This window comes from Plectropomus leopardus, chromosome 5, assembly GCF_008729295.1.
Source record: "Plectropomus leopardus isolate mb chromosome 5, YSFRI_Pleo_2.0, whole genome shotgun sequence".
Classification (NCBI taxonomy): domain Eukaryota; kingdom Metazoa; phylum Chordata; class Actinopteri; order Perciformes; family Serranidae; genus Plectropomus; species Plectropomus leopardus.
This window is the reverse complement of record NC_056467.1, coordinates 19,689,175-19,956,001: the sequence shown is the minus strand read 5'-3', so window position 1 is coordinate 19,956,001 and position 266,827 is coordinate 19,689,175. Positions and strand designations below refer to the sequence as shown.

The 266,827-nt window shown below is 40.4% G+C and overlaps 14 protein-coding genes across 18 annotated transcripts; 10 read left to right on the top strand and 4 right to left on the bottom strand.

Moving 5' to 3' along the window:
* Positions 1–4,798: 4,798 nt before the first annotated feature.
* On the top strand, positions 4,799–6,458 carry LOC121943735 (alpha-(1,3)-fucosyltransferase 4-like). Its single transcript, XM_042487338.1, has 2 exons — positions 4,799–4,898; positions 5,069–6,458. The coding sequence occupies exon 2, from the start codon at positions 5,144–5,146 to the stop codon at positions 6,308–6,310; it is 1,167 nt and encodes a 388-aa protein (XP_042343272.1). The 5' UTR covers positions 4,799–4,898; positions 5,069–5,143; the 3' UTR covers positions 6,311–6,458.
* A 6,302-nt stretch (positions 6,459–12,760) lies between these two features.
* On the bottom strand, positions 12,761–45,136 carry LOC121943326 (collagen alpha-1(XXVI) chain). The gene is made up of 14 exons (XM_042486846.1): positions 44,584–45,136; positions 44,265–44,387; positions 42,117–42,220; positions 22,284–22,345; positions 22,041–22,167; positions 21,009–21,107; positions 20,757–20,885; positions 18,728–18,820; positions 17,176–17,228; positions 17,025–17,087; positions 16,524–16,559; positions 16,405–16,449; positions 16,250–16,334; positions 12,761–15,364 (listed from the first exon to the last, which is right to left on the bottom strand). Exons 1-14 carry the CDS (start codon positions 44,757–44,759, stop codon positions 15,234–15,236), a joined length of 1,326 nt encoding a protein of 441 aa, XP_042342780.1. The 5' UTR covers positions 44,760–45,136; the 3' UTR covers positions 12,761–15,233.
* A 2,694-nt stretch (positions 45,137–47,830) lies between these two features.
* On the top strand, positions 47,831–51,859 carry srprb (SRP receptor subunit beta). The gene is made up of 7 exons (XM_042486618.1): positions 47,831–48,035; positions 48,394–48,488; positions 48,617–48,694; positions 48,790–48,872; positions 49,683–49,819; positions 49,936–49,990; positions 50,957–51,859. The coding sequence occupies exons 1-7, from the start codon at positions 47,867–47,869 to the stop codon at positions 51,165–51,167; spliced, it is 828 nt and encodes a 275-aa protein (XP_042342552.1). The 5' UTR covers positions 47,831–47,866; the 3' UTR covers positions 51,168–51,859.
* Positions 51,860–53,558: 1,699 nt separating this feature from the next.
* On the bottom strand, positions 53,559–57,185 carry wdr53 (WD repeat domain 53). Its single transcript, XM_042486616.1, has 3 exons — positions 57,138–57,185; positions 55,307–55,796; positions 53,559–55,224 (listed from the first exon to the last, which is right to left on the bottom strand). Exons 2-3 carry the CDS (start codon positions 55,793–55,795, stop codon positions 54,553–54,555), a joined length of 1,161 nt encoding a protein of 386 aa, XP_042342550.1. The 5' UTR covers position 55,796; positions 57,138–57,185; the 3' UTR covers positions 53,559–54,552.
* A 2,451-nt stretch (positions 57,186–59,636) lies between these two features.
* neu4 (sialidase 4) lies at positions 59,637–62,884 on the top strand. Its single transcript, XM_042486235.1, has 3 exons — positions 59,637–60,107; positions 60,512–60,767; positions 61,386–62,884. The coding sequence occupies exons 1-3, from the start codon at positions 59,907–59,909 to the stop codon at positions 62,375–62,377; spliced, it is 1,449 nt and encodes a 482-aa protein (XP_042342169.1). The 5' UTR covers positions 59,637–59,906; the 3' UTR covers positions 62,378–62,884.
* Positions 62,885–64,053: 1,169 nt separating this feature from the next.
* Positions 64,054–71,393, top strand: lxn (latexin). Of its 3 annotated transcripts, none has more exons than XM_042486231.1 (7): positions 64,054–64,798; positions 68,669–68,845; positions 68,926–68,988; positions 69,820–69,991; positions 70,567–70,703; positions 70,933–70,995; positions 71,105–71,393. In XM_042486231.1, the coding sequence occupies exons 1-7, from the start codon at positions 64,646–64,648 to the stop codon at positions 71,222–71,224; spliced, it is 885 nt and encodes a 294-aa protein (XP_042342165.1). In that variant the 5' UTR covers positions 64,054–64,645; the 3' UTR covers positions 71,225–71,393. The 3 variants fall into 3 exon arrangements, with proteins under 3 accessions (XP_042342165.1, XP_042342166.1, XP_042342168.1); XM_042486232.1 differs by lacking the exon at positions 64,054–64,798 and adding an exon at positions 68,293–68,388; XM_042486234.1 differs by lacking the exon at positions 64,054–64,798 and adding an exon at positions 68,423–68,568.
* On the bottom strand, positions 64,964–79,512 carry gfm1 (G elongation factor, mitochondrial 1). Its single transcript, XM_042486230.1, has 18 exons — positions 79,325–79,512; positions 79,032–79,184; positions 78,817–78,949; positions 76,193–76,397; positions 75,711–75,827; positions 75,122–75,272; positions 73,862–74,016; positions 73,694–73,778; positions 73,456–73,593; positions 73,038–73,139; positions 72,900–72,956; positions 72,669–72,806; positions 71,473–71,555; positions 67,559–67,721; positions 66,902–67,046; positions 66,647–66,807; positions 66,499–66,552; positions 64,964–65,452 (listed from the first exon to the last, which is right to left on the bottom strand). Exons 1-18 carry the CDS (start codon positions 79,397–79,399, stop codon positions 65,321–65,323), a joined length of 2,247 nt encoding a protein of 748 aa, XP_042342164.1. The 5' UTR covers positions 79,400–79,512; the 3' UTR covers positions 64,964–65,320.
* A 1,744-nt stretch (positions 79,513–81,256) lies between these two features.
* Positions 81,257–100,252, top strand: itpkcb (inositol-trisphosphate 3-kinase Cb). The gene is made up of 8 exons (XM_042486115.1): positions 81,257–81,318; positions 84,031–85,348; positions 96,326–96,425; positions 96,517–96,730; positions 96,993–97,197; positions 97,791–97,892; positions 98,066–98,137; positions 98,288–100,252. Exons 2-8 carry the CDS (start codon positions 84,218–84,220, stop codon positions 98,495–98,497), a joined length of 2,034 nt encoding a protein of 677 aa, XP_042342049.1. The 5' UTR covers positions 81,257–81,318; positions 84,031–84,217; the 3' UTR covers positions 98,498–100,252.
* Positions 99,901–106,042, bottom strand: c5h19orf54 (chromosome 5 C19orf54 homolog). The gene is made up of 7 exons (XM_042486116.1): positions 105,857–106,042; positions 105,472–105,660; positions 104,192–104,260; positions 103,865–103,989; positions 103,373–103,502; positions 103,165–103,235; positions 99,901–101,599 (listed from the first exon to the last, which is right to left on the bottom strand). Exons 2-7 carry the CDS (start codon positions 105,642–105,644, stop codon positions 101,265–101,267), a joined length of 903 nt encoding a protein of 300 aa, XP_042342050.1. The 5' UTR covers positions 105,645–105,660; positions 105,857–106,042; the 3' UTR covers positions 99,901–101,264.
* Positions 106,043–106,506: 464 nt separating this feature from the next.
* Positions 106,507–110,359, top strand: snrpa (small nuclear ribonucleoprotein polypeptide A). Its single transcript, XM_042486759.1, has 7 exons — positions 106,507–106,548; positions 106,838–106,929; positions 107,041–107,213; positions 108,090–108,266; positions 109,287–109,463; positions 109,556–109,644; positions 109,735–110,359. Exons 2-7 carry the CDS (start codon positions 106,857–106,859, stop codon positions 109,892–109,894), a joined length of 849 nt encoding a protein of 282 aa, XP_042342693.1. The 5' UTR covers positions 106,507–106,548; positions 106,838–106,856; the 3' UTR covers positions 109,895–110,359.
* A 7,882-nt stretch (positions 110,360–118,241) lies between these two features.
* Positions 118,242–181,524, top strand: LOC121943798 (protein jagged-1b). Of its 2 annotated transcripts, none has more exons than XM_042487412.1 (14): positions 118,242–119,026; positions 128,166–128,501; positions 152,531–152,588; positions 160,409–160,657; positions 163,116–163,176; positions 166,052–166,182; positions 168,105–168,224; positions 168,742–168,855; positions 172,754–172,864; positions 177,657–177,770; positions 178,180–178,226; positions 178,508–178,684; positions 179,482–179,632; positions 180,225–181,524. In XM_042487412.1, the coding sequence occupies exons 1-14, from the start codon at positions 118,868–118,870 to the stop codon at positions 180,662–180,664; spliced, it is 2,268 nt and encodes a 755-aa protein (XP_042343346.1). In that variant the 5' UTR covers positions 118,242–118,867; the 3' UTR covers positions 180,665–181,524. The 2 variants fall into 2 exon arrangements, with proteins under 2 accessions (XP_042343346.1, XP_042343345.1); XM_042487411.1 differs by having other exon boundaries at positions 172,751–172,864.
* Positions 181,525–187,809: 6,285 nt separating this feature from the next.
* LOC121943049 (CLK4-associating serine/arginine rich protein) lies at positions 187,810–204,143 on the top strand. Of its 2 annotated transcripts, XM_042486420.1 has the most exons (21): positions 187,810–187,908; positions 190,698–190,840; positions 191,899–191,996; positions 192,113–192,214; positions 193,780–193,859; positions 194,022–194,106; positions 194,267–194,403; positions 195,138–195,234; positions 195,828–195,906; positions 195,993–196,066; positions 196,177–196,218; positions 196,486–196,695; positions 197,106–197,429; positions 197,519–197,701; positions 198,554–198,593; positions 201,270–201,330; positions 201,495–201,553; positions 201,674–201,720; positions 201,803–201,888; positions 202,121–202,145; positions 203,451–204,143. In XM_042486420.1, the coding sequence occupies exons 2-21, from the start codon at positions 190,742–190,744 to the stop codon at positions 203,491–203,493; spliced, it is 1,971 nt and encodes a 656-aa protein (XP_042342354.1). In that variant the 5' UTR covers positions 187,810–187,908; positions 190,698–190,741; the 3' UTR covers positions 203,494–204,143. The 2 variants fall into 2 exon arrangements, with proteins under 2 accessions (XP_042342354.1, XP_042342355.1); XM_042486421.1 differs by lacking the exons at positions 201,803–201,888; positions 202,121–202,145; positions 203,451–204,143 and having other exon boundaries at positions 187,810–187,907; positions 190,697–190,840; positions 198,554–198,597.
* Positions 204,144–207,196: 3,053 nt separating this feature from the next.
* Positions 207,197–218,770, top strand: znf296 (zinc finger protein 296). The gene is made up of 3 exons (XM_042486775.1): positions 207,197–207,419; positions 210,373–210,729; positions 214,601–218,770. Exons 1-3 carry the CDS (start codon positions 207,368–207,370, stop codon positions 216,388–216,390), a joined length of 2,199 nt encoding a protein of 732 aa, XP_042342709.1. The 5' UTR covers positions 207,197–207,367; the 3' UTR covers positions 216,391–218,770.
* Positions 218,771–231,733: 12,963 nt separating this feature from the next.
* Positions 231,734–252,043, top strand: capn12 (calpain 12). The gene is made up of 22 exons (XM_042486025.1): positions 231,734–232,148; positions 233,724–233,793; positions 234,987–235,105; positions 238,173–238,306; positions 238,430–238,601; positions 238,674–238,757; positions 239,538–239,623; positions 239,703–239,780; positions 242,390–242,574; positions 243,505–243,755; positions 243,867–243,878; positions 244,007–244,086; positions 245,691–245,813; positions 247,403–247,439; positions 247,545–247,616; positions 247,698–247,743; positions 248,084–248,145; positions 248,826–248,894; positions 249,021–249,099; positions 249,215–249,331; positions 250,077–250,126; positions 250,244–252,043. The coding sequence occupies exons 1-22, from the start codon at positions 231,948–231,950 to the stop codon at positions 250,268–250,270; spliced, it is 2,154 nt and encodes a 717-aa protein (XP_042341959.1). The 5' UTR covers positions 231,734–231,947; the 3' UTR covers positions 250,271–252,043.
* The last annotated feature ends 14,784 nt before the right edge of the window (positions 252,044–266,827 follow it).

The following is a 266,827-nucleotide window of genomic DNA, read 5'->3' as shown; positions in this document are numbered from 1 at the left end:
TTTGAATGTTCTAAAGTTTGAGTTTGAGTTTTACAAATCTCAATGTGGTCTTCGCAAAATGTAATGCCACTTTAACACCAGAGTAAAAATATATCACATTTATAAAAATTACCAGTGCTTTATAAAGTGTGTATTTGTCTGTTAAAACAAGGTTGTTGAAAGTCCTTGCATCTCTGTCTGTAATTTTTGAACTGCACATTTTGCATACTGCAATTTGTTTTTGTGGACCACTGCATAGTTTTTATATGCAAATTAAATTATCTTTAGTATCATTTTTTCCAACTGACACTCAGAAGCATAACAGTAGTTCTCCATGTTGCTCTCCTGCAGCTTTACTGGATGCTGGATTGGTTCAAACAAAGTGGATCTGGGGAATTTAGTGTCAACTTATTGGTATTAATAGCTTTAAAATTAGTTGAATAAGGGAAACTAATTGCCTCTTGGAACACTTTTTCCATCCATGTTTTTTTAAGAGCCCACATTTTTTTTTTACCATTGGACTAGAAAATAAGTATTTTCAATTAACAAGGCTCTAGGCCAAGTGAAGTCACGAGTCATTGGTATCAAAGTCAAAGTTGAGTTTCAAGTCTTTTTTGAGTCAAGTCAAGTCCAAAGTCATCAAATTTGTGAGTCAAGTTCACATTTGTGATACATAGTCCTTGGATTTGATTCAAAGTTGCATCCAGTCAAGCAATGATTTAATTTTGCAAAATTATCTTCATCGTGAATATCATGAATCAGTTGATTTAGTTCTGCCAGGAAACTCTTCTCTCTGAATATCAGCACACAGCATCTCCATAAGGGTTTGGCTGAGGCTTCACCAGACTCTGGATCACTTTGAAGCAGTAGGGGGTGCACAGTGTAAGTCGGGACAAGTAAGAGTCTGAGTTATCAATCCACCTACAAATTATCATGTTCCTGCTACAGAGACTCATGCATGTCTGGCACGACTGACTTGAGAGGGTTTTTTTCCCTCACTTGTCTTTTTATTATGTTCTATGTTCAAATTAGAGAGGAGGGAAAAAACACAGCGTAAATTGTTCTTGACAAGGACGGCAGAGGGAACATGTTGGGACCCACCGATTTAGCCTCTAAAAAGCCTCATCAGTTCGTGTACATTTGGTTAAAGTTTAAACATAGAGGAATAAACACACATTCTTTGTGTCAGTGCCATTATACAACTAGATCTTATACTCTGACGGAGCTACAGGGGAGAAAATAAAACAGCCATTCTGTCCTTTAGCTTTCCCACTTTTCTCTGTTTGTGTCCCTTCTCCTCGTGCTCATTGACTCTGCCTGCAAGGTGCTTTTAGCGGGCCTTGTGTGGCCGGGTTAGAGATGGATGCGTGGCCCTTGGGAGCTGCAGGCAGAGAGCAACACTGATCATGTCAGACAGGCTGGGGAGGCTGCATAAGATCATCATCACCCAGCAGTGGAGTGAATCGCCGCAGTGGCACTTTCACACAACCTCTGACCTCTGGGGTAACCTCCGAGGTCATGATCAAGGTCAGGGGTCAGCGAGGGCCTCTGTGATCAGGGAGCTCGCAGGCCCCTCCTGCCTCTTCCTCCTCTTTTTCTCTCAACGTTCTTCATTTTTTTCTTCCTGCTCTTTCCTCTCACTCTCTCACACTCCTTTCCCTCATCCTCTATCTGTTTGTCTATTGCTCACACTCTCTTTCACCAGCCGGGACCAATTGAGACATCCCATCCCCTGGGAGTGCAAAAAGGAAAGCAAGAGAAAATCAATAGGGAAGATGAGTGAAGACCTGGGGGTCCCATCAAAAACTGAATGCTTCTCTGTGTGCTGGTATGATTCACACGCACACAGAAAGACGTACAGATACACAGCGGTATTACTTCTGACAAACAGGAAGGCTGCAGTAAACACGAACAAAGCTGGGGGAAGAAAATCTGTAAAGTCTGAATTTATTTGTGTGTTTGACCTGCAATAACACTAATAAGTGCAGTTTCGTCACTTAATCCTTTAAAGATGGTTGACATTGTCCGTGTAAAATGACCTGAGACGCCCCACATGACACGATATTGATCTCCTTCCCGGAGATTCAAGGTCTGCAACAGCAAATGAAAGATGACAAAAAAAGTTATTTTCTAGCAAGAGAGAGGCGGAAAAACGGAGCAAATATAAATGCCAAGCTTTGTGCATCACCCTGGCTGTGATTTGAGCTGAACAAAATGTCACCATATCACTAATCAGTTAATTATAGCACATTTCCAGCAACATTTGCATTAAAATAAACAAAACCGAACTGAAAGAAGACAAACAAAACTCATCCCTGTGTGTCATCTCCTGACCTCGGTCACCTCTGCTATTTGTGAGGGAAGACATACGTGTGTGTGTGTGCGTGAGTGTGTAACGTCTGAGCCTTGCCATGTCTCCATAACTTATGAGATAGCCGAGTTTCTTCCCAACACAAGATAACCCCAGGCAGGACATTAAATGATCGGCTGAAAATAGAACTGTTCAGATGAAAGGGAGGATAAATAATGCAGAAAGAATACAAAACCTCTTATGGGGATAACTAGTCGCACACACACATGCACGCACACAAACACACAGAGATCTTCTTTTTTTTTTTTTTCGCTCCACGGTGAAGAAAAGTGAATGGATGTAACAGGAAGGAGGAGGACCCAGTGGAGACACACATGCTTCTTGCTTCATCTCCTCCCACTCCTCCTTGTCTGCCATTTTTTTCCGCTCACACTCAGACTTCATGACATACTCCGAGTCTGTGGGGAGGAATAATGTTGTCCCAGCCACGCCATGTTTTTCCTGCCCACCAGAGATCAGACACAACACACAGCGCAGGATTTCCAAGCCCGCCGCCTCATCATTTTTTCATGACTTTTGATCAAAATGTGTTCACAAAATGACGGCCTGTACAGTGGCTGCTTTTTCAAAGAGAGTGTCACTATCTAATGCTTTGTGGGGTTTTTTTTGTTTTGTTTTTTTGCTCCCCCGTATGTTTAGGTTAGATCACCAAATTAAAACTGTGAGTCATTTATTAAGATTTCTAGTTAGAGGGTGTTGCAATGCTGGGTCATATCTAATAAATAAAACATCCAAGACAAACCTTTTCAAAGCCTCGCTGCTGCCTGCCTAACTTCCAGCAGAAATGTTTATTCATTGGCCAAATTAAACATGCATGTTTGGAGAAAAAGCCCAATGTGACTACACAACTCAGCAGCTCAGGACACTTTACCCCCCACTTTGTGCTTGTGTAGGGAGACACCTAGTGGTGAAAGACACATGTATGAAAATTTAGGGTCCGCCTACATAGTTTATCATCTTGAGCACAAAAAGATTTTTTTTTATCAGTCAACCCACGGACAGACTATAAGACAGTAGGCTCCTGGGCACAGATATGCAAAGGGCCCCGCCACCTCTCCTACAAGACACAGACTCAGGTGGTTTGACATCTCTTAGTGGTTGTCATGCACCTTTTGTGGTTTTGTGTCTCCTTGTGGTTGTTTTTTATTTTAGTTCTTGTAGTCGTTTGGATCCCTTTGAGCAAATTTTCTGTCTTATTGATGAAACGTGTCTCTTTAAAGTAATTTTGTGTGTCTTTGTAGTTGTTGCTTTTTTTGAAGTAATTTTGTGTCTTACACAGGTAATTATGTGCAATTTTTGTCTTTTTGGTCATTTTGTGCTTTTTTGGGTAATTTTGTGCTTTTTTGGGTCATTTTGTTTCTCCTTGTAAATGTTTTGTTTCTTTATGCACTTATTTGGGTCTCTGTAGTTATTTTGTGTCTTACAAAGGTAATGTCGTGTCTTTTTGATCACTTTGTATCTCCCTCTCTTTGTAGGGTTTTTTGTGTCTTTTGTGGTTATTTTGAATAATTTTGTGTCTCTGGGGTAAAAGATAAACAGACTTTGTGGGGGTTATGCATCTCTTTGTTGTCATTATGCATCTTTTTGTGGTTTTGTGTCTCTTTGTTGTAAATCTGTCTCCTTGTAGTTATTTTGTCTTTTCGTAGTCATTTGAGTCTCTTTGAGTTAATTTAGTGTCGCTCTGTAGTCATTTTGTGTCTCCTTGTTGCAGTTTTGTGTCTTTGTCGTTGTTTGGTGTCAGTTTGTAATTGCTTGGCTGTTTTTTGTAGTTATATTGCGTTTCTTTGTGATTCATTTGCATTTTTGTGTTTCTATGTGTCCCCTAATGAAATTTTGTGTCTCTGAGGAAATTCTGAGCTGCTTTGTAGTCATTTTGTGTCACCTTGTGGTTATTTTTTTCTCTTTTTAGTTGTTTTTGTCCTTTTGGAGTTGTTTTGCCTGTTTTTGTAGTTATATTGTGTCTCTTTGTAGTTCCTTTGAAATCTTTATGACCTTTTCTCTTCTTTGTTGTCATTTTGAGTCCCTGCCTGGTCTGTACATGCTTTATTTTAGAGACATTTTACAGCTGAAGGCCGGGGGGTTGCTGACATTTTGGGCTCCCAAGGCTGTGCCAGGTAGGCCCACTCAGCGTCAACCCCTTAGATCTAAGGATCTAAGAATATATATGATATGATATGAGTTTATTGGCCGTAACTCTAAATCAGTCTCCAGTGTTGCCTGTTCTCCAAACCTTACAGACTTCTGATTTGATCCCTGGCCTATAAAGTATATGCTTTTATACAAATAGTCATTTACAATCTTAATGAAAAATATGCCTTGTGCCTTACAAAATGACCTCTGCTGACTTCATCGACAGGACACCGCACCCTCAGTCAAAGTGTTTACCCAACCTAAAAGTGCCTGGGAGGCCGACCAGTCGTCAGCAGGCCGCACAAAAGCCCCATTCACCGGTAACAGGAACCCAGACCAAGACCAACGCTGCCACGTCAAAATGTTTGAGCTAAAGCACAGATGCAAATGTTTTTTAATCGAGCGCTGAGGATGACAGGTAGGACAGGAGACAACAATGCAGGAGGAAACTTGTTGTAGTTACTCCATGTCAAACAATGTGACCTTTATATGCACTCATTATCTCCTCTGAAGTGACAATGACGTTTAAAGTAGGGCATTAAGGTGTGTCAGCAGGCTGTAAAGATTTTCTGTTCTATATTGCTGCAGCAGTAATTTACTTCCTGGACTGGTCCTGTATGAGGTGTCTGGACTTTGGGGGACACTGCAGAGTGAAGGACGTCGATGGGAGCTGGGGCTCAGAGGAGTGCAGCGGCCCGCTCCACAATCACAGCTCACCGGCACACCGAGAGGCACTCCGGTTTGGAGAAATGCCGTGCACTTGTTCTCAAAAGGACCTGCTCGTGTGTGTGCGTGGCTACCGTCGCTTTTCTGTTCCTTCTAGGAGTCTTCCTGCTCTACTTACCGGACCCGTTCACGAAGGAACCGTTTGTCTCTGAGGAGGACAGCGCGGTGACGCTCCTCATATGGACGCATCCGTTCGGACGGTACCGCAAACTTCTGGACTGCTTTGAGATCTATCAGATTAGCGGGTGCACGCTCACTGACGACGAGAGCACGTACGGGCAGGCTGACGCTGTGATCATTCATCACCGGGATATTGCCGTAGGCAGCGCTTATTTGCCACCGGAACCGCGGCCACGTGCGCAAAAGTGGATATGGATGAACTATGAATCCCCCGCGCACACACCCAAACTGTGGCTTTTTGAGGATGTTTTCAACCTGTCACTAACCTACCGGACAGACTCTGATATCTTCCTGCCGTACGGGTATCTGGTCCCCCGTGAAGGCAAAAGTCTCCAGAACCGCGTTGCGCAACCGCTCCGCGCACCCTCGCGCTCACACCTCCTCCGGCCCCGCCTCCTAGCCTGGGTCGTCAGTAACTGGTCGGAGTCCCATGCGCGGGTGGCCTTCTACTACAAGCTTCGTAAGTACGTGCAGGTGGATGTGTTTGGGGGCGCGGGCCGGCCGGTACCGGAGGACAGCGGCGGCGGCAGCTTGGTGCAGCTGATCGGACGGTACCAGTTCTACCTGGCGCTGGAGAACTCGCAGTACACCGACTACATCACGGAGAAGCTGTGGAACGCGGTGCGGGCCGGGGCCGTCCCGGTGGTCCTGGGTCCGTCCAGACGGAACTATGAGCGCTTCCTGCCCCCCGAGGCCTTCATCCACGTAGACGACTTCCCCACGGTGCGAGGGCTGGCTCGGTACCTGCTGATGCTGAGGCGCAACCCGGACCGGCTGAGGCGGCACCTGGACTGGAGAGGCGGCTACAGCGTGCACCAGCCCACTTTCTGGGCTGAACACTATTGCACGGCCTGCAAGGCGGTGAGGAGGACTAGAGGCAGGACTGACGTGATCAAAGATTTGACACTATGGTTTCACTCGTGAAAACAGCAAAATCACACCCAGCACCTGAGTGACAGTGAGGCTCCCTGTCCATCAGCTGTCCAAGTTTACAACCGAAATCTATTTATAAGCAACTATGATTGTTTGATTTATTTATATGACTTTAATACAATAACATGATAATTGAAAATGACTTGTCATAATGTGTGACTAATTTTGATTTTGAGTGAGTCTGTTCCTGTAGGCTACTGTTTTCCATTTGAAGAATTTGTATGTCATATTGACAAATGCTGCTTTCCTGTGTGATACTTATGTGAAGTCAAGTCCAGTTTTTTTTTTTGTTTGTTTTTTTTTTACGTTTATCATTGCCAAATATTTCAAAATCCTCACTTTCAAATTTAGTATCATGCAACATTATGTTACTATGTAAGTATGATTTTAATATGGTGATCTTCTGCAAGTTAGTAACAAACAATAGCAAGTGAAATAAAGTTTGACGTTTTTTCACTTTTATAAAGGAGCGAAATGGAAATCAGAGCTTGTCTCATCAAGAAAATATAGCTTTGAATAGATTATTAAAATGTGCCAAAAAGCATGTATGTTAACTGAGTGTTGTGTTTGGGACAAGTAATGAATATATTCAGGAGTATGTGAATGTGTAAGTTGATGTGTATGTATGATTCAGGGTGGTATTACAGAGACCATCTCCAGAAAGTACATGAACATCTGCCTGTTTATTTCTTATGCATGTGTACTTGAGCACTAAATCATGGAAGGATTGCTGAACGGTCCACAGAGCAACGGCCCAGACGCCCAGAGTGTCAGGGGACATCCTTCCTTTGGCCTTCACTTGCAAAATGTCACTCGATTTACTGAAAAGGAGGAGACTCAAAATGACCACGAAGAGATGCAGAGGACTACTACAGAGACATACAATATAACTACAAAAACAGGCAAAACACAGCAATCTCTAGTTCACCAGGTCGAGTTTGCGTCCCACATTGATGAGGCATTTGCAGTGGCCTGGGTTTGATTCCAACCCTTTGATGCATGTCATCCCGTCTCTCTCTCCCCTTTTCCTGTCAGACTCTAGCTGCACTATCAATAAAAAACAAGAAAAGCCCCCAAAATACCCCTGTCCCCCACCAAAACAGACAAAACAACCATTTCCTAAGATCATCCCAAATAACTACAAAGAGACACACAACTACATTTTTAAAGCTCAAAATTACATCCAAGACAAAAATGATGACAAAGACAAAACAACTGTAAGAAGACACAATATTACATCAGAAAGTTACAAAACTACATTTAAAAGACACAAAACTACCTTTATAAGACAAAAACTTTCAAGAGAGTGAAATAACAACAAGGAGACACAAAATTAACATAAAGAGATGCAAAAGAACAAAGAGACACAATATAACTACAATAAAAAAAACAAAGGGACACAAAAGGACTGACAAGAGATACGAAAGGACTAAAAAGACACCAAATTTCCTCCAAGAGACACAAAATTAACTTTTTAAGAAAGAACATTACTTCAAAGAGAGCCAAAGAACTACAAAAAGACATGAAAACAACCACAAAGAGACACAAAATCACCAAAAGATGCATACCAACTGCAAAGTGATACAAGACCACATCAAAGTCTGTGTGTCTTGCTCCAGAGGTGGTGGGGCCCTTTGCATATCTGTGCCCAGGGGTTCATTGTCTTATGCAGCCATGATGTAAATCATAGCATCCCTGAATCTGATCTGCTGTAAGTTCATCACCATGCATAGTTGATGTGTGTGTTATAGTCCACGCATGCCTAAAACAGCCCTCAGAGCACATCACTGACTGATTACCAACCAGAATGACCTTAAAGGTGTCGTTAGTCCTCAAACCTGGTGTTTTCAGTGCCGCTCCACAGCTGTACTAGTGCACACATCCTCTACGGTTTCATTAAAGGTTGCTATTTACACAGCCGTGCTCATTTGGCTGGTGTTTAACTATCCTTTATATATAGTCATAGCTTAAGCTCCAGCAACAAGACAGAAAAACCTTGAAAACAAGAGAATGGAGGAGGAGGGGAGCATGTGCGCTTCAGGAGTCACTTGATAGGAATCAGAAGCTGTGATGTGGATCATTTAAATTTACACCTCTGAGTTAGAGCCCCGGACACAGAATTAACACTTTACACTGTCAAATGAGAAATTTCCTGCAGGCACAAAGGCAGCGAATAACATTGCTCCTCATAATGAGCTGATGCCTCAACAGCTGTTGAAACCGCTGACGTTTATCAGCAATAATGCTTTCAGACGGCCAGAACATCCAGACCCCTCATCCCTGTCATAATCCCATTCATGAACACAAGGGAGTTATAGGCATATCTAGTTACTGTGAGTAAAATCACTTTTTATGCTTTCAAATATAGATCCACTGCATGTCCTGAAGCTTGTTTGACATGTCCTCATTCAGCATCATTTCCGTTGTTGGAAGTATGCACAGCGCAGCCTCAGTTTTCTGGACAGAACAGGTGCTGGATATTTGTTGAAGGGAACTCCTCTTATCATTTCTAAAGACCTCATCCGATCAAAAATTAGACTGCAAGAAAATCCACGCAATGGCGAGAACAGAGGTGGGACCACGTTATTGTTTTGCAAGTAACAAATGAATCTCAAGTCTTTGCACTCAAGTCCCAAGTCAAGACTGACAGGTCCCACTTCAAGTCTCATTGTCATTCCCAACTCGGCAAATATTGACCCTTCATTAGTGGCTCTAAACGTCGAACGTCGATGTTCTAGGTACCCCTCTTGTGTCGGTTTTGGACATTCAGTATGCTACACATACTAGCACGAGCCTCTGTGCCTCGATGTCTGACGCTAAGGGGCATTTGCCAAGTGTCGGTTTTTGATGAGCTAGCAGTGAGACCAGGCTCTAAACTCTGAGTTTTGAGTCTTAAACAAGATTTTTTTTATTGAATCTTGATCAGTTATCAGTTTTATGTTTTAATGTGTGCACAACTGAGAATGAAGTTACAAGAGCACATAAAAAATAATAATCACATATTTAAATCTAATGTTGTTGTATTTGGGTTTTACTACTTTTTTCTTAAATACTACACTACAACTGTAACTTTGACTGACTGGGAACCCTAATGAATATTTAAACTTTTTGTTTTAGTTTGCTTTGTGTTATTTTTTTAGTGAAACTGATCATTTATTCATGCTTCAGTCAAGTTTAAAGTTCAGCATTGCTTTTATTGTCTCCCAAAGGAAAAACTTGTCTTGGACAGAAGGAACTGGTGCATGAAAACAGACATTTCACAGAAAAAACAGTCAAGTACTATCTTGATGTGCAACACAGTTTTCATTTTCTGTATGACAGGTCCAGTGTTTAGGATTTGGGGGGATATATTGGCAGAGATGGAATATAATACAAATAGTATGTTTTCTTTAGTGTATAATCACATGAAAATAAGAATCATCATGTTTTTGACACCAAGCCGATGGTCAACGCTGGGCCGCCTGTGAGCGTCTGTGGCCCTCGTCACTGCAGTGTGTCCTGCACTTTAAAATGTTGAATCCGCAGCGGCAGCAAAACCCATTGGCGAATGAAATCACTCTTATTGGTAGTTCAGCTCAGTGCACGAGAAGAGAAACTGAAGTAAGGAAAGTAGACAAAGGGCTAAAGTCACGAGAGAGTGAGTTTGAAAAAGACTTGTTTGTTTTTCTTACGCCATTGAGCTCTTTAGCAGAAACGTTTCCTAGTGGTTTGTGTTCTTGTTCACATGCGCATACTGAATTGTGTTGTTAATGTGCTACCTGGCTAACTATCCCGTATCTCGGATATTTTTACCTCACTTCAACATAGTGGGGGTAAGTGGGGGCACGTCATCCTTCTTTGTACACAGTCTTTGCACAGAATGCACATGCTGGTTGGCCTTCAGTTTAGTGTGTTTATGTGCATTTATTTGACTGAGACACAGGCGACATCAGGCGACACAGCAGGGAGCTTTAATCGCCGCTAGTTCTCTGATGTCAGTTTGATGTGCCTACATAGGGAGCGAGTCCTCGTTCAGGATGTCCAGCATAGTGCACTGGTATGTTTCTACAGCAGCCCAGAACAGACAAACCATGCTTTTTTTGCATTAGCCACGGTAAGTAGCAGCTCTCTCTGCCACAAGAGTGTTTTTACCAGTTTAAATCACAATGTCTGTTTGGTTTGGACAGAAAGAGACTGCTGCAGATAATCTGGCTCGCAGTGAAAACCTCCTGAACAATGGAAACTGAAGGAAATCTAACTGGGAGAAGTTTCAGTTGGTTGCAGTCTGCAGTCCTCACCGCTAGATGCCACTAAACCTCCTTAAATTTTTAAAAATTTTGCATCCTCCAAAATAAACAATACTCATAAAATCCAGTAATGACACAGTGTCATGTGTAACTGAGTCAGTGCAGCGTGCATCATGTCGAACAGCTCTAACAGTTTATCTACCTGTGTTATTCTGTGTTTTGTCAGAAACTGACCCCGAGGAGACGATTCTCAGCGCCTTCAAGGTCTTTGACCCAGAAGGAGCAGGAGTCCTCAGAGGGGGAGGACGAGTGAGTGTATGATTCTCTTCACAGACATCGCAGAAACGACTCTGTGGCTTGTGATGCCTCTCACAGGAATTCATCACTCAGATAACTATGAACGGTACTTTGAACAGCATAAAAACGTAAATTACGACCAGAGTTCCAGGATGCAGATAAGGCATATCTCGATCAGTGAAATACAGATCACAGTTAATTCAAAGTCAAAGAGATGGAAACCGTAATTCTTCTTTCCTGTTGCTCTCCTGCAGGATGAAATATCACCCGTGTCACAGGCTGACAAGTTTACAGAGGATAAGGTGAGTTGTTGCTTGGCAACAAGGTAAAATATTGGATGTATCAATATGAGATAGTGATTCAAAGGTACCGGCGGTGGCGTAACCGTTGAACAAGTTGAAGGTGAGCGCTGATGAATACCCAGAATCTGAGGCAATTTAATATGATTTAAACCTTTTAACTACCAGCTCCAGCTTATTACAAAGATCCTTCTCAGCTCTCGTCCAGACCCCCTCTTCAGTAACAGTGCCATTCATAACCCCCATGGCCCCTGGCGAGAGACACAGTAATCTCATTTGTACAGCAACAGATGTTTCTCTTAAAAACATCCGTTGACTGGGGAGTGAAAAGTCTGCCTCTCATTCTCTCAAGGGATCAAAGAGACCAGTCTAATCGCTATGAAATCTGTCACTTTTGTACTGGTTTGAGGAGACATATTGACTTACAGTAGGCTCGCTATGTTATGAACGTAAACGCTCTCCCTCTCCGTCCCTCTCTCACTGCCTACACATATTTTATGAGGAAGCTTTCAAGCTTTGTACATCAAAAGGCCACACAGAGGAGGGAGAGAGGAAAATGCATATGAAACAACAAAACCTCTAGACAAATAAACAGCGCGGTGTTCCCATGGCAGCGTGGTGCAGTAATCCGACGGCTGGTTTCCCATGGCTGTGTCTCGCTGCCCCATAGACCTCCACTCTGTCTCACTGATGGCTCCTGTGATTGCAATCATCCATCTTACTGTCAAAGGCAAAAAAAAAAAGGGCAAGAGAGGGGAAATCACACACACCATCTCTCTCTCGCTCCCTTGTGTCCAGCAAACAAGCCACCCCACTGTGAGCAGAGCCAACACATGCGTGCATGTGCTTGTGTGTGTTGATGCTTATATGATCTACACAGAGAACATGTGTGGGTGTGCATCTTTGGTTGTCTGTGCCTACCCATTATACTGCATGATCAGTCACTGGAGTGTGCACCAGGGAGCGGTGGACATGTCTGATCTTGCAGCTGATCAAAAGCACCAGAGACTTGTTCCCTTGTGGCCGTGCAAGCGGGCCTCATATCAACATGTCTCTGTTCAGTAGACAGGAAAAACAAGAGGAGAGAGACAGACAGAGGAGGAGGAGGTGGAAGGGGTACATCAGGCGCAAGACAGAAACAGGCAGGCAAATCACAGATGAAAGGGTGCATAAAGAGGCCAGAGTGGAATATATGACAATGATACATAACCGCACTTATCTCCCCGTTCTTATGAGCTAATTGAGATGGCAAAAGCCAGCTCTGTATTTGTCTGTAGATGTAATAGCACGTGTGATCTCTCTCTCTCTCTGCAAACCTGACAACATCACAAGAGCTGAGGATTTTTTTTTAAAATGCAAGAAAGCCTTAACCTGTTTGCTTGTAGGTAAATCAGAGCTTGCGTTATGTGATCACCCACGGAGAGGACAAAGAGCAGGAGTGAAAAGAGGAGACGAAACACAAGGATGAAAAGAAGACGAAGAGGAGCAGCAGTGAAGCTTCTGCATGTAAACAGTCTCGCCATGCTGTTAAGTTGTGGCATACAGTGTGTGTGTGTGTGTGTGTGTGTGTGTGTGTGTATGTAATTATGTGCAATAAAGTGGTGACTTAACGAAATGAATCCCTTTGTTGTCGTGACTTTAATCTCACTTCAATAATGAACACAGATAAATATCTGCTGAGCACCACGTCTCGCAAATGAAACAACAAAGCACACCTGAACATTGTTTAGTATAAAAGATAATGAAACATGCACAACACAACAGTATTCAAAGGTACATCAGTAGACTCAACCCGCTATAACATATGACAACTTATCAGAAACAACAGATACAGACAAGTTAATCACTAATAATAACTGAAGGTAAAGTTTGACATTTTGGTTTGCTTTCTTGCTGAGTGTGAGATGAGATGTCTGTGCTTCCAGCAACTGTTAGCTTAGCATAAAGACTGGAAATGGGTAAACAGCCAGCCTGGCTCTGTCTCAAGCTAAAATGAAACCTTGTTATTCTGATTTTGGAGTGCATCTTTTTTTCTTACCACTTATAAAGTTGAAGTCACACCAGGTAACTATCCATCATCAGCTTCTTTTGCAGTATTAAATATTTTTGCAAGGGGTGGAGCCAGATGTCTTAACAGTCAGGGCTCAGCGCAAACCCAGGGGGATCAGGGGCAATGCTCCTTTGAAAAAAAAAATCTGCATTTACCTGTCTCTGTAGGATGTTGCAAAGTTGTAATCACAACAATTCAGCCAATTCCCTTTGAATTCCATGCAACCTTGCAAATGTGTCCATCATTGCAACTTTAATGCAAAATAAAATATTTAAGAAGTTAAAATCTCATTTCATTGGAAAACCGTGCATCACACGACATGGCATGAAATGGCATCACATGGCTAAACAGTGTTAAGCAACAGTGTTTGGTCATTTTTGCTTTTGGTGTGAGTTTGTCAGGACTGTTTAATGGCTCAGTGTGCAATGTTAGCAGCTGCTGAGTTAACTCTGGCAGAGAGATTGGGAGGAGAGTGGCTCAGGGAGACGGTCCCTCAGCACTACTTAGAATTAGCTAATTATCAGCAATCAGCTGTTGATCAGTTGATCGCAGATGCAAATGCATCAGAAATATTTGACCAATTTTCACTTTCCATCACAATTTCATTGCAAAAATCACCTATGGAGATTGCAACATGCCATACAATTTTTTAGTAAAATTGTCTTGAAATAATTTGTTGAAATCAGGAAATGTAAAGCCACAACAATTCCTTAAAACAGCTCCAAATCATGGAGGGACTGACTTAAACAAGCTCTATGTACTAGTTCCAGTATTTCAGATAACAGAATGCCTAAAAATCTGTACATAATATTGGGGGAAGAAATGATAAGCGTTGAGAAAAAAGTTCTCCTATAGAGCTCACATCCCATTTTGTATGCAATTGTTCTTCAATAGTCTTCATCATTTTATAATATAAAACAACAAAGGTTGAGGATGACTAATTGTCACTCCTGCCACCTAAATAGAGGCAAAAATTGTCTAATGTTACTGAACAATATGACGTGAGCGCAGCCAGGTTAGCTGTTTCCGTCTGTTTTCTGTTTTTGTGCAAGGCTAAGCTCACTGGCACCAGCTTCATATTCAGCATACAAACATTAGAGGTTAATAAATCTTCACATCTAACTCAGCAAGAAAGTGAATGAGTTTCTATCCCAAAATGTCGACCTATTCCTTTTACACATGAACCTTGTATTTGAAAAGACAATGATTGTACCAGGCATGGGACCAAAAGGCTTGGTCTCTCAGAGACTTATTATACAATAATCATATCATTTTGGAAACAAATCTCTGAGGCAGTTTATGAAGAAGTCAATGTAATCCTGTTTAGTGCTCCATCAGCCAGTCGCGTGAAGGTGAACTGGAGCCGAGCAGGGTCTGGGTCTTGGGGCCAAAACTCAACTGTTTCAGCATCTCCTCATTTTGCTTTCCAGATGTGCACTCTCTCCAGATGCTATTCATTTCACTTAACTTTATTTTAAGCAGATATTCTTGGCAGCCCGTCATGTCTTACCTCAGTTTTAACAAGGCAGAGCAACCAGAGAGAGACAGAGAGAAGAGAAAGGGAGAAATATGTTTGACAGGCTAACACGAGATGAACCCCGAGGTCGATCCAAGAATGTGTTTGACACTAAATAGTATATTTTGGGTCCAGCTCTCGGGAACTCACATCACAGCCTGAGGAGTTTTGCAACATCAGCCAAGGAAACTGATGTGTTTACGAGGCAGTCTGTTATCTGAGGAAAAGAAAGATGCCAAAACCCTCATAACACTTTATGAGATTATATTTCATTGTACAACATTGTACGAGTGCTGCCGCTAAGGTTATGTGGACTAAGAGCATGCAGCAACAAGGTCAGAAAGGCTCAAAAAAGCCTTTCGTGTGAATGAAATGCTCAACATCTCTTTGTTTTTACTGCTAAAAAATGGCAAATAAATTGTCATAATTCAAGAAACATGATAAAAACAAAAGTCTACGTCAAGTCAAGCAAAATTTGCCACATCCATCATAATTATACACATACATACATAATTAGACTGTACTCTTAAAGGGGAACTTGTCTTTGTCTCTCCCCGGGTCCTGGAGTTTGAGGAACAGGCTGAAGACGCTTCGTCTTTATGGCAGAGAACGACAGGGGGTCCAAAATGCTGCCAAAACCAGATCCTTCAGAGGTCTCTGTGTAGAGACAGGAAGCAATCATCCAAAAAAAAGACTCCTCATTGATACAGCCTTGAATGAATAGTCTGACATTTTGGTGAATATGCCTGTTTGCTTTCTGGATGGAGAGTTAGAAGAGGAGATCAACACCACTGAAGCTACATCCAACAGAATGGAAGCAGGTGGAAACAACAAGCCTGTCTCAGCTTAAAGTTAAGAAAATCAGTCTACCAGCACCTCTAAAGCTCACCAATTAGCACATTATATATTGTGCGTTCCATCTGTACATAAACCTAAAGAGTAACAACAACATTTGTGTGCTGCACTGTTTCTTAAAGGAAGCAGAAACCTCTAGGTCATAGTTTACGTTGGTTCAGCGGATTATTTCGGTTTTTGTGGTAATACTCACAATATTCCTTCACTCATTAGGATTATTAGTCAGAGTATGAAAAATGTAGCCTCTGTTGTACAGATATATTTTCTTCTAGATTTATTTTATTTGTGTGTGTGTGGACACTCAAACTTAAAGTTCAAACTGTGTCGATGCTCTTGGGTGCAGAAAATCAAGCCTGGAGCCAAGAAATACTTTGGCACACAACACCATAACGGAGCCGACTGTTGTCTGTGTGCTTTTATTTGTGATAGTGAGCTTAAGAGATGCTGGCAGGTGGATTTTGTTATCCTTTGGTCAAAGCCACGCAAGCTAATTCCCTGTGTTTGCAGTCTTTGTGCTAAGCTAAGCTAACTGTACTATTGTCTGACTGTAACCTTATATATAACAGACATATTTGAGAGCGGTATCAATCTTCTCATGTCACTCACTGCCATAAAGTGAATCAGCATATTTCCCCCAAAAATGAAGCCTGTAAAAACGTTTTCTTCCATGTGTGTTTTTCTCCTCACCATGAACACCGATCATGTGCTCCAGGATCAGGACTCTCTCGGCCAGGATCTTCAGGGCCTCCCTGAGCTGCTGCACAGCTTCGCCCTGAACAGCACCATCATGTTAAGTTAAGTTTCAAATGAGCTTAAGAGGAAATGATACTAATAACGCTTACCTCATTCAGGCCTTCTCCGGGCTCTCCTTTTGGCCCCGGTGCTCCCTGTGAAAACAGAGTAAAATAATCTGTGTGTGTTTGTGTGTGTGATTTAGGCAACACAATAACCTCATACTTACAGGTAGGCCCAGCTCGCCTGCTACACCTGGAGGCCCCTGGTAGAAAAAGAACAGAGAGATATAAGACTCCTGCTCTCTCTCTCTCTCACACACACACACACACACGCACACACACACACATCTTCCCAGCTTGCATTCTTTATCCCCTCTGTGCTAATCTGCCTCTTCACCAGATCTCCAATCTTAAATCATGCTAGTAGAGGAAGGGGATCAGGTTTAAAGACAGAGGCCCACTAGAGAGCTGGATAAAAGAGGGGACCCGACATGGCCGCCCTGATTAGTGAGGCCTGGCCTTGGACGGGAGAGAGAGGAGGATTAGTCACGGCTCGCATTGGGTCTTTGAAGAAAAGCTTGTTCACCTTTAATGTGTTTAAGATTGCATGACAGCTAGGAACATTTACAAAACGTAGAACAAAAAGCATTTTGATAGTTCATCAGATTCAAACATGTTCAGCCAGCCTGCTAATCCAATAACGAGGACGATTTTTACAGTGGCCTCACCCTTTCCCCTGGATCTCCTTTAGGCCCAGGATCCCCAGGCTTGCCTTGGAGGCCTTCGTTGCCCTGATGTCAATAAAACAGAGGGGCATGCATTAATGATACCAGTCATACATCCATATCATTTATTGATCCAACAGATTCAAACACTCACATCTCGTCCTGGCAGGCCTGGCATCCCTGTGGGTCCTCTCGGTCCTGGAGGGCCTGCAGTGTCATTCAAAAAAACATTTACACATGAAGCAGATTAAAATCAAAATGTCTAAGACTGGCTCTGTTTTGAAACGTTAAAATTAAATTCAGCCAATTTATCACAGTTTAATTTGATTCAGAAATAACATTGTCCTGAGAGGGAGATTTGTCAGCGTTTTCAAAATAAACCTCCATGTTCTCAATGTTTCACTGAAAATAGAATATAATGAATACATAATATATAATTAAATACAATATATTCAAATAACGTTGAGTAGTTTGAACAATGTTTGATATGATTTAACAATAAGATTTAACAAAGTCATATCCACTTGTACCGCTGTTTTATTGAATCTACATAAGGTTCATATATTTATGTTGTCAAATTCAGGAAAATACTTCTTTGTTTCCTCACCATTATGTATATAACGTACAACCACAGAATGGGGGAACAGAGTTTCTTGACTTTCAGCCACCACGGGAGGTGGTAACAGCACTTAAACGGTCTCTGTGTAAACAGGACAGAGGGCAAGACGGACGTGACATTTTGACAGCATGCTATGTGTGCATCCCACAGCGGGAGATTTAAAAAGCAGCTGTAAGCAGTTAGCAGCTAACTCAAAAAAGAAGAACAGCAATCGTAAATGTCCGCAATTTGGAAAAACAATTGGGTCCAAGCGCTCCTTACCCTCCAAGCAAAGGATGAGATCAGTTGCCATAAACAAGGGACGATAAATGGTCGTGACTGTCATGTTATCCCAAAGTGCTGCCAATCCGTGTGTTATATGTCACACTAGATATTGATGCTGTTGTTTCAAACGTCACACCCATCCATCCATCCATCCATTGCTGTCCGCTTATCTGAGGCCTGGTCGCTGGGGCAGCAGGCTGAGCAAAGCAGTCCAGACGTCCCTCTCCCCAGCAATACTTTCCAGCTCCTCCTGGGGGACCCATCCTTCACTGTGACAGTCAGACGCAGCTCCGCATCTCTGCACCAATCCGCCTGTCCATGTCATGCTCCATTCTACCCTCACTCGTGAACAAGACCCCAAGATACATGAACTCCTTCACTTGGGGCAGCAACTCCCTCCCCACCCAGAGGGGGATATCCACCGTTTTCGGTTAAAGAACCATGTCTACATTACGTTTTTTGCATCGTAAACGTCACGCCCATCACAACTTTTTGGGTTGCATAATGCCAGATGCTATTTAAAATCACACACTGGAGAGGACAGATGCTGCCATTGTTTGTTTCTGTGGACCAATGCAAAGGAGGCATGAAAAAAGGGCCTTTGTAGCGGCCCTCTAGCACTAACTCTGTATGTCTTGTGGTCTCCTGCACAACGTGTTTCCTGTCTTTGGGGTTTTGGGGATCTAAAAAAATTATTTTAAATTGAAGCAGTGCTTGAAGTCATGGCACACTCTGCATATATCAGTATCTATCCATACAAACACAATGAACTGTATTGGACTGGCAATATGATGTAGTGGCAGGAAAAAGCTTATATTCATACCTGATGGGCCAACAGGACCAGTTGGACCAGTTGGACCAGGTGGCCCAACCACGATCTGAGGAGCAGGGAGGCCTGGACGGACGGGGATCTCCTCTGGAGAAAAAGTTCAAACAAAAAGTTTAGTTTACCTTCTGCACAAAAGATAACGAGTGTAAAAGTTGCATCTTCTGCTATTGCAGAAGATGTTACTAACGGCCCGCCAGTGACTGGCAGCTGACAGTCAGCTTTACGAACTACGTACTCAAAATGTTACCTGTACCAGTATTAGTCTAAGCACATCAGATAATTAGTAACATTAACTGTAAAATAAAAAAATAAAGTGTATCAGTGTGGAATTCCTTAACTCACATATTGATAACAAGCCCATATATTTCAAAATCATAATCCAATTTTCTTAATTCAGTTATCACTTTTGGTTATGCTGCGCCACCCCAAGATTTTCAGTGGTCCAATTCAGCTAACCGCATGAAAAATTTCTGGGGCCACAACTGGTTAAGACATCAAGAGCGACCACTCAGGCAACAGAGTTTCATCAGCAGTCAACAGGAGGATTAAATCCAGTGTGACAGTGATCCACAGGAGCAGCTGCTCAATCTAAAAGAGGTCCTGTTTAATGGAGCAGTAAACGCCTGGACACGATTTTCATTCAGGAGGTGGAAGTCGTGCCTTGTTCCCAGCATGCTGGCTATTTCAAAGTTGTAAGTATGAATGTTGTTTTCAACCACAACACACTTCCTACTTCCTTTCCACTTTAACATATGCTCAGAGTCAGCCCCCCCCCCCACCCCCATGTTGAGGCAGCGCTGTTACATTATGGCTACAGTCCACAGAAAGGGTCTAGAAGGAGCAGATTTCCCTCTGGAACTAATTTTCTAATGTTACAGTCTCCTCGAGCCTGGCTGCCTCCCCGAGAAACTCCACATGAGTGGCAGACTATCTCCTCCCTCGTTCATAGCTAGCCCAGATTTTGGCTCCGGGCCGCGGCCTGTTCCCCCAAACGCAGACTGTTGTGCTGACAGCTAACAAATTAGGCCTGATTTACAGCCAGTTGGCCCCCCTCAGCTTACATGGTCCCACAGACCCAAATCTACATAGTTCCAGACCCGCAGACACAGTTCTGGGCTCAGAAAGGCAGACGCAGCCAAAAGCCTAATCGGAGCCAGCAGTCTGCATGAGGTAATGATTATAGCATGGGCTTCTGCTGCCTCCCTGTGGTGAAACAGAGGCTTTCAATGTGAGACATGGATCTTTTGTACTTGTGTATTTCAGAACAAATGAAGATTTTAGAGTTTCAAACACTGAAAAATCACTTATTTTCATGTTTTATACTCATTTTAGGAGAGGACAAAGAAGCAAACACGTATCAAAGTGGATGAGGTGAATGACAAATGCCTCAATATATTTTTCCAATAGTTTTAGACTTTGTTTTAAAAAGCTCCTGAGCTAATCTTGTGATTTATTCGCCAGTATTTGGCTCCATTGTCGGTGGTGGTGTTAAATGAGGTTGCAGTAAACAGTGGCTCGGCAGCAGCAACACACACGGAAACAATTAAACCAAATGTAAGCCAGCCCTTCGCTGCAAAGAAACAATACTCCATTACGACTGTGAGTCCTCCGCTGAAAGCTAAAGACACATATTGCTCTCTTAAACACTTGGTAACAGCTACAATATGCTCCACGCTTCCACCTGTGCCCCTTTTTAAACCATTTTCCATACATTGAAACCCATCTGGCCTGCGTTCATGTTCTGCCTGACACAATGATTGCAAAGGATGAACATAATGCATGAGATATGTGAGTGCTTGAAAGTGGTGAAGCACATGATTCATCAAAATGGACCTGTGGTTTTGGCATCGATTCAGACAAACCAAAAACTGAGTGCTTGAATGATTTTACGATTGTTCTTGGGTCAGAATTCAGCCATGTGTGTGAGATTGACTTCTATTATGTTCTCATTTAAGGCCATCTGGGACAATTTAGCTCTAAGTTACTGTGAAAGAGTGAATGTGAAGTGGAACAGTCTGCTCACCTTGATTGTCCACGTGAAAAACGTCACCACGCACTTGGACAGACGAGGAGCTCCGCCCTGGGGGACCCGGTGGACCAGGAGGGCCAGGGAGACCTATTGTTCCTGCAACACCTCTGTCCCCCTTTGGTCCTGAACACCAAGGTGAAATACAGTGGAAAAAAATGAGTCATGTTAGGGTCTTTTTCCAATTGTAAGTTTTTCAAACCATCTATAAATGAGCAGATGAGACTAGATGGTCTGATGATATTTTACCGATGGGTCCTGGAATGCCTGCTCTTCCCGGTGGACCTGGTGGTCCAGCAGAACCTGGAGGCCCTGGTGGTCCAATGGGCCCTGGTATTCCTCTGCCTCCTGATGCTCCAAAAACCCGAGAGTCAGTCAGAATCAAATGTAGAGTTATTCGTCAAGAAAAGAGCTATTCAACTTGTAAAGACAAACTTTAGGTATGAGGTTTCAAAGAAACTCAACAAAGGAGTCAAACAAAGGACACTGTTAATTTTCATAATGGGTAATGTCCCATTGGGATTTTTGGAGCTTGACATACTAGGGACCAAAGTTTAAAGTATCTCAGCCTCTGCTGCTTCAATTTTTTGTTGTTGTTTCTTTGACCCTTTGAAAGCTGGAGCGAAATCATTTTTCTTACTTATTTTCTTACATTTTCAAATTGGTGTAGTTTCTTTCAAAAACATGGGTTTTTTAAGGAAATTAACAGATTTAGAAAATTATTTTGAGGTGGGGAAATGTCTAGTGAAAAAAAAGAAAATGATTTTTTTTAAAAAGAAAAACTATATTTATAATTATCATAATTACATATTTAACATTATGTCACACAACTATAATAATTCAACATCTGTATGAGTTCATGAATTGATTTTCTTTGTAAAATCTTGCATAGTATATCTTTAACACATAGTAAAGGGGTCTAAGATCAGCAGGCAGACATAGGCGCTGGAAGTCTGTCACAATTATTTTAAAAATACTGCCCACACTGTTATGATAAAAAGCTGGTTGAAAATCACCAAAGGATCCCTTTAAATAAAGGTGAACTTTTCCTTTCATCATCTCTGAATATTTAAACTGCATGTACTGTACTGCATACTGTATTTGTACTCAAATACAGACATTTAGATATCAACAAAGCAGGATCATTTTGTGCTCGTTGTTTTGTTTTTGCCATTTTTGTGTTCATTTTATATTTGTTTTGCCTTTTTTTAAAAATTTTGATTTAAAACAGGTCTTTAAGATCTCCACTACATCTTTCAGAAAGTATGTTTTTGTTGACACCTGGTGGCAGGTATGATGGCGGTCCGATAGGAGTGGGTTGGGGTGCGTCCACCTCATTGTCGGTTGAGCCCTCTGGTAGACTGCTGCCTGTCTGCAGGGATGAACGTCCCTCTTCTAACAGCTTGATCTAAAACAAGAGCATCAGATTTTAGACTAGGTTACACTCTGGTGTGTATTAAGTATACCAATGCACACAAATTCTTGCTTTCAAATAACTTGTAGGCTTGTAGGGATCATTGTTACCTTTGATTCAATGGAATTTATTCTGCTGTTCATGTCAGTGAAACTGGTGCAGTTCAAACACTCTGTAAGAAAAGACAGACAGACAGGATGAGTTTAATTTTTGGGTATACACGCTTCTTCTTCTTCTCCATCTGTCTTTTCCTTTCCTTCTGTCTCTGCCTTGCCTCTTTCATTCCTGTTTCTTTTTTCATCCTGGCACCATCAGTAGGATCTTTCTATCCCACTTTAGCCAAGATACACAAGATAAGCAAGAACAATGTCCATCAAACCAGACGCAAGAATTTATTAGGTATTCCTCCCTAAATCATGTCACTCACTCACAGAATAAATATATCAGACCTCTCTCACTCTCTTACACACACACACACACACACACACACACACACACACACACACACACACACACACACACACACACACACACACACACACACACGAGCCTGGCGCACACCTGCTTGTCTCCTGACTCAGCATGTTTTCAGTCTGTCTGCCAACTCGCCGTGATGGCCTGTGTGCCCACACACTCATATCTTCCTCCAGATACCTAAGCCATTAACTGTGCTTAGCATATGGAAACACAAACACATTCAGACACACAGGTGCAAACATACACACACACACACACCTCCATCCATATACATTTACTGGTATTTTCCCAAAAGTCAACAAGAAAAAATGTGATTTATAGACATTTTGTGATATTGTTTATTTGTTTTACTGTCAACAAATTCCAGGAAAAGACCAAAAACAATAAACTGATCCAACTTAATCATGCTGTCCTTTACTATTAAAAACAGATCAACACGCCACACTGTCCCACTGGGTGAAATGTCTCCTCCTCATGATAAACTTGGGCAATGTAGTTTATGTAGTAAACACAATATATTTTTGGTCTATAGCTGTTGATAATGCTCCATTGAAAGTGAAAATGAACTGAGAGGAATTTGTTTACAATGAGCAAAATATTCAGTAATGTTACACTTATCCTTAAAGAAACTGTACAAACATTTTTGCGGGTAATTTGGCACTATCTGCCTATTTTTCCAGCCCTCTCATGTTCATTTTTACATGTAGATCAATGAAAGCATGGAATTATTTACCACTGTCACTGACCAAATTAAAAGCGAAATCGCTGTTTAAAACGCAAATAAGGAAAAACTTTGGAAAATCATATTTGTAACACGCTCTGCATCTTGAAGTCTGTAGTTTTACTGTGAACTATATTGAGTTACTGAGATTTTAGATTCATACATACACATACATGTTTACTCATACATACATAAACTTATCACATATATTGTTTTTCTCTGTCTTATGTTTGTTATTTGTGGTGATAGTAATTTCAAAAGTACCTTTTTAAATGACAGCCACATTTAATGTAATAAATGTTTTACTTTGTGTGGACTAAAATGTTTAATGTATGTTTTTGAATGTGGACCCCAGGAAGGTTAGCTGTGCTCTAGGGCACAGCTAATGGGGATCCTAACAAATGAACAAATTAAGTGTTTTTTGTTCAGCACCTGCAAAAAAAAAATTTGTTTGCAAGTTACTTTTTATGTTGCCCTCACTGTGTTTTGAACACTTCGCTGATCTCTGTCACAAATGATACCATTCTAGCCACCACTAAACCGCAGATACCACACATTCTCCGCTATGTTGCAATTTTGGAGCCTTTACACCAGCTGTAATCCAAAATCCAAAACACAGAATAGCAGTTTTTTTTATAGAAAACCCAGTATTTGTTCTAAATGTGAGCTGTCTTCTGGTCCATGGCTCATAAGATGTCTGGTATGTCAGCTGTCAGTCCCACAGACGGGACCCACCCACATTGTGGTCATAGCAGGAATACCTAGAACGAGGAACAACTGGTGCTCATAAATAACTAACAACAAAAATGACCCAAACAGCTCCGGTTTGCCTAAATCAGCGTCTCTGACCACAGCACACAGGGTACTAATGGCAGCCACAGAGGTTTCTGCTTCACTGAAATAGGACAGGGTTAAAGTCTGTGCTGTGTCTGTGTGTGTGTGTGTGTGTGTGTGTGTGTGTGTGTGTGTGTGTGTGTGTGTGTGTGTTTGTCATGTACATCCAGTCCATGGCTGTGTCAGTCTGCATGGGTGTGGTTTCTCAATGCCTCGTTTCAAAAAATCTTGAATCTCGTCCCGAAGCGCAGCCACAAACGGAAACAACAATCAACAGCTCGACCCAAAAACACATTCCTCAGGATTCATCGACCCACATACTGAAACTGTTGAACCACTGAGGCAGTAATGACCCCACATGAGTTTGTTGTGACTGACTGCGCTGAGGTTTCTTCAGAAACTACAACAAGGACATCAAAGCCGCTCACAGCACAACAGTGAGACTGTGGGCAGTCATGGGCTCCACAGTGTGAGAGGACTGATGAGATGATATGCCTTCATCTCTCCCACAGTTATTCATCATCAGCCCAGAGGAAGCCTCCACCCTCTGACACACTCTCTGTTATACAGCACATCAATCTGATGCATTCCTACAGTTATTCTGTGATGATGTGATGACATTTAGTTTGCTAGCGGTGCGGCTCTGGGAATGGCAGTGTTGGTCTGCGAGATCATGAGAAGATCTACCACTTTGGTTCAGACTTAATTATCTGATCAGACATTAAATGGATTGCAATGCGGTTTGTAAAGACATTCATTGTTCCCAGAGGATGCATCCTGATGTTTTTGGCACTCCTCTCATTTTCCTTTTGGTGTCACCATAAGGTTAATGTTTTTGTTTGTTAGAAAATGTCTTGACAACTATCAGATGGATTCAGGGCCAGACCTAGCGCATTTGGAGAGCTTTGTGTTTTATTTTAGTGTTTAGTATTTTTTAAAGAAACTAGAATTAATGCCTTGCAGTTGTATGCCTCTGCCAACCAGTCAAATTGCAGTTACAGTTTACATCCATATCTGTCCAGACTCATATGTAATCATGGCAGTTGATGATGTGTCAAACATGGATGCTGCTGCAAAGAAGCTACAAACTGCAAAACATGTATGCTTCACACACATCTTCAAACCAGCAGCACAGAAGATCTGTACAGTCAGCAGAGTTTGAGTCACTGATTTAGTATTTAACCACATGTTTCCCCTTCTGTTCCTGAGATATGATGTTGAGTTATGGCCAGAAAAGTGCTTTTGAAAACATTATGATGTTGATGTTGACCTTTGACCTTTTGGATATACAATAGTATCACTCCATTATTATATCCTATTACATATTTGTGTGAAATTTTGTCATTAATATGAATTCTTGAGGTATGGTCAAAAATATGTTTTCAGAGGCCACAGTGACCTTTGACCACCAAATTCTACTAAGTTCATCATTGCGTCCAAGTGGGTGTTTATGCAAAATTTGACAAAATTCAGTCAAGGCCTTCTTCTGATATTGCCTTTCCGAGAATGACCAAATACAAACCAAAAACAGACTTGACAGTCTCAAGGTCCTTGGTGGCAAGTAGCAGATACACACAAGCATGTGATGGTGTAACTATGTTTTCGATCGCTTGCGCAACACTTCAGTGGCGACTCTGCAATAATGTAGTCAGTCATGCTGCTGCATTGCCATGAATAGAGTAAAAACAGTATAAGAAAGTTAACAGCAAGAACACATTTCTTTTTTTCCAGATAGAGTGATGAAAGAAAACCCAGTTAAAGATTCCACTGAGTTACAGAAGCCCCTGAAAGACTGCTCTATACCTGCTAAACATCAGCATGTTAGCACGGTCATTGTAAGCATGTTAGCACGCAGACATAAGGATTTAGCTCAAAGCAGCGTCGCTGTCGGCCTCACAGAGGTGCTAGCATGGCTCTTAGTCTTGTTTTGTGTTTCAGTCAACTTTTAAATGAGCTTCAGAGAAGTTTGTGCATGTGTTAACGAGGGAGAGGGTGACTGTGACAGCAGTGTATATTTACTCAAAATGTACAATGTCTAGTAGCCACTTCGCTCCACAGTCAACTGACAACCAAATAAGCAAAGCTGCCTCATCCATGATGGTTTTGTGCTCCTAAGACACGACAATAGGGCTACTCTAGGTCCACTGTAATGAGCTGACAAACTTATTCAGTCCTCCTCTCTTGCCTAACAACCGTCAGAAATAAAACCAACCATATCGTATTATGTCATAAACACACACCACAGGAAAACACCAGAGTTGAGTCAGTCTGCCATAAATGTGAACCAGAGCAAAACAGCATTTTTTTGTGTGTGTTTTTTTCTAAAGGTGGCGGGCGGGATTTCCGTCTCTGCAGTTGGAATTTAATTATGTTGGGTTAGAAAACCAAACTTCCGCTGTGCTTGAGCTGATGTTTAGAACGGGACCGCAGCTATAGAGTCTGTTTGGATCCATAATTACACCATGGCAACAAAAGACGGGGTTATTTTTCTTGGATTGCACTCAGCTCGTGGGAAAGATTCTGGATTGTGTTGTCTTTAGTGGGGAACCAAATAAACAGAGAGAATTGAGAACGTTTTCTACTCCAAAGAGAAGGAAGGATTTGTATGTTTGAGCAGTTTTTCACCTATTCAGATGCTACATCTTGTCTGATATGGTTGAAAAATTAAAGTTTTTTTCACAGTTTTTTTTGGAGCGCCTGGATTTCCCTCTCATTTGATCCTGTTGGTACCTGGTTTCCATGAGCATGTGATACAAGTTTGTGACCTGCGTTTGATTTTGGTCTACAGAGCAACCAGTCATTTCTCTCTCTTTTTTTCTATGGTTGGAAATTCACTTGAAATTATGACTAGCAACTGACTGGCCATTTTTGAATATTTTTGCCCTTTTTTTAATCACAGGAAAGACATAGCAAATGCAGGGTTACAAAATAAGTGAGAATCATTTAAAATGACCAGAGCAACATGGTCTTACTCCCAACTGGTCAAATGCCAATGCTTGGTCTGTAGCCTTCAGTGTCAGACATCAACGCTCAGAGACATACAGTACTTTTGCGGCAGTAAGTGACGCTCCGGGCGGCATGTTATGACAGCACTGGCAACTACCGTAGTACAAAGAGTAAGAAAGCGTGACGTTAGATTACCAGTAACAAAAATATCTATCTTAAGCCAAACCATGATGTTTTTTGCAAACCTAACCACAAACTTTTTTTGCCTGAACCATTAATACTGGACGTGAAAGCACTGTGAAGCATGTTTATTTTCCGTGAAGCACTGCCTGCTTCCTTTTGGCACCCATGTTAACAATTTGGACTGTTCACACTGGACACAGCGCAACACAGAACGTCTTGGCTGTCTCGCGCTTTGAAATGACAGTTTCGGCATCTGGTCCATTTTTTTTTAGGAGCCGCAAGCAAATCTGGTGAGAAAACACACGAAAAATGTATTGTAAATTAGATGAAGTGTGTACTAAATATGATATAAATGATCTGATTATGATAAAAATTAAAAATGCATCCCATGATCCCATATTTTTGACTGTTGTGTCTAAATAGAGAGCTAGAAAGATGAGCGGACACACAGACACACAAAGACACATGAGCAGACAGAGACAGAGATCTAGATATGATTACAACAGCAGAGGAGCAGACTCGCTGGCTACCCAGCACGGAGAAATGCATGTCTGGTGTGAACGTCTATGTGACTGCTGACAGGGCGGCTACACAACAGTTAACGTAATGGGGTGCTTCCACTGTGAAGTTGGCATATAGAAAAGTAATCCTAAAACTAAGTTTTTTAACGTAGGTTCTAAGTTAATTTAAAAAAGACTTTATTCATTTAACCAGAAGAAACTATGAAAACAGAAGTTACACTATGCAAATTAACAAGCGTAAATTGACAAGCCCTCCTTGAACATCCAAAACTGACGCTGGAGTGCCTAGAGCATCACAGTTTGATGTGTAGGGCCACTGACTGGAAATTCGACAAGTTGGGAGTGGCAATGTGTTGACCACAGCCACAGAATACTTTAATCACATAAAATGCAATTAACAAGTATATCAAATTGCTGGTATATGCACCATGTTAAAGGATTAGATGTTCATAAATAACATGACATGGAAGGAAATCTGGCGTTAGTCTTATGTGAAAAGCTCAAATGTGAAGTCTGGCAATGAAAACTGAGAGACGAGAACAGACCTCCAGGCAAAGCAGAAGTGTAAATAAGATTAGAAACTCTGGAAGATAAATCTCAATTTAAGCATCAGATGAACCAAAACAAATAGCACATTTCATCTTGAAGAACTAAAAAAAAAAAAAACGACTTGATGAATCATGCCTTCCGTTATTGTGTGATCTGCAGTACAAGACAGCACAGGATCGTTTTGGCAAGATTGTAGGAAAGACTGCGGGCATCATCTGTTGAGACATTTCCTTCATTAGCCCTGGATATAGATCAAAGAAATCACTTGAAATTTCTTGCAGTTTTTTTTTTTTTTTTTTTGGTACACACATACACACAGACGACCACAGAAGACACCATGACGCACACAGCTAGGGGCAGTCATTTTCATTGCCACTAAAAACTCACTCTGTCTGTATTTGTGAGCAGAACAGGAGGATGATGTATTGAAACATCTTCTTGGACCTTCATATGAGTCTCTGTCACATCCCCAAGATACACAGACAAGTGTGTGTCCTGTGTGTGTGTGTGTGTGTGTGTGTGTGTGTGTGTGTGTGTGTGTGTGTGTGTGTGTGTGTGTGTGTGTGTGTGTGTGTGTGCAGACCACAGTCAGCCTCCAAGAGCTGGCTCTGTCCCAGGAGCCTGTTGTGTGTCAGCCCCAGCCAGCAAGTGGTCGGCTATTGCTGGCATGAAGAACAACTGGCACAGAACACACACCAACAGACAGACAGACACGCGCACACACGCACGCACGCACATACACACACACACACACACACACACACACACACACTCCTACTGTCACAAACTTTCTCACTCACTAAATCACACACCCACTTGACCGCGGCGGCTGGTGGAGGACGGTAAACGCAGCTTTGTTTTTTGTTTTTTTTGAAAACCAATATGTCTCATACTCCACAGAGGGACCATTTAACATTTTTCAGCTTGATGCCAGCTGACAGGCCACACACCATTTCTTTAAACTGAAGCATTGCAACATTTTGCAAGTAGAAATACCTGGCAATTAATGGAATTTCCCATTAAGTTTGATGCACGGTGCCATTATTTCATGCAGAACAAGACCTGGTCAGCGACTAAATAATGGACTTCAGAACCTCAATGTGGTGCGGCTTTTTATCTCACATTCCTCTGTACAAAATGCTGCTACATGACAGGCGGAGACAAACTGAATCTCTTCCAATCTGAGAAGACACCCAATTTCTCTGTCACCCCCTGGTCCATCATCACCTGCACCATCCAGCACACAAATAGTTGCTACAGTCTCAGTTCGAGATGAATGGCCCTGCTGGTGCACAGACATACAGTCACAGTCATGTATGAGATGAGGTTGTGTGACGTTGATTACAAGGTGATCGGCTGAAATAGAGGCAAAAAATTTGAACAGGCAACAACAAGATCTCATGCAGTTGTGTCTGATGAAATCAAGAGAATGAAAATGGTGGAGACACATTAAACTGAGGGAATGAGAACAGCAGCAAAATATCCCTGATTACAAGGCATATCAGAAGGTATGACATGAGCACACGATGACAGAAAAACAGAACTCTCTGAGTCCTGATGCACGCAAAAGGTAGAGACTATGGAAGTTGTGAAGACAGTGGAGTTCAGCAAGATTTCTTTAATCTTAACTGGAGTGTAAATGTTTAGTTTTTAGGGGCTTCATTGGTGGCGGTGCTATTTAGTCAGTTGATTGATGGATACAACAACTGTCTGATGGATTGCCATAAAATTTAGCACAGACATTAATTTACCCCTAGAAGACAAACTTTATTACTTTTGTGAATCCTACACTTTTCCTCTAGTGCCATCATCCAGTCAAAATAATTTGGTTTATGACTGAGTACCTGAAACACTAGTGACACTCCCATCAGCGTCAGCTGTACTCTGTGTTGAGTGCTAAAGGGCCTGACACACCAAGATGATGGTCAGCTGTTAATCAGTGGTGGGCCACTGGTGAGCAGCTGTCGCCCTAATTTGGGGGGGTGTCTTACACCATTAGCCTTAGTTGACCATTGTTCGCTTTTTTTTTGACCGATTCAGCATGTTGAGTCTGCATCAGTTATGGCAGAGCCCGTGGGTGAATAAAATCACTGATTGCTTTTCAGCAAACGACATCAGTCAAGAAGCCTTGAGATCAAAACAAACTTGCTATGTTAGGTGTGATTATTTTTTTAGCCATTAAGCTCTTAAGCAGAAAGAGTTCATAATCGTTTGTGTTATTGTGTTCACTGACACATCATTAACATCCTTTGCTCTTTCAGTATCAGGTTGTGTTGCTAATGTGCTAAGTGGCTAATTAACATTTTCAATTTGTCCTTTTTGAATGACAAATGCAGACTACCGCCTCCTGCTGGTATAGCGAGTTTATTCCTCTCACCCAGGAGCAGAGTGTATGTGCAATTTGGTCATTGGCTGTAATCCTTGGGCTGTGTTCAAGTGCAACTTTTTGGTGGAAATGCAGGCGGCATGATGTGACGAATCAGTCTGCCTTTGTCACTGCCAGTTCTTTGATGTTGGTTTGGTGTGACTGTAAAAAATGTTTTCTTACATATTAAATTAATTTAGTTCGTCATGGTGCTAAATAAACATTATACCTGTATGTTGACACTTTGAGAGCTAGCATGCTGATGATAGCATACAGCTGAAAGCCATGCTATGTCTGAGTACAGAGCTGCCAGTATGGTACTAGTGTTGATAAGAGAAGACTTCACAAACTACAGCGATTTGTTTCTCAGTAAAAACAGAACAAAACAAAACGTGTCATATGATTTCCAAACTTGCAAATTGGAAATTTCCAGTGGGGCTTGAAGGCAGCAGACAGATAAACATACACACCCTTACACATTAAGAAGTTCCTGGCCTGTCTTCACTGCTGCAACCAGATCGCCAAAATAAATGTTTGGTTTGTGTGTCTGCGAAACATGGATAAGTATCTTCAAAAAGGTTTTATTTTTCAAAAAACACTGGACTAAAAACTTTAAAAACAAGACGTTCATCCAAACACCTTCATCAGTTGTTCCGTTTGCAACAGGAAGTAGCTCTGGTAAATAAATACACACAAAGCAGTCACATGACAAGCACATGGCATGAGATCACATGACTTGTGGGAGATGTAGTCCATGGGCGTGTTTGCACTACTCCTGCGTTCCAATACCCATACTACCATACTATTTAGTATGCCAGAAAAAGATTTAGTATGTCCCAATATGAAGTATGTGAAATGCAGTATGCAAAAAATAACAGGATGTCCTACTACAACTGGCTGCATTTTGCAGAATGCAAGCCAGCATGCTTTGCTGGCTATTCTGACCCACAATCCTCTGTGCAGCAGATGATACGTCACATACGTCACGGTATGTCACGCAAATATGAACAAGGACACAGACACCACAATGACAGATGACAGTGCATTCAAGTGTAAGTACTAATAATGTTTTGCAACTCGTGTGTACAATTGATATCGTAATATAGTATCGCTGCATGAAGCTGAATGGATAAATGAGTGAAAAAATGTCAACCAATATTTGAACAAATGTTAACTTTGTATGGCCTAGTGTGTCCCAGTTGTGTGCATACTGCATGCAACAGTATGTACTTTATAAGGGCATCTGTAGTACATATGAAAGTAAAAAGAAAAAGTATGCGATTTGGAACGCAGCATCTCCCACAAGTCATGTGATCTCATGCAATGTGCTTGTCATGCATGGAGCATAAGATAGAGCCCATAGAGTAAATCGCAGCAACCACAAGGCCCGAATGAGTAATCAAGGTCTTAAAGTAAACATAACAAATGGGAGATGAAGGTGAGCGCTATAAGCATCAGTATAGATGCGACTGTACGAGATTAAATGAAGGAACAAGACAGAATAAATGGAAAGGTTTGTCCTCGTCTGAAAAAAACATTACCGTTTTCGAGTGAATATGCCTTTGAAATAATGAAGCATTTGCCCAAAAGTTCCAGGAAACCATAAAACAACATCTGGGGCTTTAGTGTCTAAGTTTAATGTTTCAACAAAACTGTTGTGAATGTTTGGTTATGTTTAGGCATGAAAACAACTTGATTACGGTTAGAAAAAGATCATGTTTTTTGCTTGAAATACCCTGTTTAGGGCGCGCAATCACAAAATACCCATTTTTGTTGCAATGGCGGACAGCTTGACAGCCATCTCACATGAGAGGACAATATCAGCACATACACATGTAATCAGAACTGCATCACTTTAGAAACATGCTTATTAAACGTACAAATGAATCATATCCAAGTTTTCTTCTGGCAACTGGGCTGACTACAGACAGATCGCACCAACCTTCTTTGACACATGTGGCTCTTATCGACCTCTCAAACCTTTCCAGGAATCCTTTTAGGAACTCTACCTGCTTAAGTCAGCATAAACAGATGTGTGGAGTTGCGGACAGAAAAGACAGAGGGACAAATGGAGGCAGGAAGACCCAATGGTAAGCTGACGACAGAAATGAAAAACCACAGAAAGACTATGAACACAGCGTCATCCATCAGGCAGATCAGACCAGGACCAGGACCAGCTGAGCTCTCCCATAGCTCCCAGCAGGTCAGAGGGCATTGTTTGACCTAAATATGAGCACAACCAGGGACGTAACAGAGACATCAGTCATATCCTCACTCTGCAGAGCTCTGAAGGAACACATGTGGGAAATGGTTCTGTTTTATCACTTTACTCCAAGGAGAGGAGAGCGGCAGATCTAAAGGACACAGGAAGTTAGATAGGAGGAAAGCAGCAAAGAATATAAAAGATGAAGAGGCCGGCAGTGGCAAGGAAAAGCAGCAGCAAGGTGAGGGCAAAAGAGCAAAGGCCTGCAAGGGGATGAGAGAGGATGATAAAATGGAAAAATGGGAGAACTCAAAGGCATTTCTGTATGGTATTTTACAGCTGGTGTTCTTGATAATCCCTCCAACGATGGGTTTTAACACACTTTCTCCTCATCCAGCTGCAGAGGGGAAACGGTGACTTTAGCAGCTTCACAACCGTAACATTAACAGATTAGCACATTTTGACATCCTAAGCTTCCAGCCACCTTTTCACTTCTTTAATGAAATTCATTGTTAACTTCACTAAATAAACTCCTGCGCTGTCACACCTGGGATTAAACTTTGTTAAACTTCTTTTCTTGAGCTTTTGCATGAGATCAAAAGTAGCCGCGTCATCAGGGGAGGTCCCGCACAGACATTACCCACAATCCCTACTGTTAATATAATCTTATGTGCAGATGGATCCTGGGGGGTGCAGCTCTGACGGAGCAAAGAGGAGGGGGCAGGGACCAACGATGGGGAAATTACGAACACATTTCTCCCAAATGTGTTCCATGCCGTCATGTGTTAGCACAACTCTGCTGAAAGCAAAATGTAAATCTTGAGATGCACTGTACACAGCCAGCACAAACCAGACTGTCAGAAATATTGACGGGTCGGGGTGTCAACGAAATGTATTCTGAAAACACCCACTTTCCATTAGCAAAGACAGAAAAAATTCAGGCTTTGCAACCGTCTCGGCCTCAGGAGCTCGACTATGAGCTCCATGAGATTTCAGAGTGTTTAAAGTTAGTACAGAGGACAAAACAAGAAGCAGGGAATACACCAGAGAACTTAAAATAGAAGCCAAAAGCTACTGTAAAAGCACTTCCATTGCACATTTCATTAAGCAGCTCAAACAAGGGCATCAGTTTTTCAGATTTGTGCAGATTTACATGCTAAATATCAAACATTTTGCTGGTTAATAGTGACAGATGTCCATCGCAATTTTCCTAATTTCTGAAAACACAATTTGACATATTGAAATTGCTTGTTCAGTCCAAATATGCAAATGTATTGAGTATCACAAAGGGAAAACTGAGGCAGAAAATCCTCAATGTTAAGAAGCTGGAAGAAGGCAGTGTTCAGCATTTTTGGCTTGAAAATTTCTGAAATTATTAATCGATTGTCAGAGTGATTATTTTTCTGTCGATCAATTACGAGTGTAGGTTTTGTTTCAGTACTGGTAGAAATGGGATACATATGAAACAGAGATATGGAGGTCCTCCCCCAGGAAATCTGAGCATCAAACACTGTAAGAAGTATTTCACCACTGGAGAGATGGTCCTTCATAAATGTGCCTATACAATAAATCTGTCTATACAGTAGAAAGACGTAAATACCTCTTTCTACTGTATAGACAGACAAAGAAAACAGAGAAAAAAGGCTGTGGCATTCGCTTTAGCTCAAGAGGTAGAAAACTTAAAACTACCAGAATGCACTGTACCACAGCACCCCAATAAACACTGGTGGGTAACATAATGCGAAATCGTTTGTTTGACGTCAGTGGCCGCCAGTTGGTAACAAACGATTTTTAATTACAAGTGAACAGTAAGCTAAAACATGTTTCTAAAAACATTTTAAGGCTTTGAAATAGGCAGTGCAGTAACATAATCTTGGTTTATGCAATCAGTGCTGTTTAGTTTTACCTTTTGATCGGAGTTTGGTCTAAGTTTGAGAGAGGGAGAGAAAGAGAGGCCGGGGTCTCTTGGTTCACTTCTGTACTGTCTGTGTCCACGGTGACGGCAATACAGCCTGTAGTTCAAGCAACAGCCCGAGAGCCACCATCCAATGACGCAAAACATATTATCCAGTGTTTTGGGGGGTTAAGACTCTACTCCTTCCATGTCTTTATTGGGGGGGACAAATGCACATGTTCTAAATATTGAGGGGGACATGTCCCCGGCATCCCTACTGAAATCTACACCCATGCAATCAACTAAGCAACTCAAACATTGATTTAACTGTCTGTGAAGGCCTTATTAGGGATGATTTTCATATGACATATGAATCCAAAGCCTGACATACTGATAATGAGTGCACTGGTGCCAACACAGACTTGGCCTTTATATTGTGCTTTCCCTTTTTGAGTCAAAACAAAGACAGTACCTCTCAGATCACAGCAAAACAAAAAATTCATTTTGTACTCCAAGTCACCTACTTTTCTTAGGGGTGGTAACACAAGAATGAGTCCGATAGAGAATGATTCAGGGTTTGAGGATGAAAACAACAAGAGCGTGTGAGGAGGTGAGAGAAACAAGCATCTCCTCAGCTTACACAGACTTAACTCGGACTCCAGCCTTCTTCATGTGTCCTGTCTCTACGTCTCAGAGGGCCTCAGGGGCCTCTGAAGTGGAGCCAGAACCCCATCACACTAAAGCCAGAGGTGATGTCATCTTCATTGGTTAAGGCTGTCCTTTCTTGCTCTGATAAAACAGCTGGCTTAGAGCCCCCAGTGCCGCAGTTTTCTGCTCTGCAGGGCTGCATTAACAGGGTTTGCAACATTAACACTTAAAAGATAAATGCACAAACTCACACACAGAATTCTGTTAGCAACCAAAATTGTCCACAATTAAAGAAATAGTTTGCAATTTGGGGAAATGGTTGTATTTGTTTTCTTGCAGAGATTTAGATGAGAAGATTGAGTCTCACGTTTGTGCTGTGAATATGAAGCTACAGAAGATAGCTTAGCATAAAGACTGGAAACAATGGAAAGCAGCCTGGCTCAAACCAGAACTAACAAAATCTGCCAACATGTTACATCTTGTTTGTTTAAAGGAATACTTCACCCACAAAAGGACCACTTGTATATCAGTCTCACACCCCATGTTACATTGAATTCCTTAAGAATTCTTTGTTTTTCTCACATGCCTCCGCAGTGAATGAAGGATCCAAAAACTAAAAAAATTCATGATGAATTGAATAGGCAACCACATTTAATGACAACAGAACAATATGAAAACATCAGTTTACAAACTCTCATAAAACTTGTTTTTTATCCATTCGTATGCTCATCGCTTCCCAAACATACATTTTTGCTAAAACCTAAAATTCTGACAAAAATAAAGACACATTTATCATTAATAATTGCCGCATGAAAATTAACCAGAATGCAGGTAATTAAGTGTGTGATGCTCAAACTTTCCTGGCCAAGGACCCCCAAAACCCCCACTTCCTATATGCCCCCTTAATGTTGACACAAAATTTATGTCCTTGCTGAAAGGACCGGCCTATACCTTCTTTGAACCATTCACTAGAAAACTTTCTTTGAAGAACAAACGAAAAAGAAGCGGTATAAATTTTAAATGTTCTCCCGTAGTATTATCGACCATTATTTCCAAAGAATCCTGACATACATAAAATACTGAATTCACCTACTTCTGTTAATCTACATGAGGAGAACCAGTCTTTGTTTCGGAGCCTGATCCTGGTGCGGTCACGTATGTTACAAAGACCTCGCAGAGGAGTGTCACGCTCATTAATCTCAGTGGGGCCACTTTCCCACAGAACCGGCTCTCTGCTTCGTTGCTGTCTGGGCAGCTTGTAGCAGCTGGAGCCCTGTGGGACAGAAACCCTCCTCATTACACTTCACTTCTCTTCTCTTGCTACACAGCTGTCTCTGCACTGCCAACTCTAACACCTTGTTGTTTCTTGTGCACTGGTCCTAACTTTCTCCCCTCAGTGTCCTCTCCTTCTCTCCTCGGTGTGAAGCAGACTGTCAGTGACATCAGCCTCTGTCTTTCAGGTCTCCCCGCTGAGTCGATGTGGCCTTCTGTCTCTCCATATGGAGACAATTTTCCTCCTGCTCTGTAGCCATTAGAACTTGCAAATACATTTCAGTAAACGTTAAATAAACAGCCAGATTACTTATTCACACTCCTGCAACCACTTTGGTCTCAAGTGAACCATAATCTCTGGCAGCACCGACTCAGCGGATGCAGCTATGTGTTAATCTTTGTGTGGAATAATATCTACAGCAAATCCAAATAATGGTTTCCAAAGGCTTTGTAATAATGTCTGTGTTTATTCCATTAGTAATAATGTGTGTTTTCTTAACTCGTGGTAAATCTTGGCTCTCCAAGTGCAACAATGAATAATTTTTGCAAAATGGAACAAGGTGCGGTAATTATGACCAATAAGCAAAACTTGCTCATTGAGGTAACTGTTAATGTTGGACATATGTGGACAGATCGTGCCAGCGTTTTTCAGTGACACATGAAATGCTCCATTGCCCAACCCCCCAAAATCTGAAATTTGCTGAGTATACTAAATAATTTTAATAGATCACTGTTAAAATAGCTGCATTTTAAAGGTCCAGGCTGTAGGAGGGGAGTATAGTAGCAGAAAAGGAATATAAGTATGTTTTCTTACAAATCTAATTTGTTTTTATTACCTTAGAATGAGACATTTATATCTACACAGGGAGCGGGACATCGTCCACAGAGTCTGCCATGTTTCTAAAGTAGCCCAGAATGGACAAACCAAGTACTGGCTCTAGATAACGGCATTTGCATTTTTGTGTTTTTGCGTCTTATCCATTTTTCTGTTTTCAGTTTGGCCACTATAGTTAGCAGTCTCTCCACAATGAGCCAAACAGCTTTTTTTCCAACAATTTTATGCAGGAAACTACTTTATGCAGGGTTTTTACAGATCGTCTGTTTGTTTTGGAGAGGAAGAGACCTCTGCGGATAATTTGGCTCCCAGTAAAATCATCCTGAATGTCCGGATCTTAAGTTATCAAAAGCCCCTTTTACACTGCCTTTTCAAGGCAGTAATATCCAGCCGTTATGCCGCCTCACCGCCCTGTATGTAAGGCCATCATGTCTCATCTGGATGTACCATTTCAATGATCCTGTTCGCGTTGGTGATGAGTCGAAACAGAATGCAGGGGCCCTCTAAACAAGTCTGGAGTAAGACAACCTCCTATCAGAGCCTTCATCGATGACCTCACAGTGACAACAACAACTGTGCCAGGAGCCAGGTGGATCCTCCAGGGGTCAGAAAAGCCAATGTCATGGACACGCATGAGTTTCACACCCACAAAGTCCAGGTTCTTGGTTCTGAAGAAAGATCACAGTTCCACTTCAGGTTCATTAAAGACCAGATCCCGTCAGTCACCGAAAAAACAGTGAATAGTCTCGGCAAGGTCTTGAAAGACACAGACTCCATCAAGGCCACCAGTGCTGACCTGGAGTGCTGGTTACAAACAGTGGACAAGTCTGGGCTCCTTGGAAGATTCCACGCCTGGGTCCTCCCAAGAATCCTCTGGTCTCTGCTCAACTATGAAGTCCTTATGACTGTGGTGGATTGCTTTGAGCGCAAAGTGAGCAGCTATGTATGCTGAGGAGGACGTCAAGATTCCAAAGTGTCCGGTGCAGGGATGGTTGTGAGGACAGGGAGGGCAGCTGAGACAGTCCAGCAGGCAGAGTCTTGGCTGAAGCACAAGGCCATCCTTGGGAGTGTGGCACAAGGAAGAGCCGGACTCGGGAGACTAACAACATCGCGTTACGGTTCTGCCAGAAGTAAGGACATGTGGAAGTGGAACCCTCAGAGGATGGAAATTCCTAATCCAGGGGGTTTATGAAGTCCTTCCCAGCCCATCCAACCTGTTCATATGGGGAAAAATAGAAACACCCTCATGCACCCTGTGTTCCAAAACAGGGACCCTGGAGCACATCCTGAGCAGCTGTCCTAAGGCGCTGGGCGAGGGATGATATTGCTGGAGACACGACCAGGTCCTAAAGTCTATTGCTGATGCAATCAGCAAGGGGATAAAAGACAGCAGGTACACCCCCACTACAGCCAAAGCCATCTGCTTTGTGAAGGATGGACAGCAGCCAAAGGAAAGATCGAAGGCCGGCCCGGTCAGTTTGCTCTCAACAGCCCAAGACTGGATGATGATGGGGGACCTGGAGAAGTGACTGAAAATTCCACCACACATCACCCAGTCCACACTGAGACCTGATATCATCTTGGTCTCTGAGACCACAAGACAACTGGTTCTGCTGGGGCTCACATTGCCCTGGGAGGACAGGCTGCAGGAGGCTCATGAGAGGAGGAAGGCCAAATACAAAGAGCAGGTGGAGGATAGCCGGTGTAAAGAGTGGAGGACCAGGTTCATGCCAGTAGAGGTAGGCAGTCGGGGATTTGCCAGTCACTCCCTGAACAAGGCCTATGGAGCCCTTGCCATAAATGGTGTCAGTAGGAAAAGAGACATCGGTAAAAACGTGGAGACGGCAGAAAAAGCTTCCAGATGTCTCTGGCTGAAAAGGGGGGAGCAGTGGGGCAGCAGAATGCCACTTGGACACCGGCCGAGGTCTGTTGTAAGACCCAAAACACCCAGTGACTCCAGGATACAACACTGATGATGTGTCCAAGTGTGTGCATCAGAAGATCATTTGCAGAACTGTGTAAAAATGCAAAGAATGCATAAAGAAAGGAACTTTGTACAGGTCCTACAGCGTGATCTCTATGTAAAATGGGCTACTGATTTATAATGTGAAACTGCTTTATTCAGTGTTGTTATTGGCTTTAATCACCTGGCCGCTTGTTTTGAGGGGAGGGGGCCTCTGCAGATGATTCGACTCTTAGTTAAAAAACACCTAAACAATAAACACTAAAGAAATCCTAACCTGGGAGTTCACACATGGCAAACGGGAGATGGTACAGCTGATTACAATTTGCAGTCCGCTAGATGTCACTAAATCTTACACACTGCTCCTTTAAATAACTAAGCAAATGCAGTCTCAAAAGCCATTTTACAGGCATCCACAATCTTTAAAATACAATATATGAAATGAAAACATGTTTGTCAGTGTGGTTGTACACACATGCACACACACACACACACACACACACACACACACACACACACACACACACACACACACATATACATATACACACACACTATATGGACAAAAGTATTGGGCCACCTACACATTACACCTACAGGAGATTTTATAACATCCCATTCTATATCCATGGGCGATAATATGGAGTTGGTCCCCCCTTTGCAGCTATAACAGCTTCCACACTTCTGGGAAGGCTTTCTACAAGATTTTAGAGTGCGTCTGTGGGAATTTTTGCCCATTTATCCAGAGGAGCATTTGTGCGGTCAGTCACTGATGTTGGAGGAGAGGGCCTGTCTCGCAATCTCTATTCTAGTTTATCCCAAAGGTGTTCGATGGGGTTGAAGTCAGGTCTCTGTGTGGGCCAGTCAAGTTCTTCCAAACCAAACTAATCTAACCATGCCTTTATGGACCTTGCTTTGTGCACTGGAGCACAGTCATGCTGGAACAGAAAAGGGTCTTACTCAAACTGTGTCCACAAAGTTGGAAGCATAGAATTGTCCATAATATCTTTGTAAGATGAAGCTTTAAGATTTCCCTTCACTGGAACGAAGAGCCCTAAGCCAGCCCCAGAAAAACAACCCCATAGCATTATCCCTCCTCCACCAAACTTTACAGTTGGCTAAATGCAGTCAGGCAGGTAACGCTCTACTGGCATTCACCAAACCCAGACTCTTCCATCAGACTGCCAGATGACTGACTGCTTTTTCACTCCAGAGAACACGTTCCCGCTGCACCAGAGTCCAGTGGCGGCGTGCTTTACACCACTCCCGACGCATGGCATTGTGCTTGGTGATGTAAGTTTTGCATGTAGCTGCTCGGCCATGGAAACCCATGCCATGAAGCTCCCGGTGCACAGTTTTTGTGCTGATGTTAATGCTACAGAAGGTTTGGAACTCTGCAATTATTGAGTCAGCAGAGCGTTGGCGACTTTTACGCACTATGCGCCTCAGCACTCAGCGAGCCCGCTATGTAACTTGGCTGTGTTGCTGTGGTTCCTAAATGCCCCCACTTTGCAATAATACCACTTTCACTTGATTGTGGAATATCTAGGAGGGAAGAAATTTCATGAACTGACTTGTTACAACAGTGGCAAACTAGTACAGTACCATGCTCGAATTCAGTAAGCTCTTTAGACCAACCCATTCTTCCACAAATGTTTGTAAAGGCAGACTGCATGTCTAGGGGCTTGATTTTATACACCTGTGGCAATGGGACTGAATGAAACACCTGAATTAAATGATTAAGGGGTGTGGCCCAATACTTTGGTCCATATAGTAAATATTTATATACTGTATATGCAGCAGAGTTAAGGCAGCCCAACATTAGACCTCCATCCATCCTCACAGACTGTTTCCTCAGCTGACTGTGGTGTCTCGCCCCTGGGTGAAAATTTTAGTCTTTACTGGGCCCAGAGTCTGTGGTCTGTGGTATCCAGACACAGCACTGCCCATCATGAGACCTACATTACCTCCCACTATACAAGCTGCTCTGCTGGACGTTCCTCTGAGCTTTTGTCATTCATACTTTTGACTGTAAAAACCATGATGATATTCAGAGAGACAGACTCTGCGCTGTCTCCAGTTAACACACATGCACAAAGAAAGAAGAGTTACAGCGGGAGACAGTTGGTGTTTCTGATCCTCCTTTGAGGCACAGAAGGGTTTCGAATGCACAGCCATAAAAAAAAGGTACAAAACCGCAGGGCATAGATCTCTTTCAACTGTTGCTTTATTGCAGTTCATGTTCCCAAAAGTAATCCAAAACAGGCTCTCGATCTTAATTCAAAACAACTTTACAATCGTATCAAAAGGCTGCACAGAAGCACGATTAGCAAGCTGCCTGACTACACACCACCAAACATAAAACAAGCCACTGATGTGGGTAAAGCTGCTAAAAAGACACAGATAAGTCAAACATACACATGGCCTTTATTTCAGTCCCTAAGAGAGATAACCTCCAACCACTTTCTCCGCTACTGTTTTTTTGAGAAAGTTGCACTATGTGAAAGAAGAAAGAAACCACAAATAACTTACCCTCACGACACTCTTCTCCCACAAACCCCGGGCAGCATCTCCACTCCAGTGAAGTCACCTGCTTGTAGGCAAGTTTGAAGGACGGCCTAATCAGAGTCCTGTAGCTGCAAAACAGACATTATCAAACATTATTATCACATTTATGTCTGATTCTTTGATTTTTGAGCATTTTTGCCTTTTTTGGATAGTAGACTAGAGAGAGGGCAGAAATAAGGAAGGAGAGGGGAAACGTAATCTTAATATGAATATGTATCATTTTGTCAGACAGATTGTCTATACTGTAATTTTATTATGTCGGTCTGTTCTACACACATGGCATCTATTGCCCATTTGCCCGTCATGGAAGAGTGATCCCCTCTCTGTTGCTCTTTGAGGTTTCTTCCATTTTTTTTTCCACATTTAAGGTTTTTTTTTGGAGGGGAGTTTTTACTTATCCACGTTGAGGGGCCAAGGACAAAGGGGTATTACATGTTGTAAAGCCCTCTGTGGCATATTGGTATTTGTAATATTGGGCTCTACAAATAAATTGAATTGCATTGAATATTTCCATATCGTGTAACCGTGTGCTTTTAATTCACATAATAATTTTTTCCTGTCTTTTTTAGACCATTTAAAGTGAAGGTAAAAGCCAACCCCAGATTCACTCTTATTTGGCGTTTTGCTTTGCTATATTTGCATTATTTTTCTGTGCTGTGTCTCTTGGATGCGTGCTTCTTATGGTGTGGCTGCTGGTTGTTACCTTTTTATAGAGCCCCAACCACACTAAACCCGAACCACACTAAGCACTGTTTGGGAACAACAGCCATAAATGTCCCAAACACAGAAAATAAGAGAATACAGGCAGAGGTCAGAGTCTCTGCAGAAAAATGCACCACCGCATGCTTCTGTAGTGGCTCATCATGATGATTGAGAGGAATTATTTCTGTATAAGCTGATGAACTGTTTTTAAGGAAAATCCTGCACAGTTTATCTTTAAGGTTCAGAGTATATTTGGACCTTTTTCCACCCTTTATTACAGGAGAAAGAGAGGGAATGAGAAATGGCAATGTTTCAATTATATATATGCCTAATTTACATAAATATTTCCAGTCCATGTTACGTTGCTGCCTGAGCCTACACCTTTGAATCTGCCCACTCCAATATTTGGCTGATTTATCTGGCATAGTGGCATGAAACAGCAATTTCAGTTAAAACAAAAAAGAAACAATGAGCAGCACGATAGGACTCAATTAGTCAGTCAGTGGCATGGGGTGGGTTAATGCTGATGTCAAGCTGTTGTCAAGTTGTGCGTCAGAATTATGAGGAATAATAACCACAATGGCAAGCACAATAGGCAAGGCAGACGCTGCCATCACGGCTGTTCTAAATCAACATGTCTACTCATTGTCACCAAACATCGTAATTTGTTTTCACTTCACTCTGCTCCACTCTTAAAACCCTGCACAACAGGTTTTTTAGCAAGTCTACACATCATATGGATTGGATCCGCTCTATTTCAAGTGCGCCGGTGCTCCATTTGACACCTAACAGCAAGAGCCGAGAAAACTGTCACCACTGAAATTTAGCAGCAGATCTAGTTTATCTGGCAGCTACAATGACAGTCAAATTGTGTGCAGGCTCTGCCTACTCAGTGCATTACAGGTGCTGACCCATTCAGGCACATATGGGAAAATCAACACCCCCCACACACAATGTCAGACTGAAGATGAAAAATGAGTGAAAGTTCACAATTCTGTCTGATATCCAGTAAGTGACATTGTACTTACTTACTACTACTTACTACTTATACATACCTAATTTAGAGGGAAACCCTTAAAAGACTTTAATTTTCTGATACTTCTGTTACTTAAGTGAAAAAATAATGCAGGTCTTTAATTTTTGCCTGAGTATTTTAATAATGTTGTATTACTACAATTACTTTTGTGTAAGATCCTTTTCAATCAAAAAAAGAGTGAAAATATGATAGGACAGAGGCCCCATGCCTGTGTTTGCCTAGGGGCCCCCAAATCTCTAAATCCACCCCTGTCACTACACAGGACTTCCCCTATTAATGAGAAAAACAGTATCAGCATCACAGAGCTGAAGGAGCTGACAGAGGAATAAGATTAGTTGGCTGAAGGGGGGTAGCTGAGAGGACTGTGAGGGTACCTGATGACTTTGGAGCATGGTCCGGGCCATCGGCAGGCCTGAATCACTCTCTGCACTGAGGTTTCTGTCCCATTGTGCACCTGACAGGACACTGTTCTGGAGACAGTATACTGACACCAGTTCCTAAAATACAAATGAAACTGAGTTCATACTTATTATTAATACTTTATGAGAGAAATCATACAAAATCCATATCAATAATGGGAGAATTTGGGGAAAGAACACATTTAGAGCTGCATAGAATTTATTTCTGCTAAAGACACAAAATAAATCTTAAAACATTTGCAGTCAAAGGCGCCATCAGTGTGCATGTGCTCACCTGAGTTGAGTACGGGTCCCGGTACCTGGTGGTCCAGCGTTGCCGCCCTGCTCCGATTTGATGCGCTGCCGCTGCACAGTGATGCCTGGAAAATGATAAACAAACCCTGTTTGCAGCGACGGATAGATTATAGATATCCACATGCACAGCGCGTACAGGAACGATAAAGCCATCATCTCCTTTTGATTTATCCCTGACAGAGATATCCGCAGACACCGACGATTTTTTCAAGTAAATCCCGAAGTTATAAATCCCTCTTTGATAGTATCTGAAGTGGAACAGGGAGAACGAGCGCCTAGGAAAACTCCACTGAAACCATGAATGAGTTGCTCATTTCGTCTTCCCTGCGAGAAACAAACTGCCCCCCTCACGAGCCCAAAATGAATGACACACAGCCTCTTCCTATAGAATAATGCGGTTTTCTGACGTTTGACATCGTGCCGAGGGCTGAGGAGTCAAATATCCAGTGTGCGTAAAAAGCGCGCTGAGTGAGGGCTGGAGACGGAGCGCATAAAAGCGCATCTGGTCCCGATCGAAAAACCACCCTTCAGTTTTCATGCAGGTCCTATGATGTGAATGTGATGACCAAAAGTGAAATCCCAGTAACTCTAACGTACTTTGTAGCTCGTCTTTTGTCTTTATTACTATAAGTGATGGACTATCCATTATAAGGCTATTTACTTTACTTTGAGTCGACATAGTCCGCGGTAACAAAGACTGATGTGCGCGATGACACTATGATCTTACAATAGTCGGATGTGGTCTCTGTTCATTTTCATCACTTTGTCATAATAGCAGGCTGCGTTTGCTTTTAGAGAATAAACTACATCTGAGACTCTGCCAACATATTAAAGACTGAATTATTATTTTATTTTAGTAGGACATTTAATGCCTTTGATGAAAAGGAAGAGGGGTTTCTTTATAAACCAACAGGATAAGGTAAACAAATGTTTTTGCTTGTTTTTGTGTTTGTTTGTTTGTTTGCAATTAGTAAGATATCAGGTGCTAAATATGGAAGCCAGACTTTCCCAGTAAAATACATCCAATTCCAATTTACACTACCAGCAACTATGTCATAATGTCAATGTCTCACTAATGGCCTCATAATTATGACTTAGATATGCATTTACTACTTCATAATTTTGAATAAAGAGAGATACTTTCAATGTATCTAATACTTTTCAACACTAGTAGAAGTCAAATAAATTTGACCTAAGAAAAGAGATAAGCTAAGATAAGACAAGACAAGACAAGACAAAAGAGGACAAGACAAGACATAACAAGGCACAACACAACAAGGCAAGGCATTCATCCATAATTGAATGTTGTACAAAAGTACCACTCTTTAAAACTACTCTGATTACAAGTCTGACTGTTAGATGTAAAAGTCTTACATACAAGATTTCAGACTCAAGGTGCAAAGTATTAACAACTAAATGTTGAATACTTAAAGTATATAAATAAAAGTCCCTCCCAGAGTTATAATATATAATATTATTTGAACACTGTTTTAATAGCAAGCAGTATTTTGTTGTTACAGATGGTGGAAGTGGAGCATATTTTAACTACTTTTTATGCAGCTGGATAGGCCTATTTCTGCTGTTTTTGACTTAGGGACTGTTTGTTATTTATGAGGGGGTAAGGGGAGGGTGCAAAAATTGGGGGATGCATGTCGAGCAATTTTTCTGGCACTACATAGAGACTTGCGTTTTTCTTTATTTTGGATTAGTGATGTGACATACAAATTTAAATGGTTATGTGTTGTGTTTATTTTATCACTGATTTTTAAAGAAAACATGCTTTCCAAAGCGGGTTTGGAAGTCACGTTTTCTTTAAACATCGTCAAATTTACACCATTTGTTTAAAGCCAGAAACTGTAAAAACTGAAATTATTGTTGGATGTACACATTTCTGGCAGCCCCAAAAACAGTACTTGGGACAAATGCTTCCGTCAGAAAAAAACATAACCAAATCTAAACATAAAATAGTAATATTTCTTGAAAATCACTTTATTCTATGTCTCATTTAAAATTTAAAATAAAAAAACAACTATATGTGCAAACTAACCAGCATGCACAACAAGAGAGAAAATTGAAGCTTTCATCTTATACTTTTAACTTATAACTTTCAAAGATCAACCTATTAAATCAGAGTATGGCTTATAAGTAGCCTTTGTGTACCTTAGCCAAAAACTGCAATAGGAATGAGTAATATGTTGCATTGCATCCACTTTTCTAAATGTCTGTGATGATATGTAGCATTTATTGTATGATTTTTTTTGTCTGGTTAAGTGTTTGCATTTATATAAAATAGTTGATGTCCTGGGGCGCAAGAGAAATTTCAGAATTATTTCTGACAATAAAGTGAAATCTGATCAAAACGATAACTTTTAAAATGGGATAACTAATTTATGGGAGGCTCAAGGAAAAATATTTGTAACTTCGAGGAGGGTCAAGGGTCAAGATTCAAAAAAACAAATAAACAAGACAAATGCTGCATTCCAGACAACTCAGAAGTTGAGATATTCTGACCTCCGAAAAAGTACCATGGAACGCCACTCAAAGTCGGAGTTCCTACAAATACATGCACCCCGACTTCAGCGATCTGACTTCACACAACGGCAGCATCCATGGAGGTAGTAAACATACACAAGATGTACAGAACACCACAGTATACAGAAGTACTAAAATACATTAGCCTAGCTATTAGCACATAGGCTTGTGAATGGCATGTTTTGACACGTTTCCAGGAATAAAAATGCCATAAAATAAAATGTATAACGGTGTCTGTTATCTTTCGTGTAGTTTTTCCTCTGTTTCGCTCATATGTGCAAGGAGGCGTCCATGGACCAGCCACAGAAACACCAGTTTGTCACTGTCTGTCATGTTTTTTCTTTACATTTGGTGTTGGTCACCTGAAATGCTTTGAAGTCGGAAGTCGAAAATATCAACTGGGAAAGAAGTGACACCCCAACCACCCCCTCCCTCTGATAAATAAACTACAGTCCCTTGCGACAGTAATTTAATTTTTCTCACTCCTGTATTCATTTAATTTCATTCTGGAAAGTGGCTGCCCCCATATCTGAAAGTGAAATAAAACTGGTATTTTTCTGGTTTTGCTGGGGACCCACAGACTGGTCCCAGTGCTGCACTAGCTTAGAAACCAGTGTGGGAATAAATTTCAGCAGGAGGTCTGCAGCGCCCCCTGCTGACCCTGCAGGCTCCTCACGGGCTGCAGGAGGAAGGAGACGTGTCCCACTATCTCGAGCAGCTTCAGCGGACAGATGGAGGCAGAAAGCACCGGTGGAAACATGGGGGGGAAAGAAGACGTGGAAATGGCAGAAAACCCATTTGAGCCTTACATTGAATCTCTGCGACAGCAGCTGGAGGACCAGGACCCAGTTTTTCTGATCGGAGTCATCGTGGCTCTGGCGGTTGTTGTCATCACCTGTGGTGAGAAGTTACAGTTAGCATGCTAACATTAGCACAGCAGGCTAGGCCTAGCGCTTAGCTTAGCATAATTAGCTACAAATTGTCAGGTTATTGGAAAGTGGTGTTGTCAACAGGACAGTTAGGTAGTTAGTTACTTAATCTAAAGCTAATTAGTCTAAAGTCAATTTATTCAAGTAATGTGCGCTTTAAAAATATATCCGAATTAGCTGACCATGAAGCTAACAGCTAAGCTAAAGCGAACATCTGTCAATTACGCGCTTTATCAGCAGGCATTAAACTTTATTGGGATGTCTATGGTTAACAATTAACAGTTGTTTTGAATAAGTTAATGACCCGCTTCTCTGCGTTGTCCCTGCAGTATTTCTGAAGTACTTTCTCTCCAGTAAAACCGTCCGAAGTGCTGTGCTGCTGGTCGGTCTCTGTGACTCCGGGAAAACCCTCCTTTTCAGCCGGGTGCGTTGATGTAACTAAAACGTGGTTTCCACCGCCACGTTGTCTGTCACAGGTTGCTCAGCTGATGAGAGACTGATGCATGCTTAATCTGCTTTATATAACCAATTGTGCATTTCATGCTTTGGCAGCTGCTGTCAGGAAAGTTCAAGCGGACACAGACCTCTATCACAGACAGCAGTGCTCCATACAAAGCCAAAAACGACAGGGTAAGTTAAGAACAGGTTTTAGTCTTCAGGTAACATCCTTCCATAGATGAGGTCATGGATGGTTTACAGGGACCCCTTTTCCCTCCTGCTTTCAGGGCAGCACCTGGACTCTGATTGACCTGCCAGGACATGACAGTCTGCGCTCTCAGTACCTGGAGAAGTTTAAATCTGCAGCCAGGTGAGAGCAGGACAACCTGTCTGAGTAACAATACTCTCTGTCATTAGTCAGACAGAGAGTATCCAGGATCCAGGCTCGGATGATCATACTGGGTGTATGAGGTGCTGTGTTTTGATTAATGGGAATTTGTCTAAAAATATATTTTGTTTGTCTTAATACATATTATGTCCAATGCAGTATGCCAAAAATGCAAGCCAGCATGCTTTTATTAGCTATTCTGACCCACAATCCTCCGCACAGGAGAAGATGCGTCCCATCCACTGAACTGCGAACAGATGATAGTTCACTGGCAGCAGTCAAAAGCTGCAATGACGGATTACAGCCCATTCCAGTGACTGATGATCATGTGAACAGTAGTAAAAGGAATATTAATTGTTAAGCTGAACAAAGTAATCTGAAGGTTATTAGATCATGAACAGCATAAGGACATGTATATGCAAATAAGAGAAATGCATATGTAATTTCCCTGGGGTGATTATAATATGTTAGAATCCACAATGTATGGAGCACTAACTTCAGGATTAAATCTATATATAATGCAAAGTAACAACAGCAGAGCTCTCCACGTTGAACTCTATCTCTGGCAAGCTCTGCGAATGGCATTTTGGTTTTATTATTATATATATGCAAGAGGGTCAAAGTTCAGTGCATAAAGTTAAGTGAAAGTAGAACATCCCTATTGTGGGTGAACTTATTGCAACAGTATGTAATTTATAAGGGCAGCTGCAGTACCTACTAAAAATAAAAAGAAAAATTATGTGATTCAGAACACACATACCTCCTGATCTCACTCTCTGTCTGTCTTCTCAGAGCGATTGTGTTTGTAGTGGATGCAGCCATCTTCCAGAAGGAGGTGAGAGATGTGGCAGAGTTCCTGTACATGTTGTTGACGGACACAGTGATCTCCAGGAACGCCCCGGCTCTTGTTGTGGCATGCAACAAACAAGGTTCAACAACCCTTTTGCTGTGAAAATGAACCAATTATTGACATTTTGCCTCTGTTCTTCATTTAGAGCTTACATGCTAGAGTTCACCACCATTTATTACTCTCTTTATTTTACAGATATCACCATGGCAAAATCAGCTAAACTGATTCAGCAGCAGCTGGAAAAGGAATTGTAAGTATATCGCTATATTTTGGGGCATTTCTTTTTACTGTCTCATTCCCCAAGTTCAGTACAATTTACACTGCAAGTTCTCTATTATCATAATTTATTCTTACATAATTGTTTAAGCTGTTACATAATAAATGCAGTGTTACTCGTGTATGCGTTAGAGGTGACAATGTGTGAAGTGGATAAAAGTCCATCCAGTTATTATAGTCGGACTCTATTCCTAAGTGTCCCTACGTAAACCTTAAGGTTAAAGGTCCAGTGTGTAGAATTTAGGGTGAAATATTTGCAGAAATGCAAGGTAATAATAACTACATTTTCTTTAGTGTCTAATCACCTGAAAATAAGAATCTTTGTATTTTCGTTACCTTAGAATGAACAGTGTAGGAGAAAAACTAACCCATCATACACTACCTGTTCAAGGCCAGAAGATCACACCATTATGCCGCGTTGTTGTTCTATATAAAAGGTACAATCGTGGGCTGAGGCGACAGAGTTTTCCCGCTTTTGAGCCGAAGGAGGTATTAACAGCGTTGAATTGAGGTCTGTGTAAAAGGAACAGCTGACAGGATCATGGGCATGACGTGTGTGGCATTTTGACGTTTTAACTCAAAGAAGAACAGCAACTGAAAATGTCCGCTAATTGGAAAAACATTGAGATATTGTGTCTCCTCACCCTCCAAATAGAGGATGAGAGACTTATTGCCATGTTATGTCATTGTTATTGCTTCTAAAGCGCTGCCGACACGCGCTGTGTGAAGTCATGCTAGAGGCTGACAATGTTGTGTTAAACATCATACCTCTTTCTTTTGCACTGCCAACATGCTGTCTAAAATCACACACTGGAGGGGCATGATTGCATACACACCAGTGTAGGCCATGCAAGGCGCTGGTCTGAGCTTTCAACCCTACATAGTTGACGCACCCTGCCATGTGAGCCGTTGGTTTGATGTTGTGTCTTGTTTCCCATAGGAACACCTTGAGAGTGACACGCTCTGCAGCCCTGAGCTCTCAGGACGGCTCTGTTGGCGGCAGTGTGTATCTGGGGAAAAAGGGTAAGGACTTTGAGTTCAGCCAGCTGTCACTGAAGGTGGAGTTCCTGGAGTGCAGCGCCCGCGGCAGCAAGGGTGAAGACGGGGATGCAGACATTGAGAGCCTGGAGAAGAACCTGGGTAAACTTTAAAATCCACAACCTCAGTGCAGAATCTGACTCAAGAGGCACAGACCTCGGATCAACGTCCACCGTCACCTCAGTAATCGAAGCGGGGATGACGAATGCATCTCAGTGGATTTATTCGACAGGAGTAACCAGTCGCCCCTGTCTGTGCTGGCTGTCAATGCAAGTTGCATTTAAAGATGGAAAAACTCAATCAAAAAAACACCAAAAAGACTGAAAGTAATGAAATGAAAAATGATGTAGCAGTTTGTCATGTTGCTCTGCAGAAATGATTTATTCAGCATAAATCTTACTGTGAACTTCCACCTCAGAGCGCTTCATTTGGGTTATTTAGAAAATAAATTGTCTAAAGAATTTCAGTAAAGTCCAATTTGTGCTGTAGCTGCAATTTAAAGAAAAGTGATTATAGGCCAACAGTTTATCACCATTTTTGTTTTTGTCTCAACTTGTCTGATTTATAAGCTGCTTTGTGAAAACAGACAGGCATGAATTGAATTTGTGAATCAACTTGGACAGTCGGCCTTGTGCCTTTCTCTGGTTTTCTTATAGAAAAGTGTTTTGCTTGTTTGCTAAAAATTGATTTGTTTGAAAGTGTTGCGTGAATACAGTGCATTTGCAATGAATGTATGAATTTATTGAGGTTTGTTGTTTGTCTGGCTTGTTTAAAAAACTGACAATATAAAGTTTTTGATGCCTGATGGTGGAAATGAAGTCCTCAGATTAATAGGAACTGCACGTTCCTTAACAGCAGAAGATACGGTGTGCCAGGAGTTTATCAGATTCATCCTCTAATCAACGCGTACATAAAGAAATTGTACACCATATCGTAGGGGTTGTTATCTGGGTGTCAGATAACATTTTAAAAACAGTACCAAGTCTCAGAGAAGCACAGGGATCACACGGTCATGGAAAACCCGGAAAAGTCATGGAATTTCAGAATTTTGTTTTCTATGCCTTGAAAATTTATAGAATTAGAAAAAATAACTGCCAGTTTTTAAAAAGTCATAGGATTTTGCTGTAATGAAATTACAGTAATCTCCCACAGATAACCTTCCACATAACGTAACATAGCGGCAAGTTTGTTTTCTGTAGACGTAACGTAGTTCTAATGCGTCCATGTATGACATTTTGATAGCCATCATGAACGTTTCTCCATTTTAAGTTTTGGAATTTTGTCATTGAAAATGTGTGAGAGTCCTTTTAAATGCTGACCTGCTTTGTCTTCAGGGTTCCCATGAAAATGAACATTTTTAAGGAGAAAATTTTAAAATGTTTCAAGGACCCATAATGAAATTTCCATTCCGTAAAAGCAAACGTTACTGTGTCTGCAGCACTTGCTGACCTGGTTATCATATTTTGCTACAGACACACGGGAGAGTCTCGCCTCCCATAACAAATGCCGCCACACTACGTCACATACATCAGGGTTCATACGACGTGCTTGAAGTACATGAATTTGGCACTCAAAAATATAAGTACTGGAATACCTTGAAAATCATACTTTTTTTTTTTTTAAAACTTGGTCCTTGAAAACAGTACATGAAAAATCGAGAACAGAATGCTAAATTATTGTAGAAATTATTAGAAATTTGTGTTCAATTAGAAAAAAATTAAACTGGGAAGCAAAGAGCAGATATGGTTTAAATTATTTTCCAATCCCGCTTTTTTGTCAACTGCCAATTACATACCTGGATAATAATAACCAGCTTATTAATCATAAGTAGATATAAGGCCCTGGTAGCATGTGTTTGTTCCATTTGTGAATTGGCACAATTTTTCTTGCAAAAGATGAGTGGAACTTCTCCCTGTCTGTACAAACCCTGATATACACAAAACCGTCTTAAAGGGGAAGGATAAGCCAGTATTGGTCATGGAAATGAAAACTGCTTCCTTTTGTATCAAGCAGTAAATGTCACTTAATATATATAACAATATATCATGCAGCCCCAAGTTGTTATCAACAGTTAATAAATGCAAAATAAATCTGCCATTATGTTACATTATGTGGAAGGTTATCTGCAGAATATACTAATTAATTTCATCATACAAAACAAAATCCCATGACTCCCAGGTTTTCCATGACTGCGGGAACCCTGTGTGCCTATGTAAAGATCAATCTTTCAATGTTCGGTGCTTTTTTTTAACACCAGTTATTTTTGGTTTCTGCCCACAACACCCCTTTTTGATCAGAGGTACAAATAATGAATCAAATCTAACAACAAACTGTATACTCTGGAGAATTTTACGTAAACTAAAAATAAGGCAAGCCAAAATTACAGATGCAATGACTAACTGATTTATCAATTAGTGGATCAAAAGAAAATTAACATACTGCTTCCACCTTCTTAAATGAGAGAATTTGCTGCTTTTCTGTCATTTATGAAAGTATGGAGAGTCTTTAGGGTTTGGACATTTATTCAGACAAAAGAAGCTATTTGAAGCAGTCACTTCAGGTCAAAGGTCGGCAACCTTGGGCACACCGTAGCAAAACTAATGACACTCTAGCAAGTATGTAAGAGAGGTTTTTGAAATGTTTAAGTGAAGGTTTCCCACACATTCTTTTATTTGTGAGGGTCTGCCATGCCAATAATTGCTATCATCTATTTATTTTCTATTTTTTGAGCTACAGCGTTTATTAGAAGCTTGTTGGAAAATAAATACTGAATGGTTATTCATTGTGCACATACTCTGGGCACAGACAGAGCAGCAGAACACCAGGCAGTGAAAGTGAAACAATCATTAATTGACCTGGGTCTAACAGTTTGCTTTTACTTGCCTTTGCAGCAGCTGCTCCTCTCATCCATCGAGCTGACCAACTCTGATCAGATGGACAGATAAATTATCCATCCCGCAACTCAAACTGCTGCTGAGGAAAAACCCCTGAAGATTTCTGCCAGCGCTGTGTTCATGGACCCACAAAAACGTCCAAATATAGAGAGGGGACTCGGTATGATATGAAGGGACACACGCATAAAAACGGAAAGTTTGCAATTTAAGCAATGCCCTTGATGAGAGTGTGGATGTGCATGACACCTTTAGCGGTCACAGCAAGATACTGTGATTTGACTGTGATGGAGGAGCTCTGCTGCTTTAAACCAATGCCAAAAACAACGGACGTTAGACATAGACTTAGTTTTAACGGAGCAATTTGAGAAGTGACAGCTTGACTTTATATCGATAAGGCACGCTGATGAACAAGAAAAATTTTAAATGATAATACCAGAAATGTTGCCAACCCTGCTTTAGGCTTTGAGAAACTGTTCACATTTTTTGGGGACAGTTTTGAGACTTAACGATTAATTGTGAAAATAATCATTGCAGCCCTAGTCAAACTAGTGTACTGTTGTAATGAGAACAAAAGATGACAGAAAAGGCTGTTAAGTGCGTGAACCTACAGTGGAGACAGCGGGTAGACCGTCAGACTGGAGCTCTGATCTGCGACCACCACACTGGGTTCTCCTTTCAGCATAGCAGGGCACAACCAGTTCACCTTGTCCCCATGACAGATGCTCAGTTTGGGTCCAGACTTCTCCTCCGTCTCCTCCTCTGCACCTTCTGCACCTTCATCCTCCACTTCTTTCTCTGCTTCAGCCTTTGGTGTCGTCTTTGCTTTATCCTGGGGTTGTCCTTTCCTCTTTGCCTTGTTCTTACCCTTCCTACGTGGAGCTGCCGTCGCTCCAGCTTTGGTCTTCCCCTCCGGATTCACCACCGGGTGCTTACTGAGATCCCACAGGGCGACCTGGCCGTCATTCCCCCCGGTGACGAGCCAGTGAGGGTGGGAGAGGAAACTAACAAAGTGGGCTTGCGAGGCGCCCTGACTGTGGGCCTTGACCGCTCCCTGCTGTTCGAGTTTAGAGCCGCTGCCGATCCGCATCACGTGCACCCGACCGTCCTCTGCCGCACAACCCAAAACGTTCCCGCAACTCGCCACAGAAACGCAGTGGACCAGTGGTGGGTTGAACAGCTGACCGGGACGCTGCTGATGGTCGTCTTCTTCCTCTGCCACATCCTGGAGGTTGACGGTCCACAGAGGGCGTGTCTTCTGCAGACCCCACAGCATCACCTGAAACGACAAAAAAGATGACACAAATATGCACTAGGGAAGAAAAGTCTTGGTAAATAATACAAACGCTCGCCTCCCTCACCTGCATGTCCAGTCCAGCAGACACCAGGTTATTCGGCCTGTGAGGCCGAAAAGCTACAGACGAGCAGATGTTTGTGTGTCTACGAAGAGTCCTGCACACTTTTCCCCCAGGGAGCTCCAGCACCCGGACCGCCCCGGAGTCATCAGCCACTGCCAGGGCCGAACCCGTCTCATTTAGCGCCAATGCATTTATTTCCTCCTCCCCTGCACCTGGAAACTCCTCCACGGGGCCCTTCAGGTTTCGGGGGTCGAGCACACTCACAGCTTCTCCGTGTGACACGTACAGCTGGCCTGGAGCTGCAGGAGAAAACACGACACTTGTGCTGTCATCTTCACCGGGGAGAGTGAGACGGCCTATGATGGTCCCCTCCTGGCTCCACACTGTGACCTCTCCACCCTCAGCGCCTGAAGCGAGGAGACCCTCTGGGCCTGGAGACACCGCGACACACAGGATGGATGAGGAGTGGCCCTCAGACCACTGCCGGGCCATGCTGAAAAAAATGTGAGTTAACAAGATAAACATGAGTTTGTGGTGTTCCTTTAATACCGCTGTATGCCAAAGTGAATACTACTGGGAAAAAAAGCAGTATTGAACTTTCTCTTTTGAACGATTTATTAATGAACACGGACTAAATGTAAGAAACATGTCTTGGCACAATGCAGAATAATGTAACAACACCACAAACTGCGGTTTGCATCAAAAGCATAATAACAGCCACATAAACTGATGTTTTTTTATTAATTATATTTAGTAGAATGACAATAAGTATTTTTGTTGTTATTGTTAATAATATCAATAATAATTATAATAATAAAAAATCCATTTTTATTTAAAGAATCCTTCTCATGGTTAAGACTACCAATGTTAAAAACAATAACAAAAAGAGAATACACTAAATATATATAAAGACAAAACATTTCTAGCTGCCAAATAGGTTATACAAGTACCACTGAAACAATTAGGCGATAAATCAGTTAGTGAAAAAACAGAAAATTAATTGGCAGCTATTTTTGAGAAACAACTGAACCATTTTCCAGTTTATTTTGAGTAATTCTGAGTTTTTTTGGAGTGATGTTTTTTTTTTAATGTCACAAAGCTGTACACTTTTCTGAAAACTTTATGGTTTGCTTTATTTACTTTATGGAGATTTATGTTTTCAATTCGATTTCAATTCAATTTGCTTTATTGGCATAACAGCCACGCTACAAACATGAGATGATCTTATAAAATATGATGCAGTGCTGTAAACTGAAATACACAACTGTATATAAAGTAGTTAAAATAAGCACAACCTTGAACATTTACAGCAGGAAAATACATTAGAAACATTACTGCTGTCGTAATAATAATCCCAAAACATCATATATATATAATAGTAAAACACGAGTTGTACATTTTGCTGGTAGTATTCACATACTTAACTGAGGTTTTGAACGCAGGACTTATACTTATAGTGGAGTATTTTCAGTGTGGTATTGTTACTTCCTTCACTGCTAATCATAAACTGGTGATGTGGTTTTCTTAAAATAAGCGCGAGGGAAAACAAAACATCAGCGTATATGTTCGTGTTATTTAAAAAGACATTTAAAGAAAAACAGTCTATCTTGGGTTGAGTGACAAGTGGCTGCAGACAGACTGAAAGTGTCTGAAAAAAATAAACAGTTTTAGCTCTGCTAACTTGTTAGCCTGAAAGCTAACTCGTATCTTCCCGTCTAGCTGACCGTCTGACTGCGATAATTAACATCTGTCTGTTGTTCTGCTGATTGAAATAAGCTAATATAGTGTTGTGACATTATTCATAACGTAAAATGGACCGCAGAATTAACTCTACCTTTGCAAGCTCCGTCAAAACTTCAGCAGGCTGCCATGTGGGGTCGGGTCGCTACCTGATGACGTCAGAAATATCTGTAAAGCTATGCTCTGATTTTAACATGTCAGGCAGATTTCTGTTTTTTTTTTTTTTTTTTGTTTTTTTTTTGCGAGGAATGACAGACTTGTTACCCCAAGGTTGCTCTAAATTAAATGTACTTCCCCTATCTTTGATTTTAAACATTTTAAACAATAAGAAATGCTTCCTGAAAGCACTTTACAGCAAAACAGCCCCTTTTTAACGGGGCAAAACATCAATATGTTTGCATTATAGACTGTATACAAACAGTCTATGATTTACACTATCAAAAGTTTTAAAAAAGTGGTTTGTGAAAATGTGTTATTTCCAGTTAACAGACAAGGCAATCAACTACATAATGATATAACATAAAAGTTTGTGATGAGTACTGGAAGCTGGTAAACATAATTTCATCACAAAGGTGGCTCAAATAGGGACCTAAAAATCCGTATTTGTCACTAACTGTATTTTGAGACAGAACTATTTTCTTTTTTAAGTTTGAAAACAATGTTTATATTATCTAGTTAATTATTATTTTGTATGGTCAGCGGCAAAAGTAATTAGGCCGAGACATTCCTACTGATTAACCACTTAAAAATGTTCTTAGGTTATAAAAATGGTCGTATATTCTGTTTATGTCTTCTGTATATATTCGAACTAATTTATCATTATGCCAATTATCCCACCCTGTCATGGGGCTGGTTTGTACAAAATGAGGTAATCACAAATTACCTAATTCTAAAAATCATTTGTGCACATTAAAACATCTTTCTTTAAAGCTAAGAACTCAACCTTAATTTGCTATCAGTTAGAAAATGCTTTCATAAATAATGTCAGAGAAGTACAGCAAGAAAGCAGTCTACATGTATTTTTCAATATATACATCATACATATAGGCTACTGCATTGTCTCAAGTATGAAATACAAGCCTTAGTTTCTATACATTCTGCAGAAAATGAGAAAGAAAAGCACACAGGACACAGATCATGAAATCATTGTTCAGCAGGCCTTCATTTCCACAATGGCTACTCTCCGCTGATTCATCCAAAGCTGTAGATCTGATGAGTGTGGTCCATTTCTGGGTCAGTGAGCACTATGCCATACTGCTCACTGAATGGGGAACAGAGAGGAGAGGCCATGGTTTTCAAACCCCCACAAACTAACCACACACACACACACACATGCACACACATGCACACACACACACACACACAGTCATCCCAAAGTTCAAATGCTGACACATACTGTACGTCCTCACAGAGAAGCAGTCGTTCTCTCAGAGCATTTTGAATGTAAGTACTCTGCAGTCATTTTTTTCATGGCCTGTGCTTTAAATGGAACTTCCTCTTTCACTGTAATTCATAATGCAAATACACAGGAAGGTTTCACTGATAGATATGTGTTGAATGTGACACTGTAGATGGTGAAAATAGGCAGTGTCAATTTGTTAGGTTTTCTGTCTATTTACAGACTATGTCCACTTGTGCAACTCCTCCAATGACAGGATGCTTTTTTTCAGTTTGTTCTATTGAAGCGGTTGTAAAGGCTGAATTAAGGTAAGTGACATTTTTAGTAGAGTCAGATTTATATTTAGGAAGTTGGGCTTTAATTAAAATGCAGGCCTATTTGATAGTCTTGCAGGTGTGACGCAGTACTGAAAATTAAAATGCCTCCTATCATCCTATTAAACAATGTTTAACACTTTGAGCGGGGGAGCCAGTAGCAGGCAGAAGTGTATAACACTGTTGTGGTTTAGATAGTAAACAGAATTCATACTGAGAATATTGAGATAAAATTTTTAATTTAAAAAATCTGATTCTAATGCAGCATCTCTTAAATAAAAGTTAAATTAGTCATGACAATAATCCACATTCAACCCTACCAAAAATTGACTGTATTTACACATTTTATAAATAAATTCAAACACAACTTGTGCAGTGACATGTAAGCAAGCAAAATTGCATTTATAGAGCACATTTTATTCCATGTGGAAGCACAATGTGCTGTGGCAGAAGTTGCAGGCACAAAACAAAACCAGCAAGCAACCATAAAAGCAAATTATATCCATTAAAGCTAAGAATAAAAACTCAAAAAATAATAATTAAGATGAAAAATAAATCAATATATAAAGCTAGAAAGACATGTGAGTCCGAACTGAGAAACAAAAATTAAAACTGAATAGTGATAATACTAAAAGTAGACAATTAAAAGTGGATAATGTGTACAAATTAAAATAAATAAAATAACTAAAAACAGAATACAATGAGATAAATAGAACAATAAAAGATGATATCACACAAGTAAAGCCAACAAAATAAGAAAATAATAGATAAGCCAATAAACTAGTAAAAATAAAAAGCATACCTGAGTAACAGTCAATAATCGAAATAGACTCGTGGAATAGAAAAAAGAACATTTACATATTATCCATTACTTTTTAAAATGTATATCAGGATACTGCACAAATGTATATGCGTATAAAGCACACATTAACCTCCTAGTGTATGCATATAAATTCCCCTTTTACATTTCCCATAATACTTATTTTAGTGCTCTGCACATCCATTCACCCTCGCACTATTTGTATCCCCGTTTACAGTTTAACAGTTTCACCTACTTTTCTGTATATAATTGACTCATATGTTTATGTTTGTTTATCTGTGTTTAATGTTGTTTTGTGAGTTACCTTGAAATATCCACACAGTGAGGAGAATGAGGTCACCCTATTTCCCAGCGAGGTCGGTGCTTTTCCACAAGGAACCCAACGGAGTGACGTACAGAGTCCCAGCACTGCTCTACCTGTCCCGCTCCAGGTCCTTCCTGGCCTTCTGTGAGGAGAGACTGAGCCCGTCCGACTCTCAGGCTCACCTGCTGGTCATGAGGAAAGGCACTTTTTACAGAAACTATGTAGAGGTCAGTGCTGAATCTTCAGGTCTGGACTCTGCAGTTCCCTGCAGATTGAAGACCTGTACTCTTGTATTAATTTATCAAAGTAAAAGCAAAGTATACTTTAATGAAAGTATAAAAGAGTTTCTTCAAAATATGCAGCTCAAGAGTCAAGTCACAGACTTAGATGTTCTCCGACAAGTACATAAATACACAAGGAGCAGGTCAATTGTGTTTCCACCTCTCTAAAAACTTCTAATGGAAAACATTTTAGCAGATACAATCAAAAAACGACAAAAAATATGAGAAATGCTGCAGATACCTTTGCTTTGTGTTTCTCTTCTGAGCCTCCTTGTTATTCAAGAATTCTCTCTGTTTAGATATGATAGTATTTTGGACTCTTCCTTTCCTTTGTCCTGTCCTTGCTGCAGTGGGAGGACATGCGAGTCCTGGGCACTGCATTCCTGCAAGGCCACCGGTCCATGAACCCGTGCCCGGTGTACGACGAGTTCACAGGTACTCTCTTCTTGTTCTTCATCGCTGTCCTCGGCCACACCTCGGAGTCCTATCAGCTGGTGACGGGGAAGAATGTGACCCGGCTCTGTTACATCTGCAGCACTGATGAAGGGGACACCTGGAGTCCTATCACAGACATCACCAAGAGGGTCATCGGAGACACTATCAAAGGTCAGGGGGACATGAGGAGAAAATCAACCCTAAAAGAGACTTCCATTATGTTGCTCTGACTAAGAAAACATAGAAAGCTGTTTGTTTAAAGGGGCCCTTCGCATTTTTGATTCGCGTAGAGCTCCAACACCAGCATTGCCCAAACCTCTCCTCGGGTACAACTTGTTCTGCATGTTTTAGATCTCTCCCTGCTGCATCACAGCTGAATTGAATGATCGGCTTGTCATCAAGCAGCTTCAGGAGTTCATAATGAGTTGATCATTGAATCAGCTGTGTTGGAGCAGGGAGCGATCTAAAACATACGGGACAAATGGTTCTCGAGGAAAGGTTTGGGAAACGCTGTCCTGCATGCTGGGCGTACGGGAGAGGTCTCAGTTAGTTGCAATTTGAAACCTCACTGCTGTCTCCTACACAATAGATGTTTACTATGACGTGATAACAAATCCCGTTAAAGGGAAGATTCACTTTTTTTTAGTCTGTCTTAAAGAAATACTCACACAATCATTATGTACACTGCTCCATAATCCCTATCTTGATCCCTTCATAGAGGAAATAACTTTAGTGGACTTGATCAAATTTGAACCCCTCCTTTAAGTGTCACTTCCTGTGTCCCTGCAGAATGGGCCACCTTCGCTTTGGGCCCGGGCCACGGCATCCAGCTGAAGTCGGGTCGTCTGCTGATTCCTGCTTACGCCTACCACATCGAGTGCAAAGAGTGCTTCGGACAGCTCTGCCACTCCACTCCCCACGCCTTCTGCTTCCACAGTGACACCCATGGGCGAACCTGGCGTTTTGGAGAGCCAGTGCCGGTGCCAGAGAGTGTGGAGTGTCAGCTGGTGTCTGTGGATGAAGAAGATGGGACTAATGTCTTGTATTGTAACGCACGCAGCCCTCTCGGGTACAGGGTGCAGGCCCTAAGTCTGGACGATGGAGCGGCCTTTCAGGAGGGGCAGTTGGTGCAGCGACTGGTGGAGCCTCGGAATGGTTGTCATGGTAGCATTGTGGGATTTCCTGCCCCGTTACATTCATCTCTTGAGCATCATTTGCACCAGCCTCGCTCCAGACACTGGACATCCTGCACGACCAACTCCAGTCAAACTCTGTCTCCAAACACCTCTGCTTCCACCACCCTGACACCCAATCACCCTAATTTCCTCACCCCCACCTGGGTGGTGTACTCCCATCCAACATGGACCACCGCACGCAAAGATCTGGGCATCTTCCTCAGCCTGTTTCCCCGTGATCCAGACAGTTGGCGTGGCCCCTGGGTGATCTATGAGGGCCCCAGTGCCTACTCTGACCTCGCCTATTTGGAGTTGCCCTCCTCACCTGGTGCACCGCCTGCTGTGGCCTTCGCCTGCATGTTTGAGTGCGGCGCCAAAACAGCCTATGATGAAATCTGTTTCAGCATCTTCACTCTCTACGAGCTTATTGATAATCTGCCCCGAGAGGCGCAGCTGGGGAAGCATGAATGTAAGAGACGGCAGAATCAAGAGACAGATTGTACACGCAGACATGACCCTCAAAATGCGGTAGTTTTCCATCAGGTGTCTCGTGTGAAGAAGAGGAGGAAGATGAGCATGCTGACTGAGATGTGCTCTGTTTCTTGAATGTAGTTTTTTGGCTTTTGTTAAGTGTCTTCCGATAATTTTCACTCCGTGACCACTTTATTAAATACACGTGAAAAATCTAATACAACAGTTCATACAAGTCTACTTGTATGATGCTGGCATTATAGAGCATTAGGCTGTTAATAAAAACCACCACGTCGTGCACTGATGACGTGGTCCTTATCAGAGGTGCATCGGGACACAAAAGCATTTACGCTGCAGAAAGTCTGTGGTCAAATGTGTCAGCAAGTGGTTTGAATGATCAGATCACACCCATTCTTGGTAGTCGTTTACACTTATATTCAGCACTGTCCACTTGTGATTGGATTACCCAAAACTCACGTTCATACCAGGTGTAAACCGCCTCTGACAGAGCTCTACAGGTGTACCTGATAAATTGGCCACAGAGTCTATATCCACAATGTATTACAGATTATGGCACACATTTTTGACATTTTTGACTTTTGATGAAAATCCATTTGTTATTTGTTTGTATGACTGGGTAAATCAGACTTGAATTACACATGTTTCTTTGGAGGCATGTGAGAAAAACAAGGTTTTCTTCACAAATTCAAGGTAACAAGGCTTGGCTAACTGATATACAGTTGAGTGAAGTATTCTATTAAGTGCAACACAGCGTGACTCAGTAATGATGGAAAACCTGTCTGTTCAGTATGTTTGTTTTGATGTTGATCACTTGTTAATCTTCATTTTGTAAAATACATTAAATGTAATTAATGTTTCCTCTCTCATCTGCTGGGAAAATTTGGTGATCCAAAAACAGTCAACAAAAGTCATTGTCTGTAATTTTAGAATAAACAAGAACAGAGTATATTATCAGTCAGAAATGTGACTATAAGTTCGAGGGTCTATATTCCAAGTCTGACACCTTTTTAAACATAGAAGAATAGTATTCGGAAATCTCTGGAAATTCAAAAGACATTGGGGAATTTTGTGAATTCTGCACAATTTCAATGTAAAAAGCCTACATTTTAATAGTGAATTTATCTGGGGAAAAGTACACGTACAAATGTTCTGTCCATAATAATTTATTGTATTTTTTATTTTAAGATTTTATTGCTTGTTTTTAAAGTTTTAAATGGGCGGGTGCCACCAGACTTTTGCAACTTTATACTCAAGTTAGAGTGCTGAGGTTGACCGATGAGATGCTCTTGGACGCTACCCAAACTAGACACAAAAACAGTGGCAAATGTTTCTTATTTTCCTCTTTTCTTATTGTTGGCACATATGAAACTGGAGGTTTGGGGTTCTACCCCAGGACATTTTGAGTGTCAAACACTTAATTTCCTGCATTGTGGTGAAATTTTCTGCATCAATCATGTTTTTTGTTGTTGGAGAAGACAAATGTACAAAAACTGAGAGGGACTTTTCTCCTGTGTCCCCCAATGAACACCTATGTCTGCTTTTGAAATGGTAAAAGGTTTGTTTCTATCTGCATTTGACCTGGTAATACAGCTTGTACAGATGACCCGTATTTTACACCAGTGTTTTCTTGAATATTCCCAGAATTTTGCAAGACAATCAAACTGTCACAGTCTTCAGGCAAAACAAGGAGAACGACTGTTAAATTAATCAAAACCTCCATCAGCTGCCAACAGATCTTACAGTGAGATTATTTTTCTGCATCTCTGTCCAAGGTTAAGAATCACCATCTCAATTCTTTCCCTTAAATCTCCTCTTTTGCAGACACATTTCATATGTTATAAATTATATTGTTATGAGCCTCCTGTTCTAGCTGTCCCCTTAATGTTGCTTTATGAGGCCCAGTGTTGCACAACTATCCTTCATAATCTTAAATCTTACACCGTATAGATTTTCTATTTACCAACCAAAATGGCCAGGACAGGCAGTGATTGTCCTGCTACATTAAATCCAGCACACTGTGGACCAGGCAAGGCTGCAACCCATCAAGCTCACATATTAATCACAGCTGCTCTAATGGGATAACAGCTCCTAAACTAATCAGTCCTTCTTGTGTTGAAACATTCAGGGGCCGACAGCTTAAGTGAGTTGCACGAGAGCGTACGAAGAACAGAGCCAGATAAAGTGGAGCAGTTTGTTTAGTTGACAGCGGGGAAAAAATAAACAGATTGTGCCAGGAAGATCTGGACAGTCTCCTCTTTCTTCCCCCTCCCTCCTCTGTTACATAACTCCACACTGACAGGAGGGTCAGTTCGCTTCCTGCGATCTTTCACAGAGGTGCTTTTTCCATTTTCTCCAACATCTGTGTTTCACAACTTTACTATAATGAGTCTGAGGATCGTCGTCTTTCTGGCTGTGCTAACTGGGGTGACTGGGAGCCCCCGTGTGACGGTCAGGCCCAAAGCTGACTCAGCGGATATGACGGCTCATCCAAACAGCGTACCAGAAACATTAGAGGATAAGAAGATCTTTGGACAGGTAAGGAGGAACTGGTTCCAGTAACTCTGGCGTTTAAATCTTGTTTCCTTTTTCTGGTATTGCTCATGTGAAAATCTATAAATTGCCACACAAAGTGCTGCCGTACAGGAAAATTGAAAAAATGCCTTTTAAGACGCTGTTGAGACATTAACGATCTGCACAGAATTTAAGTTTAAAAGACAGATATATATTGTATCTTTGCTGCACTCATTTTTACATCAGCCCTGTTCTGTACATAGTACAAAAGCCATTACAAGCTCAAATCAAAACATGGAGCTCTCCTTACTGACAAGGTCAAATGGTGCTAACATCAAGATAATAAATATGTTTTCCACAGGGGTCATATATTAAGGAGGAAAAAAAACAGCTTAAACTACAAAATGACAGTTTTTTTCTTGGCTCCACAAATTGAAGCCTTATTGTCGAGTCACAGTTGATGAGGGGCAGAAAATGTTTGCAAGGATGAGGGACGGTGGTCATGTTAGAGTCCAGTGGTACACATCTGGGTAGTTTTGTCAGTTTTCAGCTCTTCCACTTGTTTTTCTTTACAGGCAGCTGTCCTGTAGCCTCCAAATATTTGTGGATAAGTTCTTCTTGTGAAGCTGGCAGGCAGGGCTGATATCTGCTGTAGTCCATCGTGTACTCCCCTTTTCCCTGAATAAACAATGAGAGAGGATGTTAGTTTTTCAAATCTTAATGCAGAGGTCTTCAGCCTTTTATAGGCCAATAAGCTGAAAGAGAGGATGGACCCCTACTGCATATATTGTATAAAACTGAGCTGCACTTGAGATAATTCTCTGAATACTTTTGGGCCTTCTCTTTTTTGCGGTTGCAAGTCAGCAGATGTTGTAACATGACTCGGTGCGTTTGCTTCACCCTCGGCACTTTCGCTGCTGGTTTCTGAGGTTGACGGTGTGTAAGATTCTCCTGCTCACAGTTGCAAAACTAACCATTTTGGCTCACAAGAATGTAAATAGAGTTTGAATCATAATAATACTATTTTAGTTTAGTTTAGTTTATTTAATTTATCAAAAGGACAGCATGCAACGACACTGATCATTTACATGAAATAAAAAACATGGTTACATCAGATTTAGCGAGATGCTTATTTCCATCTGTAGTCCTACACTGAACAGGCTGACGCAGTACATACAAATACAACACAAAACACAAAAAAAATAACGCAACAAAGGGCAGTAGGAGCACACCAGGCAGTAAAAAAACACAACATGGTATACACACAACAACCACATCTTTAAAGTGACCAATTACTAGTGAAAACAATTAACACTATCACAACAAAAGCAACACAAAAGTCTGCACGAAACACACAACTACAATTAAAGTGACCGATAAAATATAACAAAAATGCCTAACTGTGAAGGGATGATGCACACGGATTTAGAAGTTACCATATAATTATTGTTGTGTACTGTAAATTAAATGTTTTTTATCTAACAAACAGGCCAATTTATCTACACTAATAAAATTCTTTAAAAAGTTTCATCTATGTTTTTTAGTTGCAGTGCTCAACAGAAGCTTGAATCGAACATTTAAGCTCAAAACCATTATGGCTCCAGCTCCAGCTTTCTTCAGCGCATAAAAACTGATATATAAACCCAGAGGATAGCATTTGACCTATATGAACTACAACGGGCTAGTTATACTACACATTTAGGGTGTTGTGAGATTGAACTTACTTCAGTGCAGGAGCGAAGTTCTGTAGAGTAGCCGAACATGTCGTTAAGTGGAATCTGTTAGAGGAAACAGACTGAAATTAGTCAAATGGTGATGAAGGACGAGACAACGGATACACGCTGTATGTGGAGGATGGACAAACTGGCTCACATCAGCGTAGAGAGTGAAGTATCCTTCAGCTCCGTCCTGTCCTGTGATGACACCATGCCGACGGTTTACACCTGCGATGACTACTCCCTGAAACTCCTGAGGTGCTACGATTTCAACAGACATGATCGGCTCCAGGATGATCGTGTTGGCCTTTTCCATAGCTGAAGACGGCGAATAGAAACCAGCATTAATGTACGCAGATAAAAGTCAAAACGGACTGAAAAAAAATGAAACGGGAGATGTGATCTTAATCACCTTGCTTTAGAGCGCCCTCTCCTGCTCGAATGAAGGAGATCTCATTGGAGTCCACCATGTGATGCCCCCCGTCTTCAAGGAGGAACCTGACTCCTGAGATCCTGTGCCCGCTCAGTGGCCCCTTCTCACAGGCGTCCCTGAAACCCTGCGGCATGATGGGAAGAATCAAGCATGATTGACAAATGGCTTTCACTTAGTTTTCAAGCCGATTTTACTATAATACATCCATGATTCAAGCCGCTTATGTTTTGATATGTCACATCCATGTAGCTGTACTTTGACTGTGACGACATTAAAGGTGAAGCGTGAACGATTTATTGCCATTTGGTGGCGTCTACTGGTGAACTGCAGAATGTGACCAGCTAAAAATTCCTTTAGTGTTCGTTGTTCAGGAGGTTTTTACCGGGAGCCAAATCATCTGCAGAGGTAACAATAAAACCACTAGCAACACTGGTTAAAGCAATTTCATATTACAACATTGCAAAGCAACTTCTTACTACAGTGGCCAACGCAAAAACGCCTTATTCTCAGGAAACAAAAACACAATTCCTATTTTCAGGTGATTATACACAATAGAATATAAACTTTTTATAGTCCATTTCTGCCAAAATATCCCACCAAACCCTAAACACTAGTCTGAAAGTTAAGAAAACAAACCTTTTCAACAGCTGGTATAAACTGCTTCGGGATGTTGGTTCCAACGGTCTGGTCTTCAAACTCCAGCTTGGTGGTCTGTTCTGGCTCAAGAGGCTCAAGGACTCCGATCACTTTACCGTACTGCCCAGAGCCGCCACTCTGCTTCTTATGAGTGAAGTCAAACCTGCAGAGAAACGGGACAAGATATCCACATTTTTGATGAAGCATGACAAACTGAAATCATGTGTCAGCCAGAGTCCAGAGTGTTTAAATTCTGTTGGTACTGAATGCCACTCTGTGTTGCTTTTGGCACCAAAGTGATTAAATGAACAATTTTATATTCTGCACAAAACCCCTCTGATCTAATTTCAGTACCAATAAAATCACCAAAAATAAATGCCCCTTAGAAAACACTAATATGCACCGATCAGCCAAAACTAAATACATAGAAAGCAACACAAAGACTACAGTTACTGGTATTGGCCAGTATTGGTAAAAGATATCAGACCTCATCAATGTTGCCTTAGAAAGACACATTGATGAGTCCCACTAAAATATATTAACTCTCTCACTCATCTATCACTAAACTTTGAAACTTCCTTTATAATTTGAACTGCAGTTGAGACGCTGGGTCTGGCTGACCCACATCTGCTCTCACTGCCTGTTATTTTCCTGCTATGACGAAAAAGAAAAGAGCTCTGTCTCTTTAAAAAAAAAAAAAAGGGGGCAGTCCTCAAAGGGCGCTGTTGTCACAGGAAGTGGGAAGTAGTCTTTCCACTTTGAGTGAGGAGCAGTGGACGGATTTAACTTTTCACCTGCCAAAGTAACAGACAGGGAACTTAAAGCAGCAGGCAAGACCAGACTAATTATTTTTTTTGTTCAGCTGCACACCTCTTCACCCTGTGCTGTTTTTTTTAAACTTTTGTTTGCTTTCCACTCTGCTCAATGGATGTTCTCTGTGTCTAAAGCTTTTCTTATGCAGAGAAAAATGCTCCACCCTGCTGACACCTGAGGGTCAAAGTCCTTCAGGGGTTCGAAGCCCATCCCTGTTCTTTACAGCAGCTTCTGTTTAAATTCTGTCTTTTCATCATTCCCTCTCTCACTGTCTGACTCTTCCCTTTTTTCTCACAGCAAGAAGTATTAGTTGAAGAGGAGGCTGAAGAGGCTGTGATGGCGACTGGAGAGCTGAACCCGAGTCACTACCCAGCTCGCCGGGCAGCCAAAGTGGTCCAACACTACCTCAACACCCGCTACGGTTCTCCATACAGGCTGTTCGAGCTGCATGATGTCCACAGCGGAAACGCAGAGGTCAGTTTAACTGTTAAGGTTTAGTTCACAGTGATGTAATAATTTCTATAAAATGCGGTTGTTTTCGACTTGTCTTTCAGGATGTGGCAGACACCGGAAGAAAGTATCAACTGGAAATCTCAGTGCAGGAAATAATCAGCAATGTAAGATATTATTTTTTCCTACATTTATCTCACACACATACAGCCACGAGTCCTTCAGTGTAAAGTTGTTACATTAAAGGTACAGTGTGTAGGATTCAGTGCCATTCAGAGGTGAGGTTTGCAGATTGCAACCAGCGATAACTTCTCCTATGTGCAAAGTGTGAACTCCTGGTTCGGACTCCTTCAGTGTTCATTGTTCAGGAGGTTACCGGTAGCCGAATTATCGACAGAGGTCTCTTTCTCTCCAAAACAACAGACCTGGTGATTAAAACTGCTAAAAACACTGAATAAAGCAGTTTAGTAGTACAAATCGTTGCTTCTCTGATACTGTTTGGCGTGACACAGCCAAGATGCTAGCCCAGCATCCCTTAATCAACATAAATGTACTTCAAATGAGTCAGTTGTCCCTGCCCCGATCTTAAAAAGCACCTTGAAAGTTGTCTATAAACTATATTTCTGAGGACAAACCTTTTTCCAATCAGTGAAAACCTTTGACCACGCTGCAGGGAGATTTACTTCAGTGCTTGTGTAAATTTGTCTGTAAAGAAACTTTGACAGCTTTGCATTCACATTGTGCTTAAAGAAATATATTTCAACCAAATCTCAGGCACAAGTAAACCATTTTTGGCTTTAGAAACAACAAGTTTGACAAAGTTTAACTAAACAGAGGATAAAAGAAGGCAGTGTGATGCAACCGTGACTCACTGGCTATCATGTTAACACCAGGACTACGCCTTTCCTCTGCTCCACTCCTGTTTAATCAAACTTGCTTTTCCTTTATTTGCTTGTTTTTAATCCCCTGTCCCTTCCTTTTTTAAAACGCTGATCCAGACTACAGAGAAATGCTCTGCAGAGGTTTTCTTTCCAAGGGGTGAACAACAGGGCTCACCCGAAGTCCAGGCCAAGTGTGTTGATCTCCTTAAAATCAACACTAAAGCAGAAGAGGGGGCCTTGTACCAACAATACAAGATGAACCAAAGCCTGCTGTTGGCACATCTACCTGGTACGTACAAGAAAACAGCCTCTGTGTGCTACTGCTGTTAATTAACACAAAGTCACATATTGCAAAATATTGGCCGTTTAAATTGCAGCATTTTGGGTTTTCATCACTCTTTGTGGTTTTTGAGGGAACTCTGTTTCTCTAATGACTACTGGCACAACACACATGGTTGACATTATGAACTCTTCTGGTGTGATCGCTTGTATACTGACAAGTATAGCCTGCAGTACATGTGGCATAATTAAAGGTCCCATATTATGCTTGTTTTTTAAGTTGATACTTGCATCTGGAGTTACTACTGTAACATGTTTACATGCTTTTATGTTCAAGAACCACATTATTCTTCTTGTATTATCATTGTACATTTACGAAAGTCCTGACAGCTTTTTTAAAGGCCCAGTTCCTGAAAACAAACTAAACTATGCGTTTCTCTGGGGATTGAGCGTTTTGATACTCTGACAGTATCCATCCAGCACCTTAACTTGCTTTATATTACAAACGAGATGGAAATCTGACTTTTTTAATAATATGGGACCTTTAAGTAATCCTTCATAACACACTGACACTCTGACCAACAGACAGCTACGGTCACATCGAGCCTGGCATGGAGCCTTTCTGGCACCTTGGCGCCGTGGTGTCCAGCTTCGTGATGCTGAAGGAATCCAATGAAAACACTCTGTACAACATGGCTCAGGTGGCAAACATCACGCAGCTGGTAGGTTTGTCTGTCATTGAATCTGCTCATTAACTCTTGATTGATAAGTACATCCAAATGAAAATTGAAGAAGAGTCTGCAGAATCTGTTTAATACAGGCATGAGCTTAAGTTTTTGCATAAATGGGCGACCAAATAAGGAAGCTGCACCCTAACTGTGGTTGTAACATTTGTATTGGACTCGCTTTCTAATGTTTGGCTAAATATAATTTTCACTTCGTCTGCTACAGGAGACTGAGAACGACCAGCTGAAGTTTGACTGTCACATACTGCTGCATGAGATGGTGTCCCAGGTAACAAATTATTAATAAAAGGCTAACGGACTGAGTTTTAGGACTCATTCCTTCACCACTCTATCGAGCTTAACTGAATGAATCTGACAGTCTGCGCCTTTTTTTCCAGGAAATCATTCACTGGAAGCTGCTGTTCACCTGGTCTCCTCCAGAGGGAGTGAAAGTGCTGCAGATGGAGCAGCTGCTGCACACACAGACTGAACTGCCGATATCCATCACACTGTTTTAACGACCAAAAAAAAAACGCCTTGATGCTCACATCTTGTATTCAAATATTGAAGCCTAAATGCTGCAAGTAAAAAGCCACCATGTACTGATGACATCCTCACATCGTGCTATGTTTGTATAGTACCTTTGGCTGCTGTTGTAATTTAGCCAAAATAAATTGTTTATACAGACTGTTGCCTCAGTTTACAATATTCAGTTTGTGTGTGTGTGTTTGTGTGAGTGTTTGTGTGTCAGGAGATCAGCACTTACTGTACTGGACTGGTGATCGTTTCTCTGAAAGCCACTTTGGGTTTTCCCATCACACAGGGACAGTTATATTCCCTCTCCATCCTCTGAAACAACAAAACAAGAAAACACAGACACACGGGTCATATATCCAGTTTGAGGTCACACTTTCGTCATACATTACTTAAAAACTTTTTTTGCAGTTCAGAAATCCATTTAAAGGAACACTTCACCCACAAAATGACCATTTGTACAGCAGTCATGTCATGATACCTTTAACTCATGAAAGAAACTTTGTTTTTTTCTTGCCTGCCTTCACGAACATCAGCCAACATATAGTATTATTGATTGGGGACCAAATTTAACAGCAAAACTACATCAAAACATCCATTTACAAACTCTCTCACAACTCGTTCAGTATCATCCAAGTCTCATTTATTCAGTGCTCAGTGCTTCTAACACATGCATTTTTGCTTAAAAACTTTGTTAAAGCTGAACTGAAAGTAAAACTTTACCTGATCTCGTCAGAGCCAGACTCCAACAGTGCAGTTTTTTTTAGTGAAAATGTATGTGTTGGAAGTAATGAGCATCGACTGGATAAATGAGAGTTTGATTGTACAGAATGAGTTGTGAGAGTTTGTAATCATATTTTACAATTCTACAATTTCATTTAGCAGACGCTTTTATCCAAAGTGACGTACAGGGATATAGTTTCCCTGTAAATAAAAATGGTCCCCATCAATCAACAAATCAATATGCTTACTGTCTCAGTAAAGACATATAAAAAAAAGTTTTCCTCACAAATTCAAGGAAACATGACACAACTAACTGATTTACAAATGGTCATATGGTGGGTGGAATATTCCTTTAAAGGTCCATCTGATTTTCTGAGGTTTAGGGATTTGGGCTAGAGCTCAGTCCAAAAGCACTGAACCTCAGGGGCAGCATCAACAATATTTTTCTTCTTCTCCAAAAAGATGAATAATGACAAGAAAGGAATTGTAAAATCTGTGTCATATTCGCAGCACTCATCCCAGAGGAAGCTATGAAAATCCCTGATATAGCGTCAAAGAAACACAAATATAGCCAGCCATACACCAAGCAGAGTGAATCTGGAGATGGCTTTTACTTTCATAGGCCATAAGGTTTACAAACACTAGCCGACAATTTCACATAAATAATACAAATTTAAAATTGCAGAACATCTTCTAACTGGGTACCTGGGAGTAGATTTCAAGATGCAGCTCGCCCATGCCCGAGATTATGGTTTCTTTACTCTCAGTGTCAAAATGTACCCTGAACGTCGGATCCTCCCTTGTGAAACGGTTGATACCTTTGGAGAATTTGTCCGTGTCGGTCTGGTTTGACACAGGATAACAAGAAGAAAGAAGAGTTAATAGATGAACTGATTTTTATAATATGTATGAGTAAATTTAAGTTTTCGTTTTTACCTTATTGGCTGGCTTGATGGACATGGAAATGACAGGTTCTGGGATGTGAATAGACTCCTGTGTGACAAAATGATGACAAATGAACACAAGAATCTTCTCATATCTTGGCATAAACTAGGAAAAGACAATGTCACTCACCATGGACAGGTTAGCGCTGGTCCTGGATGTGAAGGTGTCTCCGCTGGCACAGTCAATCCCAAACAGTGCACAAATATCTCCTGCGTAAACCTCCTCCACATCCTGAAAACAACAAAGACAGAAAAGACACAAGGGAATGATACAAGGGGACAAAATGTTAATGTTTCAGGACTGGATTGATTCAAAAGCCACGTTTTAATAATTATGGGACTGAATATCAAACAGCTTCATGTCTTATTTTGATACAAGAAGGATGGAAACTCAGAGGTGTCAGAGGGGATGTGGTTTGTTATCTTAACACTTGACTGGTGCAAAAAGAGGAACCTAACCATTTTGACCAGTTACGCTACTCTTCTACTTAAAGTGCAAACCACAGATGGAAAACTGTGACCTCTGATGCACACTGGTTTGTTTTTACCTCCATCTGGTCAGCGTGGAGGCGCACCAGCCTCTGAACTCTGACTTTCTTGCTTGTGCGTGTGTTATAGATGTACTCTCCCTTCTTCAGACAGCCCTGGTACACCCGCACATAAGTCAGCTGTCCAAACCTCCCCGCCTGATAATAAGAGACACCACAGGAAACAACAAAGCATGAAAGATTAAGACCTTCCTGTTGAGCAGAATTGCATAATTAAAGAGAAAGAATAGTATTGTACCTCTAGTTTGAAGGCCAGACCAACGAAGGGGTTTGCAGCATCTCTTGTCGGGTCCATTTCGATCTTCGATGTTTCATTGGCATCACTAACACAATGACAAACCCGCTGAAATAAGTGCAAAAACTTTCTCATCAAAGATATTAGAGATTGACCCTGGTCTGTACTCACTCATCATTAAGGATAGCATAGTTTTTGACTTCAGTGGGGTTCGGTAGGTAATCCAGGACAGCGTCCAGTAGAGGCTGGACTCCCTTATTCTTCAACGCTGTGCCCACCAACACTGGAGTGAAGAGACGCTGCACTGTGGCTCTGCGGATCGCAGCCTGGAAGAGTCGAGTGACAACAGATTGACCATGTAGCCAACAAAATTATGTTTATTCTTCATTCATACACAGCGTTTATGTCCTAATTTGGATGTAAATGATGATGAATTTTAATGGTTTTTGAGGGACTGGTTTGATGACATTAAAGGTCCAGTGTGTAGGATTTAGGTTGCAGAACTGAAACTTCTGCTGAAGAGAGCTACGGTGGCCAACACGAAAATGTAAATGGACCTATCAAGAGCTAGTGTTTTTTTTTTTTTTTTTGTCTGTCCTGTACTTTAAAACAACATGGTGGACTCTGTAGCTGAGAACTTGTTCCATATGTCGACATAAACAGCTCATTCTTTTTTTTTTTCTAAGATATTTTTTGGGCGATTTTGCCTTTCATTGACAGGACAGCACAAGTGTGAAATGGGGAGAGAGAGAGGGAATGACATGCAGCAAAAGGCCGAGGCCGGAGTCGAACCCGCGGCTGCTGCGGCGAGGACACAGCCTCTATACATGGGGCGCCTGCTCTATCCACTAAACCACCAGGTGCCCCAAACAAAAACACAACAATTCTTATTATCAGGTGATAATAAACTGATTAGGACATAGTTATGGATGTTATATCCCATTTCTGCCAGGAGATGCCCATAAATCCTATATACTGGACCTTTACATGAATAGAGAATGGCCCTTATTCACTAGTATATGCGTAGAAATATTCTAACTTTGTTCACAAAATAAGTATGGGTGCTAAATTTCTGTCAGATTCATAAGTGCACACTGGCTAGTTTTGTTCTTACCACCGTGCATATACGTTTGCCTAAAGGTGTATTATGGAGAAAGCTGTGAAGATGCACATGTTAAGGCCCTGACACACCAGTGTCGTTCCGTTGGGAACAGCTGATGAGCCATTCGTCATTCTCTTAAAACATGTGATATCGTTCTCTCTCCTGAAGGAGCAGGATGCATTAACTTCAAGCACGGCTAGATATGTCATCTCAACATCCAATAGGAGGGGATTTTTTTAGGCTCACTACTCTGGTTGGAATTGAACCCACACATATGGCTTTATATTTTCACAGAAAAAAAAAACACAGGCACACAGATTCCCACAAACCTTCAGGTCGTCATTAGTTGGAATCTTTTCCTCCAAGAACATCTCTCCCAAGGTCTCATCAGCGTTAGCCACACACTCCACCAGCTCCTGCCTGCGGTCTGCAGCCTCAGCACGGAAATCTGCTGGGATCTCGTCATAGCGGAGAGTTTGGCTGCAGAGAGGAAGAGACCGTTTGAATCTCAGAAGTTGTGAAACAGGGATATAGATCAACTTGAGGACTTTTGCCACCAAACTTAAAGTGCCATTTATGGTAAAGCAAACTATTCTCACTGCTCAAGAATCCCTTATTTACTTAGTTGTTTTCCACAGTGTAAAATAACCAATTTACACCACAACAGGAACAGATCTCTCTCTTTTCTTTTTTTGTAAAGATTGTTTTTTGGGCTTTTAGCCTTTGATGGATAGGACCAGGTCTAGCATTAAAGGGAGAGAGAGATGTGGTGACATGCAGCAAAGGGCGGAGGCTGCACGACCGCTGCAGCAAGGACATAGCCTCTGTACATGGGGCGCTCGCTCTACCAGATGAGCTATTGGGGGCCCCAGAAACAGATCTCTTTATGGTCAAGCAACAACAAGGGGATTCCCTTACCCAAAAGGTCCTTCAAAATACATGCTGCGCTCCTCCACAAGATCAATGATGCCGCGCATGTTTCCCTCCAGGCCGATGGGGATGCTCACAAAGGCTGCGTTGTGGTTCAGTTTTGTTCTTAGGAAGGCAAAGAAAGAGTCTGAGGTGAGAACAAGAAATGGTAGGGAAAACCACTGCTGCTTACAACGTTATTTGTGGAATAATGATTTGATGTTAGCCTAAAGGAGAGACATGGAGCACAAAATACAGCTGCATGAGTCTGAATCAAGTCTCCCTTCTAATTTTCTTGCATCCACGACTAAAACTAATGAATTAACAAACATTCAAAAAAGATATACTGGACACAAGTTACACTATCCTGCACACAAGGCTGGGAGATACAGTATATTTGACGTTTGTGTCTGACGGTCATGTGTGTGACTGATTGGGAGCACTTTGGTACATGTACATGACCATATGTGTTCACTTTGAGTGAAATGCACCTCAGCTGCTGCAGGGCTCGACTGGGGTTTGCTCCCATGCGATCCAGCTTGTTGATGAAAGTGAGGAAGGGGACATTGTAGCGTTTCATCTGTCTGTTCACGGTCATGGTTTGACACTGGACTCCACCCACTGCACACAGGACCAGCACAGCTCCGTCCAGCACGCGGAGTGCACGCTCCACCTCAATGGTAAAGTCTACGTGACCTGGAGACACAACAGGGACAGTGACGTTCAGAGATAACAGACTTTAAACATAAAAATGTCATACGTTAGACCTGTGGTGTACAGTCCTGGAGTTGGTAAAAATTCATCATTTAAACACTTTGGCAGGGCCGACCCTCGCTGCCATGGCTGCTACCTGCACTCTGAATCTTAAACTACTATAACATGAGCTATCTGTGTCTCTGCAAACACAAATATCTTGATTACAACTTCAGATGTAACTTGTTATATTTTCATCTATTAAACCTGAAACTACTGTTGAGTAATTTTGTTCTTCTTACTTTCTGTAGCATTTAACAGTGTTTCTGTGTATGTAATATCTTACATACACATGTAATATCTTTTGCCATTGTTAAACAATGAAAACGTTCACAGAGAAGATAAAGATCAAGTCAAACTGGGGATGTTGCAATAACGTGGTCAGCACCACCATGACGCTTCACATTCTTACGCATTTTTATACTTTTACCTGATATTACAGCAATTGCACACTTATTACAGCACAAAAATGTCGACAGCTTTCCCTCCACAGCTTGGAAGATGTGGGGCCACTAATAGTGCATGGACAGTCAGTGAAGAAAATACAAAAAATCTGCCTTTTACTAAGATTAACACTCCATTTTGTGGCTTCTTTTTAAAAGCGTAACTTTGGTATTTTTCAACCCGGATCCTACTTTCTGATGTTTTTGGGCACAATCAACTAATGTCCATTAAAAGTCCTTATTTTTGCCACTAACAGGCTCAGATGATATTATGATAAGTTTATGATAACATTATGAAAAGGATCCCGACACAGATGGTAGACTTTTTTGTATAAGAGGAAGATCATATCTGTTTAACCAGACCGGAAACTGCTATTGCCAAAGCCACAAGAGTCTACTGAAATCAACAGTAATTTTCGTGTGTATAGAAGCAGCATATTTTCACATCAAACTGAGTGAATTATGGGTTTACTTTAACCAGATCACACTTGTTGATCAAAGAAAAACCAATACAGGTTTTGTGAGATTACTATTGTTTCGTTTGGCTTTAAAATGAAGTTTGTTTTATGGTGATAAAATCAGTGTCTGGTGAGTTTGCCGATAGCGACTTTGGTGCTTTTTCTGGTTCAATAAAAAGGATCTTTACTTTTTAACCAAGAGATCTGTCTTTAAAGGATCTTTTTCATAATGGTGGCACACATTTTAAATAACAACAACAATCTGAGCCTGTCAGTGGCAAAACCAAATAATTTTACTGAAGTGACGTTGCTCAAATGCCCTGACTGATTACACCGCAGCTTGTTTCCAATCTGCCAGCTGCAGCTCCCTCTCTCTCAATGGTGGACAAATGTCAAAAATTGTTGTTTTCACTAATCACAGACAAAACTGTGGGAAAATAGGGTCAAAGTTGTAAAATACTGAAGCTACCCCTTAGCACTGCATTATTAACTCTGCATATAAACTACTTTTGGTTTGGGTTGAATTATTTGTGCATACATGTGTATATATAAAGGACAGAACAAGAAAATTAAAAAGTTTAAACATTGTGCAGGAGAAATTAGAAGCCAAAAATGACTTATGAAGATACCTCCCCATTAAATAATAATTAATTTAAAGAGAAAGATAAAAAACAAAGATTAATTGTTTTTTATCTTTGCTCAAAATGACGAAAACTCAACAGCAGTACAAAGTTGATAATGGTGTACAAATTACCAAAAATGTGTATTTACAAAGTGAAATGCATAGATGGGAATCAATGAAGTGTGATGAGTCGATGCAATCTAGAGTCATTTTCAGATGTTTTGTACATAACGATAATGCAGATGTTGGTTGTAGTGATGGAGGTATGTTGTTTCAAAGAGATGCTATTCTGTATTTCAATTAACCCTTTGTAACCTGGATCCACATCAACTATTTCGTGCTGTGTCCAGACACCTTTACAAGTATTTAAACCTTCAACACTGAGCAAATTGGTTTGCTTTCTTCAAAAAACATAAGGAACGAGGCAATGAGCAACTTGGCTAGAAACACTCTGCATATTACAAAACATTAGTAGATTTGGATCACTGTTAAAATAAATCTAGGAAAAAATGTCCCAACAAACTATACTTACAATTATAGGAATTGTAAATCACTGTAAATGATGATTATCTTTAAGCATTTTTTTTCAGGTAATTTCTTTGTTTGTTTTACTTTTTAGTGTTTGTTTGTGCAATTTTCAGATCATTTTCTTGTACTTTTTGCTTGCAAATTTTGGGTAAATTCCTCTTAAGTTGCTCATTGCATGCTTCCCACATTTTTAAAGAAATCAAGCCAATTTTTCTCAGGTTTCAAGGGGTAAACACTAAATTAAGATACCATAAACAGAGGGTCCTACGCAAAATGTTTTGTCCCCATGGTCCCGGATCATCTGCCAGTACCTGGTGTGTCTATGATGTTGATGTTGTGGTTCTTCCACACGGTGTATGTCGCAGCTGACTGGATGGTGATGCCTCTCTGTCTCTCCAGCTCCATAGAGTCCATAGTCGCTCCAACACCGTCCTTCCCCCTCACCTACACACCGCAGGACGGAGACAGCCCGTGAGCACACCTGATAACCTCACCTGACAGCAACACGGTCCGTCCCGGCGCTCACCTCGTGGATCTCTGCTATCCTGCCGGTGTAGTAGAGGACCCGCTCGGTCAGGGTGGTCTTCCCCGAGTCGATGTGAGCAGATATCCCGATGTTTCGGATCCTCTCGTTGGGGAAGGTCCCAGAGGAGCATGCGCGACAGCTGTTGATGAGCACCTGAAACAGAGGATCAATATTCAGAGCCTTATATGTCTGTTTACCGATTGTGAAACGCAGGAGGCTGATGGCAGAGCAGCATGGAGAGGTTTGAAGTTCAAACCGTTCATCAGGAGAAACCTCAAATCACATAATGTTACCTTCTTTAGAGTGACGCTTCCAGGCGCCAAGAGATGCGTTTTAGCCAAACACAGACCCGCGTTTAGTACTCTCATTATGACAACTTCTTGGTCGGGCACAGGGCTCTGGTCTTTCTCCTTTTACACAACCCCCCGACTCTGAAAGCCTGGTGAATGTCACGCCGGCGTCCTGCTGCTGGTTGTGAAACGCTGCTTCCGCATCTACGGAAACTCAGATGTGCCAAAATTCCAAATGCTTTTCTTTATTGAACGTAAACGATGCCACTTCCAAAACAGTCCAGTGGAAATAATGAAATAAGGTTTGTTTTTATTGATTTAGTTTAAGGGATAAAAGTCAAACACACAAAACGCGAACACTATAATTGCCCGAGCAAACGCGCACGAGTAAAAAGGTGCATGCTGCTTTCACGTGCTGTCAGACAAGTGGAAACAGATTGAGGTCACCAGTATGCATTTTATGAGCGATCCACATTGTTGAATGGAGAACACATTATGCAGTTTAGCCACTTTTTTTTTTAATTGTAATTCATTTTTGTTCAACACATATTGTAATATAATATGCATATATAAAAATAATAAATACATCTTCCATGGTGCTATTACTTTCTAAAATAGAGTGTTGTACGGAAGTAATAATGCTTTGTTACAGTACTTAAGTATTTTGGTGAGTACTTGTAGCTTATTTTATTTAAGTTTTTATATTATATACAACTTTCTCTTTACTACATTTCCTTAATGAAATTAATATTTTTACTCCAATAGCCTACATTTCCCTTAGATATTTTAGATACAATAGAGAAGGGACAGAGAAGAGATGGATGGACAAATAAGCTAATGGGAGGAAAGGAAAATGGTATTTTGTTCTTTAAACCTTTGAAACCTGAGCAAATTGGTTTGATTTCTTTTGAACATAACATTGATATTGTAATTATTGTTTTTATAGTTTTTGATTTTACCTTTTTCTTTATTTTTGTTTTCTTTTTTAATTTCAGCTAATTTTCTTGTAACTAATAACTTCCTCTTGTGCTTCTGAGAAAATGCCAAGCCAATATGTTCAGGTTTCAGTGGGTTAACTTGTAAAACATAGACCTTGCTTTTCTTCAAGTATATGACAGGCTCCATTTTTAAGATGGTGTATGGTGCTGTAAGTCAGAATTCCCCAAATTCTGCCTGCTTGCTTTTTTATTACCAGCATTTACTTGTAGCCTACTTTTACTTTCTATATTTAAGTACATTTAATATTATAAAATTACTTTTGATACTGAAGCAAAGCAAATTTTAGATTTCCTACCTTAAGACTTGTACTCAAAACTCCAGTAGGTGACTTTGTGGCTTTCAGGTACTACTTCATCCATCATTTGTGTCCAGTAGGCCAGTTCAGTAATCCAGCCATTGCCAGAATGCACGAGAAAAAAACAAAAACATAAAGTGCCAGAGGAGGATCTCCCTCCCAAGTGTTCCGAAATCCTTGAAACGCCCCTGGCTACAGTAAAACATTTTGGGGAGCATTTAAACGCAGCACTTTGAGATCTTCACTTCAAGTTCAGGTGTCGCGTGCTGTCAGGTAGGCCTAGTAGTCCCCGGACGTTTTGATGGACACAAAACCATAACCTTGTGTTTCAGTTAATGACATTTTCTCAACCACCACTTTTTAAATACAACTTTAAGGACAGATAGCCGACGGAAGCCCGTGTCGGTTAAAAAGGCCGATTTTATGTCACTTTAGGTGTGTGTTTTAAAGTATTTCAGAGCCTGAAAGTTTGATAACCCTGCTCCTGTTTGTTACAAGCGTTTCCTCTTTCACTTTAAAACCACACGCTGATACTAGGCTACACTACAAACACACACACACACACACACACACACACACACACTCCACAGATAAGTCGCAGACACATCCCCTTTACCCTGCTGTAACGTTATAAACCTCCGCCTATCTGTCAGACTTCACAGCTGGTTCACACACAGCATGGGAGCAACTCAGGATCTGCCTGGTGAGTTTTATTTTCCAGTGTGATTCCAGCTGTCACGGTAGGCCTATATGAAGGATCACATTTTATTTATTGATTTGTTTAGCCTAACTTAGGCCTTTTTTGATCTGCAGCTACTTTAAGCTTTAGGAAGTCGTGTTGTGTGCCTCTGTAGGCTATTGCCTTTGCCAAAAAAGTCACTTAATATAGGCTATACATAAGAGGGGAAAAAAAATCTACTTGAAATTTATCGGGCAACATTTCTGTCCTCATAATATCTCAGTGATTAGCTTATTTTGATACCCTTAATGCAGTGTGGCTGTTAGTTTCTTTAAAGATAATGGACATTTCATTTTTACAGTAAAAGCAAACGTATTTTCGACTCAAGCCACATTGTCAGTTCTTGATATTACACAATAGGAATTTATATAGGCTAGTAGATGACACTGTGAGTGAGTTATTAGATGATTTAACTGTCAGGCCACCGTAGATCATTTTTAGCGTTTTATTTGTTTGCCAAGTGATAAGAGTGACAATCTTCCCATAAAGTGTGTGGGGTGTGTGGGTACACTTGATGTTCAAAAGAATCCAATAATGTCAGCATGACTTAAGACTCAGTCACCCCTCCCTCCCTGCTGTGAGTCATAATTATGTATGATTAATTATGATTTAGATTATACAAGCTTGTTCTTGAATGTGTGCGTGTTGTGCATGATGAGCTGTTCTTTCCATTGTTATCCTTCCGGTCTTGTTTCCTCTCTGTGAGCATTCCTTCCTGACAGCAGGGTGGCTCCAGTGCTGTCACAGTATATGACAGTAAAGTAACACTCAGAAGCTCGCTGCGTCTCATGCTTTGCATTTGTTCAGGATGCCGACTGTATGATTTGTAAAATGATGAAATGTGTCTATAGTGAGAGGAAAGCTGCAATCTCATGTAAAATACTGATGTGAAAACTAGTTTGTGATAGCTGTCAGTAGTCTTGAATCTGTGACCATGCAGAGAGCAATGTGTCATTCACCTTAAAGGTCCCGTATAAAGACAAGAGCCACAGTGGTCCAAGTATATTTAGAGTATGTTATTTCAGCAAACTCAATGAGAGGCTATACTTGAAGGTCCTGTATTGTAAACAGATTTCCATGTCTTTTGAAAAATGTATATAGAGCAGGTATAGGTGTCATATAAATACAGTGAAAGTATGGAAACATTCAATCTGCACGTCCTTATTCAGAAACTGTGACGTTCCATTTGCCATCAGGCCTTCCCTGAAGTTGTGATATCACAAACTATATTGACGTTACAAAATTGAAACATAAACTTACGGTTCCCTTTATATTTCCTGTTGGTATGTCTTTTAGTGTATGCTAATGACATCACCTGACAGGAAGTAAACATGGACCAAAGCTGTTGGCTATTATTGCATGTCCAGAAAACTTGTCTATACAGTGCCATTACAGTCATTCCTTGTCAGCAATGACAGCATTTTTTTTTTTACATTAAAGCACGTAAACATGTCCTAATAGAAGCACAAAATATAAGTATGACCCGAAAATCAGCATAATAAGGGACCTTTAAAGTTTTCCATCTTTACAGAGTATGTTTCATTATCAATTGGAACCAAACAATAGAGGTTGAACTGCACTTACTGTTGGTATTTTCTGTTTTGAAATCCCTGCCTGTGTGGGACACTTATTTAGTGCTAAAAAAGAGAGTCACTTAATCCAGTTGTTGATGCACAAAAATTAAATCAAAACATTTGATAACTGTGTAAGTACTTTTTTAAGTAAAAAGGCCAACACATTTTCTTCTTGCTTGCTCAAAACTATGAAGATTTCTTTCTTTCTTTTTTTCTTTTTTTCTTTCTTTCTTTCTTTTTAAGTATCTTTGTACATTAAATAGATTGTGGGTTTGGACTGTGGGTCACATAACATAGGCAACTTGAAGACGTCACTTTGAGCTCTGTGAGAGACGTTTTCTTTTTTCCTGCCATCCTTTTCAACTGATCTATAAATCGAACAAATATGTGAAAGTCAAAGATTCACTATGAAAGTTTAATCAGTAATGACAATAGTCTTTGTTTCAGCCCTAGTTGTTTTGAGAACTGGCTGAAACAAAGTGTAGGTCATGTGTATTTGAGTCAATATTGATTTGAGAGTTTACCTTGTTGATATCATGCTTTGCTTATATTGACCATATTTAATGTGATTTTTTAGCATTTTAAGAAACACTACACTGAACACATGGCCATTAGGGTTTAAATAAAGTGCTGTAGTGATACAATAGGCTTACTTGAACACGAGTATATGTGTCCAGACACGGGAGGGCAGTATTTCTTTTACTAACACTGATGAAACAGAGCCAGACACTCCCTGAAACCATGAATATCTTTGCACTCAACAGTTTTACTCATGTATTGAAATAATTCCTCCTATCATAATTTCCTATGAGCATAATCCATGTGCCTGTGCATAATATTTGACATCCCACTGTTACTTCCTTTGTCCTGCTCCAGGAAATAATACCTAAACTGAACTGATAAATCAAAGATGTTTGGGCATTCTTGAGCCAGAAACTCTGATTAATGACAGCCAGTGCTCACTGGAGCTATTATAAATATGCAAGTGCTTTTATGTGTGCTGTTAATGATTACACTATGAGACTGATTAGTGGACTTAAAGGGGTGTGTTTGCTACAATTTGATGTGTACTAAATTATTCATCATGCGTTTGTTCTCACAGATCTGAAGGAGATGGAAAAAGAGGATGGGGCAATTTAAGTTTTCCCAGACTTATTGAATGGACTGTGTGACTAATGGCTTACAGTGCTTTGTAGGAGTTACGGTTTAAGTGGTTTCAACTATTTTCTAATTCATCCACTGAGGGTGTGTCTGGGACTCAGTGTTACTACCAGGCTACGGCATGCAGGATGGGCCAAACTCGCTCGGATCTATCGCACAGCACCGCCGCCCCCGGCAGAGCGAAGCGGAGAGCAGGCGAAACAGCTCAGCAGCGACTCTCTATCTGCCTGTTTCGGTGCGGAGAGAAGCCACGGGGTGACCAGTTAAACCGGAATCCGATGAAAAATAAAGTGTTATCGTGTCTGGGAAGGAGAAAGCGAGACTCAGGTGAAACAGAAGCCGATATAGGTTGCGGAAACGGAGCCGGAGATCCAGCAACGCGCCGCGATCACAGAGTAGGAAAGTTGCCGAGGGACGAGGTTGTGTCGGCGGTTGGGGAGCACCGAGCATCCCCGGGTTGTTTCGAGACCCCACCCGGCCTAGATGGAAGTGACAAGGCTATCCAACACACCGTGAACCGAGAGACAGCGGCTGAATCGTCCGATGCGTCTGGTTTGGGAACCGGTGAAGTCAGCGGAGCGGGCTGCGAGGAGCCGAAACCCGAGCGAGAGGACAATGCCTCGGATCCCCCGACGAGGGCCATGGAAGAGCAGCTACCGGGGGGACACAACCAGGACCTTATTGTGTCTGAGGAATTAACCAGTGTGAGTTCAGCCCAGCTGCTTACTTCTGATCCGGACACTGAGCGGACTTTGTCCCGCCTGTCCCCGGATCGACCGGTGGACAGTGGGCTGTCGATTACAGACGACCACGCGGAGGTTAAGATGACTAAAAGTGACTGTAACACCGTTTCATGTCGGCCCAAAGCGGCTCCCGTTAAAAGTGAGAGCCGAAATGAATCTGTTGTGGTCCCCCAGGGTCCCACAGGGGGCCAAAGTTTTCCAGGAACCATACCGAAACTCATAATAACCAGAGACCCCAGTCCGACCCGCTCTCCTGCCCTGCTGACCGTCCGAACGGAGCTCAGCACCGGCTCGTGTCTGGAACCTCACCCCGATGACGAGTCGCCCTGCTCGGACAGCGGCTGCGGAGGGTCCCCTGCGCTGATGCGGTCCCCGAGGAAGCTGTCCAACTCCTCCTCCATCGGCCTGTCCTCCGCCTCGTCCTTCGAGGAGTCCGAGGACGACTTCACCGGGAGCGACATCGAGTCCAGTCTGTCTCCAGCCCGGTCAATGTGCAGCCCGGAGGATGGGACAGGGGTGAGTGTCTTTTCCAGTGCTTTTCTTTTTCTATGCAACAAACACCTGGTTGAAATCATAAGTGGAAAGCAATTAATACTCTACTTTAAGTAAGTATTGTAGTTTTTAGGGACTGTTCGTAATTTATGAAAGTGGAGATTATGGTGCAAAACAGGGGAGGCGTGTCAAATATTTTTTAAGCACTGGGAAGGGACTTGTGTTCTGTATTTAGACATAATGGAGGGAAATACAACTTTAAAGGGTTGTATTTTGTATTTATTTTTAATTCCCACTGATCCCCAAATTCCTGTGGTGGGTATAAAAGACACATTTTTTAAAACATTTTTTTTAAAGAATTGCCCAAATTAAACCATTTATATTATAACCACAAACAGATATTCTGTTTTTCACAGTTTGACAGTCCTTGAACACCTTATGTCCCATGTAGGCAGTTACATTTCCAATTTAAAATTTTGATTAAAAAAAATAAACCATTTGTATTGACCAGATACTGTAAAAACTTTCAATTCTGCACCTCTGCTTGCATGACAGTAGTGAAAAAGCAAGATTTTTTTTCGCAAGCTGATGCGCGTTTTTGTATCTTTACTGTTTTTAGCCCCATGAATTAAAGGCCTTTTTTGATTTCCAAACCACCCTGAGTGCCCAGACTTGGATCTTTTACGCCACAATTTTTTTCGGTTAGAATTTTCTCCTTTTTTATAAAAAGGATACATTTTTAAAATCGAATCCACCATGCCAAATTACTGATACTGGCACTGTTTTGTACAGGTTTTCACTCATATGATGATTACTTGTTGCTTGGCTCCAATACACACATTTGGTGTAAACATATGAAAAGAAAAGATTATTTATGGTGGAGGGAGGGTCGTGCATTTTATCACAGTCAATCAGGGAGGCTCACGGAAACATATTTGCAGCTCTCGCGGAGGGTCAAGATTTAAAAAGAGATAATGAAGTCAGACCCGAGCCACCGCCCTCCTCTGACAAATAAAGTACAGTCCCTTACTCCAATACATTTATTTGACAACTTAAGTCACATTACAGATTTATGTTGTTAACACAAACATTTAAATTAACTCATAAATAAAGAGATACTATTTTAGGTTAAGGTACCCAGCAGTAAATTAAGTAATTAGAACGCTCCACCTTTGTCAGCTGCAACAGTAAAGCAATGAGCACATGGATGCATCAATAAATATAACCCAGCAACATCATTTATATTATTATAAAATTGGCCATTCTGCATAGAAAATACTTTTACTTTCTTCTTTATTCTGATGCTAATACTTTCATAATTTTACTGAAGTAATATTTTAAAAGCAGGACTTTAACTTGCAGGTTATTTCTACATTTACTTAAGTAAAAAGGTCTAAGTAATTCTTCCACCAATAATAGATATTGTGGTTGCAGTTAAATAGCCAATAAGAGTCATATTATGGACTGTCAGCTGCACTACAAACGGGTCTTACTGCTTTGGCTACCAAAAAATTACAAATTCAAACATTGCGCAATTGATGGTCTTGAAATACATACAGTTTGTGGCAGTTTTCCAGTCTGGTGTCAGGTGCAAAATTACTGCACAATTACCTGGAACCGGTTTGAGGAAAACAATTGAATATAAAGTAACCTGTACAAACCTATCCACATTGCACACAATGCATACAGGACACATGCAGGCCAAAAACCCTAAGAGTGTGAAGTCACACTCCACAAATATGCATTTCCTTATTTACTGTTGCACGGCTGCTTTACTTGAATGCACATGCACAATGACAGTCACTATCAGTTGATTCAGGATGCCAGATGTCATCTTTGTCTCACTGCTCTCTGTCAAAGCTAAAATGCATGTTAGGGGTCAGTTAGGGGTCTTTGTCATATTGATATTTTACGGTTGCTGTTCTACAAATTACAAAAATAAGACTTGAGTCAGTCAGGAGGTTTACAGCATGTGTCTACTAGTTTCAATGGATCTCTTGTTTGTTTTAAATGTGGTAACAGTGGCAACATTAAATAGCCTGAAGCCTGAATGGTTGGACTCACCAAAAACCCTGAAAATGAACAGGAATATCAAATTTTAACCAGAGGAGAGGAAACTGCCTCGTATCTCCAACCCCCATGTTTGTGTCCTTTTACTCCCATGCCTCGTGATCACATGGCTTTGCTGAGCTTAGATTTAGGACCATTTGAACAGGGTCTGGATGCGTGTTTGAATCATTTGTCATCCCATTACAGCTGCCACTTCAGCTCTGTGCAGTTCATAAACAAAGATGCTATCACGGCAAAAAAGAAATGAGTTTGCTGACTCGGAGGTTTCAGATTTTCCTCTCCTCCAGACACCAGCGGGAGCGCTTGAAGTTTCCAAGTAGGAAGTTGAGCTGTTTCCCCCCCTTGAGTCAAGAGGCTTTGATGTTGACTGGAAATGCTTGGAATGAGACGAATCTTAAAAACAGGATGTCTCCACTTCAGTCATCTTGTGACTCCAATTCTCTTTTTTGCAACATGTGAATCCTGAATGTCCAGGTTTTCTGTTAAGGCCACGTCACTGAGCATGCATCTTGAAAGATGTTCAACTGTCAGCATGCCATTCACATTGCGTCGTTTGAAACAGAGAAACCTGTCAGAAGTTGCACTCATCTATTTTTTTAATAACAAAGTCATTTATTTTCTCACAGTAGACGCTCCACCTTTGTTTGGTATTTAATGTCTCTTTCCGAAGAGAGAGAAAAGCGTGACACAGATACAATGTGACTCCAGTCAGATTTACAGGTCTGGACACTTGGAAAAAAAGTCAGCATAGTAGACTGTTAGAGCTTTCTTTAAAATCTGATTTCAATTTCCCAATTTGCTATTATTTTTATTTTTACAGGCACTTTGAGCAATAGCACTCTGAATGTGCCAGCATTACCAGAAAGGCAAATTTTCAACTTTTATCCCTTTGTTAGATGTAAAATTAGCTGTTAAACAGTAACAATCGAAAAAACACAACAGACAAAACATAATTATGTCACATATAAACAAAAAATACACTATTCTAAGAATAAACAAGCATAACTTCACTCACATATAATTGCTTACAAAAAAAGAACTCCCATTATAACATTTTTAATGTCTCTCCAAGATCAGTCTTTTATTTTATCATGAAAAGCCTTAAATCGTCGCATTTCTCCACGTCAGACGTGCTGATTGGCTGCCGGTTACAGCGATGATAATATAATGAGCAGCCCAGTGGACGGTGTAAATTCCTGGTCATTACACCGTCAGTCAGGAAATGAGCAACCTGAGGAGTTGCACTTAAAGTGTTGTAACAAAACATAATGACGTCAGCTTGTGGTTTCTGATAAGGGCTGTGTTTAATGGGTACGTTTTGGCCTCTCACAGCTGAGTAAAAGCACTTTGGCCCGTCATACAGTGATTAACTAATGAAGGGTGTGTGTTTGTTACTGGCTTAAAAGAATCTGTAGCCACACTGTTAGCTCCCAGCCAAACCAGTTGCATTTCATACGCTCAGCGAGGTGAGCAGATACTTGATCAAACATGCATACTCAGAGAGACGCACACACTTACAGAGATGTTGCATTCAGAGTTCAGAGCGTGTCATGGAAAATTGGGCTGAAGGCAGAGCCGGTTGCTATGCAACATAGTTGCCTTATATGGTTCTTTTTTTTTTTTTTCCTTGTCTTGTTCTCTCTTTCTCACACAGACAGTATCTACTCTGTCCCTGACATTTCTGTGTTTTTGATTCCTACAAATGTCTGCTCAGTCAACAGTGCACATGTTACTTTATTACTTATAATCAGATTATGAGACACACTTTCTCCCTGCGTGATATTTTGCCCTGAAACCCCGTGAGACATACAGTGGAACAAAAAACAAGAGGAAAATAAGTGTGAGCGGGCAAAAAAAAAAGAACAAAACATGCGCTCAACTTTGAACATGTAGCCTACACGTGTTGATGATTCCTCTTATTTATTCGTGTTTATTCACATGAGCCACAATTGAAGGCTTGTTTTCCGCGTCACCCATTATACAAAGTCCCACACATCACTCCCACTGCGCTTATGCACAGAATCCATGACACAAAGCAAAAGAATAAAAATATAATTGCTATTATATTTATCAATGGCCGGGTTTTTACAGCATGACAGTAAAAATGACTAATAAAAGAGTGGAGGAAGTATTCAGATCCTTAAGCAAAAGTACTAATGCCACATGTAACCATTCTCTTTTACGAGCAGAAATCCTAAATCCGCTAAAAAATGAACGTATGCAAGTAACATTAACAAAGTGTTATTATTTTTTCATATATTTTATTATTGGATTGTTTTTGCGTACTTTAGTAGCTGGTCGAAATTTTTTTTGGCCCATTGTACTGAGTGTTTTGTATTTAAAACATACTAATAGTTAACAGTAAAAAGTGTAGTATTTCCCTCTGGTTTATTGTGAAGTAATTATAAAATAGCACAAAATGGAAATACTTCACAGGTTTTTTATTTACTTGGTTACATTTAACAACTGATGACATTATATTCAGGGCTCCCAGGGTCATGGAAAAAATGGAAAAGTCATGGAATTTCCCAACCCCATTTTCCAGGCCTGTGAAAGTCATGGAATTAGTAAAAGCATCGAAGTTTTGGAAAAGTCATGGAATTTTGTGTGAAATGAAATTGTCACAGTAATCTTCATGAATAATCTTTCAGGTAGCGTTACATAAAGGCAATTTTATTTTCTGTATCCGTCAATGTAACGTAGCTTCTGTCTTCACATACAGTCTGCGAGCTGTAATGATTCTTGAATACAGTGTTAATCTGATATGTTAGTAAAAAGCAAATGTGGCTTAAGGACAATCTTCTTTAAGGATCCTTTGACATGTGGACTGGAGGAGGCGAGGATTGAATCGCCAATCTTCAGATAAGTGGATGTACGGCTCTACCTCCTGAGCCACAGAACATCACACAACAGATATTTTTATAACCGGTTATTAGTTATTTCTTCAATTAATCACCCATAAACAATAGTAATGATAATCATATAAAAATATTACAATTATATCAATATTAAAAACCGAAAAATGGAAAGTCAAAATTTCATAGAAGTCAAAATGATATCATAAAATTTGCCAAATTATTTAATTCACAGCCATAAAAGAGGATTTTAAGATATAGTCATATATTTTTTCCCTGTTAAACAACATTAATTATTTTTCTGAACAATGATAGACAGAATGCACCCAAACAAGCTCAAAGAAAAAATCTGAGTTTGAATTTGTAAAAGTCTCTTTTCTGTAGACTTTTTTTTTTTTTTTTTTTTTTTAAAAACATCTTCTGTTTGTTCAGCGGCCCACCACAGCTGAACTGCTTGAATGCTGAAGACCTGACTCAAGGGAAAGGGATGTGGTTTTAAAGCAGTGAGGTAGTTTTGTAAATGGAGCTCTGACAGTACCTGAAAACACCCTCAGCATATACACATGAAGTCACTCCTGTAGCTGATGATAGTCGTCTGACAGGTTCTACACACACACACATACACATGCACACACATGTCTGTAGGTCTCATAGTACTGAGGAATTTGTCATGGAGACAAAAGCAGAGAGCTGGGAGGGTTTGGGAAGGCCTGTTGTCCCTACCCCCATGAATCTGGCAGGAGAGTGGCTCAGCGTGGGGCTCAGGATCGGCCCTGTGAGGATTAGGGGATGAGAGAGAGAGGAGAGGAACAAAGGTGACTGAAGGGAAAGAGAAGACAGCTTATTGTGTGCAGATTTGTACCCTCAGGGAGAGTGAGCGAATGATTTAGGGCAAAAGGGGACTAGTTCAAGCAAGCAGATGGTCGTCTGAGAGCAAAATGACAGCTTTAGGTATGTGGATATGCTTGATGACAGCGAAGATATATTGAGAAAGTCAAGAGAGGAAGGGAGGAGTGTCATGATGTTGTAACGGGAGAAACTGTGAATGGGGAGGTCAAAAAGAGGCTGTAGAGGAGGAGAAAGGGGGTCAGTTTGAGAAATTGGCATGAGCTCCTAACATAGGAGGATTATTTACCAGCATCAGTTTACAGCGAGGGTTTACGGGCTGACTGAATACCTGGAATAAGATGCAGCATTAGCTGGGAGCTAACGGTAAAGAAGGTTATAGATGATTGTGAAGGATCTCAGGTCGGCCGGGAGGCACACGGTTGGAGGCGCCCTGTGCTGATGGTGCCGAGTGTTTTGTGCTGGCTGCGTTCCTGCTTCGTCTCCGGGGCTGTGTGTGCTTGTGTCTGCGCCTGCCTCTTCCTCCACTACTGCTCTGTCTGCCAGGTAAGGAATTGAAAGTGGCAATTTTTATCCAGAGCGGTGATGTAGACTGTTGAGTGCATTTGCATGTCACGTCTCTTCAGACAGATAATTGGAGGCCAGATTATATAAAGCACAGGTTTGGGTATTCAAATGTAAAGGTGATATTCCAGTCTCTTTTTGCTGCTCACAGGTAACTGGGATGATCTCGCTGTCTGGGCTAAGAAGCCAGTAAGCCAAGCAGCAGGATCAACATGCTTCTGTAATACTTTATGCAAGCACTTCTATTCTCAGAGATGTAATTTGACGATACACCCAGCTGCCAGTTTATTAGGTGAACCTGTGTAATGCTTTTTGCTGAGAGGTGTCAGTCCCTCTACTATAGGATTCATTTCAGGGCTGTTGTATTGGAGTGCCTTATATAGTGCCTTAAGCTTGGTAAACAAACCAACTGCTTAAAGACATAGTACATTAAATGCATTTCAGAGGACCATGTCCAGGAAATAACCTCCCAATACCATAAAAAATATATATGTTTGACACCATTTTCTATTACTTTTGAAAATGACATTGATGGCATAAAATGTATTAATTTGATTATTTTTTATTAAGAGAAAAATAGAAGAATATATATATATATATATATATATATATATATATATATATATATATATATATATATATATAACCTGACAACGACAACTTTTTTTGGTTAGTAGCAGAGAAAAGCAGAATGACTGTAGCAAACAATGACAATATGAGAAAGCAAAAAGGCACAGCTGGTATCTGTGTAGCTATACTGTGAAAAAATGAGTATTGAAACAGTTTCAGATATTCACAATCAGTTGATAAATCAGTATTTTAGATAAAGAAACACAATTGTTGTCAATACAGTGTAACATAGAAATATTGTGTGGCGATATTGTATCAGTACAGTAATTCCAGTGTATAGATATTTTATTATAAAAATTTTGAATATTGCAAATGCAAATTACCTTCTGGTAGCCTACTACATCAATTGCTTTTTCAGTCCGCTCAATACATTTACCTGCTATAAAATGAAGTGAGATGAACAGACTGAAACTCTTGTCCTATGAGATAAAAAAGAGATGTTGACAAAGTCTTCTAATTTAAGGTTGGAAAAAGAAAATAAATTACAATATATGTTGCCACAATACTAAGCATATTACAAATATAATTGCAGTAAAATTATATTGTGCCATAAAATGAGGATTGATTGAGAGAAAGTGATAGAGACAGTGGGACTTCAGTTTGATTTAAAGTGGGGGGAAAATTTGAACAACGCAATAGAGGAAGGTATCGTCTCTTTGCGGAGTGAAGAGGAAGCTTATAAAACAAAGAACGATGAAATGATGTCTGTTATATATTCCTGAGTTATATAACAGAGAAAGCGGAGATGGTGTAGGTTGAACTGCGAGAGGTGAAATGTGACCTCCGTGTCTCAAAAAGCTGGGATGTGTGGGATGGAGAGGCAGGATGAGACAGCAGTGCTGTTACACAGTTTGTTCAGTTTGAGGTGAAACAGTCCAGTCTTTATTTTTACACATCATTTCCAGGGATCTTCTTATCCAAACACCCCCATTAGCAGAATTAGCTCCGACTGCAACTAGTAATTTTAGACGGATGCATCGGACCCCCCAGATGCAAAACATTAAGCTGTCAACTCGAAGCAATTAGAGAAAGAGCCTGATGACAAGTGGTTAAGAGACGTGAAAGAAGAGAGGCTGGAGATTTGGGCGTCTGCTTCACCCTCCTCTCCCATCAACCCCCACCAGACTGTCATCTGTCACTGACGGTGAGACATGAAGCTAATAATAGCAAAAATGAAATGAAACCCAGGTTACTGTGGTCTGATGGGTAAACACAGTTTGTGTTATGTCCACAAACGGATGTTACCTCAGGAGATTATTTTTTTGGCGGCAGTGTTGGCCGTTTTGTAAAGCTGATCTTTAACAGTAACTACAGTGTGCTGGTCTAGCAGGCAGGAAGCGTCACTTTTCTGAGAGTTTCACATTATAACTAAAGATATAAAAGTTATTGAAATTTGCATAAATGCCCCCAAAAGACCTCTAATTTAAATACACTGATCAAGGATGAAGAACGCTTGTGTATTTCAGAGCCAAATTCTGCTTAAACTTGTCTAAAACCTCGAGTAAAATAAACTGGAAAATGACCCCAAAGTAAACAATGTCTACAGTACGTGTATATATTTCACCCGCTCTGCTCAGAGGTGAGAAGAGGGCGAGGTGCGTCCTCATAACATCCTATAAACTCTTATGTGCTGAACTTTACATAACAGCTTCATAATTCTCCCTTACTGCAGCACTGTGGAGGCAAACCCCTGACGTCAGTTTTACTGTACTGAGCTGGTGAAGTGTCTCAAGGTGGACTGCTTGTTGTCTTTTTTGTTGTATGAGGTTAGGGGGACTATATTTTCTGCTCTGGATGAATACAACTCTCCTGTTTCAATCAGAGAACAGATGATACATGCTGGAAAGGCAAAGAAATATTTATACTTTTGAAGAAAATTGTTTAGCCTCTCAAGAAAGTCAAGGCTGCAGTTTAATACAGCTAGATCTAAAGGTAAGAAGGGAAGTATGCATAAACAAAACACTCCCTATCAATGAGGAGGGGGTATGTTTGAGGAGATAGCCTTTTAATTCCTGGTGGTGCTGTTCTCTGCCCGGATACAAAAGCCAAACCAAGAAATTAGAAAAAACAGAGAAGGCAAATGGTAGTCTTCACCCAAACTGGGCCAGACTTGGCTGCTTAAGGCAAAGGATGATTGTGGAAAATAAAAAAAGGGTTTTTTAACATGGAAAACCTACTGATTTTTATTCAAGAAAAAAAGTCTCGTCCCTTTTTAAATTCATTGTCACCGGCAAATAGAGCTACAACCAACAAACAAAGCAATTTATTTTCATCATTAACAAATAGTTTGTGTTGTCTATAAAATTTTTTAAATTTCCCAGAACCCAAATTGACGGCTACAACTTGCTTAATAATGAATAACTAAAAAAAGCAATGCAGCAAATTCTCACATTTAAGAAGTTTAAAACCATCAAATTTTTGACATTTTTGCTTGAAAATTCACTGAAACAACTAATTGATTATCAAAATAGCGGGTGATTAATTTCCTTATGAAGGACTAATCGATTTATAGCCTAATTCTAAGATTTGCAAGTCCTTCAATGCCCATGCATCATTGTGCATGGATCAAAAGTACACAGTTTGGTTTGTTTAGTGCAATATTTCAAAATACGTGAGAGGAAATGATCTCATGTTTCAAACTTGGTGCAATGCAGTTGGTGTACACGTGTGTCATCGCTCTTGTGTGTCCTGGCAGCGACAGAGGTTATGTAGGGGTTAATCTGTTGATGGGATAGAAGGTCTCAGGTCGCAGGTGTCATGTACTCACTCTCATTACTCTCTGCCTCTTGTGTGTCTCAGAAGTCCTGACATTGACTAGCTGACGAAGCACAGTTTTGTTGTACTAATCATGAGGAACCAACAGAACTAAATGGTCAAATCTTTTCTCAGTAAAAATTTCACGCCTACGTACTTTCAGAAAAAGTAACTTGTAGCACTTCATCCCTCATAGCTGATAGAGAGTTATTTTCAGGGTCACAGAAAAGCAAGAGATACAAAACAGCGCTTCTTAAGCTCTTAAAATCCTCTTTTTATTTTTTTTAATTCCTCCTCTAAGATAAACACTACAGTGTCGGTTGCATTTAGAGTGTTTTATTGTGACAGGTTTTCAGCAGAGCAGCTGTGGAAAGAATGCATGTGAGGGGAGCAGAGATAGGCCGACGTGTAAACATGGCAGAGATAGGCTCGCCCCGGGAGCAGCACAGTCATTCATACAAGTTATAAAAAGATTAGTTTTATTATTGTAGCCTCTTGTCCCTGTGTTTGATTGCTCACTTTAACCCTTTGTTTCCTCTGTTACACTCATGCTTTCGGTGTTAAATATATAGTATATCTGCATATAGTACAGAAAAAAAAAACAGGAATGATTAGAAAGGATGCAAATTATGCGATTTTTGCGTCTTGGTAATCGAACTGTAATGTAACGCTCACATCCTGAACTGGCTGTGTGTTTGTTGTGATTTCCCACACACGCATGTTGTAATCGATGTCATGTTCCTCTCAGATTGCTTACGTCAAAGCCCCCGTTGCACACTGTCCTTGCTCTGATGTTTCCCAGCACACACACACACACACACACACACACACACACACACACACACACACACACACACACACACACACACAGTTACACACACAGTTTCAGACAGTGAGGCTCTCTTTTACACCACCACGGTGGCTTTAGTAAATGTTTTATGAATGGGCTGTGTCCCGTACGTTGTGCACCTGGCCTTGGCTAAAAGGGGAGAATCTGTCCAATGTCTACAGAGGTTTATGTCTGTGTGTGTGTGTGTGTGTGTGTGTGTGTGTGTGTGTGTGTGTGTGTGTGTGTGTGTGTGTCAGCATGCTCATGCTACAGGATGTGTTTTCCTTTAATGAATAATCATGCTCCCGCCTGTGTTCAGCTCAATGCTTTTGTTGAGAGCAGAAATGAAACCCTCGTACTGATTAGTCAGAGCTGCAGATTCGTCAGTTACGTGATGACCCACACCTTTTTGTGACAAGAGGATGACGTTCTTTGTCGCTTTCCTTTTTCCAGAATAAGTCCTGGCAGAAACTGAAGACCATGGTTCACTGGTCCCCCTTCGTCGTGTCCTTCAAGAAGCGTTACCCATGGGTGCAGCTAGCTGGCCATGCCGGTATACATAAATACAATTTACATAACTGTGCACAACATCCTTACTTTATCTTACGTTTTTAATCTTCAATTTGTCTGTCTCCTTACCCAAGGTAACTTCCAGGCTGGGGAGTACGGACGCTTGTTAAAGCGATACTGTGAGTGTGAGCAGCAGTGCCTACAGAAGCTGATGGAGGACACTCTGCGGCCCCACGTGCCTGGTTATTATGGTGTAGTAAAGAGAGACGAGCAGGACTATAATCTGATGGATGACCTGCTTGCTGACTTTGACTCGCCCTCCATCATGGACTGTAAGATGGGCAGCAGGTGAGACTGAGCACAGGGAGAAGAAAACAGGACTGTGTGCAAAACATTTTTCAGAGCTCATATTATGCTTTAGAGAGCCTTGAAAATGAACCTTTATACACAGCAGTTTTCTGCATCTACCATATTTGCATTGCATGATAATAAAAATAATGGCAGTATCTGTGGTCAACAAAATGCTTCACATGATTGATCTAAGCAAGACTGAATTTCAATAGATTCTTTGCATATGACTGTAATTACTTATTAAGCCTTTCCTTTTCAGGACGTACCTGGAGGAGGAGCTGATAAAAGCCAGAGAGCGTCCACGTATGCGGAAGGACATGTATGAGAAGATGGTTGCAGTGGACCCCGGGGCCCCCACAGAGGAGGAGAGGGCCCAGCAGGGAGTCCTCAAACCCCGATACATGCAGTGGAGGGAGACGCTCAGCTCCACAGCCACCCTGGGCTTCCGCATCGAAGGCATTAAGGTCAGAGGTCATGCTGCCTGGCTGTTGTACTCAGTGCTAGTGAAGAAACAAATAGTTCTATAAGAAGTAAACCAATCTAAATATTTATCAGTCTGTCCTCTCGATGGACCACACACACTGGAGAGGAAATGGAGTTTTTGGCTGGATGTGCGTGAATTTCCTTTGGGATAAATAAAGTATCTATCTGTCTGAGGGATACTGTTTGATCTTTTGAATATAAATCCAGGGCTGGTTTTCAGGTCGCACTAATAACTGTGGATTTGCATGAACTCTGTCATAAATGGAAATATCTCATGACACAGTGAGCACTTAAAGCAGCGGCTTCATTTTCCAGTGGAACAAGTATTGACGGCTGAGCTGTGGCAGTGGAATTGATATTTTTATTCGTTTTTGTTGTTGTACCCATTGCATCAGCAAAGCAAAAATCAGAGCAAATGTCCTTTTACTGATAGCACAGCCCAAATACTCTGCAGGTAACAACAACTCGCAGCTGGGATGAATCAGAAAGTGAATTACTAAATTTTGTGCAGGTCAAAAATAATAGTAGGGTGAGATCGGCAAGATATCTTCACGTTATCTTTGTTTTCCTACAGAAAGCTGATGGAACTTGTAACACCAACTTTAAGAAGACAAAGCACAGGGAGCAGGTGATGCAGGCCTTGGGGGACTTTGTAGCTGGAAACACACAGATTCTGGTATGTTAATGTGGTAAACATGCACACAAACATATATATATATCATATATATATACATAAAGAGAGAGAGAGATGGACTGCTGTTAGTGGCTTCAAAATTTACACTTAAGAAGGAAAGAAGAACACATTTTTTTCAGATGCTCTACATCTCTTTGTTTTTCTCTTATTCTCAGAAACTCTACCTGCAGCATTTGGAGGAGCTCCGTTCAGTCCTCGAGCAGTCGCACTTCTTCAGATCACACGAGGTGAGACACACTGACACTCAAGTTTTCGCGATTTCCAAACAAACCTGTTAGCCGAGTTGAAGATTTTGTGATATAATCCCATCAGTAGCTTCAGGCCTGAATTGCTCACACACCTTAACTCACCTGTCTCACTGGTTTTTTCCATCGCAGGTCGTGGGCAGCTCTCTACTGTTTGTGCACGACGCCTCGGGGAAGGCCAGAGTGTGGATGATCGACTTTGGGAAGACGGTTCCCCTTCCGGACACTTGGACCTTGGACCACAGGACTCCGTGGGTGGAGGGGAACAGGGAGGACGGCTACCTGTGGGGACTTGACAACCTCATAGACATCTTCAGCAGTATGCTCCCACAGACGCCTTGAGAGAAAGACTCAGAAGACTGCAGTGAGACAGATGGTGGAAAAGATACAAGACTGGGAGAGTTTGAAGAAAAGTATTGATGATTACACAAACTGAGGCTGACAGAAGAAGGACCCACGCCAAGTGTCTTTATCCCATTATACCTGTGTGAGATGGAGATGAACTGAGACAAGCGCAGGATTTTTGATGCAAAGTGGAATATGCCAAAGGCCGCCTTCATGCTTAATGCATTCGTAGGACAGAACTGAAGGAAACAGCAGAAGGATTGCAAAGAGGGAAAACTGAATGCAGAACTTTTGTTACATGAACTGTGGAGAGCATCGTCCTCTGACTTCTTGGACCTCTAACAGTCTTTTTTTTCTACAAAGACACTTTTAACATTGCTCATCTCCCTCCTCAACATCTCCCTCTGTTGCGTCAGAGTTGCACACTGCACTCTCACAAACAGTAGAGGAATGAAACTTTTTAGCCTTTGAGGAGCAGATTTTTGTCATGGACCATTTTGATGTTTAAATATACAGCAACACTAAAACGCTGGTCTGACCACGTGTTAACTAACTTTATGTAAATACCATTTTATTTAAAAATTTTTTTTGGCCTTGGTATAATCTCCTTACCTTGTTTGTACAATTTCTGTGCCTAGCATTTTTCAAGAGCTGTTTGATCATTCCAGTGCTTTGGACTCGTGCTGTTTTTCATCCAAAGAGTTCACCTCCCAAGTGTAAACTGATTTAATCCCAAAGTTTAACTTCTTGCAGAAAAGTGTTTTTTCTGAATTTGGATTTTTTTTTTGTATGATAATGCAGTGAGTTTTTTTCTTGTTTTCTCTGTGCAGTAAGAAGCTTGGCAGCCATGTTTGTCTGGAATTTGTTGCACTATGGATCCTCGCAAAGCCATTGAACAAATCAAGCGGTGCCTCTGTGTGTCTTAAGATGGGAAGCAGCAGTTTACAGATGCATATTTTTTAGAAGTTTGTAACATTCCTTTAAGTTGTGATCAGAGTTGCTTCAAATTTGCAGGGAGTTTCACAGCATAGCAGTGGTTGAAATCAAACTGGATTTACCTGATCGAACTGATAAGTCAGTTTTAGGCTTGTGTGAGGTTTCACTTATCAGCTTACATGTGATCTGGAAACTGGAAATTTTTAATGTGTCTTATGATTCAACGGGTGACTAATCGAATACAACGAAGTCGCTTTTTAAACACAAGGCAGTGCTGTCAGTCTCATTTAGCTACACTAAACACGAGCTTTGTGGGATTAAAGTTGTTTATGCAGCACGGAGAGTTTACAAAGAAACAACATTGTTATATTTAGCGTCACTGCTCACAGTCATATCTGTTGTTCCTCCACTGGAACGCAGCAGGTCGTGATCAGTCTTCAAGGCGTCCTTCAACAGTGTCAGGCAGCACTGTTTGGCTGTGTGTGTGTGTTATCTGACTTCATGAAATTGGAATTCAAATTCGTTTTTTTTCATTTACTGAAAAGTAAGCGTGCTGGGAGAGAGGAATAATATGGTGTTTACAAAGTATTATAAGTGTTTGCCCACAAATCTTCTATATTTGTAAAGTGGCAAACGATCACGTTTTCACACTGTGTGCTGCTTTGTAAGTAAGAAAACTGGATTCATAACCACATTTTGTATATTTGAAAGGCAGTGCTTTTTAAAGTCGCAAAGCACAGACAGACTGGTTAAAACTGATATTGATTCCCTGCTTTGTCCAAGTCATGGATTGCAATAAACTGGAAATAGTTTTCAGAGTTTGTTCTTCATTCTCAGAAAGTCTCTCCAAACACACCATCTCAGATCAAATGCTGAATATAGTTTTTTATTTCTTTTAATGAATATCCTAAAACTTTTGCAGGTGAATGAAGATGACAGAATATCATAATCAAGAATTCAGTGTTGTAGTCCAGACCACCTAAACCAAGCAAGGCCAGAGCAGCGTGAGCTCCACGCTGCACGACACACTCACAGTAAAATGTGGAACATGCAAACCACAGACGCTCCTCAAATTTATCTGAGAGATTCACATTCTTCGTCATTCACCTCTTTTATTGTCATACTGTATATTTAGTTGTATGTATAAGTGTACCATGAGAAAAGTCTTGATCAAATATTTAAAAGGCATTACATAGTTTAATTTTACATGTGGGATTTTTCATTTGTTTTCTACAAGAGAACAAATAGAAACCCTGAGGAGCTGAAGCACCTTTATTTAACACTCCTTTACACAGGCAGTTTAGTGAGATCTCTGCAGATGTGGTCTTGGCATAAAATCCAGAGTCCTCTTTGTCCAAGACCGAAACAAGGACGAGTAAAAATGTAGCCGAGTCCAAGAGGATAACTCGAGACCAAAACCGATTGAGTGCAACAACACTACGAAAATGTGAGCAATTTAAAAATATTCCACTCTGTCAGTATTGTATTTAGCACCAAGAGGTAAATGACAATTTGTCACTTTGTAAACATGCAGAACAAATAACCATAAAAAAGTTCATCTGCTCTCATAAATAACAAACAGTCCCTTCATAATTCAATACCATCTCATATTGTAACACTTACTCTGAACAGAACATCGAAACTGTAGCACATACAGTATCAATACTGTAATCTGGAGGTTCACAACACTTTCAGCCACTTTTGGATGAATTCAAAAACTTGTAAAAAGATTATTCTACACATTGATCACATAGCAGCATGAGGGATCACTGTGATGCCCCTCCAACAGTGTTTTCTGAGTCTCAGGCACTGCACCCTGTATCCGTCATTACTTCTTCTGTGTCCTTGTGTGGAGCAACACCGCCTTTCCAGCCAGCCCGGCCTCCACGCCTCCCTGCGGAACCACGTACTGGGTCCCGTCATCAGCTCTCCCGGGGTCCATCGTCCTCAGCTGCTCGTTGCTCTGAGCGACACTGTCCAAACTCCATAGCTGGTAGCTCAGGCTTTTACCCTGCTTAGCCAGGATGTAAACCTCTTTGACTGCCGTGCTACCGACAGGACAAGCAGAGCTGCCGTCTACTGCGAGGTGGAGCCAGGGCAGAGCGGGGTCCGGCTGAGTGAGCTCTTTGCTCACACTCCCCGGGTCCAAACCGAGGAGAACACCTGGAACAAACAGATGTGGTAAGAGCTATAGGACTGAATGTGTTTAATAAAACAAGATTAGAGTAGATTTACTTTCATGAAATTCAATCTCATAAAGGTGGTTTAATAAAGTCTGGCCTCAGGTACTATGAAAATGTATCCCTCACAGTAGTTTTCAGCCTTAAGCAGAGTTATAATCGATGTACCAGACTGAAATATAAAGTTTTCCCCCGAAGGCTCCTTTTTACTGCTGCACTGTGAACGTGACTTTCCAGCACATATTAAATTCATGTTGCAACATTAAATGCGCTCAACTGCATTACTAACAGCTGAGGTCAGATCTTTTTCATTCTAAAATACCTGCACAGTTTTCCAGTCAACATATCATAAAAAGCAATTTTTATAGACTTGCTTTTATGCATAACGTTCTTTTATTTTTCCATTTTATTTATCTTTTAGTCTGTCTTGATCCTCAGTATTATTGCCCAGAGTCCACATACAGGAACCACAAAGCTTCACCTGCGAGGAGAAAACAGATCAACAGCTCCTGCCTGGGGGGACACGCCCCTCACAGGTGGAAACCCTTCAGCCGAATCAGAGGCATTAAATACTGCCTTCCTCCCACTGCTCAGTATTTTCCACCTCAGCCAGGCTGTGTGTGTGTCCCGTGAGTTGGATTTTGTTGTTTTACTTTGTTTATCACTAATTTTGTGGAGATTATTTGATGTTGTATTATTACTTTGTTTCTCTTGCAGAGCAAAAACCCCACACACACAAAAACAAAAAGTTCAAGAAACTTACCAAAAAAAAAAAAGAAAATAAGAGCTCAGCCTTTGAACTCTGCTGGGACTCGTCTCCTCCATGTCTCCAACATACTCCAGCACATTATTTAACCATCAGATCTAAAATCTCACAATTATTTACTTTTATCTGTATGTTTTTGTATAGTAGCTTTTTTATTTACATCCCAATTTCTCATTATCACCTGTCAACTTTCTGATAGGTTTTTGCATATTATCTCTTGTTTAATTTGACCTTAACTCTTATGTCTTGTTATATTACCTCTGTGGTATCTTTCCTCTGCTTTGCTTTGTGTGTCATTATTAACATTTAAAGAATTATACACCCACATATAAAGGTATTACAAATGCAGAAATCCAGGCAGTACAGGAGGATGGGTTCAATGATGTTACAATACAAAAGGAGCAGGACGTGTTTTTTTGACTCCAGCAAACACTCGACACTGAAAAAAGAAATTACGCGGTTGAATCTAATTGCTAACTGCTAACTAACCCACAACATGCTGCCGACAGTTCTCCTTTGTTTATTGCAGTCTTTGTGTTAGTTTTTGCTGCAACATGTCACTCTCCACATGGTATGTTTAATATTTGTTGCTTCGTACCTGCGAACATTGCAGTTATGTCTCAACATGTCCATTTTCTTCACTGCGAATTGATACTGTCTCACATTGGCTCCAAAGTTTCAAAAAGCTCCAGTTTTATGAAACCGACTGATCCTGGTATTTCAACACATTATGATCCACCTTTATGAAAACAACTTCCTGCGAGTGAGCTGTCCAGTCTTACCTGAAGCGACTGCCCAGTGCGCCTTGTGGCCGCTCCGCTGGCACGGCGCATGGTTGTAGTCCTCATCATATCTGAACATACTGTTAAGGAATTCTGTCCTGTGATTATTAACTTTTCTTTAAAGCCGTAAGACAGAATTTAAAGACAGAATTAAGTCTTTTCATTCACAACACCCCTCATGGCAGTTTTTGTTTGGGTGTTAGGATACGGGATGAGAACAGGCTGTCTCCCCCACAGATGTGTGATGATGGTTGCAGCATTTTTACCACTTAAACCTCCCAACAGCAGCTCGGCCTCACAGCCACAAGCCTCCGCTGCCAGCAGAGCCATGTTGTCAGCTGACAAAATAAAAAATCTTAATGAGAACATAAAAATAAAAACACCCACAATAAACACTGGGGAAACTGCATTTTAGTTGCTTGTGAAACAAATCAATTACTAATAAAAAAACAAATTTTTAGTTGCATAACTGTTTATATAACTTTCACATTTTTTTAACAACATCCTACATCTGCAGTTCTGAAGAAACCCAGTGCTGTTGAGGCATGTATTTTTTCTTTGGAAGCGCTTTATCGTGCGATCATAAATAAAAATGGGTGATCCATTATAACAGAAACACAGCTCTCTTTGCTTTTATTCCTCACTCTCTTTTTCTACATCATTTAAAACACTGTCTCAAAACAGTTAACACTTTTGTTACCTGAAAACATTTCCCCCTGTGCTGTGTATCCCCTGCTCAGCGCCATCTGAACAACAGTTTCCATGTCAACACTCAGCTGTGGCTGTCGAAGGTGAGCGGACATCCACAGAGCCACCAGACCGCACCTGAAAGGTAAATGAATAACACACTCACAGTCCCTAATCAGTCCCTAATAAATATGTCATGTTTAATAACTTTGATATCAAAGCATTGCAAACTAATAACAATAGGCTCATTGTAAATGCAGCAGTTGTGGAAACAGTGTTATGACAAAGATTTCTCAGTCATATTTAGATTAAAGTGTTAACTGACAGTGTGCTGACTTACTGTGGACCATCTTGGATGAGGGAGGGCACATATGTGTTCACCAGTATCCACTGCAGGTCCTTCCTAAAACTGAGGCACAATAAACAAACGACACGCAGCATAATTTAAATACACATTATTTCATTAAAATCCAGTTCAACAGCACTGAGAGAAGATTTTCAAATGAGACATTTTCACATATTTCAAAGCAGGAAAAGTACAGGTGTAAATAATAAATGCATGATGGCTTTCTTTTAGTTAACTGTTTTGGTTTTAAGTGTCCTAGAACAGAACAATCATTAATGTTGTTAGCAACATTTTTCTTGCTATTACATGTCAAAGTGTCTGCTGTGAAAAGGCCTATAAATCATTTCCTCAGCCTATAATTATCTGTTTCTGTTGACTGTCAGACATGTTGATTCAGCGTTTTTTTTTTCTCTCTCTACTAGTATCAGAATAAGATTTATTGCCAAGTAGGTTTTCAATTAAAAGGAATTTGCAATTCTTTTTTGGTGCAAAGATAAAGCATACAATAAACATACTGAAAAGGAAACAAAAAAAAATAAAATAAGGCAAACTACTACAAAAATAAGACAAACTAGAAAAGCTGCAATAAAAATATGACAAAGATAATTTAAATACTACTATAGCATAAAAATATGTACAATATAAACATTTCAGAATATTAAAAAAAAACGTACAGGGGTTGCAATTTGTGCCGATTCAGGATTACATTGTTCTGAGATGTTTCCAATATTCTGCTGACCTTATATTAGTAAATAGGATGGCCGAAATATTAAGAAAACCTTTCAATATAAAGCCCTCCAGTAAAACATCACTCGAGCTGCAACTCAGTTACTTGATCACCTGTTTGATTTGTTAAGTGTCAGAACAAGGTCCAAAATGACCATCAAAATTTTCTAAAACCCTAGACTTCTGGAAGATATTCACTTAACTCACATAAGACAAAACCAAGGAGCATAACATTATCAGGTATTTGGCTTTGAAAAAATACTTGTATTATAAATCAATTATCCCAATACTTGCAGATTTATTGTCTGAATTTTTTTTTACCACCATTACCTCTGTGAGGATGTCAGCAGATAAACACTTTAAGCTTCACACAGCTAGGACTTATTGCAGAGCATTTGGATCATGTGTATCTAAAAATCTGAAATGTTGGTGCTCAAATGTGAAATCGGGGTAGATTTTTTTTTTTTTTTTAACCATCTGTTCAAAGTAAACAGATGTTTAGGATGCATGTGCACAAAAAAAGTTGGACTTCTCATTGTAAATGTCACCTGCTCTCTCTTTGGCTGAGCAGTAGTCGGGCCTCAGTGTAGTCCCCCTCCACAGGACTCCTGCTGCTGGCTATGGTCTGATACAGCTTCTTCTTGGCTGTGGAGGCTGGAGGAGGTGGAGGAGGAGGAGGAGGAGGAGGAGGTGGTGGTAATGAGGGACACTTCTGCGACATCTTCCCTGAGCTCCTTCTGAATGACAACAATAGTAGCTCAGTTAATATTGTATCCATCTTTGCAAAGGGGTAAGTTACAGCAACTGATAATTGCCAATACACACCGTATAAACATTATAATCTTACACCCGCCCACCCTTCACTCTCTCCTGCCTCCTTCAACTAAGCTACCTCTGTTGCTTACAAGCAGGGAGAAAAGTTAGTCAGGTTACCTTCATAAGGCGTCGAATGATATACGAGTAAAACCCGAAGTGCAGCAATGCTTTCCTGTTTACGGCTGTCGCTCATAAAAAGGTTATTTAATGTGTTATATTTCACAAACTATCCTACGCTCACTTTTGAGGCTTGCACAGCTACCTATTAGCCCCGGTGTTATGCCCATTTTTGGAGTCGGTGCATTAGGTTCTTCTTCTTCTTCGTGTGTATTGTCGGATCACACACCAACTGTATAACATCATACCGCCCTCCACTGCATCTTCTGACTTTGGAATAAAAAATGATTGATTTAATTCACTTTTAATTTACATTTAATTCACGTGTCCAAGTCACTGCTGTGTGTTCAAGGGACAAAAGGGGCCGTTTTAAAAGGGCGCTGAATTAACAGGAACAAAAACAGCTGTTTTACCACATTCTTTAACATAAGCTATTAAAATATGTCACTCTCTATGTCAACGGTCAATTTTAGCCAGTCAAAATGTGAGATTATGTCTAACTAATATTGTGGCACCATATTTTGTAAAAACAGCTATGACAATATAGAAATCGTGATACAAAACGTTTGCAGCGTTCACAGACTCTGATGGGGACCAGAATTTAGTGTAACACCCCCTCTGTGTCGTTTATTAACGCGAGAACTCGGAGCACGAGATTTGTGAAGTCCGGGGTTTTCATTCATCAGTCCGAGGTGAGTGTTTTCCTTCGATATTCTTCCTACATCGTGTTCAACAGTTAAATCATTTTTCTAATATCCAGACTTTTTGAAACCCTTTTGCAGATTTAGGTTATCTATTTGGTTGTTTTCTGTGACAATGGCGTAAACGACAGATTGCTCTCGTAGCCTAAATGGTGTTAGCTTGTAGTTAGCTTTAAGCCTAACGTTCACCCCACGCTAGTTAGCAACCTAGCGGCTAATCAAAAATTGTGCTTCTAACTGGTTAAAAATGGAATATTTAGAGTTGTTTTCTCTACAACAGCGCATTTACAGGCTAGACAATGGCCACTCCGGATGTGCGGCTCAATCATACAATCTACATCAACAACTTGAATGAGAAAATTAAGAAAGATGGTAAGTTTATTCTCACCTTCTAAGCTGCACTGTCTGGCCTCAGTTACACTGAGGGTTTTTTTTTTTTTTACATCAAAGTTATGGTGTCTTTATTTGTTCGTGTTTCTGCAGAGTTGAAAAAGTCGCTGTACGCCATCTTCTCACAGTTCGGACAGATTTTGGACATCTTGGTTGCCCGAAATGTGAAGATGAAGGGTCAGGCCTTTGTTATTTTCAAAGAGGTTAACAGCGCTTCCAATGCACTGAGATCGATGCAGGGATTTCCTTTCTACGACAAACCCATGGTAGGTTAATCACACAGTCAATCACACATCAATACCACATCACTGAGAGGCTGTGCAGAGAATAAACGATGCCAAAAAACACATGATTATTACAATGTGACTTATACTGCTTAATACGTAGCCCCCTGACAAGGTGGTCTTAAACAGGGGTTTGGGTTTCATTTCAGCATTGGTGGGGACACGTATTAAGTTTTTTCTGCATTCTGGTAAAGTGTGATGCACCAATTAACTGTGAAAGGACTTAAATACTGTAAAATTCCTTTAAAATGTGGGAAAAAAATTGCTGGACCAAATTAATTTTACTAGTTATCAACTTAAAAATCGTCTGTTCATAATTATGGTAACAGAAAAAAAACACTTTAAAATTTCTTTTAATTACTGTAAAAAAAATGTCGCAATAAGATAATATTGCAAGGAATAAAATGCATTGATAATTATGGTTATTACACATATAAGACTTTCAGATTCCTTTTAAATACTATATGGTAATTCATTTCTAATTAATCATATTTATGAACAAACGTTTTAAGTTAGTTACTCATAAAAAGAAAGTTGTTCCAATTTTTTCACCTTTTTAAAAGGAAATTTAAAGTGTTAATTATGCAAAGAAAAACACAAAATTCAGGTGATTGGTGGTGATTCAAATATTAAAAATGTAGTAAGGCTCTCAGATATTGTATTTAGTTCAGTTCAAGAAAACTTTATTTATCCTAGAGGGGAAATTTCTGAGTGCAGGCACAGTAAAAAAACACATATAATAGGACAGGAGTACAACACTTAAATGACACTACAAATGACGATACAGTCCAAAGCACTGACAGTACATGTCCAGCAGCATCAAGTGATCATGTCCCCCGTAACCGTCTGTTCCTGCAGCGTATCCAGTATGCCAAGACAGACTCAGACATTATAGCTAAAATGAAGGGCACTTATGTGGAGCGCGACCGTAAAAAAGAGAAGAAGAAGATCAAAGGAGCCGACACAGCTGGAGCTAAGAAGGGTGTGCCGGGTGCTGCTGCGCCCATGGTCGCCGGAGTACCAGCCGCCATGCCTGTAAGTAACAAGTGTTTTATATTCAATTTGGCATCAATAATGTTTGCCGCAAATTTGGTTACAGGTATATAATCTATTGTGACATAAAGTCGTCACTAGTCACTCTAAGTATTAGACAGAGTAGCTAACTACTGTGAAATCAGGGTTACTGGATTATAATGGATAACCCTTTTTTAGCCCAAAGAAAATTACAACTGAAACCCAAGTTTCTGTGTTTTCCCAAGGTAGCTGCTGAAAACTTTGTGTGTCTTTTGTTTCATCTCGTCTTTTATTTTAACTATGTGTTGCATTTTCATAAAAACTTGCATTGAGCTTTGGAATAAAAAAAATGACACTAAAGTGAGACTAACATTGTAAGACTGAATAATGAAGGTAAAAAAAGGCACATCACAAAAATCTATTTTCATACTCGCCTCTAAAGGTCGCCATTGAGCCATGCCGACAGGACAGATAGCATTTAAAGATACACCATGCAGGATTGTCAGTTACTGTTTGTAGACGCACTTGCCTGTGGAAGAAAAAAGTACAAGACAACCACAGTTACACTCTCCAGATCCAACGCAAGTATAGTGAGGCATTTTGCCTCACTATCTTTGCCTTCTTCTACTGCGCCATGGCTCTTGGATGCGTGCTGCTTACACTCTGACACCTCACGAGAACAGATCTCACTTGAGCGCTGTAGGGGTACACATGCCTATGAAGTCCAGAGCACATAAAATAAGAAAATACGGGCAGAGTCTCTGCAAAATATACATCACAACATACTGCTAGTGTGTCATAAGGGACGTTTAGGACTCTTGATGAGTCTATACATTGTTTTAAAGAAACAATCCTGCACAGTATAATATAACAACTGACACCTCAAGCCAGATTGTGCCAGAATAAATAGTCTCATGAAGGCTCCCTAGATTTGGTTGGACAGCAATGATGGTGTAAGAAGGGGAAATAGAGGTTCAATTTGGTACAAAAATTTCATCACAGCTGCTGAAATGCTCATGACTGTTGTACTTCACTCTCTAGGGAATGCCTCCCATGAGCCAGGCTCCCCGTATGATGCACATGCCAGGCCAGCCGCCGTATATGCCCCCTCCTGGTATGATGCCTCCTCCCGGGATGGCGCCCGGTCAGATACCTCCTGGTGCCATGCCTCCTGGTCAGATGATGCCCGGACAGATGGCTGGACAAATGCCGCAGCAGGTAGTGTGTTCTGACAGGGTGTTTTTTTTTTTAAAGTTATAATTTTGTTCTGGTGATTCACTTCTGACCTCTACTGGCCTTTATCGTCACAGGTTGCAGAAAATCCTCCCAATCACATCCTCTTCCTCACCAACCTGCCAGAGGAGACAAACGAGCTCATGCTCTCGATGCTCTTCAACCAGTCAGTAACATCTTTCTCTCTCTCTGCATTTCATTTTTGTATTCATCTCTTTGCGGAGTGCCAGACCTGACTGTGTTGTTGTGTATTCAGGTTCCCTGGGTTCAAGGAGGTGCGTTTGGTGCCTGGTCGCCACGACATCGCCTTTGTGGAGTTTGACAATGAAGTGCAGGCTGGCGCTGCACGAGACGCACTACAAGGCTTTAAGATCACACAAACGAACGCCATGAAGATCTCATTCGCCAAGAAATAACACCTAAAAAACGGCCTTTTTCTTACACACACACACACGCATGCACACAGACCTTTTTTATTAATGTACCGCAGTCAGCAGAAACCTGAACTAAAACTTTTAGAAATACACGTTTACGACTCAATTCATCACAGGCAGAGAATTTGTTTCTCCTTCCTCCAGGATTACATGTAAGTATGAATTTTTTTGCATCGAGTTGCTTTGTTTCAGCATTCAACCCTGACTGAACAGTTAAGGAATCAACATTCAAGTAATATAATCATAACCCTACTGATCAGTGTCACCCGTGGTTGACCTCTTTTTTTTTTTTTTTTTTTTTTACATAATCAAATTTTATGAGCAGCTTGATGTGTCTTCTGTTTCTTTTAACTGTTTGTCATGAAGCATTGCACCCAGGGTCTGGTCTACCAGACATTGTACCTGGAGCTTTTTTCTTTTTATAATTAAAACTTTTCTTTGCCACGGCGCTCTGCCTCACTCACTTTTTATTTACTGTAGGTTGCAGTGTGAGTTTGAGCCTGAAGATGGTGCTACAAACCTGCTTTCCTCTACATCTAAACTTCAGGTGTGTTGCGCAGGGGTAGGCAGTTAAATAGATCATTAGTTCTGCCTCTTCCCCGGTGACATAAATTTTGCTAAAACTTTTTTGTATTCAGCAGTAATCTAATTAGGGCTGATATGTTAGACTATTACAATAAAAAAAAACAGGATATCATCTATATAACATATCTTAAGCCACAGAGAATGAATAATTTGGGGGAAATAACTATTGTAGCTTTTTCTTGGAACAAAAATCAGCTAACTCTCAGTCCTCTGTTAGACATGGTTGATTGTCAGAATTATTATTATTATTATTATTATTATCGTCATAAAATCTGCCTTCCCATGCATGAAAGTAAACCAAATTTTGTACATGGGTCCAGTCTGTACCTGAAGTCATGGGCTGATAATAGTCATGATGGTGGTCCTAAAGTAACAGTCTAAAGTTCAAAACATTGATAGTTTAAAACAAGTTGGTCACACATGATTTTGCAACTTAAACCAAAATATGTCCTCAGTTGAGCAGAAATGCCCAGATGCTGCAGCCTACAGGAATTCTGAGGTCTATCACAGTTTTCTGGATGTCGGAGGGCCCTCAGTGTCTTAAAATGCCTTCAATTTTATAAATACTAGGTTCTTAAATGTAATTAAATAGTCTCTAAGTTGCCACCAGCAGTTTTATCTAATGTATCCTTTGGAAACATTTTTGATTTATTTACTTTTTGTCAAAATGAGTCGAGCTTTGCGTCACCTGAATCATTACACAGAATCTTCAGACTGTCCTCTAAAAATTATTCAGCCAGATTTTTGAAATAGCAAAAATGGAGCCTGCCATGCATTGAGATGATTTAGTGTAAACACCTACTCCAAATTATGACTGAAGAAATTTATTTGAAAAAAATAGAGGACAAAAAGTTCATGTCACAGTGTAAGTAGTGGTAAATTTCAGATTGTCTTTTTTTTTAAATCGACATTCATTGTGTAGCATATAGCAATGGATAAAGTCACTCTTGAATAAGGAACAACAATCCAAACAATGGTCTAAAAGACAAAACAATAGAAATCAGACAAAAGTAAAAATAAAAAAAAAAGATTGTCCCACTAAAAGGGCCATCACGACCGCCACCTCCCCGGGATCCAAACCACCGACTGCTGACAAAATATTCATTTCAAAGGCTTTTAAGGTTCGCTGAGACTGAGCTCCTCATCTCTTGTTGACCTCCTCAGCCCCATGGATCCGCGCTGTCCACAGCTCTAAGCACATGATGTCCAGGTGCATCAAAATAAGAGGGAGTGTGGTGTCCTCCTGTGCGTCGCAAACAATTTCTCTGCTGCTGTGCTGCGGCTCATAGCGCTCTCTTTTTTGATAATAGTAGAATCCAGTTTTGACAGATTTGTATCTCAAACCTACATGTTACAATACTTTAAATTCTGTCCTCATGTACACTGTAATAGTTCATGAAAATAAGAGCGTCTTTAAACATGACTTTGCCACCGACTGAACAATCAATCTTTGTAGAATAAAATTATAGGCATCTCTGTGTTGGCTAGATGAAGTACTGAAATTCTTAGTTTTCTTGTAAATGAAATTTTGATACTAGTTTTAAATCCACAACATGCTCCCCTGATGATTTTCAAATCAACTTTACATTGTGTCTAAGGTCATGAGGAGGTGATTCAGAATAAACATGTTATTGCATAGTCAGGTGTTGTGTGTGGATTAGAGTACATCATTTCCAAGATGTTTTAAATTGTTATCGCCCTAGCAGTTCTGCAGATGGATCCTCCTGTATTTCTAATTTGTCGCCTTCCCTTAAAATCTCCAACCCCGACTGACCGCCATGCTGAACCCATAATTGTCTTCATTAGTCAGCAGAGCAGCTCAAAAGGGAACGAAGGGAGGGAAAGATGGTCATCGATTCAATGCAACAGAAGAACAAAGAAACAAACGGCACAAATTAGAGTTTATTCTGATAAGAAATGTTAATGTTTTTATTCGTGCAATTTTTTGTGAAATTATGACAGAGCTATCTATACGTACGTCACACCATTATGAAGTTAAAAGGGCATTTGCAGAGGGATTCATTCCCAATTGCAGCATTAGAGGTCAAAGGTGAAATTCTGTTCCCAGCGTCATAAAAATATGACTGGTAGATCTATTACAGTCAAAACTTTACAATTATGACTTCTTAATATTCTGTGGAGTTACCCTCTTATATACTGACTCAATGTGTAAATTGGTGGGAAAAACATTGGAAAATTTGAAAGATGAAGGGATTTTTTTTTCAAAAGTTATAGCATATAGAAATCTACCATTGCTTCAGTGCTATCTTGGGACATAGACTTTAAAAAGGGACATAGACTAGACCAAAAAAATCACCATGAGAAATGGTCCCTCCAAACTGGCATGACCAGCCCCCTGGTTCATGGACTTCTTGACTGGACTCAATCTCAAGACTGCTGGCTGCCCAAATTCCTCACAAAAGTGAGATTTCTAGAAAACTAGATTCTTTGTCCTCAGAACAATTTATTTTTTCCATTAGTCCTGTTTTTATTAGAAAAAAGTCAAACTGATTACTTTAACTAAAGAGCATTGTTGGCCTCCATACAAATCATCATATCCCTCCTAATTGTACACCCAACCAATCAGAGTTTCTTTTATTTGGTGATTTGAATTACACACAACATGCGCCGGATAAACGTATTTTATCAACTCTTTATTTGGCCTGTGTGCCTTTGAAACATATTGCTTATTTGAAAAATCAATTACATTGCATCATTTACCAGCTGGTCTCGAGCCAACATGCTTTGCCATTTGTCTTGAATTGTAGCATTTCCCTCATCTGTCTCTGTTTTAAAGAGAAAATGATTCAGGAACCAGAGAAGTAAATATTGGGTTGTTAGATAAGGAAAAACTATTTATCCTAAGGGAAATTGCTGTGCAGCAGTTGCCTTTCAAAGTGGGAAGAGTGCAAATATACAAAGGCTAAGATATATATATGAAAAAAGAAAGAGCGACTGAATAAAGCAGTTTCACATAACAAATCAATGTTTCTCCCACACTGTTCAGCTTGTCGCAGAGGGGCCACTAGCACAATGCTAATGTTGCTGACCTTTTTTCCTGATAACAGAAAATCCAGGTTTTTACTGGGAGCTGAATTATCCACAAAGGTGCCCTCCTCTCCAAAATAAATGGACCAGGTGGTTAAAACTGGTAAAAACACAGAATAAAGCAGTTTAACATTAAAATTATCAGTGTTTCTCTGTGGCTGTTGGTCTCTATAGGAGCTCCAGCTAATGTTTTGCTCAACTTGTTTCTCTGATAACTTCAGATCCAGACTTACTTTGACCTTAAATCCTTCATCTGGTTAAAATATACAGCTAAGAACAACCGAGATCTAAAAAGGGTATTGTTAAACTTAAAACTGGATTAAAAAGTCAATTTATGACAGCTTCTTGCTGACAACCACAAGGGATATGAAACACGTTATGTGAAGAGCCATTTTCCTGATTAAAAACAAAGATTTCTCTGGAGTTGAATATTGTTTGAAATGTTTTTTATTACTGTTAGTACATAATGCAACAATGGTGTAGTTGTTTTTAGACATTTTAATGCAGAAACGTTACATATATCTTTACATACACTGGAAGCACCATGGAATCCCTGTTATGTTGAAGGACTCCTTTTTGTCAGCACTGTTTGTGAGGAATCTGAACAAATATTTAATGAATGCAAATGGCTACAATTGTCTCGAGTTTGCCAATTAGTAAATGCCTGCTGTGTGTTTCGCAGCATATCCTCAGAGGCCTCTACACACTGTAGTAATTACAGGCCAATAAGGACCACCACCTCCTCTCAAAGGCTGGATTCATGAGCGTGGGGCGGAGTTATGTGTGATTTAGGCCTGAAAAGCTTAATTTAGACCTGCACTATCAACTGCGCCCCGTGCACACAGGGCCTCCCTGTTGTGGACTTAAACTGGACGCAGTAATTGTCTACAGGTCAGCTCAACAGCGTACACAGAAATGCACATTCTTCTGTAGTTTCCCAAGCCTTTCCACACTCCCTTATTTTGCCTTGAGAAAGCGCTGACCTTATAGCCACCAGGGCGCCATGTGTGAGTGAGAGAGATTGTGTGTGTGTGTATGCCTGTGTGTATGTGTGTGTCTTGCATGCTCTTGGCAACACGCCTAGTGCCTCCCCATTCACCAACAGAGTGATCCTTCAGTTGCAGGAACTGAAAGGCAACGTCAGCTTATCCAGAGAGCTTTATGTTGGAGTTGTGTCTTTGAGTGAGATCAAAAATGAACCTTTGATGGTGCATACCTGCATCCATGTGAACTCTTTCGTATTTAAAGGTCTAGTGTGTAGGATTTAGTAGCATCTAGTTTTAATGGAAGCAGACTGCAACCAACTGAAATTTATCTCGTGTCAAGTGTGTAGAAGAAAAAAAAAAGTTGCTCAATGTGAAAATGCGAATGACCTTATCTAGAGCCCGTGTTTGGTTTGTCTGTTTTGGGTTACTGTAGAACAACATGGTGAACTCTGTGAAAGAGGACCCGCCTTGTAGATCATGGATGTACTAAGAGACCTGGATAGAGCATTGGCGGCAGGGCCTCGTTCATTTCTATGTAAATTGCTCAGAGGCACATGAAGCTAAAAAAAAGTTTCACCAGTAGCGTGGCTAAACTTCCGGTTTAACGCTCCATTAACTTGAATGGGGATAAAAATTATATAATTGTGCAGCTCTTCTAGACTTTTGAAATGTCATTGGACTGAATGGATCAAATCCCAATAGTAAAATGAATCATTTTGTGGGGGTTGTGACACTCAAAGCAACAAAACAACGATAGGAAGAGGCACGAAATGAAGAGAAAGACACAAAAAATGACTAGACAAAGACACAACAGGACCATGTATTGACCATAAAAATGCACAAAACAACTACAGAGATACCATGAAATACCATAAAAAGATGCAAACATCTGCAAAAACATGCAAAATAACATCAAAAAAGATACAAGATTTCCTCAACGATACACAATAACCTTAAAGAGACACAAAATGGCTAGAAGAAGAAACAAAATGACCATAAAAAAGAACCAAATTACATAAAAAAACATAAATGAACTGCAAAGAGATACAAAAGAGCTACAAAATGGGCAAACAACTAAAAAGAGATACAAACTGGTTAAATAAAAGATACAAAATTACCTTAGAGACACACACAATGACCTCACAGAGACACAAAAAGACCACAAAAGATGCAAATAAACTACAAAGCAAATGTAGATAACAACAGAAAGGGGGGGAAATGAGACACAAAATGACTAAAAAAGTTACACAATGACCCAAAATACAAAATTACCTTCAAGACATACAGCTACAAAGAATAAGTGAAAAGTAAAACAAAGAGATTAGAAACAATTAATAAAAAGAGACTTAAACGGATAGTTCACCTTAAAATGAAAATTCAGTCATTATTTACTTGCCGTCATGCTGATGGAAAGTTGGGTGAAGTTTAATAGTCCACAAAACACTGCTAGAGTTTCATGGGGAAAAGGCAAAGACAGCTTAAGCAAACGTAGACAAAGATTCAAAAGTTAAAAAAAAACCCAACATAATAAAACCACAAAATGTCTCCATGCTGGTCATCCGAAGTAAAAAAAAAAAAGTGTCCTGAAGCCCTGACACGCCAAGTTGTTTTGAAAAACATCACTGGCGCCATGATTTAGCCTTGTTGTAGTCTGTACCCTTTAGATTCTTGTGTGAGAGCCATATTGACGTATGCATGCTTGCATGGGACCAACAAGGGCTCGTGGTTTCTGCATGCCAGCGGTAACATGCTACACCTAAACCCCCCCCCCCCACACATAGTAGTTTTAAATCCCCAAAGATCCCTGTGTCTTCTGGGGTTTGCATGTATCTTGTCCCTCTGTAGGAGAGGTTGTGGGGCCTTTTGCATGTCTGTGCCCAGGGGCCCATTGTCTCATAATCCAACCATACTCCTTTACTTAGAATGAAATGTTTTCTGCAGACCCAATGATAATGAATGAGTCGCGCCTCTTAAATTTGTCCCCCCAAAAAGACGCATGTGACCATTAGATGGTGCCAAATACACAGCTCATGAGAGACAACGAGACGCACAAAGTGATGAGAGGCTGCAGGTTTCTGGTGACTCTTCCTCAGGTGAACCTCACACAGCAGCAGATCCACTGATGTCTGCGTGTTTCCGGATGGTTGGTTAGAATTCAGCTCATGTTTGGAGGTCACTGCTCCGCTATGCAAATCAACCTCTGTGCTCCTTAAGAGCCCTCTGTTCTGCTCCGGGGGTCACTGCAGAGTGCCAGGCCGCGGAAACACCAGCGGTTGTCAGGGAAGCTCTTGAGCAACGAGTCCGTGGAGGAGGGAGGCAGAATCTCATTAGATTTCCTGCGATGAAGAAGGTACATTGTGTGGAGGTCCTTCATCCAACAAGACGAGCTCTGGAAGTCAGATGTGGAAAATATGCCATGTAACCGGTGCCAACAGTCAAAAAGATGCCTATACACAATTCCCTTTTATATTAATGCGCTCACCCGGTTAGTATTTATTGCAGCCGGCGGCATCATTAAGCAGCGGCATGAGCGCACAGTGAAACCGGCAGCTGTCGGGACAAGTCTATCATACGTGTGGGCTTGATGATCACATTTAATAAAAAATAAGGTGTGCAGTAGGGCGTTTAGGCATGTGACCTGTCCATGCGCGCAATAATCGCCTTTAAGAGACAGAAAAACTCTCCGAAGTTGCCAATTTTGTAGGGCGAAGTCAGGTAATTCAGGACATCAGTTAAAGTGGGACAGCTCGTCACCATACGTTTCAACGATTGGTTGTGACAAATGTGCTTTACTTTAATCATTATTTTTAATAGTCTGAGATAACTAGGATTGGCAGAGCAAAGAGTCAAGAAGTCACTGGTCTGAACTTGCCAGGAAAGCCATGTGGCGTAATGGTTTTCTCATTTAAAACAATACGATTATAATAACAATTATTAGGTCTAATTGTTGACCTTATAATTTCACAATTGTCACACAATAGACTTAACCTTTTATGGAAAGCGTTTTAATGCATTCAGGTAAAATGGGACAAAAAAAACCCTAAATGGGATATTTTTCTAATGTGTTTTAGTCTAACAGGCGTCATAAAATTATGATGTATGCTATTGTGTATTGTATTTTTTTCAACGTGTTTGAGTGTCCAAAGTTTCTATTTTTCTTAACATCATATTTTCGTACAAATGTAGGAGAGAACCATAACAAGTTATAAAGTAACACTTAAAGTAGTCTGCAGAGTTTGAGGTGGTTATCTTAGCAAATCTACCAAAATAGTCTGACTTCACCCTATGTTTTTCCTGGCTTTTTTGTCAATATGTTTGTGAATACATTCAATGTATAGAGCGGTATTGTAATTATGGGTTGCTTCAGCCTTCAAAAGCCTAAACTTTCCCATTCGGAGGCCACCCGAGCAAAACTGCGAATTAATTGGCACGGCTAACCTTTTGAAGCGAGCCGAAGCCTGAAACTGGAGGAGAGGAACCGACGAGGTTCTACAAAAGGTAAAGAGGAAACAGAAAACCCACAGAGGGGAACTGAAACTGATAATCCCATGTGTAAATGTGACCCCCAAAAAAGTGTGAGAAAAAAAGTTTTGGGTTGGTCCGCAGGTTGCGCAAAGTGGAGAGAGAAAGGGATGAGCGCATTGGTGCGCGCTGGGAACCATCCGGACAAGAGCTGAAAGACGGATATTCCCTGCCTCAGGACACACCCTCCATGCTCTCCCCTCTCTCTCTCTCTCCCTCTCATTGTTTCCCACACTGACTGTGTCGCCGCTGGGCTTCGTGTCGGGTTAACAAATGACCAACCAGCCGCTTAGATGAGAAGAGCGCAGAGTGAAATCACTCCGCTGGAGACGCAACTCTAGCGCTTCACCCACTCATCGCGAAGTATAATGTTTTTAGTTTTGTGCGTGGATCAGGCTTGAAGAGAAGAAGAAGAGAGAGTGTGAGCTAATTGGGATGAGAGTTCAAGTCAAGTGAGCCGGCAGATTGGACCTTTAAAGCCTCTTAACGCAGGTGGTGGGAGGAATACAGCGCAAGGGGAGTGTGTTTGTGTGCCGTGTAGGTGTTTGTGTCAGTGGAAATCCACCCTGGATACAGAGGCAAGGGGGTGACCAGGTGTGCGTGGGTCGCTGGGTGGGTGATAAATCCAAGCGGAGACTTAGGTTATGGTTTCTCCGTCCTGGACGCGATGAAGTGGCTCAGCGGGAGTTTCAGGGTTTAAAGACCGGAGAGGAGGAGAGCTGGGCGGACGGACGGACGCAGCGAGGGAGGAGGAGGAGGGGGACACCAGCACCGCCGAAGCGCACAACACGGTCCCCAATCCCGTGACGCAGGGATGGAGAGCACAAGAGCGCACAGGCTGACTCGGCTGGATCCCAGACACCGGAGCGGAGAGATCACCGGGAAGCCAGACATGAGGAGTGACCGACACCGTGGACACCTCTACCTGCAGCGAACTGTGATTTTTCTCGTCGCGCTCACGATACAACCGCAGGTAAGCCACCGATTAAGTGCTATTTCGGGCGGCATGCACTTAAACCCCCGGGGTTGACTTTTAACTGTGGTTCAGCGTGTTTTTCTTATCACAGCTGCGTGAAAACAGTCAATAATGGAGTCCACGCACTCTGTCTCTTCCCTCTTTGTGCTGCCCTCATTCTGCTCCTACATGGCGCTGTGCCCACCTGTTGTTTCAACCCGCTACTGCCTATTATCCCACGCAACTGAAAACTACTGTAATCCTATTTTGGAAGCAACAAAATATTTGCAAAAAATACGTGTTTGCATAAAAATATTCAATATTTTTAACATAATAAAGAAGTCACAGAGTAGGCTATAATTCCACTGTTTGTATATTAAACAGAGAATAATGAGACGGACAACACACAAATCAAGACTAATAATATTAGGTTGCTTGATTCGATTTAATTTTGGTCAAACCTTTAGCCTAAAGTCTTTAGAGGGACTGCGATGGCTCTTCAGTAAAACATGAGAATAAAAAGCGCCATAATTACGCACTACACACCCTCTGTTCAGCAGCCTCTCATTCATAGATTAATAAAGGAGTATCTGCATTTTTTCCTGCATCACCATCTTTCTCATATCCAACTGCTGATGCATTCTCTATATATTTTTAATTTGCAGCTCTCAGCCACTTTTTTTGACTGTTTCTTATCACCTCTATCTTTGTATCTCCTGATGGTATGGGTGCAGACTTTTTTTTGTGTGTGTTATAAAGCTTTACAGTCACTGCAGCAGCTAGTATGAATGATTCTGGCAAGCCACTCATGGCATAATGGGCAATGTTTTGGCAGCATGGAAAGCTTTGGATTCTAAAACAAGATAATATTGGGCATGAAGGTGGAAAACCACAAAATAGTTTTCCCTTTTTTTGCACTGTGAGCTGTCAAGCAGCTGCTGGCCTGATCAGGATGCCTATGATGTGTGACAGGACCCAGCAGTAGCAAGAACAGGCCCAGAGGTGCTCCAGTGTGTGTGTGTGTGTGTGTGTGTGTGCGTGTGCGTGTGCGTGTGCATGTGTATGTGTGTGTGCGTGCACATGTGTTTTTTCTGAACACTGAGCTCACATCCAGCATCTGTGTCTTGGGTGTGTGTGGAGCCCGGGGCCACAGCCGAGTAAACTCTGGGGCGTGTGAATTTTGAACGTTCGGGCAGCTCTGCGTGTCTTTCTCTGCACCTCTGCAACCTCTTCACAGCTGAAGAACAACTCTCTCCACTCCCTCCATTCTCTGACTGCACTGCAGTGAGAAACACACACACACACGCTGGATCCTCTGCTGCTGCTGGTGACTATTTATTAATGCAGGAGACCATGTTCATGAACCCAGAGCTGCTCAGATACGAGAGGGTCATTAGTGAAGCTTATTGACTGTCCAGCGGTCACTACATGCTGTCTGTTGTCCAGTTTTATTAATGCTCACACTGCAGCATGGTGTAGTGTGAGCCTTGTGGATACTGTGACAACATGAGTTTCAGCTTTGCAATATCATTTTCACTTTGCCACATCCAAAAAGTTGATTAGTTTACGCTATTTCATTAGATTTCTCTAAAGCGTGTCTCACATCAGCAGAAACATAAACAGTTCCACAAAAACAGCTTCATAATAGTAAACTAGTGATTTGAATAGTGAATAAAATCCATTTTCTGAAGAAATTGGAATAAAATTTTGTTTTTAAATGCAAAGTTCAACAAAACACAAACAAACAACTAAGAAAACCTGTTCCTCAGAGTTCATCAGATCCCTCCAGATGTAGATTTCAGAGGGGATGCAGGGGACAATATTTGGAACATGTGCAGGTTTTTAAAGCATAATTTTCACATTATGGTTTTGAAATCTGTATCTCATTTAAGAACACAAAACTTCAAATAAAGGTGTTGCTGTCTGTTTGACCAAAGGACAAGAATAAAGCAAGATCTGGATAATCACAGCAATATTCTGAATTTGACATCTTTAAAACTTTAATCACATTTTTGGATTGAAATGGCAGCTGGGCAGATACCTTGCAAATGCAGTGTATCCCAGGATATTTAGTCTGTCCCTTTACCATTTAAATCCAACAGCTGCAGCTAAGTGAAACCCACAGATGTAGATTTCAGGGGGGACACACCCACCTTTAAATGTAGAACATGTGCATATGTCCCCCCCAAATAAAAACATGAAAGAAGCAGATGACTTATATTTTGACCAAATTAAGGACACTTACACTATAAATTGATGCACAAAAGGCACCAATTGGTGTGTCAAAAAATCTGCAGAATGCAGGAAATTAAGTGTTTTATGCTCAAAATGTTCTTGCAGAGGACCCCCAGACCCCCCATTTTATATGCATCTCCCCCAGTGTTGAGACAAAACCTATGCCCTTAGCCTCAGATTCAGTTCTGGTGTGGCTTGATGAGTTGTTGAGATACTGACTGAAGTACAATTATACAGCACTGCAACCAACAGATACTTTCATTATTGATTAATCTGCCAAATGCTCTATATTCGGTCTATAAAATGTAAGAAAATAGTTATAAATGCTGACACAGGTTCCAAAGGCAACCTCCAACTGTTTTGCCTGAACAATAATCCTAAACCCAAATATATTTAGTTTACATTCATGTAAGACAAAAAACAACAACAACAAAAAAAAAAACCAGGGAATTTCACTCCTGAGAGTGCGGATAGAGCACATTTTTGGCATTTTTCAATTGTCAGAATTGTTTCCCAGCAGTTTTCTGCTGATCATAAAATAGATTAACTGAGCATTCAAAGTGACACAAAATTGTATTTATAAGCTATAGTAATGGAAAAATAGACAAAAGATCTGCACAAAAGCCCACAGTAAATTTAATTGTGCAACATTTCAAGAGATCTTAGTCATGCATTTCAATTCACCATTACAGATCAGGACAGTCATATAAAGAGATGAACACATTTATCTCTCAGGTGATTTGCTTGATTGAGAGTCAGTCCACCCTCAGGTTGAAACAATCAGGTTGGACTAATCAAAGCAGAGCTGAAAGGCATTCTCTGAAGCTCCCACATGGAGAAGAGAACATGCCTCCATAAAAAAAGAACCAGAAATGACAAGATTGTACTACACAGGCATATTCTGAAAGCGACACATCATAAATTACATCAAATATATATTATACATCACAAATCACATAGAAAATCACTTAGAAGTGAAAAATAGAGGACAGTAATGAACTACTTGCCCGAAAAGACTTTATGGATACAAGAAAGTTCAGCCTGCAATTAGCTAGAATTTATACTGAGATTTGAAAGCTGTTATATCTTTCCAAATATAAGCATAGGTGCAAAGAAACTCTTTAACCATTCACAGCAAAGTCATGTTGACTATCATAACCCTGTCATATGTAAAATATTTTATCTTTGAAACTTACTGAACAAATGTATCATTTCCATTTCATCTCTTTGTATTTCATTCTGCTTATTTGCTTTGTGCCATTTGACAATGCTGTTCCAACTGCAGCCATCTTAACCAATCTGCAGCCATTAAAGGTGAAGTGTTTAAGATATTGGGGGATTTGGTGGCATGTTGGGGTGAATTTCAGATTGCAACCAGCTAAAACTTCTCCTGGCTAGAATTTCTCCAGTGTTCATTGTTCAGGAGGCTTTTATCAAGAGCTGAATTATCCACGTAGGTCTCTTTCTCTCCAAAACAAACAGACCAGGTGGTTAAAAGCCCTAAAAACACTGAATAAAGAAGTTTCACATTACAAATCAGTACATCTCCAATGCTGTTTGGCAAGTCGGAGACCAGTGGCTCGCCTACCTCATGCCATTGTGTGTCTTTACGGTGGCCAGTGCAACTTGTCTAGAGTTAGTGTTTTGGTTTGTCCATTCTGGGCTACTGTAGAACCATGGCAATGCAACATAGCAATCTCCATAAATGAGGACCCGCTCCCTTTGTGAATGTAACTAGTTCATTCTCAGGTAAGGAAAACACAACCATTCTTATTTTCAGGTGATTATAAACTAATGAAAACATACTTATTATAAAACATCCTATCTATGCCAATATATCCTCCTAAATCCTACAGACTGGGCATTTTAAGACAAAAAGTGTGCATTATTATTGAGTTTTTTTTGGTTTTAAACTTTTCCATTAATCCCCTTCTCTTTTTCATACTGCTGCATAGACAAACAGAGTTCAGCTAATGAGGCGGGTTTGTCTTTAGATGGAGAGGAATTGTTGTGAGTCAGCCCGAGTTTTGGGTGTAGTGATCCTTTAACTGCCCAATGCTCTCCTGCAGAGATGTTCTGAGCCTCGGCTGTCTCTCTGTCTCTCTGTCTCTCTCTCTCTGTATGTCTTTCTCTCTGTCTCTCTCCCTCTGTCGCTCTGTGTCTCTCTTTCTCTGGTCAGACTGAGCGCTGAAACGCTGGTATGCAGGGAATGACTCGGGCAGCGAGAGGAGGAGAGGAAGAAAGGAGGATGTAGAGTGATGAGCGCCACTGTATCTCCACAAGCCTTTTGATGTAGACCAGTTCACCCCCCTCCATCCCCCTGACCCCTCCCATCTCACCCCCTCACCCCTCTCGGCTCAGGGACAAGGGCAAGAGAGGGACACGCAAACCAAACACAATGGGGCGACTGAGATTCTGGCTCATGTGTTGGGCGGCGGAAACATGAGAGCTTGTTGGTTGTGGTGATTTCTGTCCACAATGAAGCACACAACACCGCTGGGGATACACGACTGATTCTTGGACTTAATGAGCAATCATTAAGTTCAGTGTTTAGGCAGGAATGCCAAAAAGCGGCTGTGAATTATTCAGATTTATTCATCAGAGGAGGTTTCATAACAAACTGAGATAACAGTGGCTTCATGTTGTTGTGTTTGCAGTTGTTGCAAAAAGCCAAAGGCATTGTTTCATTCTGCTACAGGGACATACAGACAGACAAGAGCACGTACACACACACACACACACACACACACACACACACACACACACACACACACACACACACACACACACACACACACACACACACATATGCATGCACGCACATACCTGACCCCAGTGCTCCGATGCTCCCAGGGGGTCTTGTTAACTATAGTGTGTATTTGTGTGTGTGTCCCCTCCACCCATCTTTAAACAGGGAGGGAACACAGAGAAAAGAAAGGGAGGCAGATGAAAAGGAGCATGGCAACAATGCAGAAGAGTTGATAACCACAGAAAGAGAAATGACAGGAGCGTTACAGCTTGTTCCCAGATACAGAAAGAAGGAAGGAGGAGGAGGAGGAGGAGGTGTCCCCTCGATGTCATCATCCCTGGGGAAGAGAGAGTGAGAAATAAGAAGGGAGTGGTGGCAGTGACACAAAGGTGGAGTGAAGAAACAAAGAAAGAAAGACAAGGAAGTTAAGAGATAAACAGTATTATATGGCAGTGGTGTTGCGTTGTCTGTGCATGATTTAGATGGAAAAGTGAGATCTGTCCTCGACTGGAGGTCAGGCAGAGTTATGGTGATAAAAGTTATTTCATTAGGTAAAAATCCTCCTCGTTACCCGTAAGGACTAGAGGTCTAAACTGATCGACATTAATGGAAAATGGTTAATAGACCTGCACTTGAATAGCATTTTTCTAGTCATTTTGACCACTTAAAGTGCTTTCACACTGCAAGTCAAGTTCACCCATTTACACATACATTCATACACTGGTTGCCGAGGCTGCTGTACAAAGTGTCACCTGCTACTCAATTTTTATACATCCACATGCACTCACACATTGATGGAACAGCCATCAGGAGGAAGTTTACAGTTAGTTTTTGGTCCCTTTGTAGCCGTCTGTCATCAATAACTTTTCTAAATTTGTTCCTTCAAAGTCACTTTAGTCAGTACTCTCTTGTAAAAAAAGATTTTGAATCTCAAAGGGAATATCCCTGGTAAAATAAAGGTTAAATTAAAAAAAAAAAAAAAAAAAAAGTAAAACCTGCGGGCCTGCACAAATGGTATTCAGTTTCCTGCAAATGCTGAAGGTTTGTGCAGCCATATACTGTGAAAGCATTTACAGTGGTATGATAATTTACAGTTATCATACCTTGTACATTTGCTTATCTGCGGTATTGGAACAACTGGAATTACCACCCCATGGTTTTAAGCCTCAGCGCACCAGTCAACTTGCACTTAAAGTTTACATCCCTGTGTGTAAAAACATGGATGTGACACACACATCCTCCCCTGGCAGCACAGATGATCTAAATAGTCAGTGCAGTTTCAAGGTGGGCACCCAAGATTAGTGTAACAGATTCAGTATCTGACTAAATATGTCCCCTTCAGCTCCTGAGTTTAGATGTTGAGTAATGACCAGAAAAGTTTATGATGTCACAACGAAGCTGATCTGTGAACTTTTGGATATGAAATGTCAGCACTTCCTCATTTTATCCTGTTTTTCCCATTTGTGTGAAATCTTTTCAAAATAAGTGTATGAATTCTTGAGTTATGGCCTTAAAAGTTTTATGAGGTCACAGTATTCTTGACCTTTGACCTTTTACCATATTCTAGTCAGTTCATACTTGAGACCAATGGGACGTTTATGCCAAATTTGAAGAAATTCCCTTAAGCCATTCTTGAGATACTGCGCTCACGAAAATGTGAGGGACAGACAACCTGAATACATACTGCCTCTGGCCACGCCCATTGCCTGTGCAGAGGCATAAAAACGCAACCTGAAGGGAGCATCTCACCTGTGCATTATCTTTTTACAGGTACTTCCATAAAAATAGTTTCCAGTTTCAAATAAAGCTTAATAAAGTTACAGCAAAAAAAAAAAAAAAAAAAAGCTTTAAAAACAATCTTTTAGGGTCATTTTAACAGATAATAATGTAACCTTGGTTAATGTACACATTATATTTTGGGGTTATTTTATTATTATTTTAAAGTGAAAATAGAATTTCTTATACCAATGTATAGAAAACATTGTTTGAAAAAGTATCCCTTAAAGAGTAAGATGTCATACATGTTTAGCATATCAAACAAGTTTACAAAATATATTTTTCACAGATAAAGGAAAGGAAAAATGTTTTTTGGGGGTTAATTTAGTTACTTGAGTTGCTATATTAATTGATTTTTTACAGAATAGTGGGGAAACATGAATATTTTAACAGGAATGATTCAACATTGTTACTTTTAACTCACAGAATTCATTTTTATTATAACAAACAGTAATTATTACGTTATCAGTAAAAGCACTTGAACTATTATTTTATAGGCCTGTGTATATATATTTCTACGTGTACCTTCAAGTTGCTATTTTAATTCCCCACAGCCTCAAGTGAGTCAGAGTAACTTAGTTCCTACCTGCCATTGTTTGAGGGGGGACAGGTGATGGTGTGACAGAACTAGGTGCTGTAGATGTCAGCTGTCTTCTTGTTATTTCAGTGTTAATTAAAGGAAATAAAGCAAGACAAATTGTAGCCCGGTTATTACTCACAAGCCAGAAGGACTGGAGAACACTACCAGACAGTAAAGTAAGGTTCCAATAGTGATACTAATTGTGTTGTACTGTATAACATTGAAACCGTGATATTTTGTGAGATTTTGTGGCCCACCAACTCGAAGCAAGACATACGGACTTGGTGTCACCCGCGTAGTGTGACTTTAAAATCTAAAATCTGATAAAATCTGATAAAATTGACTGTGCTGACCCAAAACAGCGTGTTGACAATGGGGTATGGTTCAAAACAAATTGATTTATTTCTTATAAAATTATAGCTGAAAAGCAGAGTTAAAACAAATTAACATGGGCTCAGGCACTCAGTCCAAATAAAATGTCCAAGTATAGAGTCCAGTGGTCCCCAAACAGAGCAGTCCTGTCAGCCTCATAACTGCAGCACAGGGACGGTCCTCAGTTTCTCAAACATGTGGCGTCTTCAGCTCGTCAGTACAGAGTAGAACCCAAATCAGTAGACTCATCTGTCTCTGCCTCCTCTTACATCAGGTGATAATATATCATGACATTAACTAAACAGGGTGAGCCAAAATAATTTGATTACTAAATTCAAAACAAAACAAGCCAAATACTCACACCAATAAAGCAAATATAGCAAAGGGAAATAATTCAGTCAAATGAACTGGGCAAGGAAAAAAAGAAAAAGTAATCTAGCAGCTAAACACTGCTACTAAAGGAATCAAGTAATCATGCAAATATATCAATGTAAAACCAATGTAGACTGACGAAACGAAACACACACACAACAAAGGCCCTTTCCTTATTTAGTAAGTTATTTAGTTTTTGTATATCTCTGATGCAATCGATATTGTTGGGACTCTGGGCCACTCCTCACGCTTAAACATTTACAGCAATCAAAAATATAAGATATAAATATATGTATTTTTTACATTATTTTGTGTGTGTGTCATCATTAAGCATCTTTTTGTGTCTCTTTGTAGTCGATTTGTGTCTCCTTGTGGTCATGTCTTGTCTTTTTTAGCCCCTCCCACCAAACATGGGTAAACCCATTAGATATAGGTGATAGACTGCATTCCCACTGCTGGTCAACACACTGCTGCAGCAGGAGTCTGCTTTTCTGTCAGCTTTTGTGTGTGTATGTGTGTGTGTGTGTGTGTGTGTGTGTGGTTGTGTTATTTTGTTGGTGTGTCTGTCATTTCCCAAAATGTTGCACTGTTCCCGTAAAACTTTATTTCCTACAGAGACTTGAAATTCTGCCCACTTTTAAATTAACCTCTGATCCACTCACTTTCATTTCTCACTGAATGCTTCTTTCATCTGTCTGTCTGAAATACCTTCTGTCCATATTTGTAGATCAGCTGTTATCCACAACTTTCCTTGACAGCAAATCTCAGTACCTTCTTGTTTTAAAACCCACACCGCCTATAACTGTACAATTTTCAGTTTGCCACAACCTTTGCTCCCTCCATCACTCACATAAACCTGAAATTAAAGGTGCCGTGTGTAGGATTTAGAGATATATATTAGCAGAAGTGGAATAAAATATGATAAATATGTTGTCTTTGGTGGGAATCAACTGAAAATAGGAAGGAGGAGAGTGAGCCATTTACATCCACATACAGAATGGGCTCTCTCCTGGAGACGTATAACATTAATATGATAACATATTAACTTAACTCTCTCTTTTCTTCTCTCTCAGTCAGTGTGTGCAGTCGGGATGTTCGAGCTTCAGATCCATTACTTCCAGAACCCACTTGGACTTCTGCAGACCGGAGAATGCTGCGACCTCCAGGCCAGTGGGGGGCAGCGCTGCTCTGCCAGGGACCAATGTGACACTTTCTTTCAAGCCTGCCTCAAGGAGTACCAGGCCCGGGTCGTCCCAACTGGAGCCTGCACCTTCGGGTCAGGCAGCACAGGGATCCTGGGTGGAAACTCCCAGTCGCTCCGCCACCGAGGCCACGATGGAGGAGGAGGAGGAGGAGGAGAGGATGGGACTAATGGACACATTGTCATTCCCTTCAAATACGCATGGCCGGTGAGTACAGGGGCAGCCTGGTGATCAGTATGGTTACCAAGGGAACAGACTAAGCTTCAAGTACAACAATACACTCAAACTGAGGCTAGAGTGGAATAACAATGATGAGTTCAAATGCTTTTACACCTTTTCTGTCCTCCTCTTTGAACGACTGAAAGTGGAGTGGACTGATAGACAACATAATAAAAATTATAGGCTATAGTAAATCACAGTGTCTTTTGAGAAATAGTGTTATTTTTAGTGACTGCTTCTATTGTTAATGTTAATTTAGACAACAAAATTATGGGATAAAGCAGAGGTGGCCCATCTTGCCTGAAACAAAAAGCACCTCCGCAAAAATTAATACAATTTGTCCCAGTCTTAATTGGAATAAAACAGAGGCATCATTTCACACAGCAATCATCACATATTTAATGACTATGGCTGTTGTTTAGACCAGTAATTTTTAACCAAGAACTTAAATTTTAATGTAATTAAAACTTTGGTTTGTGAGCAAATATCTACAAAACTAAAGACATTGTCTTCACTCTCAGCTGTACTTTGTGTCTAGTATTATTAGCAAATGACAACATGCTAATGTGCTAAACTAAAATTGTGATAAATATTTCAGCTGATTATTTGCTTTCCTCACCACCGTTTCTTTTCTTGTGCACTGAGCTGAACTGCCAATCACAGTGGTTTCTCTGACCAATGAGCTCCCCTGTCTGTGAAAATCTGAGAAAGGCTGACAAGTGCCCACGGTGCGAGACACATCACAAAAACCATGGTGACAGATGCTCAGCATCAGCCTGACATCGACCGACAGCCGACCATCGACTTGGTGTGTCAGGGCCCTTAGCATTTAGCTCAAAGCAACACTGTGTCAGGAAATACCACATTTTTTTATATGTTTGGTCTCTAAAAATCCTTTAAATAAACAATTTGAGAGGGAAAACCTTTTTTTATACGGAGACCATGACCTGTGTTGTGGGATCAATACTTTACTATAAGCCATAAATGTGCAAAACCAGTTTGACCATCATCTACTAGATAAGATGATCACCACACCAGTGTGCCGGACTACCTCAGCTAAACATTTTCCTGCATTCATAATTTAAAGAAAATCACGATATGATCACAGTTACAGATGATAAAAGACTACTCCCCATTATTGTAAATTCTCATCCGTAGTTTCATATTTACTGCGTACCGTTACACAGTAATATTTCTTATCCCTCGATCACGTTTTGTCTTTCCTCTTTCTCCCTGTTTTCCTTCATCAATCCTGAACTTTCTGCACTCAGTTCAAAACTTAACACTGCTTCCTTCAGGGCGTATCGAACAATCTGCATCTCGATCAAACATCACGCTGCTGGCTGCTCCATCGTGCGTCCTCATTAAAGAGCAGACCAATTAATCTGCCATTAGCACAACGGTGGGCGACTGTGGCTGAGAAGGTGATATCGATTATTCAATCCACCTTTCTCTCTTCTCCTCCAGCCTTCCGTCTCTCTCCTATTCTTTATTTCTTTCCCAATTATGCAAAAAGAAGCTAAAAACCCCCACAAAGATCAGTAAGTAGGGAGTTTTTCCTCTTCCCCACAAAAAACGCTTTGTATGGGAGTCTGGCTTTGAAGAGAACATTAAAAAGTTTCAGTTCAGTTTTAAATTGAGAAGGTTTAGTGAAAATGCATGTGTTTGACAAGTCTGGAGCAAATGACTTGAGATGAGATTCTGATAACACTGCAAGGGTTGCGTGAGTGTTTTGTAAATTGATTTTTTGATACAGTTTTGCTGTCGTTAAGCAGAGTCCCAAGTAAATCAGTAAATCAATATCTTTGTAATTTTCTGCAGAGGCATGTGAGAAAAGTTTTCTCAAAAAATTCAAGGTAAAAATATGATTGATTTACAGATGTTTTTTTTTTATTCCTTTAAAGGACAGTCAATATGGGGTGCATGTGATCCAATCATTTCATGCGTTTTGTTTTCTTTCAGCCCTGAAATGCTCACAAGGTTACTGCCCTTGTGAAAATTGAAAAGAAAATATTCTCATAAGGCATCGTTCTATCCCTCCATCATCACCCATTAGTCGCTTCTTTACTGAACTCTTCATTTCAGCAATTAATGCTTGTTTATCAATGAAACCAGAGTTAGAGAGAATCCCTTAAAATGACTTGGCAAGGACATGAAGGAGTGAGTCACCATTTTTCAAAGGTTTGCAGAGGTATCGATGGCTCTCAGTTGGTCCTCCTGTTGTCTTTTCGTGCTTTCTTTTAGCCTTCAGCATGGCTGACATCTTTCTCAAAATGAAAGGATAACAGAAATGGCAACAAAAGACCTTGTGGCTCTAATTTTATTCATTTTGTGTTGTAATAATGTTTCTTATATTGCACAAAACCCAGGTGAAGCTCCAGCTTGACACACACACACTCCTAATGTATCCACGCTGACCTGAACACACACACAAGAATGTAGCACACAGTTGGCTTAGGTTTCTTCTTCTTGATTAGTATCAGCCCATTTACCTGTGAGACTCTCTGTCCCAGAGCCAATTATCTTCCCTTATCTGTGTACAGTTTGCTTTTGTGTGCGCTCCTGTGTGTGTGCTGTGTGTGTATGTGTCACACTTTTTCTCCTGTGCGTTGGGGAGGTGTGTGATTGGCAGGTGTAAGAGTGTGAGAAAGTTCTCCATCAGAAAGCCTACCTGGATCAGTTTCAGGGCTGGGCTGCAGGGAGAGAGAGACAGAGAAAGAGAGAGAGCTGGGACACACAGTGGCCGCGTCGGTGCATTTTGGGCTGAAAGACTCGCTTTATCTGGCCATCTCTGGGAGGTGGAGGGTGGAGGAGGAGAAGGGTGAAGGGAGGGAGAGAGGGAGAGTGATCCCCCTGCCCCAGGTGAGGGGATGAACAGGTGAGCAGAGTCATTATGAGGAAAGGTGAGCTCTCTCTGTCCCCTGCCCTCCCTTGCTCGTTCATTCTCTCGCTAATCTCTTCAGGGAAGTTGTGTGTGTGTGTGTGTGTGTGTGTGTGTGTGTCTGTGTTTGCTTATGAATGTGAGCAAAGTTGTAATTCGTTCTGTTGTGTTTGTTTTGCGTATAATGTTATCAAGATTGCGGGGGGGAGTTTCATCCCTGTAAGTCTGCTCTGTGATTGCTTTGGGTAACGCTCTGGCCCTGTGCAGATGTCTCACTTTTTCCAGACATGTTGTGTAAACCAACATCTCAGTTTCTGTAACAATTGAGTCTCATGTATAGTGTTGATCCGATAAATCACCAAACATAGATCCAGTACGGTGGAAAGAGATTTTTTGGGGAGTAAATCCCTACAGTGATATATACGGACAGATGATAGCATGAATATGTGCGTGTAATGGCCTAGACACACCAAACCAGCATCAAAGACCTGATGACGACGAAGGCTGACTGTTGCGTCGCCTCACGTCACCAGTCTCTTGGCCAAAGACTACGGTCGGCAGCCAACTAGCATGTGCATTCTGTGTCTGTCTGAGAGGAGATAACTCTCTATACCAGCAGGTGGTGGGAGTCAATTCGTCTTTCAAAAATAGAAAGTGGAAGACCTACAGGATGGATTAAAGATGCTAGTTACACTGTTAGCACATTAACAACACATCAGTGTCTGTGTAGAAGCGGTCTCCGCCGTATCCACTTTTCCAATGGCGAGCAGCGTCACTGAATGTGACAGCTGTCACTTTTGTCATCATATCCCCTTTTTATCATATCAAAAGAATAATTATATCCAAACCTATCAGCAAGAAAGGAACACTTGAACAAACATCAGGGTAAAAAGAATGACCTAAAAAATGTATTTGACGTTGACTTTGATGTTTTAGTTTGGCCTGTGTCCCAGCTGCTAACATGGAGCGAGTGGGGTTTATGACCTATACTCCAGCCAGCCACTGCGGCGATCCAGATGTTTGGGCTTCATTTTTGGGTGAACCATCTGAAAAAAAATAATGTCCAAGTTAAATCTTACACACTGAGTCTGATGCGGTTTATTGTACCAATTTGTTGGGAAAATTCATACTATGAGACAAAATGAAATGACATATTTCCCCCGTTGCTTCTCTCCACTGGAGTTTTCTTCCTCTCTGTCACCAATTTGTCTTACATTTGGCACCGTGGCTACCTGAAGGGACTGAGCTGTCCTCTCTCTGTCTCCACACTGTCATCTCTTTGCCTGCGTGCGGTCCTCGCCCTCCTCCTCATCATTATCCACCTAAATATCTGACCTGTTAAGAGTGAGCTATTTGAGTTGTAAAAGGATACTGTGCGCTCCTCTCCTCTGTCTTTTTGTGGATATGTTCCGCAGAAACTTTTTCCTCGCTGCTTCTTGGTCAAATAACTCTGTAAAGGCTTTTGACAGATACGAAAAATGTAGAAAATTGAACCTGTTCCGAAAACTTTAACGACGTATGAAAGTTGGCGACAATGTTGGACAAAAAAAGGGACCTTTATGTCGACCATCTTTATTTATGGTCTATGTGTTCAACATGCCTCAAAAATGTCATCAAAAATATACGAGGTGTGTATTTTTATCAGCTTCTGGAAAAAATGCATCGCATTGTGTCTGCTGAAATTGCAATAACTGTTCAGAGTGGCCACAATCAACTTTGGCAGCTACCTAGTGGGGATTTTTTTAGTTGAGCTTTGGTGATGTTGGTGGGTGAATTTTTTAACTTTTGACAGAGCCAGGTTAACTGTTGCCAGCTGCCTCCAGTCTTTATTCTCAGCTCGCTTCACCACTTGGCAGCTCTGACTCAGCATTAATCGCACAGCGATAAGGGAAGCATAAATCGTTTCATGGATGAATTTAACAGAAATGTCACAATACTTAAAATACTGAAAAAGTGCCTGTCTATTAATTCATATGAATAGCAGAGGTTGCATTGCCATGTCTCTGCTGTTTTCCTTGACCAGATTTTACTTTGCCTCCTGGTCATCAGCAATCTTGCAGATAGTCTGAGGGCCGTGGCTTCATTTTGACCCCAGTGTTGGAATCACAGACTCTCAGCAGTCTGGGATGTTCTAGCTGCGGCGCCTCCGCTGAGACGACAAAAGTTCAAAGACTTCATAAATTCGAGGTCATTTCTTAAAGCTGTCTCTCTGTTGGTGGTTTCACCGTGAATCTGTTTGGATGATCAGGGGAAACAGAGTGAACTGCCAAGAGAGAGTTTGATCCTGATGAATGTGTTTATCCGACGGAGGTGGGAACAAGTCAGTGAATGAATCAGGGGGATGAATGAAAAGCTAAAGAGCAGGTGAGCTGGCAGGTAAGCAGTGCAAAACTAATGACCAGGTGATGCTTTTTCATTGGTAGATTTGGGATAAGAACGCTGCTCAGCAGACATTGTGGGAACTTAATCTGATGTTTCCTGACCTTTTGACACTCAGAAGTATTTAATCAGAATCTGGTTAAGGTCTGCTCTTTTGTTGAAACGACCTGTGACAAATGACAGTATGACAGGTGTTATAGAAATACTGTTAACGAGAAGAGGACGCAGTGAAGTCCCCTCCGTTTATAATCCTCGTGTCAAGTGCTGAAGCTCATTCATGGTCAGGTTCAATGCCGGAGGCCATGGCTTTCTGTTCCTGGGAAACACTCACATTACGTTGTCTCTTGTCATTCATGTTAAGTGTATCTTATGTGTTTGCATAGATATGATTCTAATATATGCATTATTATCACAAATTTAACTGAATGCATATTCATGCAGCACATTCAAAGCAGAAAGAAAAGAAATACATATTCTTATTTCTAAAATGTGCAATGTACCATTGTGGTTTTTTTTTTTTTTAAATTTAGTGTAATGTTTAATTATTCTGCTGGAAAGATTGTCTTTTTTTTTACATTACTCAGCTGTCTATGGAGTAAAAACACAAAAATATTTCTGAAGATGGTGTTACATGACCAGAGAAAACAGAGAAAAAGGGCATTTTAGCTCAAGAGTTAGAAAACCTCCAGAATGCACTGCGCTGCACCGGACCAATAAGCACTCCCACTGGTGGATGATCTAATGCAAGTTTCACTGTTTTGACACAGAAAACAATATTGTGGCCAGCTGTTAACAAACAGTTTGGTATTATAGTTAAACGAAAAATCTACAACGTGTTTCTGAAAACGTTTTAGGCAAGAAATAGGGATGCTGGACGCTGGTTAGATGGAGGGAAGTTTGCTGTAGGTCATTTACCAATAATATCTTATTGTTTTGATACAAAGCTGGTAGAAAATATCAAAGTAGCCCTTTAAGACACATATAATATACAGTAACTACAGTTACTATTAACTCCTCTACTTCAGTGCTCTGTTCCTTTGCTTAGAAAAAGGCACTAATAACAAAATGTGAAAGTGTTCTTTAATGACAAAAATAGTCCAGCATAAACATTTTCACTTGACGCTACTCTAATATTTTTTATTATTCAGTCCTGCCAAGATTTTGCAGTTTGTGTCTGTGATTGTTGTAGCCTGTAATAGCTGATTTCATGGTAGCTTTTCTAAAAAACTGGAATGCATGTTGTAATATTTTAAGCCGTTTTAAAATGCTGTACAATGTAATTAGAATCTATTTGTGATGATTTGAGGGAAAGCTGGAGTTCTGACCCCCAGCAGCATCACCAGCAGGTGATGGAGAGCCAAGTGGGACAGCTTGACAGCTGTTATGACACTTAAAACTTAAAGTTTCAACAGTTACTCAATCTAATATTCGTTGTCAAATTTGCGCTTAAGTTGCGATGTTTAGACAACCCTGCAAGGTCGCACAGGACTGGCTGAATTTATGTCAACTGTTGCAATTGCAAGTTTGTGAAAACCTGAAGGGAATGGTTATTGTAAAAAAAATACTATTGTCATAAACTCAGTGTATTATGAGAGAGGTGTTGCTCATTGTGAGAATTATCACCTGACTGCATTTCAGCTCAGCTCAGCTCAGAAGTAACTATTCAATAATACGAGTAAAAAGTACAATATCTTCCTTATGCAATGTAGAGGAGGTATATAATAGCATAAAGTGGAAATTCTCAAAAGTGCAGGCACCTCAAAATACTTGAGTAGATGTACTTTTCCACTACTGGCAGCTATTTCTTTGCATGTCTCTCTCTCTCTCCCCATGTTTTCTGTCTCTAATGCTAACAATTGCATTCCATGATATTTGACTCAACAAATAGTGTATTCATTAGCTTTTATTGGTATTACTTAACTGTTTTACCAAAGAAATACAATATAGTAATAGATAAGTGTAGGTAATTGTTCACAGTGAGGTCTGTTGAATATCCTGAGTTATCAGGACATTGTGTCTGAAAAGACACATTGTTATTGAGGTTATTCAAGTGTTATTTGTCGATGCTTTTAGCACCACAAATAACATTCCTCTTATTTGTATTGTGTCGGAGTGGCGGCAGACTGGTAACAGGCAGATAACTGAAAACCTCATATGAGATTGAAACGGAACAGTGCATGGCTCGACACCAGGAGGAGTGAATGAGAAATTGTGGAGAGGGGGTGTAATGTGGTTGAAGCTATCTACACTTGCATTTAGGTGAACTAATCACTTCCTCCTCTGCAAAATACTCTTCAGGCGGCTCTTTGTCAGAGTGCCCTGAGTTCACTATGCAAAGTGTGGCTGTCATGCAAATATGTTCAGGTGTAGCTGCTTTGAGTCTTGACAAGCAGGGTGTGGGGTACACATATCCCAAAATGTTTTACTGATGCTGGATCAAAAACGTTGGCAAGAATCCGACAGGAAAAAAGCTCTTTATGAATGTGTGGAAAAGCTAAAGTGAACTCATTAAAACTTAACAGTGGTGTACTCAGATCCTTCATTGAAGTAGAAGTACCAACACAAAGTACAGAAATACCCTATAATGTATGTATTATAATACATTATGAGATTTTTGTTAGTGATGCATCGGTGCATACTCTGAGTTAGTATTTTGCTTCTGTAGGCGGTTTAGGTGGAGCAATTTTTAATGACTTTACATGGTTCAGTGGTTCAGTCGAAAGTGTCAAAAGATAAGTCTGATGGGATGTGAGATGATTAAGTTATGTGACATTAATTTTTATATATACATTTTTACTTACTTTAATCTTTGCTGCTTTTATGAAAAAAATTTTTTTTTTTTCTTAATTAGGCCCCAAACAGTTATTTGAATTAAATTATCTGAGATGTTTAGAGGGGAATTGTCTCTTAGGTGGAACTGCAAAAAGCTCATTAACATCTGAAATATGACAAAGGAACCCAAGTAAACACACTCAGGTCTAACGTGTGAGTTAGTGAGCATTAGACGTGCAATTAGGTGGATTTTTTTTTATTTTTTAAAAGAGCCAGACGTGCTATATCCCCCTGTTCCCAACCTTTATGCCAAACTTAAACCCTTTTTGCACAGAGATGGAGCCTCAGGGTCACTATGAAGTCCCTTAATGAAGCTGCCTTTTCCAGCGTCCTTGAAGCAAAAGATGTGTGGTGGGTGTGATGTGTAACACAGCAGTGTTGGCCTCTGGTGTGATATATAATGCACACATCAGCAGACATCTAAACAATAAAAATGGCATAACATGGCAATAACAATCATTTACTGTCCCTGTTATACAGCAGCCGACCTCATCCTGGGCTCGGATGGTAAAGAATTCAATGTTTTCCCAATTTTTCAGTCACTGTTCTTCTGTGAGTGAGCTGCTAAGTGCTGCTAGCCAGGTTTTAAATCTCCCAGTGGTGGGTCACATACATAAAGCCCAGTTCAAACCAAAGATTTGCGACAAATGAAAACATGCAACTACAGAGTAACAGAGGCTGCTGTCAGAGAGTGCCACGGCAAGTAAACACGTGCCAAACAGTTGCAGGGGGTGTGTGGCAGCCATCATGCATACGCGTAGTAAACAGCAAGTATATCTTTGGACTAACTCTCTGCAAGAAAGCAAATAAGTGTAGTTTCCAAAATGTGAAACTTTTACTTAATATCTCCAGGGAAATTAAGTGAATTTGAGTATAAATTAGCATGAAATGGAAATTCTTAAGTACCTCTGATCTGCACTTAAAGGAGAAAGATTGTTAGTATTTGGAGTTCAGCATGTTAACATGTGCCATTTTTACTGTCTCTCTTGCTCCCACTTACATTAGAATGGCTGACTGCACCTTTAAATACAGTACCTGAGTAAATGCATTTAGTAACTTGCCATCACTGAAACAGAGGAAACTCTCTACTCCATCTTATATGCTAGGACACACACACACACACACACACACACACACACACACACACACACCCTCTCACACACACATGTGGTTGTGCATTCCTGCTGTGTGGGAGCCGAACAGGGGGAAGTCAGTGAAGGGAAACGAACAGAGAGGAGAATAGTTGGAGCTTTCTTTCTCTCCCGAGTCTCTCTTTCACTCTTTCTCCTGCTGTCGTTTGAGCTTCTCTTCTCCTTTGTCCCCTAATTGACTCTCCTACGTACCCTTGCATACCTGTGTGTATGCTGATACTGTTGTGCACATCATTTGCACACACAAATCTGCAGCCTTGTACGTAGACACACACGTTTTTCTCTCACCCAAACACAGACTACAATTTCATCAGGCAACACACACACAAAACACAAAGAAGGTTAATTCCATCGGGATGTGGAGCTTGTGTTTTTTAGAGATAAGTTAATAACTCGGGGGTAAACGTCTCAAGGGAAGCGTGTTTTAATGATTTCATTTGTGTGCAAATTGGATTGAGGGTAGGAGACTCTTTATTAGGAGAGAAAAGAGGCAAAGAAACCTTGATTTACATGATCGCAGTAAAATTGCAGTCCCCGGATGTCATTGTTTGTCATTGAATGCAGATCACAGGTGAACAATCATTTATACGCAGGTGTAATCGTGGCAAACAGTTCACTTTCCTTGCTATCGATCTCTTTCTTGTCTTGTCATATCTCTTCTTCCTTTAACATGCTCTCTCTCACTGCAAACCTTTTATTCCCAGTGTCACTGCCCTCCAGTGATGTTTAGCCACATCACGTCCCGGTGGATTACACAGAGCTGGCAGAGATACAGTAAAGCTGTCAGAAATCCTCCCTCTTCTCTCTGTGGCTTCTTGTGTTGCCTGATGCTTGACAGGAGCAACCCCAAACAATTTTTTTTAGCCGTCAAAATTGTGAAACATACTCTGACCAGAGCCTTCAATAATAATCCCAGCCCTGTCCCACGATGCATTTCCAGATCCAGTTTGTCATTCCCGTCCACTAAGATACACATTGTCCTTATTTACTGTATACTTAACTTACGTCAGTGTGTCTCATTATCACATTTTAATCCTGTGCTCTCATTTCCGTCTGTCTGATGGGTTTATTGTTTATGATTCCCATTGTACTCCACTCCTCACAGTGAAAAGCTTCAATCCTTTATATAGTGCTAACTTTATGTTAATTAGCCAACTGTCCGTCCATCTGTCTGTCTTGATCTAAACAAGGTGATGCATGCGTGCACATACCTTTCATTCCATTTTTGTTCTTCAATATTTCCCCCACTATCTTTCTCCCACAGCAATTTAAGACCATCAGTAGGAGTTTTGTTTGGTGGCCGACAAGAGCAAATGCACTATGACGGACCAAAACATTTCATCAGCAAGTGAAACACACTGCAGCTTTAGAAATGATGCCAACTGAAAAATACGTACAAAATCCAAAACAAATGCAACAGAAATGTTGCCCCCCGCCCCCAGCAAACATGTTGCAAATAAAGAAATGAAGCAAAAAAACCCAACAACATACAGACAAATGAAAACAAATGCAACACAACTTCCTCACAACTTCCAGGCCTCTAAAGCTACATAAATTCCCTTTTATAATATAGTAAAACACTAAGACCAGATGTGAAAAAAGAATATGTACCTCTTCAGGGCATGATCACATACATGAGTGAATGCATTTGTTATTGGTACAATATGCATTTTATTATATTTCATGTCCGTCTCTGACTCACTGCCAGCAGCATCTCTAATGTGTGGCAGTTGTATTTTCATGGCCAGTATCATACAATTTCAGCAACGATCCATGTTTCCTCCACACACACACGTCTTTGCTATTGAGTGAGGCTGCACCAGTCAATGTTCACCAACATTCAGCTCCACATGATGGAAAAATGCAAATTTGCTCTGCCATTAGAAGCAAGTGTTGTCTATTGATTGAAATTGAGCGGGACGCGAATATTTGCCACTGTTAATTTTGCTCATGTATGACTGTACCCTCACGACACTTATCTTCCCGCTTCAAAATCGAACACTCTCTCATCTGGTCATCTCTCTTTTGGGACAAAAATCAAGCTGTTCCTCCTGAAAGGACTGGAGAACTTCGGGGTTGCAGCGTTTTTTTGTGGCATTTATTTTTGGTGTTTGTGCATTTTTGACTTGGCATTGTTTCTGTATTTACAGCATGTTTGTTGTTCATGTACTTGTTTTGGCTTTCTACTGCATATTTTTTCATTTGTGGCATGTTGCTGTTGTTGTATTTTTGTTGGATATCCATATGTGTTTTTGAATTGGCATTATTTCTGAAGCTGCAGCATTATAATTTTGTCTCAGACAGTCAAAAGTAATCACATGCATGCACGATTCCTGCCTTGACCCGCCAGTAACTTTCCCTAATTTTTCTATTGAAGTGGGCGATTTGTTTATCAAGACACACACACACACACGCTCCCAGACTTCACTCTGAAAGGCAGTCGTGGTTGTGAAGCGTCCAGACGAGGTAATTTCCTGTGTAAGTCGGAGAGGAGAGGGGGTCGGAGGGGATGAGGGCAGTCAGTCTGGGTTGCGATGGGTGATTAGAGGGTGGGGTGGAAGTTTGTAGAAAGAGTTGAGATTAATGAGCAAAAGGGTAAAGTTGATGTAAGCGCTGTGGACGAGAGTAAAGAAGAAGGAAGTGAGTGTTGGGTGGTTAGCGGATGATCTCAGTGTGCGGCACAGGTGTTTCGGGTGGGGGTGTGGATACTGGCAGGGAGGTTTGTGTGTCATAGCAGCTTACTCACCCTACTGAGAGAGTCATAAGCTGCAGGAGGTAAAGGAGGGGAGCGATGAAGGGGAGGACAGGCTGGAGATGGGGCAGGGCGAGTTGGAAGATGAGTGCATGTCATGTCAAGAGGCCTCTGTTGTTCCACAACATTTGAAGCAACCGCATAGTTCATTTTAAGTCAATTAACTCTGCAGGAATGTGACTGTCGGACAAACAGAGAGAGAGCGAGGATGCAGAGAGGGACAGACAACGTTGGATATTAACTTAGTACATTTAACAATTTTGTGGGGCTTTACAAAAGTATTTCCATTACATACCATTTCAGAGGGAAATATTGCACTTTATACAGCATTACATCTATCAGTCCCTCCAGGATTTGGGATTTCTGCTGTCTGAAATGCCTGATTTCATGGCAGGTTTTCTGAAAAAAAAAAAGAAAAAAGAAAGTTGCGATGCATGTTATGATGTTTTTAGACATTTTTTTCCCCCAGTGAAATTGTGGGAGCCAGTGAAAATGGCAGTAATAGTTGTGATATTTTTTGTATAATTAATTGAAGTCAGAATTAAACCAAACTGTTCTGAGTTTGTGATTTATACGACACTAGCATTGCCACTAACCATGCGTATTTAACTGAGCTCACCTTGGTTCTCTCAGCACGTGTATGAATGAAACAGACTGTCATTGAGATGTCTTGTCTGTTGTCAACACATTTCAGTCAGTATCTGTCAGCATCTGTATAACCAACATACTTATACATTTGATACTTTAAGTGTATTTTGCTGATAATACATCCGTAATTTACTTACCCAGGATTTTGAATACAGGACTTGTAATGGAAGATTTTTACCTTGTACTCCTAAGTAAGAAATCTGAGTCCTTCTTCCACCATTGGGTGAACAAAGTTTGAAAGAAGATGGAGAGATGCTGCTGCTGCTGCTGCTGCTGATGATGATGATGATGATGATGATGATGATGATGATAATGACGATGATGTTCTTAGTGGTGGGTGGAGCTTCAGTTCCAGGTTACTTTATTTGTACCATTAGGTAGATTTTGTTTGCAGTATAAAGTGTAAGGCATCCATTAAACACAGTTTTCAGACACCACAGACAACATACGAGATAAAAAATGACAAGAAGATAAAAGATAAAAAAATTAAAGTGCCCCAGTGCTAATCAAAATTTTAAATATTTAATAATAAAACCCACAGTGTGATGAGATGAGGAGAACATGGACATACATTCAAAACATTAAAAACAAGTTTAAAACACCAAACACTAGGATGCCAAACACTCACTGCCAGTCGCTGCGTGTGCATGTGCCCTGGAACATAAGAGAGTCAGGGTAAAGAGTGGCTGATAATAATGTCCAGAATGAAAGAAAAATAGGAAAGAAGACGAGACACGAGAACAGAGACATTTAATTATAGGGACAGGATCATGGGAGCAGGGTGGGGTGGACGGCTGCTCACCGGGGGTCTAATTCCACATCTTGTGCCGTGTGTGTGTGTGTTTTCCCCTGCTGAGGGCAGGGATATGGTTGGTATTGGCTAATATCCACTGAGACTTTTGAAATTCACAAATTAGCCACCCTAACGTCACGTCTCTCTCTCGCTCTCCTGCACTCTGGGCACTCCCTGATCCAAAGAGATTGATTTCTGTTGTCTTTGTTATTTTAAGCCAAGAATGAATCAATAACACAATAATCATGTCTGACGTGAGGCTGCTTTAATTGTTGGTCTGTAGGGAGCCTCAGTGTCCAGATAACATTTTATTTTGTTCCTCAGGTGATTGGACAGAAATCTGAATTCTTTACAATCAGATATAAATGACATGAAACAATATGGTTCCATATACTTCTGTATTTACTGTATGAGCTTTGCCACTGGAATAGTAATGGCATTGTTACTGTGGTTACCTCCACTACTAATTTGGAGTGCAGGTGAGGTGTCTGCCGTCCAATCGGGCTCAGGCACAGCTGCTGCCATGACAACAAATGTTTGCATGTTTGTGTGTATGTGTCTATTGGAGTTGTGTTTTGTTTGTGAATGTGCGAGTCTATAATTACTTGAGCTGTCTGATGCTCGGGGTGAGAGTTGGCAGGTGCACGAAAACAACAAATGTCCAGCTGCAGATTATGAATATTAGAAGTTGTGTGAAACATCGGCTGTTAATTTTCTCCATCATCTGAGAACTCAGCTAAGGTTTAATTTTCAATTAGTCTGTGTGTGTGTACATGTCTGACTGCCCTGATGTTGTGTATGTACAGAAAGGCTTAAGTGCATTTGTTTAATTACTGTATGCAGGCTACACTTGATTATGTGAGACGAAAAAAGTGTCTCTGTGATTATATTATACAAATATGTTTTTGAAGGAACACTTTGCCCCAAAATCGAGAATACAGAAGAATTTTCTTCTTACCTTACCATTTTTTCTTCTCTTGAAAAACTCAACAGTAATGTCTCTTTCCAGAAATCATGACCTGGTTACTCAAGATAATCCACAGACCTTGTTGAGAGCAGTTTCATTTAGGGACTATTTTCTTTTTACCAAACTACACCTGTCGATCGTATCACCACGCAGAAGGAAGCATACATCAACTGGCAGCACTCGTAGCACCACTGAGCTAGCTGACGTTACAGCTCAGCCGAGGAGGATGCCATTAATGTTTACATCTCACGCTGTCATGAGCCTCTATGCACACTTCCTTCTGTACACTTAATTCAGTAGAAAGAAAATAGTCCCTACATGAAACTGTTCTCAAAAAGGCCTGTGGATTATCTTGCATAACCGGGTCAAGGTTTCTGGAGAGAAACATTACTGTTGAGTTTTACAAATGTAATTTTGGGGCTTTGAGCATATCTAGTTCCATTATAATCCAGAGAAGGTGGTCATCTCTCTATCTGTGATATTTCCAGCAGTTTGCTACTCACACCAAAACAATCTAGATTGATAAATAGCACTGCAGGGAGGAAGAAAGATATGTATTTTTGATTTGAACTGTCCCTTTAAGTTTCTTTTGCAAATCAATAGATAATCAAAAAAAATAACACAAGTTGGTGAAATAACGGTAGACTGTATTTGTACCAAATCATAAAGTTCTTTTCAAGAAACAGGAAAAAGCCATAAAATAAAGTGTCACTGACCAGTGTGGTCAGTTTCGAGGCTCTAAAGCTGGCAGCTATTGTTAAATGATTAAAGTACTAAATCCTGTTGTCTAAAATGATAAATGACACATTTTGTCTGCTACAGTCTCCATTGTGGTAAGTGGGCTAATGTTTTCAGGGCTGAATGAAAGCATTGTATATGGAAAAATAAAGATTAGCAATCTACCCGGGTAATATTGGATGCCTGTGTCTGTGTGTGTCTGAATTGCGTGTGTGTGTAAGTGTGTGTATGCATTAGTGTGTGAGCTCTGAGGGGAAATTCCTCTCTCAGGGCTGGGAGTTCTTCCTGTCGTAGAGCTGTGTTTGTACAGCCTGGCTTTGTCGGGATATCCTACCCTGCCCATGTCTGAGAGAGGAGAGAGGGAGAGATGGAGGGAGGGATGGCAAGCGGGGAGAGAGAGTGGCAGCTGGGGCGGGGGTGGGGGGTGAGGGGGGTCAGGCTGAGAAACTAAAGCAGTAACAGGGGCAGTGGTAGGAGTTTGGAGGTTGATTTTCTTCATTAAATAGAATTAGACATGCCATCACAAATGTCTCTCCAGAGGTTTGAATGAGTAATCCTGAGCTTTACTGCTGATGTGAGGCTGCAGGTGAAGGGCCAGAGCCAGACGACCAGACAGCCTGAGGGGAGGGAAGAAACGAGTTATCATCAGGACTCAGTCTTGTGTTTTGATGTTTGATGTCTTGTATTTTTTGGAGGAAACCCCTGCTCCCTCCGGCCGTGCCAGGCTCAGACCATCTGCACATGTCATGACTGGAAACAATCAGTGACTGAAAATTAGTTGTTTCTGTACAGGAGCTTCTGAGTGGAAACAGTTTGGATAGAGAGAAAATCAAATATCCACATGTACACTCAAAAATATACTGTTACGTTTGGCTACAGTGATGGTCCAAGGACAGAGGGATGATGTAAGCCCCTCTGAGGCTAATTATGACTTGCAGTATTGACTTTATAGATCTAACTAAAATTAAAATTACTATTTGTTCATCCCTTTGGGGCATGCTTTGTGATCAGGCTACAATAAACTTTGATTAATCTGTAAAGCACTTTGGGTTGCTTTTGAGTATGAAAGGTGCTCTATAAATAAATTTGCTTTGCTTTGATACAGATAACTAGGGTGGCTGGAGCACATTCTTCTTCATCTTTTCCTCAATGTTTTCTGATGTTTACATTTGGAAACATCAACCTGGCTCGATCGTGACTAGTTAGCTATAAGTCAGCAGAAGGAGAGTTTACAGACTTGTGAGTTAATGTCCTCATCCTGAGTGACTCGCAGCCATATGCCACCACCATCCAACGCCAACCACAAAAAGCACCACCAAGACTTGCATAATAGACATAAGGGTATACATTTTGCACAAATTTAGCGGCGCTGACAGAGAGGCGATTGGAAGAGTATTTGCATATGTCATTTTGTATTTTTGTAATTATGAGTGACAAAGGCAAAAATAGGACTAAGAATTCTCCTTTTTATTAAAGCATAAACAGCTAGAAAATGTGCAATAATCACATCAAATAAATCACAGCCATTCCCCATAAAAACACATCTGACCATAGGCCTATAAACAAACAAATAAATGAATGGACATTATGCCAGTGTCGAAAAATGTAAATCATTACTATTTCTCATTTGATGAGCTATTTGGGATTTCTGGAGTAATGTTTATATCATTAAAAAAACAAACAAAACCTCCAAGCGTTTGATGGGGATTTGGATGTCAATTACCATGGCAACAGTAGAAGCTTCAAAGCAATTGGCATAGCGTTTAATATAACCAGCGTTGTAGTCAAGACCACAAAACGAGGCCGAGGCATGATCAAGACCAGACCAGTGTGAGTCCTACTCTACATGTCACACTTGCGATAAAATGTGGAACATGTAAACCACAGGTACTCCTCACACTGATCTGAAAAATGCACATTTCCATAAAAACACCCCCAGAAAACAAATAACAATTCTTCCTCATTCACCTCTTGTATTGAAACTGTATATATTTGTTATGTGCAAGTGTACCAAAAGAAATGTTTTAATAAACTCATTCAGAAGGCATTGCAGAGGTGAATTTTATGTGTAGGAATTTCCTTTGATTTCTATGAGCAAACAAATACAAGCAAAAAGTAATGACCTAAAATCAAACTGTCTGTATTACACCCTCTTTTTTGACCTGGCAATTTAGTGATATCTCCATAACTGTGGTCTTGACCAGTTTTTAAATAGCCCTGCTTGTTCGAGACCACGATAAGACCAAGTAAAATGGGGTGAAGTCCGAGAGTTCTTGAGACCAGTCTCAGACCAGGATGTGTCCGAAGTACAACACTACGTAGAATTAATTATAGGTTATTACATGTGTCTGATATTTTGTGTACAAACCCATGTTTGTTCTGATTAACAGTATGTTACAAAAACATAGTGAAATAGTGATATCTCACACAGTATTACATAAAACTACAAACATTTTTTAGAGATTGTGCAGCGTTTCAACAGGAAGTACACCAGACTATTTATTTATCCATTAAATCATTAAACAAGCTGCAGCTAAAATTGCTCCCCAGACTAAAATCCAATCTGCTATTTCCACTCTGTTCACTGAGTCAAACTGAGCTTGTATTAAATATTTTCCACAACAGACTTTTTAAATTGTCAAACACAAGTGTAACTAATTATTTAATTAATTATAAATTAACATTTAATGATAGAACAGAGCACATCAGCATTGGTATTAGTTCCACTGCCTGTGCTTTTCCTACTATGATGAGTCAAAACGTCTTCAGAGAAAATGATCTATAAATCATGTTCATTTGGGAACAATGAAGAAGCAAGAGTGCTCTGATGGTAGCAAGGCCGATTCAGGTTGGTAAGGGTAAAACGACATTTAATGCACAAAAAATAAAAAGGAGGGAAAAGATAAATGATGGTTATCCAGCAAGTGTCAGTCAGTCCAAAACATGTCTGTGAAAGATCAAGTCTGTCTCACTTTTATCCAGTAAAGCAAGAGAGCTTTATGTGTTGTGCAAAAATATTATCAGCATTTGTCATTTGGAGAACTTCATCATCACTTATGACCCAATAGAAGTGTGTGGTAGGGGATTTTTATGCAGAGCTCTGTCCTCTGCCTGCATTTTCTCATTTTCTTCTTATTTTCTGTGTTCATGACATTTACAGACATGTAGCCCAGAGCGCTCAGGTGTGGTCGAGGCCTAATTAAAAAGCTAGTGATCAGGTGCCAAACTGTAAGCAGCAGACATCTAAGAGACACAGCAGAGAGATTAAATCTGGGGTTGGCTTTTACTTTTACTTTTGCTGGTGATCATATTTACAAACAGTAACCAACAATCCTGCAAATGTACTTTTAAGAAGTAGTATTATATGTTGCCAGACTGCCAGCTGAGGCAAAGGTAGGGGCAAAAAATTAAAAGGGCACCAGCATGCACAAAGTTTTCTCACATGTGGGCCAGCCTAAATGTCATTGCATCACGTTTTCTCATTTTTAAGGCAAATCTATCTGGGACTTCATCATCTTTTATCCACCAAAGTGGCATCCAAGGATATTAACTGTGTTTTTTCAAACAGTGTGTTGATAAAAATGCATTTGCTTTAAAATCCATTTTGAAGGTTTATTCCAGTTTTTGTGAGCATGTCAACCAAATCCAGAAGTGATCTGTTTTAGTGTTAGAAACATTAATGAGTGTTACATTTAGCATGCTCAAAGTACAGCTGACGGTGCTGGGTAAAGAAGCATGAACAAGTGTTTGTGACACTGTGTCATTTTTTTTTTTTTTTTGCCTCTGATTTGTGAGAGAATACATAATTGTATATTATTAATGTGTTTCTTATCACAGTTTTGAGGAGTATTGTCCTTTGCTGGGCCTCCATCTCTTTCAACACACACACCTTTCCCATTATGTCACTTCCCTGCTGTCATCACTTTGGCCATTATCTCCACACATGGCACAAAAAACACTGAGATGTTGTTTGAGGCAGATTGAGGTAAAAATATCACTTCATCATTGATAGTGATCTTATCACCTTCTTCTTTGAGATGTTTGATTTTCCCCTCTGTTCGCTTTGCCTTCTCCTGGCCTCTAATGGCCGCAGGTCTCTCTGACGTCACAGACTTTGTGATTGCAAAATAAATTGCTCTGGTGTCCGTGTAATTATGTGTGTTTTGGAGCGGTTGTCAGGAAGGTTTTATTGTGGGTGATTCTCTTAATCTTTTTACGCACATATTCCAAGTCTTATCAGTGGTTGTTGTTGTGATTTGAACTTGGTAACCATGGTTAGTTTGACCCCTCCTGGCTGCTGCACAGGACCCCCAACCTCGGCAGCAGGGCTTTCTGCAGATACACCCTTCCTGTATCAATGACAATATCATAACTTACCTGGCCGTGTGCTGGTGTGGGCCGAGAGGTGAGGTTGTGAGGGGGGGATAAAAGAGAACAAAAGAAAAGAAAAAGGCTTTGGACTTCCCACAGGTCTTAACCTGCTGTAACAGTTGGCAGAGGGCGCAGGCAGAATGAGGGAGAGGCGTGTGTACGCTGGATGGAAGGAAGGGTGAGGGAAGAGGGAGGGAGATTGGAAAGTTGATAAGGCTAAGAGGTCTGTGAGCAGGCCAATGGTGAGGTAATGCTGCGTGTGCAATTTGTAGTGGTGGACCGTTCATCACAAGTCTGACCACAAAAATAGCTTTAAGTCACGCTACAGTCTCAAGCAGCCTAAAATATTATATCAGACGCGCGACGAGTAAGACAACCGTCAAATATCCTGTACTTTTTTTAAGGCCCGAGTTCAAATAAAACCTGCAACCATTTGCTGCACGTCATTCTCGCTCTCTTTTCATACTGTCTGTCCAAATGAAGGGCCAAGAATTATAATCTTTAAAAAGAAAGAAGTAAGTTTACCCGTAGCTAGCTCCTAATGTCTGGTGAGTTGCATAGTGGGCAATGTACATGCCAGCCAGGTTTTGACAACAAAAAGGCGTAGAATAAAAAAGACAAAGTCTCTGCTGCTCTATCGATAATGATCCTCTTATTTTCTAACTGTCCACCGATGTTACAGTGCACTGCTAAATCTGTGGAGTATTCTTTTAAATCTTAAACCGGTGTATTGTTACCCTGTACAAAAATGGATGGATGGTAAGTGGACCTGCACTTGTATTGAGCTTTTCTAGTCAGCTAGTTCAGTCAGCCATTCATGTTCATTCAATACTGGTGGTACAATCATCAGGAGCAATTAGGGGTTCAGTATCTTCAGCGAACGACGCCTCAGCATGTTGACTGACGCAACCGGGGATGGAATTGCTATCCTTCCAGTTAGAGGACAACCTGCTCCACCTTTGAGCCACAACCTCCGACAAAAAGTGTCGTCCAGAGCCTCATTCCCAATGCACAAATAAACCTTACTAGCACTTTTAGCACAGCTTTTTAATGAATGGGGAATGTGTTCAATCGGCAATCACGGGTGTTAACTGCCGACGGCTCCCATCAGTATCAATGGAAACACAACACCCGATTGAACAAGCCAATTTCAGCTTCTTAACCGGCAAGATGCAATGACGCGCCATCACTAAATACTATCTGTTCTCCGGCCTGTCTGTGATGTTGAATGGACGCACCAAAAAAACCAACACACATACATACAGGCATGCTTATCTGCTGTGAAGCCGTGTACACAGCTTTGCTCTACTGGCTATGGGAGAGCAGTTTATAGCCTTTTTTTAGCGGGTTCACCATGTTTAAAAAAACCTGCGTGCATGCGCGAATTTGTTTGGAAAAGAAGTATTAAACTTCAAGACTATAAAACAAAAAAAAACAGTTATTTTAATGAGACATCAGCAGCATTTCCCGCTGTGTTTGTGCCACCAAATCCAAGTGTTTAAAACCAAAAGATAATATTTTCCTTACAATTACCAATTAGATTTTGTGCCTAAATATAACCACACGTTACCCCAACATTGTTGAAATGTAAAAAAGGTATATATATATGTGTGTGTGTGTGTGTGTGGTTTGAAACAGACAATGCCAAAATATTCTCCTAAATCCATCCTTAACAGCTACAATGGTGTATACTACTACACATTACAATCACATTGTTGCATTATTGTAATGACATAAATGTATACAGTAGGATCATTTTACTACAGAACAAGTACATTTACTACTACTACATAAGATCATTTTTCTTAAGCAAAAGATCTGAATACTTCATATCCCACTAATTCTGTATAGCTCTAATGTGATTATAATCGACTGCAGAATCTTGCAGTGTAAAGATGTGAATCATGAATACTAAGCATCACTTTAGGTGAGAGTTTTAAGCCGAAGCTTAATGACTCCAGCTGGTCCATCTGTGGGCTACCTGCTATCTGTTGGCTGTAATAAACCCAGCACATCTCATTAGCTCCGTGACTTCTAACTGTGTGTGTGGGTGTTCTTCCACTTCCCTGTCTAGTTATTTTTTCTTTTCTTATCACCTTCTCTTTTGTCTTTTGTCTCATCATCATTTTGTTTCACCTCCCTCTGACCTCTTAGTTCTCCAAAACATATCTGAAAATCTGACTGAAAACTCCAGGAGTCCAACAAATCGTTATTCACCACAGCTGCCACAGTTGCATTTCACCTCCACCTTTCTTTGTCCTTTTTTTTTTACATACATCCCACATAATTATCCTTTTCTCTCTCTGTACAGTCAGTCTGCTCACCTTCTCATCTCCTCTTCCATTGCAGCACAGATTTACTTGATGTACTTCCACTAGAAGCAAATCCCTGACTCAGTGTTTTCTCCACACCAATTTTCACTCCCTTAACATTTTGCACCTTCACTGCAACCCTTCATCTTCTCCTCTCCTCCTGGCATGTCGTCTCTTTTCCCCTCCAGCTAACAGTAACGCCGCTGCCGACCTCCTGCCCTCAACCTGCCTCCAAATCCCTCTCACACCTCCTGTGCCCATCACCTGCTTCCTACAGTATCTTTTTCCTCCCTCAGCCTCTTCTCCTCCCACTCATCCACCTCTGGCAGTATACATTCTCACAGCAAGGACGTGACTACACATCCATGTAGCCCTTTAGGGGAAACCTTACCCATAATGCACATGGTAGAGATATTTGCATGACAGGCGCTAGTGCGTTCCAGAGAAGGAGAAATGGATGGATGGAGAGAGAGAGTTGCAGGGGAAAGTGTTGGTCTGAATTATTCATTGCTGGTCTATATGATGAGCAAATGCATCAGAAAAGAGAAAGGCAGAAGAAAAAAACACATGTCCTCTGTTATCTCTCTAGAGTGTGATATCTCTGTAAGCTCAAAGTCATCAATTGAAGATGTCCAGCTTATGCCGGAGTCCTCTGCCTGTGTACTGCAGGATGACAGGCTTTATCTTTAGATAAGTTTATGAATTTTAATAAAATATCTAGACTGTAAATGTTGCAACCTGCTCCATGCATCCACGATTAATGTGCATCCTGCAGCACAGAATAAAAAAGAACACAATAAAGCATTACACCTGCTCCAAGAGTGTGTTCATTAAAATGAACAGAGTTTTTTGGATGTCCTCTCTCACAAAATTGATGTTTCTCTCTGCATGGCTGCAGGCTGAGGTTTTCTTGAATCAGCAGCTTGTTCAGGCACTGAATCCTTTCTGTTTTTTTTTTTTTTTCTCAAATGCTTGGGGCATCATTCGAAACACACACACACATGCTTTCCACAGCAGTGGAATTAAACTAGGGACATTTACTCATGTACAGTTTTGACCAAAGGCCAGTGTGTTGGATTTAGGGGGATATATTGGCAGAAATGGAATATAATATAATAAGTTTGGTTTCTTTAGTTTATAATCACCTATAAAGGTTGTGTTTTCATTAACTTAGAATGAGTCATTCCTATCTACATAGGGGGCAGGTCTGTGGATGTATAAAGTAAACCGGTTACAGCATTCGAGGCGAGGCCCTGTTTATTCCTACGAAAGAAAGCACCAGCTGGGGTCCTGAGCGGGTCCTCGTCCACGGAGCTTGCCATGTTGCACCACCATGTTTGCCATTTGCATTTTCACATTAGCCGTTCACAATGTGAAACTAATTTACTCAGTATTTTTATCAGTTTAAATCACCTTGTTGCTTTGTTTTAGAGAAGAGACCTCTGTGGATAATTTGACTCCTGTAAAACCCTCCTGAACAATGGAGTTCATACTCAGAGAAGTGCCAACATGCCACTAAATCCCCTTAAATTCTCTACAGCGTTAGCTTTACAACATTAAAATGCTGCCCAAACTTTAATGCATCAGTAGTATGATATTTTTTCTTTACATTTTACTGCCCATCCTAATTAATATTTATGGAGGAATAAGTAGGACTTTTACTTGTAATGGAGTGTTTTCATTCAGTGAGATTTTATTCCCTATTTTAGAAGATCTTAATACTTCTTCCTTCACTGATTTTCAACGCCTGATTCCAATCCGTCTATTGCATCATGTATGACGGACGTTGTTTGTTTTGTAAAAAAAATTCAATTTGTTGCAGAGGTCATACGAATTTTTAAAATTTAAAAGAAAAAAACTCTGCCAACATCACACAGTAAACCTGCGTGTTGTAAACCAAGAACAGTTATGACAACCAAATGTCAGTATCACTACATTATATTCCATATCCATTTGTTGGAGCAATGACATTTATACTTCTACTTTACTATTGATACTTCACTTTGTCAAAAAAAAGTCTAATATATGTACAGGTCAGAAACACAGCCCGTCTGTAGGATTAAGACTTCTCTTTGGCCTTCTTCAACATAAACAACAGAATTGGTTTTGTGTTATTAAATATGATATAAAACTCAAAAAGTGTATTTGTGGCACATATTAAATGGATGTCTTCTCTGTGTTTTCTATTTACAGAAGTCCTTCTCTTTGGTGTTGGAGGCTCTGGACTATGACAACGACACAACAGAATCAGGTGAAGCTATAGTGTGTGTGTGTGTGTGTGTGTGTGTGTGTTTGTGTGTGTGTCTTCTTCGAGTCATGTGCTGATGTGTTTTTATGTGTCTTCTTCTCAGACTGCTTGTTTAAAGGTTTGAAGGTCAATATGTGTAACAGCTTTATCAATTGTAAAACTTTAATGTCGTGCTTTTTCTAGATGATTACACTCACCTCCGCCACGCCAGATAAAATTACTGCCCTCCATGATTGATTTGTCTAAAGGGCATCTAAGCTACATAGCTTTTGGCTTGACTTTTTGGGGTTAGTTTTTTCTTGCATTAATTATTTGCCTTATTAATGTGTTATTACAAACTCAACTACAAGTATGTTGGGCTATCCTTTTCTTTCCTTTATTATGGAAAACATGTTAAATACAGGGCTTTAGCTAAGGTCAGCTCTGACTGCATTCCTGGTAAGATGCCAAAGTCAAAGTGCTTTGGGTTTATATGCCTCTGTACATACTGTACATCTGTCTCATTCTTGTGAATGCTACATTTTAGGAAGCCCTTGAGGAAGTTTCTTCAAATTTTGTACAAACATCAATTTAGACTCAACAATAAACTAATTTGGTGGTCAAAGATCAAAGGTCAAGGTCACTGTGACCTCACAAAACACATGCACACAAGTTCAAATGTTAATTATGACAAAATTTCACACAAATGTCTAACAGGATAAAAAGATGAAGTGACATTTTATATCAAAAAAGGGTCAAAAGTCAGCTTCACTGTGACATCATAATTTTCCGCAAAAACACTTTACTCGCTATTATTCAACTCAGTAACAGAAGGGGAGACATTTGGTCTGATACTGAATTAGTGACTAATATTGGGTATTCACATTGAAACTGTTTTGATTTATACTTAAAAATTAAAAATTCATTGATCTGTGCTGAAGATGTGTGTGAAGCATCCACGTTTCACTAAAACAATACATTTAATGAATTCCTTCACTATGTGTACTGTATGAGTCTATAGAAACAAAGATATAAAGTGCAACCTGACTGGTTGGTGGAGGCATTCAACCACGAGGCGATCATTTTAGTTTACCTCTGTTTTGTGTTGGTGTTCTTCAATTATACATTGCTATGACAAAATATTTTTTATATGTCAAAAAGTCTGGTCTCACTCTGGTCATAACTCAATTTTGACCAAATATAGTCACTGTGGTTTGGCTTTGTAGGGCTGTAATTTTCCGTGTATCTGTCTTTCCATTGTCTTTCTTAATTTCCACTGAGGCAACAATTCACAAGCACTTGTTTACAAGTGACTCAACATGGTGAAACAGTATGAAAATATCCTACAAGGTCTTTTATCCAGACCCTTTAACTTCCTGCTTGTCTCCTTGTTGTTTCTCCTCGTAATCAGGAAAAGCTCCATGACAGGGAATGTGAGCTGCATGCTATAAAAAGCATAACACACACACACACACACACAGACAGATGTTCCTGTGCCTTCCTCATTCCTGTCATGCCACAGTCCTCTCTTTCATCCCACCGTCCTCTACCTCTCTCAGCCAGTGGACAGATCCCAGTTGTATCCAGAAGATGGCTAAGATAATGAAAAACCGGGAACTGTCTTCCTCCTTCTTAGTGTTCGACTCTCCCATCCCCTTCCATTTCTCCTTCCCTCTGCCCTCCAGCGCTGCCGCTCCCACATCTTGTTTGCATTACCTGTCATTTCTACCTGAGCTCCTGACAGCCTTTACATTGGGTCTAAAGCCATTCACTAGGCCGGCAGCTTAGCTCAGCCCAAACACTGTCGTCCTGTAGCAGTCTGAATGGACTTATCAGGCCCGCCTGCTAATCAGAAAGGATTACTGAGCACGACTTTTGAAACAGTCCTTGGAAACGGTGCAAAAATATGACGTCCTTTGAGCACAGATAGTACGACCTTCACTGAGTTTAGTTGGTGTTAATGTGCAGGGGAGTACCTTTATCTATTTAAGCATAAATCCAGTTTATTTCATATTGGTTATGATATTATGTTACTCACCAAAGTAATTACTAGATCTGGGACACAGACAAAAAAATTATCTAAACTCCTTTTTTGGTAATAATCCCTCATTGTATGGGAAAAATGCGTACACAAAGCGACAGTAACTGGGTCACCGTAAGCTGAACCAGGATGTCGGTTGATAAAATCATTTTCTCTTTCATAAAAGTTTGGCCAACCTGGGGCCCGTTCCACAAAACAACAGTGTGCCAGCACTGCTTAGTTTTGTTAAGTTTTTTGTATTTTCATGTATGATCAGTTGCCAGTTTATTAAGTTTGCCTTGCTAAAACTGATGCAGAGCTTTTCAATAAATCCTACCTAAATCCTACACAATTCTATGTCTCCAGCTGATCACTTTTGTTCAGATTTTGTTACTGCCCCGCGCATAGGTATTATGCCTATACTTTTGCTAGCTGCTCTGTATCATGCTCGCTACTCAGCTCAGCATTAGTGCACTGTCACCAAAACAACCACCACGCCCTGCACTGATGACATAGTCCTTATCGGAGGTGCATCAGGATGGAGTTAGTATTTATAACTTCAAAACACATGTGGTCAAATGTGTCCCAGACCTCCTCAGCAAGTGGTTTGAGTGATCAGATTGGAAATGTATCTCTGTGGCATTATTTAGCGCTATCCAGTGGTGATCAGATCATGCAAGAGACATGTTAATGCCAAGGCTAAACTGGATATAAAATATGTGAGAAAGTGGGAAGAACATGTTTTTATGTATATGTCATGTGGTGTGGAGCAGGTGCAACAGGGACACTAATAGATGTTTCTTTATTCATGGTTGGAGAAAGAAAAACACTAAACTAAAGATCACATAACAAAACCAAGGATCAAACAAAGACTGAACTGAAAACCAGGACTTAAATAGAAACTAGTCTGACAAGGGGATTAATCTCAGGTGGAGAAAAGGGCGGAGGAGCTCAGGTGAGGGGAATAAATCAATAAATTAAATCCTTCAATGTATGCAGCAAGATGTTGGAGATCTTCTACCAGTCTGTGGTGGTGGGTGCCATCTATTGTGCTGTAGTCTGCTTGGGGAGTAGCATCAGTGCCAGGGACGCCAGCAGGTTCAACCAATTGATCTACAAAGCTGGATCTGTCATTGGCCACAACCTGGACTCATTCCAGTCTGTGACAAACAGGCGGTCACTGAACAAACTGCTGTCTATCACAGACAATTCATTGCATCCGCTTCCGCTTCACACTATTCAGAGACAGCTGAGCTCATTCTCCAACAGGCTTCTTCAGCTCCGCTGTCACAAAGAGCGCTTCAAAAAAATCATTCCTGCAAATTGCAATAAGACTCTTTAACAGCTCCCCTCTGTGAGGCACGTGAACTCACCATCTGCACTGGACTCACTGATCATTGCTCTCTGTTCTGCACATTACTATTTTTGCACATCCGTCTTCACTTTTTGCACACTTGTTTGCACATTTTTTGTTTTTTATTGCTCTTTTTAACCTTTTTTTCTTTTTCTTTTTTGTTTGGTTTGTTTGTTCTCTATACATACTGTACATATCTTTGTTATTATTATTGTTATTTTATTTTAGTGCCTTCCTTTTTGCATTATTTTGCCTTTTTAACGAATATTTTATTCAGTTGCTGCTCTCTTATTTGCTGCTTTAACAAAACAGTTTCCCTCACGGGATTAATAAAGTATTTCTATTCTATAAGGGGATTAGGCAGAAGAACAGGCAGGCAGCTCACTGGCTGGAGACATGTCAACATGCAAGCATAAGGAAAGAAGTTTATGTTGCAAATCGCTATTTGTGCATAGCAAATGTGGTGAAACTGACACCCTCAGATTACCCGAGTGCTTGTGTTTCTTGCGGCATCTAACTTCTATTTTGTAATGTCACCATGTGCCCAGATCACATCATTTAAAGTTACCATGTAAGTTTTCTTTTCTTTTGATCACCGGAACACATAGTATGTATTTTACTTGTTGATTTACGTTTCCTTCATCATAAAACACTTGCAGAGCTGATTTTTGGAGGACCTTGTTACCTATATTGCTAGCAGCTCTTTTTGTCTTTACATATTATGGCTTATTGCTACATTTTCTTTACATTATTACCACCAACTATTGATAGGTGGATAGGCATGAGACCCCTGATACAACTATATACCATGCACAAGGAGAACAGCTCATATGATATCCTCCGAATCAGTGCCTCACGAATTATGTTACATCCTTAATGTACAGTTATGTACTTAAATTTAAGGTAATTTAGGTTTGTGCAGTAACAACTACTGTTAGGTTTTGGAAATTACACATGGCAAGAAAGTACCATAAAATAACGTGAAAGCGCACTCAAAGTTCACACAGTACCCAACACACATCTCCTAGGGCAGTGGTTCCCAACTTTTGGGTCGCTGTCCAAAAGTGGGTCGCTAGTCCATTCTGAATGGACTGCAAGTGACTACCAAAAAAGTCAAGTTTGTAAAAAAGCAGTGCATTTTGAATTTCTGGCACAGGGATTTTATATTGAAGTACTGATTCCTCCTGTTCAGCCATTTTAATATGTCCTTGGTTCCATATACTTGATATTATTAGACCTATAAACAGTAATTTAATGTTACTGATCTTGGAGCAATAATACGCACTGTTTGGGGTTGCAGTGCTATTTATTTATGCACCAAGTTTAAAGTAAGTCTAGGTCTAGGGAAGTCTAGGGAAATTTGGGGATTTTGGGACCTGTCCACCACCCCAATCTGCATCCTTACAAGACTGCTTGGGACTGCTTCTTTGTTTACTCCTGTCAGTACATTGGTCATGTGATTGGAGCCTTTTTAAGTTTATGTGATATGTATGAATTTGGGTACAAACAGTTTGTGAGAATGGCCTTGTGTGTGCAAAAAATCTTTACTCCCTAGTGCCACTAATGGTCACAAACTCCATTAAATGCTCTTTAAATGTTGCCAGTACAGTGTTGTAATAAACCAGAATTATCTTAAAATAACAGCAGTTAAATTTCCTCTATGTTCTTCCTTCTGTTCACATGTTTATTGGGTCATTGTGAGTGCAGATTTGCCGCTGTGATTCAGCTGTATTGACGTAGCACTCACAGCCACAAAATTGCCACCCCCGCTGGAGAGAAAGTGAAATTCAATATTAGAAGCATTATAATCAAGACCAGCTTGTCTATAAAATTCCAGACACATGTTTAGACTTAGTGTTTTTATCCAGATGAGAATCATTTTATCGGGACGTCCTGCATTAGAATCAAAACGCAAAGACAAAGAGTGCTGTGAGAGTTATCAACATAACTCAAACAAACGCCATCCACCTGGTGTATTGGCTTCTGCTGTATTGATTTGTCGGTTGAGGTGATGTGGAATAGCAAGTCAAAAGGAGGCGTTTTCTCTCCTGCAGTGTTTTCTCAGCCGCTGGCGATGGCAAGCACTTCACAGCTAGCAGCAGGCAGTGGGGGACGATCACCAGAGGCCAGAGAAAGTGATTTAAGTGTTCTTGCTACCTGCAGACTCTTTCCCTGTGTGTTCGCTGCTTATATTCTGTTTGCCTTTCTGTGAAGTCCCATTTCAAAAGCAGCTCTGGGATTGTTGGTGCTACTGCTAATATCTGAGCTTCTCTCTTTCTTTAGTTTTCTCCATCTTTCTCGTGTGCTCGCTTGTTATTGCGCCATCTTATTACACTAGAGAGGAAATCACACACACCTTCCCTGCTGTGCAGGCTGATAATTTGGTTATTTTCTTCTTCTCTCCTCCCGTCTGCTGTTCCTATTTTCTGGCAGAGACATGGTGAAGATGAAATTAGCCCTTTGACATGCCAGAGTCATAAAATAATGAAAAAACCCACACAGCACTGCAGCAGCCTAACGATGTTTTTGACGACAGGCCAGTGGAGGAACGAGGCAATGGCTGAGCTTACAGGGCTCTCAGTGTCCGCTCTGGTCCAATTCCTCTTTTACACTCTTAAACACACACTCACACACACACACACTCGCAGGCAAACACACACTCACACTGGCCAATATGTGCCCCTGTTTTCATTCCTTTTGTGTCAAACCATGGTGATCTCATCTCTCCATCAGGCGGTTTGCTATGTGTGTGCGCTAATAGCTGCCTCCCTTCCTCTTTGGCTCTGTTTGCCTCTGTCTGCCTCACACACACACGCACAGACACACACACACACGCACACACTGTACACCCTCTCTCTCTCCATCGCTGACTTACTTCCAACAGCCTTTTCTATCTTGCAATCTTCCCTTTTATCTTCACCAACATCTCTTAGTTAAACACACATGCATACATTGAAATACACAGATGCACCCGCGCACACACACATATTCTCAGTGCTTTGTGTGTGTTAACACCCTGTCAGAGGAGATTATATCTGAGTTGGGGATGACAGCGCCTCTGGGAAATCCCCTCCGGGGGTCAGGAGCAGCAGCCGCTGCCCCGGGCCTCGTCTGGTCCTCTCTGGTGTTCAGGCCTCCCTCTCTTCTCTGCGGACCCCCGACCCCTTTTCTCCGCTCCGATAGTCTGCCTCTTGTTTCCGTCGGTATTCATACCGGAACTGTATATGGAGCTGTTTTTCAGTTTGCTCCCTGTACCCTCACTATATGGTCAAGTGCTCTGATGGTGGGTGTACCTAAGAAATTCTGGACTCACCCAGACCATAATAAAGATATATTTGAAAATACACCAATTTTTATTTTTGAAAGAAAGAAAGCATTCCTTTATTATTATCATTTTTTTTTTTACAATCTGTTGTTATTTTACAGATTACAAACTCATGGGCCTGAAATACAGAAACATTCACACACAGGACCTATACATGAATGGCGAGATGTCAGAGCAAATGGGATGCCCGTAGACAAGTGCCCTGAGCAGTTGGGAGTTCAGTGCCTTGCCTCAGCACTGCCCGGGAGAATGAACTGATACCTCTCCTACAACCAGTCCACACTCCTTGTTTAGTCTGTACTGAGCCACTGGTGCCACCGGAGTCCTCAGCAAAATTGCATTTCGGCCCAAGACTAGTTAGTGCTTTATAGAAGAGTACAATTATTTTAAAAATCTATCCTTTGGGGCGCCTGGTGGCTCAGTGGATAGAGTGGCGCCCCATATGCAGAGGCTGTGTTACTCTTTCCTTCTTGGGGACCACAGATCAAAATTAGGCTTTCTGACTAATGTAGGAGTATTTTCAGAAATGTTATTAATATACTTTCCTTATCAAAAAAGTAAAATAAAGATGGAGAATGAATGAATGTTGCTCCTTGTCTGCTGGATGTGTAAATTACACCATCACTTTTACTTAACCAGCTTAATGTGTTGTTTATATTTTAGTGCATCAGTTTTGTGTTAACAGCTTGATCCGCTGCAGGTTTAATGTCCAGTGTGTAGGATTTAGGGGCATCTATTGGCAGACTTGGAATAATCATTACTATGTTTTCACTAGTTTATAATCACCTGAAACTAAAAATCGTTGTGATTTTGTCACTTTAGAATGAGCTGTTTATATCTACATATGGAGTCGGTCCTCAACACAGAGTCTGCCATGTTGTTTCTACAGTAGCCCACAATAGGCAAACACTGGCTCTAGATAGGGACATTCATGTTTTTATGTCGGTTACTGTGGTTCTCTTACACACTTGACACACTAGAGAAGTTTAAGTTAGTTGATATGTTGCAGCCTCACTGCTAGAAGCCACTACCTCCTACACAATGGACCTTAATGCACTGTTTCTCTCAAAATATCAAATAATGGTGGATCATCTGTTTTAATCTGAATCTTTCAATTCTGAAAAAGCCTGTCCCTCCTCTCTCAGGTCAGTTGATTGAGCGAGTCCTCCTCTCCTCCATGTTGAACCCTGGTGAACAGTGGCAGACGTACCGTCACCACGGTCGACCTCTCAGCCTGGATTACCGGCTCCGCTTCCGCTGTGATTCAAACTACTACGGACCTTTCTGCAACAAGTTCTGCAGAGCCCGCGATGACTTCTTTGGTCATTTCAACTGCGACCCCAGCGGCTCCAAGGTTTGCATGGAGGGCTGGACGGGACCAGAGTGCAAAGAAGGTGAGAGATGAAACTTAAATCTGTGGTGTGTTGGCATGAATGGCAGTATTATCATGCCAGTATCGCCCCCATTAAACCATAACACTTACACTTCAGTTTATGTCCAAATGAAAGAAATGAGATAAAAATGGTTTAACCAAGCTTTTAGGGAGCTCTAAAGTGTTTTTTCTTTGGACAGAGCCAGACTCGCTGTTTCTCTCTTTTTCCAGTCTTCATGTTGAGCTAAGCACCTGCAGGCTGTAGCTTCATATTTACTGTACAGACATAAATGTGGTTTCAATTCCCTCACCTAACTTTTGACAAGACAACCACGAGAAGCTATTCTTTCGGAAAAGATTGCAGCGCTGGAAAAGCAGTCTTTTCATAAAACTGAGCTGTCACACACACATCAACTTGCTGCTTGGTCAGTGAACTTTCACGTCTACATATGATGCCAGAGGTGGTATGTCAATTTATGCATCTGACGCTGAGATTCTCTGACGGAGTGGTAGTATTTGACAAACGGGGAGTGAGAATGGGCTGTGGAGACCTGATAGTGAAAAATAAATTGTGTAACAATGTACAGTGTGTGTGCTTTGTAGTAAATGAACCAAAAAAAAAAAAAAAACCCACTGTAACAGTTTTTTATCCAACCCTCATTTGTTTAGCTTTCTCAGCTTCGACTCACTCCAAAATGGGGCACACATATTTTGGAAAACCTAGAAAACATCCGCCAGTATTTTCCTCAGGATGATTTAAGACCACTGCTGAGAAAAATAGAAAATGTTTTTGCTTTCCATTTATTTTCCCACTTATCCCGGAAGGGGGTTTCCTCTGTGGTGGAGCTTTCTCAGTTTCTTAAAAGGTTTTTCCATGAGGGAGTACTTGTTTTTCTTTCTAATGTTTGCTCTCTGAAGCCCTTTGAAACTGTTAATGTGATTAAGGGCTGTTAAAATAAACGTGACCTACGGACCAAACTCATCAGCATTAATTGGTAGATGAGTTGTTTTAGATTCACACAAACACACGTATGTACTAACAGCCCCTTAGCCAAAAGAATTAGCTGCATGAGAAGACGATTCTCATAGAGACAGAAGAGTAAGTATATAGACCTCAACTCCTGAATAAATCAATTGAGATAGCCTTTAGGAGTAATGACACTGACATGCTGCTGTACATCAGTAAATACACATCAGTTAGCTTGTGTGTGTGTGTGTGGGGGGGGTTTCTCTGTCTGTCTGTGACTCATTAGCTGGATGACCTCGCTGCGTGACCTCGGAGCGCTGCCATCGCGCTGCAGTGGTAAAAGTGAATGGAGGAAACCAGAGTGGAAACCATGGGAACCCTGAAGGACACGCGGCTGGTTTTTCGGACATCCTGCAGCCTTGCCCATCCCGCCCGTGTCTCACTAAATCTGACTTCCTCCTCAGCAGGTCGCTGATTGGACTGCAGAGAAGCAGGAAGTGTGAAAAATTAGCCAGGGTCCCTCTGTTACCCCCTGCAGGTTACTGACCACCATGAAGATCAGGGAGGTTTAAGTCTCCGTCTTTGAGTAGATGAACTGTTTATGTAAATAATCTAACAATCAAATATCAGGATAATCTTGAGGTTTTGTCGCGGTGACAGTACCTCCATGTGTTGTCTTGACTGACAGTGATCCAGATGTGTCCACTGTAGACTACATGTTTTAATAAGAGTGTTTGAATGTTTGCATCCATCCATAGTCAGTGTATTATAAACAGTAGATGCCAGTCGACATGGCTCCAGTTTGGAGAAGTAGGCTGAAGTCTGATACAGAAACTAAGCAATGTACTGCGGTGGACAGGTTCAGCAACAAAACATATTTTAGCAACCTAAAAAGTGTCCCACCTAAAAATAAATAAAAAAATAAAAAATACAATATGAGTTCAAGTGTATGCTATATTGAATGTATTTTCACCACTTTTACCTCAGTTCCCCTTCTATGCTTCTCGTCAAAGCCACCAGACTCCATTGAGGAAAACGATAATTTTAGTTCTCTTAACGGGGTAGCTGCTGGTCTACCACTGCTTCATTCAGTTATTGTGTATTGTATAGTGTTATTGTGTGACTTTGGTGAATCCGAACTAACCTCTTTAAACACCAAAGTCACTCAATAACACAAACAAAATAATTTCTCAAGGCAGCAGTTGACTAGGAGCTCCTGTGTTTCAGCAACATTTAATTACTGTTTTTCTCAGTGGAGTTTAGATGAGACATTTTTTAGGTGGCTAAAATTTGTTTTGTTGCCGACCACCATCCACAGCAATTCTTTGCTTAGCTTTCATGTCGGACTCCAGCCTGCTTCTCCTAACTGGTGGCTGATATCTCCTATGTGTAATACACTGACTATGGATAAGTACCTAATGCAACCCACTTAAAAAAATCTGAGCTATCCCTTTATTACCCTTAACTGAATATCATATCTGTTTCTAATAGGTCTCTTTTTTGTGTGTCACAGCTGTGTGCAGACAGGGGTGTCATCAAGCCCACGGCTCGTGTACTGCACCTGGAGAATGCAAGTATGTCCAAGGACCTCTTAAGAAAATTAAATTTAATGATAATTTAATCATTTCCTATGTTGGCATTTATGTAGCAAACACCTGGGCCAAGTGATACATAATTTCAATATCCATTCCAGTTAAAATTTATTCATAAAGCACATTTAAAAACAACTACAGTTGACCAAAATGCTGTACAATCACCACTATAAAATCAAAAACTAGAAAAACAATACAGGAGAGCACAGATGATATCAATGTACAAAGTCATATAGTATAGGAGGCATTTCAATGCACATTCTGTCATTAGCATATAACATCAGAATTAAGAAGTTCACTACTGTTCAATACAGAAGTGTAATAGTTTAAAGTGGAAACTGGACAAGTTTTTAACTTTTTCTTCCCCTAGCATTTCTAAGTGGTGCTATTGTTGGTGCCAATGTGGCAAAGACACACTGGATTGCTTTCTGTTGTCTTCTGAGTCGAAAAACTCACCAACACAGGACACACTGCATTTTCTTTCCCACAGTTACTTTGGTTGTTCCACTGTGTGTCATTGCCATCACTAGGAAGTGAAACTGTTAATTACTTACACTGATACCCTTTGGTAACTGGGAATACCTACTGATAGCTACTGGGCAAAAACAAAAGTGTGATCCTTTCCCCATTTTGGCTGTGCCATGGTTGATGCCATGGTTGACGCACTACTTACTGCTGCAAAAAAAGCCTTCATTTTCCCAGGAGATCATACCTGGTCTAACCCCCGGAGCGTCAAAATACAACACTTGGGCAGTGGTTAACCCTAACCCTGGAGTCCCTAATAACAGACAGCCCAGATGGGAGGCAGACCCTCAAAAAGCCAAATGAAAAGTTTGATTTTGTTTACAATTTTGCCATTACTAAATTTGAATTGTGCACAGAGACTGCTTATGCTTAGGGCCCAGATTTTGGTGCTATGCCCCTGTGGATGTCACGTCAATCTTATGTCACATGAATGGACTCGTGATTAACATCAGCCATGGTCTTTTCCCAGTCCTAACCAAGCGGTTTTGTTGCCTAAACCTAGCTATAAAAAAACTGCCATATTTTGATCACAAGACCGTTGCTTCAGCTCCCCTTCAATGCTCTTGTCAGAGCCACAAGACTACATTGAGAGAAGCTCTCTTAACAGGGAAGCTGCTGGTCTACTGCTGCTTCATTCAGGTAGTTAGTTTGTGTTGTTGCGTTACTTTGGTGAATCTGAACTAACTCTTTTAAACTCTGGATTCACACAGTAACAAACAAAATACCTGGTTGAGGCAGCAGTTGACCAGCACCTCCTGTGTTCAGCAACATTAAATCACTGTGTTTACTTAATGAAGTCTGGCTTTGAAGAGAGTGATATAACGAATTCACCTTCCCATCGGAAATCACTGTCTGACATTAAAGGTAAAGCAGTGAAAATACTCTTAGCATAACATACACTTAAACTGATATGGTGGCAGACATGGTCTTATAGTGAACCAATTTAAATGCTAATGTTGTCATTATTCTACAGCCATCACATTGCAATGCAATCAACATTTACTTCATAATGATAAGTTAGAGCAAAAAACTTACAACATTAAACTAAAGACAGCAATATAAGGCCTGCTGTAATTTCCTGAACCTTCTCTAAACACTTTGACAGATGATATCCTTTCTTTCTTGTTTTTTTCAAAATGCAATTTTCATATCTTGTTTTTTAACCTTAGCCTGGATTAGATGTCTGGAGTTTGAATCCCATGTGTCCTGCAGCAGCAGGCAGGTGCAGCTGGGTTGTATTGATGGACTGTTTCCACCAGAGTGATGAACTGTCTTTACCTGTAGAACAGCTGACGTTTCACTAAGAAAGACCACAGTATATATATGTACTGTGTAAACGTAGTTTTTTTGGAGTGACTTGAAGATTAGGGAGAGATGGGGTGAGGGTCCAGTTCAATGGGATCATAGGGGGTCAATAAAAGAGAATGAGGCTGGTGATGAGGCTGAAGCATTCTGAGACGAGACTCAGGGTGGGGGACACGTCTCAATAAGCTTTGTGTTTCATCATCCCCCCCTGAGAGTTCATTTCCAGGACCTTTTTGTTGTGAAGCAACAGTGCTGGTGGCTGAGCTACTGTGCCACCCTGCTGAGAAGGAAGAGAGGTGAAGAAAAGGGGTTTTTTTTTTTTCGGGGTGGGGGATGTGTCGTGAGAACCAAGTCAAGTAGGGGGGAAAGGGTTAGTTCAAGTAATATATGACCGTAGATGACGACAAACACATTTAAAAAATGGCAGAACAACACAAAGCAATAATATAGGGATAAGAATTGTCAGTCCACATGTCAAGATGTATTTAATGGCCTCACAGATCATCACCATCTACAATCCTACCTCAGTTAAAAGGTACAATATTATCACCCCCTCCTCCGTCTCCTCGTTTGTTGTTGTGTGAAGCGTTTGACTCTGCACTCGTTTATTGCAGAACACGATATGTTCTTTACAATTTCTCGTTATCTGTTTTTCAGAAGTTTCAGTCATTTTACATGTGAAAGTACATTAAAGCTATTGCAGTGTTACTGTTTACAAATGTTATAAATAAATGGTGCGAAACACATACATAATCTGTGCAAATCGTAAACACCACCCTGCCCTGCAGGTGCCATCTATTGGTTGTATCTACGCCAACATTGGAAGCGTGGAAGTATGGCGACAGTGACATTTACAATGTTTAATTGAAAATAAATGGAGCATATACGAGCCGTTAGTTGTCATTTAAAGAAAAAAGTCCCACAACATTCATTAAAAAAAGCATCTCTCCCTCCAGCATTTCTTTTTAACAGCAACAAAACAGTTGCTATAAATATATAAATATATGACTCTGCTCTTCTTCTTCAGGTGTCATTACGGCTGGAAGGGCCCTCTGTGTGACCAGTGTGTGACGTTCCCCGGCTGTGTGTACGGGAGCTGCACTGAGCCCTGGCAGTGTGTGTGCGACGTCAACTGGGGAGGACTGCTGTGTGACAAAGGTCAGATATGTGATCCATTAAAAGTGGAATGTTTTGAAGTAAGAATGAAAGAAAGCCCAGATGTACAGACACAAGGATTTAATTTGTGTTTGTTGATCTATTTCCTTTCTCCACTTCAATTTAACATCCCAAATATTCAACTGGAGCTGTTTGAAATGAGGTTACTGCACTGGCTATCAGATGATTGCTTTGACGTTCCCTCTTAAACTTGATCATTTGTCCAGAATGAGCAACACACAAAACCACATTTTTTTCTTCTCTCAAGCATACATTTCAAAAAGTGACTCAGTGAATGTGACATGTTTGTACTCCACACAAAAGATTTACTTAAACATCCATAACTGATTAAACTAGGATAAACTTAAAAGAACAATAGAGTGTGTAGATCAGCAAAGTCTGTAATAAAATCTGTGCAAGGACGTGCGTCAAAATCAAAGGAAACAATGCGGGATAGATGTCTGCTGTGGTAAAAGAGGGAGTGAGTTAACGAAGGGCGCAGCTTTTATAGCCTGGAAGGCCCAGTTGGGCTCAATTAGGCTAGTGACCCTCCCATGTCAGCCAGCTGCCTGATTTAGCCATGTCAACCTCCAAGACAGCAGGATGGGCATCACAAAAACTACCAGGGTTTCTATTTTCCTCAGGTAAACAGTGAATCCAATAATTCAACACAATGACAAACAGCTAAATGAAAGAGGTGTAAAATGTCAGACTCCCTACCAACCACTTACCAAGTGTACTGTTAGCTAATTCCAAACTTTTTATCTTATTTCACGCCTTTTTGGCATGTGTTACTCTGTAACCCAAAGATATATGATCAACACATTATTCAATACAATCATCAGACCAGACACATGAGTCAGTCACTGAGCCAAAAAAAGGAAACTTCAGAATACTGTATTCACTGGGAACAGCGTGGAGGATGCTGTCAAATTAATGTAGTTATTGCTTCATGTCTTGGTTAACAGCAAACATTTTCCTACAAATAGTGTTTTTCACCGCTAGGCTCAGTAAGTACAGAACTGTGCAATCTGCATGAAGATGAACCACTTTGCCATTTATTTTAATTTGATTAAGACCCCCTTCTGTCTGTAATGCAATATTGTGTCTGCTCCAAAGATTGTACAAATAATGGATGTAACTACCATTACATCAAACATTGACTCTAGTTTGGCATTTTGGCTGTCGCCATCTTGGTTTTTTGGAGCCAGAAGTGACCATATTTCGGCGAGAGGCTGGCACTATGAAGGAGTGAGTGGTGTCTCACAGACTGCTTGTCACTGAGCTGTGCAGCATTAAATATGCATAACTGTAGGTGTTACTAAACTTTTAAAAACTTTAGTTTTTGAACATTAGTTTATCAGGCGAGATTCTTTACATGCCTTCACATTCATGCCATAATGATCCTTAGTATAAGATAGGACACAACTCTCTTATGGCTTCCATGCTTTAACTTTTCCCACCGCTCTGTAGCAAATGTCCTCCAACATTATCCCAGAATACAACAGCCAACCTCCCCCCTCTGTCTCAGTGTGGGATCATGGAGCCCACGGGACGATGTATTATACAGCGGAAAGGCGATAGCCTTGGGTAAGGTGAATGTGAGCAGGGCTGGACGTACCCAGCTAGGTGGGGTCCTAAGCTGATTGTGTGTGTTCAGAATGTCTCTGTAAAGAGCTGTGATGAGACAAAGAGACCCCGAGCATGGAGGAGATCGTTAGAGAAAGCTTTAATCAGCCTCAACACCGGAGAAAATGGGCCCTGCAGCTACTGGCCTGCACAGTCAGCGCACTGAGCCGACCTGGAGTGCATCAGCCTCGGTGGGGGGGGGGGGGTGTCTGTGCATGTATATGTGCTATAAACTGAGATATCAAAGTAAACTTGAATCTTTTTATTCATTTTTCTTTTTTTTTTATGGATTTTAGATCTGAACTACTGTGGCACCCACCAGCCATGCAAGAACGGAGGCACCTGCACTAACACAGAGCCAAATGAGTACCACTGTGAGTGCCAGGAGGGCTTTAGAGGACGCAACTGTGACATCGGTGAGTATGTCTTTACCATGCACCGACTGGAACACTTAAGAAAAAAATAACAGAGATTATTCAAATACTGTGTGTGAAGGATACAGTAGGCAACAAAGTGAAATGAAAGCCAGATTGTTTTTCTACACATATAAAAGAGACTCACAGAAAAAATCTGCACCTGAACATTGGGGATTCATTCTTTGCCTGACTTCATACCGTACAGGCATATCATGAATAGGTATACACGTTTTCAAAACATTCACATTTTTGCAAATTGAAGTTTGCTTCCCAAAACAAACACAGGTAGAGAGAAGGCAAGTAGAGACCTCCTATTTGTTGGCTTTAGGAATATATCTTCTTTTCAAGAAGAAGCCACCAGCTTTTATTTTACATGAAAGAATGCCACTACCATATCAAATGTAAGTACCTGTGTGTGTATATGTGTGTGTGTGTGTGTGTGTGTGTGTGTGTGTGGCTTTCAAGTTTCATTCTCTTTTTTCATTGTCATGTGTCCATCTTTGTCTCCTCTCACCAGTGGAACATGCATGTTTGTCGTCCCCATGCATGAATGGAGCAACCTGTGTGGAAGACCCGACGGGCTTCAGCTGCACCTGTACTGAGGGCTGGACCGGACACACCTGCACTGATGGTTATTGTCAATGCCATTCAGACACGCATACACATACACACACACACCTACACACACACACACACACACACACACACACACATACCTCTTAGCTGAGGGACTGGGCAGTGTGAGAGATTGTCTGTGATTGGTTGTAATTGGATCAAAGCCAGTGAGTGAGTCTAATCAATCCAGCAGAGGAAGCTAAATTAGCCCGAACACAAACAGTATCATCAGCAATCAGTGGTATGTCTCGCCCTCTGTCTGACTTTGTGTGTGTGTGTGTGTGTGTGTGTGTGTGTGTGTGTGTGTGTGTGTGTGTGTGTAGGTGTGTGTGTGTGTTTGCATGCATTTATATTGCCAAGAAAAGGTGAGGTGGAGCATCTTTGATTAGCTCTATTGATTTAATATTAACAGAGGTGAGACTGTAAATGAAGTGTGTTTCTTTTAATGGCAGTGAATCAAGGGTTCATTGTCTTGTTACTCTCAGAAGCCTCGTTCAGACATTGTGTCTCACATCCAGCAACATCCAGACTGTCTAGATCCTTGAGAGTCTCCAAAGGCCAACAGAATGCTTTACAAGCACCTGATCAGGTGTGGCTATAGCAGTGAATTCTCCTGTGCACATGTAAAAGTGTTGAGTAAAATGGTGGAAACACTGAACCCTAAATTGCTCCATCTGTAATAAAAAACTGTGGAGAAAGCTTACATCTGAAACTCACACAGGTAATGACAACTGTGCACTTGTGTTACTGGCCACAAGAAAGGAACAGATGTACAAAAGTTGCAAAATGTGGATTGCATACTGTCCTCTTCCCTATATACCGCCACGCACATGCAGACAAGTGAATACTGTCAATACAGAGTTTAATCACACATGAGAGAATTTGTGCAGCGACATCCGGTTCCCTCGTGATGCATGTGCATGTGATGCGTTGGGAAAACACAAAAAGTTGTTTTGAAACCAGATCGTCTGCCAAATGTTATCAGATTTTGTTTGCTCTGTGAGTAAACTGAGACCACTAATAAGTATTAAAACAATACACACTTAGAACAAGAATGACATTACTGTTGGCGTTTGTCCTCATCAGTTAAAGTGATAATAGTGTGATGTTTCTCCTAAAAAATATGTTAGACTGTCTAACTTTGTCCTTACAAAAACTCTGCTGTAAATGATCAAATACCAGTAACATCAGCTGCTAATTAAATACAAAGCCACAACAATGACATAACATGTGATCAGTTTAACTGATATCATACCACATGACAAACATAACTGTGTACCTACTGTCTACTGTGATCACAGATAAGAACTTCTAAACCAAAATCCTCACATCAGGACATGTTCCAGTGGGAATGTGATCTGAATTTGGGGAGAAGTTAACAACATTGGCAACATAGGTTATGTTTCCCTGGCATTAGCATGTAGCTTAATGTAGAAGTGTAGGCTACATAATGTAGACACTTGCAGTAACGTGACTGGAGCAGATGAACGTAGAAATCCAACTTGAGCTGATGTCAGCTTGTCTCAAAAGTAGAAAAAAATATTGAAAACAAAGTATTCAGAATGATTTGAAGCCTGAGATTTTTTTTAAAAAAAACATTTACCTCATTATTTGAAACTTTGGTCCATTTATTACTAATAATAATCATAATAACCTTTATTTGTAGAGCAACTTTCATACAAGAAATGCAGCCCTAAGTGCTGTACCAAGTGTTTCACGTGAATAGACATAGAAGACATAAAGACATAATATAACCTGCATGTAAAAATAACATAAGATCAGAATAGAACACATAGAATGCATCTTCACATGGATAACACCCACTTGATAATACTAGTAAAAATAAGACAAAAATAAGGCTAAAAATAGAATGCACAAAATTCAATAAGATGGAAAATAAAGTTAATTGAGATAATATTAATAAAAAATAAACATAAAAACAGACTGTATAAAATGCATGAACAAAAGGAAACTACATCATTTTAAAGAGGTACAGCAGTGCATTAGTGCAAAGCAAAATGTGAAGCAGAACATCCGGTGCTGTAACACAGTATATATGTCAGAAAATCAGCAAAAGCATTAAGTCCCTTTTAACACAACTAGATTTCTGCTAAAGAAACCAGATCCCTTGGCCGTGTAATCCAAAAAGAGTTTTAAAAGACTGTATGTGCATGAAAAAGACTTAACTATATAGTGACAGCAATGAGGAGTGTTGCAAAGAAAAACAATAAACACAGTGGTGCATTTATGTATTCAAAGTAATTCAATTCAAGACTGACTAAAGTATGATAAAAACTGAGCTGCAAAGGCTGACATATCCTGAATCCCAAGTATGAGTAAAGCTCAAAAATGTTGGATCGTACATTTTCCTTGGTTCCAGTCTCATATTTCAAGCCATCTTTGATAACGTTACCAGGGTTATTTCCACAAACGTTAGGCAGTGCCTCCACAGCCACAGATGACATTATAAAGCTCCTCTGAGTGACCCTTTGAGGTGACACTGAATCGCCTCCAAAAGTCTAAATAAGTCAGCTGCAACAGACACATTTGTAATCACATGCAGTTAGAGAAATATTTTTAATGTCTCACCATTTGACATAACTAAATTACATTTTATATCAACCAACACACCTTGTGAGATCTCCCACTTCCATGTTTTCAGGTGTGGATAAAGGTCAGACGTGTTTTTGTCCACAGCGTAACAACTAAGCTGTCATAACAGTCCGTCCTGGGCTTGATCACATGGTTTGTTTGTGTGTGTGTGAGAGACTCATATAAACAGCGGGTTTTAGCTATGTGTGTGTGTGTGTGTGTGTGTGTGTATGTGGCTACAGGTGAGATTGGATCACACAGGTTACGGTCTGTCAGAGCTGCGTGTGTAAACAAGCAGCGTTCCACATCTTCTGCTTTCACCTCGATCAGGATAAACAGCTGCAGTTTGCTCGCTGGCATGTAAACAATTTCATTACAATAAGAGGAGAGGGACCAAGAGAGGAAGAGTTTATTTTTGCTCTTGTTATTTGTTGTTGTCGTGATAAACAGTGAGAGAGGCGGTCACTCGCTGTCTCTGTATGTGTTTTGGGGATCTCTCGAGGGAATACACAGTGAGAGGATTGTCAGGCTCGCAGGGAATGACGACCATAACCACAACACAGCTCTGCTTTCAGACTTAGATTTATATATATAACCAATATTAATTAAAGGCTTCTTTGTTTGTTATGAATTCTCCATGTAGTTTTGCCGCTAGCTTGGCCGGGTTTTTATTGCTCAGGGTTGGAGTCGAGGGTCAGGTCGATGGAAAATGGCTTTTCTGCAGGGTTAGGTAAATGAAAAAAGGTTATGAGAGAGACAACTTGACTGAAAGATGTATACCACGGAGTCATGCATGGGAAAAGGAATGCCGTTACTGTACAAATATGCCACGTGTAATAGGAAGTCATGCATGGCTAACCCCTAAAATAAGAGCTTCTGTTTGTGCTCTTCTTCCTCATATTCCCTCTATTTCTTTATCTGTTTTTAATTCCTTTTCAGAGTAGTGGAACCAGGCGTGGCAGCCCCATTTTTCTATGTCTGTTTTACCCCCGTCTCTCCTTTTATTCTTCTAATTTAAATTCCCTGGTTCCTTGCTCCTCTCTGGGAAAGGTACAAGTTGACGGCCATGTACGTGCAGCAGATGATTGTATTTATCATTGTTTGCACAGAAACCAGAGCAGCAGAAAAGGGAATGAAAACACGCTGCCGCCAAAGCATCCGCATACCAATGTTCAGATCACACATGTCCACATGGTGGCATTGCACCGAACCAATGACTCACACACACACACACACACACACAAAAAGTCTCTTTGATATTCTCATACACTTTCCCATTACACAGACCAGTAGTTCATGTCAAATATTTTCTCTTCCAGCAGTGAGGCAGTGCGATCGGAGCCCTTGCGGACGTGGAGCAACGTGTCAGGAGACTCCTGGAGGTTACCGGTGCATCTGCCCACCTGAATGGACCGGCAGGACATGCCAGCTGGGTCAGTGGGTCAGAATTTAACTGCCATAATACATTTAACATATATCTTTTTATATATACATGTACTATGGCACTGCCTCTGAGTATTGGAGCCTGCTTTGCCTGTTCTTCTGTGTATTTTATGCATAAATATATCATATAGGCCTATTTAAACAAAATCAGAATATGCTTTATTGAATAAATAAAAGCAAAAAAGACTAAATCTGATTTAAAAGTAAGGCGAGGCAATAATTCGTTATTATTGCCTATTGAATTTAAAGGGATACTTTCCTGATTATTAACCAGCTTTGTATCATAACAATGGGGGTAGTATGTGTAAATGAATTATGCTAAACTGTCCTCCATCTTAACAATGCCCAGATCTCCCTGCAGATCTTCCAGCTCAAATTTTCGCTGGCTGTAGGGCTGTTGCTCGATCTAGAGGTGGTACTGTTTTGTATGCCCAATGCCCCAAAAACAGAATACAGAAGCGGATGGAGAGAGAGAGAGGCCCGCCCCTCGCTCTCTGTCAAACAGATCAAACTGTAAAACCAACCAGTTCTGATTACTGTGTTTCCTATTTCTCAAAAAAAGTCTTCAGAAACATATTTTAGTGCACTGTCTGACTGTGATAGGAGAGTTTGTAAACAAGAGCAGCATACTGTTTCCTGTATTGTAAAAACAGTGGCTGTAAATACTGAGATCAACCAGTGAAACTAAGCAGTGCTGATCGAATATGAACCAAGATTCTATAACTGCATTTCTGATTTCTCACCTTAAATGTTTTTAGAAACATATTTTATTGTATTGTTTAACTGTAAATTGAGATTGTTAGTTAATAAGTAGGCCCAAGTAGGTAGGACCCTTCTTGTCAAAATGGCAAAGCTTGCATTACATCACCCACCAGTAGGAGCGTTTATTGTTCAGGTGCGGTGCAGTTTTACGCTTTTCCTCTGCTTTCTCCTCTGCTAATACTTCTTTAAGCAAAGCGATGGTAATAATAGTACTGTCATTCTGCAAATTCCCCGAACTGAAGACAACAAATAAAACTATTGACGGTTAATTATCAGATTAGTTAAACAAGCTCTGCTCAATGGCAGTGCTGTAGTAAAGGAAATGTAGATGCCCAAATTCAAATTTTTCTGAGCACTTAAGGAATTTCTGGTCAATGTCGGCTTCAAACTGCAGATTAAAAAGTTTGGTCTTTACCTCAGAAATAGCTAATGAAAAACAATCTCAGGACAGAGTCCATTTAGCAGCAGAGACTTCGATGGGCAATCCTAACTAGGTATGTGTATGTTTTACACATATGAAAAAGGTTTCATGTAGCCTGATGCTAAACGGTATACTGGTTTGAACATCAGCTCAGTTATTTTGTCATTTTGCATATGTTTTCCATATTGTGATATGCAATATCAGAGTTCAGCTGTAATGGGGTTTTTCACTTGCATGGTCAGTCAAGTGAGTCTGAGATCTACTTGCCTAATAAAAATTTGGTTGCCCCTGTTCATATTGCTTTATTCATGAGAGGTTGTTAAAGACTAGTTATTTGTCATGTTTGATCATAAACTTGACATGCAACCCCATTTTATCTGCATTGCTCTCAAACTTGGAGTGAGCTGCGAATTACATGTTGAAATTTGGTCCTCATCCTTTAAACACCATCCAACTAACCTCCTGAGTAATTAAATATTTGCTTGAGCTTCAGCTCATAAAGTTTGTCTTTACACGCCACCATTTTGTCGCAAGTGCGAAACTGCGTTTCTAAACAGAGATGAGAAGGAAGCAGATGGCTCACTCCTGAGCTACTTCCATCAGTCACTCCTGAAAAAAAACAGTGTTTAATTATTTTTGATAGATTTACTAGTCCAACATGGCATATGTGACCCAGGCAAATAGGCAGTCCTTATTGTATCATTATTGATACTGTGATATTAATGTCAGCCATATTGCCCAGCCATAAGTAAAAGTGATGAGCAAAGCAAGGAACCAAAAAACAAAACAAAACATAGAGGCAAATAGTGCTTGAAGAGATGAAGGACTAAGACAATTTAATGCCACAGCTATGTGCTGTACTCAATAACATATTGAATTTTAATCTAAGGCCAACAGATAACCAGAGCAAAGATGCTAATGTATGTGCAAAAGGGATTTTAACTTTTTTTTTTTTTTTCTGTGTAATGCTTCAGCATACTGGGGTTTTGTTGTGGCGATAATTTCTCATAATTAAAGTATGTCACCACAGTTGTTTATACAGAGTTCTGTTAATAAGAAAATCTGATATTTTTCATCTTCAAAGGAATCTATTCATAGGATTTTTAACACTGATCTTCTAACAAGCTAAATCAATATGTAATTCGCAGCTGGTTTCAAAAGCTGCGTTTCAATGAGCAGTATGTGATTATGTGTTCCATTTGAAGTGAAATATGCATTTAAAGCACAAATTAAAGAAACAGAAAAGGCCAGCAGCATGTTAATTCTCCTATCAGCCCATCGTGACTGTGAATCAGTGTTCTCTAAATGCACTGTCACGTCCCTTTGGGCCGGAATCGCTCATATTGACAAGTTTACTCCCAGTGGCTTGTTGTGTTAGATAGTACAGCAGAGGGAATATAGTATAGGATCACGCACACACAGGGCATACTACATACACACATACAGGAGCCTAGCTTGCGGGTTATGAAGTAAAAAGTGAGACATATTTCAGTTTGACAGCCTCTTCTACTCCTCTGTGTTACAGTGATATGTCACTTTGACACTTGATAATCCCCCCATAGTTCCACATCACAGGTCAGTAGCTTGCAGTACAACACACACACACACACACACACACACACACACACAGCTCAAACACAAGTGATAAAACTCTTTATAGCCTGAGCCAAGAGGCAGAGCATCAGTAGTGCCTCAAATGGGGAAAGGCAATTATACTTTCTATCAGTTTCACTCTTTTATTAGCAGACGTCTGTCCCCACATTTTCTCCTGTAGCAGGCAGGATCCGCAGGCTTTCCCATAGATAACACACACACACGCACACACATATGCACTCCCCTGGTGCTAAATCCTAATAGGCCTCTCACTGACTCGAACAGGTTTAGATTACCTATATAACTGACTGGATACTTCCTCTTTATTCATTCAGCGTTTCTTTCTAATCCTTCTCCTCCTGCTATTAGAGCCAAGCCCTCGGGGGTTCCTGGCTTTTTACACTCTCAGTGCGACACAGGGTGGGAAGACGCTCACACACAGTAAACATGATCAGTGGGGGGGGGTGTGCAGAAGATGCTGCGAGGCATTACTTTGGATGTGCTGTTCATTTGTAAACATAATATTTGATAAAGTGCGAACACTTTGCGTCCAAGTGTTGTATCCAGCAATTCCCCACTCCACAGTTTAATTCAAGTATCCACTTCAAAAGTGAATTTGCCAGGTGGCGAAAGATTTTTGGGAGTGAAGTAGATTTTATTCATTTTATGGGATTTTGTATCTCATTTTTGTGAGAAGTTTAATTAGCTCAGTGCTGTTTGTGAGTTTCGCAACACAATTAGACTAATAGTTCTGTTTAGTGATAAATAGGGTAAATACTGGCATTTTGTATGTGATGTAATTTTATCTAAAAACTGCTTGTAATAACTTTTAAGCTAACATAAAGGTAATTTCAGTAGTTAATTGCATTAATTCACATTTTTTTACCACATTTTTAATTACATTATTTGCATTTCAAAACAGTTTTAAAACCCATATTGACAAAGTAAAGTAATTCTGTTTTACTGTTTTGATTAGGAATCAAATGACAGCAAAAAAATGAGACTAGAATAAAGTGCCCATGTCTGTAAAGGGGAGATTCATGGGTGCTCATAGAAACCATGTTTACTCAGATATGTTGAGGTCAAAGGTCAAGTGATCCCTGTAAAATGGCCTTGCCGTTTTTCCATCGCCAAAATTTAGACTTGTGGAGTGTTATTTACCCCCCTTACAGAAGCTAGCATGACATGATACCCTAATCCTCAGTCTATCTTTAAAACTCAGCCTGGGACAGGCTCTTACAGACAGGAATGTCTGCTCGTTAACACAATTAAAAAAAAACTAAAAACAACACAACTTGTTATGTACAGACCTCAATGGCATCATGATAAATTTGTTAAAGCTGATAGCCTTAGTTCTTACAATGAATATACTCCTTTAAATTAAAGCTATACATCTTCTTTCATCGTCTTTTTTAAGGAAAAACACAGTCATATTTCATATTTAAAGAACAATGAATTACTTAACATGAATAGATACATAAAACAGAGATGGAGTGATTGTGATGGAGCTCAAAATGTAATCTGTGCTGGTGTTAGTCTATGTACCTGAGATAATCAGTAAAACTGACTATAAAAAAGAAATCAAAATAGATCTATATCAGTATGTAACTCTTTAACTCAGTCTTATTGACATGCTTTTTAACCAGTCAAAATACTACAGCAGTATCGGTGAATTCCTGAAATTCAGTTATGACTTTTGCTTTTGATGTGCCACCCCAAGATTTCTGGTGGCCCCATCTGGCCACCTGTATGATAAATTCTTGGGGGCGCCTTTGCAACAATAATCTGCAGAAAAGAATTAAATAAAAGAATTGCACTCTGCTATCTTGTGCTGTTTCAGGGAGACATTTACAGTTAAACTGTCGCATGCATATGAATTAAAGAAGAACAGGTGTAGCAGCAGCTCAGTGCATCCCTGATTGAGTTCTCTCAGATCAAACACATGTAAAGTCTAAATGTCGGCCACCAGATCTGCATTTTTAGAAACATTGTCTTTCTCCCTTTAGACACCAACGAGTGTGAACTGAATATATGCGTCCACGCCCGTTCCTGTCGCAACCTGATCGGTGGATTCCTGTGTGACTGCCTTCCTGGATGGACGGGGCCAAACTGCGACATCAGTGAGTATGAAAGGGAAAGAATAAAAGAAGGAAGACGTGATCGTCCTGTGGCAGGGAGTGAAAAATGAAGAGCGTCAGTGGATTGTGTTTAAACAGCGGCTCCCCTGCAGCTCAGAGTCCCTGTGGGCCAGAGATCATTTTACTCTGAATTCAGCTCTATCAATCATCTGTCACACAGTATCGCTGAAATACTCTAAAAATCTAACACTTATCAAAAAGAGTGTGTGAAGTTTTGACTGTTATTCCCTTTTACTGTGTGTGCTGATCTATCGCCGTAAAAGGTTCAGTCTGACATTCTGATTGCATATAACGCAACATCATTTAAACTGTTCTGTTGTTTACAGTTTACACAACACATCCTGTCTCTGTGTGACAGATTCATATATTATCTGCTTTCTCTGATTTCTAGGAAACAGCAGCTGTCAGGGTTTATGTTTGAACGGCGGTCGTTGTGAGGTGAGAGTCCTGACCGTGCTGACTTTCTCTCTCCATCTAATTTGCCTGTCGTCTCTGCACTGACCGACTTCCCCTCACTCTCTCATATCCACTGATGTGACATTGTCACCTGTCTTTCTGTCACTCAGTTTTTAATCTGTTCCCTAAAATTGTCACACATCTGGAAAAGCAAAGTTTTACCCATGTTGTCTCTCTAGTCTCGTTATCACCCACTTTATATAATCATTGCTCTCTGTTGTGCATACAAATAAATATCGCACACTGTATACTGTCCCACACAGGACCAGGTGTCCGGGTCCAGGTGCTTGTGTCCAACTAGTTTCTCGGGAAAATATTGCCAAAATGGTCCAAGTCCTTGTGCCAGCGCCCCCTGTCTGCATGGAGGACAGTGTGTGGAGAAGGATGGAAAGACTGTCACTTGCAACTGTCCCACGGGATTTTCAGGAGTCTTCTGTGAGGTTGGACAATCTTTTAAATAAAACCATCATAGTAAAATGCATACAATGATGAAACTACATGGATATGTTCAGTGACGGAAAACATCTTAGATTCAATCAAGTGTATGTTTTCTATGTAGATTTTTTTAAAGGTCTAATTTGTAAGATTTAGGAAAATGTAGTGGTGTCTATTGGTGATGATTGCAGATTGCAACTAGCTGAAACGTGTTCCGGTTAGAACTCCTTCAGTGTTTCTAGTTCAGGAGGTTTTTACCAGGAGCCGAATTACCCTCAGAATTTTCTTCCTCTTCAAAACAAATGCACCAGGCAATTTAAAGTGGTAAAAACACTGAATAAAGGAGTTAAACGTTTAAAAAAAATCAACATTTTCCGATGCTTTGGTTTGCAAAGGAGCTGTGAATTACATGGCCGACACAAAAACATGGATGGCCCCATCTACAGCCAATGTTTGGTGTGTCCATTCTTGGCTGCTGTAGCATCATGGTGGTGCAACATGGTGGTCTCCGTAGACAAGGTTTCCAGGATTTGTTGCCTATAAATATAACAATGTCCTCCAGCCTCACTATGCATGTAAACAGCTATGCAGCAAACTAAACACTCACACTGTTCAAATAATGGGGGAAGAAAAACTGCATTAACAAATTACAACAGAAAAAAAGGACCGACAAATAATGTTTCAATCAAGGGAGTAGATAAAAGATGCTTGTTAGCATTTTCATGAACACAGATTTGACAAAATTGATGTAGCAATGTCTGTAAAACAGCAACTGTTTTGTTTTCTTTCCCCATAATTTCAGATAGCGTTGGATCTGTGCAATCCCAACCCCTGCCAGCAGGGGGTGCCCTGTCACAGCACAGAGGGCAGATACATGTGTGCATGCCCTGAGGGTTATTATGGTAACGAGTGCATGAGCCTTAAAAATCCCTGCATTGGATCACACTGTCCAGGTAAGAAGTGTGTGTCTCTGTGTGTGTTAAAAGAAGAAAATATACAGTTTACATAACTATTTGATATAACAATTTGTATTTTTTAGTTTTTGTTTTTTAGATCTGTGTGTGTATGTATACATATTTTGTTGTATCATTTTTGAATATTTTACTTGTAGCTGGGTGCAAACTTGTGTCTCCACATTCCACTATTTTCTTTTTTTTCCAAAAAATAATTCTGTAGGTCCCCCTCTGTGTTTATCAGTGGGTTTTTACCATTTCTCAATCAATGAAATGTATTTAAATAGCTTGTAACTAAACCTCCTATATCTTTGGATTCTTTTAAAAACATGGCGTATTTTCTAATTCCTGAAAAATAGCAATTCTGGGTATAGGAGGTTTGCGCCCAACAGCAGCTTTATGTTACTTACTCATTCTCTTATTTGTTTATGTATTCATTTATTTTGAAACTGCTTTTGTAGAGGTGGTATGTGTGACCGTTGGGGGTGGGGGACAAAAATGTTTTTAAAAAGTTTAAAGTTAATCACATTTCATTGTACTTTTTTTAAAGTAGGAAATCACTATGACTCTGGTCTCACCTCTCTGTCTGTAGGTGCCATGTCCGACACAACACACGGGGGCGTCAGCTTCTACATCATCCTGGTGAGCGTCTTAGCGTTAGTGACAGTCTGTGGCTGTGCGGCCTGCGCCTTCACCCTCTCCCACCTCCATCGAAAGCGGAAAAAGCAGCAGGCCGTTCCACAGGAGGAAGGCATCAACAACCAGAGGGAGTTTGTCAACCTCATCAGAAACGTGGACCGTCCCGTGCCCCTTCTGCCCCCCGCCTCCCCGCTTGCACACCCTCCAGCGCCTCCTGCCCCGGTCTCACGTTGCTATGAGGAGATTGAACTGACCCTACCACCCTCCCCTGCACCTTCACACCCATCTCCGGCGCTGAAGCCAGCCCATGCGCCCAAACTGGACATTTCAAACCGGGAGAGGGAGAAGTTGAACCGCTTCCACTACACAGACAATCAGGAGCTGGAGGCTTGACCCTTAAACATTTGAGCCTCTGAGGAGTTTTTTGCAATTTTTATTTTGCATTCTTCGCACTCTCTCCCTCACAGGGACCTGTTTCCAGTGTCTTGCACTGACACTGTTGAAGTTGTGAAAATGGAATAACCCTATGACCTTTATGCGCTCAGACAGCACCTGAGGAGCGAAGGCTGCTAAGTAGAAGGGTCAAAAGTCTTACTGTGTTGTTGTCTTTGATCTTATTAACTATTAAAAGCAGCAGCTGCATGATGTTTGAATCCGACTCTCGATTAAATCTGGAGACTTAAAGACTTGCCTTGGAGTGCCTGAGATACCGTCAAGAGTTAAAAGAGGCTTGTCCTCTATAGGAGCCTCTCCACCTGTTTCCTGGTCCATGATGCCACCTGATTGGTGCTCAGACCTCCATTTCTGTTTCAGACTGAATTCTGACCAACAAAGAGATCAATGAATGGATGCTTATTTAACACTCAGTGTGTGTTTCTGTGTCTGTGTGTAAGTGTGTGTGAGAGTGAATGTATATTATGAGTGTATGTGTGGGGAAAAAAAGGACAGTTTCAGAAAATTTGACATGCATGTCAAAAAGAGTGCATACCATTTTGAAAACTGTTTTAAAGCTATACACTGTTGCCTGTAATGTCTCTGTAATACTACAGTTTGTCAAAGATGTATGATTTTTTTCATACCTGCGTGTAAAAAAAGGCTTTTTTGTATATTAATATATTGTACATATTGATGCCCTTTTTGTACTGTGGTTTGGTCTGAAAGTATCACTGTATTACTTTGCTCTGTTTGTCTCATTTTGCTTTCCATTTGGAGCAACCAGCACACATGGATTGTAATAAAAGTGCATTTACCAACTCTGTTTTATTTTTTATTGTCTATAATCATTAATCACCAGCACTGCCGTACAGAGATGAGTAACTACAGTCTTTGCACGAGAGAGTTTAGTGCTTCTTGCCTTTTTCATATGTGCTGAATCCAAATTTATTTTATGAGTGGGCAACAAGGAGTTTCTGCTGAAGTTTTCATATGCTGTATGCTGATTAGTTTGTACTTCATGTGAGTTACAGTGTCAATTAGTGTCTTTCTTGGTATGCAGGTTCAGTTGTGCCCACAGGTGGGTCTGTCTTTATGCTGTATGGGCCCACAGAGCACAAGGGCTTCCCGGCCTTCATGTGTTAAATTTCACTCAAATTAACACATACGAACTTAGGAGAGACTCAAAATGACCAAAAAAAGGCCAAAAAAAAATCCACAAGAGATGCAAGGGAATTGCAATGAGACACAAAACCACAAAAAGATGCTTAATGACTGTGCTGAGGGGCCCACTGTCTCATAATCCCACCATGGCTTCCACAGTTCCTAAATACAGTACATGCCAAATATATCAGGCTGAATTTTATGAAAATGTTTAAATGATGCAGAATGAATGAGAATTTTTCCATTTCCAAACGATGTAGTTCTAAAGTTTGGGATTTTTAGTAACTTTCTCCCTGCAAGCGTCTTCCAGCTTTAGTGAAGTGTTGGAACAAACAGATACAGTGTGAATTTTTCTTTTCTTTCTCTCTTTTTATTAGTGGAGCAGTGTGGAGAACTTCTAGGATCTAGTAATGAGAATTATGGATTTCAACCAGCTGAAACTTCTACACTTGCCAAGCGTGAACTCCCAGTTATGATTTCTTCAGTGTTCAATGTTCAGGAGGTTTTTATTGGGAGCTGAATTTTCTGCAGAGATCTCCTCCTCTCCATGCAAAGAGCCCATGTTTGGTTCGTCCTTTTTTGGCCTACTGTAGTAATATGGTGGTGCAACACTGTAACCTCTGTAAAAAAGGACCCACTAGATATGTAGATATAATCGATTCCTAATTCAAGATGATCCTCCTAAATCCTGCACTGAACCTGTTTCTTTAATTCATAAAATTTAAAAAAAAAAAAAAAGGTACAGAAAACTTAGCAATACAGAAATCAGCATCACGAAACTTAAACTTAAAGTTTCTGTGGTTATTGCAAGAGAGTATAAAGTGCTTCTTACCCTTTGTGTTTGTACGTGTACACTTTTCGGATGCTATGACAAGCTGTCTTGTTCAGAGACCCAAGGGAGGATATTTCATATTGGAGCCACAGCTCACAGACTCTATGATTGGGTCAGTGGGTCACTGTATGCACACGGTCTCTCTCTCTCTCACTGACACACATTCATAAACAATAGTGCTGACAGTGCCAGGAAAAAAATGGAAAACCACCTGACTGACCCTGGTCTTCCTCGAGAACGACTGCATGGTTGTGAGAAACTTTTCTGTTGTTGGAAAGTTGGTATATCATTTTGAAAACCTTTTTGTAACTCCTTAGTGATTTGCAATTGTAAATGCATTATAATCATTGACTTTTCACATCAGGGCTAATACTACTAGTAATACTTGAGGTGGAACAAAAACTGCTAAAATATGCAATAAAAAACAAACATGGAAAAAGAAAAACACTTTATATAAGCTGTATGTAAGCTCCAACCCACCTCGTCTATGTAGGTCGAGCGATGTTAAAATGATAAATTCATTGTAAAACATGAAAGTGTGTGAAAGGAAGGGTTTTGTGCATCGTGGTGGTGTAAAGTGGCTGCAGGGTCACGGCAGCGACAGTTAATGGGCAAATGGATGAGACAAATGTGATCTTTGGCCTGTGCAAACAGCGGCATGCTGGAAATGAACACAGGCTTCCTGTTACCACCCTGGTCAGGAGGAAATGTAGGAAATAAGAGTTTACAACCACACACACACACACACACACACACACACACACACACTACTGTAGCAGACCCTCTCTACACCTGCTGTACAACCAGGATGTCAGACCACAGCTCGCCTGATTGGAAAGTTTTCATTCAGCTGGGTGCCTTTGTAAAAATGGTTCATCTTAACGGATAACTTCAGCATTTTTCAAAATGCGAAAATGTGAAATTGATACAGTATTGCACAAGAGTGCAGCAGCCGTCAGCCAGCATGTAAATATATGGGGCATTTGAACATCATCCCTGTATCTCCATTAAAAGTAATTGTTTTTGCAGTAGACAGGCTCAGACTTTTCTTTAAAGTGTCTGAAGTGTCTCTTTACCTTTCGCTTCATCCCGTCTGTTTGTTATTTTCCAGGTTGAAAAATATCAAAGTATGTAACAGTAACACTGTGTTACTGTTTATATCCCAAGTGATGACAATGATGCAGCTAAAACATTAAAAGTTGATGACAGCCTGCAATAATATTGTGTATGTGGAGCCTGGAAGATACCCACTCTGTACTGCAGTAAAAAGAGAATTATTGGCTACTGGGGGAGGCTGTTAGAAGGTAAAAAAATAACAAAAAAACAATTGAATTCAGTCAAATAATGTACAAGTATTTGCTCAGCCTTCATAATATATGTGTATATGCATCACCGTGGGTCAGAGGCATCACATACCAAAAGATCAGTTCATACAAAAGTGGCAAAGAGAGCTCATAAGTATGACATCAACATTTACGTAGAATTTCAATAACAAAGACCACACCGTATGTACTGTATGGGATAAAGTAGTTTCATTTGGACGGCTGGAGGATCAGAGATGATGAGGAGAGGGTCGAGTTCAGTGGGATGTTTGGGGTCAAGGGGAGGGATGAAAAGGGGTTGAGTGTGTGGAGATGGAGACTTCGAATGGAGTTGTGGTGAGGCTGAAGGTGTCGAGACTCAGGGTCGAAGACACATCTTGATGAGCTTTGTGTTTCGTAATCCCCCCTGGAGTTCATATCCAGGATCATCTTGTTGTGAGGCAGCAATGCTAGCGGCTGAGCTACTGTGCCATCCTGCTGAAAAGGATGAGAGGAGAAGAACAGGGTTTTTGGGTGGACAGGGTCATGAGAACTGAGACAAACTTGAGAGAAAGGGTGGGATGCACCTACATCAGTCACAGCAGGTGATTGAATAATGAGACACAGGTGGATCAATTAGCAAGGTCCAGGCGATTTGATTTGGTGGGAGACAGAAGAGAGACCTTAAACTATCTATTTAAGTATCTGCTGCATTAAAACAACCAAACAAACAAAGAAATAAACAAAAAAAACAGTATTATACTATTTGTAATTTCAGAATGAACTACACCAGCATTTCTAACAGAATTAACAGATAGGGCTGGATAGAAGATCTGCAAACTCTGTCATGACCATCGTTTTGGAAATAAGTATCATATTTTGTTGAGTGTAAGAATGTAAGCTATATGAATTATAGAGAAAGCTATTTGCTGAAGTATTATTTAGAAAGCCCATCTAAATTAATTGTTTTATCAAAATCAAATAAGCTAAAAGTTATCTGTAAACTACGTTTCTTCTTGCAGAATGCCCATCCTTTGTTTTAGTCATTGGTCCCTAACTGGTGGGTTGCAGTCCAAAAGTGGGTCACTGGTCCATTCTGAATGGACAGCAAATGACTCGCGACTAAGTCAAGTTTGTAAAAAATACACTTTATTTTAAATTTCCGGCACATGGCTCTAATTTAAAGTGTAGTTTCCTGCTGTTCAGCAATTATTTTATTTCCCTGTTCTTGGAATTATTTGTCCTATAAACATGCTGTGCCTTTGCAGCATTTTTATGTCAGTGATGTTGAAGCAATAATATGCACTTTTTTTGGGTGCAGTGCAATGTATTTAATAAGTTTTAAATAACTGCACTTTATTCTGGCAATCTGGTTTATTTCTTTGTGTTCCCAAGGTACGTGTTGTATACATTTTATTAAATAAAATTGAATATTTGGTAAAATATCTTATATGTGGACCTTGAACTAACAACGAGGGGAAAAAATCTGGACCCCGTAGCTGGGCAAGTTTGGAACCAATGGTTTAAGTTACGCTTGTTGTACTTAAGCTATGCCATATGCCATCGTTTATTCAGGGTTCCCAAAACATTTCTATGACTTTTCAAGGCCCCAGAAGAGTATTTTTTCATGCCCTACTTGCCCAGGGTTTTCAAACAGACCCAAAGTTTATTCAAACATAATATCAGCTTGCTGTCCTACATGAAGGTAGAGAGGGAGCGTGGGGAGAAAATGGTAAACGAGACATCACACATCGTAACGTATTTGAGCTTTGTTAGGTCATCAGCTACAAAAAGAAATTTGGCATTATGTTATTACGTTATGTGTAAGGTTATCATCAGAAGATTACTATAACAATTTTGATTACACACAACAAACTTCCAGGACTTTTCCAAAACTTTCAATGGTTTTTACTAATTCAATTACTTTTCCAGAGCTGGTTTTCCATGACCTTGTGAATCCTGATGGTTTGGTATGCTTCTGCTTCATACCCTGTGGGCATGGTCTTGATCCACCTAAATAAAGTAAATAAAATGAACAATATCTGTAAGTGACTTTGTTCCCTTCAGTTTTGATGCCAGGTCCTGATGTCACAGAGACTGTAGTTTGTCAGCTCCTCTTTCACACAGACTCTCTCTGGTGTCTGTCAGTGACTCTCCTGACAGTCATTTGAACAAACAGGGTATTCGGGTGTTTAAGCAAGGATTGACTTGTCATTAAGGATCAAAATTTCAGCATCTGTACAAAGCTTGCTGTATATGAAACAGACTGGCATGCTGCTTTGTAGGAGCAGCATCTTTTATGTTAATTCTGGGTCGACACAAAAAAAGAGATTTTGGGTGAAGTCAATCAATTTAGTTCAATGTTATTTACATTATTAAGATAATCTCTAAAGGTTGACTTCAAAGGTAGGGACATCTCTCTTGTCTTATAGGGACATCTTGTGGCCGTAGCAGGTACACACACTCTTATCCTTCAACTTTTCTGCAAAGTAAATATCCTGATCAACTAAAGCTATCAAATAAATGTAGTGGAGTAGATAAAACAAGCAGCATGAAATGGAAATATTCAAGTAAACTACCTACATGTACATCAAAAGTGTACCTAAGTAAGCTACAGTACTTAAGTAGATGTTCTTTTGGTTTTGACATTTGCATTAAAAGTGAAACTCTTTCCATTTATTGTATTAGAATACGAAAACTTCATTGATTATGGGGTAAGATGTGATATGTTACCGTCACTCTGATGTAAAGCATAAAGAATTATTAAGACGTAAGTACGCCAAATATGCCAATATGTAAAGTGTGTAAGAATATCAAGATACATGTCATGCTACATTACAATGTGAAAAACTAGTATGTAAAGGTTTTCATTTTATTTTCTCTTGCTGTTTAAGTTATGCATTTAAATATTCTTGTATAACTTGTTTCTTTTGCACTGTGCCTAGATGCTTTTCATGTTTTATGTAGAGCACTTTCAATTGCCTTGTTGCTTAAATTTGGTTTATAAATAAACTTACCTTGTCTTGCCCTTTTTGTGCTCAAATTGCTTTTGTAAAAGCTTTGTGAAACCCTATTTCATTTTATACAGATGTTTTTATATGACATATTTTAGTATTTATATTGTACTGTAAGAAGTCAATTCTATTTTTTACAATATTAAATTGATTTTTTTTCTGTACCATACATTCTAAACAGATGTTTTTACTAGTATCTTTATTATTGGTATTTATTTTTATTTGTTTATTTTATGAAGTTACTTTTATTTTCAGATTTTCAATATATGATATTGACAATTTGTTTTTTTACCCTATATTTTATACAGTTGTTTTTTAGTATGTTCATTTTTATTTGTATCTATTTAGTTTTTTCTGTTTTTATATGTTTCTTGAATAGAGTAACTTTTATTATATTTACTCTGTTCTATTCAGATTTCGATTGTATTACGTTGACTTTATCACTTTTTACAATTTATTATACTGGTAAAATTGTTTTTTTTTCTTAATAAAGTGATGCATTTTGTAAACATATTCTAAAGGGTTAAATTACTGTATAGCACAAATGAATATAATAGATAATAGATACATAATTATTAATTTATTTAGGTAGTATTAAACTGTATAACAGGCTACATTGTTTTACACAAAAACACATTTTTTTTTCAATATTTTGCAAGTTCTAATGTTTTGAAAAGCATCAAATCAAGCATTATGTTTACTTTCCACTAACATCACAGTTGATCTTAACGTAGCGTACTTGCCATAAGACGAGCTGCAGCGCCCCCTCAGGCTGAGCTCGGTACTGCACAAACCATCAGTATCAGGCGGAGGAGGAGGAGGCGTGTGACAGTCCGCAAACATCGCCTTCGGCTGACCGAAAACAACCCAAGTGTGTGTTGGTGCTCAATAAAAACAGGTAAACAGTGAATTTCAAAATGATGCTGGATGTGTTGTGCACCAGCATTTCATGTTTTGTTTGTGGTAACGAGGCTGTGATACACGCGTTATCCTGTCTCAGCGGACTAGCTAAAGTAAGCTAAGCTAGGCTAACCGTGAAGCTAACTGGCTAAGGCCCGGGCTGCATGAGGCCGATGTTTATGCTAACAAACTCCTCGATAACTTTGAAAACATTTCCATTTCACGTTTTAAAAGCCCAAAAGTGACACGAGTGTTTTGTAAATGTTAGAAATTAAGTTTACACAATGATATGGTGCATTGAGCTCGGCAAGGACAACATTAATTGTTGAGATGGTTAGCAGACGTTAGCTTAGCCCTTTGGCTGCAGGCTGTAATATTAATCTATATAACAAACATTCACAATACCTGTGTTGATCGATGAGGCGATTGCCCTAATATTAAAGCTATAATGACACGTTTTTGTTTGCTTGATTAGTTGCAGTCAGTGTTATCCTGTCAGGAAAGATTATTGTCAGAAAATCTCAGTCTTAGAAATTAATTGGAAATATAGAAAAGCATTGGAAGTTATATGCAAAACAAATGTATCTGTGTCTATTTTGTGTATTTCGTTTGTTGGCTTGAATGTCACGTCCCTTTGCAACAGCAGCTTCACATTTTAGGACAAAAAAACCAAAAAAAACCCCATCCATTTACATATTAAGTTGGTAAAAGAAAGGCCAAACTACAGGCTAATATCTTAAGTGAGGGCTGAATGGCAAGGAAAGCAGACCATTACGTATATAAAAAGAAACAGTTTCCCTTTATTGTCAGTAAATACATAGACATGTTTTTGTCATAAAGGGAAAGTCACATGAGGCTATCTAATAAAAGCAGGTTATATATTTACAATAAGTCAGCAAATAACTTGCATCTTTAAAATTTTAAAAGAAATCTTACTGCTTTGTATTGTTTTTATGTACACAAAATGTGCTCAATGATCCCCAATATTAATATAACAAAAGATTGTGACATTGATTAACATTAGTATGCTTGACTTGTATATCGTATATCGTTATATATTTTTACAAAGCATACTAATGACAGAGCAAATAATAAGTTTCCCATTATTTTTCCCACATTTTCTTTCTCCTTACCCTCCCACCCCCAAAAGAGAGACTGTAACAGAAATAAAAACAATAACCAAAATCAATCCATCAGCAACAGTCACGACAAAACTTTAAAAAAGCAATGAAAAGTTAGAAATGCACAAGATGAGGAGATAAAGAGTAAATTAGTAGTTAAAACTAAACAGGTGTGATGGAAAGAGGTCTGTGCTGGAGGAGATGTGATCAACAGCTGGTAGATCATTTCCACATATTGTGGGGCTGCCCAGCCATTCGGTCGTATTGGCAGGAAGTAACACAAGCAATACAAAACAAATTTGGTGATGGAATTGACTGCTCCTTTACTACAGTCTATTTGGGCAACATTGCAGCTCATATTTTTGGCCCTAGATAAATACCTACTGAAGATATTTTGTTTTATTTTGATTATTTTGTTTTTATACAGGCCGTACCTCCAACAAAGACTGACTGGATAGATAGTGTTACTACTAAATACGGGATGGAAAGAACAACATTTTTATTAAACTTATTGACTGATACATTTCTGCGGTACAGGGAAAAATGGATTGTGTATGTGACCTCACAAGATGATTACTGAATACTTACCATATGGACTGACTTGTATATCCATCAGTGCAATTGCTCGTATACAAAGGTGACGAATTGTATATCAGTATTCTTTTGGAAAATAAAAAAAGTATAATGAAGTAAAATGTAACAAACGAGGAGGCTTAGTCATCACAACCAAGCAAGGAGGCCAGAGATTCAATGTGAGTTAGGAGAAGTCTCCAAGTTCCTTTCAAAAGAGTTTAGGGAATCCTTCAGGTAAAATCTAAGTTTCTCCAGACTCATGGACAGTATATATTTCACCCACCTACTGTGAGTAGGAGGTTGGACATGTTTCTATTAAAAAAGTATGAGTCGCCTTGCCAACAAGGTGGTGGTGGAGTCAGACTCCTTGTATGCTTACACATATTTATCCAATAAAGGAAAACTGATTCTGATTCTAACATAACATTAATGCCAATTATTAGAAATACTTATCAAAACTAACCTTACCACAGGCATATTAGTAATTCTGATATAACGCTTGCCCGCTGTTATCTGTACTTTAAGACTGAGAGTCACAATTTGTGTTTTGTGCAGAACAATTACTAGATCACTTCTGATTGTGGTTTATTATTTTGATGAGAAATAACTGATGTAAACACCAGCGGAGTAAAAGTTGCTGAAAGTTTTTTTTTTTTTTGCAAAGACATGGTGTGGTAGCCAAGCTATATGTTGAAGAAAATCTCTGCACACCTGAATGTGTCAGGTGCGTCGGAAGAGGGAGCAATCTAAAAACGACGAGAGAAACTCTGGCACACTGTCCAATTTCCTTCTGATATATTTATTGAGGGGAAAAAAACGACGTTACCTGATGAGACCTTTTTTTTTCACTCAATAAATATGTCACTAGTAAGCTGGCCAGTGTGCCAGAGTTTCTCTCTTTGTTTATAGCCAAGTGTTATGTAAAATAATCTCTCAGAAGAGCGCTGTGTGTGCAATTTGTCCCAGTCAAATATTTATTTTAAGAAAGAAACTCTTTCGTACAACCCTCCTCTCCTCTCCTCTGTCTCTTTCACTTCCATTACTCCTGTCTTTCCTCTCGCCCATGTTTCTTTTCTCTTTGCCTCTCTACAGCAGCCGTGCCCCGCCGCGCCCCCACCCCCAGCGGAGCCGTCATGTGGCAGGAGGCCCGCAAACACGAGCGCAAGCTCCGTGGCATGATGGTAGATTACAAACGCCGAGGAGAGCGACGGCGAGAGTACTACGAGAAAATAGTAAGAAACTTATATAATTTATCTGTCTGACCAATGAATGCAGAGATATTTATTCCTGACACAGTGTAGATCTGTGGCAGGAAGCCAGAACAGATCAGGTCCTCGGGGTCAGCGTGCTGTTAGCTTTCTCTGGAAAGATGCTGGAGCACATGATTACTGGAGTGACGAAGATGATTTCTGTGGAAAAAGTCCAAATGCTTATCTTTCTCAAGAGTTTGCTTTTCAGCTGCTCACAGTGCAGTGTGTGAACAGATAAAACAGACAGTAATTAAACATTGGCACGCCCTGCAAAGTAATCACTCTCTGACGGATATCTTTCCCAAATCCACAATAACTTCATTCAGATGAGCACAGAATTAAAAAGATCACCTCGTCCATTCATATCTTTCCAAACCTCTGTTGTCCACTTGGATATTATCATTGTGGTCACTGTGCTCATTATGTGAACATAAGAACACCCTCTGACCTGAACATATATTTTTATGATATATTTACTTATGCTTTGACAATAAGGCGTTGGCCAGAAACTATGAGAGACAGCTGTTAGCTGGGCTGGCACAGGCACCTCAAACGTCGGTACCTTTTCTTACTCTGATGAAGAAATTCTTTATGTTGAAGTGTTAGTTGCTGCACCTTATTAAAAGCTCTGACTGTAGTTGCGTGCTCCAGATCTCATGTTTTAAGCTTCAGCATTGGCTGAGACTCTTTCACCTCCTGTTCACTTTCTATTTCTGCCAGTTGGTTTTTGTTCTAGCTGTCGACACAGAGCCAAATTTAGACCTGAGATGACAGATGAAAACAATTAACTCTCTTGCATCAGCATTTTGAACAATAATGAAAAGATGTGTGAGCTAAGTTCGGCCTCAGTTCACAAGACACGGTAAAGCACCACGTACACGAGCCTTATTTGTTCTTCCGGTTTAAACGCAAGATGTAATTTGGGAGATACAGTACAGCACTTTGTACTATATTTCACTCTATAATGAGTTATTTTTATTTAGCTACATATAAGATGGCATCTTCTAGTTGTTTGACTGCCTCTCGTTTTGTCTCGACAGAAAAAAGATCCAGCTCAGTTTCTCCAGGTTCATGGCCGAGCATACAAGATCCATCTGGATCCTGCTGTGGCGCTGGCTGCAGAGAGCCCCATTAACATGTGAGAAAAAAAACACACACAAACACAAACAAACACACACACACGCACACCAGATGCTCAGTGCTTTTTAGATCTCGCTGATCAAATTTTATCTCTTCCTCTTGTTCTGTGAAAAGGATGCCGTGGCAAGGAGATGCCAACAACATGATTGACAGGTTTGATGTACGGGCTCATTTGGACTACATCCCCACCTACACGCCTCCACTGCTCAGCACATCGTGAGTCTTGAAATTACATAAAGTCACATTGAACCTTAGAATCTGTCCAATATGAATCTGTGTTTGTTTATGCTTTTGCCTTATGTTTGTAGAGACATTCATGCATTCTTCAACAATCATTTTACAATTTGACTTTAAATGGACTTGAATCAAACACAAGTAATGGATAAAAGAGAGGTGTGTAAGATCATAATAACAACGCCAATATCAGGTTACCAGTGTGGATCATGAAAATGTTAACGGGTTGTTGGCTTGCATACAGATATGTATTTACAGTATCAGATCTGTCAGACTACATGGTTATTAGTAGGGCTTAAATCTGTGGATATTTTATCCATTTTTGATTAAAAATGAGAGTTGAAAAACATTTAACTTTGATTAAAATGCTAGGCTGGTCACTGTCACCAACCGTCCAATCACAGGGGAGGAGGGGCGGGACAAACACAGCAAAGACCAACAAGCACAGATGACAAACACAAGCGCAACAACACATGTCACTAATGAAAATTTGATCAGACAAAAGCCTAATGACTAACCAGTCTACCAGATGTTTACAGCCCTAGTTAATACAGATGTTGGGCCTCATGCAGCAACATTCTCTTAAATTGATCTTATATTTTCTCCTAATTTTCTGGTAAGAGAAAAAATAAGAGAAGTTAACTCCAGATGTACCAAAGACTCATAACCCCTCAAATCTGCCCTTACCCAGGTGTGCTGCAAGTACACATGCACAAAGATTTAAATACATTTAGTAAATCAAAAATAATTGAAATAATTAAAGAAAAAGCAGCAGGTCCTCATACATACAGTTTATATGAGAAGCTGGAACCATGAAAAGCTTTTTCTTTTAATAAATAGTTGCCAATTAATTTGTAATCAATTGACCAGTTGTTTCAGATGTACTTGTAGATTTTCATATTTTTGGTTTGTGTGCAAAAATCTGAATATGTCAAGTCAGTATCTAATAGTAATAGGGTAAAAAGTACAGTTTTCCCTCTGAAGTGTAGTGGAGTAGAAGTAGAAAGTGGCATGATATTAAAGTAGTCAGGTAACCTAAAAGTAACCTTAAATGTGTACTTAAGTACAGTATTTAAGTCAATGTACTTGGTTACATTGCAGCTCCGGTCAGCAGAGGGAAGCATAGTAACTGAAATTAGAGTCAATGGGATCAATTCACCAAGTAAAGAAGTATTCCTTTAGCCCTGAAATTTAATAATCCAGTCATTACAATAACTCTAAAATATCACCTAAAGTTGATTATATAAATGAATGAATGCTAAACATTCCTCAAGTATAAAACTAATTTTTCGAGATGTTTATCTTTGTACCTTTGTAGCTTTTCACCACTTATAAAAAAAAATCTTTCCCAAGAGAAAAGCAAAAATGAGAAAACATTGATGAACTTCAAAAATCAATGGGTACTAACAAAATAAAAGCTAAAAAAAATGTGTTTGTTTATTGTTTCTTGCATTAGGCCCAGTGTCTGTGATCATGTCCATGATATTGCACATTATGCCCATTGGCAGAATATAAAACAAATCTTCTACTCTTCTACTCTCATTAAGGACACCAGAGCAGGAGATGGAGGAGAGGAAGTGCAATTATGAGCGATACAGAGGCCTCGTGCAGAACGACTTTGCCAGCAGTGAGTACCACTGACTTCATGACATCTAGTTTCATGTTGCAACACTGTCAAACTGTTAATGCATGTGTTCTTATTGTGCCTGTAATGGGCTGATGACCTGCCCTCAGTGGGTTTATTTTGCTGTTGTTTTGTGCTCTCAAACTCCCCGCTGTCCTCCTACAGTCTCTGAGGAGCAGTGTTTGTACCAGATCTACCTGGATGAGCTCTATGGTGGCCTGCAGAAACCAAATGAGGATGAAAAGAAAAAGTATGTCACTGTAATGTTGTTAAAATGTTTGCTTCATCAGCCCTGTGCATATAAATGCACAGTGGGGGGCGGGGTCTTGTTGGCCCCATTTGATGGTAGGGGAAACACTGGGGTTGGCTGTCTGTTTATAAATCCTTAAATCCTTTCTCTTGTTGTGCAGACTGGCTGAAAAGAAGGCCACCATTGGTTACACCTATGAGGACAGCACTGTGACGGAGCCCGACCCCCAGTCAGACAAAGATGAAGACAATTCAGAGAACAGTGAATCAGAAGAGGATGAGGGCATCCCGGATATTGGTGAGGAAATGAGTTTGGTACTAATGAGATTTTCACATCAAGAAACATAAAACTTGAGAGACACTTTAAAAAGAAAACGGTAATGCAGCTTCAGAAACAAGATTCAGAGCAGAAACGGTCCGCTGTGGTGTAACAGCTGCTTTCAGTTTGTAGATCTTCGTTAGTTTTAAACATAAACGACCATATCTGGCTTAATATAGATAGAGTTGAAGCAATCTTCAAACGTTAACAAATTTAAAGCGACGTACAAGGATATGATTTTCATGAGGTACAAATAAGGGGTTTGACAGTCACGCGGTGTTTACAGGGATTGTTTTTTGTTTGATTTTTTATTTATTTATTTATCTCTTCTCTTTTTCTGTAAGTATATGTTTATTTAAATTTATATATAGATGATTAGAATTCGGTCTATATAAAAAAAGGAAGCGGGTCAGTTATTTTTCAATAACTGATGGAGAACTTCTTCTCACTCCTTTTCGGGTATGTCTGTTTGTTTGTGTATGTTAATATGTTCATTTTTTTTTCATTTCCATTTTTTTTTATTACATATTCTAAATACATTCAGTTCAATTCAGTTCAATGTATGTAGAAATTATTATTCAATCAAGCATGACGGCTCAGACATATTATTATTTACCTGCTGTGAACTGAGGATCCTCTCTGTCTGCTGTGTTAAAAAAAGCTTTTTGTGTGTGTGTGTGTGTGTGTGTGTGTGTGTGTGTGTGTGTGTACAGATGTGGAGGTGGATGTGGATGAGCTGAACCAGGAGCAGGTCCTGGACCTTAACAAAATGGCAACCCCATATGGAATGGCCGAAGGAGACTTTGTCAGGTAACATCTCAGTGATTTTATCATCATGTCATCAAATGTAGAGCAAAGTGAAAATACAGGTTTCAGGTGAAATTCTTTCTCAGGAATAACCTCTTGAGATTTACCATCTTGTTTTCAAGGGGGTCCTCGACATATATAGTATAATGTAGCACAATTAGACATAACATTTAACAGAAAACAAAAGTAACAGGATGACTAAACAATACAAATATGACAAAAACAAAGAGGCAGCAATGACAAAACAAAACAAAAATAGACAAAGATTAGACAACAAAAACAAACAAGAAGATACACAAAATCAGGAGAAACTAGTCCAAATCAAGCATGAAATAGATCGAATATAGATCATAGAGAAGTGTTAATGTCACCATCAAGTCATAAAGTTCTAAAACATAATTTAAAAAAAGTTCAGAAAAATGCCTGTCAGCTCTGTAATGCGTCATGGCTGATATTCTCTTGCTTTTATAAGATTACAGTATGCAAAAAAGCTCAAGAATTTAAAAAGGTCACATGAAATGGCTGAATATTTTATGCTGTGATGGCTGTTTGTGTTTGTTGTGTTTGTTTCTGTTAACATGATACCTCTTTTTTAGGATGTTGAGGAAAGACAAAGAGGAAGTGGAGGCCATCAAACATGCCAAGGCTCTGGAGGCGGAGAAGGCCATGTACTCTGTAAGAAACATCCACTGAGGAGTGTTTGTGTGCGCTGTGATCGGTATTTGACACGTTTTTAATGACATTTTTGATCATCATTTCAGGGACGGCGTTCTCGTAGACAAAGGAGAGAGTTCAGAGAGAAGAGACTAAAAGGAAGACAGATCAGCCCACCAAGGTGATTTTCTGTTCTTCTTTTATCCTGTTTATCCTGATTAACGGTCCACTGTTAACCCTCCGTTACCTCAAAGCACTTTTAACTTGTGTCCTTGTCCTTGTGTATTTCAGCTATGCCAGGAGAGACAGCCCAACATATGATCCCTATAAACGGTGAGTCGCCTTTTTTTGTTGTCCGCTTGTCTTTTAACCCTTTGAAACTTGAGGAAATTTGTTTGAATTCTTTCAAAAACATTTGAAGAAGGCAACCAGGAACTTAACAAAAAATGGCCCAAAAATTAGCAGGGTATAAGTAAAAAGTTATTAGAAAATTACCCTAAAATAAGTTACCAAAACAAAAAAAGTAAAATATATTATTTATATTATATAGTATAATATATTTTTGTCTTTTTGAACTTTATTTTCTGATTTCTCTCTCAGACCAGAGTCGGAGTCTAGCTCTGAGTCGCGGTCACGCTCTCGTTCTCCCGGTCCAGAGAAGATCACCTTCATCACTAGCTTCGGAGGCAGCGATGACGAAGCAGCGGCGGCGGCGGCGGCGGCAGCAGCAGCAACGCAAACAGCCGCTCCTCACTCTGGACACGTCTCCTCCAGCTTGCAGCACCCTGCAGGTCATAGCAGGGGCTCCCGGTCGGTAACTTTCCGTCTTCCTGGCTTTGCATTAGTTATTTTCCTCTTGCAGTTAAATTTGTGTCTGTTGAAATGACCACAGCTGTTGAGGCAGAAAGAATACTGACGATCAAATACTGATTTATGTGGGAGGTGAGGTGGATTTAATCAATTAAAATGTTAAATAACAAATTGACCAATTTTGCATGTGCGTTAAGCATCGACACACATTTAGTTTCTGATTGTGCATGTCAGATTATGGCAATGCAATAAGTAGGACAATGTGTGATATTTTAATATTTGATCATTCATACTTACGAAGTCAAACATGTGACAGTAAGATTTCTTAAAAACAAGAAAACAGAAGTATTCTGAATATAGGCTAGGTGCTGGGCCGGTGCCCTCACTAAAACGTGTCTCTGTTTGTCCAGGAGACGGAGATCATCCTCCAGTCGTTCCCCTTCCTCCTCCTCCCGCTCTTCATCACGGTCCTCCTCTCGCTCTTCTTCCCGTTCACGCCGTCACCGACGTGGACGCGGAGGAAGAGATGGGCGGCGATCCAGGACCCGGTCGCGGTCGAGACGGCGTTCCAGGTCTCACTCCCGGGGTAGAGGAGGGAACGGAGGGGGCGCATCCTGGAGGCGACGTGACCGGACACGATCGCGGTCCAACGACAGAGGGAGAGACAGGGACAGAGACCGAGACAGAGACAGGGACCGGGACAGGAGACGATACTCAGCACGCAGACGGACGAGGTAAGACCGCCCCAGTGTCTTCTACCGATGCTGTATAGTTTTACAACGCACATGACAATGACATCAGCTCACTTTCCGCTTTCTGTCAGGTCCCGCTCCAGCTCACGGCAGGGGGGCAGTACGAGGCGAGGGGGTCGGAGCAGTGGAGGCCACCGGCGAGGAGACAGCGGCAGCCGCAGTCCCTCTCAGTCCCCCAACCGCCCCAACCACAGCCCCTCCCCTCACAGAGGAGCCCAGCCCTCTACCCTCACTATCTGCGACAAGCTAAGAAAGTAAGAAAACGCTGAAACAGCTCATCTGTTTTAGTAGAAGCGCTTTTGACATCTCACGTGTAGCTTTATTTAACTGCTTAACATTTAACACACTTTCTACTGTAGTATTTGTATTTTGTTGCCTGAAAAGTTTGATTTCATGGCAGCTTTTCTGAAAAATTGCATTACATGTTGCTATGTTCATAAGCATTTTCTTGCAATTAAGCTGCAATGTCAAGTGAAAATTGCAAAAATAGCTACAGTGCTATATTGGATTCCAAGTGTACTATTATGAGCATTTAGTGTTCTCAGTCAGCTGTTAATGCTGTTAGATGATAGACTCAAGGACCGTCCCCATGCTCTTCTCCTGCCTTCTCTGCCTGAACAGCACGACATAACACAGCACAGCATGATCTCATCACTACTCTGCATTTGTTTCTGCTTGGACAGAAACCCTTCAGGTGCAGTTAACGTCAGACACTGATAGCAAAACGGCTCGACTGTTGATAAACCTGTAAATAACCACCATGTAACGCTAGCTAAGTGATGCTTACAGTTAACCCATTGACTGAGTGAGTGTCATGCACTCTGGTCACAGCAGCTCCACAGTGAAATGAGATTTTATCTGTTTTTGATAGTCAAATCTGCAGTAAAGTTGATGTGATTATACAAAATTTCAGGGTTGAGCAGAATTCATAGGAATTGGCTGAATTTGCATCAGTTGTTGCGATCGCAACATTGCAGAGTCCTGACTGATTTATGAATGCATTATCATGTTTTTTTAATTCCTTATGTGTACCTTGACTTGATGAAGAAACACTTTAGGATATATTCATCAACCCAGCTAACTGTCTTTTGTCTTCCTGTCTGCAGGCCTGATACTCCGGGTGGTAAAGAGACGGGAGCTGCCAAAGTCAGTAAGAATTTGATCTAGCTGGGTTTCTTGCTAAAGCCTACGCCTCCCTCATCCCTGACAGGCTGACATGGTTGTCCACCAGACTGGGATGTGGAAGCGATTGTTGCCCACAGAAAATAAAATGTTTTTGTTTTTTTTTCTTTTTTTTTTTCCCCCCACAAAGTGGACATGCACTGCAGTCAAAGCCTTTCAGCTATTTTGCAATTGCCATTACAGTATTCTTCACCTTCTCAAGTGTTTTGCTGAGAAGAAAGTGAACTTGCAACAAAATGACAGACTGAATTATTGCTGCCATCTCTGTATGGAGTGAACATCTCAGCACCCTGTAAAGTCATTACGTCCTGATTGTGCTTTTAGTGTGGGTTGTGCATGCATGTATACATATATACATGTGGGTGAGAGAGTGCAGCGTCTTTATATCTGTTTGTAGTCTCGTATACAGTATATCGCATATCAGCGGCCACAAGAGGAAGATTTCTTTTGCTACTGACTACAACTTGTCAGTATTGGACATGTGATCATTCAGTAGTGACAGAAAAGGTTTGATTAATTAAGATGGGTGTGCTCCGGACAGCCGTATCTGGGCTTGTTTTAACAAGCCGCAAAGCAAGCTGTCAATCTTAAAAATGAAACGTTTTATGTCCCACGTACAGATTGAAGACTTAAAATGAGCGTTAAGGGAATAGTTTGATGTTTTGGGAAAATGCTCTTATTATCTGTCCAGAAGTTGCATTAACTGAATATTTTCTGTCATTGGCTGATGAAAAAAAAAAAATTGAAACGATGACAGAATAATAATATGAAGGCCATCTGTCATTTTGACACATCAGAACAAATGATTCAAGTGAGTCACACACCTGCCCAGTTGGTGGCATGCACATGTTAATCAGCTCTTTTCCACTCTTTGATCTCAAGTACGTGACCTAGTTGTTTATCTGGCTGTAGCCATAGCATTTACAGGCTGTATCACTAATAACCACTGCAAAATTTTGTGGCACGTATCTTAAAAAAAACTCAATTATTGCGGTAGCGTTTATGAACGAGGTGAAAAAAGTAGAGCTTATCAGTTAAATGTCCGATTACCACAGGCTACCACAGCAGCAGCTAACAACAGGCGCCGAGCCCCTTAGCGTTCCAGTAAACTCACGCCATCACCGAGAGGCTTGACTTAGTCGTTAAATCCATTAATAGTTGTAGGGTAATGTTCGCCGTGTGTTGCTAACCGTTAACCCTGTCGCTGTGTGCGTGCAGGTAGAGTCTCACAAACTGTCCCCGTTGCAGACACTTTCACAGCAGTCTCATGTTAAACAGAGCCAGAACGGCTGAGGGAATCAATATGCTGCGCACAGCTCCACAAATTAAAAAAATTAATTAAAATTTTTCCAATTTAGAATAGTTTATACGGAACAGAGAAATCAGGGGCGCCCACTGGCTCACCTGGTGGAGCGGGCGCACCATGTCCGGGGGCTGTGTCCTTCCTGCAGTGGCCTCGATTTCAGTTCCACCCTTGGCCTTCTGCTGTGTGTCACCCCCTTTCTCTCTCTCCCTCCCACGCTTTAATTGTCCTGTCTTATAGAGACCAAAAAAAGCCCCCAAAAATAATGTAAAGAAAAGAAATAGAGAAGTCGACAGCACCTCCGTGGCTGAAGCATCAATCATTCACTGTAGGACACTAGTGTTACTGAAACAATAGAAAAAAGAGGGGTTGATTTGTTGGAAAATGAAAGACAAGCAGGTACTAAAGATAACATTTATCAGCCAGCTGCAGCTAATAACAAAATAATGGATTTTCTCAGATATTTTTACGACCCTTTCTGTCAAAATGACAAGCACCGAGAAAGTAACCCAACTGTTCCTGACTCACAGAGAGTCGAACTCTAATGTCCGCAACACGTGAAGCTACTAGGAGCAGCCGGTTGCTTGTGGTGCTTCACATTTAGTGTACAGACATGAGAGTTGCATCGATCTTCTTGTGTCACTTTCTGCAGCAGCATGAATAAGTGTATTTCCCAAAATGTCAAACTATTCCTATAAGATCAAACAACATGTTTATATGTTTCTACCATTCTGAACCAGTTACTGTCCTGAACCAGCTTCTCTTCTCTCTGCACTTTTTTCCTGGCAAACAAGAAAAGATTTGGATAAACTCCAGCAGTCAGACAGTCAAATAGAGTGGAGGTTATAATCTTTTTCTCTGCAGTGTTGTGACCTGCAGTTTTTCTTGCCTGGCCAGGTTTTAACGGCCCAGTGATGGGTGTGTCAGTAACAAAATGCCACTGGCTCTTTCTTAACTTCATAAGCTCACCGGACCTGAACTTGCCCTTGTTTCACTTTACGAACCTCTGCCCTTCTTCTGCCAGCAGTTTGCCTCTGTCCACACACACACACACACAAAACACACACAAAATACATACATACAGCCTGTTCAGCCGGTAAGATTCAAGTGTGCTTGTTGACTGAAAAAACATCACGTGCAATTAATTTATTTGCAGCCTTTTTATCTCCACCAGCTACTGTACATAAAGATGATAATAACACCAAAACTGTATGACTGCACAGTGCCTTTGATCTCTCTCTTACACACACACTCACACACACACACAGTAACACACATAGACACTCACTTCAGTCAGGCTGTGACAGGATGTGCTAACACGATTGTGTCACCTGCAGCCCAAGATGACCCCACAGGAGCGGCTCAAGCTCCGAATGCAGAAGGCGCTCAACAAGCAGTGTGAGTACAGCAGAGGAGTTGTTTTTCGTGTACACGATAAAAACCGTACAGACCTGAATCGCGGACATGTTGAGATGGATCTGTTGTACGTTATGTCACAATATGCAAATCAGAAAGTTTTTTTTTTCTCTGTTAAATCTCCTTTGGTTTTTCCTGTCCTGCAGCCAAGGCGGATAAAAAAGCAGCTCAGGTTAAGATCCAGCAGCAGGAACACAAACGACAGGTGTGTGTGTGTGTGTGTGTGTGTGTGTGTGTGTGTGTGTGTGTGTGTATACACGTGTACGTGTACACGCAGACTCTGTTGCCCTGCATTTCCCCTCAGTGCTGTGTGTTTATTTTACAGGAGCGAGAGGGAGAACTACGAGCCATGGCACGCAAGATTCGCATGAAGTAAGAATCTGTGTGTGTGTGTTAAGTGGACTGTTTGGTATTTGTGTGTTGCAACTGTCTGACCGAGAGACTCTGCGTTTAGGGAGCGTGAGAGACGTGAGAAAGAAAGGGATGAATGGGAAAGACAGTACGGGCGACAGAGCCACTCGCCTTCTCCTTCCAAATATGGTAAGACTTTAGGTTTCTGATCACAAACGGCCATATGGATCTGATATATTAATCTGTTCATTGTGTGTGCGCACAGTCTTGCATCTCAAACAGCACTAACCAAAGTATTCAATCAGCAAAGCGTCTTTTCTGATTTGCTGGCATCAGTTTCTGCTCCGACAGTTTTACAGGCTGTAAGATGTTGTGGCATGCTATTGTTCTGACGATGTCTCTGTGTCCTTTGTCCCCTCAGGCCGAGAACACAACTCACACAGAAGGTATGTGAGAGGCCACAAGAATCTGCACGGCTCCATTGAAGCAGAATTGAATCATGGGAGTCCTTCACATTAATGCACAAACACTGTCTTAGAGGTTCATCAGTTCATCACAGCAGCAGACTTTATATGCAACACTTAAGCTACTCAGCCACCAAATCAGCGTTTCAAGTGCTGAGAGAGAATTCAGGGCCAAGAGCAGAAATGATCCAGTCATACTGAAAGACGACACTTAGGGCTCAACACTGCAAATGATTTTTCTGCTTCACTATATTCCATAACATTATTTAACCATTTGAAACTTTTGGGAAAAGATAAACACAGGAAGAAGCTACAAGAATATTACCTGAAATTGATGAAAAAATGAATAAAGAAAGAAAAACGAGGTAAAATAACAAACATAGATCTATAGATGAAAAAGTTAATAATTATAAATAAAGTTTTCTGGATATTTTTTCCGATTATTATTATTATTATTATTACTAGCTTTTTAATAATTTCTCCTTTCTCAAACAAATTTTCAGGTCATTTTTTTTGTCGCCTTTTCCTAACTTCTTGCAATTTGTGGGACGTCTCTTTCCAAGTTGTTCATTCCCTTTTTAACAATGTTTTCAAAAGAAATCAAATACAAGTACACAACTGTACTATTTAGTATGTCCTAATACAAAGTAGGAGTGTTGGGGGGAAAAAATCAATACAGCGTAGTATGAGATATTTTTGTGTGGCAATATGGTCCACGTGATACATTTAACTGCAATTAAAGTGACTTCAGTGAGATGAAGAGACTGAAAACTTTGACTAAATAGATTAAAAAAATATGTTCACACATCTTTTCCTTTGGGGACATAATTAGCAATTTCAGTAACTAATGAATCGCAATATATGTTATTGTAATACATATCGCAATATTTTCAAATCGCAATAATAATGTATTGTGACTTAAATATTATGATAATATTGTATTGTGCGGCCTCTGGTTATTCACACCCCTAAAAATCACCCCTAAAGTTCTACTGCATCCAGTCACATTTTGCAGAATGAAAGCCCGCATTTGCTTTTCTTTCCCACAATCCTCTGTGACCCACATTCCTAAAACTAAATCTTGAGTTATGTGATGTTTAACGATGCTGTCAGCATCAGTAATATTTGTCTTTACATTCAGTAATGATCAGACAAAGTGCTTCTTTTTGATCTCTAATTTTATAGCTAAAAAATTAACTAACCAGGCTTTAAAGAAATGGAAAAAGACACATGCACATTTTGCTGCGCTTACCCTCATACAGATTCATTTTTTGTATTTTTTTCCAGGAGGTCCCGGTCCCGGTCACGGAGTCCATACTACCGATACTGAGCATCTGTGGAAAACATCCCCCAGTTTTTCACTGGCACACAAACTGTCCAACAAACAGCCTAATAATGTGGAAATATGAAGAGAGGAACTATGATACACATATGTACCTGAGCATTATGTCCTCTGGTACGTGTCTGCAGAATCTAACACTTTGACTGTGGTACCTTTACTTTCACTAATTACGCAGCCGACTGGTTGAGCCAAGCTGAGTTTGATCTGCCCTTTTTCATTTTGCTTCTTCTTGTGAAGAAACCGCAGGTTTGTTAAATGAGTTTCTTCCTCTGCATGCTCCTTTTTTTCTTTTTCTGCTTGAACAGTTCTTCTCAACTCGTCTGGAGACGTGCGTTTGTATTTCAAAGTACACGATACTAAGCAATATCTCACCTATTACCTCAAGTAGTCTTCATGTCAGCCTTTTACTTTTCTCTAACAAGAAATGCTCACACTAAAAGACCAACCTACATGAGCTTATGTACAGGATATTTATACACATCCATTTAAAACATCTTAAAGAACTTGTGTATTCAATCATCAATCGCTCTTTTTATACTCTGTCCTCTGCCAACTGGTAACAGCAGACGATAACATTTTTGCTCTCAGTAATGTGGAATGTTAAATACAGAACAACAAATAAAATTACTTTGAAATTATTTGTTCATTTTCTTGTATTCCTCTATTATTGCTGATTCATTTACACAATGTCTGCAGGTCCTTAAAAAGTATTTAAGTGTCTTCAGTTCAGGCCTTAAAAGCCCTTAAATGTCTTGATTGCTGCATGGAGGGAAAAAGTATCACCTTCACACTTTGACCGTGCCGCACGAGTTTAATGAATTACAGCAAACAAATTCAATGGGCCACTTCACAATGACTGCACCCAAAGAACTGGAGCACACAATTCACTTAAATATTTAATAAGGTGCAAACGACTAACGTTTCAACACAAACTGCATCTTCAGAAGAGTCAAAGAGTCATGGTAGAGATTGAAACATTTAAATAACCTCCATGACCAATGACAGCTCTCAGTGAAAAAGGAAATGTGAAACAACAATAAAATAAAAATTCTCTATAACAGTATGTAATAATACAGAGTATTCTTAAATGATTTATGGATCAAATATCTGTATGGAGGAGGTTACTTAAATGTTTCAATCTTATTCACCTTATTCATTTTTTTTAACCAATTGGTTTTATTTGTTTTCCACACAAACTTCAGGTATACATCAGCTTGAATGCATTTGTGCAACATGTGATGCAGACCTACGATTATTACCGAGACAGTAGCGGATACAGAGGAGCAACAAAAAAGAAACTCCACCTGCATCTTTTTAAAGTTCCTTAACCCCAACCTGCCCGTTCCCCATGTGTCCTTCTCCAACTTCCATTACACATGTAAAAAGTTTCTCACATATGCATTATAGAATAAATGAATAAATAAATTGTAGAATAAATGAATAAATTTTTAAGTGAATTATGTGCTCCAGTTTTTTCTTCAGGTGCAGTCCTTGTAAAGTGGTCCATTGAATTGTTTGCTGTAATTTGTTGGTTGTGTGAGCACTGACCTCCGCCTGCGGAGGGGCTGAAGTGCAGGAAATTCCTTCAACTCCTGTCTTTTAATCACGGTCACATTTTATCTGCATGCTTCACCCTCCATTCTGGAGGCTCTTGACTTGATGTATCACAGTGTGCTTCAATTCATCACAGGTGACACATTTCTCTCACATTTGCATCTCATATGAAAAGGTGGGATGATCCCCCTTAATGAACAGAAGCTAACAATATTGTGTGTTTATTTTTAAGGCCCCACCTCAAAACTGCCAAGTTCCCTCAGCTCTCTGGTTGAATTTAAAACACAGTACTGACAACGTCGAGTCTCAGGACAACTTAACATTAGCTGAACTTCACATTCACACTGAAGGTGGAAAAGATAGATTCAGATGTTACACTGCCTTCAAATGAAATTGGCTCCAAAAACTGTTTGTTAGAGTCTCTTTTTCCATGTGACCATTTCAAAAGGTCGTGCTTGCGTACCTGTATTCACACTTGCTTTTTTTAAGTGTAAATATGTAAACTGCGCATCTTTCTGTTTGAACTGTATATGTTACTTTTGTACATACGTCTCTCTTGAAAAAGACATTCTGGCCTCAACTAGACTGTCTGTTTAAATGGAGGATAAAATAAAAAATCTCTTTGACTTTATACTTGCAATCACCTGTTAACAAAATGTAGATTAATCTAATCTACATTTTGTAAATGTAGCTTGAGCTAATCTACCTGCATGCAATGCTTGAAAATTTAAAAAAAAAAAAAAAAAAAAGATAGAAAAAGAAAAGAAAATTCAATGTGAAATAGGTATAAATTAATGTGAAAAGGTCTTAAAAAGCAGTAAGTTAAAGTGTCTGATACCTGTACAGATTGTGCACAAAGACAGAGATTTCAGTGAAGTTATTTGGGTTTTGTATTTGGCTTGCATGCCTCATTCATTCACTCTAAAGATTTTCTCTTTTTCTCTTTTCTCTTTTTTTGAAGACGGTCTTTGCATGAGTTTGACCTTGAGTAGAACTCTATTTAAAAAGGCAAGAAAATAAAGTTCTTTGTCAAGGATTTCACATTTCTAAACAATTATTTGAGTATTTAATCAAATGTGAATCACAAAAAAGACACATTTTTTAATGATAATTTTTCAAGTAAAATATTACATTTTCAGACATTTCATTTGATAATATTCCAAAAAGCTCATTTTAACTTCAGATATGAAACAGCAATACCAAACATAATAAAAGAAAGCATAAAATAAAACAAAAACTAATGCAGACACCACAAAATTATACAAGGGAGATGTAAACCTTGATATTCTCCACTTTATTATTTTCATTAGCCTACATATATCTTTTCTCTGTGATTTCAAATGTCTCAGTAGCTTTCTTTGCTGTTGTTACCTTAGAAACAAAGAGATTTGAGCTGCAACACAATCAGGAACTAACTTTGCTTTCTTTCTCTTAAATTGCATTTGTGGTGTGTGGGGGTTTTGTATTATCATTATTATTATTATCATTATTATTCAGATTTTATTTTTCCCTTTAGGTTGGTATTCACTGGGATTAGGCAGGTGGGAGATAGGTTGGGAATTGTATGTGTTTGAAATCAGAAGGAAAAAAAACGCACTCTGGCCTTATGGGTGTGATGTTGCTTCAAACTGTACGTTAAGTATAGCGTCTGCTCTCTGAAGGGTTTATTTATTGTGTCAATAGGTGGCGACAAATCTCAGTTTGGCAGCGAAAGATGCTTCATTTACTGCAGCTTGTGTCAGTCAATCTGTAACTTTTGAGGTATTTTTGAGCTTTTTGCTGTGTTTTATGTCTGTATAACACTCACAGCTGGTCAACAAGAAAAGCAGAAATGACTCCTGCTCTGGTTTTATTTTTTATTTTGGAGACACCTGTGGAAAACCAACCAGGTAGTTCCTCTGAGCTACTGAAAAGTAACTAAATGTGGATTTCCACTTATTGGATGTGAAAACATTGATTGAAACCAAAATAAGAGAAAAAAACTGTAAAAGAGAGAAGAAAAAAAAAGCTTGATGGGAGAGCTGCGTTTGTGTTACCCGAGGAGGGCGGGGTCAGGGTCGCAGGAGCTGGGCGGGCGGTGCCTACTGTCGCCCATGCCCCCTTCTGCCCTCAGCTCGCTGCGGGGGAAGAAGCGTGAACTTGAACGCAGCCTTCAGTGCTCAGTGCGAGTCCAGGCAGAGGACAGACAGTCTCATCAGCCTGTCCCCGCCGCTCAGCTTTCGGTCAACTTATCGGAGAACAAGCAGCAGCTGGACGGATTTATTTTTCGTGGTTTGGGACCCGGTGAAGGTGCCAAACGCTCGACGCGATGTCCAGGCGCAAACTTGGAAGCAGACCGCAGCACCTGAGTGCAATTCAAGGTAAGCCGGAGAGGAGGGGGAGCGGAGATGTGTGGGCAAACTGTTTGAGATGGGGTTTTTTGGGGAGTGAAACTAAAATTCAGGTCACAGTTTTGTTTCATTGTCAGTTTGAGCGCATGGTTTTGGATGCGCACTGGCACCGGTTACCAAATGATGAATGTTTATTACAAGAGTGTTTTTTGAGTATCTTGTGCACTCATTGACCCAAATCGTGCCAGTATGCATGTGTTCATTTCCTTTTTAGGTAAATATTTGATTTAGAGCAGATATTTTTCTTGTCATGTTTGTCCTGATGTGTGCTGTTCGTGCTCATAGAGGAAGGACCGGTTTACTGGCACGTTGTTTTCAGAGGCTACAGGTCCGAACACGATGATTAATATATCCAGGTTAGACCATGATCACATTTCTCCCTCGGTCTCTGCTGGTTTTACTGGGACAGTTTTCCCCCCAATGAAACGCCAAGAAACTGCTTCCATCCTGCTTAAGTTTTTTTTTTATTTATTCGGACAATTAAATAATGTTCTCAATAAATAAATAAATAAAAAGAAGAAAAGATCCCATTTTTCATCTGATTCAATTTAGACTGTTCAAACATGGAGACAGCAGCTCACAAAGAAACATGTTTGAAGGGAAATAAGAGAGAAACTTAAACCCCATTTGTTTTTTACAGTTCTCTACTGGAGACCAGTGGTGCGTGTCTGGTGTGACCACAGGCCCTGACTCAACTCTGTGTGCGTGCGTGCAAGCGTGCGTGCGTGTGTGTGTGTGTGTGTGTGTGTGTGTGTGACCGCGCCTTGCAAGTCTGCACAAACAGCGCAGCCCTGAAACAGGAAAGGTGACATTTTTGAGTAACAACTGGCGAGATCCGACTTCAGACTGTACTGTCTGTACCTGTCCTGTGTGTGTGTGTGTGTGTGTGTGTGTGTGTGTGTTAGCCGGCCTATCCGGGGCAGGTGGATCCAGTCGAGGCATCAAGGTGTGCCTGTGACCGCATTGAGCAATACTGACCCTCCCTCCCCCTCCTACCTGGGAGCATTTCTTTAGAAAACTTTACTTAGACTGTGAAGAGGTTCAAGTTGTGTCCACTCCTCTGTGTTTGCACCTGTCTGCAGGTTGCATGCATTTCAAAGAGCTCATAAGATGTGTCAGGCTGTTAAATCAGATGTGCTGTCCTGTGACCAAAAAAAAAAAAAAAAAAAAAAAAAAAAACACAGGGGCTGCTCTTATCTCAAACACCTTCAGTCATTTTTTTCTCTTTTATTGCAATCCACTTCCTGTTGAGAAACTCCCGCCGGCTGCAGCTGGCAGGGCAAGTTGTAGCTTAAAGTTTTGGTCGTAATCTTGCAGTTTTAAATCAATAACTTTACCTGTCTGGAGCTCGCAGTGGTTGTGACATTAGTTATTGATGTTCCTGCTGAGATGGACAGTAGGGCTCCTCTCTGCAGCAGCCAGAGAGCGGATCTGTTTTGGGTCGGTTAAAGGAAGTGGTCAGTATTGACTGAGCAGATTGGCCTCGTTGCTTTAGAGCTCACAACTGAAACTAGCACTTTCAATCACCACGCCTGCTTTGTATTTCCACTGAGGTCTAACTGCACTTAAACCACTTTGGGCTGTTAATTTGAGCACGGCCCAAATACTCCTAAGCAGAAATCCAAATTAACTGAGAGGACATTTTTGGTATTGTCTGTATATATTATATTTAAGGGACATAAAGCAAGACATTTAATGTCAAGGATACTTTGTTACTTGATACTTTGGAAGGTTTGTTATCAATTTATCTCTCACTATACAAGAGATTTGGCAATGGTTTGTGTAAAAGTGGCATCAAGCCCTTTATCACTGTCATTTATCAAGTGCTGCAAATGCTTTAGAAAAACAAACTTACTAGTCAAGTTTTTGTAGACACAGTCAGTTATCTATGTCAATTAGAGAAGACGATTTAGTAATTCTAGAAAGAAAAGGTTGAAAAATTCCCATGTTCCCATACCATTTTTTGCCTTCCCGATAGTCGAATTTGCATATCGGTCAAAACTGAGTACCCATTCAATACCATTGCGTTAAAATAAATCAACACCTGTATGCCACTAACCCTGAAACTAAAGCCTTGTACGCTGTACATGTTTTCTTTTTATTTTTGGACTTTCCGGTGTAAAATACTGGGCTAGCAGAAAAATACTTGATTTCTGGGAAAACTGCAGTTTCTTCCAGGTGTGAAACTATTTTTAAGAGTATTAATAAATCACATGGTATGGCAACATTAAGACAAGTGTACTTTGCAAATACCTGACCCATCATTTTAGGCAGTGTCGGAGGCATTTCTGATACTGGCATCGAAACAACTCTACTCAAAGAATTAACAGATGATTTTCTGGATTCATTATTTGGTCTATGAAAGTGTCATACAAACAGCCAGAAAAGTGTATGTTGGTGAAGATTGTGATTCATCCAGGTCATGTTAACTCGAGGTACTACATGGTCATTAAATACAGTCTTTCATATTTTTACTTTAAACAATAAGGTGCCACGGCGCAGAGCGTAGGTTTTGTGTTAACATTTATTGTTTTGGGGGTCCTCTGCCAACATTTTTTTTCCTGCATTCTGTTGAATGTTTTTGATCCAGCGTCTGCCTTTTTGTACAAATTTATAGTGTAAAACAAAACAAAAGTTCTGTACTACTTTCATGTTTTTATAGAGGGGGGGGGGGGTGGCAAATGCATGTTGTAAATATTGAGGGAGGCGTCCCCTGATTCCTCCTGAAATCTTTGCTTGTGGCAATGGCGATGAAGTCCCTTTGCAATGAACTGCGTGTGTCTGTCTTTGTGAAATGGTCCTAGATGTCGTGTTTTATCTTTTAAATTCACTTTCTCTGTTACCCCTTAAAAGTGAGTAAAAAGAGTTGAATTTCTGTAATCCAACTTTCTCTTTTCTGTCTCCTCTCTGTCATATTTCTCAGATGCCACTGACATGCCGGATGGCAGCACTCCATCAGACGACCTGCCTCCCCCTCCTCTTCTTCCTCCTCCGCAGCCCCAAGCTCCTGACGAGGGTCGTGACCTCCTGACCTGCGGCCAGTGCAGCCGGGCCTTCCCCCTTGCCCACATCCTGGCGTTCATACAGCACAAACAGGGTGGCTGCCGCTCACGAAACCAAGCCACAAATGCCAACGCCACGCCCCCCTCACCTGCCAACCGTGCTCAGCAACACCTAACCAACGCCGAGCTGGGCCCGGGCTTCATTGAGCTTCGGAGAGGGGGCCGAGCCTGCAGTGAGGAGCCCGGCGTGAAGGTGAAGGCGGAGCACAGCAAAGCAGGTGAGTGCTTGGAGAAGCAGAAAAAGGTGGCAGGTTGCTAATTAGTGCCTCTGTTTTTTGTTTTGTGTAATATTTTTTTCAACCGCCCTCCTCTTCATTTACCCCCCCTCCCCCCTCCCGAGTCCAGCTCATTAGGTAGCCGTTGCCATTAGCAGACCTGCATGAGTTAGTGACGCACAGGCTAATTGCGTGGAAAGGATAGGCGTCAGGAGCGTTCAGAGGGCACCGAGGGTCCCCGAGGGCTCCACACTGAGCACCTGAGCTCTTTCCCATCTCCCTGACTGTCAGTCTCTGAGGTGGAGTGGCCAGGTAAACATGTTTCTCCCTATCTGCCCTCCTCTGCGCCCAGCTGGACAACAGAGACCATGTCCTCTAAACACCAGTACAGGAGCGTGTTTCACCATCGTTCTTGTGTAAAGGAGTGCAATGGTTGGGCACCACAGTGTGAAATGGTCAGAGGATGTGAGGCTGTTCGTGCAGCTCTCCTTGCTGTCATGACACCGTAATGGAGGACATTGCATCATGTGCAGCTCCTCTGCCATCTCCCACTGTTCTGCCCCAGGCCGAGCCACCTGAGCTCCTGGGAATCTTCTCCTTCCTCCTCCTTTTTTCTTCATCTCATGCATCTCCCTCTTGTTGTCAAAACCGTCCCTCTCTTCTTGCTCAATGTATCACACATTAGCAGTGATTTTCCTAAAGGTCTTTTTCTTCACGCCTTTTCTGCTGCTGTTTTCTTTTAAACATGTAGAGTGCGGACACCGTGATGGTGGTACCAAATATGATATGTCACGGTGGAATTCGATCAGGAATCCTTTTTGAAAATTTCACGTCCAGTGGCTAACAATGTGTTTGAGATGAAGCAGTGTGTTTTTCCTGCAAAGGTCAGATATATTTGAAGGTCATGCCGGATCTCTGAATTGAAAAAAGCAAGCATGTAGCATAAATGAGATTGACAGAGCATCTTGCCGCACACTCCTATTAGGTATCAGTGCCCCTTTGCACATTTTGAAACCCTGTCTGTCATGTGCACACACGTTAGCAGTTCCTTCCTTTGTGTAACGCTCGGGGGACTTGTGCACGCACCATTTCCGTCTGTCCACAGCCTCTTTTTTGTTTTTCTGTTTCAGTCATCTCTTGCTGTCTCTCACTTACAGTCGGAGAACACAGGAGTTTGGTAATTTTTGTGCCCGCAGGATTATACAACAAACCTAACACGTGCACGAGGCAGGGAGGGGAAAGAGCATGACGGCTTGTGAATAATGAAAAAGTGGATAAGTTTGGATTAAAGTTTTATTAGCGAATGTAGGTTGCATTTTGTTTGGAGTTTGGAATTGCAAATTTTTAGTCTGCTTTTGCTGTAATTTTTCTTTTCAGATTGTACAGTTTGTGACGGGAAGTTCTTGCATGTCAAAGTAGTAAAGGGGCAGTTTTAATTGGCCTTGTAAGTGATGGGAAGTGTTGTTTTAGTGTGAGGGCAACTGAGCATCTGAAGCCTCTGAGATGACTAAAAGTGAGAGAGCAGTTATCCCACAGCGGAAAGGTCCTTCGTCTATTTTCTGTATTCAAGACAGAAGCGGCATGGACGGAAGAGAAAAGGGAGTGCGATGGATTACTGAAGAGCCGCGTGCATCTGTCTCATTCCTTTTTATTTATTCTCCTTGTTTGTTTTTTTTTCCTCATCTCCACCCCCCCCCCCCATTTCTTCCCCCCATCTTCAACACACTTTCGCTTTGCCCTCTTTCAATCCCCCCTTCCTCCTCCTCCTCCTCCTCTCTTTTCTCCTCCCTCTGCCTCCCAAGGGAAAAGAGATTCTGCCTGCTGCTCGTTAGTGCTCCCAGCCAATCTGCATTTTTAATTAGTAGTTATTGCTTCTGCTTAATATTCAAGTGCTACCCCGGGCCAAATGGGAATCCTTACAAAAAAAAAAAAAAAAGCGAGGGGTGGGAGGGGGGAGAGGGAAGGAAAGAGAAACCGGCTGGGTTTTGTGTTTCCCCCCAGGACCCCCGAAAAAAAGCCCCCCCCCCCCCTCAGGGAAAGATTTGGAGGGTTTTGGGGGGGCAGTGGAGGGGTGAGGAGAGCTGGGGTTGGAGGATGGGTCTCAAGTACAATCCAAAGGGGTGACATATTTTCGTGGTGTCTCTTGGCCCCCTGTACTACATTATAATCTTTTTATCTCATTTTCTTTTTATCTCCTGAGCCCTGACCTACCTATCGCTCTCTCTCTCTCTTTTTCCCACTCTCACTCTTCACCCTATTTTTAAAAGAAGTATCTCAACTTCTCCTGGGTTTCTCCTCAGGCTAGGTTAAAGGACATGAACACCACGGCTCCTCTCGTCTCCAGACAGAGGGAGGGCGGGAGACGGGGGGAAAAAGAGAAAGAAACAGTTGCTCTCTTTTTCATCTTCACTCTCCTCCCCCCTCCAGTAAAATACAGAAGGATTTGACTTGAGGAAACATGAAAGAGGCTTATACCAGAGTCCGCTTTGAACCTCTCCAAAAAAGAAAAAAAAGAACTGTTTTCCCCCTCAATTTGGGGATCTTCTCTCCAATTTTGATTTATGCAGAAAGGCCTCATTTGTCAAGCAGGCTGAGTCAGTGCCTGATTTGCATAAAGCGTTCATTTTCTACGTTCTGCTAATTAGCAATTTGCAGCTTAATTGGAGAGTGGCTCTCGGTTAGGAGACAAAGCTATCCACATATAAAAATATCTCCAGATGTACTTTGCAACTCGACGGCATCTCTGTTGGCCTTTCGGCTGCCGGAGCTCCATTTCTCTCCGCTCAGCTTTGGGTCACACTTTTTTCTTATTTTGGTGTTACTTCATCACCTGACTCTTCCCTTTCTCTTTTTCTATTTGAATCCACATTTAGCTTTTATCATGCTGATACTCATGTTTCTGTTCAGTTTTAAGTAGTCTTTTAAGAGTAGTCTTTTAAGAGTCTTTTAAGTAGAGCTGGGTATAGGTATCACCCAAAACAACTCAGTACCAAGTAGTATTGAAAAGTCCTCCATCAAACACCTGCATTCGATCCTTTTTGTTCATCAAACTTTCTGTTGCTGCCATCTTTGGAGTCGCTCTCCTCCTGGTGAATGGTCAGTTCAACATCTGCCTGTTAGGAAGAGCTAAAACCTAGCCATTAACCCTTTGGAACCTGGATCAACATCAGTTTTCATGTGCTCGATTCAGATGCCTTTCACAAGCTTTTTAACCTGTTTTAAAAAAATTTGCTTTAAAAAGCAAATTGGTTTTATTTCTTTAGAAAATGTCGGGGGAAAGGCAATAAGCAAGTTGACTAGAAATGTCCCTAAAATGTCAAAAGAAAAAGTGGAAAAGGTGGACAAAAAATGACCTAAACATTAGTGCTGAAAAAAAGGGGAAAATGAAAAAGAATTTATACATACACACACACACACACACGCACATATATACGTATATACTTAAAATTATGTTACGGGTCATTTTCTTGTTTAGTTTTGTTACTTTTCTTTTTTTTTTTGTTGCCTATTTTCAGGTAATTTTCTTGTATTTTTTTGCTTATTTCTTCCCAATTTTTGACCAAAATCAGAAATGAAAATTACACAAACATTCAAACAAACGCTTTAAATAAATGTTCATGTTACCGCATATCTGCAGCATGTCTAAAAAGGCAAGTTTGCTCACAAGTTGCCATATCAACTTTAAAAATCTGTCAGATGTTGTGTTAAGAACTTGTTTCCCCTGCACCAAAGAAACGGAAAAATAGCTACTGCAGCTTTAATCTCTACGAATTTACCTCATTGTTTTACTCCTAGTTTTTTTTATCACTGTGTTCTTTACTAACAACCATTGATCAAAATTGCTAACTCAATTTTGTCCATCGTTGTTTTCCAGCATCTGAAGAGCCCTCCTACTTCACCTGCCAGCAGTGTGAAGGCATGTTTCCATCTGCATGGGCGCTCTTACAGCACGCTCAGCACATACACTCCTTCAGCATCTACCAAGAGGATGAAGAGGAGGATGACACCGATGTGAGAGGAGGAGGACGAGGACTTAAAGAGCACAAGCCTGCTGCAGCCACTCTGGACCCTCGCCACCTGAGTCAAGCTCTTGCCTCCGCCTTTCAGCCCTCTGCCCTGCGCCTCAATCGCTCCCGTCTAACACACACCTCCTCCTCCACCTCCTCTTCCAGTAACATGCAGGCTCTGAACTTTTCAGTGCGGCTCAGGGAGCTCGCAGAGGGGAATAACAGCACCACAGGCAGCTCCCACGGAGGCCTGGTGCTTTCCCCGTCCTCTTCTCCACCGGAGGCTTCTCCCTTTCCTCAGACCAGCTCCCTCCAGGCCGACTTCCACTGCCAGTTGTGCGACCAGAGCTTCCAGTCCCTGCGTGCCCTCTCCGCCCACCGCCGGACTCACGCCTGCGACAGGCCCTATCACTGCGGAGTGTGCGGGCAGGCCTTTGCCCAGAGTGGCCAGCTGGCCCGGCACATAAGGAGCCATCACAGGGAGGCAGGAGGAGGAGGAGGTGGATATGAGTCGGTAGAGATGGTCGTGATGGAGGAGGACGGAGGGAGGCAGGGGATGAGAGGGAGGTTTCAAATGCAGCCAGCTGGAATCATGGGAAAGGGAATGGTTGGTGAAGAAGTTAGATCGCAGGGCCCCTCCGAGCTAGACCTGACCCTGCCCAAACACCCGTCCATAGCTTCAGGCCTGATGCTGTTGACCTCGGTTAGACCGCCAGACAGGGAGCTGCTGAGGCTGTACCAGCGCCAGAGAGAGGCGGGAGAGGGAGGGGAGGAGGAGGCAGAGGGGCAGGGGGAGCCTCGGCACACCTCGCCCTGCGCCAGCCCGTCTGAAGGCTCACTGGAAAGCGGAGAGACAGGAGGCAGCGGCGAGAGTGGCATCGCCAGTGGCAACTGCACGCCCAAACGGCCAGAGATGGGCGACAGAGTGCGAGGAGTCGGAGAGTGGGAGAACGAGCGAGGAGAGATCATAGAGAAGGAGACTGAGTGGAGCTCAGCCAAAGTCAGCGAGGTTGTGCAGGAGTGGCAGAGTAAGAACGAGCGGAGGAGTGTGGGAGGAGGTGTTAGCGGCGGAGGAAACAACAACAATACCGCAGTAGGTTCAGGTGGGAAGAAGAAGAAAGACGAAGCCTGCGAGTTCTGTGGCAAACAGTTCAGGAACAGCAGCAACCTGACCGTGCACCGCCGCAGCCACACAGGTGAACGGCCCTATCGCTGTGGCCTCTGCAACTACGCCTGCGCCCAGAGCTCCAAATTAACGCGCCACATGAAGACCCACGGTGCGCATGGAGCCAAAGCCTCCTTCTTGTGCCAGCTGTGCTCGGTCCCCTTCACCGTCTACGCCACTCTTGAGAAACACCTGAAGAAAGTTCACTGCCTGAGCCACGCCAGCGTGGGGGCGTACGCGCAGGCCAGTGCTGCGGACACTTTGGCTGCCATAAAAGCTGAAGAAGAAGCAGTGGTGGTGAAGATGGAGGAGGATGAGGCCAGTTTAGATCAGATTGAAATGGAGAGCAAAACTCACAGTGATGTGAAAAGCATGGAGGTGGAGGAGGGGCAGAGCGAGTACGTGGAGAGCAGAGGGAGTCCGGCCGCAGTGGCCGATCTCCCACCAGAGAGCAACACTGAAGTGAGCTTAGCTTTGACTTCTGCACCATGAGAGCTGCTCTCATTCATTAATTGACAATAAAAAAGCACTGTGTAGGATTCAACTCGCCATTCAAGTAAAAAGAACTCGCCCCATCATTGAGCAAACTGGAATCTAAAGCAAAAGCTGCAGTCGGCCTCTCATCCTCTTTGCCAGCGCGGAGGCACACAGCAGCCACGTTGTATGCAAAGCTGCTGGTTGAAACTAAGTGCCTACAGTTCTTTAGACCACAGAGCAAAACAAGGCCGTGACATTCAACAGGGAGATTACCAGAGCTCTCAAACAGGAAGTGAACCGCCACAGTCCACACAGACACAGGAAACCAATCACCATTTTGCAGTGCAGGATGCAAAAGACGAGTGATTTATCTCTCTAGCGACCCACCGGACAGGTGGAGACAGATATTAACTGTCAGATACTATAGAGAAGGGATTATATTGCATAAAAAAAGACAATAGAACGATGTTAATATATTTTCAGCAGACCAAGAGAGGTCATATTTTGCTTCCTAGCTGGTTTTCTTTTGAGAAGACCTTTTAAAGACTAAAGTTGTTTGAACAGACACAAGGGTGAAATGAATCCAAACACTGTCTGCCTGCAGTTTCTCAGACTCCTCTTTTTAAAGGCGCTTGGTTGTCACAACACTTGTCACTTAACGTAATGTTCACAGGGCTCACGGAGCTTGGCAAGGTTGTGCTCCTGACTTTGTGACAGTATGTATGGATGATTTTCTGTTTTCTAGTTTTAAAAATGTGAATAAGGAGACTTTAAAGTCTCATCTACTGATGTTTTTTTTTTTTCATGATACGTTTCTATGCATAAAAAAATTGCAATTTTACCTACATGTGAAACGGGTCTGTATTTTTTTCTCTATTTGTACTTATTATTGTGATGGTAATTTCTCTCTTTCATTGTTTACATTTGTAAAGTGCCGGACTGTTTGAAGCTCGTGCATGTTTTGCAGCCATTCGAAACTGTTCTTTTTTTGTCGCTTGTGTTTGTATTATTCTTAATTTATGGATGCTGCATGTTGGTGATTGTGTAACTGCTGAACTACAGGGTGAGAGGTGCAGAAGTAGCTAGTCGATTGGTGGAGTTTTGTGTGAAGCACTTGGGTGAGTTTGAGTGAATGTGTTTGTTTGTTTTCCTGTACATATTGGAGAAAAAAATCCTCAGGTGACACTTCTACTTGAACACTTTGTCCTGTGATTTTGTGTGCAGAGCATGACTCAGCAGGTCATAATCACCGTGTCATGCGTCTGACAGGTGCTTTGCAGACAACGATTTAAACATACAATATGTTATTTTCTACAGCTAGGGGGTCTCTCGGTCAAAACAATAACACAAGATGGAGCAATGCCATCATTGCAGTCTGTTTCTCCTGGTTAGAATTCCTTCAGTATTCATTAAAGAGGTTTTTACCGCTTTTCTCCTCCCAAAAACAGTCTTCAGTCTTTTTCTGACACTGTTTGGATCATCATGGAGGGGCAGCTACCCAGGTCCTGCTCATCTCTGCTCACATTTGGTCTCTGATAACTTAAAATCTACACATTCAGGAGGTTTTAACCAAGAGTCAGATTATCCACAGGGGTATCTTCCTTGGTGATTTAATCTTGTGAAAACACTTAGTAAATCAGTTTCATTTTTAAAATAAGCGTTTCACCTATGCTGTTCATCGTGGCAGTGGCTGAAGCCAGTGTTAACTTCAAATCCAAACGTTGAGGAGGTTTCTACCTGGAGCTCATTATACACAGAGGTGTCTTCTTCAAACCAGCAGATACAGGGGTTTATTCTGGTAGAAATAATAATAAACATTCAGACAACCACAAGGGATAAGACGCCACTGAGAAGTGACGGTGGCTAAGTGACACAGATTGTGTCCTTGATCAAAATGACAGATTTCTCTGTGTTTGAACATTGTTGGAAACTCAGACATTGCTCTATTTGTTTTAAGGCATTTTAATGCAGAGAAGATACTTATTATATCTTTAAAACCACAAGAGGATTCTGCAAATTTAACGAAAAACAGGACAAAGTTGTCAAGTAGAATGCTGCCAATGTTATCGTGACTACTGTGATGACTTTGCGTGACCATATCTGATTTCTACTTGCATTCATGTCAGGGAAAGCAAATTCTTGTGTGTGTTGTGTCATGAATGGATGAGTGCAGTGTAACTGTTCAGGGATAATAATTTGTACATAGATTGACATTCTTGCTGTTGCTCTACTTATTATTGTTATTATTATTAATGTTAACTGCCTCCACTTTTCCTAGAGTCGTCTCCTTTCCGCTGAACACTGGCTATTGTGAAGCTCTGCTGTCTTTGTAAAGTTGACACCATTTTGTAATTCACCTTCTCATGAGGAGCCTCAATAAAGAATTGAGGTGAAATATATTTGTGCAGTGTTTTTCTGCTCGTGGTTGCTTTTTCCGAATGTTTCTTTATCCCCCTTCTTCTTTTGGTACCCAGAACAAAGCTTTTGAAACTATTTTTAAGTATCTTTTCTCACCAGGATGTTGTCTTAGTCAGAGTGGGTCGTTCCTCTGAGGACCACAGTCAGCGCTGAGTTATTAATTTTTAATGTGAGTGTTTGGATTAGGGACCCTCACTCCTTGTTTACATCCCTGTGATGTTACTGGCTTTGTCTAGAAACTCTGTAATGTAATTCCAGCGGGGCGTGTATGCAAGTGTTTGTGTGCTACTGTGTGTGTGTGTGTGTGTGTGTGTGTGTGTGTGTGTGTGTGTGTGTGGATATATTTGGTGTCAGTCATCCTGCAGGTTGTGAGATGGGTGCAGCGAGCTGTGATGGGACACGGGCGACAAGGGTTTCTCAGGATGCAAAATTGAGGAGGGGCAGTTTGGTTATTGTTTGTGGGCATGTTAGGAGGCAGAGCAGGGTGGGTGGGGAGTGTCAAGGGGTTGGGATAATTGCTGACTCCATTTTAAGGGCATAAAAACCTCTGCACCAGCATCTCTGGCCTTAACCCCACCCCCCCTCTAATGAAAATGAAGTTCTATGATCCCTCTAGCTCATTAACAGCAGGTCTTTTAATGAGCTTTCAACAGGGTGGGGGCTGGGAAGATGAAGAGGAGGAGTGGGGTTGGATGGTGGAGGGTGTAGCAGGGGGGTTATTGCACCAGATGCACACACGCCCACTCCTACCAATTACCATTGTGTTATAAAGACTAAGGAGGAAGTGAAGAACGAAGCCCCTCAGACCCAGATGAGTCAGTTTGTCCGTTTCTCTCCACAGAGACAGAAAAAACAACTAGGACAGTGCAGGTGACATCCTCCGTCACTCCCTCTGGTAAACTCTGCCCTCCCTGTCTGCTGGGCGCCACAGCGAGCGCCATTTGGTGCTCGTATGGACCCAATTATGTAAGGTAAGGTGATACACAGCAGTACACAGTACAGCAGCCCCTACAGCAAGTGGATATCTTTTCCACGTCCCAGAGTGCCCTTTGTCTTCTTGCAGTCCACACCTCTCTGTCAAACCCTGCACAGGACAGTGTCCGTGTCAGCCATTCACAACATGAAGCATTTATAATGTTTGCGGATAGGAGAGTGAGGCTGATGCTGTGTGTGTTGGACTGTGTGTTTACTGACCAGTGACTGCCCCTGGGTGTTAGTAATGTGGACTTTGAGAATCTCAGCTCCACAGAGACGGCTTTTGTTGGTCTGAGAGTTGGGAGAGGTCGCTGCAGGACGAGAGACACAACTGATTCTGTTACAGGGGATTTTTAATATGCTACACACACTTTAACAACTTTTGTTAAACACTCTCTTACTCTATAACAGGAAGATATATGGACATGAGGAGATGGAGCATCTGGGATTTTGGTTATCGTAACATTGTGAGGCAGTTTAAATGTTGTGCTTTCAGCATCTAAAGGGCTACATTACTGTTAATGGCTCAGCGTGTAGGCATGAGGGGGGGTGTATTGGCAGAAATGAATTATAATATAATAAGCATGTTTTCATTAGTGTGTAATCTTTTGAACATAAGAATCAAATCGTGTTTTCCTTACCTTTGATTGAGCCGTTTAGGGAGTGGGTCCTCATCCATGGTCCATCATGTTGCACCACATGTTTCTTTAGTAGCCCAGACCAGACAAACCGAAGCTGAAGTTTGCCACCGTGGGCATAGGTTTCATATCAACATTGGGGTTGATACATATAAAGCTTGGGGTTTGGGCTTCTTCCCCAGGAAATTTTGAGCATCAAACACTCATTTTCCTGCATTCAGGTGGATTTTAATGCTTTGGTTTATGGAAATGACTTTAATTTTGTCAAAATTAAGTCCGCTGCTATTTGCATGTTTGTTGTGTACAGGACAAATGCACATGTTATGTATTGTTATATGACTATTTGAGGGGAACGTGCCCCCCCCCCCCCGAAGCCAATAGGACCCAAGACAGATCCTTGGGGAACACATAAATGCAGATATTTAGACAAGGACTCAAAGAAAAGATTGAACAGCATTCACCTGCTTCATTTTCAGACATAAAAATGTGCTGACTGAGCCATCTGACAGCTCGACCTGGTGGTAAGATTTTATAGACACAAACTGCAGTTTTCTGGCACAACCACAGATTCAGATTAAAGTTAAGATGATTAGCTCTGAAAATGCTCACAACAAAGGGAATGTAAGAGCTCTGTGTTTGTTTTCCTACAGGGCAGGCCTGTGGCCATGAGAGGCTCTCACTTATGTATGAGAAGATTGTGCTTTATCATGGCAAAAGCCAATTAACTGTGAGTTTTAATTACATTTCTCGTGGTGTACTCTTTGGAGCCTCCAATCATGTCTGTAGTCCCTGTCCTGTTGTCCTCTTCCTCGCCAGAAAAGTTGAGGAGGAGGAGGAGGTAAAGGCTGAGGATTAAATCATCTGCACGGCAGACGGAGACAGGGATAACAAGAAAGAGAAAGATGCATTCGGGAGTGATCAGACAAACCACAGGACTCCCACTCTGCTCTTTATCTTCACACTGTTCCCACAATTCCCACCTTCCCTTGCCTGTCCCTCCTCCCGCAACGACCGCAGAGTGAAATTTGAACCCTGGAATTACACCCGCTTCACCTCGCCTCCCTAGCCTCCCATCAACCCCCTATAACAGTGAGAGTGTGGGAGGAGGACGGGGTGAGAAGCGACACGTACCCGGGCAGCCATCCATCAATCCAGTGCCTTTCTGCCATTCAACACCTTGAGATAATGAGAGGATGGAAAGACAAGGAGGGTTCATTCTTAAAGGGGGGTTATATAATATCACGGACCACTGAGGACAAGCTTTGTGGGACAAGTTCAGTTTGGTTTGAGTACGAGGAAGCACTGACATGAGGACAGGTTGATTTAAAAACAAAAGGGAGGAAGTTCAATGATTTCTCTTTTTTCACAGAATGACACAGAGTGTTACATCAAACAGGCAGAAATTGTTGCCAGATAATGATGGTGAAAATAAATTTCAAAACTAACCCAAATGCAGCTCTTCCCTGAGTGAAGGCCATGGGCTTGTTTTATATCCCAGTGATCAATTGAGGGTGTTTTTTTTGACAGACTGCAAAGACAGGGTGTGGTAGACAGACAGAAACATGCGCTCCTCTTACCTACACCTCGGATGTAAACTGCCCATATCAGAGTCATATTAGTCTGAAAATCAGCTTTTTATTTACAGAGAGAAAATAGTGTAATTTTTGCCTAATACCAATGACTTTCTTCTAAAGTTTTAGGCACTATAACTGGACAGAAATGATACAGAAATGTTCAAAATATGTCTCTAAAAATCTGTTGTAAGATGAAAATGGTTAGAGATGTATCTAATTGATAAGTTCAGTTTTAAGAATATGTTATCAACATTTTCATATTAGATTACTCTGTGGGTTTTTTTTTTTTTTTAGGTTATTGTAACATGATATAGATCAGTGTTATTTCCTGGTATGAAAGGCTGCATTGTAATTATGTGACATTACTTCCCTGAATCAAGCCACGTATAGACCACTGCGTCTACCTGCTGGGCTAAAATATCCACAATACTATGTTTTTACAAATCAGAAACTAGTATGCCCACTCAGTTAAGACTGAATATTAAATCCAAGCATCAATATCAAATTATACAGTACATATTATAAATACTCATGTAATTGCTTAAAAATACCAAGATTTCTCTTTTAAAAATCAGTATATAATATCAACATTGTTTCAAGGTTTTCACCCATCAGTAGATGATATGATATGATATGATATGAAATTATATGATATGTGTTAGGTTAGTTTGCAGTATGTTAAGTAGGGATACGTTATGTTGCAATACGTTAGGTTGCGATATGTTACGTTATGATGTGTTATGATGTGACCGATGTGATGTGTTGTGATTTGTTGCGTTGCTTTGTGTTACATTACATTAGATCATGTCATGTTAGTTTACGTTATGTTACATTATGTTACGTTAGATGTCATTACATTAAGTGTCGTGTGATTACATTCAGTTACGTTATGCTACATTATGTTACTAAACAGAACAATAAAGAACAATACAATACAAGATGCACCAGGTTTTCAACTGACTCCAAGGTAAACCCATCCGCATCATTATTAGACGCTCAGAGCAGGACTTTTCTCTAGGAGAGGGGTGTTTGAGACGAACAACAGTGTTGGTCGCCACATTGGTGGAACTCAAACCCTAATGACGTTTTGAGCAACATGCTGCTGCCTTTCCAGTCGCATTTGTGTCACTCAAAGCGGGGTGTTTTTCAGAGGCATACGTGCTCTGATACACCAAGCTGTCTCTTGCCCTGTTGACAATTGTCAGTGTTTTAGGTTTTTTTTTGGAGAAGGAGGAACCTGTCTGTAATGGAATCACACTGGTAGGCCTTCTTCACTTGTCCCAGTAGGTAAAGCACAGCTGTAAATAATGAAATTAATGATGGCTATAGTCCATTTAGCTGCTTTGATTTCAGTGTCCTACAATTGTGCATGCTGGCTCTCCGACTCTCCCAAAGGAAAAGTGGAATATAACACAGCCATTGTTGCCCATTGGCAGCTCAGTGCACGAGAAGAGAAACAGAGTTGATAAAAGCAAACAAAGAGGGCATGACATCGAAACAAATTTGTTATTTGAGGTAAGAGGTAAGATAGGAAGATTTAGCCGTTGAGCTCTTTATCAGAAATGGTTTGTAACTGTTGATATAGTTGGCTGGTGCACTTTAAATATCCATTGCTCTTTCAACACTGGGTTGTGTTTTTAATGTGCTAACTAGCTAACTAGCATCTTGGATTCATCCCGTCAGCCTTCTGTTTTCTCGCTGTGAATGAGTAATGGAGTACCGCTGTTTGCTGCGATAGAGAGTTATTTCCTCTCACGCAGGCACAGAATGTATGTGCTAGTATACCGAAGGCTGTCTTTGTCTTGTCTTTGAGTTGTGTTCAGGTGCAATCTGGCTGTGACACAGATGACATGAAGCAACGCAACAGTTCATCGCCACTAGTTCTGTGATGTCGGTTTGGTGTGTCTGGGCCTTTAACATCACCAAGTAGTTTTGTTGCCCAACCCTAACTTCCTGACCGAGCCCTTCGGCAAAAGGCTGTTCCCAGTGTCATTTTAGTAATGCCCAGGGCAGGGATGGGATCAGATTGTACCGTGCAAAACGATACAATACAATGCGATACAATACAAGGTCATATTATTCGGTAAGGTACAATATTTTATGATACAATACAACAAGGGTGTTCAGCTTGGTCTGCTTGGGGGCGACTTTTGCAAAGTGACAAGAGGCCAGGGGCCAGAGACAGCAGTCCCATACATGTTTCTAGGATTTCAGGGCATTTCAAGGATTTCCAAACATTTTTCAGTTTTTAGGATGTCTCTAAGATTTTAGGAAAGTTTTCAGATTTCAGGACATTTTTAGGATTTTTATGACATTAGGGGCTTAACAAGGACCTCTGTCTGTGGGTGCAGGTGATCCTCCACTGGAACTTTTTTCAAAAAACAGGCTCTACTTTGATGCTGCTTTTTGTGCTCTGGCACCTTATGTATACATAAAATACAAAACTATTCCCAGGGGTTAGGGGGGCACCCAGCACACTGTTGGGGTCAAGATTTAGCCCCCGGGCCGTAAATTGAGTATCACTGCAATACAATATGACAGACCATGGTGTGATTATTTTGTCTGTGATATTTTGGTAGTTTGAAGAACTTTCTTTCATGACTAATTGTTTTACGCTTGGTATTCCATTCTGCACTGCAGACAGAGTTGTTTCACAGCCACGCTCAGTCAAAAATTATTCATACCAGTGGACGGTTAGTTACTAAACTGTTAAGATCCTCTAAAATCTGCCTGAACAAAGGGACTGGCTGACTGACAGCCGTTGGTAGGATAACCAAACATCCTGTTGAGCTTTTGGTGACCTAATGAAACAGTAAACAATGTCCACTTCACAACCAAAATGACACCCCCACTGTAACATTTCGGTTGGTTGTTGGTAAAGGTGCAGAGAAAATGGACTTGATTTCTTTCAAAAACATTGGAAGAAAGCAATAAGCAACAAAAAGTGACCCAAAAATTAGCCAATTTTTTAAAAATTAAAAAAAAAAAAAAGAAAAAATGAAGAAGCAAGTAAGAAAAAAGAAAACGAAAGGGAAACATGGCAAACAAGATTTGGAAAAAGTGCTCAAAATTTTATAATCATTCTGTAATTTTATTTATGTAATTATGATAAAAAAAAAAAAATTTTCATAACTTTTTTTCTCCTTCCTTAGACATTTTCCCTAGCTTGTTTAAAAAATAATCCAGTTGTAATTTGTGGAACATTTCTTACAAAGGTGGTCATTGCCACTTTCCTGCATTTTTGAAAGGACTTGCAACAATTTGCATGAAAAGTGATGTCGCTCTAGGTGTTAAAGCGTTAATGGCTTAGCACATCATTATTTTGGTGTCTTCTGAAAGGGATATTTGACCATATTGGCCAAAGGGGATATTCTTGTGTTCCTTTACTTTTGCAATATACTGTTTATGTATAGAGCTTTAAGGGTGAACTGAAGTGCAACCTAAAGAAGATGGACGAGATGCAATAATCAAACATCTGCCGGCTACAAACTGTCTCTGACAAACTGTTCCTCAAGCGTCTGTTACTCTCTTTGTTTTACATAAACGCACACATTACTGTGTTCTCGTTACACCTGGTGACCCTTCTTGTGAACCTGAAACAGACACTCACATTTATTCAGTTGCTCAGGTAATTACACACAAATGCACAAGCACATACACACACACACACACACACACACACACACACACACACACAAGCACACACACACACACACAAGCACAAGTCAGTCAGTTTTGTTTCTCGTCCAGCCCAACAAATGTTCAAAAATGCAGGAAAAACTGGATTTAACCGCACACCTCTCGCTGCCCACCCCCTCCCCACGCACATAGTGCTGGGGTCAGAGGTGCAGCCTGGGTAGCATGCATAGTGAAGTCAGGAGGTAGAGTTCAGTCCTGTGACAGGTGAAAATGCTTTCATGCGTTTGCTCCCTGCAGGCCTGTAGGCAGGTGATCTGCCAACTCCAACCGCCTCAACCAGAGTCTCCACATGCAACAAATGTCCACTGTCACCCATGTTACACAGCTCTTTATGTTCAGTGCATCTTTTTGACTGTTGTATAGTTACTTAGATGGAGGCAACGTGGCATTAGATATGACTGCAGCTGTGAGCTTTATCACTATACATTTTTTTCCATCTATAGAAACACAAACGCAACATTTATACAACAGTTCTGAAGCAATTAAGAACTCTTATACAATGATTTTGTAATGTTATCATTATTGCATGAGACCATTTAAAAAGATCATTTATAAATATCACCTCCAAACTGTGACTAAATATCATATTGGAAAAACTTGATGATGGGAATATCATCAATATCAAAGTGCCCAAAGTGTCCCCTGGCATTGTTGCAATTAAAGACATTTTAAGGGTGATGTAAAATGTCTAGAGCTGCAACAATTAATCAATTTGTTGTCAACTTTTACATTAATTGCCAACTAATTTTATAATCTATTAACTGGTTTGAGTCATTTTTTTTTTAAGTAAAAAAAAAAGGCGAAATTCTCTGATTTGATTTTCCTATAAGTAAGTATTTTCTGTTTTTTTTATTATTATTATTGTTTTTTAAAATGTATTTATTTATTTATTTTTACTCCTCTATGCAGAAAACAGGGTTGTGGACAAAACAAGACATCATCTTGGACTCTCATCCCACCTGATGACCCCAATGAAGCCTTTAACTTCCAGACTGACCAATCTGGACTTAAATTCCACCTCAGTTCATTGTGGGTAGGTTTTCTCCTTTTATCTTCGTCTCTCTTCTCCCCTCTCCGTCTTCATGAAAATAAGGGAGTGTGGGGAGGTAACTGTAACAAATTACAGTTACATTTACCTCGTAATTAAATTATGTGTACCTAGTTACTTCCCAAAATTGTATGTTAGTTAGTTAACCAAACAAGACTGTAGTGAATCTTTAATGCCCTGCAGTGGAAACCAGTTGCCAGCAATGACTTGATGCAATTTCAAATGTAATTTAATAATAAAACACATGAAAGAAAGCCAAACTGTATCCCTAATCCTTCCTCATTATTACAAGACTTCTATCAAACATTAAAAAGTTAACAAAGTCAGGAATAAGGTCTTAGCATCTAACAAGTTAAGGATTTAAGACGTTTTTTTTTTTTATAATTTGAAAAGTAAGTCAACAGGCATAAAATACAGATATGAAGTGAAAAACATCACAAAATATAAATAAATAAACAATAATAAAAATATATACAGTGTTGGGGAAGGTTACTTTTGAAATGTAATAGTTTACAGGTTACTAGTTACCCTGTTAAAAATGTAACAAGTGATGTAACTATTTTAATTAGGCTAATTAATCAAAGTAATGTAACTTTTCATTTGATTGGTGTGTCTGATGATTTTGATTTCTTTTTAAATGTGCAGGTTATGCTAGTAAAAGGCATTTCTGGATGACAAAATGATGTAAAGCAACAGACAGAAAACTGCAAACAAATAAAAAAATTAAACAACACAATAAATTAGAAATAAATTAAAAAATACACACAAATATATTAGGTGGTAGTTTCTCCTCTCCTGGCCTTCTCATTCGGGTGTGATGTGAGTAATGCAGCAGAAACGGGCAGGTACAAGGCTGGTTAACCAGCAGGGACAGAGTGCAAGGGGCCCAGGGAGCTGCTGGTGCCGGGGTCGTGGGATCAGAGCAGGTCGTGGAGGTGTGGGAGTGTCTGCTCGGCCCTCTGACCTTTGTCCCCGAGGCTTCCTATAATCCCGTCCTCAAAGACCATACGGACATAATAGAGAGCCCATGAATGGAGTTAAATGGTGACCATTAGGCGGATCTGTGTCTCTATTCTTCTTGTTTGTTTAGTCCCGGTCAGTCTCACGTTTTCTGGGTAATCAGGCGTGTGATGGAGACGCCTGGAGAGGCCTGCAGAGAGCACCGCCAGACAACAGTTTATTGGAGATGGATATCCCCTTAAATTTAATGAAAGACTGAACACAAGAGGGCAGAGGGAGGGAAAGTAATTGGATGTCCACTTCAGATTATTTAGTCCCGCCTGGAGTTTACTAGTGGCCTTCAAAGGAGGAGGCAAAGCACGCTTTTCCAAAACTGACTGGTCAGTACAGATATCACAGCTAAACATATCCTCATGAATAGTCTATTACAGCAGTATTATGCAAAAGGCGTCCCTCATTTACACTCACACTGACGCACCGTCAACAACTTTTAAAAACTCTGCTAATAAGGTTTTAAATTATTTTATTTCAAGGTAGAACTCCCTTTCATCAGACATAAATTAGACATGAAGAGGAAATATGTTTAAAAAAAGATTTGCGTTGGAAAATTGAAAAAAAATGTTTCCTTATTGGATTTTTTTTGTCTGTTTTATAAGAAATTTTAGTTTTCTTTATTTTCTCTCTTTCTTTTCTTACCTGTTGAAATGACGTGCAGTATCCAAAAATATCTTCTACGTCATATTATCATCATATTTAAAAAAGTACCTTTTATTAAGTTTTTAAACGTTGTAACTGATCTTTTTGTCCATGGTTAAGGGGCCATGTGCAGTTTAAAACCTAAATGTTACACCGTACAAGATTATAGTTTAGAGCTAACTCATATCTGCAGTCCCTCAGTCAGAACAAATACACAGCACAATAACATGACAACATGAAGCTGCACAAGAAGAAGAGAAACAGAAAAGACACCCGCAAGACAAAAAATACACACAACAGCACATGGTATAAAGTGTTACAAAGAAGACATAAGACAGACAATACAACATAAAAGTACAACAAAAAGCACATTGCTTACAAAACAGAATAAAATACTACACACAATAGTACATCACAAATGAATGATTGTCAAATCAAAAACGAGTTATAAAGTCCATCAGTTCAAGGTCAGTGAGTACAGAGCTGTTGTTGTGAACACCTTGTTAACAGGCAGATTTCACAATTTGATTTTCTTCACTGTTAGTTGGACAGAGCTGGAGTTCACTCGGGAATTTTTAAAGTTGCATTTCTCTTGTTCAACCCTTTATTTATCATCATCAGCAGCAGCAGCAGCAGCAGCACAATTTTCAATAAAGACCTCCCTACAGTAGATGTGGTGCCTTTATGTGGAGTAGACTGACACCTAGCGTCACTTTGAGATAACTACAGTGCTCTCTTCTGACCTGCAGCCTCCCATTCAACATAACAATATTGTACTACTGTACTTTATTTGTCAAAATGTTCCTTGCACCTCCCTGAGCGTCTGGACAATAATACACAACATTTCCTCCACCATAAATAAACACATTTCCGTATATTCACATCAGATGTAAGTATTTGAGCCAATGCACCGAGCACACAGCACAAGTGAGAGGTATCACTGAAATAGATAATTAAAATGAAAAATGTGATATTAAAAACAAAATCCTGCAGTTTAAAAATTATTAGTTTTTACTATTGTCTTGCATGCAAGAGCACAGAGTTCAAATGTTTTTCCACAGGATCTGGTTATTAGTGCAAACAGTTTATTTTTTCAGTACAAACTACCATTTGAAGTTGTTTGTCACTACCCTGAGCCAAAATAATTTTAAAAGAACCACAAGTCTCTCCCCAGTGCTTAAAAAATGATTTGACATGCCTCCCCCATTTTGAACCACCCCTACCCCCTCATAAATACTGAACAGTCCTTTAGAAAATATCTTTAAATATGCCATAATTATGCTCCTCTGGTTAAACTTGAGTTTCTTTATGAGACATTTAAAGTGTTGGCTGTTTGTCTGTGTTTGAGAAGAGAGAAAGAAAATCACAAACATAAACACACAACAGACATTTTCAGGGTTTTTTAAAAAAAAAAAAAAATTAAAAGACCTATGAAAGATCTAAAGACCTAAAGGTGGCACTTTTTATGCACCTATAATTTCTTGATAGTTTTCTTGGAAGTTCCCCTGGAAAGAAAAATACAAATAATTTGCCCCGTCAGATCCCCTGTCCATCTCAATAGAAAAATCTTTTCCAGGATGTCTAGTTCTATGATTCCTGTCATCTGACTCAACTGAAATGCAGAGGGTGGGTGCGCACAACTTTAATGCCCTTGTACACCTGCGGTGCAGCTAAATTTGAGTGGCTAGAGCATCGTATACGTCAGCATGATCACATGTCCAGTACAGACACAAACAACTAAAGGGAGACTGAAAAAAATTACAATTAGTCATCAACTAGGAAAGCTACCGTGACTTTTGTCCTGTAGACCAACATCATTGTTAGTTATGTGGTTGCTGCCACTGGCTGACAGATTTTAGTCCGGCCCTCAGTGTTAAAGTATTGAGCGGTACACTGACGCACTGAAATGGAGCGCAGCCACTTATTTGATGGGATGTCTTTGAGCCAATCACAGTGTCCCACATCATCAAAGGTGGACTGCAGCAGAGCCACACCCTCTTTCAACAAGCATGGCTGTCCATGAGGAAGGGGCAAACACAAGGAAGGTTTCAAGTCTGCTGATCATGTTTTTAAAGTGCATAATTTGTGTTTGAACTGAGTTTAAAGTAAATAAGAGATGTTATATTACTTATCCATGTCAAAATATAATTTGAAAGATTTGTAGCTTTTACTAAGGAGTTTTTTTTTTTTTAAATATCCGTCCATTGGAACAGATGGTGGATCTGAGTGTCACTGGAAGATAAATAAGGGAAATACTGTTCTGATCTGATTTTCAAATCATACAATCAGCTTATAATGCATCCTATTGATTGAGTACTCCGATTGTTTTCTCAGGTGGTTTTCAACACACTGTTTTGAGGAGATACTTAAGAAATTGAAAATGAAGGGTCTATTAAGACCGTTAGTTGTCATTTCTACTACAGACAGTTTCTGGGTTATGATTCTTTATCCACTGGAAAGGACAGGAAAAAAAAGTATCCTAATAAAAAAAAAATGCTGATGATTTTTATGTGCATTTAGAGTAGAAATCCCCCAATATAATATTTTTTTAGAAGGTTTTGGACACAACTGGGTTCTGCACTGTAAAACATGTTGACATTAACATGACATGTTAATCTTACTTAAAATAATTTTGGAAACATACTGCCTTGCAAAAGGAAAGTAAATATAACTATCTTAACTTAACTTATGTTATCATATTGTTGAGTTTACTCAAAATTTAACCATATTTACTTAATTTTGTGAAGTTGTTGCAACTTTAAAATGACAAGTGGAATTACCTTGTTCTTTCTAAATGCTAGCAACTTCTGCAAACAAAGTTAGTCTTACCTAACTTCATCGTGACAAAGAGGATTTTGCCACTGATGAAGTTAGGACATCCACGAGTTCTGTTTTGTTTACATGTCTGAGAAAATACTGATATCACTGACTAGTTTTCAATCAGAAGAAAACAGATGTATGGCACTGTAAACTTGGTTTACTAAAGTTGCTAAAACTTAAGAGAGATTGATTTATTTAATCTTGTCATTTTTAAGTTGGAAAATCTTCACAAATTTAGGTAAATATAAATCAATTTTAAGTAAACGTAACAATTAGATGTAAGGTAAACATAAATGAAGACTAACAGTTAAACTGAGTTAAACTGAATCGGTTTCCACAATTATTTTACGTAAAATCAACTTGCTAGATTTTTAAGTGTGAAGGGTTGTGTTAGACACTAAATCATGTTAGACACTTTAGTTGCACAGGTAGAGGCGGGGACAGGCTGCTTTGACTCTGAAGTCCTGTTTTTGGGGCCCTAATAGAGGCTTGATGTCTCTCTCTGTCCACAGGATGATAGTGATAATGAATGATGGATAATGGGGCCGCTGGCACCGTGTTATTACTCCGACTCCAGCTCTCCACGGCCCCCGGCGCTCTGCATACCTCTCCGGGTCGCGCAGAGCCGGGGAGGCGCTCCGAGAGGCCCCGGCCAGCTGCGGTGGGTGTGTGCTGTTTCCTGCATATAAGCGCCGGCTGCTCGTGCTACAGTTTGCGGAGTTTGGCTGCACGTTCACTGACAGCATGGCGACCAGAAAGGAGGCACCCCTAGGCTCCATCGAGAACCCGATCAAATTCGGCGATCAGGACTTCAAGACCCTGCTGGAGGAGTGTCTGAAATCCGGAGAACTGTTTGCTGATCCGATCTTCCCACCTGAGCAGAAGTCCATCGGTATGCCGGAAGATCCTGATCCAGAGAGGGCGATCAAGTGGCAGCGACCCAAGGTAGACGTGTGCGTCTGATTTTGTGCTTATCCAGATATTTTGGTCATCACTTAAATCATTTACACAACATTTATTTGCGAGAAAACCCAGGTAAAAATATCATGCACTGGTCAATTTTGAGATTTTGCGCTATTTTGCCCACATAACATGACTTCTTGCCCCAAATACACATTTTGGTGTTTGTCTTGGTTCAAATTTCTATTCAGGAGATGTTTGAAAAAGTGCATATTTTATTAGATCATGCCTCATTTGCACTTCTTCTTAAACATAAACTTCCAGAAAACTTGAATATATATACATATTTTAATGTAAACTGAGTCACCAGTGGCAGAAGTTTCATGGTGATATGTATTAGTTAAAATTTTCACTCTGGTGTCTTATTTTTTGTCTAAAAATGTATAGCCTACATTACGTATTTTAAAGGGCCATTTTCTAAAACTCTAAACAAGAAATCTCCACTTCAGCAGAACTTATATACAACAAACCCCCAGTGTTACTCAGTCTATTTTCTGAAGGTTTTTACATCGGGGTTCATATATCATTCATGCCTGATTTATAGCACAATTTATTCCCAAAACATGGTCAATATTTATTGATTTATATAATTTTTTATTGGCTGTTGACAATATTTTCTATCTTACAGAGTGATAAAATGAGATATCCAAAATTCCCTCTGTAAAAACCTTTGACTCATACGTCAACAAAATGAAAGTAGAATTTTAAACCTGACTTTATTCAATATTCAGATTTTTTTTTATCTCAACTTGCCTCATTTGCATATTTAAACAACAGATTTCAGAAACCCTCTTATACAAAACATAAATATCTTAATGTAAGTCATCAACTGGGAAGGTTTTATGGTGATATATGTTAGTTATAAATTTGACCCAATTCTCCTCGGGTGTCACAGACATACCAACCTTTAGCCTGGTTTAATTTTGAGCAGATGCCGAACAATAATATGCAAATGTAATTCCCAGTATCTTCTTTGCATTGTTTCTGCACAGGGACTCTATCCACAGTGTTGTAGAGATATATGTTACGATGATCAGAAGATTTAACACAAATAATACTGAAATTATTTTAAAGTAATCTCCAAATCAGAAGGTAGAATAGTCAAAGCACAAATTAACTGTTTAGTCACAAATTGTAGATTAAATATGTGTAAACTACCTGAAGATTTTAAAAATTGCAGACCTAAGATACCAAGGTGGTGCTATGAATCCTGGGTACAACAGGGCTGCAGTTTATGGTTATTTTTTATTACTGGATAATCTGCTCAATATATCAAGAAAATTGTTTGGTAAAAAAAAGAATTTTCCAAACCTGTTGTTTTGTCTAAAACAAATCTCAAAGATTTCCCGTCAAATATCATAGATGACTGAAGAAAAACAGCAAATATTTGTACTTGAGATGCTCGAAGTGATGATGTTTTGGCGCTTTTGCCATAAATGGGATTTCAATAATTATTCAAAATGATCAAAATTGTTGCTGATTAATTTTACATTGATTGACTAGTGGATCAGTCGTCTTAATACCAGTTTTTGGTTTTTGTCCTCTTCTTGCTGTCCGAAGGAAATCCATGATAACGCTGTGTTTGTGGAGGGCACAACTGGAACCACAGACATCTGTCAGGGCCAACTGGGTGAGTACACAAGGAAACTTCCATGCACATTTCCTGCCCAGTGCTCCCAGTGGAATGAGAAACTGGGATACGTCATTCTGAATTGTCTTAAATTGGCATTGCACAACATCCTGGAAAAGTTAAATCCACAAAACCCAACATTCCTTCACGCAGTTCTGTTTGTTCCTATTTATCAACCCGAGTAACATGCAGTGACTTCAGATGTGTACACGGCACAGCCCCAGGGACCGAACTTCAAACACACAGCGAGGGGGAAAGAGGAGTGACACTCTATGTTCCCTAAATCTGCAGGGGGTCCAGATCCCATCACAGGCCACAAAGTCTGCCCAGATCTGTGTTTGTCCAGTGTGTTTCTTATTTGTGGTGAATTAGAAGATTGTTTTCTGTACAGCATCATCTCTCCGTCCTCCTCTGGGATTTTCAAATTGATGGTTTATGTCACCAGTTGCGTGCAGATGTGTCGTTGTTACACACCAGTACATGTCTGAGTTTAATGTTCTAACTTACACTGGATCCCTGTTACATCTCCAGAGGAACAACATGGAACAGATGTTTACCAACGGAGAGGAATGTGGCTTATTACATCTCTGTGCGTGTGTGTGTGTGTGTGTGTGTGTGTGCGTGCGTGTGTGAGGGCCAGAGAGAAACTGTAAAGTAGGGATGCTCGACCTGCTTTGCTTTGGGCCACTTTTGCAAACTGACAGAAGTGTCAGAAGTGAAGTTGCAGCTGCCCTGAACATGGTTCTAGGATTTTGGGACGTTTCGAGGCTTTTGGGACATTTTGAGGATTTCAGGACATTTATAAGAATTTAGCATGTTTCTAGAATTTTAGAACATTTCTAGGATTTTAGGATGTTTCAAGGTTTTTAGGACATTAGGGGCTTAGCTAGGACCTCTGATAGAGGGGGTTGTTCCTCCACTGACACTTTTTTTGGTAAACAAACTCTACCTAAATGACATTTTTTGCACTTTGGCACCTTATGTATATTAAAAGTACAGAATCGGTTCCCGGTGTGAAACACTTTGTTTTTTATTGTGAATTAGAAAATAGTCGGGGGGTGCAGGTCGTAAGTTTCGCATCGACGAAAGCATGAATCACGCTTCACTGGAGACCAGTTCCTTCTGGGCTCTTAAATAGTGTAATATGTAAAAATTAACCATGTTCATATCAGCTTTTTTTGTGTGTTTATCAGGTAACTGTTGGCTGTTGGCAGCCCTCTCCTGTCTCACCATGCACCCCAAACTCTTTGTGAAGGTGGTGCCGCCTAACCAAAGTCTGTCCAAATCATACGCAGGGATATTTCACTTTAGGGTGAGTAGATGTACCTCTGAATTCTTTCCCTTTTTTGCTCATGAGAAAAGCTGCTAATTAGACCCTAAATCAAGCCAGCTGAGACTCACGCGTTGTTTTGCTATAAATACTTTAATAAACTGCAAGATTTAATCATTTATTATAACCACAATATGCATTTTAGTTTGGAGGTGTGGCCCTACTTACTTGATGCTCCAGAAAAACATCAAATCTTGTGTTAAAATGTAACTTTGTGTGAGACTGTGTACAATGACGTGATGATATCAACTGACCTAATGTGACCTTAAAGAAGTACTCCACTGATTGAGCATTGCACTTCTGTAACACGTTTGGATTCATTTATTCATTCAGAGTTTTTATGCCAGGCATTCCCTCGTCAAAACCTGGTGCCCACATTACCCACAATGCAACTCCTCCAACAACAATTCGCTTCTCCAGTATCTATGGAGTTAATCTTAAGGCCCAGACAAACCAAACCAACTCGAAGAACTAGTGCCAACGAAGGCCGACTAATGTGTCGCCTCACGTCTCCTGTGTCTCACCCACACCTGAACACATTGCTAAATCTACAGCCAACAGCTAACCAGCACACACACTCTGCACCTGCATGAGAGGAAATAACTCCATTCATATTTCAAAAAGGGAATACCATGAGACTGACAGGATAGATTCAAGACACTTGTTAGCCAGCAAGTCAGTTAATAATGCAGCCCTTTGTTAAACGAACAAATCATATTAACCATGCACCAGAGAACAATATAAAAAACAATTCTATATTTTTTTGGCGAAAGAGCTCAGTGATTTCTGTCACCAAATGTCAGCTCGGATGGCAATTCAACATACTGAATCAGCTTAAAAATAGCCATCAAGGGTCGACTAGTGCCAATGGTGCAGGAAACACCGCAAAAACTTGGGCAACAGATGGAAATGGCAGCAATGGCCCGACAATGACCAATGGCCGACTGTCAATTTGGTGTGTCAGGGCACCTTAAGTTCCTGCTTTACCACCTCATAGGTGTCGAGAGGGGTCCGCTGTGTACTTTCATGACATATATTCAAATGTTATTGAATTTTTATGTTTAATATTTCTACAGTCATTCATGATTAATTAGATAACCACATGTCAACCTGGAAACAAGAATAAAGTATATACAGAGGAAGAAAGTTCATGGTGATATATTATTTATTATTATATTGAACAAGCAACTATAAAACAACTTTCCTTTTGCTCCTTAGCTACTGTGAGGATCAGATAGTGTCGATCACAGGCTAAATTTGACACACAGTTTGTGTTAAATACTGTATGTAAGCACCTTACATAAAATATTACATTTGATTTATGTACCTAATTAACACGTTTATTTTATGTAACTGCAATTATGAAAGGACTAAAGTAATTCTTATTTTATCGGATTTGGCATTTTTTAAAAATATTTTTATTGTGATGTTACTGCTTTAGCTGCCGTGCTCTCATTTAATTAATGGATCAAACGGGTTTGAACTCATCGTGCAGTCATAACTGCACAGTGGTATTACTTCAAAAAATAGACAAACATGAGACTTCAGCTTTATCACCATATTAGAATTTATATTTCTAATCTAGAGAGTTCATCTTTTGCAGGCTGTGACCTGCACAGATCAATGAAATATCACCTCAGCAGACATATAAATCTCGTCAAAGCAAAAGGTTAGATATGGATCATTTTTACAGCCTCTGCTCGGTGATTATTTTACCCCGGAGCGTTGGACCTTTGAAGACTGTTAGGGAGAATGTGACATGACTAAACAAGCAGGACAGAAGGACTGGAAACTCATTTTGCACTGTCAGGGTGATGGGAGAGCAGTCCAGACACGCAGGTAGTGACTACCCCTGGGACACACACACACACACACACACACACACACACACACACACGTACACAAAGCTGCAGCTATGAAGGGCCAGTGTAGGCCTGCTTTTGGTTGCTGTTATGTACACACAGTTTGCAGTGCAGTACACACTCCCAGTCATGACCAGTAACCGCTTTGGGAGGTGGGTTAACAAACTGAGTCAGACAAGAGAACAATGTGTCCTTTCATAGATCACAGAGTTTCATATTTCCTTTATTCTGTTACTTTATTCTCTCTAAACATGTTGACTTGTGATTGAACATGTCATACGAAAGGACAACATTACAGGGATTAGTTAGGCAAGTTTGGAACATTTCAGTGACAAGGTGATTTTGAGTTATTTACATTGCTTTCAATGCAAAAGGCTATCAGTAAATGTGCCAGAAGTTGGGATGAATACACAGACACGGATGGATGGACTCATTATTAATTATTCAAATAATCATGTTAGTTATAATTTTTCCTTAGGTGTATAAAGGTTTTGCTTGTATGTGCTCATTATTTGGGTTTTCCAGCCAGTTTTGCTCACACTCACAAATACAAATATATCTGTTTTACTCAGATTTTCCTTTTTCCGTTTCAAAATAAAAGTCCTCTGACAACGTCACTGTCATCAGAATCCCAAGAGTTTGTGACACAAGGCAGTTGCAGGACCGTTTTGTTGACAACATAGGAGCTTTCATGACTTCATAAATAGGTGGAATATGTGCTTCTAAACATGGAAATACAGTACGCATAGTAGCAGGCAGCCCTGCAGAAGCATCACAGCAACAACATTGCCAGTGTGGACACCGCAAGTGTGCAACATGATGCAGATCGGCGAGGTTGCCGTCACGTGATGCTCACGCATGCAGTGTGCTACAGGCACACTCCAACCTCAGCAAATTGATGCACATTATGTAGCATTTATCAGCTAAAGACACATATTTTCCTCAGGAGTTGGTGGAGACTAAAAACAAAGCTTAAAGACAGTGAATTTTGGACTGCATCAGGACACAGAAATAACTCTGCAGAAAAAAATAAGTTGGTGCAGATAAAGGTGGAATATTTGGGGCTTAGGTTGCGAGTGGTTTGTCTCTTAACGCTCTTCCTTCCTCATTAACTTTCCTCTTGATTCATTAAATCCCTCTCTGCTGTATTCTTCTCACCATCCCTCTGCCTGTGTGTCCCTGTGCAGTTCTGGCAGTATGGTGAGTGGGTGGAGGTGGTTGTGGATGACAGGCTGCCGGTACGCCAAGGCCGTCTGCTCTTCAGCTACTCTCACACCCGCCACGAGTATTGGAGCGCCCTGGTGGAGAAGGCCTATGCCAAGTCAGTTGCCACTATCAAGCATATGTTTCTGGGTTGTGTTCACCCACTCTTTTGCTGTGTATGTGTGTGTTTGTTGTTACAATGATTTGACAAAAACACACTTTCTCACCTCATCATATGTAGGTTAGTTGGATGCTACGGAAGCCTGAAGGGAGGCAACATCTCAGAGGGAATGGAGGATTTCACAGGAGGCATCGCATACTCGCTGCAGGTCTCATCTCGTACCCCTCGAGTCCTCTGGAGGTCTCTGACAGCCGCTCTGTCCCGAGGCAGCCTGCTCAGCTGCTTCATAGAGGTACGCACACACCTCCAGAAGTTCACACTGCACAGCTTACATCCACTTGAGTTCCTCGCTTTGTCTTCACAGGCCGCCAACTACAGTGAGGTTGGCAAAGTGACAGGAAATGGGCTTGTAAAGGGTCATGCTTACGCCATCACCGACACCGACAAGGCCAGTATGACACAAACAGATGACAGAGCAGCACTGAGCTGCTGTCATTATTGATTATTGCATCAATATGCTTCCCTTTTTTGCTTCAGGTACTGTGTGTAATATACGTGTTCTCTGTGATCAGTTTCTGCAAAAAGATCTTTTATCTCATCTCACCTCATGTCAGTTCATCTTAAAGGTCCAGTGTGAAGGATTTATTTGCTGAAATGGAGTATATTTAATTTTTTTTTTAAATCACCGAAATTTAGTCTCACATTATATTTACAGTTATCTAATATACTCTAATACTAGCCTAGTCTGACTTGATCTAATCCTAATTTAATCAAAGAGCGTATTGTAATATTTTATCTCAGACCATTCCACTTCACTGTAATCTAATATAATTTGGCTGGCATAAAAAGGCAGCTGTTTTGGAGCTTTAGTTGTATCACATGATCTTCTTCAACTTGTTAATTTTTTTTCTATTTGTCACAGAATTGCAGATTTTTATATTTTCTTGATTTTTTAGCACTTTAAATAACTGTCAAACATGTTGTCTTAAAAGTTGCAATTCAAAACTCATCCTTGATCTTGGAAACAGCAGAAGACCGTATAATATGATTAAAAGCTCCATAAGAACTACTAATGGATCATGTGGTGAGATTGTTTGATGCACTGCTGTCCCCTCTGATCTCTTTGTACAAATAAACATTGGGATAAAACTACAAACTGACAAAACACTCTTCCTTTTATAGATTAGACTTTATCCTTGTATGAATGTCTTCTCTCTTCTTGTTTCAGGTGAAGAAAGCGTCGGAGGAGATTTTGTTGCTGAGGCTGAGGAACCCCTGGGGTTTTGTCGAGTATCGCGGACCGTGGAGTGACAAGTGAGGAAGCTTTCTGATTGTGCATGTTGTGTAAGAGAGAGAGAGTACACTCACTCAGTTTGTATGTGTGTGACTGCAGGGGTAAAGAGTGGGATGACGTGGACAAAGCAGAGAAGCAAAGGATTGAGCTGAAAAAGAGAGAAGATGGAGAGTTCTGGTACGTGCAAATATTAAAGAAACACAAACTAACACTATGGAAGAAGCATTCAAATCCTTTACTTAAAGGGGCGGTTCATTCCCAAAATCAAAATGACACATTTTCCCTTTTACCTGTAGAGCTATTTATCAGTCTAGATTGTTTTGTTGTGAGTTGCAGAGTGTTGGAGATATCAGCCGTAGAGATGTCTGCCTTCTCTCCAATGTAATGGAACCAGATGGGAGTCGGCTTGTGATGCTCAAAACGGCAAAAAATTAAAAACACTGAAAAACTGCAGTGTATCTTTACAGAAATCATGACCTAATTACTCAAGATAATCCACAGACCTTGTTGTGAGCAGTTTCATGTAAATTGCAGTTTCATCCTCCTCAGCTAGGCTGTAATGTTAGATAGCTCAGTGGTGCTAGCTGAGATAGCGATAGATACACACTTCCCTCTGCACAGTGATACGGTTTGCGGATGTACTTTGGTAAAGGGAAAACATTTCTCACATGAAACTGCTCCCATCAAGGTCTGTGGATTATTTTGAGTAGCCAGGTCATGATTTCTGGAAAGAGACATTGCTGTTGAGTTTTTCAAATGTATTTATTTTGCGCGTTGAGCACCACAAGCTGAGTGACATCTAGTTCCATTATACTGAAGAGAGGAAAGACATCTCTACAGCTGATATCTCCAACCCTCCGCAAATCTCACCTAAACAATCTAGACTGATAAAAAGCACTACAGGTAAGAGGGAAAATGTGTAATTTTGCTTAGGAGGTGAAAAGTCCCTCAATGTAAAACTACTAATACCACAGTGGTGGCCCTGCATTCAAAACCTTACCAAAATTAAAGTATGTCAGTTTTAACAGCCAAATGTATTTAATTTTATTGTGCAGTAAAATGTCCCCTTTCAGTGTTTTACTATTATATATGATGTTGTTGGATTAATTTTCCTGCCGTATCCATGTCTATGTTAAGACTTACTGCTGTAGATATTTTAGGTTGTGCTTATTTACCTACTTTGTATACTGTTTGATATTTAAACCTCTAATTCATCATACTCTATGAGATCATCATAATTTTTGATCCAAATAATTTTGTAGCGTTGCTGCAGACATGTTGACCAAAGGAGCCAGGGATCGAAACATTCCAATGAGTGGACAAACCCGCTCTACCTCCTGAGCCACAGTTACAATGACAAAAAACTTTTCATGGGGTCAGAACAGCAAATTTCAGCTTTGTGAAGATGCATCTTTTAGCTGATCGAAGAGGGGTTTTTGAAGAGTTTAATTAGCTTCAGAAGAAGGAGAATTTTTCTCTACACATAACAAAACACTTCATCCTTCAGTTTCAGGTTCAGGTTACTTTATTTGTACCTGTAGGTGGATTTGTTTTGCATTAAATGGAGGAGGCATCCATCAAGACACAATTCAAAGTTACAACACACACTTAGCAAAGACAAAACACAGTAGACCATTACAAAGACATTGCTCAGATACTTAGCTATTAATAGAAGATTGGGATAAGGTCAAAAATCACAACATGACACTAAATAAATGAATAAATATGTGCATGTATTGCAATGACTTCTTCACGATTGCAGCTGGAACAAAACTATTCCTTCAGCGTTTTGTTTTACACTTTGGGACAGAAAACTTTGACCAGAGGGTTGAAGCTGAAATTCCCCATGCAAAGGTCATCATTAGCGATAGAGCTGGCTATCCTCTGTAACAAGGTACTCACACATCACCACCCACGTTAAAAAAGCACAGAAAAGCTATACCTTCAACAGAACCTTAGGAATTAAGACCAAATTCTGGAGTGAGATCCTGGTTAACTTCCACAGAGGAGCAATAGAAAGCATGCAGACTGGAAACATGACAAACTGGCACGGTTCATGCACGGCCCAGGACAGGAAGGCTCTAGAGCAGGTGATTAAAACTGCCCACAACATCACTGGTTCCCATCTACAGAGCATCAGTGACCTCGGTGAAGTGTGTCTGCACAGAGCCCAAAGGATACTGAAAGACAGCAGCCACAGTCTGCTCACCCTGCTGCCATCGGGAAAAAGATACAGAAGTATCAGCTGCTGTACCACCAGACTTCAGAGCAGCTTCTTTCCCCAGGCTGTGAGACTCCTCAACTCCTCCTTCAACTCCAAACGATGTAGTAGGATCAATGACAAACCTTGATAAATCCGCCTTGCACCATGTAACTGTCTGTTGTGAGACTCTGGGCTCAGCTGGGACTCATCAATCAGCCGACAGGGCCATTTCACCATCTGACTCTGTCTGTTTCAAAGACAGGTTACCGAACCATGACACCAAAGATAAGGATAAAACAGGCGAAATAAACCTTTCAAAATCAACACATCTAGACATACATGTGTTTCACTGGAGTAAGGGGATGAAAAACTGTAATCTGTAAAGTAACTGAAACTGTCAGACAAATTAAGTGCAGTAAAAAGTACAATACTTACCTCTAAGATGTAGTAGAGCAGAGGTATAAAGTTGCATAAAATGGAAATATCTCAGAGTGCCTTGACTTTCTACTTAAGTACAGTACTTGAGTAAATACTGCCCCTCACAAACATTAAGGTGTCTGATGTAAATATTTCTCTCCGTCAGGATCAGCGCTGCGGACTTCAGCAGCCTGTTTGACATCGTTGAGCTCTGCAGTGTGAATCCTGATACTCTTGTGGAGGGAAACACACCTTCCTCTGCTCCCTCTCCCGCCTCCACCTGGACCATCAGTGAACATGAAGGATTCTGGGTGTCGGGGAGCTCTGCTGGTGGCAGCCGCAGATACCACCGTATGTTTCAGACTTTATGTTTGCACAGTTATTTCAAACCCTTTCCGGATCATTTATTTTCTGTAAAACTTCAAATATAAGCCTCGTCCCAGTCAGACACCCAGTTGCTTTTACTAGCTCTGTGCGGTGACACATTTTAAATAAACAAATAAATGTCTGTTTCAATTAGAGCCATGATTAACACACAGTTAATATATTAAGTATTTTGGATGCACAAAACATGTATAAAACCAGGTTGGTGGCTACCTGCTGGTGTTAGTGTAATGTTAGTTAGCTGCTTGGATAACACATACAAATATAAATGTTTACACTTTTTGTCAATATGGACATGCTACACATGTTGTTAGCTTGGTAAGATTCTTTACAATTCAGTCATTCAGTTTATTCTACTTAGACTCTGAACACCAAAAAACCAGCGTAGTAAAGAAGAGAAACGCAAAAAAAAAAGATAATAGTAGATATAGAAGACTTTTTTTAAGTGAAGAAAAAATGTCAAGTGAACTATATTCATGATTCTCTATTTAAGATTATTATACAGAATTATTTTAATTTTTAAGCATATATTTTTGGGTCATTTTGTGTTTTGTATTTTTTCTTTTTACTTTCTCTTTTTTGGCTAATTTTTGGAATTTTTCTGTACTTTTCACGGATTTCTTGCTAATTTCTGGGTCATTTTGTTGCTCATTGCCTTCTTCCAATGTTTCTGAAAAAAGGCCAATTTGCTTAGGTTTCAAAGGGTTAAATAAACAGTTTGATTGTATTTTCCATCTTTAATGAGCAATAGTTTTATGTGAAAGGAATTAAAAACCCGTACCATACAGACGCCTGTCCCAAATATAAGCCTGTTAAGTTCAGTGATTTAAGCAAATAAAAGCGTGGACTATTATTTGAAGTTTTACAGTATTCACTAAAAAAAAATGTTCTCCTCAGGATCCTTCTGGAAGAATCCTCAGTTCCAGCTGGTTCTCACAGAGCAGGACCAGCCAGAAGAAGACGATGAGGATGATGAAGATGATGAAGATGACGAGGACGATGAGCCGATGACCCCAGAGGAGAAGAGGAGAGCAGAGAAACAGAAGCAGAAAGCCAAACAGTGCACTGTGCTGGTGGAGCTGCAGCAGAAAAACCGCAGGAAGAAGGATAAAGTCCACTTCCTCTACATGGGCTTCCACATCTACAAGGTCACATCTGTTTTTAATTCACTCTTTGATTTATTGAATATTTTGAGTGTCTGCACCTTAATTCTGTTTCTGAATGAACTCAAACCCGTCTGTGTTTCTTCTTCTCTGCAGGTTCCTCCTGAGGTCAGTATCTCATAGGCCAGACATAAATAATAACATTTCACTGTCTGCTTACAATAACATCAGGACTATCTTATATTCTAAACAATAGTTATATGAAGTAAAAACTTGTTATATCTTTCTTCATACAGCTCCAGGGTGTGTGTCTGAGCCGCAACTTCTTCTTGAAAAATCGCCCTGTGGGTCGCTCCGGGAAATATAGAGCTCAGAGGTAACAGACCATCATGTGAAATAATGACTCCTTATTAGAGAATATTAAAAAATCAGGGTTTTTTTTGCACCCTCACGTTGGTGTCAGATAGAGTCACCTTAAAATGGATTATATTATAAGCATGGGAGATTTTTAAAAAACAAGATTAAGGACTATTTTAACACTGAATGCACTTGTTCGGTTGCTGTACACTACTAATTCAATGTTTATTTTAAGTCTGCTGGTTGTTTTTTTGTTTCTAACTTTTTTTATACATTGTGTTTGAACCTCTTTACTGTTTTGGTTTTAGTCACTTTAGTTTTTTTTATGATTCTTATTTATTTCTATGTGAAACATATAATGTTGCTGTCCTGGCCAGGCCTTGCTTACAAAAGAGATTTTGAATTTTAATAGGAATATTCCTGGAAAAATTAAGGTTAAGACAGCTTTATCTAAGAAAAACGTGACTGATGTGTGAGGCTCCGCGGTAGCACCCGGACAAACCCCATCAGGACTCTACGTAAAGGAGAGGAAAAGAGGAGGCGGCAGGGGGGAAGAATATGAAAACATATCAGTGTTAGGCGGGTATTTATACAGGAAGTGACACGGTTGAGGTCTGGTCCTGCTTCCAAAATTTTGCTAAACTGAGTGTGATCCCTTAAAATTTATACCTCAACTCAACAAACCTGCTTCTGTACAAAAAGTAATACTTTCTGGTAGTAATACTACTACCACAAAATGAATGACTGGTTATGCTTTTAGTCCAAGAATCATTATCATTTGTGCAAAATTTTAGCATAATTTTCACGATCTGAAGTCTCTATTTTTATTTTGCATACTTGCCCTAATCCTTTGAAACCTGGACTGACATCAGTTTTCTTGTGCTGCATTCAGACGCCTTTCACAAGCATTTAGATATCTTGAATCTTAGCAAATTGGTTTGATTTCTTTTGCAAACACAGGAAAAAGGACAAAGAGCAACTTGGTAAAAAAAAAATGTCCTGCAAGAAATCAGCAAAAAGTGACAAGAAAATGACCAGAAAATTTGCTGGAAAAAAAGAGAGCAGGAGACAGACAAAGAAAATTATAAGAAAATGATCCAAAAAGTCCAGACATCTAAATTTATAATTATTATTCTATATATTCAAAATTATATTACAGTTTTTTTAGCACTTCCTTACCGTCCTCTTTCTTATTTCTTTCTTTAAAATTTTCTTTCTTCTTTTTTTTGCTGACTTTCAGATAATAATTGTCTTGTAACTTTTCAATCATTTCTTGCTAATTTTCAGAGTATATTCATGTTAAGATGCTCATTGCTTTCTTTCCATGTTTTTGAAAGAAATCAAGCCAAATTGCTCAAGTTTCAAAATGTTAAACGGTTGTTTTTTGTTTAGTGGTGAGGGAATTCAAATATAATCAAATAACAATTTACTTTATTGTACAAAAAACGAAAATGAATTTGGCCACGGGTGCCCAAACAAAACAAATACATATAAAACTACAGAGACAATCTGTAAAACCACGTGTAACTGTAAACATTGTCTCTCATGGCATGGATGGTGGCAGCTGATAGACACATGAGTTGTCTACATACATAAACGTAACTCATTCCCTTTGTCCCACAGGGCTGTGTGGAGGAAGCTGCATCTGGACCCAGGTAACTACATCATCGTGGCGTCCACCTATCGACCCAACCAGCCTGGAGAGCTCTTCATCCGCATTTTCTCCAAGACTGGAAACACTCTCGGGTAAGATGGAGGGCACTTAGCTTTAAAGAGTCTAAAAGACCCCAAAGCTGGGGGGGAAAAAATAAAAAACAAAAAAAAAAACAAATCAAAACTGTCGAGCTGAATGTAATTTTCCTCTAACATAATAATAGCCCGATGTCAGGAAGATCAGCTCCATTTACAGGCACCTTGCGTAAACGTTCTGTTCATGTTATTGTTAAATCACAGACCCGCAACACTTCCTGAGGGCTTCCTGAATCACCTCCTGCCTCACTCGCTCTCAAAGGCACAGTCATCGTCACCCACACTTGCCTGTACCTACACTCAAACTGACATTATACCACTGTATGATTTAGAAAATTGTAATTAGTCCTAACAACAGCAGGCTGGTAGAAGCACCTCTTATGGCTCCTGTTAACAACAAAAGTCATTCATACAGCTGAGAGCAGTGAAGTACAAGCACAATGACTGTAATAGTGATCTTTATTTCACATTATTGGAGATAGTTATAATTTTATTTTTGCTTAGTGAGCCTCAATCACATCTCACCCACTTTATTCTCCTGCGACCAGACATTAGCCAGAAGAAGCCTTGGTAGAGGAACAGCTCTAGGTCAAAGTCGGGTCAGCCTTGCCCTGATGTCGGCTCTCCTCCCTCTTTGTCTGGCGCTTTCAGTTTCGTTTCTCCCCTCTGGTCTAATTGTCAGCTCGGCGTATGCTGTTTGTGGGGATCCTCTCACAGTCTGCTGCATTCAGTCCAAGCCCCACAAAACTTTTCCTGATGTTGATAAGTGTTTCTCTATCATAGAAATGTCGTGCTTCAGCAGAAGGGGCCATGGTGTAGAAAAAACAGAAAAACATAGCAAAATAGCGCAAAGAAGTAGCAAGGATTTGAGGAGCTACAGGCTGCTGCATCTACATGCGCTGCCCTTGTCATAGCAACTTTTTTATTAAACAGTTATAATACCTGATGACTTTGATTTTATATATATTATATGTTATCAACTTATTTAATATGCTTAAAGGCCATGCATAACTACACAGGTGTTTTCAGGTATGTGGCTGATTAGATTTGCTCATGCTGTAGTTAACATGAGGTCGCCTACAGGAATAATAAGGCCTTAAACTTGTCCTGAAACAAAATTAACAAAATATTAATATGTGCGCAAAAGATAATGAAGACATTTTGTCTTTTTACACTTTTACTCAAGATAATTTTGACTGTAGGATTTAAATTGTAACCAGCATTGTAATTAATCTTTATAGACTGTAATACTACTTTCTTTACTCCGGTAAAGGGAGAGCTCACCCCCAAATCATAAATTAGTAATTTTTTCCTCTTACTTATAGCACTATTTATCAGTGTAGAATGTTTTGGTGTGAGATGCCGTTGAGTCTCTCATCCATGAGTAGATGCACACTTCCTTCTGTGCGTTAATATGGTTGATGGACATGGATTGATGACCAAATGGGCCCACTGTGCACAGACTGAGAGGCACAAAGAGTCAGGGGCCCCTTAGATGTATTTTTGATTTTGGGGTGAGATGTCGCTTTAAGCTCAGGTACAAAATATATTTAAAGAGACAATCTGATGTGGTCTTTATGTTCCAGGTCTCAGGACTTTACCTGCTCCTCTGTCTTCCTCCCTGTGAGTTTGGTGGTCTCTTCCACACACACACACACCAGCAAATGATGGCTGTTTAAAAGAATACATATATTCATGTTTGTTTGGTGTTTTTGTGCTGCCTAACAGGTGATGGCAACTCCTGTCTCCCGAGAGGATGAAGTGAGAGTTAGGAAGACTTTTGATGAGGCGGCAGGCCCAGTAAGAAGTCTTCCTGATGACTTTATTCAATAAAAGTGTACATTTGGAGCTTTTACTTATCTAATTTCACTCCTCTGACAGGATGACAGACTGAATGCCAGGGAGCTCATGAAGCTGTTGAATACAGGTTTGAATCTCCAGTATTTCACATAGTTCATGTTTTATCTGCATCTGAAAATGACACCAAGCTCCCCCACAAGTGATATTTGCCCATAAAATACCTTTACTGGCCACTAGATGGGAGCAAAGTAGTGACAGGTTCCCTCAAAAGTTGGCCCAGTGGAGCCACAGCAGGTCACCAGTCTAGACAGAGGCTCATAGCTGCAGTCAGATAGAGTACATTGGTCTTGGCTGAGTAATAAAAATGACTACACTTGTCCTCATCTTCACCTTTCCTCGTCTTAATCCAATTTAAACCTTTATTATCTTTCTCTGCATCAATCTGTGCCTTTCTTCTGTAATCACAGTTCTCGACAAAGATTACCATCTGCCGCTGGAGACGTGCAGACAGCTCATCTTTGGAGAGGATGTATCCTTTTGTCCTCGGTATATTCTTTAATATATCTTAAAAAAAATAATATATCTCAGACTCAAGTGTCCTTGCAGTTCAGCACAATTCTTGTTTGGATTTGACTGTCTATCTATCTAAATATCTGTCTACTGTATATAAATATCAGTACAATATCACAAAATTAAGGTAGTAACATACAATACATCCATTAGGTAAGATGGGAATGGGACTATTGATAAAATGAGACAAAACAAATCAAACACAAAAATATTAATCAGGTTTAATGGTATTCTTGTATAGATATGCAAATATATTTAGGGCCATCTTGTGTATGTGTATGCATACATGTATATTCATAACCCAAAAGAAGAGACAGAGAGAAGAAGAATATAAGAAAAATGCTAAATGTAAATGATAATAAAAGTAGTAAATAATACTAAACATAACACATAATATTGAATTAAGTAATAATGAAATAAAATAGATAATACAGATCGGTTGAGTTGGCACCTCTAGTCACCATCCAAGGGCTCTGTGGGGGTACAACTGGGGGCAGACACTTGCAGATGAAGGGGTTCGAACCACTGGTCCTGTGGTTGAGTCATCGCACCGCCCCGCTGTTTACTATGACTCTGCTTCCTCATAACTTTATTGCTCTGTCCTCTGTCCTGTTGAGATGTCCTTAACTCTGCTGGCAGACTAAAGGGCGCTCAAGTCTCAACCACAAACAAACGGAAACCCTGCTGTCCAGTCTGCGCCATCTGCAGGTACAATTCTCTGTGTGTGTGTGTGTGTGTGTGTGTGTGTGTGTGTGTGTGTGTGTGTGTGTGTGTGTGTGTGTGTGTCTGTGTGTCAGTCACCATCACCTATTCTGATGCTGACTTCTTTTTCAGTCCATCTTTTTCCAGTTCGATGAAGACTCTTCTGGGACCATGAGCCCCTTTGAGCTCACAACAGCGCTGCAAGCTGTTGGTAAGCACAAACACACAAACACACACACACGCATGCATGTGCACGCACTATTATGTGAACACAGATGGTTGATGTTGCTTGGTGTTCACACCTTCGTTCGCTCCTCTGTTTCCAGGGATGCAGTGTGATAATAAGGTCACTGAGCTGCTGTGTGAGCGCTTTGCATCTGGAGAGCGTCAAATGCCCTTCCATGGCTTTGTGTCATGTTTCACCAGGATGAAGAAGCTTTTTGGTAACACACACAAAAACACACACACACACACACACACACACACACACACACACACACACACACACACAATATTTAGAGAATAAAACAATACTGAAGACTTAGAATCTCCTCTTTCCAACAGTGGATCCAACTAATTCAGAGTTTTATGGACATATTGGAGGTGACATTTTGAGCATATACATTAAAATTACTTCTTAATGGCCTAGCAAAATTTAACAATTTGCTTGAGTACAGTTTTGCGATAAAAGTTTGATGCATATTTGGACTATCGCTAAATAAATTCAGGTTCTCTGTTTTGAAAATAAACATTAGACTTCTAGAATTTCCATGAATGTTGAGCATTTGCAGAGACACTGTATGCAGCCATTTAGCTGTACAATTCACTCTCATTAAATGTTTAATTCTAATTCTAACATTTATTTAGTATGACGCACATTTTTGTACATATTATATTTATTGTTCATGTATTTGTGCATATTTCATATATTTCTTTGTTATTTAACTTATGTCTTATTTTATCATATTTTTCTTGCATTTTTACATTTATTAAAAATTTGTACTGTATTGTAGCATAATGCACATATTTTTCTTGCATACGTCTTATTCCTTTTTATTAATTAATTTATTTTATTTTTCTATGTCCATATAGTATAAGACCAATTGTAACGTCTCCCAAAGGGGATCAATTAGTATTCTGAATCTCAGTTTAAATCTGAATCTCTATTTCCTCCCCTCTCCTCCTCAGCGCTTTATGAATCAGAGACTCAAGAGGTGAAAGACAGAGGGATCAACTTTGTGAGTATCTGTCTCTGTGCGCTCTGTTATGTGTTCATGCTGACCTGGATCTGAACAGGGTTTTTTTGACTCTTTTCCTGCGCTTTGTTGCCCTGTTGTCCTGTTGTCCCTCCACAGTGGCTGCTTAAGTTCCTGACAGTGTGAAGACGCTTCATGAGGAGGGTCTCCACATGAGACCCAGCAGAACCACAACACAGACAACAAATATAAACTGTATTTTAAAACTGTTGCTTCATGTGCGCCTTAATGCAGTGCAACAGTAGTGGCTCAGTCCCTGCTTTGCTGTGTTTTTATTCATCTCCGTTCTCATACCTCCTGTTATGTCCTTGATTCACTGTTGGTTCAAGGCTCAGCCTTTTATGTCATTATACAATACAAGATTGTACGGCAAAACCGAAGCTGTAGCCCCGCCCACACTTTTCACAGAGACAGAGTAAAAATTAGAATAGAGTAAAACAATAAAACAGAACAAAGTTTTGCAAGTCTCAAGTCTTTGTACTCACGTCCCCATTCAAGTGCCAGGTCAAGACTGACAAGGTTTAAAAATTGTTTGTTATAGCAAGTTTGTTTAAAAGTCATTTAGTTGTTAAGCTAACGTAAAGAAAGCATTAGTTCGCTATATATGTTGATTATAGCCTCGACTGGTTGTTGCATCTCCATCTGTAAATTTCGACCTGCACGTTTTAACAAAATTGTCTTAGGCATCATTTCTTCCAACTCGTGATCAGTAACATATCATTAGTTAGTGGTTCTCTCCTGCAACTTGATTGGACGCTGTCTGATTGGTTCATTTAAGTGGATCATTTTGGCCATTAAATGTTGACTTGCTGCTAATAAGAAGTGTTAACGTGAGCTGATTCAGGAAATGAAGGGAAATTAACGTGGCCCCCAGAAAAGCTTCTCTCAGTCAGCCCATTCAAATTCCCAAGTCTTCAAATACTGCCACTTTTGCAGTTATTTTGTCAGAAAATGTAGAAAAATGTAGAATGTAGTGTTCACTTTCCATCTGAATGAGATGTTTTTTTTCTACACCTGACCATTGCCTCCTTTTCCTAAACCTAAAAATCCGTGCGTTTGTTGATGTCCCGGAGTTGGTTGTCCTGTGCTGTTGTTGCCGAAACATAACAATGTGCCGGAAGTCCACAGCAAAGCGGCAATATGACTTGGGATGAGAGTGTGTTGGCTCAGTCTTGTCGCCAATTTTTCCCAGTGGCCACTAGTGGAATTGCAGAGAAAAACTCCCTTGCAGCCCAAAAAGCATTTTCCCTGTAGGCTGCCATTATAGAAGAGACAGCTGTAAAGCTGTTGACAGGACACCTCAAAGTGCAAACAAGGTCAATTATGACTCTTTCTACTCTGAATTTTTAATCCATGGTAGTTTTATATTTGTGAAACTTTACTGGAGCAAAGTGATTTAAAATCTGTGACATCATCACAATATAAAGTCTATGAGCCGAGTGGGAACTCACAGGTGGGGCCAGTGGGAGAAACACGCCTGTGCATATTCAGTGGGCTGCATGTCAGAGAAGTTAACTGGAAGCTAAAACACTTTTCTGGCGTATGCTCCAGGCGAGCAGCTCCATTATAACGAATAGGCTCCATCTTTGGCCCAGCATCTAGGTATTATTAAATTCTGTGAAATTAACTGATTAGTGGCAGAGTTTTTAAATAACATTTTAATCTTTGGGTTTGGGGAAAAGTATCTAGTATTTTCAAGTGAAAAAGGCTCAAGTCAAAGTGAAGTCACGAGTCATAGATGTTAAAGGTCCAAGTCCTTTTTTTGTGAGACTTTTTGCGAGTCTAAAGTAATCAGATTTGTGAGTTGGTGTATAATATACTGTATAATATACAATATGCAACAACATCATTTAATTGTTAGTTATTCCACATTGTAATAAAATTGATTTCATAATTATAGAGTTTAAAAGTGTCCTTACTGCTCTTGTCTTTAACAAGAATATTGTTTCAAAGCCTTAATATAGTCTACATTATTACCAGTTTCATCAAAGTAATAATCATTTCAAGATGCTCTGTTTAAATTCAGACATGATGAAAAGAAAATTTTTATCTAAAGATTAAACATGAATGAATAGGCACACATAAGTGTAATTACACAACTGAGAAAATCCATGCACACATGAGCATACTTTGGGTAATCTCTGCACACACACACACACACACACACACACACACACATACAGAGTCAGAGTGAGCACTGCCTGCCCCACTGAGGGTGTGAGGTTTATGTCTCAGCAGCGCTACACGCACCATCTCTATTCTTATCGCTCTGACGCCACATACAGCGTCAACACACAATCGCCCCCTCCTCCACTACGTTCCCTCACTCCCTCCATCCATTCCTCACTCTTTCTCCCCCACCTGTTCTCTCTAGTAACTGTCTGAGTCTACCAATCTGCATCCTCCTCCTCCCTGTTACACACTCACAGGTGCTGACATGAAACACACACACACACACACACACACATACATCAGTGACAAAATGTCATTTCTACACATGCTGCTATTAATAGCAGCTTTACTCACACACCACTTCCTGTTCATTGTTAGGTGAGTACAAACAGGTTGTCCTCGGCAACCGTCCGTCTACATTGTGATGGAGAGAGAAAGAGGACGTGCAAGACAAGAGGGACCCACAGATTCATCTCAGTGTCTGGCCTCTCCCGCAAGTCTACCTGCTTTGTTATTGTATTTTTTCGTTTCTAAACATGCGCTTCCTTCTGTTTTTTTGTCAGCTCTGCAGGAGGTCAGCCAGTGTGACAGCTTCAGCCTCAACAAGGCTTTAATACCACATCGGCCTCACATCGAAGAGACATAAAATTACCTCAGAAAGACACAAAAGTACCTCAAGGGGACACAACGCAATTACAAAGAGACACAAAAAGAATAAAAAACAAAAAATTACTAAAATAACCTCAATGAGACTTAAAGTGACCTTAAAGACACATGAAATGACCTCAAAGAGACACAAAATGACCTTAAAGAGACTCAAAAATGTCTTCAGAGACACAAAATGACCTCAAAGAGAAACAAAAATGTCTTCAAAGAGACACAAAATGACCTCAAAGAGACACAAAATGACCTCAGAGACACAAAACACAAAAAATATGTAAAAGATGTATAAAATTGCTTCAAAGAGGCACAAAACAACCAAAAAAGACACATAATAACCTCAAAGAAACAAAAATGATTTCAAAGAGAAACATAACAACTAGAAAGACACTAAATGACTTCAAAAGAGACACAAAATTGTCTTAAAGACACATGAAATTACCTCAAAAAGACACAAAATGACTAACAAGAGACATAAAACCGACCAGAAAGGTGTAGCTTATAATGACGACAAGGAGACAAAAAGCCACCACTGCAGTCTTTCAATGGAAAAGATACACTTCATCCTAAATTAAAGGTGTAGGAACTTTTTATGCACTATATTGAATATTTTTAGTGAATAATGTGCTTGCCTCGGCAGATTAGCAGGGGATGGATGGTGGAAGTTAGTGAGAACCTTGAATGTGTAATAAGTATAATTGAATAATTAATAATAAGTATTATAATATAACTGAATGTGTTTTATGATAATGTGTTATGTAACTTGTAGGTGCTGATCTCTAGACAATTTTTTGTAAAAGGGGTGATGGAGAGGACTACATATGCAGCAGGGGGACACCAGAACCCTGCAGCCGCAGCTGAGCCAGTCAAGGTGAGAGCACCTGAACTGTTTAGAGGCCGATGAGCCTCAGGTGTGTCAGCTCCATTGTGTGATCACTCCAGTGCACATGCTTCCCTGGTGAGCCAAACAAACTCTTTGTGTTTAAAACAGGATTGTTTTATTGATAAGGGAATGTAGTAATGAAAAGCACCATGGAGAATTTTATTGAAGTATTGAATTTGTTTGATTTTAGTCAGAAAATGATTGAAATACAAAATATGGGTCTGCCAAAAACCTGTTTTTCAGTAAAGGGTCATAGCAGTAGCAGCAGTTGGTCTTTCACATTAAGCTGTGTTAGCAAGAAAATGTGCTAGTTGCTGTTTACTTTTCATTGTGCATTTAACATTGTTATACTATGTTTTAGTGGACTGAACATAGCGATCTATAGTTCATCTTTTTTTGGTGCTGCAGGTGAAGTTGGCCTCCAGTCACTGGAGAGGCGTGGAAGTTTACATGGATGTTTAACAGGTATATATATATATATATATATATATATATATATTACCATGTTTACCATATTAATTTAGTGTGTAGGAATGCTAGTATTCAGCACTAAAACATACAGTTGAGGATGATGGGAAACTTATTACATATGCAGGTATTTTTTCATACGCCAAAGCACTGAAAGCATTTTGACCTGATGATGGTGCTACATTTAAAAAAAAATCAGAGAATTGCTGAATTATTACAGTTCATTCTGAGGAGGACATGAATGTGGTAGTGAATTTCACAACCAATTAAAATTGTGTTGATATTTATCACTAAAAAACATGTCAGCCTTATGGTGTTGCTAGAGGAGAAGTCAGAAGAGTGTCTCCATCGGTCCTCCTGGGACTATGAATGTTTGGTAAAAATGTTCATGGCACTATAACCAATAGTTGTTGAAACTACACTCTGCACTAAACTGACAGTGCAGAGTTGTCATCCTGAGTACCGCTCTGCTACATGACTAAGAAAAAATCCATAAATGCCTAACCTAAACCCTAACAAAGTTTTTAATATGAGCCTTGAATTAAAAGATATAAGGATTACCAAAATGTTTGTTATCTCATTCAAAACTCTTATTTACTGAATTTCCCAGCAGATACTAGATAAATAATTGCAGAAAGAGCAAACAAAATATACACATTCGTGTATAAATACAGTGTCTATAAAAGGGGTGTCAAACTCAAATACACAGTGGGCAAAATTTAAAAACTGGGACAAAGTCGCAGGCCAGACGTTTCTTATTTTTTTCTAAATAAATAAAATAAAATAACATTTTTAAAAAAATGCATGCTCCTCTATCTGTTTTCACAGGTCAACAACAAAACAACCAAAAAGGAAAATATAATTTCCTTCAATGGAATTCTAACCAGATCTGTCCTTAATATTATATGAACAGATACTCTGCCTCCCACCTGTCTAGAAAGCTCCTGTTTTCAAAGTCCACTTATCATTGAGTTTGACATCTCTGCCTTATAATATGAAAAGTGCCTCTGAAGTTTTTTTTATGATTTATTGTTTAACAACATTGAATGTAAGAGAACTTAATGTGATTTTAATGTATTTATTTATCAACAAAAAAGCACGTTAATGCCAAATTGAAAACAAATCTCTCCGAAATGAATTAAATTAAGTACAAATACAATAATCAAGTATTCACCTCCACCAGGGCACACCTGAGTCATCCCTGCTGCAGATAGGTGGTTTTAGAAGTCCTATAATTAATCAAAGAAAATCTCCTCTATGTGTTTACAGAGTGTTCCAGGAATTAGCCCTAAAGCCTGGAAATAACATTGCATTTTAGCAATCTCAGTCCCCTTGTTTCAAGGTCAATGGGTTTTTGGTTAGAGGCCCAAAATAAGGTCTGTGGTTAAGACATTTTCACATTTTGTTCTACAACATTAAATACATCAGTAAACATCCCACTCATGAACTCTGAAGTATTTATGCACCTTAAGAAAGGATGTTGCTAATAAGTGAGACTACAGAACATCATCATTTAGTTTTTGGCCTTCTTCTTTGCGTTTAGGCTTCAGAAATCCTTTTAAGTTGTGTTCATTTGTGAAGATTATCTTGCTGAACAAAACATGCAAGGATCATAAACATTTGTTTGCCACAGAGTATATTTTCTGCAGTAATCCAAAATTTCAATGGAAAAAATCCCAAAGGCTTTTTGACAAGGGAACCAGGGCGATGCTAACTTCTGCGTTGGCCTTCAGAAGACCGTCATCCTTGGAGCAATCTGTTTGTCTATGCAATATACATCAAAACAATACAAAACAAAAGAAACAATTAAAACAAGTTAGACATGCAGAATATGGCGTGACAGTCTGATATATCCAGAAAAGGTCATTTTTGGCATGTATATCCTAAAACTGGCAGATGAACCTATTAGTATAAGGGTTTGTTTGTTTGTTTGTTTGTTTAATAATAAAATGCCCCCCCCCCATCCAATTAACACTTAAAATCCCTATTTAAACTCTTAGTAAACACTCTATTTAACACCATAATGTTATGAGCACATGTCAGGACATTTTTAAATGTTTATTGATGTACAGCAACTGTCAAAAATGATTGCTATTATTTGCTCAGGCCAACCCTGAAATCTGATTGGCCACCTCAGGTGCCACCCCTTTATGACTGGCTATTTGCCCAGTCAGTTTGAGCTGTTTGATGAGTGAAATTAATTTTCATTTATAGGTGCAGTTCAGTCTTAAACCTGAGAGGCAGTGATGTGCTATACTTGATATACTTGCTATTGTACTATTTACTTTTGGAGGAACAATTTCTTTAATAAACTATGGAAGCGTTTTTAAGTTTTTATTCATGTCACTGATTGGTGGGTCTATTTATATTTTTAAACTAAACTATAAACCGGATGGTAAGACACTGCACTGAAAAACAACACTTAAAACAACAATGTATAAATTTATCATGAATAAAATAAACTTATTGATCTAAATAAATCAGAGAATAAAATAGGATTATTTACCATATAAAATAAAACTTCACAAAACTTCCCTTTCTTTGGATGAAATGTCCACATTTCAAAATTTCATGGAAAATGAATCTCATCTTACGATAATGTCACCCTTACATAAGTCAGTGCTCCACTTAAAAATGTCTGGACACACCACTGATTACAGACGTCAGACTTTTCATACAAATGAACTGTAACACAAAAAACACAACAAACACAAAAAACAGTACTCAGGAACTGAGGAAACAATACCATAAGTGAGAAAATGCCAGAGGCAGGATAAAACCTATAAATAGGAAAAGATTAATAAATTAAGTTAGTAAATAAATAAATAGATAGATTAATAAATAAAATGATAATAGCAACAATTAAAATAAATAAATAGGTGAATAAATAGGTAAGATACGTACACTGTAAAAAAGAGGCAAATGAAAGGACAACAGCGCAAAATCAAATATAAATATGTTAAAAATGATAAAATGATATAGAGAGTAGTAAAACTATAAAACAGACTAAAATATAACTACATAGTCAATAGATAAAGTTTAATAAAAAAAAAAAAAAACTAAAAAGGTAGGTCTTGAGTTTACTTTACAAACACAGTTAGAGCTGTGTGTTATCTTTATAGAATAGCATTGTTATTAGAGCTTCTTCAGTGTGTGTTGAAATAAAGTGTTACCTAAAAGCCATTAAGTCTTTCATAAATGTAAGGTGTTTAAGGGGGTATTTCTGAGCAGATGGTCATCATTAATGCTGTATCGACACGCACCAGCAGCTCAGTCCGATCCAAAGACAGAGAAACAGTTTGAGTCTGATCTACTTGGATTTAACTGTAAACTGTGTCCCCTCCCTTACAGACTGAGTGTTTATTTTCCCTTTTCTGTCTCTGTTGATTCTTTTCTCTCGACAGCGGCGGCGCTCATCCTTCCACCTGCTCCTCTCTCCTCCTCTCCTCCCTCCTCCTCTCCCCAGCTGCCCTGTGGGATGTGATGATGCTCTGACAGGCTTGGCGTCTGTTCTTGGAGGTACCGGTATTTTTGTGCCACAGCGGCGGGGGCTGGTACAGGAATAGTGTCGGAGTTGTAGTGTGTAGTGTGGGAGAGGGATCTGGGGAGGGCCGGGATGCTTTGAGAACTGTGAGATTTGAAGCCATTGTATAGACACAGGAGGGAGACCAGGGAGGATTGCGTAAGTTGGCTCCCTGGCTGCAAATTTAGCCCGCGCTCGCTCACGCATAAATTTGATGAGCAGTACTATCTCAGTCGTCAGAGCCCGGGTATTTAAAGTGTGTGTTGGCATGAGACGTGGGGTGTATTTATTGCGTGTGTTTATTTACAAGTCGTGAAGATGGCTGATAATTTGAGATGCAAAGAGCGGCACACAGTACAGCACCTCTCCCCTTTTCACTGCTCCTCATCCTGCTGCTGCTATTTATTCTCTAAATTTGTTGTAGACTGTGTTGACCAGGTGTTACATAGTCTGTGCCACAGAAATATCACAGTGATGTAACAGCTCCCTGAAAGCTCCTTTTTTACATCTTGTCCAACTTCATGGCAGGAATAAACTTGAGGTAATTAGACAGCAGATAACTTTAAGGTTAATATGGCAGTGTATTTCTACAGCAGGGATACTCAGCTTGCTTCAGGGGCACTTGTGCAAAATGACAGGGGTCAGTCGCAGCAGCCCCATACATGTTTCTCAGATTTCAGAAATAAGATTTTAGGATGTTTCTGGGATGGAGGTTTCTAAGATTTTAGGACAGTTGTAAGATTTCAGTATATTTTTAAAAAATTCAGGACATTTCTAGTATTTTAAGATGTTAGGATTTTCTGACACTTGGCACCCTATTGGGAGCCACACTTGGCCTTCAGGTTTTAAGTTAAATATCACTGTTTAAAGTACGGACATCTCCACCTGTGCCACAACCTCTTTTGATTTAAAGGGATACTTTGCTGATTTTCAAGCAGCTTTCTTTTCTACTCTGTGAACAAAAGTGAATGCCACAGTCTTTTCTCTCTGTTTTCTCTGGTCATGTAGCACCAATTTAAAAAGTATTTGTGTCTTCCTACTGCATAGACAGCCCACTTTTATGTGAGAACTCCATTAATATGGGTGACATACTTCTTTAAAGAAATGCCACTGAAGTAGGTATGCACCGATTAAACTTTTTCTCTACTGATAATGACACCTCAACACAGGGTCTCTGCAGACACCAGTGCTCCTTTTTAAAAACCTTATTGTGAGGAATTTACAGGAATAATTTTTTACCTGAGATAACATGAGACCCACGATCCAGAAACACTGAATTCTAATATGATATTCTCAAAGAAACTGTATTTAAAGTGGATTGGTCACATCATGTCCAACACCTGATCATCTAGCATCCTGCTAGCCAGTGTAAGCTACAGGTGTTTATCAGGAATGCACAAAACTTGGCTAAATCCTGCACAACGCAATTCAACCAGGTGGCTCATTTTCTATATGCCCATCCAACGGAGCAGGGGACTCTGGCAAGAGTGGGAGAGGAAGCGTTTGCTTTACTGTAAATAAGGACTGGTGCATCTGTGGGAATGTGCGGAGCTCCCAGTCCTGCTGTGGATAACTGTCATAACATTTCACTATGAAGAGGCAACTGCAGTCTGATGCTGCCGAGTTTAGGAATAGCGACACCATGGGTCATCTTGTTGAGGTCGGGATGTGTTGACAGTTAAATCATTCCACAACCAGAAAACTTGGATTTCCAGAACCATCCAGAATCATGGACAATTATAAAGCATCAGCCAAAGATGTAAGAAGATGCAAAAAGGACTAAATCACAGTGCACAAGTTAAAGGAGCTGATGGGATCGCATTTTACTGGAATTTTGCCATGTATTATTTCCATGTGACAATGATGATGATGACAACAACAATGATCCTAACAAAATCAGTATCTGCACTCGTGGATGGATTATGAGACAGCGAGCCCCTTGGCACAAATAGGCAAAAGGTCATACCACCTCTCCTACACAGGAGCAAGACAAACAGACTTTGTGGTAGTTATACCTCTTATTTTTGTTATTGTTTTTTTGTCTGCCTAAGCTGGAAACAGCTGCCTGTTTCAGGGTTAGATTTTGCGGCGGTGTGATGCGCTGTCGAGTGGCATCAGATTGAAATATAAGGAGAAGGAGGGGAGATGGATGGGTCCAACAAACCCCGGCCTTTCACCAGGTAGCCAGCTGTTTGCTTCCTCTATAAATGTTGAGCCAAACCAGGATTTTTTATTCTCAACCTAACCACATAAATCCCCATAAAACCATAAATACTAGCTATTTAACCGATGTTGTACGTTTATTTTAAAAAAGACAGTATGCATTTAATGAGCAGAAACAGTACATCTTCCGTGAAAACAGAAGTGATAGATACTAAAGTTGTCATATGTACACAAAAAGCTGACCAAGCTATGGTATGGTGACCAGTTGGGATGTAAATGTTTTGGGTATGCCCATCCAGTAATCCATTTTATCCATACCAATAGAGTATCAGATCAGAGTATCTCTACTATAAACTACTGTATGTAGTTAAGAACACACGGTCTGCAATACCACAATGTTAGCAAAACTCAATAACATTTTAATTAACCATAATTAAACGTAACCCCTGAGACCTGATTGGTTGAAATTACAAACTCCTGCAACCGACCAATGTTGTTATGTTCACATCACTAATAGTTCACAGGAGTAAAAACTGAGTCAGTGGAAATCACCAACTCCACTTGCATGTACTGTAACTCCTGGTTTTGTAATCTACTGGCCTTGAAAATATTTTATTTAGATTGAGAGGATCCAAAGCTAACTTCTGCTCCCACAGCTAAACCATAATCTCTTTTTCTAGAAGCCTGTAATGTGATGAGATGAGATGGGAGTATTTTAAACTACGAACTGAGCTTGAGTTTTAATTATCTTAATTGTGCTTCTGTACTTCTGTACTCGCCTTCTTTTTGTCTTAGTTCTGCTTGATTTGTCTCTTAAATTGATATTTCTGGGCATGCAGGGTTAAGGATGTCATGTCTTTTAGTCTATTCTTGAACTGTATTGCATTTTTTTCCTCAGCAGCGTGATATCTTTTTGGTCTCTCTGTCAGTCTGCAGAGTTAAGATCACAGCCAGCTCTCTGAGCTGATCTCAGCAGTCACTTTGAAGTCCCACGTAGTAAATGTCTCAGACAGGAATGTTGGTTGACAACTTGTTTTGACAAACCAAAACATTTAAAATACACATTTTTTTGGCAGCAGTAATCATTGAAAAACAATGTAGCGCTTAGATGTGACATGATAAATAAAAAATGTAAACTGACTTGAAGGCACTTCCATTATACAGGTGTGTGTGTACCCGAGAGATCATGTGACATTTAGCTCAGTTAGAAAACCTGCAGCAAAAAAATGTTGTGTATACTATTTAACTGTACAATAGTTATTCTTCCCTATACATCACTAAACAACATAGAGGGTTATGCAATAAAATGTGTAATTATGAGATAATAACTAAAAACTAATAATACTCTATGTATAATACCATAAGGTAGGGCTGTGTTTTGAATCTGGTGATACTATAAGTATCACCATACAGGGGTTATGATTCAATTTAGTGAGATTTATTCAGGCTGTTCTCATATACTCTCCATACATATACCGACAGAAAGTAATGCACTAGAATAAGAAATTTTTAAGGTACATCATTGCGTTTATTTTCCTAAGCCTAGCCTACATAACTTTGCTTTAAGTGTGTAATGTTAAAGTAAGTACTTATTGTGATGATGCCATTGGTGGAGCATTAACTTGTAAGATATAATACAAACTGTTTAAGAGGATTTATTGATATATTGCAATACTGTAAACAAGGCAATATACTGTGATTTTTTTAAATACCATTTTAAAAGAACTCATATACACCACCATATGCATAAAATCCGCAAAAAATTTACTTTTTTATTGCAATCTGAGCAGTGGGATTAGCATTTGTATTTATCACAGTCCCTGTAACATAACTATATGTTGTTACCTTAGAGAGGAAGAGTCACAGCTGAAGACTGACTACAACTCACACTGCTATTGAGCAAGGTGCCTTGCCATTGTTCCAACGGCCCAAAATTCCCAAGACCCATTAGTCAAAAAATATCCTTGTGGATCACATGCTCATTTCACCATCAGCCTGTTATCTCCAAGACAAACTGCCAAAGCTCCAAAGTTCTGTTTCTTTAAAAAATACCAGACATTTTTTATTCTGAAGTCATGAAACTTTTGCAATGATTTCGGCTTAAAAACCCAAAGCCAAAGGCCACAGTTTGCATTCACATGATCCACCACTAGATGGCATCAGGCAGGAGCACGGCTGCATCTGCATGCTATGCCACTGGAAGGCATAGGTTGAAATGCTGCAGATAAAAATGTGATATAAGGACCACTTATGGGTCCCAATAGAGCAGGCAGGAGAACCCCTGGACGGATCAAACAAACCTCAGACTTTCATGCAGGAGTCCAGTGTTTGCTATCCGTGCCTGAAAATAATGTTTTCTTTATTACACCGAACCATCGCTGCCCTTGTTGTCTAATCCTAATCATCCCTCCCAGCATGTGCTTTTGTTAATGTCCTAGCGTTGGTTGCCATGTGCTTTTTTTGACATCACCATAGCATCATCCCAGAATGTCAATAGCAGACGCAGGATGCCTAGGGTGTAATAAGTAGACGATGTGACGACTTGGAATAAGAACATTTTGAAAATACACACTACCTGCAGTTAGAGCCAGTTCCTTACCATTGTTTAAGCCACCATTCCCAGGTGCTTTTTACCAACCCTTCGCAACTTTTGCCAGGACAGTTTAAGCTGCCAAACCCATCCCTGCTTTTCAAGTGAGTTTTGTGCTACCAAACATGAGTGTTTATGGCCAAAACATATCTTTTCCTAACCATAACCAAATGTTTTTTGTTGTTGTTGTTGCTGTTGCCTAAACCTACTTTACCACTTTTGTTAAGAAACGTTAAGTTTCAATGTTTCCACTACAAACTAATGTCCAAACATAACATATCTGTGGTTTGCAGAAAAATAAATTGCCAACAGTTTTTCTGTTGATCGGGTTGAAGTGTGTATTTTCAGAGAAACACAACTTTGGAGCAATGGGCATTTGTTTTGGGAATAACAGGAGAACCTCTCCTTCAAATCTTTGCACGTAAACTATTAATTAAAAATAGATGCAGTGTTTTTGAGAATAGATACAGTACCACAAAACATATCGCAAAACTCAAGTCTGTTGATATTTTTACAGCCCTACTACAAGGAGATAAAAACATGCTGCAAAACAATCCACATATGCTAACCTCAACATCAAACTGCTGCCGTCAGTCACTCATGCATTACACAAATGGCCCATGGCGAGCATGTTTGGAATTCCTCTCATAAGATTTGGTAACACCCTGACATCACTGTGTCACGCGCTCAACGTGTTTGTGAAGTAATTGTACGCAAATGTAGCTTCTAGCAGCACTTGTTTACACAGTTTACAAAAAGAGTGTTGGCCAGTTGACAGATTTGCTGTAACACAGTTCAGATACAGAGAGAGAGACAGCAGACTCAGGGAAGAGAGTAAGGATAAGATGAAGAGCACAAGAGTAAAAGGAGCAGGTGAGCAGAGAAGAAGCTTTGCGTGGGCAGAGAAGGCCAGTGAGGTGAGGGGGATGTGGGGGACCCATGCAGGTCTTCCTGACGTGTGCAGTGTACACTGTCCTCTCTTCTCCTCTCATATCTTTTTTCTCTCTCACTCTCTCTCTTCACTGGATCTCATCCATTATCAGTCCCTCTTCCTCACCCACTCACTCCCTTATTTCTACCTCTTACTGGTCCCTGAAAAAAATAGGGCAGTCCTTATGTAAGGAGGAGAGGTGGGGAGGGGGTGGGGAGAAGGAAAAAAGGTAGACACAAAGCCTTCTGGATAGAAACAAGCACAGAGAGACTGAGTGGGGGGAGTTATGAAATTGGCATCCACGCTTCTCATCCAGGTGGAAGAAGTATTATAAAAAGTCTACTTAAATTATGGCAGCTATCCTGCATTGTGAAAAAAAAGCAAAATAAGAAGGCCATTCTAACAAAAATGTTAAGTTCAAGAAAAGTAGCGATTGTAACATCTCTTCCAGAGTATGAAAATATTAATTTGTGGGGTCTAATTACCAAATTGACTGAGCTGCAAACAGATGACAGCTGACTGACAGCTGACAGAAGCCACAGTGACAGATGTGTCACTAGTCGAATAGTAGGCTTGTTTAATAGTATTATATATTAACTGTCTAAGAGAGCACAATAATCAGAGATGACCAACAAAGAAAAAAAATATTAACAAAACAGTGACAGAAAAATGCATATGTAAGCTAACTTTAATAATATGGGCTAAAATGTTTGAATCCACAATATAAGAAAATTATAACTTAAGGGTTAAAGTCTATACACTGCAAGGTAACAATAGCAGAGCTTTTCCGGTTGAACATACATACAGCTCCATGGTCACAGATACATGAGCAACAGGGTCAAAATTTTGGGTGTAGTATTATGAAGAAGTAGTATGTCCCATACAACAGTACATATTATGAATGGGCATCCATAGTACCTACAAAATGTAAAAAGAATAAGTGTACCATTTGGATCGTGCCCCCAAACACCACAATGTGTCTGTAAAAAACACCCAGGTTTGGTACCACAAACATCACTGCTAAACACCGTCTGCAGCTTGGCAGGCATCTCGTCTTGGTGGTCCACTTGGATGCGTGCTGCTTTCAGTCTGACACCTGGTTGCCACCTTTTTAATAAGTCCCAACCTGGGGATCAGTAGCTCACTACTAGCTCACCTGCAGATGCCACATGTACCAAGGCTATGTCCTCGCCACAACGGGCCATGAATTTGGTTCCGACCCTGGCCCTTTACTGCATGTCACCCCCAACCCCCTTTCACTCACGCTATGCTGTCAAAGGCAAGAAAAGTCAAATAAACAAAAGAAAAAAACAAACCTAGCCTAACTTGCGGGCTGTGCCCAGGATTGTCCTGAAAACTATGAATAAGAACAAAAAGAGAAAATACAGAAAGGCAAAAAAAAAAAAACACTTTAAGGGGATCATAAGTGACGACTGAGAGGGATTACTTATGTGCAAGGCCATAATTTTTTTTTTTTAGGAAAATCCTACATAGTATACCTCTAAGTAAGAGTAAGTATCTTTATTAGTTGTACAGAACCACAATTTCGACAATTTCGACTTGCTTTATCAGATCAAAGCTTAGATTCAGCACTTTAAACTCATTGCTATTTACTTTGTTGGGTGGAAAGAGCCCAAAAACAAAAGTCCTAAAAAAAATGAAATCAGTCAGCCAGTTTCTTCAGCTGTCAAGTGAGAGATAAATGGCACAGGAGTAAATAGTGAAATTAAATTCAGCTTGAGGGTCCTGGTATTGTACATGCTGGCTCACTGTCGTGCCTTACTGAGACACTTGAATAGCACAGAGCCATTGTTAATGTTATTAGTAACACCTGCGCTTTTCTTACTATGACAAGTCAAAATGTAGCTGTGATAAAGGAATTGTACTGATGTGGTCAAAATGTAGGAAATGCTGGTAATCTTAAATGCCAGCCAAATGCCTCAACACTATGTTTAACGACATATCTGACTAAATGTTCTGAGCTACTTTCCACCTCTGATCTCATCCTGATTCTCCCTCACCCTCTTGCTCGTGTCCCTCCCTCTCTCTGGCACTTTGCCTCTCTGACTGGCAGCGAGCCTGTTGAAAGTAGGCTAGGATTGACGCGCTGCTTGTGTCTGACTCACAGAGAGCTGTGGAATACTGAAACCCACTGATTGCATTTAACTTTAGGCATCCGACTCCCATGCAGTGCATGATACAATAGAGCCATCCGCTCTGCTTTCTGCACCTCAATGCTGACGTTTCTGGCTGCACTTGCAGCAAAAAAAAGAACGTCAATTGTTCTGACGCTAAGAACAAAAGATGGTTATTTAGAGGTATTGCCGCTTATTACAGCACAAACACTAAAATGATATTTCACTACTTGTAGTTGCACACAGTTTGCTTTAGGATGACACCAACTAAACTGAAGATCATCATCTTAATTTTCTGCCATGATACAATCACCTCTTACTCACACAAAACCGTTAAGCATCTTTGTAATTTGTGCTTCATCATCAAGTACTATCAAGAGCCTTTTTACTGCAGGTCAGCCATGCCGAGGTCGACAGCAGCCTCACTTACCTGTTGAACACATGAGCCAGATGAATATAAAAGCCCTGACACAAACCTACAGGCTGAAACCAGATGACGTGAGAACACTTTTTGTCTCAGAAGAGCCCAAAACCAAAAGCTATGACGCATGCACAGTCAAATGTTTTACCTTCTCCACACATCACTGTAAATTTTTTGCTGTGCGTGTGTGTGCTGTGTGGGTTCCTATAAACACACAAGCTTGTTATTTAACCAGCAAGCCAAAAGGATTGCACTGTATAAACACAAGTACATTCACGTAAACAGGCCAGAGGAGAGCTGCGAGGGAGCTGTGTGCTGAGGCAGGGAACAAGAAAAACTGGAAAATGTAAATAATGTAGCCGACTATTTGCACAGATAGTTGAGGGTCATGGGAATTTTCCTTTCAGTCAGCATGAGTTTCGTGGCCTTGACTGTCCCTTGAGGGGTCCTGAGGGGGTAAGGGGGTGATGGGGATGTTGCTTCAGGTTCTCCGACCTCAGTCCAGCCCTGTGGCCAGAAGAAAATGTTGGTATTGCTCGTTTCTGCTTACCACAAATATGTTATAAACAGTTTTATACATATCATATCAATGTTTCTTAAGTGACAAAATATATCAGCTGAGTTTCTCATCAAGACGTGGGGAGGGGGGGTCACAGCTAGGTGAGAAGATAACTTCTAAGTTGCTGTTCAAGACCAACAAAGAGAACAATTGTCAGTTAGTAAGTCATTGCTGTGTT

What these genes read in the sequence shown, in the direction of transcription:
- LOC121943735 (XM_042487338.1), top strand. Translation starts at nt 5,144, where the DNA reads ATGGGAGCTGGGGCTCAGAGGAGTGCAGCGGCCCGCTCCACAATCACA.
- LOC121943326 (XM_042486846.1), bottom strand. Translation starts at nt 44,759, where the DNA reads ATGATGGCTTTATCGTTCCTGTACGCGCTGTGCATGTGGATATCTATA. An exon ending in AGGCATTCCAGGACCCATCG is followed by an intron (nt 20,886 to 21,008) that starts GTAAAATATCAT and finishes CTTGGTGTTCAG; the next exon opens with GACCAAAGGGGGACAGAGGT. An exon ending in AAGGAGATCCAGGGGAAAGG is followed by an intron (nt 16,560 to 17,024) that starts GTGAGGCCACTG and finishes TTTTTCTACCAG; the next exon opens with GGGCCTCCAGGTGTAGCAGG.
- srprb (XM_042486618.1), top strand. Translation starts at nt 47,867, where the DNA reads ATGGAGGCAGAAAGCACCGGTGGAAACATGGGGGGGAAAGAAGACGTG. An exon ending in ACAAAGCCAAAAACGACAGG is followed by an intron (nt 48,695 to 48,789) that starts GTAAGTTAAGAA and finishes TCCTGCTTTCAG; the next exon opens with GGCAGCACCTGGACTCTGAT. An exon ending in TGTGGCATGCAACAAACAAG is followed by an intron (nt 49,820 to 49,935) that starts GTTCAACAACCC and finishes TTTATTTTACAG; the next exon opens with ATATCACCATGGCAAAATCA.
- wdr53 (XM_042486616.1), bottom strand. Translation starts at nt 55,795, where the DNA reads ATGGCCCGGCAGTGGTCTGAGGGCCACTCCTCATCCATCCTGTGTGTC. An exon ending in CTGCTGGACTGGACATGCAG is followed by an intron (nt 55,225 to 55,306) that starts GTGAGGGAGGCG and finishes TTGTCGTTTCAG; the next exon opens with GTGATGCTGTGGGGTCTGCA.
- neu4 (XM_042486235.1), top strand. Translation starts at nt 59,907, where the DNA reads ATGAGGTCACCCTATTTCCCAGCGAGGTCGGTGCTTTTCCACAAGGAA. An exon ending in TTTACAGAAACTATGTAGAG is followed by an intron (nt 60,108 to 60,511) that starts GTCAGTGCTGAA and finishes TCCTTGCTGCAG; the next exon opens with TGGGAGGACATGCGAGTCCT. An exon ending in CATCGGAGACACTATCAAAG is followed by an intron (nt 60,768 to 61,385) that starts GTCAGGGGGACA and finishes GTGTCCCTGCAG; the next exon opens with AATGGGCCACCTTCGCTTTG.
- lxn (XM_042486231.1), top strand. Translation starts at nt 64,646, where the DNA reads ATGAGTCTGAGGATCGTCGTCTTTCTGGCTGTGCTAACTGGGGTGACT. An exon ending in ATAAGAAGATCTTTGGACAG is followed by an intron (nt 64,799 to 68,668) that starts GTAAGGAGGAAC and finishes TTTTTCTCACAG; the next exon opens with CAAGAAGTATTAGTTGAAGA. An exon ending in TGCATGAGATGGTGTCCCAG is followed by an intron (nt 70,996 to 71,104) that starts GTAACAAATTAT and finishes CTTTTTTTCCAG; the next exon opens with GAAATCATTCACTGGAAGCT.
- gfm1 (XM_042486230.1), bottom strand. Translation starts at nt 79,399, where the DNA reads ATGAGAGTACTAAACGCGGGTCTGTGTTTGGCTAAAACGCATCTCTTG. An exon ending in GGATAGCAGAGATCCACGAG is followed by an intron (nt 78,950 to 79,031) that starts GTGAGCGCCGGG and finishes TGCGGTGTGTAG; the next exon opens with GTGAGGGGGAAGGACGGTGT. An exon ending in ACTTCACTCTCTACGCTGAT is followed by an intron (nt 66,553 to 66,646) that starts GTGAGCCAGTTT and finishes TTCCTCTAACAG; the next exon opens with ATTCCACTTAACGACATGTT.
- itpkcb (XM_042486115.1), top strand. Translation starts at nt 84,218, where the DNA reads ATGGGCCAAACTCGCTCGGATCTATCGCACAGCACCGCCGCCCCCGGC. An exon ending in TCCGCATCGAAGGCATTAAG is followed by an intron (nt 97,198 to 97,790) that starts GTCAGAGGTCAT and finishes GTTTTCCTACAG; the next exon opens with AAAGCTGATGGAACTTGTAA. An exon ending in CTGGAAACACACAGATTCTG is followed by an intron (nt 97,893 to 98,065) that starts GTATGTTAATGT and finishes TCTTATTCTCAG; the next exon opens with AAACTCTACCTGCAGCATTT.
- c5h19orf54 (XM_042486116.1), bottom strand. Translation starts at nt 105,644, where the DNA reads ATGTCGCAGAAGTGTCCCTCATTACCACCACCTCCTCCTCCTCCTCCT. An exon ending in CTCAGCCAAAGAGAGAGCAG is followed by an intron (nt 104,261 to 105,471) that starts GTGACATTTACA and finishes ATTGTGCCTCAG; the next exon opens with TTTTAGGAAGGACCTGCAGT. An exon ending in CTCATCCAAGATGGTCCACA is followed by an intron (nt 103,990 to 104,191) that starts GTAAGTCAGCAC and finishes TTTACCTTTCAG; the next exon opens with GTGCGGTCTGGTGGCTCTGT.
- snrpa (XM_042486759.1), top strand. Translation starts at nt 106,857, where the DNA reads ATGGCCACTCCGGATGTGCGGCTCAATCATACAATCTACATCAACAAC. An exon ending in GAGTACCAGCCGCCATGCCT is followed by an intron (nt 108,267 to 109,286) that starts GTAAGTAACAAG and finishes TTCACTCTCTAG; the next exon opens with GGAATGCCTCCCATGAGCCA. An exon ending in CTCTCGATGCTCTTCAACCA is followed by an intron (nt 109,645 to 109,734) that starts GTCAGTAACATC and finishes TTGTGTATTCAG; the next exon opens with GTTCCCTGGGTTCAAGGAGG.
- LOC121943798 (XM_042487411.1), top strand. Translation starts at nt 118,868, where the DNA reads ATGGAGAGCACAAGAGCGCACAGGCTGACTCGGCTGGATCCCAGACAC. An exon ending in CAACGACACAACAGAATCAG is followed by an intron (nt 152,589 to 160,408) that starts GTGAAGCTATAG and finishes CTCCTCTCTCAG; the next exon opens with GTCAGTTGATTGAGCGAGTC. An exon ending in ACTGCACCTGGAGAATGCAA is followed by an intron (nt 163,177 to 166,051) that starts GTATGTCCAAGG and finishes CTTCTTCTTCAG; the next exon opens with GTGTCATTACGGCTGGAAGG.
- LOC121943049 (XM_042486420.1), top strand. Translation starts at nt 190,742, where the DNA reads ATGTGGCAGGAGGCCCGCAAACACGAGCGCAAGCTCCGTGGCATGATG. An exon ending in GAGAGTACTACGAGAAAATA is followed by an intron (nt 190,841 to 191,898) that starts GTAAGAAACTTA and finishes TTGTCTCGACAG; the next exon opens with AAAAAAGATCCAGCTCAGTT. An exon ending in AGACAGATCAGCCCACCAAG is followed by an intron (nt 196,067 to 196,176) that starts GTGATTTTCTGT and finishes TGTGTATTTCAG; the next exon opens with CTATGCCAGGAGAGACAGCC.
- znf296 (XM_042486775.1), top strand. Translation starts at nt 207,368, where the DNA reads ATGTCCAGGCGCAAACTTGGAAGCAGACCGCAGCACCTGAGTGCAATT. An exon ending in GCACCTGAGTGCAATTCAAG is followed by an intron (nt 207,420 to 210,372) that starts GTAAGCCGGAGA and finishes CATATTTCTCAG; the next exon opens with ATGCCACTGACATGCCGGAT. An exon ending in GGCGGAGCACAGCAAAGCAG is followed by an intron (nt 210,730 to 214,600) that starts GTGAGTGCTTGG and finishes GTTGTTTTCCAG; the next exon opens with CATCTGAAGAGCCCTCCTAC.
- capn12 (XM_042486025.1), top strand. Translation starts at nt 231,948, where the DNA reads ATGGCGACCAGAAAGGAGGCACCCCTAGGCTCCATCGAGAACCCGATC. An exon ending in TCAAGTGGCAGCGACCCAAG is followed by an intron (nt 232,149 to 233,723) that starts GTAGACGTGTGC and finishes TGCTGTCCGAAG; the next exon opens with GAAATCCATGATAACGCTGT. An exon ending in CATGAAGCTGTTGAATACAG is followed by an intron (nt 247,744 to 248,083) that starts GTTTGAATCTCC and finishes CTGTAATCACAG; the next exon opens with TTCTCGACAAAGATTACCAT.